The following is a 288,358-nucleotide window of genomic DNA, read 5'->3' on the forward strand; positions in this document are numbered from 1 at the left end:
TCTCTGTATTGTTTTGGACACATATTCTTTATCGACACCCTGTATTTCACTACAGCTTAAATAGTTTACTAACTGTAACAACTGAACCAAGACTCAAGCCACCAGGAAGAAAGGTAGTGGGTTTTGTGAGATAAATTCCTGTCAGCTTTTCAGGGGAGAAGTGTTCTGCTGCTTTGCTGCTGCCAATTTGCCCAGTGTCATTATGGAAATGCACAGTAAAAAGGTTAAAATAATATTGGCCTGAGATTGTCAGCAATCTCTGTGTTCAAAGGATTTATTTGCCAGTCCTGTCCTGGGAATGGGCTGCATTAATTCATTGAGATGGAAAGAGAAGTTGGAAGGATGAGGTAAAGCAAGGAGAGTTCCAGCCCAGCTTAGGCTCAGGCTGGATGTGCATCACCCACATTGTTCATGGTAGAGCAGCTACAGCAAAAAACAGAGGCCAGGTGGAGAAAGAACAGGGGAAGCTGCTCTTCCTTACCCCTTTTCTGTACTGTGGTTTTGAGACAGGCATTGTATCTCCTCTCCCACTCCTGGTCTGACTGTCCTCATGCGTGTACCTTGATCTTGGAGCCTCTTGAGTGGAGAGATTATGAATGTGGAACACCTGACACAGTGGGAGCTTTGCTGTGAGCCTCAACACGAGTGAATCAAGCACAGCCCTCTCCAGCTGGAGCAGGAGGGAGTCAAAGCTGCCTCCTCTCATGGCAGGCCACACTTACAGAGCTGCTCCAGCCCCACAGGAGCACTGACCCTGCCCAGGCACCGCAGACTTCCAGCAGTGCAGGTAACCCAGCAGTTCTGGAGACAAACATGAAGGACTGGCATTACAAATATCACTTCATTGTCCACTCCAGTGTGTGAGAAGGGTGGGGGTTAAAATTGCTGGCACTATCCTCAAAGGAATGCTGGCTATCCCTAGGGGAATTTGCTAATTTTTATCTGTAGATTGTGCAAAATTTCATTTATTCTCAATACAGCATGATTTGTTTTAAATCTGTAAAGCTGGAGCTTTCAGAGCTATTCCTTGCCAAGGGTACCTGGGGGAGGTAATTTAGTTCTCTCAGGTTCACTGGGTGGGGCTCATGCCAAAGTAGTTTAGTTTTCCCAGCTGGAGCCTCTGGGTAACTGAACCTGACAACACCTGGCACAAGGGTTCCACCAGCTATCTCACTCATTGAGGAGAGGCATTTTTATGTCACCTCTCATCACAATGGCTCAGTAATGAGGACACATATCTTCGTTGGGGTTTCTTTTTTGTCTCCTATCTTCCCAAAACACTACCATAATCCTGAGGTAACAACACGGCAGAGGCAAAAGATATGCACTAAAATGAGGTTCTTATCTGCAGTTTTATTATCTCATGCAATATTCTTGCAGAAATTACTTTCTGAAATGTGCTAAGCTGCTCCTTGGCTCTCCAGGGCTCTATTCACAATTTTCTGTAAGTGATTTTTGTTTAATTTGTAGCAATAGAGGGATAGATATCTTTCACCCTGCCTGTTATCAACTTAATTGTAGCTATAGGAAAAGTAAAGGCTAGCTGACTTTTTATTACCGACAGTAAAATAATGGGGCATTGTTTGCTTTTCTGTTTCTGTACAGCAGAGTGGCTAAACTGGTACCTAATCCACGTGACTTTGTCCCAAATAAATGCTTCGTTTTAGTATGAACTAATTTTTGTCTAGAGGAAGACTGTGTCACCTGTAGTCCTTGTTCCCAATCGCTAAGTTGCTGCGGGTAAACCCTTAGCAGGAGGTGAATGAAGGATCTTTGTGGCTATGGAGGCTGCATTTTGCTGGTTTGTTGCTTTTTTAACAGCAATCATAGAGACAGAAAGTGCTCCAGCCCACTCTGCTTCTGGTGCAGAGAGCTCCTGTTCTGCTGTGGAGAAATGCAGGTTTTGCCCTTGTCTGCTCCATCCTCAAGCCTCTGCTTACAGAGAGGAAAAAAAAAAGTTTGTATGCTCCCATATGTGTCTTGATGGAAAGCCCAGCTGATTTCATACATTGATACAGCACTTCAGCAGCTTTTACTTTAATGAAGCCTCACCTGAGGTAATGTGTGTAACTTGGCCATAGCACTTCAAAAGGTAGACAGGCCAGAGAGGAGCAAGAAAAACCAAAAGTGCACAGGAAAAACTGACAGGTTTCGTCTAGAAAGCAAAGTTTTAACCTTAACATGATGCAAACAGGAGATAAGTAAATTGTTTTCCAAAGGCATGTTGGAAATGGCAAGAAATAATGGGCTGAAATTGTAGCACAGAACAGGCATTAGGAAGAACTTTTTCAGTGGTGAGAATAGATAAGCAGTGGCCTCAGCAGAGAGGTTACGAATTCTCTATCTCTGGCTGTTATTTTTCAAAAATGCACTGTACAAGAGTCTCTTGGAAATGCTGTGTGTGCTTTCCCTGCCTGTGAGAAAGGACAATGGCTGTTAATGTTTTGCAGTTACTTCACGTCCCATTTTCTTGTCATTTTTCTCCACTCTAATAAAAAGGGGAAGCAGCCATAGGGAAGTTGGTTCTCTGACTGGCAGGCTGGGCTCCCTCCTTGAGAAATCTCCTGTTCTGACCTGTTGTGAACAGAGGTTCTTTCCACACTTGGGCTTGGAAAAGGAAGATCCTAAAAGAAAACCCTTCTGCCTGATGAGATTCTCCATTTCTTCCTTTAGATATTTAGCAATATGTGCAGGGTCTATCAGTGTCAAAAATGTGAATTTTACTGCTACAGGATGGTTCTGCAGAGGAAAGGGAAGATGCCTCACCTTTGCCATCTGCCTTATGTCTGTGGCATTTTTGGGTAGCATCTTGCAAGGTTTTAATCTCATTTCCTCTGTGGGAAGTTGCTTTTCCTTTCCCCTTGTGTTGCATCTTCAAGGGTAGATTCTCTGTCACATATAAAGAAGCAAAATCTTCCTGGCTTTCGGAAATTCTGTGCAATATTTCAAACTAAAATGCTTTTACACAAAGCTGCTGGCATGTCTCTTTTTCATCAACCCCAAAAAAAGTACACAGTGATACTTCTTGGGTGGATTTTAAAACAAACCCCACTTGTATCTTTGAAAATGTTCCCTTACATCCAATGAAGAGCTAAAAATACCTATGAATAAGTTAACACCTGAAAATGTAGGTTTCTGCACATGGCTTACATAAACCACAAAAGCAAATTTTTAACTATGTTTGAATTTCATGCATAAATCTCCTTGAGAAAAAGTTCCATCCCTGTGACAGTGAGTTTTGAGCTAAAGTAAACATTTTTCCTCTGCAAATGGCATATAAAAACCCCAACTGAAAATTACTAGACCAACATACAGAGCTTTTTTTCATTTTTACTCACAGTTAATCTCTTAATTCTCAAGTAGGCCACTGCCAGAAGCTTTTTTGGCAAACAAATTATTATTTTCTTTGTTTACTTTCATTGTAATTACTTACAATAAAGCAGCCTAACAGGGGTTCACATAAATGCTACTTTTTCCCTCAGGTTTCTTAATTATTCTCTGATGATATCCAGGGTAAAAAATGAGCAAAATCATAGCTTTCTAAAATTTTATTTAAAAAAAAAAAAAAGAACAACCAAACCAAAAAGAACTACAAAAAATACAACCCTCAAACCCTAGAATTTAGTCCACTGTAAACTAATAAGTGATTCTATTAATGCTTATAGAATTATTTTACCAAAATCTAACATAAACCAAAACATGTTTAGATATTCTCTGCTTTTCCTCCATGGTCATTCATCATAGTGTATTAATGTATATCAGCTTTTATACTCTTAAGGCTCTATGCTGTGACTAATCTTATTCATTTTTGGCTCCCTGAAGGAGCTGTTACATTGTCCTCTGCAAAAAAAAGCCTTCTATAAATGTCTCCACAGGGCAGATTGGCACAAAATGCTCTGATGGCTGCTTGGAAAGTTCTGGAGGATGTCCTAGGGCTGAACCATTTAATGGCTTATTTATTTTGTGAACCCTTCTCAAAACATGCTGTGCCAAGGATATGGGCAGAGGCATTTCCAGGGGATACTGGAACAGGCTGAGCCAGGATGTCCTTTGGGGTAGTGAAGCAACTCTTTGGAAATTTCAGTGTCCTGGCCATCAGCAGAAGTGGAATTGGAGGGAAAAGGTGCCAAGAGGAACTCCTGCACTCTTCATTGATCTTACTGGGGCAATGGTAATGAGAGAGAAACTGGCAGATGCTTCTCTGAATTCTCTGATGTACCTTTCTCAGTCCTCTGTGTAAGCCCAGCCCAAGTGGAGATCTTCTGGAAGAGCCACTTGGTTGGAACATCTCCCTCCTCTGGACCTTCTGTGGCTTCCTACAACCAAACACATTTCAGCTCAGTTATGAGACTGCTTTAATTTGTACCAGCCCACGTGTTGGCAGGAAAGGGATGTGAAATTAATGAAAGCTATCAAGCACCAGAAAGCCATAAAACTGTTCCCTATTTTCATAGCTCTCCGGCCCAGAAGAACAGTAGTATCAACACCTGTCAAAAATGTTATGGCAGGTCTGAATTCTTGATGACTTCTCTGAAGGCATGAGCATTGCTTGCAGGAAGTCTGAGAACGATCTTCTCCAGCCTGAATCATAGGAAGAAATGTATGCAGGGCTCAAAATGGTGGAAGGGATTTTAAAAATCCTTACAAACTTCAGTAGTGTGAGAGTTGTTCTTCATCTGAATTATTTCCTTCCATTAACTCCTCAATGTATTTTGATAGGTTTATTAAAAAAATCCAAGACTCATCTAAGAGAATTTGATTTGGTGTCTAAGCCACTCCAAAATCACATCTTAATTTGATGCTGTTGATATAATATCTGACCTTGCTAAAGCAGACAGCAGAGCACATCACTTCTGGCATGCTGAAAATATAATTATTTGCCTGTTAACGTTATTTCTCTGCAAAGAAAAGGCAATGGATCAAGTGGCAAACTTTCAGATACTGTAACAGGTGAACTTGGAAACCATCACAGCTCACATGACGCTCTTGGGAACAAAACATCAAAATCTTCCAAATACAGTCACATTTTCCTGAACACTCCCATCTCCTGGCACTCTTACAGCCATTTCTGGAGTAAATGCTCTGCACACACAGAGCACTGACTGTGGAATGAATCTCTGAATAGTCATTGAAAGCTTTTGTCTGTGTTTACAGCTCTTCAATGAAGCTCCTAGTTTTGTCTTCAGTGGTTTTGGTTTTCAGAAGTGTTTCTACAGAGAATCAAGGGCTGAGTTTCAGATCAAGCTTCAATTTTCAGCTCTCTGTAGGACTTCATTGCAAGCCCTGATGAGACTCATAAATGATTACATACTGCATGTGTTTTTATCTCACATATATGAATCCAAACAAAAATAAGTTAAAAAGTAAGAGGAATGAGATGTTATTGCTGTCTACAGCTGCCTGGTGGGAAGGTAGAAGGAAGTACAGCCAGACTCTTTAAGTTGTCTGTAAGTTCTGGTGAATAAGACAATCAGTCTAATGCTTCTCGCTGAAAATATCTTACCAGATAACTTCTCACTGAACCATGGAAACTTTGCATCCATAAGTTCACCACATAAAGTTATCCCAGTCACAACATAAACAGTTGTGTGAATTCTCTCCAGCTCTATATAGGATGTGAAAACACAGCTTTGCACTGTTTGCTTCCAGAAAGAAGCAGATGTAAAAATCTTGAAAAAGTGAAATATGGCTTTAAAAATATTCCTTGACCTACTCCTCCATCACTAAATTAAATTTCAGTGGCTTGCTAGGAAAATGTGTTCCTTTTATATGCTGCCATAAATTATGCATTTCAATGCTGTATGTATCCTTTTTCTGTATTATAGGGGAAGCAAAAAAAACAAAATTAGTAATCAGGCAGCTCCTTAAAGCTAAGTCTTCCAGACACCTAGGCTGCCTCAGGTCTGAAAGTGGAATCTTATTGTGAATTCCAAGGTTAAATCTTGTTAAAATTGTTCCTTTACAATGGATATGAGCACATATTAAGAGTATCGATGAAACACTGATATATCACAATATTTGTTTCTTGCAGGAACAAAGTATTACAAGACAAGTAATCTCTCTGACTTGTGTGGTTCTTCCTCATAGTTACTTTCTATAATTTTGAATAATCTAGTGGTTTTCAATGTGACTTTTTCATAGTCTTCAGTTACAAGTTTTATACCGCAAAATACCATTATTAGAAGATATTCCAGTCCTTTGAACTTACTCATAACAGTCTCAATGGGTCAAAAATAAGTAATTAGCTGGTTTTGCATAACTCATATTTTTATAACTGGTTCTCAACCTTACTGGTTTTCTCTGCAGGAGCTGTGAAATTGAATACAGCTGAAGCATCAATCATTCCCCCCAGCTCCACACAGCAAGTCCTTCCAGCTCAACAAGCAGGAGCTTCAAACTTTGGGTCACCAGCTTTGTCCTTCATGGGTTTGCTGCAATGTGGAAACATCCAGCCCCAGGTAGGTCTGTCTGAAATCTGCCTGTTCCCAAAGTAAGGATTAATGTCAGTACCTGGAGGGAGGTGTGTGAAGGGGCTCCCTTTAATTCAGGTGCTTCACAGTATCAGAAGGCAGAGGTTCACACAGCACGTGAAATAGCTCATGTCTGCAAGTGCAGTGATGGGGGAGAAGCAGGAGGTGGGTGTTGAGTGGCAGACAAAAGGACTGGGCAGCACATTTGAGTGGGATGGCTCTTGGTAACTGCCCTGCTGTTATGGCTGGAAAGTAGGTTGAGATCTTCTTGCTTATTATGGTTTTCAAATTTTGTTGGACAGTTTCTGATGGACTTGTATAAAACTGCAGTCTTTAATCTTATCTTTATCAGGCTCACAATATTTTTGTGCGTAGCAGAACTGGGTGAAAAGAAATGTACATCAAATATTGCTCAAGTAAAATGCATTTTTGGTACTTACACATCTGTGAATTTGTTAAAACTTTTAATGATGGCACACACAGAAGTGGTGTTTTGGGAATTAAATGTGTGGGCAAAGGGGATGAAGTACTGATAGCTCAGCAGAGTTTTCTGCATGCAGTGATTTGTTCTAGAAGGCCACCTTACCGTGACAGGTTGTATGGCTCAGTACCTTTTGGTAGCAAAACTATTAAACTTTGCTTTTTCCTTGTTGTTCTGTGGTTAAAAAAAATTATAGTTAAACTATTAATTATGGTAGCTATTTAAGTGTGACAAATTAAGTTAACTGTATGGCAAAGTCACTCAGTACCCTCAGCCTTGATTTCAAGATATTGCTCTGAAAACAGAATGTTTAACAACAAGCTCCATCCCCTGCTTAAACTGTGAATAAAAAAATCCTTGCTTCACATAGCACAGGCCCTGCACTTCACCTCTGTCTCATCTCAACTCTTCTCATCTTCCCTGTTCTGCACCTTGATGAGGGTTTTGTAAACCTTTCACACTAATGTCTTACAGCTATTTTAAAGGCACAACCACAAGTTCTAATTTCAAAGGTTAGTGTAGTGAGAAGGTGACAGCCACATGAAAATTACTGTTAATTAGAACAAAAAATATAATTTTCACATGTGGACAACACCAGATTTCCATCTCTTTTCTTTACAGACATTCTGAAAATGTTGACAGGTCTTTTCTGTGTAGAGAGCAAAATTGGTAAAAATGGCAAAATGTAATATTATTAAAGAAACTTTAAAAAATTAGATTTATCTTCATGTTCTTCTGATTAGTTTTTTTAAATAGTCCTTTCATTTCTGCCTCATTTAAAGTTCAATAAAGCTGTTGAAGTAATTTGATTTTCAGCTGAAGACAGACAGAAGGCTCATACTGGGACAACAATATATCATTCAGTAATAGTTACTGTAGTGAAAATGCTGATTATATGGAACTATCTACATACTAAAGTCAGAGGGAAAAGCAATGTTTTTATAAGTATGTAAAGAGCTCATAAATAAATTCTAATAGACAGCTACAATTTAAGTCACATTACAAAGCTGATTTCTTTCTAGAAAGTACCTCATGCAACCATCCTGCTCAAAGCAGGGTCAATTAAGGTCACTCAGGACTATGTCCACCCAGGGATTCAATATCCAGGATGGAGACTCCACAACCCCTCTAGGGAAAAAAGGGTTTTGATATGTTTAAGTGGAATTCCCTGCATTTCAGTTGTGCTCTTGTCCTTGGTGAGGTGAGGGTGACTGGCCAGTAGTACCTCTGATCCTTCTCCTTGTACTTCTTGCTTCCTTCCCATCCTCAGCAATCTCCCCTGATCTCCAGAGTTCCATGTCTTTTCTCCTTTGTATCAGCAGCCAAATTCAGTTTGAGATAATTTCTCCTGATTGATTAAAGCCCTCTGGCACTCTGGGTACTCATTGCCTGTAATCAGGCAGCCTCTTGATCTTCACTTTGAAATCATGGGTTTGCATTTCAGGAAAATTCATTATCTTCTTGAACAAGTTTGTCTTGTTTTAGTCTAAATTTGGATTTCTACATAAAATCTGTTTTCTTTCCTCATCCTTTTGGGGGACGTTTTTCTGAACGCAGAACTGGGGAAATGTTAAGGCCAGTTGCCTTCAGCCAACAACAAGTGTTATAATGATTCATCATCCCTCAGAAGCCTCTAACATAAGCATCTGTCTGTTAATGAATTGTTTAGCTGAATCACAAAGATGTGGAACCTAGTGTGGTTAGTTGATTAATTAATTCCTTTGTTCACTGCTCAGCCCTCACTTAGCTTTTTTCATATCCCAAATCTAAGAAATTCCTGCAAAGAAATGCCCTCTCTGAAAATGGTAGCCTAGATGTTAGTGGGATGCAGTATTTCTTGAACCCTACCTACTATTCACAGAAAAAGAAAATAAATATTTGGAGAAAACATTTCCATACAATAAAAGCACGAAAGGACTGTTTGGAGGAATTGTTGATCAGGAAATGCTTGGGGCAGTGAGGGTGGAGTGGCCTGTTCTTTTCCAGTGTGAAAGCCATTGTGTGACATGGATTACAGCAATACAAAGTAATACCATCATCTCTTTATAGACAGTGTTTAGGACTCTTTCTTCAATCCCCTCTAAGAGCAGAGGTTTGGGGTTTTTGGTAACAAAGGGGTAGGATCCTTTATCTTGGTTTCAACAGAATGCCCAGAAATGGGTGTAAGGGGGCAGGAGACCGTGATGCTGGCCATGAAAACAATCAAACACAAAGTGTGTGATCCTCTCTGAATGACAAGGGCTGTGTGCATGGCAGGGCAGCTGTCTGGCAGAGGAATCCCAATGACTGGAACCACATAGTGACACGTTCTCCGATCCGTTTGGGAGGGGAAGCTGTAAAGCTGCAGTGTGGGTGAAGCTCTGCTGGCCCACACTGCTGGCCCAGCCACTGGTGCTCGTGCTGCTGTCGTTCACAGGAGTGGCACCTGTGAGTTATGTGGCACTTTCTGCTTGTACATTCAACAGAGTTGTCATGTGGCCAGGTTTGGAGATTACCTGTGCACACTTCACCTTTTAGAAAACCTCTCTCTACCACCGCAGCATGACATCCATAACTGCAATCTTATTCAAAATTCTGCATTCATTAAGTTCTGTTGGATAAACTGCTGTTAAACTGAATTTACCTAAATTTGTGAAATAAGTTATTTCAATCAGATATACATTAATTACTTCCTCATCCATATAGTTACATTGAAGAACAGTGGATCAAATTCTCTTCTTAAAGAAGCAGTAGCAAATTAGAATAGCTCCGTTTAAAGCTTAGGAATAAATAAATTTAACATAAATAAATCCCTAGGCCAGAAGTACATCTCTGAAACCTGAGCTCATTCTTTCTTTCCCTTGTTCAAAGTAAAATTAAGCAAATGGTTGAATGCCTTTCTAAATCAGGGGAGAAGATTGAAGTCTGATCCATTTAAGCTACTTCCTTAAGCTGGGGTAGAAGTGGAACACAGCTTCTGTTTCAAACTGATAACTCTATTAGAAAAGGGAACAAAAGCTTTTTCTGCTTTCTTTTTCCTTCTTAATTCACTGTAGACATTTCCACATAATATATTTTAGCATAGGTATATGTACAGAAGGGAATGTTTATATCTGTGTTATCCTGCTCAGTAAGAACTGGCTTTTATTCCTAATAGTGAATAATTCTTGAGGGAACCTAACATCTTCTAGGAAACCTGACTGGCAAAAGTAATAAGTAGTAATAAAACAGAAGGAATCTTTGTAATCTCAAGATTAATGGATAAAATGTTTATGCTGAGGGGTCTCTTCATCAACAAACCGCTGTTTGCACCTATTTGCATTTTAATGGTTACCCTAGTTCTGAAGTTAAAATTACAGACTTTTCCCAGCTGCTCTTTAAATGCTACATTATAATTTTGAGGAAGCATCATACGTAATTATATTTAATAGACACAGAATTGATTGAAACACTTAACAAAAACAAAAAGCCCAGACCTAATTTTGTAAACATGTTATTGTACAGTAACCCCCAATGAGTTTGTTCTTAAATCTCGTAATTAATTTTTAATTAAAAAGCTCAAAGATGCTATTATACTTCTTGTTGTAAATGGCAGCCTTATGTAAGCATAAACGACTTAGCTGCTCAGACAAACATCTCCCATTAAAATCCATGTTAATGAGAACTCCTGAACACAGTATTTCAGAGATTTAAACAGTGGCAGCACTAAAATAGTCTGAATATCACATAGGGGGTTGTTGTTTTTCATTCCTCTTTTCTTTTTTGTTTTGTGCAGAACACAGTAGGTTTACAGTGAGAAGCTCTCCAAATTTCCACTCAGGTGCATCAATCTCCTCCATTGCTATTATCAGACTATTTATAGCATTATCTAATTACTTATAGGGATGGTCCAACTCACCTCTACTTATCTGAGGGCAAATGGGCCCAAATTACCAAGCTTTGGTGCAGATTTGCTGCATTAAATAGGTGAACATTCCCCTTCTAATGAAAGAGTGACCTGCTGAGGAAAAACAACCACGAGCCAAATATCCAACCTACGTAGAAAAGCCATCCAGCTTTCCATGACTTTTGTCCATCTCTGGTTAGAAGCAGCCAGAGGATCTAAGGCAGTAGCTGAACACAGTGTGTTGCTGTGAGGATGGGCTGATGTCACAAATCAAGGATTATTAATAGCAGAAAACCAGCAAGTGCTCCTTTCAGAGAAGCATCTTTAATAGCAGGGGGAAAACACTTGAGACAAAATCTCATTTACCATGTTTTTCTTACATTTTTAGCCAAGAAGGGATGGGAGGTGGAAATGCAGTGATTTCTATGGTTTAATTATCTATCTTCTCCATGGTTATTAACGCTGCAAGGAGAAGCAGCAGAATTTAGAAGGCTGGAAGTTGTAAGCTCAGTTTTGCAAAGCTGCAGTTTTCATTTTCAAAGATGCAAAGTTTTGTGGTTAGGATGAAGGATTAAAAATAGTGATGTTTCCTTTTAAAATAAATTCACAGTAGTTTCCCTCTCACAACTTGATAAAGTTCTTGATATTTTAGAAATGGAATTTGGTACAAAAATCACTCAGGCTATTTAGAACTGCATTTTTTTAACCATGCCAAGAATAAATGACAACACATAGTTTCAAACCAAGGTTTGCCGTGAAGAGAGGTTGGCTATGAGAGTATATACCTCATCAAACCCCAGAGCAAAATTTGTCCTCTCTTTTTGAGAAGTTGCTGCAACAAATGCAAGAAAAGCTGCAGCAACAGTGTGCAGGAGCTTGGATATATTTGATATATTCACAAAATAAAATTCAGTTACATAAGACAATCAAAGTTTTTATCACTTCTTATTTTATCCTGAGCTTCTACAGTTCTGGGGGTTTGTAATTCTTTTCCTTAACAGACCTTAGACAGAACTTTTTCTGTTGTCAGAGAGGTGCAACAGGAGTCTCACAGATGCCATGGTTTGGGCTTTCCAAATGCAGTGAAATCCTTGTTTCCGTTAACACTTCAGTATTATTTAAATGCATTTTCTTCTAGTTCTGCTCTTTTCAGTCCACAGACAGCTCTGAAGAAAACAAAAGGGATCTGAGTGGTGATCTGTTTTAACCATTTCTGGAGATTTTCTATGATTTCTCCCAAAAGACAGACTTCAGTCACTTTTTCAGAAAACCCCAATATTCTGTGGCAAGCCAGCCCCAAATGCTTGTGTACCTCTGTGTTTTAGATGGTCTCACCTCTTCATTGTTGTTTGCAAGAGAGAGGTTGAAGTGTCCAAGGAAAGCTCTTGTACCAAAGCCTTTTGCTAACCTGGGTGAGAAAGTTTGTCCCATCTTCTCATCAGAGAGACCAGAAGGTGCTGCTGAAAATCACAGCACAGGAGTAGCCAAAATACTTGGAATGCTGTGCAGTCACTTGAGTGTCTCTTCTTTGCCAGGGCTTAGAGTCTCCCACAAGAACACCAGCTGTGCAACTTGTCCACCCAGCTGATAGCACTTCAAATCTGCTTAGCTTCAGAAATTACTTGCCTGTGTAATCTAATTTTACCCAATGTTCTGTTTAGAAATAAGTCCATTTACCACTCACAGATTGTTAGTTTCCTGATTTAATAGTGAAATGTTGAAGAAAAAGCAGTGTTTCTCCCTCATAACTCATGCTTTCATCCCACTTGTTCATACTCCAGTAATTGAAATTACAGTTTTATAATTGTGCAGACATTGATGATTTTGCAAATGGAGGATTATTAATAGCATAAAAACAAGAAGGACCTCTTCTCAAAATGTTATTCCAGCAAAAAAGAACTAGAAAAATATGCTTGATTATTTCTTCACTTTTTTGTGCATTCTTCACATTTTAATTAGGCAGAAAAAGAAGATAAGATTTTCTTTCATCAGCATGAATATTAGTGAATAATAGCAGAAAAAAATCTTATGAAACATATTGCAAGTCATAAACTTGGAGTTTTTTAAATTCTATGGACTTTAGGTTCAAAAAAACTTTTGCAAAAAGAAATACAAACTGGAATAAAAACTTCATTGGTGCTTCAATATAAATTGTTGAGGAATGGTTGTACATTTAAATGTATCTGTATTAAGAAGGTTGGGTACCTTATACAGAGAGAAATGAAATCTTTGGCCTCAGTAATTTCATTCTTAGGAACGCAATTTTACTTCCCCATTGTACTCAGGGTGGTTTTATCTTAGTTTTGTATGTGTATATTTAGCAAAATCTTTAAAAAAACCAACCGTGCTATGAGCATCTCATTGCTAAGCAACAATGTATTCTTCCCTCCCACGTACCTTCTTGCTGTTCTCTGAAAAATAAGGATAACAAATGTGTAGAAAGTAGGGTGCTTTCCTCCTTGTGGAATAATGCAGCAAGAGGCTCAGCACTGAGCAGCTCTGGTCACATATTTCTGAGACAAACTATTGCTGCCATCTGCTTACTGACTAAAGTAGTAATGCTCTGCACCCTGCTGCTGCATTCCCAAAAATTCCTATTGAGATGCCTGCTTGGCATAAGTTCTGCCTCACAGAACATTCTGGTAGCTTCTGTAGTGTTGGCCATGAACAGATTGGGATGTTTTGGGATGACCTAATGGCACGGGGTCTGCAGGACAGGCAGTGGACCCCACTGCAGTGGCAGAAGGGAGGCTTGTGGCTGATTCTTAGGGCCTTGATATAATTGTGTGTATTGTTTAGGCCTCTCCTTGGGAAGTGTCACTCTAAGCACTGCCATTTTCATGTTGATAAGACAGTAACGTTGTGGAGGGGGGAGAACAGTGCTTTGTCAGATAACTGCACTTCTGGAAAATGTTTGTCAAACCATCTGTTGTTTCAGTATCATCCTGGACTTAAAGCAGTTTTAAAACTCTATAGTTCAACAGCCTTAAATGGGGGTTTTGTTTGTTTTCTGTGGTGCTGCTCTATTGTCTCAGTGCTTTTATGAGTGCCTTTGAAAGCTACCAGTGTATTCCATGAATTATAATTTCACTTTGTAACACCAGTGTTGTCTGAACACCTCTGAAACTGCTGCAGCAAGGTCACTTTGTAGAACTAAATGCTGGCTAAGTGTTAAATATGATCATGCAGTTGTAGAACAGATTGAACTAGAAATGCTCCCTGGCTTACAGTTCGTGCCTGGACTCCCCTGTACATCAGCTTAGGAAAGCTGTAGCAGTCATAGTGAAGGGTCTCACAGCAAACAAGAAGAAATCCAAACAGCCCCTGCTTGGTGACCATCTCTTTCGGCGTACTTGGGGTGCAGATTGACCTAACACTTTACCAAGAGTCTCCTATGTTAAGTGTAACTACTTGAATTTTCAGTAGAAAAAGGCTTTCTTAATCCCCCCTTTATGACAAAGCTATGTAAAGGCTGTCTAGTCACATTTATCAGAATGAATTCTGCTTACCTGTGTGAGAAAGCTGTGAAATGAGCTCACATGTGAACAAAATGTTGCACACTAAGCCTTGCTGTGCATGTCCTTATTTCTCCTTCAAGGAGGAGAGCCTTTAGGCTGTTAATTAGTGTAGTGGGGGATGGCTATCCCAGACTTCTGTTCCTGATTAAATTAGTTTTTATAACCTTAGTGTGCAGTGCAACAAACCATTTAAAAGACCTCGGTGCTCCCAAAGATGGCAGCAGAACTACTCTGCAGGTGAAGTTACACTATAGAGGATTGCTGTTCCAATACTACCAATATTGCCACTGGAACATGTAATATAGAAGTCAATGGCAAAACAGGGATCTTTTCATGCTCTGGTTTCAGATCAGATTGATAAATTATTGAACACTTGCATATATGTGAAAATATTGCAGACCCCACACTGTCCTCCTGCTCACTGAGGGTGAGGAGCAGGCAGGCAGTGAAGGAATAGAGTCATAGCTCCACCTAAAGTGCTAGGTATCAACTGAGCACAGAGTGGAAGTGGCTTGCAGAACAAAAGATACAAAATTCCCTTTCCCTGGAGCAAGGGAGAAGCAGCCAGTGACAGTATTGATCTCCTGTTCAGAATTTATTCCCCCGTTGTTTCTTCAGTGCAACAACACGATGCACTTTAATCAGAGCAAATAGTTAATATTCTGTTTAACCTACAGCAAAGCAAAAAAAAAAAAAAAAAGCCATGTGCCAATGAAGATACAGTCCATTTACCCAAAAGTCTTCTATCCACACTCTTCTCATCCATTTTTAATGATCATTTTATGTTTTCACCTTATTTCTTCTTCCTGTATTATTATATACACAAGGGGGAAGAATGAACAAAGTTAAATTGTTTCTTGGGTTTTGCTGAGCTGCCTGGTGGGTAGATAAAAATAGCAAGTGCCAGTGGCAAAGTCTCCTGAAAAGTGCTAGCACATTGTGAAAGTGCTAACACATTGTGCTATTGAATCAGCACTGAGAAATCAGATTTTCCTCACAACGCTTTCTTTAAACTTAAGGTGACCTTTAGGAATGCATTTGCATCAATGTAGAGAACCTTATTACTTTGTCGTATTGAAGACTAAGTCATCCTGAAAAGGGTTCAGCTGTGGGTCCTGGAAGTTCCATTCATTTTCTCCTAGGCTTGATAGGACATTTTTGATTCTGGTACCAGAATAAAGAAGCCCAAATCACACAGAGCTGAAAGGTTTTGTCTTTGGGAAGACGTTATCACACAGTAAGTTATAGTTCAGTACTGCAGAAAGTTTCTATTTATGAAAGACTCCATTGCATCATTTCTGAAACCATTTCTATAGACTCGATAATCCCAGCTGTTTTCCTGAAAGTCCACGGAGCCCGAGGTTATCTACAACACAGACACTGATATAACTTTTAAGTAGGGTTTAGGGCAGCAGAGCTGGCTGGGATATGGCTGTGGTCTCGCATATTGATTATGTAGAAAAATTTTGCCTTATGGGGTCAAATTCTTAAGCTCTTACTTGTGGATCAAATAAAGAGAGATTGAGATCCTCTGTGCCACTTATTGATTTTGAAGTAAGCAAGAACTGCTCAGAACTTCTTACAGCCAGGCCTGAATTGATCAAAGTTCATATGGGTTGAAAGTTATGACTTGTTAAGTTACTTAAATTATTTTAATCTTAAATTATTTTGCACATAACCCTAATCCAAAGCTTAGTGAACTCAATAAAAATATTATCTTATGCTACTATAACTTGAACTGAAGATTTATTTTGGCAGGTTAGACACAGAAAGGTCATGACCAGTAGAATTGAACAAATACTTAGAAACTTGGTGCTAAAAATTAGAGTATTGAGTCAAAAAAAAAAAAAAAAATCAAAGAATGAAATATTCACAGCAAGATAGAGGAGGCTTCAGACAGGCAGTGACTTTGAAAACAGTGAGGCTTAAGTAGCTGCTTAAATGTGGAATTTAAGGAAGCCAGAAACAAGCTGGAAAAGTGCATTTTCTAATGCATTGTAACTGGCTTGTCTGTGATCTCTGTAGACTGAGGACAGGAGGAATATGATTTTCGAAAGGCCAAGACAGGTTTTCAGCACAGCAGGGAATGGTTCAATCCCTGTTGTTACCCAAGATCTCCACTGCAATGCACGTGTGCTTACAGTATACAGGAAGAAGCACAATAGCATCAAAGATTAGCATAGAAACAGCTACAGTGAGCTGGAATAAAATTTTTTCCAACTTTTATGAAACTCTCCATAAAATATTGTGTTACTCAGACTTTTTATTAGTATATTTTGGGTTTACACACAGAGCAAAACTGTTCCAGAAAATTCCCTGTGGGAGCTGTATATTCAACAGTGACTGATTTTATCTCAGTCTGATGTATTAGTTTAAATAACCAAATAATAGTTACAGAAGCTTAAAGCAGATGGCACCACCATTTAATCTAATCTGTGGCTAAGAGCCGCTGCATTTTTCATTCTTATTTTGAATGAAATAATACCATTACTGACTTGTAAGAAATATCAATGTCAACAAATCATTGTTCTTCTTTATCAAGGCATTCATTTTACACTGATCAGGGCCTCTTGGTTGACCTTGATTATATTCTCTCCTTTTTCTATTTTTTTTTAGCTTAATTTTAACATTAAAAAATTACTGTAATGCAAATCTGTTAGCATTTTTCAGTATCTATCATTTATTCAGGAAATGGCAGAGATATTTAACAGGTACTTAGCATCTAACACTGCAAAGTAAAAGGTTGCTTATAAATAAGAGTGAAAAGGTTTACTGAAGACGGAGGAGGTATGAATTTTCTGATGATCAGAGCAGCTGATGAATAATTCATTATCCCTCCCTTTTCCAGGAGCCAAACTCATGAGCAGTGGCCACTGTAATTGTGGACAGCAGGTGTCACGTTATTAGGTTATTAATTTGATTATTCAGTGTCATGCCACATTCTATCACAGCAGCTCTTTGTGTGGGCCAGCTAAATGGGGAGTTTGAAGTGTTGGAACGTGGTTCAGCCCAACAGGGACAGAGATCAAACCCCAGCACTTCAGGGGATCAGCTGCTCCATGCTCTGTGCACTGCAGCCACTCCCTGAGATGACACCGGTAACACCGGAGTGGGATGGAGAGAGCTGCCCTCGGCATCTCCATCAGACCCAGGTGCTTCAGCACACCCCTAATTAAAGGCACCGAGCCTTGAGTTCCAGGTGACAAGGCAGGAGATCCAGACAACACCCTCTGGAGAGAGTCTAAAGGAGAATACAGAGGTGTGAGGTGCGAGTCTCGATAATTTCATGGGCCGTTTTCTAATTAGCTCATCCCTGAGAGGTTGACTTGTAAGGCTGATGGGAAACCAGCCAAAGAATAATGGAGTCTGCAGCACCACAAGTGTTGCTTTCCTGACCTTACATGGATTTTATGCTCCTGAAGAAGTGCAGCCTGCCAGTTACAGAGGAATGTCTTTGCCTGCTCTCCTGGATTGATCAGGAGCTGCTGCTCCAGACACAGCAGCTGAGCAGGGATGTTGTGCAAGTAGATGCCGTTGAAAAGGACACATAAAAAAAACAAAGCCCTAGTTCATGATCTAGTAGGGAAGGCAGAGAAGATCTCAGGATGTTGCTTGGCTCTGTTATCACGATCAAAATGAAGCCATCATCAATTAGCACAGATTTAGAATCAGTGACAGGACTCTGTAACAAGCACACCCAAGCAAAACATCACTGAGGAGCTGGCTTTAGCTTATACAAGGGTACAGAAAAAATAGGAATTGGAATGACACTGCCACAGATGTAGTTACCTCTAACTTAGTACAGGCATTCCAGCAACAGACCAGATATGTGTAAATCCAAGAACATGGTGTGCTGCAAGCAGGAATTTCACCCACAACTCATACATTTAATGTAGGGAGGTTTTATTCTTTCTTTTGAACACTAAAGAAATAATGCCTTATTTCTACCTTATGTAGAAATCTTTCAGATTTGAGTGAGAAAATAAAGGCTTGGAAAATTGCAAAAGTTGTGAGAAAAGTTTATTCATGCTAAGTTTATTGTCATGGGGGAAAGGAGACTTTATTAAAGCTTTAAATTTAATAAAGTAATAACTCAAGGAAGAAATAAAAATTTTTATAAAGTTGATCCAAAAGAGCCTAACAATAAGAGGGCTTAATCTGAAGGCTTACAAAATCAGGAGTCAAATACAAACTCTGCAGAGCAGGTTCATGTAGCAAGTAATGAGCCTGCACCTCTGCGTAACAATGTGAGAGAATATAGTCAAGAAACTGAAAGAATTAGATGAGATTCTTGACACCAGGGATTAAGGGTTGTGGCACAAAAATAAGGAAAGGATCTGAATGAGTGAACATGTGATGTATCTTGAGCCGATGACTTTCTGTTCTTAAGATTTTATTTGGTTTTTAGTACTTTCTGTCTTGGAGGCACAGCACAACTGTGGCTTGTGACCAGGCTTAGCCTTCTGCGTCTTTTGCTGTCAGTCTGTCCATTTTCCTGATTGTCTGGGGCTGAGTTCACAACTCTGCATCATGAGATTTCTTATTCTTTCAAAGTTACCATTTGGGGAACTGTCTCTCAGTCTGAGCACACTGGATGACATTTTCATTGCGTCCAGATCCCGTAGGAGAGAGGCATCAGAGTTTCATTTGCAAAGGAAGGTACTGACAGCCAGAGATTTCTAGTTTAAATTTTCCACACTGAAAATGGTTATTGTGCTACATATTGATTGAGCAGCCCAAGTCCCACTGACTGCCCATTTCCCTCCTTGCATTTTTCATTGCACTCTTTGCGTTTACCCTGGGAGAGCTAAAGTGGCTCTGTGGCAAGGCTGAGCTTGCGTCGTTTTCTCTGTGTGTGCCTGGGAAAGTTTACAGAAAATACTTGACCTTGAGATAGAAAGATGTAAAGGGAGTGAGGGAATGGATGAACATGATTTCCTTTGATTTAGATTACAGTAAAAATTTCAAAGCTTCTTGACCCTTCTGATTCCTTCTAGTGGCTCTCCCAGCTGGGAGACACTGGTCTGCAGGAGCCACCTGAGACGTGCTCGCTGCTCAATCCAACCACTTTGCAGATGTGGCAAGCACGTTTAGAGCAGCCTGAGCCAGGCACGGCTCTCCCTGGCCTGAGTGGGGGTGAGAGTTAATTAAAGCTAGTCTTTCAATGGACATTCTTTCAGTGCATTTCTTCTATCTGTGATTGAGGAGAACATAAATCGGCTGATTTTACTGCAGGTCATTAACATTCCAGTCCTGGCTGCATCCCCACTGATCCAGCTCAGCAAAGACCGCTCTCAAGTGATGTCACTGCATATTTCTTTGCACAGTCAAGAGTGGTAAAGACCATGATCATTGCAATTACTGCTCTGGTTAGCCCACTCTGCTGCTTGAGGTAGTAAAATATAGATGCTTCTTTCACCTCATGGCAAATCCTCATTGCCAGGCTGTCAGAAGCAAGAAAGCAATATTTACAGTTGTCTTTAGGGAGCTCTATCCCATCATGCAGTTAATTATGATAAACTGTTTTATTTGTAAGAGCTTAAAACTGCTTTGTACTGTGGCAATGCATGGCTATAAAGGAGCTGCTTAATGAGGATGGTCAGACCAGCAAATGTCTCCTGTAATTTGACAGGAAAAACAGCAAGATGTGCCTGCCCTGAAAAATAAAGGTGTGATTGTAGCATGCCCTGATAATACAGCTGTGTAATGACAAGTGAAGATGAAGGCAGAGTTTTCAGTGTTTCAGCACAGGCTCAGGTTTTCTCAACACTGTAGGCAAAATTGGATTGAGCCCCCAGAGGAGGCAGGGCCCCAGCATTCCTGTCCCATGGGAGAATGAAACGTGGGTTCTCACCTGACAGGAGTAACAGGGAGAGCCCCATGGAAAGCTGCTTTGTTTGCTTGTATGGAAAGGGAAAGATTTCTGGGGAACTGATGAGCTGGTTCCCAGTACAAGTGGTTGCCCCACAGTCCATACAGACTGTGCCCAAAGCCATTTCGGATTGCCTTATTCTGGAAGGGCTCTATCAGGTAAAATAGGCAGCAGCATCCCGGGAATTTTGTTGCCTCCCAACATCCAGCTCTCTCCCTAAGTCTGGGGATGGCCCTGCAGGTGTTAGGCTCCGTGTACACAGTCCAGGCTGAACTCCCATCTCCCTTTCAGCACAGCTCCTCTGTCATTGCTCAGGCTCTGCACAAGCCCTGAACTGGTGTAGAGCCCACAGGCCTTACTGCAGGACCCGACACGAGCATGGACTCATGGCAGGATGACCCAGGTGTTAAGGACTGCTAGAGCACCCTCTGAAATCAGAGTGAGACACTGTGCTGATTTCAGCAGATCCCAAAACATTCCAAGATTCAGCACAAGCAAACAACTGGGTCATTTATGGGTGCTGTAAGGAGGGTCTAGCTGAGGAAGCTGGCAGGGGCCTTTCATTGGAGGAGATTCATTAGCATTTATAAGTAAGAGTTGAAAAGCCCCCACACTGTCTCTGCTGGCCCACATCAGTGTCTTTCACCATGACGCTGCAGAAAGGAGGACTTGACAGACCATCTAAATTAAGGCTGCATGAGCAAAAATATTCTTTATCTTGGGGAAAGAAAGAAATTATATTAATATATAATGCCCTACATTTAACATTCCCTCAGTACCCTCCCACTTCTGAGTTACCGTACTTGGAGATGTGATCATATATTAAACACTGTGAATTCAAGATCTTCTTCTTCCTGGCAGTTTGTCTAGAGCTACTCTATAGAATGTGTTCAGCTTTTATATTCATCTCAAAACCGAAATTTATTGGAATGATATATTGTTTAGCATGTCTGGGAGCATCTGACAGTATTGTAGTTCTGCTCTTCTCTTTTGTGTTTCACACACCTGTCAGAGGAGCACATGCATTTTCCTTTGCAGTCAATTGCAAACTAATTAGAGCATAATTAGAGCAACTATTGCTTCTCATGCATAAAATCGTAACGCCTCGACCGTGAGTCCCAGGCTGTGTATAGTGTAAGGTGTGCAGGTAGGTTGGCCTCTGGTTACCGGTACTTTTCCCGAAGCTTTAATTAGAGCTTTTTGCTGGCTCAGGGTTTCAAAACTGGGAAAGCAGGGTTGGGGACAGAGGAAATTGTTTTTTCTGGTCAGCTGCTACATCAGGACAGAGCCACAAACAGGACTGTGAACTCGGAATTCAGCCTACAGCCCGATTTCCTGGCCCTTCAGTTACAGGCGACACAAAAATTAAGAAAGTTTGTAATGCTGCAGAAGTGCATCTTTTTTTAACTCAAATAGTTGCATTTTCCAAATGTTGTTCATTCACAAAACTGATACAATTTGCTATGAATCCAAAAACATTTATAAAATATAGGCGATGTAGCTGAAGAGTTTTCCTTTAATGGAGAGGTGGTTAGACAGTGAAAAGTTGGGGCTCTTTCCTAAAACTGTCAGTGTTTATGAGGCTGGCTGGCTGAGCTAGATGGGACTTGAGGACATGTTACCAAGCTCTCTGTACAGGATAGAATCTTAAAGAATCCACAGAAAGAACACATTTAGAGGAGATGTCTCTTCAGGTTACAGTGCCAGTCTGGCTCATGATACAGAGGGAGTCAGTGCAAACTCAGGTTAGATCAACGTAGAGCGATTTCAACAAGGTAATCACATGCAGGGCTGTGGTGAAAAAACCCACCATGCTGAGATGGTTCAATTAAAAATTGTTTTATATTTAGTGAAGAGGAAAAAAAATTATAAATCTAAAGCAAAAGAGGAAGAATAAAGAGAAATTAATTTTTTGAGCTGCATGGCGCTTGAATGTGCTTTGAAGGACTCTGTGTGCAGAGCAAGAAATTAATCTTACCTGGCAATGAATATTTACAGTATTGGGAATTCCATGCAGAGCCCAGCTTTGGTTTCCTGTGGAGACTGGAGCATAGTTTGCTGTAACAAAATAGTCAGGTTGTTCTGGAGAGGTATTTTCTTTCAGTTCCAACAAAAAATTGTATCAGTGAGAGCATAAAGGAGTAGTTTGGGATGAGTGGGAAAAGGTCCAGCTCAGCAGCCCAGCCCTGTGAGCAGCCTGCTGCTACAGGGGCTCTGGGGTGAGCAGGTTTCAGTCTTTGCTCAGCAAAGATAGATGGAAGAATTCACTTAACCAGCTGAATGTCTGGGGTTTAGTCACTTGGAATCATCCTTTCATGCAGAAAAGGTGATTTTTAAACACTTGGCTAACGGTGCCTGGGGTAAAATCTCCATTTGTTCAGTACTTGTTCCATGTTAAATATTAACCTTTGGAAAAAGGGTTTAACTGTACAAAAGTTTAAAATACTTCCCTTTTATTAAGCAGTGTTTTAATGCATTTTTCCAGCAGATATATGCAGGACTAAAACTTAGGAGATGAGTTTTGTAGCAAAAAATTAATATTCACTGAATTGTAAGAAATAATGCTTTACTTCAGTACTTGATTAAGGAGCTGAGCAAATTATATGTCTTAACCAAACATAGGCATTTCTCTCTTTTTATATATCCCTTGATGTGGGGACAATGAAAATGCACTTATGAATCTGTCTTTTAAATAAAAACAGAAATTAAATGTACCAGTTAATAGCCAATGTGCAGGTGTTACCTTATAAAAGTATTATTTGTCATTCCTATGCCTTCTTTCTGGGCATGCTTAAATAACCTGATATCATTTCTATGAGCTGGATTTTATTATAGCTGATTTATGGAGGCTTGCACACAACCTGACATGCATAGGAAAATGACAGACAAGGGAAAAGCCAGAAATAATTTTCTTTGCTGCTAAGCACTAAATGATATTATTTTCTTCAAATGAAAAATTCTTTCCTCCTCTGCTCTTTACCTCCAAAATACCCTCTCACACCAAATACCCTCTCACACCTAATTACAAGCAGAATCAGTTTAGTTGTTCATTAACTACTCTGAACCAGCATGTTGGACCTTTCCACCGGAAAAAAAAAATTGTTTCTGTTTCTGAACATCTAAAAATTCTTCTGTTTGAAGCTGAGAGATGCCTCTGTAAGGATTTAAATTAATTTTTAGATTTATTTCCAAGACACCAGGAATGCAATTGCAATTTCACATTGGCACGTAGATACTTAGAGATACCGATGTGAGATAATTACAAGATCATTTAATCAACATTATTATCATATAACCACAATTAAGAGCAAAGATTTTAATGCACAATGAAATTTTCAGCTGGAAGTTTCCAATTTGTGAAATTATGGGCATGAGCAGTTCTGTAAATGTATTGCTTAAAACATGAGATTTCTTGTTTAATTGTACTTATATTTTACATGTCTATCAGATCCTGTCTTGACCAGAATATTTACCAATTTTGATAAATCTGTTCTTCATTTATTTTAGGATTTCTGTTCTTATCCTGTATATGAACAGTTGTGCAGGTCATGAAATCTTTAGATTCTTTTTATGAGTTACAGAAAGTTCTATTACAGTCCCATAAACCAATGTAGGATATGCTTCCCCCTCAACTTGCCACGATGAGTCCTCACAAAAATTAGCATTATTGTAATCCTTTCAGACTACAGAGAATAAGAAATAATGCAAAGAGCTCAGCTGGCTGCATCATATGGGATTCTCAGTCTCCTGGTTTTGATTCATTTTCTCATATTTGTGGAAAATGCTTTAAAACCAACATGAGTTCCATCCTGCTCAGCTTCCACAGGGGAAGGAGCTGGAGCAAAGGGCAAGTCTTTGGAGATGTGTACAGTGCTGAAGCCTTCTCTGGAAATCCCTAAGTCCCTTTACTCTTAGCAGTACAGAAATCCAGTTGGAGATTATGATATTGGAATGCAGATGTCCTTTTTCTTTCCATCTTCTTCCAGAGGGTTGGATCACATGGTGGGAACCTTTATGAAAGAGAACTAAGGATGGCTTTGGACTTAGTGATGCCAAGATGGGGTTTGGTAACATATTGCAGTCACCTGCAAACTGCGTGTGTTTCCCTCAGAACTTGTTCTCTTCCAGCCTTTTGTGTGTGTCATTTGTCAGAGTCTCCTGAAAGGAAAGCTCAGAAGTTTAAATGGTCAGAAACTAAAGCTGGCAGAGACCAAAGTTAAATCCTCCCTCATCCAGTGCACACTCAGGGCTGTAGTGCAGGACATAACTGATTTGCAAGCACAGCCAGAGTGCCAATGAAAGCCCATTTCTGGAACAGCAGTGCTCTAATTGCATACATGACCAGGAAATTAATTTGACAAACTAAATGGTACATGGGATGCACCTTGACTGAAGTCCTGAGCCAGGCTGCCATTGCAGAGATGGGAACTGAAAACATTCTTGGTTTTCTAGAAGCTCTAGATGGATATAGTCACCTTTATGAATAAATATGTTTTCCTTGGAAACTTGCTTTTCTACCTGTGAAATCTATGGGTCGTCAAGGCATTTTTATATGCATATAATTCCTTCTCCTCACAGTGAAAAGACCCTCCCTTTTCTTTAAAATCAAGTCATCTTCACATCTTTCTCTCTTAAAATAATGCATCACTATTCACTCTCAGTCTAATTCTAGACCTGTTTAGTCAGACTGGATGTGTGTGTCTATACATATAAGCATACATATAAATATACATAAAATTCAGTTTTAAATATTAGGAGAATAAACACAAAATTGGACCACACAATCCTTTTTTTTTTTTTTTTTTGGTATGTAGTTACTATTTCCACCTTCATAATCCTCAATGTAAAGTGTAAGTAAGTTTTTCTATCTGTTGTAGCAAACCATAAGCACAAAAGGATTCAGAAAGTAATAACAAAGATAAATAACTTTGCAATAAAATTTCAGCTCCAGTAATTTCCCATTTATATTTTCTCACTGAATCATGTAGTCCCAAGCAATGCACTTTTTTACGTCTGGGCTGCATCATACAAAGTAATTTTATATCTAATACTTCCCAGTGTGTCCAAAATATAACATCACATGCACAATGCATGACAGAGCAGTCGATGAATTATACAGAGCCTTCAAATAATATCACTGGGAATGTGATTTCATAGGCTTTCTAAGGCAATCAATCTTACCATATTATGACGAATGAATTGTCAGTCAGGGTTTTTTTTATTCTACCAGGAATATTTCAGAAGCTGTTACTTAATGCTCCTTATTGTTGAAGGCTGCCTGCTGAAGATGTTTTTCCAGTGTGAAATTACTGATGTGTTCTGAGTGTCTTAAAATTTAGATCTCAGTTAGCACAGCATTTTGCCAGCGTGCACTATCTGAGGCTGTAGGAAATGTTATCAAGTGAAAGGAAGTGGAAACTTCAGGGAGGAGGAGGTAGGATTAGTAGGAGCAACAAAAGAATAGCTTTTGTGTATGAAGAGCTTGTCTTTGTCTTATCTAAGTGTAAGCTCTCTCATCTTCCCTCCGTCTCACACGTACTCCCACACACTTATTTAAAATATGATTTGCAATGACAACTTCGCCATGTCTTCCGAGAGCAAACAGATGAAGATGTACTCTCTTCCTTCCAAGAGAGTGACTGGGATGTTTCTCCATATTTTTCTTGAAACAGCTGCATCAAAGAGAAAAACCACCCTGGCAGAGGAGACAGGATTTAGTCTTAGCCTGGTTTTTCTCTATGTTGCTACAGCATGTCCAAGTTGGCCGAGTAACTGGTGTGAGGTACCTGTGGATTCCTGGCAGTCATGAAGCCTTTTGGGGTTACAACTGCCTCATTTTCTTTCCTAGAAGTTTCCTGTAGGTGTTTTGAGCAGTTAGAGTTGGGCTTCTCTACTGAGTCACTTCCGACAGACAGCTGAACAGATGGCTCTGTGCTCTCCATTATTAATGTTAGCTCAGATCCAGTCACGTGGCACCGAGGAGTCAAACGCAGTGAGACAAACATGTCAGTCTTCAAATTTGGCTCTTACTTCTGGGCATTGATCATTTAAGTCACTTCTCATTCGCTACCAGTTTTTCACCTGGAAAGACGTGAGGGCTTTACTGCCCACTGCAAACCTGACAGGTTCACAGGGAGCCAGGAGTATTCGCTCACCACCAGCTGATTTCAAAACAAGAAGTAAAAGTGACAGAGATGAACCAGCCAGTTGTCTCCCTGCCATCCCCTGGAAGCTGATGTTCCAATATTCTTTTGGACGCTTTTCCTGAATTTAATATTGATTAGTTTAAAGGTGGGGGAGAAAAAAAGGGATAGCACAAACAGTCAGAAAACTCTTTGTCTTGGGACACTCTTTAATAAGAATTTTTTCCCAGTGGGGTAAATATTTAGTTGATTACAGCAAGCTTACAGGTTACTGAGACAGAAGAATCCTGAGTGTGAAATTCTGCTGAGTATTTACCTAGATGCTGTCATCTTACTCTTTCTCTAGAGACAAGTGCAAATGTGTGCCACAGATTTTAAATATGCCATTAATTACTGCACATTGCCTCCCTTGCACATAGCCAGTGAATTCCATAAGTTGCTTTCAGTGTAAAGGATACAGAGAAATTCTGCCAACATTTTTCAGTTCTCAACTTACTTTAACTTCTGGAATCAGCTTGTGACAGCAGATGTTAATTCTCTGCTCGGTAGAAGCCTCAGCACTGGTAAGCAGCAAAGTTACCAAGAACAGCTGTCATAGTTCAGTGCAATCTTAACATTTCTGAGACTTTTATAATCCTGCTCCATTGTACAGAGGGAAATTTAACCTTGGAAATGGAAAACCTGTTGCATCAGCACCAGAGAAACAAAGATAATGTTAATACTGGTGGATGCGTGGTATGCATATGGAATCCAACAAACAGGAATGAATTTTAAAAAATACAGTTTAAAAAAAAAAGGAAAAAGCCATTCATATGTTATTACATAAAAAAACAGGGTGTGCTTCAGATTAGTGGAATACTATAGTATTTCTATGTAACATCTTTCAGATATGCTTTCCCAGCTGTTTTTTACTCTATTTTAAAGACTTCTCCCTCACCTGCTTCCAAATGTTAGTCTCAAGCTCACAGCATTACACTGTTCAATCACCAAGTATCTCCTATTTCCTGCCAGAGGAATGAGCCTTTCCACATGAGGGCTTTGCTTTCAGCTTGCATCTTCTTTGTTGTCACTTTCCCAAACTGGAATTACCCCAGTGGTTTCAGTTCTTGCACCATATAAGTTGCTTCATTGAACTGGCTGCTGCTGACAATATAACATGGAATTTAAGATGGGTTTGGAACTTTCCCAGCCTCCAAAAAATGATGTGTTTCACACTAATGGGTCACATCCATGAATCTGTTCAGAGCTGCAGTTCATAAACGAATTTTGTTGTCCCCACTTGCCACATGTTGGTTCAGCTGCAGAAGGGTTCTGGTAAATTCAAAGCAGATTCTTTCCTAAGAAAAATCAATCAGAATCTCTGCTCCTGAAGTGTCCTCAGGCCACCCACCAGTGAGTGGGGATGCTGAGACCAAACCAGCACTTGCCCCTTTAGGCAGGTTGGTCTGTGTGTGATGGGCAGGATCCTAAAGTCAGACTAAATCCAGTCCAAAGGAAAACCCCAGATTATACGAAATTTCAACAACTCAACCTTAACACCACTGGCTTTACTCTGCTGATCATTTCCTTTCATAAGCACTTTTTTGTTGTCTAGACCCTAGTAAGCAAATAATCTTTAGTGGGGGTAGAGGGGAGGGGATGGGAGTTGCTGCAGGAAACTTGGGTAAACAGCCTGGGCTGCACGGTCTTGCAGCTGAAAAAATGTCACTCCCTCTATCAGCTCAGGGGATCCCTCTTATTCCAGGGCAGAAAATGGAAGTCAGGGGAGATTTCTTCTTTATAGCTGAGATGCAAATGTTCCTCTCTGCAGTGCCTTTTGACATATATGTTGTCATATAAAAAGCTATGTAATGGTATAAAATTGGACTGTATTTTTTCTGTCTTCATATATTTCCTTTATTTCTGATTTATGCAGTTTACTGGCAAGTGTGCATTTTCTCTGGAAAAATGGCACGCAGTAGCTCAGCAGGTTTATGTTTAAGACTCCTTGTTAAATAGCCAATATTTGTGAGTGATGCTCTGCCTCTGAAATAATGTTATTTTCTAATACTTAAGAACAGTACATTCTGCCTTTAAAGTGCACTGTGTGCAAGAGACTTCTGTTTGTGAAGCAAACCAAAAAGAGACCAGATTATTGTGGGTAGAATTAATTTCAGTGACTGGAAAATGGGACATCTCTTTTCCCAAAAAGCAGAAATATTTGTTCATTCCCACACAGTTTCACCATAACACAAATAGCCAGGAAAACACACTGTCTGTCATTTGAATTACTTTTCTGCCTCCTCTTGTTAAATAATCTTGCAGATGTGCATACACTGAATTAATACTTGGCTGCTAGAACACAATTTTAGTGTATGATCTAGTTAGAATTACATGTACTCAAAGCTTTTAATCTTGTGCTATGAATTTATCTCGGGTTTATAGACTGTATTTTTAAGTGCTTAATCTTCTGTGAGGATACATGTATTTCCAGGCTTTTTTAAGAGTGGTTCTGATTTTTGAATTTCTTTGGTCTTTCTTCAAACATTTTGTATTGATCTAACATACATTTAAATAATTTACAGTAATCATAGGAACAAATGCACAGTCATGATGTAAGAATAGTTGCATAAATATCCAACATATTCCAATAGCCTGACTATTTTGTACTCTTATTATTGGAATAATATTTCCTTCATAGAAATAGCTGTTCATAACATTTATTTTAGAATATATTTTAAGAAATTTTAATATGCACTGGTTTTCTTAAAGCATAAAATAACTTTAAATTTAATTATTAATTTAAATAAAATTACTTATTTGACTATCTGATATGGGACTGGACTTACAAGCTCAATGGAAATAATGTAAATTCATTCATTAGAGTAAATATTTAAGTTTTATTTAGGGAAAAGGGGAGAGAAGGGAGAAAAGACAATTGTACACATACAATTAACTATACATATGACAGTGGTTAATCTTTCCAAAATAGAGACTATCCAGGGGTCTGAGATCATTTAGCACTTTAATAAATGTTTTCAAATCTCCATTCCTGGGAAATGATTATAAATAAAACACCAGATACCATCTTTGCACAATAAAGTGGGGGTTTGTATCTCCAAAATAGCGTCCAGGACACACAAAAACCTGGACCTATCAGATTTGCTCTCACACCTCAGTATTATTAGGATTCTCTGATCATCCTGTGTGACCAGGCAGTTGAGAATATACTGAATTCTTGGGGGTGTTTTAAAACAGTTGTGCCCAAGCACTGACTCCATCAGCCACCCGACTTTTTCACAAAGATTGGTCTTTCATTCTTTGCAGCCATAAAAGAGCCCAGCTTACTGAGCCAGCTGACACTCCATCAGCTGCAATCCATTCTGCTGGAGCTGTTTGCTTGTCAGATTTATTTGTAGCAGTATCTCATGGCAGACACCTCGTACAACTGCAGTTTCTTACAGGGACGTTTCAGGAGAGGATGATGAATCTTCACAGCGATTTATATGGATCCAGATGCTGGGGATTTGCACAGCGTGAGGGACAAAGCAGTTCCTCATGGCAACACCTTTTAGGAGCACAACTTGTGTATTTTTTCACTGGAGGATTTGGAGGTTTTCTATTTGTCTATTTGTTTGTAGTTCCTTGTCATAAAGTTAGGGAATGCTGAACTTGTTTTCAGTTAGATTCAAATTATTTCTAGGTTTGAAACATAATTTGTTACTGGAGATTTCATATGGTAAAATTGATAAAAATGTCAATTTCAGCAAAGCATACTTATCACTGGATTTTTAAAGTGATGAGCACTGCTGAAAATCTGGGGCAAAGTATTTCCTACTGACACACTTGCCAACTGCATTGGAGAAAGAGCCCACTTATAAACTATTTCCAGCATTAACATCCAGCATTTCATCCTTCACCTTAGTTAATCAAGAATACTTTGTACACCTTTGTCCACATGGAAAATTTTTATCTTTATCACCACTTTTAGATAAGAAGAAATTGGAGTATGTGAAGTATATTGGATTTTTATTCCCATTCTGCAGTTATTTACCTCAGAAATCCCAGGCTTTGCCTTTCCCAGTCTGCACTGGATGTGCATTCCCTGGGAGCTGGGCACGGCTGCAGGGGCATTGTATCTCTGGGATGTTTGTCTGTACACTGTGGAGATTACTGAACAAATTCATGTCACTTGTGTTCCCTGGATTCCTCGCTCCAAAATTGGAGCTATGAAGCGTAGGATTTGTCAATACTGTGCAAAGCCTTTCTGTCTCACAGTTCTCCAAATTAACTCAAGAACCAGGAGCCTGGTACTTGACGGAGGCTTTGATAAGACAAATTATCCTGCTCCTGACACCATCTGGCTGAGCTGCACTGCTTTTGTAGCTACACCATAATATTCTGCAGGGAAGAGGTTTGTTCACAATCCTAATAAAATCAGGTGAGGCTTCACGGGGTCTTGCACAAGATGGTGGTTTTGCCAGCATAAAGCATGTTATAACAACCCATCATTAGCTCAGCAATGAATCTATTTCAGTTCAAACACCCAGCACCTGTCCTGATCTCTGCCCCCACTCCAGGATTGCTGGGACTGACTGGCACAAGCAGTGTCCAGATCTCCAAGGGTCACTCAGTCCTGACGAGTGCTGCCCGGCCAATTTATCAACATTTCTTTTCCAGATTATGATAATGCAGACACTTTTGTCCTATTTTTTTCCCCCCTAACAAAAACCATTTTAACCTGAGTCCTGAATACAAAAAATAGTGTTGAAAATGTTTCAGAACCATGACATGCAATACCTTCAAATAATAGTCCCTAGACTGACACTTGTAGCATGATTTTAACTCTGCCCAGCAGTTTTACAAACAGGTAGGATGCAAGAAGGAAACCAGACTAGTTAAAACTATTTCTAAGTAAAAGAGGAGTGGGAAATAGGGCATATTATAATAGAATTGCTTCAAGCCCTACAAGGATGGCCAGTACAGACCATTAACATGAACTGGCAGGAACTGTGCATTGTGTTTCATGTAATTAGAAATTTTTTTTCCTGGATGCAGATGAGGCGAGACACTGAGTAATCTATTATGGCATCAGGATTTTCTTACTGGATTTGTACCAATTCTGAACCCAACTTGAAAACATCCCCTATTATTTTTTGGTTTTGCACTACTTCTAACCAAAACACCCCTGGTATCCTCCATGGACTTGAAATGCACTGTGGTAAACTCCTTGGAAACCATACGGATAACACCTGAAGTCCTGGGGCTAATAATTGATAACTTGTGCTACCAAACTAGAATTGTTTATCCTGTATCCAAAGCAGGCACTCAAGGATATTCCTTAGGGATTCTCAGAGAATTATTTCCCAGAATTTTACCTCCCAGGCTACCCTGGGACAGCTCTCATTTAACCACTTTCAAAAACCTCTTCAATATTAAGAAGAGAGAAAAAATTACATGGTCACTAGAGTCCATTTGATTTCACTCTATCTTCATTCTTTATAAGACTGTTAAAAATTTTGTTCTTCAAGCAGCAGCATGTGGGTGGTATAAAAAAATGCAGTTTGAGCACTTGAGTGGATTGTTGAAGTGCCCAGAGGTACGTGCATCCAATGCTGAGGACCCAGGAGCAATTCTGACCTTTCTGCCTGGAATTGGGTATTTCTTCAGTAATGGATTTTCCCCCTACTGTTCTGCTTGGGTTTTTATAATAAAGGGAATTCTTTGGCCATGCTGGCAAACATTAGTTGCTATAGAAATGTGTAACTGTTTACAGGTGCAATATTGAATTGTGCTCCCTTCCTGGGACTAACAAGTGACTTGTGTTTATTTGTTGTGGACAAAACAGCCTTCAGCAGTGAGGGGAGCAGGGGCACACGGGTTAGAGGGGCAGAACGCCTCGAAGCCATTCATCTGCCTTTGTCTTTAAAGAGAATGTCTGTCAGCTGCAGTGGCTTAGACAATTCATTATGAAACTTTGGCTGTAAGCTCTTCTAAAATGCAAGCATTGCACTCGTTGATCTGCAGATATGAAGAGCACAAACCTTTCTAATACTGATGTTGTTCTCTGTGTTCCCTGGTCCACCCGACAGGAGAGCAGGAAGGCACTGTATTGCATGGCACATGGAATTGCTGTTCTACAGATGTGTTCTTCCATGTACTCCTGACAGGTCACACTGCTCAGACAGATCTTGTGAACAAAATATCCCAAATTTTGTTATAATGCTACCTAAAGCATATTCAAAAACATTAGAGTTATGCTTTAAGGCCCAATAATCTGTTTCAGGGGTCCTAATTTGATACCAAAAGCAGTTTTCCAACATGAACACAGGATAAAGGGCACAGAAGGATCACCTGTTACTTGTCTGCCAGAAAACACAAATTGTTTTCCTACACCTGCCTACTCCATGATGCATTTCAGCTTTAATGACAGTAGCTCACTTTCAAATAAAAAAGTACACTTTTATACACTCATTCTTTTAAGTTCTCAGGCAAAAAAAAATTGTTAATTGGCAAAGCCATCACTTTTACAACACTCTATTTAATCTCTTAGGTGTATGTTAAAATGATACAAACCAATCATGTATAATTCTAGCATAGCAATTTTATAACCAAAATTTTAATTCTATAAAACTTTGAATTAATCTTTTTACTCCATGGGAGCTACTTCTTTAAAAGAGTATGAAATGAGGATCTGGTCCTGCAGAGCAGTTAATCAGGTATTTAATTTTTGTATGCTGAGTTGTAACAAAGAGCTGCTCTCAGTCTGTAAATGCCCCATTAAATCATATTTAGGAAAAAAGGTAAGAATATGCGAGCAGGAACAAGTGTGTCCTCCAAGGATCTCAGTACTTGAACAGATTTATATGCTTGACTTGGCTGTACAAGGTCACCTCATCACTGAATTCCTTTTTAAATGTAGGCCTCCAATGGTTCCTTTTATTTAAAGAAAGATGTTGCAATAGCTGTACCCGTTCAGAAGGCTTGGCTGAGGTGAGGCAGTTGTGCTGATCAATTCATGCCCACAATTCATCTTTTCTTCTTGGCAAAGGAACTCAGCTTTATCAAGGTAACTTCCAGACAAGGGACAAGGTCAGACATTGCTGTCCTGACAAGCAAAGGAAATATTTCCCAGGGTCTACTCTCTCTGTTTGCTGTGCCAATTTTATTCATGCAAGCCACAAGGCAGAGGCCTGGGTTTGAGCCTTCCACTTGCTGAGGAAGCAGTTTGGGTTTGGGGACTTTCCCCTCCGCTTTTATTATCGAACTCTGGCACCTCTCCTTGCCTTAGTCAGCAAAGAACCCGTGAAGGAAGTCTGGGAATGAGCAGGGCACTCCTGGGAATACCTTGGTCCCACCTCACTCAGAGCAAGGACTTTGCTTTGTAAGCACCTGAGGAGACGCCTCTTTCCCAAAGGAGAGTTTTCCCACTTTTGGGCAGCTCACAGAACATGAACCCACACTGTCAAGTTTGGGATTTAGGGGTTTAAAGAGTTGAAGTTTTAAGTTTTATTTCTGCATTGCTTTACATCTTCTGTCAGGCACTAACTGACACCACCAAGGTGGGAAGCTTCAGCTCCTGGTGTTCCTGGGTGTCTCATCTTTCGTGTGCTCAGTTGGTATTGCTCCCAGAATGTAACACTTGCATGTCCACTCCCACACATGCACAAAAATAAAATGGAATGTCTAAAGCAGTAGAACAAATGTAACTGGAGCCTTGGTACTTAAATTCATCTCTCTAAGTTTTTTTCCATACAAAAATTAAGATAGTTATTTGAAGAAATTCAGTTTTCGAAGAGCAAAATGCCATAATTTGTTATACAGACAAATAGAACCTTTTGCTTTATTCTTGGTTTAGGTAGACCAACAGAGTTATCTGAGTTTGACAGGAAAAAAGGTGAGGGGATTTTGATCTTTGGGAGCAACTTAACATTGAAAATGCTGTACCATGACAGCTGATGCATAGATTGATTTCCTTTTCCCCAGTTAGAAGCTTTCCACTGCCAATCCCCCAGTAATGCCAGAAATGCAACAGTGCCATCTCTAGGACAAACTCATTCCCCTTCCTTGTGGGATTCTTTCCATCCCAGTTCTGGTTTCATTCGTTTTTCCACACCTTCATTTTCTTTGTTCAATTAGAAAAGCAAAATATTTGCATTACAACACCAAAGTATTTGATCACTTCTGCTAGAATTTTTCAGTTCATTTTCTTCAGTTCATTTAACTAAGGAGAAAAGGAATTGGTAAATTGTAATTTTAAAAATCTTTTTTTTATAAAAAAACAAAATTCAGAGTTATGCGATGCTAATTTTTATTAAATATATGTTTGCAAAAAACTATAATCTGGGACTTGATACATGAAACAAGATTTATTAAAGAAAAAATAACCCATTAACTTTACATTAATTCAGTGAAGGGAAATATCTGCACTAACTTGGTTAGGTTTAAATTTTCAGTTTTCTACAGTTTGCACTTTGTTTCAGAACTTCTGGCACGGATTTAGGAAAGTTTTGATGCTCATTATCTACGTATGTTCTTGGGTATACTCTCAAAATGCTCTGCCATGTGCTTTACTCAGGAATGGTGTGGATTTCTGCTCTAGGCACTGCTCAATTAAAAAGGTTCTTTTGCTTGAGAATGCAAATGCATACACAGACTGAAAAGAGAATTTGTACCTTGGAAATGTTTTCTACAGAGAAGGTAGATGATGATCCAAAAAACCTCTCTTTTAATGTTTTTGGGGAGAAACAAACTTTGAGGGAATTCTCTTGGAGGAAGATCATTTCTTCCCTGACTCTGTGGCTGAAGAAGCTGCTGTTGGCAGCTTTGCAGACAAACAGTGCCCCATGAAATCCTGGAATTCCTCTTTCATTCCCTGCTCTAATCCACATCCAAGAACAATATGTATTCCGTACTGTGCCTCATCTTGTTGTTTTCATTTCCAGAAAGGTCATGAGAAAAAGATTAATGAAAGGAGTGTTGTCTCAGAGACCCTACAGAGAGAGTATAGAGTGAGGCAATAGAGGGACAATCAAAGGGTGAGACCAAAGAACTCTTTCATAGGTTCTTTTAGGCTGCAAAATGTCTTAAGAAACAATGAACTGTAAATGTTTTACGAGGCATCTTCTTTGGTCTTAACATATACAAAATGTGCTTCTGGATCACTATCACATTTTCCTTTCAAATCATGCCAAAGCAACATTTGCTGCCTCTGGCTCTGTACAGAAAATTCTGTTAATTTGTTTGAAGAATAAATATTTTTTAAAAAATTGAGTAAGTTTGTTATATAATACTTGGAAAATTTGAGAGCCAAAAGCCTTCCTATTTAAAAGCAAATACTACCATAGTTTATCTGCCTTCATTTTAAACACTTTCTTTTTAAAAAGAAAAGATCTTGGTCATTTCATCTCATCAGTCCATCATAATCATTTCCCAGTTAAACAAGGACTATGGAATATTTTTGCAGCCTTTCTTTCCTTGTAAATAAGAAAAGAAGGAATTGTTTATGCTTCACCTAACTTTTTCCTGCCCTTTTCCTTTAGAAACCTACAGCATATTGTTTTATCTTCAAAAGTTTCTATTTCTCCTCCCTCCTTTTATCAACACTCTCTTCAGTGAAAAGACTTTTTGTTTTCTCCTATCAGTTGAGCCAAAGACTACTTCAGTCTTCATTTACTCTTTCATGTTGAGCCTTGGGGTCACACTCCCTTCTCTTTTTTTTTTTTTCTTTTTTTTTTTCCCTATACAATCCAAAGGGGATACATTTTGTTCCTGGTCACTACCAATACCAGGCTGTTGGATCAGAGAGCTGATGCCCCTCATTAATTCATCTCTTGTTTAAAAACATCATAAATGAAAGAAAAGGCAGGAAAAGTACAGTCTTTAATCTTGGATCTTCTACCTGATCTTAAGGAGGTAGGGAAAGATAATTCAGTATTATTTTGTTGTAGGGAGTCCTGGTTTTTGGTATGGTGACTTATGACCACAACCCTGTGTGACAGAGTTGAACTACCCAGACAAATCCTGTCTTGTGCCTTTAGCCAGACCTTGATACAGGTCCACTTTTTTATGGTGGATATGGAGAAGTTGGAGGACTTCAGGCATGAGAAAAGGACAATGCTGATTTCCTCTGCCTGAAGGATTACATTAATATCTTCTGCCAGTAACAGATTAAAGTGTTGGGAATACAGATGTGCTGTAATGAGCTCAATAAAACAGAATTATTCTATGCTGCGTTAATATATTAGAATCACTCCTAACTACCATTTTAATGTTACTCGGGCTATGTGCTGACAAGACTTGTCCACAAAATGGATGAGTTAATTGTTCTTCTGTTTTATTTCTGAACTGGAGTTCCTTCCAGACTTCACCACTCTTTCATGACTTTATGTTTTCAGCCTCATGCTGACCGATGTGTGTCTTTGGAAGCCTTGTGGTTGATCTCTGTCTCTAATCTCATATCTGTCCAAGCTGACAGTTCTGCTTCTACTGTGACACTTTGTCCATTTATTTAAAATGTTTCTGCACAACATCTGTCCCCGTTTTTTCCTTCATCTTTTACTCCAAAGCAAGTGCTCGTTTGTCACTTGGTTACGTGCCGTGTTTTCATATGCATCACAGTGATTAGTGGTACATGCAGAAGCAGGAGCAGTCAAGTCGTACCTGAAGGAAACATTTGTCCATGTTATCGATGGTAAAATGTTGTTTGGACAGCTCTCCAAATATATTTGTGCTTAATTGCCTTGAGAATTCTAGTTTTGCTGTCAGTTGGCATCAGAGGAGCTGCTCAGGGTGATGAAGTCACCTGAGATTGCAGGTGGGGAGCTGATGAAAGAAGGGGGTCTGTGCTGCGACGAGGGGTTCAGGCTGTGAGCTCTGCACACTCCTGGAGCCCCACTGAGGTGCCAGCTCTGCCCACATGGGACTCTGTGTGACACCACAGCAGAATGAGCTCCCTGCCTTCCCTGGGTATTCAGGTTTTACAAGGATTTGGGGGACAGGATGGTGAAGGTCCTTCCTGGCACAGTTGCAATGATTAGACGAATGAACAATGATTTTTAAATACTTTGGTCATCCACATAATTTTGAACCCTGAGGAAAAGCAGACAGTGATTGTGACATGCTTGTATAGCATCTGGGGAGTGATCCTTTTAAAATGTGTATTTTCGTTATCTCCCTCTTCTCCAGAGCTTCCAGGAATTAGTTTGAAGGACACGGTACCAATTTAGGCACTTAAATAATGTTGTGTGACAGTTAATTAAAAATTAGCTATAAATGTTAAGTAGAACACAGAGGAAATTTGGTCAACTGTGTTCAAATCTCTTTGAGGCACCTGTATGATATTTACAGTATTGTATTTGCAAATCTATGTAGTGCTTATCACCCTGCTGAGTCCACTCAGTCTCCTCTACACAGGAATTTATAGGGTTTTAGTATATAAAATGCTTCTTCAGTATCAGGATGTTCTGCTGACATAATGCTAATACTTTCAGGTGAAATACTCATATTCTGTTAGTAATTTGAAAGTATAAAAGAGACACATCTAAAGCATTGCAAATAAAGCTATACAGTGCATTCTGCTGACATAGATGGATGCAAAACTCAATTTCTTACTCCTTGTCTTGCATGCAGCACATCCTACATTGAATTCCACTATAATATTTCATGTTGTCAAGTTCTCCTGAGGTCTTGCCGGCCCTTCAAAAAGGAGAGGGGAATATTCTTTACTCACAGTTCTATTTCACATGTAGAATATGCCTTCAAAATCTCCACGCTTTAATTTTACAATTTCAATACATATAAGAGACGTCATCCATGAAGGGTATTACATGTCTTTCAAAAGCGTGAACGACCCAAAACTCAAAATACCCTCAGGTATAAAGGAATTATGAAGGACTTTCTCATGAGTGAAAGAAATGTAATCACTCTTCAGGGGTGAGATATTTTATTAACTCCACAGATATCCATTTTAGTCTCTTTAAAAAACATCAAAAATAATATCTATTTAAATCCCGGAGTGTGTCCTAAGGGAAAAAGGTGAAAAAATACGTTGGAGTCATCAAAATATCTCTTGGTCCCTTTATTTAATTTTCACTTTCCTGAACACCATGATGGAAACAGTGGATTAACTGTGCTTCTCTACTGAACTGCTAAAAGCCTGGGATGGGCCACTGAGTGACACAGAAAGAGGAGCTGTGTTTTTGAAATAGTTATCTGTATCTTGTACCAGTGATGAAAATATAAGAGAGATACTTGGCTACTTTCTGAGGTGGGTTATAAATTAGCTATTAGTTGGTCTAGATAAATTTAGAAGCACTGATAAATTTACAATTGATTTGGTTTTATCTTGGCTTGATTTTAATTTTGTTGGTTACAATAATAAGGGGGGCATTCAACTATCTGTAGACCCAAAAAGATCCATGACCTTACTGCACTAAAGAGTTTAAACGATAATTTTAAATGTCATTCTACAGACAGGGAATGTAAAGAACATTTGATTGATGGGTGGTGGATTGGTGTCAGAGTTAGAAATAGATCCCAGGTCTCATGTAGCTTCATCCAGGACATCACCCACCAGGCTACACTTTTAGACCTTAAAACTGAACTCAATCCTTGCAGATATTAAGAATTTTACATAATGTAGAGCACGTTGCAGCTTTGCCATTAGTAGAAGTAGCTTCTGCTCAGTAGTGAATGGACATAACATAGAAATGTTTTTTAAAAAAGTGAATGTGCAAACAAGTGATTTATGAAGGTCGTGAATTCCATAATCAGAATCTCAGGCAAGATCTTAAGATCCTAAGGAGTTCTGCTATTCCACAGTACATCATAAATCCCAAGGTGTTCTTCAGATTTGGGAATCAGGACTTTAAATGTGCATTCACAAGCTGGGAGTAGTTCACCAGCATTAAACAATTTAATCTACACTGTGAGGTGACATCTCCTTCAGGAGTGTTACCAGTTCTGTGAAAAAAATTCATCCTACTCTGTTTTACCCAGCACTTTGTACATCAGTACAAAATAACACAGAGGGAGTGTAAACCTCTCAGGCACCTGATTTACATCTGATTTGTAGTAAAAACAAAAACACAACAGAGCAATTAAATCTATGTCAGCTTTCAAAGCATCCCTCCTACGTCACACCCAGTGACCACACTGGGCAGTGCTCACACGTGTTCCTCCTGCCTGGCAGCCAACTTGTGTTCAATGATGGGTCACAAAACTCCCAGAAAAGGCATTAAGCATCTCTAAATCATCTCTTCATTCTCAGTCTGGCTAAGACTGTGTAGCAGACACGATTTACAACATTTTGTTCAATCTGTGCAGATTAGGAAGAGGAATCTTCATAATTATATAGGCTTGCTGTTATTTAAATATTTACCAACATTAAACACCAAAGGAGCTGTGCAAATGATCCAGGGGATTCATATTGTTCTAAGCTAATATCCGCTGTACAATATTATGCAAATTGTGTAAACTTTATTCGGTTGCCTCTGCTCTGAGCAGTGTATCCCAAGGCAGCTATTCACTAACTTGAAACAGATAAAGTTTTAATAATAAATAGTGATGATGAATAAGTTAGAAAGTTTGTGCAATGCTAATGTAGTCGTTGGCCCCAGGGTAGTTTATTAGATAAACAAGTAACATTTTATAAGTTGCCTGCACATAAGTGGCTTTTGTTTTCCAGGAAATGTTTATATGATAAATTATTTCAAAACATGAGGTGTTAACAAACAAATTGTATTCACTTTCAATTTGCCACCACTTTCCTGAGACATGACTTAAACACCAAAATTTTACTTTATCAAAATGACTGTAACGTGAGAAATTAAACTACAGGGTGAGGGAAAAATGTAGTATTCCTAAACCAAGGGATAGAGCTGTGGCTCTTTCCTGTAGTGTTCAGGGCATTTCCAGGACTTAGCCTCTCACAGACAGTAAAAATTAGATAAAACACTCCAAGGAATACAGGAGTCCCACTTCTGCTCACATTATACTTCTGGCCACTGGACAGTATGGACCTGTGGTAGATCAGCTGAAAGCATTTATATGATTGGGAGACAAATCCTGCTAAACCAAAAGGGAGTGAAGCATAAACAGGTTTATTTAACCAGCACACTGCAGTGAAAAACCAGCCAAATCTATTATTGACTCTTTCCACTCCATGCAGTGTATCCCTGACCCATATAGGGTTCTCTTTTTCTAAAGTACATTTTGAGCATCTGCATTGTAGTTATGTTCAAAATCCTCCTGATGCTACATCAGCTCTTAACAAACTCAGATCACCATCATTTGGATCTTTGTTGATTTTTTTTTTTTTTAATGTAAATAACAAAACAATTTGATATCCTTTCAGGGAAAGAACAGATGGTGCACTGGTGAGAAGGGTCTCTCATTACATTTCCTTGGATTTTGCAGCACTGGGCTGTAGTCTGCCTGATTATTGCTGCCCTGCTGTGAGTCACTCAGGGACATATTTATGGCATGGGACATGGCTGCAAGGTTTTTGGGAAAAGCCTGTGTTTCTCTCTGTGTTTGCTGTCTTACTTGACAGCATCAGTCACAAATCCCCTTCTTTTCTCCCATCCCATGGCTGGATGGATTCAGAATTGCTGCAGAATTGTCAGGAATTTAAAGCCTACAAAATAAATCAAAAAAACCAAATGGATTTGCATAGGGTTTAATGGTTAGAATTTTGCACTACAGGAGACAAGTTTCCCATTTCTGTCTCTTCCAGTTTCTTACCACTAGTTGAGTCATTGGAGTGCTGGTGGGTTCAAATAATTGGGGGTATTTTTAAGAAATATGTAGCAGAAATCACATTTCAATTTTAAAGAAAATACTTTTAGACTCTTAGATGAAAAGTAGCATAAAAAAGCCTTCTTTTGGCTGTACATCAGCACACCTGTGCTCCAATTCATTTCAGAACGAAGTACAAAGATAGGCAAAAAATAAGGGGAAAACACAGATTAAGGTTTTAACACTCAGAAACTGTTTGAACTTCATAGAGTTTGGGTATAGTCTTTAGAACAGCGAAAAGGACAGAGGAAACTTTAATGAGCTACCTGCTCTCTATTCCCCCAAATTAATTTGATCATTGAGATATTTGTTTTACGAGCTCCCACAGGCAGCCTGCACTCCCACAATGGGAAAACTCTTTTCTCACACCCCTATTCTGCACTGAGGTAAAATTTCTGATGTTCAAATTTTTGTATACAGAGAAAGTGACGTTTGCCTTAAAATTTAGTTGTAAGATTTCTGCGAAAGTAGGAGCAGAAACTGGTTTTTTGTAATTTTAATTTTTTAAAAAACCCGAGCAGTTGAGGAACTTCCTACGAGATCTTCTAGAATATCACTTGAGTGCTTGTCAAGTGTCTTTCTTCTGTTTGAATTTTCCACATTGGTGGTTGTTGCTATGATACATCAGAGCTGCTGGTAGCAACAGGATTCATTTCATGGGCAGGAGATCCCGTGGCAAAGACTTATCAGAGCGGGAAATTAGAAAGATGCTGCTCCTGAAATCCATTAGCATAAGAATGCACTTCAATATAATTTTAAATAATTTACCTTTAGAAGAAAATAGAAACATTTCAAATAAAAGTCTAGCCAAAAACATCCAACTTGTGGTACTTTTAATATAAGTAGTGGAAACCATCTTTCACCATATTTTTGCATTAAAATTTTCTTTTGAAAAGGCTACATATCCAAATTGGTTTAGTTCAGACCTTCTGGAAGCTGAGTATCTGCTCTGATGAAAATGGAAACTAATTATGCACTTCCCCCTACATTCTTGCAACATTAGTCTTTGTTGGTAAAAGACGTATCACTTTCATTCATCCATCTTCCACATCCTCCCAAACACATTAAAATACTCAATTAAAGTCCTTTATTTCTAGAGTGAAAGGTCCATTAGTTTGCAAATTTCTGCAGAACAGCTGAGCATACTTTTGTTTTGACATTTGAGAAAAAGATGTTCTTCGGGAGATAATGAACCAGATCCTCAACAGATATATGTCAAAATAATAGTTTGGGATGAACAGAAGAGTGAGAGAGAGGAGGTGACATAGCTTGGTCATTAAAGTGGGGAAAACAGCATTTTTAGAGAAATTAAAATGGAATTTAAAAGGTTAAACAAACTGAGTAATGAGTTTGTAGCAGAACAAGTAAAAGATTACTCAAGAGAGGGCCATCCACAACAACCTAAATCTCCACCTCAGAACCACCGCATTTTAAAAACGTCCTCACAGACTTTAAAATATGATCCCAAAGTTTGATTTCTGTTTGTGACCTCAATCCTTTTCTTGTTAGGTCCCCAGTAACACTGCGTGTGTTGCATTCATCCAGAACTGCAGTTCTAGGAATCATTATTTGGAAATGTCTAGCAAGGAGTTGACTCATCCCTGAGTCAAACCATAAATGTCATGGTTTGTGAAGGTTATCATTTCCCAAGAAATAACATAATTATGTAAAGTAAACATATGCAGCTTATATAAACACACAGGCCATGCCATGACCTGTGTGCTTATAGACACAAGATGAAGGTAACAAAAAACTGCAGAGTTCTTTTTCACTGTAATAGTTAATTAATTCCACTTTCTTCATGCAAACAAAAAGGTTGTTTGGTTTTTTGGGTTTTTTTTAATGTAAAATATTCTGTTCTCTCTATGGTCTCAATGGTAGGAGGTTATTAGACAAATTCTCTGAGTCCTGGTTTGCACAAAGCTGCTGAACTGCACCAAGAGAAAAGGGAGTTTACAATCTTCAGAGGATTTGCTCAGGGTTTAATCCAGATTTGGGATTAAAATTCACCTTGTTTTCATTAGTGGGGTGCACTCTAGGAATAGCTGCTAAAAGATCAGTTAATGCTGTATTAGCTGTAGTATATAAATTGAATAAATACCATACATAATTGCTCCCTTCTTTCAAACAAATGGAACACTTACACCCCTCAGCACGTGCCTTAAGGCTCTGTTTTAACAGCTTGCCTGTAGTTTGCATTTAGCAAGCACCAGCTAGGACAAGTTTTGTATTTGGAAATATCACAAATACACTGGATAAAAGATTCAAGCTAAGGTAGCACCTCTTGCCAATGGCACTGCAATAAAATCTGTGTTGTGGCACTAACCTACAGCACAAGTGTTTAAAGGCATTTTATCAGGTACAGCTGCTTAACTCACCAGCCAAACCCTTGTGTCCTAGAGCTTATACATGTAGTGTAAAAGAACAAATCAGTGCATGAAACTGGTGTAATTTACTTTACAATCTTTATAAATTTAATTATCACAGCTGCTGTCATAGAGTTGCTGCTGCAGAGGAAAATATTCTGTAATTTTTTGCTGGGATCTCTCTCAAAAATACACTGGACTCTCCAAACATGCCTGTACACTCATGGAGGGAGAAATTCAAAAGGCAATGGTTTGTAAGAGAACCTGCTGAAGTTGTGTTTGGAAATAATTATTTGTTAACCTCACATAGGTTTCGGCATATACTGGATAAAACATTGGTCATATATCTTTTGTGAGTGTTTCGTTACAGCTTCTTATCTTCAAATGATTCTGTTTTATAAAAAGACCTTTTTTTTTCCCCATTGGAAGGTACATGTGCATTATTCCTCCTTCAGTATTCATTCTTCTGCTCCCATGGTTTGCATGAAAACAGTGGTCTGGTACTTGTAAGGTGCTCTTGTGATAGCTTTGGAAAAGCCCAGAAGGGCCTGACAGTTGTATTCCCCACCAATAGATCATCCCTGAGTAGATTAAGATGAAAATTAGTCCATTACAAAATTATAATGTCACGGTGGAAACAACATCCTTTTGTGCACAATAAGCTTAGAGCATCTGTCTGATGTGGAAGCTGCAACCCACGGACAATCACTGCAGAAATCTGTGCTGAATATTAACCAAGCACCACTGCTTCCTCCTGGGCTATGTGTAAATAAATGATCACAGTATTAGGCTTCAAACAATCTGACTTTAGAGAAGAGAAAATAAAGGCTGTGTAATGCTGACACACAAACATTAAAAAAGGCTCTTGGCTCAACTCAGATGCAGCCTTTTTACTATTAAACCAAAATAACTCACAAAAAATCGTTAGTGCAGCACTGGTCCCTGGTGGCTTCAGTAAGGCTCTTAGGGCTCTCTGAATAATTGATTTTTTTTGGTTCAGCTGCGAAACTGAGGGAAAAATAAATTCTGCTTGAATTGAGCCTAAATAAAACTTTTTTTTTTTGTTAACATGGAATAGGGAAAAAAAAAAGTTTCATTTCCACTCATGAATGTTTGTTCAAGACTACTTGGGTCTGGATTTTCAGTGCTTTAATCTCTGCTTTGCCTCTAGAGCTGAGCATGGGGCAGGACATTGAAAAGTGGACAAGAAGGGGATAAGCACCAGGTCAAGAGGATGTTGGAATGATGAGAAATGGGAGTGTAGGCAGGAAAACAGGAGCAGACCGGCTTAGACTGAGCTGCACAGAGGAGCAACTTAATATTTTACTGTTTTCTTCTGTACTTTGTTGTTATTTTTATCTTTTGAAAAGCATTCATTACCTTCAAAAGAGGCTGCTTCATATTTGGATGTTGTAGCAGTTTTTTCTCAATATTAACTGGCTAATGCTTGCTGCTGTATTGATCCTGGACCTGAGCTGATCCCGGGCTCTAACACTCCAGCCACTGAAGTATTGTCATTGCCAAAAATGATGGCTTTTGTGTACTCAGAGCTATAGGCACTTCTTATAACCTGAAAATGTCAATGCAACATTGCTGTGGAAAAGAGGACTGCAATCAAGTTATTGATTAATTTTCTGTATAATTTTGAAGCCAATTCTGAATAGATTTACGCAGTTCATTATTTCAGGTACAAACTATGACAAGAGTATCAAATAGGTCTAGATGTGATTGATTTCTGTAAACTCCTCTATTGAGCACTGCAGGTAGCCCATTTCAATGACAAGCTGTTTTCTAGGGGTGTCTAAATAGCAGAAATGATGGCATTAACAGGATATCTCTATTTACTGCAATGGTTCCATCATATAAAATGTGCTTCCAGACAGTTTCTTTTAATCAGGTGAGCAGAAATTCATGGCCTTCGGTGTAAATTGTGAAAATGGCAATAACCATAATCACCTCTGTCAGAGGATTGCATGTCCACACGGCCATATTCTCATTTTGATGGTACTGGAACAAAGCAGAGACAGAGAGGTCACCAGTGGGAGGTTAAAGCAGCACTGGTTTGGGGCTTTGATTGATCAGAGACACATGGCAGCTCCTACCTGCAAGGCTCTTCTGCCCCCAGTAGAGAGAAAACCTCTTTATCCTTCAAAGTGTTGCTCTTCTGAAAAAGTGACTCTGTAGGGAGAACTCTCCCCTTCTTGTCTGAGGAGTTCTGAAACTAGCTGAAAGGCAAAACATCTCTGTCCTTCCTTTTTAATACCAGGTTTGAGTGAACATTACATGGAAAAATGCACATTTCTGAGCCAGTAAACAGAGAAAGGCGGATTATCAAGCTGGCCTGGTTTGATCCAAGTCATAAAACTGACAGTTGAGAATAACTTGCTGTTCACTGCCTTGCAGTGTTTGCCTAATAATATTCCCACGATTAGGGAGTTATAAATTAATATCAAGCCTATTATGGGATTTTACAGTACAGTCCTTCCTTCCTGTCTCACTCCCTCCCTCTCCCCCTCCTCACCTCCCTCTGTTGACTCTTACAGTCCTGATAACCTCCAGGCACTCCTCGCTCTGGATCCAGAAAGGATCCCCACTATTGTTCCCAAAACTCGTCGGGCACGCCCCGTTGTGCACTTGGATGATTCCTGTCACGAGTTTGTGTTCATTATCTGTGTGTTCCTCTGCAATTGATAACACACACAATTCCTGCTTGCTGGGGAGCACTGCCACACTGTTTGTCACCTCTTAGCAGCACCTCAGGAATATGTCGAGCCCAAATGTTCTCGCCAGCACCAAGAGGCTCTTTCCATGCTGTGACATTCCCTCTCACACCTTTCTGCACAGCACATCCCGTGGGGCTCCCACCACCTCACCTCCAGGGCTTTGCAGGCTCTGCCTCTCTTCTGCTCCTGGGGAGAGAGCTGCACATGGAGCTGGGAAGTTCCATGTGCAGAGCTCAATTTTTGTAGGTTTGATACAGAGAAGCTGACAAAGTCTTACTGATACTGATTTTGGCAGACAGGGAAGAATTCTCAAGCACTAAGAGCAAAACAGACCAATAGATCAGCAATTGCCTCATTACAGATGCATCACTATTGACACTTAATTTCCTTTTAGGATCATCTGCAAGTTGGTGTTTTAAACTGTAGATAAGCCTCTCCCAAGGGCTGTGTTAGGGGGGATCTTCCTGTGGCCAAGCAGTAAGTCACAGCGATCATTTCATGAATATTGCATGTTGTTGCTCTTAATTAACAACGTGCAAGACTTAAAGATTCTCCTCAGCCAAACGCTGCTGTTTCCCAACATCCTGCTCTTCCTCACTTCCCCACTCACTTTCACCGTCTCTTCTGCATAGAGAAACAAGAAAATCAGGAAAACCACAGCACTTAAGTGAGACTGTGACAAATCCTTGTACTTTGTTGGCTTATTCCAGATCTCTTACACAAAGGAAAGGATCTTTTGGAAGTTATCTATAAAACAACCACTTTTTCTTCTCTTACAAGATTCCATTTGAGCAAAACTAGAACTAAACATAGAAAAACAAATAAACTGGAGGGAAACATGTACCTGAGAATGGAAATAGAAGCTGAAGATTTAGACCAGTCTAATTTTGTAAGCTGTCGTTCTTTTTTTCCCAGCCAGCTCAAAGTAAATGTTACACCATTCACGTGGCTGCCAAAGAAAAGCAAATATCAAGAGAGAGTGGAGGGAAGGGAGAGACAAAGGCAAACCCAGCCTGTTTAGATTCAGACCCCTTGGACATGGGTGGTTTTTCTACACTTGCACAACAGCTCGTGTGATAATGTTGGAGCTCCCTAAAAAGTCCTATCCCAGCACAGCACAGATTGTTAAACAGTATTTTCACCAAAATTTTTACCCCACGTGGGAATCTCTTGCAGTTTCCTTGAAACCCAAATTTTACTTATCACTTCCCAGATTGTAACATCCACAGCAGGAACTGAGCATCAGCCAGTCCTAATTTCTAAATTTACTTTTCGTTCAGCTGGTATAAAGTTTTGCATGGTGGCCTTTCCATGTCATAAATATTAAATGTTAATGTGTAAGCTCCATCTGGAAGACTCTTCATTCTCAAATTCTCAGCTCTGTTTCCTCACATAACAACCAATAACAGAGATCATTAAATAAGATTTTTATTTAGGAACACTGAGAATGTAACCTAGAGTAGGAGCAATATGCAAAAAATTAAAAAGTAATGTTTTATTGACCATTTTTTCTTTATTGCTGCTTATCTATGAAGAAATGAGAAGATAAAATCAGTAGAGTAGTAAAACAACTTCCACACTAAGTGTATTGCTGTAAAAAATTTTACTTTTTTTGTGTGCTTAAAGTATAATAAGGAAAATATGAATATAAAACATTTCCTACCATCTTCTCCAGATCTGCTTGCTGTAGTATGGAGCTTTCAATTTCTTATGGTGCTGTTTGACACTGATTATTCCCCTTAGAATGTTCCGTTATGCTCAGTTTTCTTTGCAAGTGTGAAAGAGATGTAAAGTCTGTTGTTGTTCCCTGAAAATTTTATTCAAATTCAGCAGCATCCATTTATAATCACATTTACAGAATGACTTTCATTCTGAGTGATCCAAATGTGCTTTCCAGACTTTTATATAAAGAAATGTGGAATGCAGCCACCTCCACACAATGGCTTGTTGGGTTATTTGGTGACATCCAGCAGTGTCACACATGTGGCTTCAAACAGAAAGTGAGCGTCCAGTGCTGTGTCCTGGGATGTTTGGGAGGTGGATTTGGTGTCTCATCATCTCCAAGAGAATGTCTCTCTAATAAAGGCATTAATAAATCTTTAGTGGTGATGGCACTGAGGGTGGGACTTCACAGCAAGCTCTGAACTCCCACAACTCACTGCCAGAAAAAGTAGAGACCTGATCATATTCTGAATATCAACTCTATTTTTTTTTGTGTGTTTTCATTTTGGGAAGGGGCTTGGGCAATATTAATAGTGATATTGTTTCCTCATTGTTTATCAAATATTATGTCTATAATTCTAGAAGATTTCTTCAAGCTGTCTTTCAAAATATTTTAATATATAAAATATTTTTTATATACAAGCCTATAAAAAGACCTTTTGAAAAAATGGGGCTAAATACAGGCGTGTGTTAGCTGTGGTAACTGCTGTGTTGTGGAATCCATTCCTACCATCAGTTGTCTTTTTAATTCATACATTTCTCACCTATTATTTTGTTGAGCTTTTGATGGGTTACCCTTCCTTCTCAGACCAGAGTAAGAGAGCAGAGGAGGCTGCTGTTCTGCTAAGTTCTTTATTTCATGGTCTCAAAGCTTTTTTGAAGGTAGAGTTCAGGGGGGTTACATGATGAAACCAAGCAGCAACAGCAAACAGCAGGCAGAAAACAGCTGCTTCTTCTAATTCTAGTTTCTTCTATTACCTAATTCTTTCTTACAGAAGTGTGGATTATATTTGTTAATTGCCCAATAAGATTAACATATGATTCTAGTTTTTCTTTTCTTAACCTATCCTGGTCTAATTCTAACAGGTGTAGGCCTTACACCAGTGTTACACAGGTATTACACAGATTTGTGTGTACAGTTTCTATCAGCTCTTATTGTTTATGTGAACACTATCTAAGAAATGTGAACAGTATAGTTCCATCTACATTTTGTGTAAAGAATTCTGTGAAAAGGTAATACTGCTGCAGCAAGAACTGTGTTTAAGGTCTCTGCTGCAGCTTTTCAATGTTTAAGGCACTTAGCCTATATCTCTACTAAAAGTTAAAAATCTATATTTCTATTTCACTTTGGTGTGGCTTCATGTATCTCAGCTTATCCAAAGGTTTTAATTCAACCCCTGTGCTTTGGCTTCCCTCTGGGCCTGAGTCCAGAGAAACTTCCACTCCAACATTTTTAGTTACATTTTTTCTAAATATTTTCTGTTCCTCCCTGGGCCAGCTGTTGGGTTTAAGTTACATCCCATTTCCATTAAACAGGACATGTAACTGTGGCAAACCACAGTGCACCCATCAAGCTGATGTTCACCTGAAGGCCTGTGAATAGATTTTGTCAAGATCCAAAGTAATTACTTTGTAAAGTTCATTTCCCACCCTGCATCTCTTTTCTGCTGAATAAATATTGCAAGAGGATGAAATATGGACGGGTTGTTTATATCCATCACTTTTAAATATTAGTGCTTGGTTTATGCAGCTCTTTGTTGTGTAAAAATCATTTGGATACATTATTCCAAGTTGAATAACAGAGTATTTCAGACTAAGAACTAAAGGAAGCCTCTCTTTGTCATCTTGTATTGAATAAAGCAAAGGGAAGGGACAGTCTATTAATTCTAGGGCTAATATATCTTCCCTCTAAATGGCTACACCTTGTAAACATTTTCGTTAACAAATATTATTAAATTGCATATCTGATTCAAACACCTATTATGCTTTATTAAAGTAAATATTCTAAATTGCCTATAAGGGTACATAATAACACATCATTTCAGTCAAGTAATACCCATTTTAAAATTACATTCCATTCCTATTTAAAGATTACTTGAGAATGTTACTTTCCTCCCAATTGTTGGGTGTGATTTCATTTTTGAAGGCACATGAATGCATCCATGAGCAGTGTCCAGTGACGTTTTCTTTGTGCCATACTGTGGAAAAACAGAGAGGATTGGGGAAGTTTAATTCCAGCAACTTTTTTCCATCTTTTTGAAGTTTAAGTCAAGTGGAAAAGTACCTCAAGAGGAGTCATAAAATGTGGCAGAAAAACTTTCTCACAAAACACTGTGGGTTCTTCGAATTCATTGTGCCATTGTTTTGTTTCCTTTACCTACTCTTATTCTAATAAGTTTGGAGTTGTCTTACTCTTCTCCATGGAGTAGTATTTCTTTGTATTTGGAAAAGAAAGGTGACATATCTGCTTTTTCCTTTTTTTCTTTTTAGTTTTTGCATGCAGAATTCCAGTATGATGATCAATTTCTTTTCACTTTAACTGAGATCTAAATGAACGTGCCACAGCAAAACTGATCCTACAGTGTTTGTAATGAGTTGTCCTTTTTTTTCCTTCCCTCCAAGCTAGACATTGGTGTCTAGGGTAATAATAAAAATGCCACTGGGTGAGGGCCAGAAGGATATTTTATGTATGAAATTGCTTCATGAACAGTTTCAGAGAGGTTTTCAAAAAACCCAAATCATGAAGGATTTTGCACGTGTTCTGTCTCATAACAAAAGGTTCATCCATAACATTTGTTAACCTAGGCTGGTGTGACAAATTCAAAGTGTTTGAAAGTCTCTCAGGACAGTTATTTAAAGTGTGTTTTGCTCTCTTTTTCATTAAAGAACCAGGCTTGTGTTTGAAGATGAATCCTCAGCTGGAAAGTTGCTTTCAGTTTTAAATGGAGAATTGACACTTTTTCTTCAATTAGGTTTTGGCTGTAATCCATCCTTGTCTATCAACCTTTCCAGAACTCCAGTAGCCTCATCTCTTATCCTTTTCTTTTTGAAGACAAGGGTTTTAAATTAAATAAATAATGCATGACATTCAGGAAAAGGTAGAGTAATGTAAATTTTACAGCAAAGAGGGAGAATTTTTTAATTGGAAAGTGAAGAGTGCTGGGGAATGGTCTGTTAGAGCACTCTGTGCTTTCAGACTCTAAATATCCTCAGGGAAATTTGGAGCCTTGCCATGTTAGATATCCATATCCAGAAATACAATTTTGTTTGCACAAGCATTAATTAGCAATTTTGGGAATGCTTTCAACAAGGCCAAGGATTGACTGGAACACTGAATTTATCCCTTCCCATGAAGTGCTCTGTCTGGGGAAAGAAAACACAACATACACACTTTTTACCAAGTTGGACAGGAGCCCAAAAAAATTAGAGTTTTCAGTGGACTTTCAGTTCAAGGTGGGTTGGATCTCATAGGTTGTGGTGGGACCTTCCAAGACAGGAGATATTGGGCAACAACAAACTTCCAAGTTTGTGGGAATTAAGCTCTAATGCCTTAGTCAGCCATTTCCTACAACTAAAGGTGTGGAAAGAACAGTTATTAAATTGCCAGAAGGATTTGAGTCTTTCATCAGCAAATTCTTTGTCCTTCATTGTCTTTCTCTCTCATATGCGTAAGCAATTCTACAGAGATTAGGAGCAGCACAAAGCTAAAAGTGCCAACTCCACTGAGTCCTCTCCTTTATTGTTAAACACTTCTGGAGCTTCTTGGATCAAGAAGTTCTGGCTGAACCTCATACAGAGAGTTCCTCATCTCAGCTGCTTCACTCACTGTATATTCATCTATCACCTGCTGTGTTTTCTGCTGACACATTCATCTGTCCAGCCTCAAGTGAAATGGTTTCTCTTTCCTCATTATAAGAATTCTTATGGCAATAACATTCAGAGGAGTCTTTTCCTGGGAAATAAAATGTAGGCTAAAATGTCACAGAACTTTATTAGACAATCTAAACTTAATTGCACATGAGTTGATGCACTCATAAAGGATGATGCAATGTTTCTATTAACTCCAACATATGGTAACTATTCATGGGAGGACAGCAAAGAGAGATATCACTAAATGTTACTCTAAATGGTCAAATTAGGAAGCTGGATATTTTTTTTTAATAATAACAACTTCAAATGTGTTACTAACCAGTGAGAATTTACCCGACATTAGAAGTATTCAGAGGACATTGCCTATATAAAACTGTGGTAGCAATTTGATTATGCCTATGAAGGCACTTGGTTATTTAGAATATTTACCCATACTCTGTGATGGAAAGTGACAAAGAGCTCTGCTTCCCTGAAGAGTTGCAGGTCTTGAACACATTTCCCTGCTTTCACTGAGGTTCATGTGAGGTTTATTTAAATAACTAATTCTACAGTAAATGATACGTGCTGGTAGAAGATATTTCAGATAGCATAGTTTAATTATTTGTGCCATTACTGTCCCTATCTTTAGAAATTTTAGTGAAAAGCTCTAACAATTAAATGATCTGTATTAATTACAGTAAAAACTTTATTCCATCCTGTTCTCATGCTGACAAGTTCTGTACCCTCCCACTTTGCCCTGATGTACAGTTTAAATGTGCCATGGTGACAGGTTAACTCAGAAGCTGTTCCAAGTTAATCACACGCTGCTAGAGACCATTGCACACAGACAAGTCCTGTGCTGGCAATTCCAACAAAGCACAGACAATTGTATTTTGTGTTTGCCTCAGCTAAGATATCAGCTGAATAAAGAGAACTAAAGCCAGCTCCAAAGGCTGCAATCAGTAGATGGTTAAGTAATTTCAGGGTTTTTCCTTCATTGCCAAAAATCAAGATGGTTTCTGAACACATTTGAAGTCTATAAAGACTTGGCTAAATTACAGTTGTTCTACAGCAAGCGTGATATGCAGGGGAGGACTGGAAGGGATCCAGGGAGCTTGTTTTCACACCAGAGATCCTTTCTAGGAGATGAAATCATAGTGGAAGGGCAGTGTGCCCTGGAGGATCAGACACCCTGGTGTGAGTTCATATCTGACTCTGTGATTAGTTTGACGTTGCATAACATTTACATAGCCACCTCTTTAGGAGTTCTGATTAAAGCTCTCCAATTATATCATTGATGCATTCAGCAGAGATGAATATTCCAGTCTGAACAGATTGTGACCATGACACACTTTCAGTTCTCTCTTTGCTTACCCAAGTAGCCAAAGGACACCTTTTAAAAGGTTTAATAGAGAACGCCAGTAATGTCACTATGGAAACATGATGTTTTAGAAACTCCTACTTTCACAAAGCACCATCTTCCCTCATACAGCCAGGATTTACAAGTCTTGGCTGGAAATTCCCTGTTGTGTCCATGAAAAGTATAGGATTCAGGACTGTCATAACCTTACAGAACAGGAGAAGTTATAGAGCAGGACATCAGTGAAAACGAATACTAAAGAATCTTTTTTTCTAGCTGAATTACCAGACTGCTTAAACCAATATTAATAAGAATTTTTTTTTTTTTAAGTGTGTTACTAATGGTATGGGGGGGAGTTGATACAAAACAACCAGTTCAAAAGGCAAAAGAGAAAAAAAAATTTACAAGTTAATGGATGGTGCAAGAAAAATATCTTGAGAACTTATGCTGAGAAAGAGGATTGCACTCCCTCAGGCAGATGGTCAGCACAGAGGACAAAGAGCCGCTGGCAGTTGCTACCTGAAAGATTTATGCCCTTTGCTCCACAGGTATCATTCTCTTGCTGCCAGGGGCCAAGAATCCAATATCCACTTCCAGAGCATGTTTGTGTAGTCCCATGTTTGTTCTAGTAATACTATTTATCATGTTATTTATCATGTCATCCTTTTCAAGAAACACTGTATTTGGAAAGTTGTTGTAGCTCTTGAGAAGCACTTTCTGGACTATATATATTTTTAATTACTACAAATGAACCCCCTCGGTGTTCTGTGCTTCTGTGGAAAGAGATGAGAATTTTGCAGCCACTTTTTAAAAGTGAGTTTATGAAACAATGCCCTCTGTGTAATGTATGATAAAATATTATGTGACCTGGAGTATAAAGCTTGGAGATTCTACTTCGATTCACATGTGTTAGGGACAGGTGAGGCTGTTCCTTCTGCTTCTGACTTTGTGCAAAGGTCCTAGGAAGGAGCTCAGCTGCATTGGAATGAGCCAGGCCTGGTCTGGTATGCTCTGTGCTCCTGTGAGAGGCTGGGAAGTTGTGCTTAATGAGGCTGTGGTTCATAAACCCACCTTGGGTCAATCAATGCAAGCTGAAAACACTTAGGCTCAGGCAGGTTGTGTTAGCTGGGAGCCAAACCAGGAGCTGTAGCTGTTATCAGTTCAGTTAACTCAGCACTGGAAACAAACTCCAGAATTCCTGTAAAGAAGCCCAGCAACAGCAAACTCATTCAGACAGGGAATTCACTTGAGACTGATCCATATGAATAACAAGCAATTTTCCTTGTGGTGCAGCTGCACCTCTTCCAAGCAGTTGTTGTTTCTTATCTCGTGTGCTCCTGGGGCATGAAGCTGTGCATTGCCACCGCTCAGAGCAGATCAGGTTATGTTGCTGCCCCAAATTCTCAAACAAGTACGTGCAAACAGTTTGCTTGGAATGAGGAGTTCAGCTGTTCAGAAAAAACAGTGACACATATACAACTTGGTGACGAGTGATTAAAATCAGTGAAGCAAAGGAAAGGGAAAAAAATCAAGCTGTTATTAATTTAAATTGAGTTCAAAAAGCAGTTGCTAAATCTCTAGTGATTTTTTTGATACCTGTCCAGGCTACAGGTGGTTGGTAAGTGCTTAATAAAGCACCTGCTCATCAACTCAGTTTCTCATGATTTTAACTAAAAACATAAATTACTGCAATAATTTAAAATCAGCAACTTATGTTGTTAAAATGTTGTCCGGGTGTCAGCTGGGATAGAGTTACTCTTCTTCCCAGTATCTGTGATTTGGATTTGGGATGACAACAGTGTTGATAACACACTGATGGTTGAGCTGTTGCTGAGCAGTGGCCAAGGACTTTTCATCCTCTCATGCTGCCCTGTGAGCGAGGAGGCTGGAGGGGGGCACCAGAAACTGGGAGGGGACAGGGCCAGGACAGCTGATCCCACAGACCAAAGGGATATTTCAGATCATGTGGCAGCGTGAGGAAAATCTGGCCAGGGGGTGCTGCCCTATTAAACTGTGTCCATCTCCACCCATGAATTTTCCTTTTTTTCCTAACTCTCTCCCCATCCCACTGAGGCAGGGAGGGAGCTGTGTGGTGTTCAGCTGTCTGTAGGTTAAACCACAACGAGTGTCCTGCCAGATGTTTCTGTACAGTGATTTTTTCCCAGAGTACGGAATGGGGGAAAACCCAGACGGGATTTTTTCCAGAGTACAGAATGGGTATAACTTGTTTTCAAGTGTTCAGATGAGGCTAATCCAGAGGAAAATAAATGGAGATTGAAAGGGGAAACCCCAGAATTTTCTGTTGCTGAAAAATCCCTTTGTTTTGCTATTTCTGTAATCCTTATAGTAAGCTTTACAAAGCTCCTCTGTGAGGTATCAGACAAGAATTTTACAATCAGAACCTTCTGCTATTTGAGGTTTTCCTGATGTCCAAGCCTTCCTGCCCTGCACTGCTATTTAACCTGTTGCTGTTGTTTGTGAGTCTCAGAAGATCCCTCCTGCCTGCCTTCCCACACTCAGTTACCATCGTGGCCTATTTGACACCATCTATTGCTTTTCTTCTCACCTGAACAGATCAGTTCTTCCATAATTCTTCCTTTCACAACTTCCAGAACTCGAAATTAATTCTTTTCCACTTCTAAAAGAGAATAAACCTTATGCCCAGTAAAAGCAAATCAGGAGAACGGAAAATACTGCAAGAGGTGTTTTCAAAGAAGCCAGAACCTTCCCCCTGCAGTGATGCCTAACTGCACAGAAACTATAACAGGCAAATGTTCGTAGTTTTCAACTGGATTGTTTTATTAATTGGTTCATCATTACAGACCTGGGGTACTGGGAGAAAGCAGAAAGAATAATGGATCTTGATGTTCCTCTGTGAGACAGGTGCTGGGCTGTCTCTGCCTGATATGCAAAACAGTGCCAGCAGGATAAACACCTAGAAAAGTGTCTCATTAATATAAAATGTATAATTAGAGTTGGTCCATTTATTTCGGGGAAAAAACCGTTGCTCCTAACAAAAACATATATTGCAGATTTTTTGTCAGATGTTGAAATTACCAAAAAAAAGCCTAGAAAACCCCCCAATTACTTCCCCTGTTTGCCTACTTTCCACTGTGAAAATGCGTAAATCAACAAATGGAATCAATAATTTTCATAACATCTACAAAAATAATGTAAAATTTCATATTAAATCATGATTGTTTAAAAGATAATTACAGAGGAAAGACATTCCAGAAGTTTTTCTCAGTATGAGTGCCAGACTGCCTCTAAAATAACCCTTATCTTATCCTGCTTTATATCCAAAGGGTAGAATACCCCAGGAATCTCTACTTGCTAAAGAAATAAAAGCCTACTTTTTCCCCAGGAGAAAGAAAAGTGGAACAAATTATGACACAATCATTCAGTGCATTCTCCTTTTCTCCTGGGCAGAACCGTCTACAAGGCTGAAGCAACCTGCACTTCAGCCTTGTTTGTATTTATGCTGCAGGAGTCAGCAAAGCCTTCCTCGGGGCAGGGTCACATCCTCAATTCAAATTTAAATGTCATTCATAAATGGAAAGGGCATTTCACTGAAATGGAAGTAGGAAATGGTAGAGAAGGAGGGAAGTGATAATAAAAACAAGAGGAAAATGGAGGAAACACCAACTCTTACAGCTTTAATACAATGCCAGGATAGGAAATAGGTGTCCACATGACGATTTTAAGTCACCAAGCAAAGATAAATTAAGATGCCAGAGCTAAAAGTGTGAGAGTCCTGATTATTTCTATTATTGTCCTCCTTCTCAGTCATGCCTGAGCCAAACCCACACTCAGTAGAGCAGCAAGAGGCACAACCTGGAGTGGATAAATAGATAGACTTGAAATGAGCACAGGTGCATCTGGTGAGAATTTTCCATAACTGTAAATGTTGTGTGTAGCTGCCTAGTGTGGCCTTTTTGTTTCATCCTGTTGTGTTCCAAAGATATTGTTACGTCATTGAATTGACATTTCTTTGACTTACAGGGAGAACACAACCTGTATGATTGTGCTCTTCCTCATGAATTGGGTATTTTCTAGCTAGAGTTGTGCCTCCTATGCCAGTTGTGCAGGCAAGAACAATGATCAAAGTGATTTGAAGGTTTTGGGGAAGCGAACATTTGAGAGGAGAAGATGAGTTAGAACTTTGAGGTCCTGGTGTTTGTCAGGTAGCTCCACCAACAGACTATCTTGTGCCTCCATTGCCTCTCCTGTAAAATGGAGCCTCTGGCTTGTCTTTTATTAACCTTTAGAGATCTATGCAATTTTTATTTTGTGTTGCTCTTCTGCCCTTCACTTCTGTTATCTTTTGTTGTATTTTAGAGCAGAAACATTAGATCCATGCTACTCAAATAACTACAACTTGCAAAGGGTACTTCATTTGCTATTGATAATAAAAAGGGAAGCAGTGGATATTTTGATTCTGTTCTGTCTTGATAAGGTGGCTGTGATGGGTGAGTTAATAGAAAATAAGTAGAGCAGATGTAGTAATAAATTACTACCTTGACAGATTTGACATATCTCCACCCATGTACTGAAGATGAGTTGAGAGATGTGTGTATGATTAACATTGCTTAAATGGGTGGTGTCTGAATTAGCATTTTGTGCTGTAGGCGCTGGAAGCTTCTACATTTTGTAGCAATACTTAGCAATTAAATTGCACTTTACATCATCAAAGTACTCAGAACATCAGACATTATCTCCCATTAAAAGCAGGGATAGGTTTTCTTTACATGGGAGACAGAGAAAATGCCCAACGTGACCATGAGCATCAAAGTGTCAGTGGCAGAGTTGCCAGAAGGACACTGCAGTTCAATATTTTATCATAAGATGTTTTTGATAATGAATATTGCTACCTAAGAGTTGCCTGGCTGAGAACTTGAATGTACTGAAGGAAGAGATGCTTATTCTGTCAAGTCTGAGGACTAGTTCCTGCAAACAGTTGGGTTTGTACCTGGCTTAACTTTAAGCAGAGGACTACATCCACTTGATTCCCACAAATATGAACATGGATCAGAAGCAGAAAGAAATGTGGGTTTTCTTTTCCCTTGGTGTGTGCACTAAGTGTGACACATACAAGTAGCCCTAACAGTGTGTGTTAGTAATTTCTCATCTCATCTTGGCTTTCTTTGGTATGCTTTGCTGTTATTGAGTTTGTTTGCTTAGGGGTTTTTCTTTGCAAAATGTGTATTTCTTAATCATTTCTTCATGTGGTCTCACCCAGTTTCTTGATCTATGAGAACAGCACTCCAAGTGTACTGCCAGGTTTTGCAGCAGCCATGCCTTGGTGAGGAGAAACCATGTTTTGGTAAATTTAAATAGCAAATCCGAATGCGAACTGATAGACCAAGGAAGAGATAGGGAGAGAAAGCAGCAAGAGTGAGAGTGTAAAAGGGATTTCAGATCCCTTATCCCCCCTTGGATTTTCTTTATCTTTTTAACTGAACAACACTAAGTGAGGTGATGCTGTTGGTTTAAAGTGAGGTTGTGTCTCTGCTGCTGTGCCTGTGCCTGCAGAGGGGATGTGGCAGCACAGTCCAACAGGAGACAGGCCAGCACTGAGTGCTGTGAGGGGTACAGAGTCAGCTGACAGGTACAACAGAGAGTTTCTCCTTTTTTCTATTTCATTTAGGGTAAATACTCTGTTACCATACCAGATTTTTTTTAAAAATAATTGCCATTTTAATCATTCCTGTTTCTGTTCGAATACTTCATAGTGGCAAGCATAATTTAAAAAAATATTGTGTGACATTAACCCTGAACAAATGAATCAGTGGACAAATCTTGAGTGATTCTAAATATTTGCTAAGAATCAGCAACTCTGAGCGTGTACAGTAGCACTGCAGGAGCTCAGCTCTTCATCATGTTTGAGATCAGCCGCCTTTAATCCAGACCTATTTCTGACACAGTTTTAATAGCAGCAGTTACTCTAGTAGATAAATGTGTTGCATTCTTTTTTTCTTTACCATTGTTTCCTATTTTTTCTTCAAAGAAACTTTCTTTTTTAGATTTACAAGAAACTGAAGTCCTTTGATCTCTACAATGTATGTACTATTTATACCAGAGATGGGGAAACTGCTGTTGTCTAATTATTTTTGACATCTTGCAAATATTCACAAAATTCTTCATGGGGATTAAACAGATCCACAGAGTTCAATCTCTTTGTGACAAAGAAATGTTGTTCTCAAAAGGCAAAACAATTGTTTGTTTGTTTTCTCTTAGAAAGATCCTAGACGTTCATCTTCCAACATGGCACATTTTATTTGAGATAGCGCAGGAACACATCCCATTTTTAGAATATCAGTAAGTTTCCATAAATAGAGCCGTACCTTATAAGATCAAAATAAAATAGTGACAAAAATGGAGTGCATTTGAAAAGCATCAATTCTACCTTTTTAAAATGTTTGACTCCAGCTTTGTAGAAACTCTTCTCTGCAGAAGCTCCCATTTTAGGGTGTGATGTCTTTGAGCTTCTGTTAAGTCACTTATTAGAACAAAGTTTGTGAGGTGGTCACTGCTGCACTTCCCTCCACTGTCTTACAGAACATCTAATAATTTACATGTCCTTATTTATTTATTATGCAAAGTAAGTGCCATCTGAGTAACTACACTTCCACTTCCAAAGAACAGCCAGGGTTACCAGCACTCACTAAGGCTGAGACCCATCATTTTGGGTTTTTATAGTGTCAAGCAAATCAAATGAATATGAGTCAAGTGAATGGGGAATTCATCAATTTTCACCAGAAAATTCTGGTCTTCACAGTTTCAGAATCTGGTCCATATGGTCAAAAAAAGGAGAAGCTGAAGTTCATTATTTAAACCTCATTTTTACTTCCTGATGGAATATGTAATATTTGGGATAAACAATAGTTATGAATTCCACAGAAATCCCCTAAGGCTCAGCAGGAGGTTTGGGGGCCATGGGGAAAGAATCAGGTAAGTGGTCCCAGTCAGGGAACACCACCAATGCCAGGCAGTGGATTCTGTCTTGGTTAGGAAAATTCAACCATTTTGGAGACTTCTGAACACTTTCCTTAGTAAAAATGGAAAATTTCTGTGTTCAGCCATGCTCTTTGCTGAATTTTCTGAGAGTTTTTGTCCACTTATGCAAGTGTGCACAGGCAGATCAGAATAAAATAAAAACATAAAGTTTCCCATTATTGCCAAAATTTTCCTATTTCAACGAGCATACAAAATATGGAAAAATTGAGTCGTAAGTGGTTCTGTACTACAGAGTAGATATCTTGCTACTTTTTTAAAATGCATTTTGAACATGGAATTGAGCGAAGCACTATAAAACTGAGATACGTAATGTCTTCAATAATACAGAAATATAGACATTATTTCCTCAGTAAATCTTCTGGGTCTCTTAGAGGAGTTGTATTTCTCAGACATGACATGAGTCAGACGCTACGAGCGCTGCGGCAAATTCCAGGCAATCCATTAAGGGTGTCACACCCCGTTCTCCACTCCATGTCCTTTCCAAGGTGAACACAAGTGTCATCAGCAAGTGGTTTGTGAAGGTGTCTGTGACTGCTGGCAGGTAAATAATTTTTTTAAACCCAAGTTAACAGTCCATGTAATCATGTGCATCAATCTGACTTGTGTAGAGGCAGCTGCTCTGCTCAGTGTGCTCTGGTAAGGAGTTCAAGATGGGCAAGAAAAATGGGAGCATGAGGCTGGCAAGGGTGCACAGTGAGAGGGTCCAGAAGCAGGAAGGAGGGGTTATAAACCCCCAAAGTGTGAGAGGCAGAGGAGCTATGCTGGCTCTGGGCAAAAGGAATGGAAGTTTTCACAGGCCTCACAGGTTTGTAGGTGGCTGTTTAGATAATTCTTCTAAAATTGGTGGAAGAGCTATAATGCTCCTTTCAGAGAGGAAAAAAAATAGTAAAATATCTGAGATGCCAAAGCTGTGTAGCTGCAAATATCTTTCAACCCCTTGATATCTGCATCAGCTGCTTCATCTGATAGGTGTTATGTGCTAATGGTCCTGGGGCAACCAGAGCCTGATCCTGAAGAACAATCTCACTTCTTGTCTGTTTGGAAGGGTTCCTTTAGGCCCTGACAACTTTTGTGAGTGTCAGTCACTAAAGAAGGAATCTTCCTGGATGTTTCAAAAGGTCTGGCCTAAACCACATGGCAAACCCTGATGTTTCTGTTTCAGGGAGATGTTGTGTCACATCTTTCTAACAAAGACCAACTTGGAAAATCCTCCATCCCTACTACAAGAGATTCCTTCAGCATCAGACTGAGTGCTCAGTGCTCAGTGTTATGTTCTGTGATCAGACAGGTCCTAGTGGCAGCCCATGGCTATGGATAGGTTCATTAGGTCTTCCAGTGTGTTTTTACAATGAATAGTATTAAAAAAATACAATTTTATGTCTCCTACTGAACCCTAATGCATTGCTCTAAGAACCACGCATTTAATTAAGGTACTTTTTCTCTCCTCTGTGCTACCTTTGAGTAGCAGAGTCCTCCTGTGCTTAGGCTAGAGAGACCATGAGCTCCTTGTATCCTTTTGGGGGATTTAGACATCTCCCACACCTCCCAGCACTCTGCATGAAGACTTGAAATCCCTCACACTGCTTAGAGTGTCCATCCCTCTGCACCTCAGATGCCTTTTTACTGCTTTGCCTTCACTGCAGAGCTTCCATCTCCTCTTGCAGCCCATCAGAGCTGCAGCTTGTGTGGTTTTTCCAAGTGAGTGATGGTCCAGTGGTGTCACTCTAAGGATGTATTACTCACTCAGGGCATTTGCATCTTGAGCTGGACTGACAAGAAGATGAAAAGGAGGCTTTGTTGCATGGCCAGCTTTTGTTTATAATTTAAAAGAGTTTTTCTGTTCATGCATAGATAGCATCCCTGTTGCAGGGTGTCTCTATTTCATCCAGAAGCTGGAAAAATTTATAGCTCTCAGATCCCACATTTTCTTTAAAATACTGTGTAATAATCAAAATCAGGACACTGATGAAGAATAATTAAAAATCTATTTCTTATTGACAATTTTTAGCTTAAAGCTATTTCAATAGTAGGAAAAAACAAGCATATGGAAAATAGAAGACAAATTAGTTTCACCACTTTGACTGCAAGTCCTCTAGGTCAAATATTTCACATGATGTCGGAAGGTAGTAAAATTTTTCAGAGATGCTTCTGTTTTCTGCTTGGAAGACAGATATCTAAAACCAGTCTAGATTCATGTTTTGAGAAATCCAGTGACTTCAGCATCAAGAGCTTAGAGATCATCGAGGGTGTTTTGAAAGGCATTGGTTTAGTTTTAATAAACTGTGAAGAAACCCCTACAGTCAGTCATTCCTGTTCCTGCAGGAGAACTCCAAGGGTCTGCCAGTGCTCAGGCTCCCATGTGCTGTGAGTACCCAGGGAAACATGATCCATACAAAAAAAAAGAAAAAGGTTGGTGTAAATTAAATAACAAAACTTATCACTTTCTGCAATGTTCTATCAGCAACTTGCACATTTTTGCAGACGCTCCCCAAAAGTCTCCTTGGCACAGACCACACAAACACAGAGAGCAGCAGACAGCACCAGCAGGTGTCTGCATGAAATCCTGCTCCTGGAGAGACTTCCAAAAGCAATTGCACTGCCATACCTTTGATCCTTTCCCCAACCAAAAGCATGTTGTGGGTTTGTTTTGTCTTTTTTTTTTTTTTCTTTCTCTTCCACAGCCACAAATGCATTTTACAGAATTTCTGCCCTGCATGTTTTTCAGCTGCCATGAGGTATTTGCAACCTGACAGGCAAGGCTAAATATCTTCCACTCTTGTCTATACCCCAATTATTTACAGGAATCTTCCATTCTTCAAGTCATATCATATGGCTCTGAATTTTCACACCAGATCTCAAACACCTCATCAACCTCCTGTAGCTGAGTAGCTAAGCTAACTTTAATTTAAGCCTTTAAAAGTCAGGTAGACATTTGGAATTTGGAAATTTTGTCTTGTGACTTTACATGGATGCCAAGCCAGATCATCAGCTGACCAATGTAGATATACAGGTTCTACTAACAAAAATAAACACACATTCCTGCATACTGAAAACCTTCACGTACTTACACAAAAACATATGTCTTGTGGTACACTTTAGGTGTGCCATCTGTCCTGCTGCCTTGTTAGCAAAGATGCAATATCTGCTGAAAAACATTTACTGTCTGAAGAGAATAAAGAAATTATGGTGATATTGTGGAAGAGAAGTTTGTCCACACGGAAGGAAAATCAGGTTGTGAGCACAGGGAATGACCACGTTTCTCCTGTGTCATGCATCTCTCTCTTCCCACAGCCAGGGCAACCTTCCTGCCTGTGCTTCCACAATGAACTCAGAGAGATAACAGGGATTAAGCCCAGCACTGACATTTGTGTTTACAATGAGTTGTTATAGAGGTTCTTAAAGCCTTGCTCTTGATGATGATATTATTTTATTTGTTTCTGTGCCTTTGTATTTGTCATGGCAATGAAGAGACCATTTTTTAACTGAAACAACTGGATTTGAAGAGGGACCTTCTGGGCTGCTTTTAAGCAGCTGCTGCCATTGCCAGGGTGATCTGGATAATGTCTTTCCAAGAGAAAGGCAGAATGCAGTCCATGATGGGATAAAGAAAGAAATAAGTGGTCCATCAGGAGGTTTTCTAGTAAGAACTGAGCCATGGTATGAAAAATGTGACAGCACCCAGGATGGAAAGGGAGGTAACGTTCCAGATGGCAGGGCATGCAAATAAGTTTCTCATGCTTGTAGGCACCACAGTAATTCTCATTTTTTAATCCAAAAAGAATAGTCACATCATTTCCTTCCGTGGCAAAAAGCTGACTTGATAACACGACCTTGTGCTGCTGCTCAGGGTCACACATTCACACAGGCGTGTCCTTTCTCTCTTGTTCAGCCCTCCTGCCTTGCCCTTTCCCCATCAGCAGGAGTCCAGGTCACTTCCCAAGTCCCTTCCCTCTCCTGAGCTGCCCGGTGAGCCGTGGTCTGCTGCTCCTGCTTCCCCCAATTAGTGCCTCTCCTGCAGCATCTCCTGTCAGTCACTGTCATGCCAGTGGTGTTGCTCCCAGCAATGCCAGTTCAGTAAAGATGAGACAAACAGCCTAATGGTTGCCAGCAGCTGGAGTGAGGCTGAGGCAGAGTAACTCTTTCAAGTGTTTTAGGCATTTCTGAAATATTCACATATACAAGAACAAATCACTACACGTGTATGCGAGCGGCAAAGTGACATCTGAGTTTCCCTCTTTGGTACCAGCTGTAGTTCAGTCCTGTTGCCAGTGGCAGGGATGTTCACTAATTGAATGGAAAGCTTTGGGACTTCCCTGTGCATCCTCTCCTACTTGGAAAGCAGAGTCAGCCAAGCACATTCCCACTGCATGGCCCTTCCCAGCTCCTCAGGCTCAGCACTACAGCCCAGGAGGAGCCAGCAGTGCCAGTCCAGCCCACAGAGACTGCAGGCCCCCATCTCTGCCATGGTGTCATTGCAAAAGAGGAGAAACGGCTGGGCTGCATTGAAGAGGCAGGAATTAATCATTCTTGGTAGGGAGGGAAAACAAAAGTGTCTCTGAAGAACTCCACCTGCAGACACTGCTAAGTGCCTCACACAGGTTCTCCTTCCAAGCTGCCTCTGCCACAAAGGAGACATTCCCTCCCTGTTCCTGCTGCTGCAGCTCCACAGCACTTTTAACTTGTCAATTTACAGCTGCAGCACCAACTTTTGATTTCATTTTCTCAGAAGTGCTGGATGAGAAAAAAGCGTCTCCTACCTTACCAAGACTGACTTTGACTCTCTAACCTGATATTAAGGGCTGACACATTCATTTCTTCCTACATTGTTTAGAATTTTCTGATCATAGACTCCCTAACTAGAACATAAATTCTGGAGATGGGGTGGTGGTGTTGTACATCACACACTGTTTAACACTGACATGAAATCCTTCATCTTCAGGAATGCAAATTCCCTGCAGATATATGATCCCATTTATGTGTGTGCATACCAAAACCACACAAAATAGTTGAGTCATTGCTTCAAAAATCCATTCCAAAAGTTAAAAAAACTTAATCCCCATTGCCAGTTTTCTGATTCCTAACATTTATTTAAAACTCTGGTATAGTACTATGTTTTAAATGTATGTGTGAAGCTGTGTTCCAGTGTATAATGTTATAGTTATACTACTATGAAGTCCACCACCCATGAAAAAAACTCTTTGCATTAAAAGACATCTAAAAGTGCTCTTCACTCTGGGATTCCACATTTCTTTTAAGCCATTTGTAGTGGTCTTGCAGATCACAGGTGGTGACAGTGTGGGTACCTTTATCTAGTCCATTCTCCTCTTTTGATTATCAGGGATATTTTTGCCATTCTTGCCACGTGTTTTAAATCATTCAATGATGATTCCACTGTATCCTTAGGCAATCTGTTCCCTTACCAACATTAGAAAACTGACTCTTTTTATTTTCCCTTCATAAAGGTGAAATACTGCATTTCTTGTCCTGTCTCTATGCAGAGGGAGAACAATTAGATGGAAACATATTTGAAATATCTTGCAGTCCTCTCCCTCAGTGTTGTCTTTCCTTCAGCAGAGCAGCCCAGGTGTTTTGTTTACATCTGCTGCCATTTTAGTCTGTCTTCTCTGACTTCATCTTCTCAACAGCTTTCCCAAAGCATGAATTTCAGATCCAGGGATCATTTACTTCAGCTGAAACAAACAAATAATTACTGCCTGTATTTTACCAAGATTGTATTTATTTTATATTTTTTCTGCAATAACATGGCCTTAGTGACTGCTACAGAGTTTATGGTGGCAGATATACAGAGAGAGTCCATTATAGCTCCCACAAAACTTCTGCATTATGATGCATGTTACATACTTTTCTGACTATAGTATTTAGCAATTATTCAAATGGATTTCATCTTGTATTTGTCTTGTATCTGGTTGGCCAATCATTCATGGAAAACCTCAGCCTCATGATGGAAAGGGGTAGGATATATAACATTTCACATGATCAGGTTTGCTAAGGAGAGGAAATGGGTTCTCTAATGCTGCACCTGACATGAAAGGCTTTGGATTCTCATTCCAGACCTCTTAGTAGTTTCCTACTAGAATAATACCTGAAATGAAGAAAACAATGAATGTTAAATGCTAATAGAAGTTGTTGCAAATTATTTGGGGGAATGTGGCTCCTAGACCTGTTTAGATTTATAGCAATGTCAATATGTGAGGGATTTTTAAGCATCATTATATACTGTATTCCTGTTGACGCTTCTCCACTTATTGCTGTGGTAATACATTTGGCACAAGGGACATATATAATGCTAACATTTCTATGATATACATACCCAATAAAAGCTTTTTCAATTTCATTATTTTGACAGGCAGATTCCATTAATACATCCACAAAAATAATGCTCCTTTTCTTCAGGATCTAAGAGAAGAGGATTATTAAAAATTACAGACAATACCCCTATACACTTAATCTCTCCAAATTCACTTTACAATTGCTGTCAACATCAATAATGTCAGACAGTATAATCATGTTTGTATAAAAATCAGAACCTTTATGTTTTCCAAATGGGATTTGTTTCTCCATCTAACAATGCAGCTGTTTTGGTTTGGGGCACTTTTTTTGTGGTTTGTTTTTATGTCAGAGAATGATGTTCCCAAAAGCCTGTGGAGAATACAAGTGCTGTGAGACAGCCAGGTTGCAGCTCCTTCATCTCATCCCATTCTCCATCCTGTACCCTTGGTCCACCTTTCAATTTCAAAATCCATGTCATAAATAATGAGAGGAGTGGGGAAAGGAGACAGCTCCAACAATCCATGTCCCTTCTTCAGCTGTCACAGGTTGTACATGAGTAGCCAGAAGCACGAGGGCTTCCCCACAGGCCAGTGGGCAAATTGCTGCAGAGTTTCCTGAGAACTCATTTGTTTGTACACTTTTTTACTTCTCGGTATAAAATGGAAGTTAAAATCATTTCTGTGACCAAATAATATTGCAATTAATTTTTCCCTGGTTTAGTGTGGATTTTAAGGGATGTTTGTTGCCCTGTTATTAGGCTTGGTGTTTCCAGTGCATGAGAAATATTCTCATCACTGATAAGAAAAGGATGCTCTGGTAGAATTCTGAAACACAGCTACAGCTCTGAAAATTCAGCTCCTACTAATTTCAATACATGGAGCAATTGAATCCTTTTGAAATCCACATTTTCATTAAGACATTCTGGAAAAAAAAATCACAGCATCTTCATGTGCATTGCTCTTAACTCAAACTATGCCTAGTGATTTATTCTTTATTTCTGTTGATATTACCTTTTCAATATCAGTATGCACTCTCATTGGTGACCAACCTTTTATGTAACATTTAGAAAATCAGTTTCTCTCATGCCTTTGAACAAAACAACTGTGTGCACCCCCTTTCATGCAAGACTTATCAGCTAATCTATCAAACAAAATACAATTTATTTTTTCCATTAGGTTCCTGGAAAGTCAAGCTAAGCGAGAGCAACTGGATTTTGTTGCTGGACTCTGATATGTTTTTCCAACAATCTAGGAGTTGTCAAGCAACGATTGCTAAGATACAGGGGCATTTGTATCTTAAATCTGAAGTGGTTGAAGCTGGGAAGTGTCTTACACGCTGCTGAATGTTGTCTGTACAACAGCTTTCCAACAGCGTGTTGTTAATAGCGATTGCTTATCAGCAACCACTTTAGATGGAACAAAGGGCTTTTATCTTTTTATATTCTGGTGGTGTCTAAATTTATTGCAAGTGTCTCTGTCGGGGGAGACAGAGAAGGACCCCAGTGCTGGGCAATAACACGTCGGTAACACGCGTGTTTCGTGGCTTTCACAGCAGTGGTGTCCCCTGCTCCCAGCACAGCTGGGGCTCCAGTCACAGACTCTCAATCCTCTTTTTTAACTCCCAGTTTGTAAACCCTGAAACAGACACATCAGAGATGTGTGTGAGGATATAGATCAAAAGGGTGACTGCACACGTTGACAGGACACTAATTAAATTGATCCACAGTTAGTGATTACATACTCTGCGCGGTTAATTCTGCAAGTGGTGGGATTGGCTGCCTTCTGCTTCCTGGCTGAAGAGGCACCGGCACCGTCTGTCTCCTCCAGACACCGAGTGCCACCTGCTGTGCACCCACAGCCCAGGAGCTGCCAGGAATTCCTCCCTTAGCTGGATGCACCTCAGCAGACACCATCCTCTGCAGCAATGCAGAGCCAGCGTCTTGCTTCTGACCTAAAATACACAACCCCCCTCTCAGAATAGATAGAAAATGGACTGAAATTTCTATGTAAGTGTATGGAAATTTGGTTAAGTAGTGGTTCTTCCCTCAGCTGTCCTACATGGTCATGAAGGTGTTTTAATGAATAGAGGTTCAGGGAATCTAAAGGGTATTTTGCTAAAGGTTCCAGAGATACGCTCTGGTCAAACGTTGATTGGGATCAGAAGCTAAAAGTAGTGAAGCAGTTGAATGTGTTGATATTTAGCAAAATAAAACCTGTTTACATTTCTGATAATCATCTCAGTAAACCAAAGCAAGGAAAAGAGATTATAAAGGCACCTCAAAAATTTTTTACCAAGAGAAACTTTGTGATCAACTGTCATAAAATGTGCTTTGTAGGGTTCAACAAACCCTTAAGTGACAAATACTAGAAGAACCCTGTCAGAAGTAGCTGGATTTTAATAATGTATTTAATATTCTATAATACACCAGACAGAGCTATCATTTTGCATCCTTAGAAACTGCACTGTTCTCTCAGCGAGACAGAGAACAATACAGAAGTAACAGTGAGAGGGATTCTTGACAAACTGCTACCAAAAAGGTTATGCAAATGCACAGTGTGCTGCATGCAGCTCCTTTTCTCACAGCAGAAAGGCATCTCGGTGCCAAAAGGAGCCAGGCATGACCTCTCTGATGGGTGGGACAGGACAAAGGGATTCCAGTCAAAAGGCAGAAATGCCGGAGTTCTACTAAAAGCAAAACAAATTCAAGAAAGGAATTCTGGTCGGTCCATTGTGCTTTGAATTTCACTCCAGCAGGAGATTAGAAGCTGAAAATGTGGTTCAAATGACTGCACAGAAAACTTTGCAACTGTTCTACAACTGTTCTGTAAGCAAAAAGATACAGATGTGCCCACCTTGCTTAGAGCCAGTGAACACAGAATTAATTAGGAATATGACTTTTCTTACTTCAGAGACCTTCAATTCAGATAGTTGGCAACAAAAAATTAAACAAGTGAAATTAAGAAGTAAAAACAGTTCAAGGTCAAAAGATTTTACAAGTGATGAGCTGACACTGGAGTTGTGTACATTGATCAGCATCTCATGAACAAAGGATTTAGGCTGGATCTATACTTTATTGCAAACCTTTCTTTCAAACTATTAGATTTTTGTGTTTATAGATCAGATTTGTAATTTTAGGGAAGGATTTAGGAGCCTAAAGGATGTAAGCACTCAGCTGTTTATGAAGTTCAATGGCATTTGAGTGTCTGAGTCCCTCAGGCTCTAGTCTGAATTCGTAACTTATTGACAATAGTTTTTCAGCTCAGGAAGCACAAAATGGTTGCCCTTTACAATAACAGAATATTTGTTTCGTAGCCATAACAATAACCTAGTCTGACTTCCAGGGACTATTTTGTGGTCAAAATCAGGATAACTGACAAAATTTACCCCCACGGAAAATTCAGCTCTGTGGATGTGGGAATGGTGACTTTACTATAAATTTACAATCACAGGTCCCTGCCTGAAGGATAGTATCACCTGCTCCAGCTTCTCACACCCAAAAAATCTTTTTACTCTTGTGTGCTCCGTGACCAGATCTCCTCAGCAGACCTTCAGCCCAGGCCAGAAATGCTTTCTCAGCATCTCTAACCTGGGTCTGATCCAAGGATTTATTCCCAGCTCCCTCTCCCCAGGAGCTGGTCGGATTCCAGAAACCACTGCAGTCCATCATCTCAGTGCTGCTGTCCAGCTGTGAGAGCCTAAATTACCCCTTAGGACATAAACCCAAGGGCTGGGCGTGATGGGGATGGATCTGCAGTGCAGGGCAAAGACTCCGTTTGATTTGTGGGTATTATAGGTAGATGTTGCAGGAGTAAATTCTAGTAAATATCTGCATGTGCACAAAAAGGTCTGTCCCTTTGCAGGGGAGCTCACTTGGTGTGAGGTCTGGAGAACAAACAGGGCTGAGGGACACACCCTGCTGCCCTGAGAGAAGGGCTGGCCATGGGGAGGGAACTGATACCTGGTTTATGATGTTAGATAAGGGATATTAAAGTTCATAGCTGTCATTGCATAACATTCCCTGACTGCTCAAATATCTGTTATAAAGTGCTAAGGGACAGCAGGGAAATGGGAAGGCCTTGCAATGGGGCCAGAATGAGGATGGATGTAGCTCTGATGAGAGCATTTAATAATGTCTCTGAGCTGCTCTTGCAACACAATGCCTACAAACAGTGATTACTGCTTGTGTGAGGAGGGAAATTCTAAGGCAAAGTTAATTTACATCTTAAAATAGTTTCCTCTTAAAAAACACACCATGGCAACAAAATTTCAGTATTGTGATGATTAATGTCACCACACTGCACTGACTCTACTGCCTCATAATTAAATAGAAGGTATTCTGTTGTATAGCACTTGAGTATGATAATGGTTTATATATTAACTCATTCACCTTGCAATTTCTTAACCTGTTTTTCATTTTTAGAGGCACATAATGATGGAATGTATACAGTAGCACAGACTGAAAACAGTCCCTGAGTTGTCCTGGGGGAAGGAGAGACTCTTCTGTCACTGGCTTTGCATAAGCCTTTCTTGAGCATTAAAAAAAAAAAAAAAAATCCCAATAACGATGTTCCTCTGCTGTTTTAAAACCACCTACATTGAGAGATCTTGGGATCTTGAATCAGTGGATGTATGTGTTTGGGTTTTTCACCTGTTTCTGTGAATGTCTCACTCTGATGTTTGCCAAGTATCTTGCACAAACTATTTGAGTGCCTAAAGTTACCCATCCAAGTTCAACAAGATACTGAAATAAATCTCGATTTTTCAACTCCCACACTCTCCATTGAAGTCAAGCACAGGATTGTTTCACCCTCATCATGGTCTTGTTAGCAAATATCCAGCAACCTCATAGCAGGGTGTCACTTTTCCTCCTCATTTCTCATATAACTGGATTCTCTACATGAAAGCACAGACTATAAATAATATTGGCTCTTTAGCTTTAAAAATGCATATCCTGATGAATATTTATTCAGCACATAAAAAATACCATCCATGCCTGGCTTTCATTTGGCTGATAAACCTGAATATTGCGAAAAACCTAAAGACAATATTTATTCAGCACATCAGCACAGCATCAGCTGAGGAAACTTCATATTTCTGTTTAGGATACGTGCACACTTTCTATTACTGCCCTGTCAAAACACTTCAGAATCCCTGGAAGTATTTCTTTGAGGCAGGAAGGACAGTTCCCATTTCACAGCTGGAGAGATGTAATAGACAGATTCATGACATTTAATTTCCACTAATTCCAGTGGAGGTAGATGCTGAATAGTTTATTAAAATCCAGCTGCATGTCACTTGCCCAGGGTCACAGAGGAGTCTCACAAAGTATGATTTGCAGTGAACCTGCTGGAACACAAACCTTCCTGATTTTCCCCTCATGCTGAGGGCACTTTCTTTTAAATACCATAACCAGGTGTATACAGCAGCATTAGCTCAGATTTTTAGCTCAGTCTGGAGCCAAACCTTCCTCAATATCCATCATACCACAGTGGTATTTGTTCTCTCACTCTGCTTTGGAGCCACCTTCATCTTTAAGCAAGAAAACTGAAATAATTTCTTCATTATTGGCCTTGGCAGTGCTTCCCAGCTCCTGTGATGGATGTATGCTCCAGTTACCTTTTCCTGTTCTCTTGGGACAAGATGCAAACACAAACTGTCTCCTGCACCTGAGGTCCTGATTTTCTTGGGAGGAGCCACTGCTGTGTCTGGAGAGAGATTCTGCAGTTTTACTCTTCCATGCATGAAGCAGTGATGTCTGTGTTTGCATCACAGCCTGCCCAGGACAGGGCTCTGCTAACAAGCAATGTTGAGCCTCTTCAGCTTTAGTGCTGAGTCACTCCAGAATTCTTTTTCCTTGTTTATTCCAATTTGGATTTGAAGAGATACTCCTTTCTACTGTGATTTCTAAGCCTCTCTGAGTAAGGAGTTGCCCAGATTCTGCAGTCCAGACTTTCTCATCCTCCAAGATCATTGAGAAAGTTGAGCTTGTTTTTTCCCAGTTCCATGTGTCTGCTTTTGAATATAAACTTTTGAATATAAAACATCCTCTCTTCAACAAGACATGGTTCCTACTGTGTCCTCCTGGCATCTGTGAAGAGAATGTCCTTGTCACAGTCAGGGATGCTCTGACCAAGAGATGTGTGGGGCTCCATCCTCTCCATTTATTCAAACACCCTGGCTTTGCCAGAATCACCCCTGATTTGCCCTAAAATAACAAAAAGAAGAATCAACCATTGGAGTGGGAAATTCTTTCCACTGTAGATGGAAATAGGAATTCACTTGTCACTACTGCTTTCAAATGAATTTCTAAATGGAAAAAACCCTTTTACACTGTCAGTACTGAAACATGGGGATGACAGGTTCTGTTGGTTTTCCACCAGTTACAGCCTGTGTCAGCAGCTTTGCAGGATCCAGGATACACTCCAGTTTCTACACTAAAAGCCATTTCTTTATGTTGCCTTTCTGCTAGGAGCAACTGTGAGTGCCAGGGCCTTGTAATATGTTTGTTATTGTTTTTTCCATATAAAATTCTGTAACGTGTTCTTTGGAAGTTTGGTTGGTGCAGCTTCCACAATCATCTGTATTGTTTTCCTTATCTCTCCCAAATGCAATTCAGTTAAGTAGTTTGATGCTGTTTATATTAATCTAAGAAGCATTCTTGGCAAGGTGACAAGCTGAACTGGACTGAGATTTTGTGGGTTTATGATAGTCCTGGCTATAGCTGTTGGTTTTTAAACAAAATGTTTGAAAACAAAAAACATGGATGCTTTAAAACATGAGATTCCTACCTCTGGCCATGTAGAAGCTATTCTGGACAGGAAGCAAATATTACAGGATAAAAAAACCCAAAACACCCTTTCACAGATATCCTGCAAAATATGTTTAAAAAATTCAACAGCACAAACAGTAGTTCTGTGTCTATCTGTTACTGCTTTTCTTGCAGAGGCATCTTGAAGCCCTAATTAAGGACTAAAATCTCTTCTTTTGGGCTCTGTCAAGGATCTAAAAGATGCCACCTGCCCACAGAATACATGGATAAGATTCACTGATGTTTGATGGAGATCAGGAAGGATGATGAACTGATGATCTACAATTCTGAAAGAAATAGGCAAGTTTAATATTTTTTTCTTCTCTTTTATATTAATATGCTCATCTCCCCTAATCCTAGACATGGTACTTTTATCACTTCCATGTAATTAACTCCGAACTCAGAACTGTGGTGCTTGCCTTGCCAGCTGTTTACAAATCCCCCCACATGACTGAGCTGCTGCATCACTGAGCTGATTTGCAATAACTCTTCTAACTCAGCTCTTGCCCTTTCATGGTGGGAGGTTTCAACTGTGACATTCTGGGGCACATTGCAAATGCCTAGGGAAAAAAAAAGTGAGTTCAGAGTCTATCAAGATCCCTTTCAGCATCTGCATATTCAGGATTTGACCCCAGATCCAATGAAGGGTTTCTTGTCTGATTGCATTTCTCTGTGGTTTCACTTCTGGACAATAACCTCAGTGTGACAGGCAGCAGGTTTCAAGTTAGGAAATTTCACACTAACCCCAAGTACATTTATATCATTGAGAACTGCAGTTTGACAGTATCAAATGTCTCCCTGAGCCATGATTTAGGCATTTGGAAACACTGAGAGAACATTTTTGAACAGAGAGAGGGAAACTGATCTTAAATTTTTGTTTCTTTTTTGAAGTATCCATTACCACAGTGTGCTGAGCATCTGTTCTGTTTGTGGGATTGATAGGTTTGAACAGGGACAAAATATATCAGAATATGTAAAAGGCTCAGATGGGAAGTTACATATTGAAGGCCAGTTGCAAACATTAATTCCTTCTCTGTGCTGGAAGTGTTCATTTGTAGGTTTAAATGGATTATACCATATCCTCTATACTTTCGGAAATTCTTTGAATAAAACCCTTTGCAAAAGCAAACAGGATGGAATGAGGTAGACAGAGGACAATGCAGATACAAGCAGAGACATTTCTTATCAGTCATTGCTGCTGTCTCGTCTTCATAAAAAAAGAGTGGACAAATAGAAAGATTTCTATATAATGGACATAGCTTAAGGAAAAAAAGTCAGAATATCTTCTTAGGATTTTCATTTTGGCCTCCTCACATCCCTTTGCCTCAGTGCTGCTGTATAGCTATGGACTGCTACCTTCCTTGTGTGATGCTGATGGGGAAAGGGCTTTGTCTTGAGAAAGAAACCTCCTCTCCACTGACCACATCAAAATATACATTTTGTAAGCAGATTGGTTTTCAACTAGGGTATTAATAATCCTTCCTTGGTTTTACTCCTTGGTACTGAGAGGTCGATAACTGGCCTACTTATGCCATCTCCTGGGTGACTACAGAACTGTCTCTACACAGGGAAAGCCTCTATCAAGCAGCATTAATAATTATCAGTGCCTTGAAATAATATGCTAATTGAATCCCTGAAGTAATTTTCTTTCTTATTTTATAGAATTTAGAACAATTCAAAAACTACTGAATTATTAATAACATATCATATTCAACTATTATGAATAATCAGTCGATTGTACCAAAAAAGATCTTTGTAATTGCAGTCCCAACAATACTGATATATTTAGTGAAGTTTCGTTTGACCAAAAAAATCAGGATAGAATTTAGTAATTACAGTGGACATTGTGAGTTATGTTATTCCAGGCATCAAGGAGGGACCCTGGTCAGGCCCAGGTCAATGGGCTGTGAGTCTCTAACAAGAGCAGATGTTTCCATTGTGAAGCCTTCTCAGCACTTTTGAAAAGTATGAAATAATGGGAGTGCAAAGAGCAGAGGCAGCACAAGGAAGGGATGTTCAGCACCTGCTCGACTGTGCTTTGCATGTGCCTTCCCTCAGTTTTCCCCAGTCACCAGTTTTCTGTCCAAGTGCTATTACAAGCTGAAATGAAAAGCCACTGCAATGGCATAAATCTCTCATTTTTCTCAGTCGTCAGCATCAGCACCTGTTAAAGAATGAAAATCCTATTTCCAATTTCTTTGAGGGGTGATCATGGCCTTTGAACTCAGTTGGGAAACTTTGCCAGTATCACATGTGCTACGATGTCTGTTCCCTTCTTGATCTCAGAAAACCTTGAGAAAACCTCCACCTTGGTCTGTGGGGTTTTTTTAAACACTAATCCAGCACTCTTCCACTAAGTGTTTAATTATTAGGATTCTGAAATACAACAACACCTAAGGCATTAATAGAAGGAACTAATTATAACCCTCTCAGCATGTGATTTCCCCTTCACTTGTAAAATCTCTTGTCATTTATCTGTCCTTTAAATGACTTCTTGTAATACCTTAATCAGGACAAATGGATCCTTCAGAGGAAAGAAAATGACCCCAAACTGGCACAGAAAGATTTGATTAAAACTTATATGCCTTCTGTGGCAGCCCAAAGATCCCAGGGGATCCCATTGCTCAGCAGAGTAGAGGAAATAGCAGACAGGGAAAAGCTTTCTGTCTGAGACAAAAAGACTTTATCACTGACATGCTGACATTCCCCCTCTGTAGGACCAGCCTGTGATCAGTGTCTCTTGTTTCCTTTAAAACTCAGTGTCAGAACTTTGGTTCCAGCGTGATTCATTTCCCCTTTACTGATTGTGTGTCATTTGCTTTTAAGTAAGGTCTTTATAAACGAGGCAAAACAAAGACAGAGATGAAGATTGTGCAGAGATAAACATTTGTGCTGCTGGGACTCCCACTGGCTTGGGCACAGCAGGGGCCAGAAGTAATGGGGGTTCACAGGAGTCCTGATTAGACCTCTCACTGTGAACAGGTAATTGAAACACTGCAGCCCATCACAGCAGTGGGAAAACAGCAAGCCATGGAGGTACTTAGTTTAAAGCAGACCCTGAACAAGCCAGAGGCTTCACACACTCCCTCTGCCAGCGGGAATGAGCCGTGCCTGGGCTGAGGCCATGGATAACGCACAGCTGGGTGTGCACAGAGAGCATTTGGGCTCCGGGGCTGTTCCTGGCTGCTCCTGTGGGCACTGCAGAGTTCTCTGCCTGGCTTGGGGTCAGGAGGCACAAGCAGAGGGCCCTTGGGAAGGAGTGTGGCACCTGCCCATACTTAAGGTCAGCCAAGGTTTGCTGTGAGGCACTGGCAGGGATGGTGTGTGTCCAGCAGGGACAGAGCATCAACATCCCTGTGAACCTTTGAAAGCTCCCTCAGTGCAGGATTCTGATGGTTCTCCCTCACACCCCGTGGAGACAGCAGCAGCTGTGAGGCCCAAACCTGCTTGGGGTATCATTATCATGTTCAGCATGATGTGTGGCACAAATAAACCTGCTGCCTCCAACTCTTCCCTCTTGGTTTGTCTCCTGGTGTTGCCTCACCTGTTTAAGAGCCATTCACTGAGCAGCTTCCTGCAATAGTGTCTTTAAAGTGTGATTGATGGAAATGTGTGATGCAGGGGAGAAATGCGCTGATTTATGCCTCATTTTCACTTCTTAGTAATCGATGTTCCTCATGAAAGCCTCTAAATAAACTTTTTTGATTGTAGTAATTTGTTAGTGAATCTGTTCCTCATCAGCTTGGGCCTCCCTTCTGCCAAGCTCTTCTAAAAACCAGTCTCTCAAGCAGAAGTTTCTAGTTTTAAAACAATGGGAGATTAATAATCTAATTTAGGTTCCCTTCACTCCCCTTTGAGGAAGAATGTGAACTCAAACCTAATGCACAGATGGAGAAAGAATCAATTGTCCTATGGAGTTTACACAGATACCTACAACCCCGACCTAGTGCTGGAGTTTTGCTGTGTCTCAGATCCCCCCAGTCGATGTATGACAATTTCCTGTCCCTGTGTTGATAGCAGGATTTGTAACAGCTTTCAGCAGTTTGAGCAGTTTTTTGGGTGTTTGTACCATGTTTTGTCATTCCTACATAAAAGTTTTCAGTGATCATTAACAGGAGTTCAAGTGACAAATCACCAAATTACTGACTGCAAATTTTTAATGAGAAAAAAGAGGAATATTTTTGGCCAGGTAGTTGCATAAATGACAGGGCTAGGTGGGAATTATGAATATAATAATACTTCAATTATTACAGTGATAAAAGGGGATTCTGAAAATCTAGATCCATTCTTCAAGTCTCTTTTTGATTACAGGAGCTGACTTAGAATTTCTGTGCATCTGTCTCTTACCTGTGAAATGAAGGTTTTAACTATTTGCTGTTTCCATCACTGTTTGCTCCAAGACTGTAGATATTTGAGATTTTGTACTAGTCTGATACGATCACAGCAGAGCACATTTCCCTCAGGTCTGCTCAAAAGGAACGGGGTTAAAGCTGCTGTGAAACATTGTTGGTGGAAGGCAAGATAGACATGCAGCACAATTGATAAGTACCACTCCTTAGTTTGGCACAGCTCTGTGTGACTGTGGTCAACCAAGCAGCTCTTTCAGCCTAAATTTCTTCTCTTTTAAGTGTGAACGCTGCATCTTTATCTCACAATGGTGCTGGGAAGCTGTATTAGCTTAGTGTGTGCAAGTCTTCAAATCCTTGAAGACACTGAAATACTGAATGTTAGCACCTGTGTGGGCACAGGGTGTATAGTTGTGAGAACCTTCAGGGAACATTCTCATTTCCCAAGAAATAGGTTTTCAATAAAACAGTTCTTTTTCTCCCATGTAAGAGAGAGAGAACTTTACCAACATTAGCACCCAGGGGTCTGATCACATCTCACGTTTGGGTGACTGCAGGCATGCTGTGCTCCAAAGTCACCAGGAGTTTACTCAAGCAATAAACACACAGAACCATGTCCGTGATTATTTTCAGTCTTGTGTAATTTTCAGAAGAAATAGCAAAACACAGCATAACTCTAATCTTACCAATATGGTTATCATCTGCAATAAAAATGTCACCTCAGTTACTAGCAGTGCTGCTAAGTCACTGGCCTGCCTTGAAGACTTCCATCTGGAGTTATAAATTAAGGACAGTTTATTACAGGAGTGATTTATTGTGTAAACAGATCTTGCTGCTGGCATTTAGGAACACGTAGCTGCCTGCCACTCAGCCAAATTCTTTTATCACACTTGACTGAAGTTCCCAGCCTTGAATTATTAGTTAATAATATCAGAGCGAAAGCATAATTTATTGTTTAAGTAAACTTTGAAACACAAAAACAGCGTCTTAGCTCCTAGACTTAGTGCTTGCCTTAGGCAAAACATTTTTCTTTCAGCACAGGATTTTAATAGAGCAGGAGCAAAATTTGTAACTAATTTTAACACCTCCTGCATGTATAACTTACCTGATGGCAGAACACAATCTCCTGAGCTGTTCTTCCCTCAAGACCAACAGCCTTCATGCCATAACTGAGCATAGGTCAATCACACACAGGCAGACATGTCCAAACCTCCAAATGTAAAAGTAATGTATCTGTGCTTTCCTAATAGGGAAATTTGATACTGTCCCTTCTTTATCATTTCATCTGTTTCATCAACCCACGAATTTCCCCCTCAGAGGCACTTGTGGCTAATTTAGAGCAGGCAGTTACTTCACTGAAAGGAATAACCTTGTCTGACAACAATTTCTCAGCATTTAGGGTATTTACAGCAGTGCTGTGATACCAACAGCCAGCAGATGCCAGCACAGCACACAAGCACCAAAAGTGCCTCTTTCATGCTAAAGAAGGATGGTGCATGCCTGTCCCAAGTGTGTGGACCCAGAGGAGAAGTGAACTTTCTCTTCGATGTTTCAGTGTTATATATAAAGGATATAAAATATGGCACTGTACTAAAGTTAATGTTGGATTTAAAGAGACCACTTACTGGAGAAAGGACCATACACTGGTCTAGCAGGTAACTGCACTGTCTCTTCAAAGCTGACTTATTTCCATATGGAACTCTGCCTGGAATTTCAGGCCTAGTACATCTGGGGTTTTTTTTCCTTTGCATACTGAATTGAGGATTCTTAATATCAGATCTTTTATTTGTGTCAGTGTGCACAAATATGCCACAATCCCTCCATCACCTTTGCACAGTAGAGTGGACCTTCCAGACATGCCAGGTTCTTGGCTGCCCACATGCAAACAGGTCAGGCAGGAAGAATGAAAGGCCAGGTACTCATGGTGCAAACACTGCAATGCTTCCAAGTACAGATGGTCCTTTTGTTCTGAAAATGTCAGTGCTCCTGCCAGAAGCCTTTGCAACATCATAGTCACAGCTTTCTGACATTATTGAATGATGGAGATCACTTCTGACAGATTTCTTCCAGAGCAGAAAACATTGGTCCCAGAGTGTTCAAAAAATCAGCAGGCAAGTCCTCACTGCCAACGGAGATGGAGCAGAGGGAGTTACTGGGTTCTAGTTCCCCTTCCTCGGTGAATCTGCAAGGTTCACAGAGGTCCCTGTAATCTTCCAGCGTGCTTTGGTAATACACTTTCTAGAGAAGGCAAGAAACAATGCAAGTCAGCACAAAAGCTCCTTCTGCCCGTTTGAAAATTAAAGGAAATTTTTGCATGCAAATTAGGCAGAAATTTACAGGGAAGAATATGAGTCTTTGTCTGACAAGGAAAAGTTCTACAGAAACTTCCAGCTGCATAAGCTCCAGAGCCTGAACTTTCCCCAGGGTACAAATGAGGGAGGAAAGGGAATTTGTTCTGTCCTGAACCAGAGAGCTGGCAAGTGACCCTGGCTGGTAGGGCCTGCAGTCTGGCCAAGGAGGCCAAAGGACAGGACTGTAAACATGCAGAGATCAGATAGGGCATGGCCAGAGGAATTAGAATTTCCCTGACAGCACAGAAGTGCAAGAGCAGGTGACAAGACTTTAACCCTGCTTAGGCACAGAAAGCATTTTAGCCCCACTTCTCTCACCTGAAGGGCAATTCAGTCTAGGAAAAAAGGTATTTTCAACAAAGTCTTGAATGTTTTCCCATAAAATATATCCCTTGCTTTCAATTGCAGTGCTTCTGAGATGAGGAGTTACACTCATTTCGTACCTGAGCCAGTGTTTTGTCCACTGTCTCTATGAAGCAATCCAGGTGTCTTGCTTGGGATGACCCATAACCAGTGAAATGGCCATTCTGGAAGACAGGCACAGCATCTCAGGTTTGACCAGCATAAAGTCACCTTCTGACATTTCTTTCACTCACAAATAGCTCCAACTATCTTTCTCTCTGATACATCCATTTCTTTTGTTCTGCCTTCTCCAGTTACTCCAACAAGTGACAGTTATTTTCTAATTGAATGATATTGCATTATTCTTCCCACTGCTATTAATACCAGACCTAATTCTTGGGATACCACTTCCCTTGGTACAGAAAAGTACATTTTCATCAAGAACCAGGCAGTTACCTCAGCAATCACTTCTTTTCCAGCTTCCACAGACACAGGTGTTAGAGTAGCACCATGTGTAATATCCAGCCCAGCCTGCACACAGGGAGAGGGATGGTGTTAATAAGGAACTGAACCAAGTGTGAAGGATCACACCTCTGCAGGCTATTCCATTTTCCACTTTCATTTGCTTCCTTGTTGCACACACCAGGATGTGTGTGTAGTAGAGTGACAAGAGGTGCTATGCTTCCTCACCTGTTGGATTCACCAGCAGGATGAGGCACCTGGGAAGGTCCTGCTGATACTGAAGAAGGGTAGGAGTGGTAACAGTCTGTCACCAGAGTGGCATTATCCAGCCCATGCAGAGCACAGCTCCCCAGACAGGCTTAGTGGCAAAAAAAGCTTTATTTTGCTCAATACCAAAACCAGAGGAAACATAACTAAAGAGATGATTAGTAGCACGTTCAGCTACACAACACTGGTGGGGTAGTGTCGATATATTCTGTTACACTCACCTCAGAAAAAGAGCTTCTGCTCTCTTCATTGTAGTTGATTAAAGTCTGTTCACCTTCCTGGGGTGCAGCAATGGCTTTGCTTTTAGTCCCTGACCTGTAACACTGGCAAAGCACAATGCTGGACACTGTAGAGGAGAAAGGGAAAAGAGAAATTGGCACTGGGAATAGATGTGTTTGGCTCAACACAGTGGTGGGAGAGGTTCCCAGCCCAATTCCAAAGGAGCTCCCTTGGGAAACCCCAGCAGTGCAGCTGTACAGATGGAATTTTTGGTTGGAGTGGTGAGACTGAGCAGGCAGACAGAACAGATCATGCACAGGTAACCAGAGGAACAGTGCTCAGATAAGGTATTGATTTTTCTTCAGATAAGGAATCAGCAGTTCTTCTCTCCAACATTAACCAACATGAGCTGGTACAGAGGAACCAGCTCTAGAACAAGGGTAACCCCATGGGAGAATTTCATTACTTTCAGATTGCCAGGACACAGTAAATGTCAAAAAAAGTCTAGTATTTGGTTGTATTCAATGCAAATAAAAATATTTGCTATGTTCTACTAGAGTTTAGCTTAATGACAATTTACATTTGCCAGTCATCATCTAGATGCAAAACAATCATGATTTTAATAGATTTGAGCTCATCAGCTGCAATTGCAGTGAGACCCAGTGGGCAGATGCCAGAGAACCTGCATGTCCAACTTAGGAGTTTGCTTACCCAGTAGTAATAACAAAGCCATCAGTATTATCGCAATGGCACCGCTTCCAAGTCCCACTGCTGTTTGTAGAACTGGTGAATATTTACATGTGTGTCCATCTGGGCAAAAGCAGAGCTGGATGTTTTGGTTCTGCCTTGTCGAAAATCCTTGCCTGTCCTGGATAATGATGGGCACCAAGTAGCTGCCTTGTGGGAGGCTTCTTGACATCAGAAGTTCAACTGACTGCCCTAAAAACACAAGTGAATCATTTCAAGACTCACAGAAAGAAGTCTAATATTCTACAGTCCCTTGTGTTGATAAAGGAAGCTCATTTGCACCCCAGTTTCAAATACTTTTTCCAGCCTTAATGCACCATAGCAAATAGGATTAAATTACATCCTACTTCATCACCTCTCTGAGCCTTCTGGACAGAGATCTGTCCTAGCCTGGCTGCACACTGGCACAGCTCCTTGATAACCTCTGGAATTCCTTAGGGACTTAATCAAATGAAGAAGTGGTTCCTCAGCTGCATTATCCCCCCTTCTGCAGCCTGAGCACATTGCTGCTGGTCCTGCCCTCAGCAGAGGTGAGGAGCAATGTCACTTTTTACAAACTGCCATAACTTCATATTTTGAAGGCTGTTCTTTCCCATCATTTCAGTCTCACTGAGACTCATCAGTAACAAACCATAAAGGTAAGAGACAGTGAAATAACCAGAGGGCCCACAACTGACAATAAACTCAGGAAGAACACAAAAGGAAGAACTCGCCAAAGTTCCTTCCTAATGTCCAGTTACGCTTCACATCTTCAGAGTCCTCAGCCAGCTCAAATGTAAATGGCCCCGAATGTGAAAGGGCCAGAGCAGGCTTGGCTTCTATAACGAGAGGTGTCCCTTCTTGTTCGTCACACATGTCTAAAGAAGGAGCCACCAACGATGGCATATGATCATTAATGTCAGACAAGTAAAGCAGGATGGTTCCAGTGCCAGTCTGTGGTGGAATGCCTGGGTAGGAGCAAAAGAAACAGAAAAACACAACAGGGTATTGGCAAGTGCCAGTCCATTGGCAGGATCTGGCTGGTTTATCCTACCAGTCACACATAGCACAGGGTATGAACATTAGGGTGTTTTATTATCCATTAACCACTTAGATCCTTAGTCTTGCTATCTTTTTATGTTCAACATGCACCTCATCTCACAGTCCAAATACTGCTGGAATATTCTCTGACTGGCTGCTTACCATGATCAGTAGCATGAACAATAATGGTGTACAGGCTGTTGTTCAAAAAAGGGGATTCTTGATCAAATTCTTTTGCCACAGTAAGAACACCAGAGTTCTCATCCACACTCAGCCAACCATCTGGGTCATGGGCTAGTTCATATCTGAAAAAGAAAGGGAAAAATTACAAATTATTATTTTAAATGGATTTTGGGGCACCAAACTACACTTGCAAACCTCTTTACATTCCTAATCTATTACATAATAGCTATATAACATATAAATATATATTCTTATTCTGAGAGTTGGAACATCTCCACTTACTTTATCTTATTTGGCACATCATCTGGATATGTGGCAGGGTACTTTCTAAATACCCTCCCAGGCTTCATTGAATCTTCCTTTTGGACAATAAGGATAGGAGGATGAAACCTTGGAGCACGTTGTGACTGTAAGACCTTGATGTTCACAGCTGTGTTTGTGGTTTCCAGATTAGAGATCATCACAATGCCGTTTTTACACCAAAAGAAAGGTTCTTCATTTGCTACAGAAATGACAAGTCTCATCTCAGAGTCACCTTCATAGCTGAGAGGCTGAAAACCCAAGACAAAAACAGTTAAATTAGCAGTTATGACCTTTGTTTTGGCAGTCACCTCTGTTACCTGGAGCACAGGTGAGATGAGTTTACCCAACTCAGCTGACTCTGATTTTCACAATAAGACAGGCCACGTGACACATTGTCATGCCCAGCTTATCTATTGCTGTTATCTCCTCACCTTGATAACACTCACCCAACTCAGCTGACTCTGATTGTCACAATAAGACAGACCACGTGACACATTGTCATGCCCAGCTTACCTATTGCTGTTATCTCCTCACCTTGATAACACTCAGAATGCCTTCATTTGTGGCTGGATCTGTCTCAATGGTGAACTGCTCCTTCTCATTGCCCTTTACTATTCTGTATTTTGCTCTCCATGCTGGAGTGTTGGGAGAGTCTTTATCTTCCACTTGGAGCCGTAACACAGACAGATGTTCATCTCCTGCTGAAATCTGCAACTGGTACTGGGAAGTAAAAGGAAGGAAATAAGGATGATTATCTATCTATCTATCTATCTATCTATCTATCTATCTATCTTACGTAATCTCATCAAAATGGCTTAAGTTTTTGATGGTGCAATGTAGTCCCCAGTTTGCCTAACTAGCATTCCATAGGCAGACTGAGAAATGGCAATTAAATCACCTAAGGAGTGATGAGGTAGCAATAATATGTAATTTGTTTGCCTTTCTTTCTTAATTGGTCACTGGTTGAGAGCTGAAAATTCAGGCTCTTGCCTTCTAATATACAAACAGCATTGTCCTTGCATCACAACTTTTAAAAATGCAATAAAAGATGATATTCAGAGAGAGGGAACAAATCGCAGCTGTGAGAAGGGTCAGAATTTCACTAGATAGGAGCTGATGACAAAGCACAGGCTTCTTGTGTAAACCTGTTTTTGCAGGTGATCTAACATTATTCCCTCAGGTCTTCCAAACACCAGGTGGGAGACACTGGTGAAGGTGTTGGCTTTTGTGACCTTGTACACACTGCTGTAACCCTACTGTATCTCTTCCTGCCCTTCACAACCTCAAACATTTACACAGACCAGTACCTGGCATGACTCAGCACTCTGGATACACGTGCTGGGTTTGGCTGGGATAGTTTATTTAGGATTGTAAAATAGAGAGCAGATTATAATCATAGAATGGTTTGGGTTGGAGGGGACCCTAAAGGCCACCTAGTTCCAACCCCTGCTGTGGGCAGGGACACCTCTCAGGAGACCAGGTGGTTCAAAGCTCTGCCCAACCTAGTCTTGAACACTTCCAGGGGTGGAGCAGCCACCACTGCTCTGGGCAGTCAGCACCTCAGCTTACCAGATGTCAGAATAAGCTGATCTGACAACTTCCTTATGTTTCCAGTGAGGCAAAAGCCTTCTCGTGCCATACACAGAAAGTTAGCAACATTTAGCGCTTTAAGAGATTTTCATCTGACAGATAAATCTCATTTGCACATGTTTTGTCCTGGTTCTGCCATTTTGGGGGTTTCTATTTCCACTGCTGAGTGCATTTAGCAGCTGGAAGGACTGAGCTGTATTTAGAAAGTCTCAGTGAAGTAATAATGTTTTCCCTTACATTATCCCTAGTAAATACAGGGAGGTGGTTGTTTGCATCTTCAACAGCAATAGTCACTGTTGCAGTAGATGACAGCTGGGGACTTCCATGGTCACTGGCTTTAATCAGAAGCTTGAAAGAGTTGGCAGTCTGAAAAGTAGAAACAAGGAAGTTCCTGAAACTTAGTTCAGAAGCAGTTCCCACATTTTGCCAGCCACAGCTGGATGTGAGACTGTCCTTCCCCTTGTAGCTGGTAACTGTGCAGTGAACACGTACCATATATTAAATTATGAGAAGATGCTAAATATACATCACCTTATAATCCAGGCAGCCTGACAGAAATATGGATCCTGTGGTAGGATCAATGTTAAATGTGAGCCCATCTGGAGAGGGCATTTGCATTCTTATAGAATAGGACACCTGTGAGTTCGCAGTGCCGGCTTCGTCTTTGTCCAAGGCTGTGACTTGGATAACTGGCTCATCTAGAATGAAGAACTGAGATATTAATGGGAGTGTTTAGTCTCAGTGTGGAGTTTCTCAGGCCTGTCTGCAGGCTCTTAAACACACAACTCCTAAGAAAACCTGCAGCTTCTCCTGTGGTCGTGGTTATCCCTGTACAGACTCTGGTCACTACTTCATTTGGGTGGCAAACCTGCCTGAAGAGCTGTTAGAGAACAAAATTACCGTGCTTCTGAATTTACTTCATCAAAAACACTTACTATTTTTTCATGTCAGCTCCTGAGGAGTTGACACCACGTGAGTACGCACCCAGACTAAGTCTTTGTATTTCTGAGCAGTGTCTGACCACCTCCTGTGATGCTGGGTGCTTGTGTAGCTTCCAAATCCACAGCTGAGATCAGCCTGCTACAGTCGTGGCTTGCAGTTAAGACAAAGTATCTTGGAATTTTTTCCAGAATGTCTCCAATGATATTCTAGTGTAAATCGAGGTTAATCATCAAAGGGGTTGAAATGTAGGAAACAGGAAATTGTCCCTAAACTCATGAGTGTTTAAGTAAAAAGTAGAGAGAGGAATAGATTTAGTAGGAAAGGGATAATAACTATGAAGGAATTAGGATAAGAACTGTCAGTAATAATTGTTGTTGGGGTGGCACTTACCTTCACTGTGGTTCTCTCTTATTGTAGTGCCATATTCTTCCTTGGAAAACTCTGGTGCATTGTCATTAACATCTTTGACCTTTATCTTGAAAAATATAGGGCGGTCCAACAACTCACCAGATTCTCTGCTCTCAATATCAAAACGAATCTAAATGAGTAGCAACACAGACATCAGAATGAACTGAACAGCACAATTTAGATATCAGAATAGAACAGAAAACCTTCAGTTTTGAAGCTGCTTCCATCAAATTTGCTTAGCATTGGCTTTCAATCACATGGTTAAATCATTATTTCACCTTTCAAAGGTAGTAGATTTATAATGGTCATCCTGGGCCTCAAACAACATTTTTAAAAGTAAAACAATATTTTTACTGGAGCTGGATTATTTGAAATGGCTGCCTGAAAGGCAAGATGTTGTACATAATACCACATGAAGAGCTATAATTTGGGTACAGTTAATCCACAGAGATACAAATAGACATCATTACAGAATAAACATAAGGAGACCACGACTGAATTTTTTTTTTTTCAGGATGAAAACAAACCCCCACTCCCACATTTCATTCATAAACTTGTTACCACGTTTCTTTCATTGCATTTCCTTCTTGTGAACACTTATCTGCTTTTTAAGGAGAAACATATGCTTCCTCTTATGTAAAGTTCCAGTAATAGAGCTTTGCAGCTCCTCCAGGATCACCCACTTTTTTGCAACACATGACTATCTGCTTGCATTCTCCTGATTGGGAGGTTGTGTTTACAACTCAGTGTTCTGGCCACCGGAGCTGTAACATATTTTGAATTTCAGGACAGCTTTTTAAGTTTTCAGGTTATGATCAGGGGTCATACCAGAAAGGTCGAAAAGGAGTATGCAGATATTTGTGGAAGTTCAAAGAAGCCACAGAGATTTATAACGAATAGTGATGTGGAATTTGGTCTCTGCTGAGCCAATTGATTTAGCATTTATTCATGTGTGCAAGATAAGAAAAGCAGGTCATGAAAATACACATTTAACATTATTATAGGTGTGTCTCATTCCTGTGAAGCATTTAGCCATGAGAGAACAATTAACCTTTGCAGACAGTTGGAAGTGTCCTGTGCAAGTGTGTTACCTGAAAAGCTGGGGTCCTCTCCCTGTCGATGGTGCGATGGACGTACACGTGTCCATTGGCATCATCTTCTATGGAAAACAATCCAACCTCTGGAGGCTCATCTACCCCAGGTCCACTGATTAAATACTTCAGTGATGTATTATATGATCTGTTATTGAACAGCTTTTGAAGAGAGAAGTAGGACAGTGCAACGTAAGCAGGGAAGATGGAAGACAAGTAAAAATAATTTAGATCAATTCTCTTCCTGCCCCCCCTTCCCTTTGCAGATGGGGCCTTTCCTGATCTTAGCCAGCCCCACAGCTCCCTGTCTGCAGCACCACTGCACAGTGTGCAGGGGGAGCCTCTTACCACTCCCTCTCCATAATCTTTCCCCTGAGTGTCCTTGCAACTTCCCACAGGAAGGACTGGTAAATCCCTCCCACCTCACAGTTCTCCCTATCTCCATGGAAATTAGAGAAGTTTGGACAAGTAAGTTTTATAAAGTTGCTGTTTAACGCACACTTCTTGCCCTCTGCTCCCTGTGGTATTTTATTGTACAATTTGAGGTGATGAATGCCTCACTGAGCTTCAAGCAGAACTTTCCCTACAAGGTGGCTTGTACCTGTCCAGCATATTTGGGGAATGGTCCTTTGTCCTCCTCTTGAATATCAATGGTAGTGATAATCCAGGTCCTTTTTGTTCGCTTCAGAGGTCGCAGACAGTCTGACTGATAAGAATCCATCCCCTGTTGGATAAAGAAGTGGGTTTAGTGTCACAGTTTGCACACTAGCTGTTGTTATCTGTTATTACATAATATTGACTACAAACCTGAATACTCCTTGTTCTGATGGCTTGTCTTAAACTGGAATCTTCAATTTCAGGAGAAAAACTGTCAGCAGCAGGAACCTTGTGAAAAAAGGAAAGTGATTGTGACAAGTGTGGGTCACTAGAAAACCTTGATGTCTTGTCTGTGAGGAATTTGCTTTCACGGAAACATATTGATCCAGTTTTGACAGTATTGTATTGAACTGTATCTAACTTTTAACTCCACAAATATTATCATAAATATCATCCATCTCATTCCAAATGAATGCCATGACAGTTTAAGGGCAATTCCTCTGGTCACACGATGCCAGTCCCCATAAAAATGCTGTGTCCAAACAGATACCAGTCCATGGTATCCTCTCTGTGGCTTTTCCGGAATCAAGTATCTCCAGGTTTTTTAAATATTCACTCCTGTCTCTCTGTGCTCCTTTAGAAATTGTCTGGTGTTGACAGGACATAAACTGACTTTTGCAAAAAAGAGTTAAGTCTGGGAGGTATTTCAGAGTCTCGGGGGCTCTGTGGTGTGACTTGAAGTGTTCCAAGCACAGCTGATTTACCAGAAGTAAATCTCTAACTCAGATGAGTAGAATGAATCACTGAGAACGGTGGCTACACCCAAATTGGCACATTTGCCTGTTTATAAATGCAAGCTTCCTTCCCTGCCTCAAACACTGCTTTTTACTGGAAATCTTTCATCTCCAAGGACTATGACAGTGCTCAAATTAAATCATTGCCATTAGCTCACAGGTCACTTGGACACCTTTCTCCTCCTTCCCAACACTGTCCTTGAAAATCTTGGGGTTTGTTACTCATCCTATCAAATGTTTGCAAAAGTGGAACAGATCTCTGCCTGCCCAGACTCAGGCAAAGGCCTTTACCCCGTGACTTTATTCTGAAGAAAGAAAACACTTGTAAAATTGTCATTTTATAAACCTGCTGAGCAATGATTTGGGTTCACCAGTAATGCCTTGGAGCTGTAAAGCTGTTTATACCCAGGAAAAAGCTCTGTGATGTATAAACAGCAAACAAGCCTTCAACTCGGCACTTGCAAGTTGTCTTTGTTGGATTTTCTCCAGGTTCAGCTTTGCTGGACCCCCTGAACAGGCTGTTTTCCCCTTTTCTATGTGTAGTCATTTTTAATGATTTTAGAAGCTTTCATGGGTATTTTCTGGCTTCCCCACCCCTCCTCTGTGCCTGCACGGCCGTGGCTCAGGGTAGAGCTGTCTCCATTCCAGCCATGGGCACTGCTAGAAAGGAACAACCCGGTACAGGACCATGAATCCCACAGAAACACTCATGGAAATGCCACTGAATTCCTGGGGGGATGATGATTCACATGGCAGGGTCACCACCAGGCACCAGCATGCTCAGCCAGATGTGAGCACTCCGATACCCCCAGCAGGACGAGCAGAGGGTCCCCACCCCTAGAAAGCCCTTCCCAGAGACCTGAGCCCAGGAGCTGGAACAAACAGACTCACAGAGGAGTTAAGGTGGGAACGGAGCACTGGAGATCACCTGGTCCAGCCTCCCTACTCTAGCAGGTCCCCTCAAGAACACTACTCAGGATTATGTCCACATGGATTCTGAGTGTTTCCAGGGAAGGAGACTGCATCACCTCTCCACTCAGCCTGTTCCAGGGCCCAGCCACCTGCACAGTGAAGTTTTCCTCATGTTCAGGTGGAATGTTCTGTTGCCATCTCCTGCCCACTGCCTCTCATCCTATTGCTCAGCACCCCAAGGAGATCCTGGCTCCGTCTTCCTGCCATACCTCCTGTGCAGCCGGACCCCCTGCCCACATCCCAGCCCACACCCACCTGCAGGAGCAGCAGGATGATGAGCAGCTCCAAGAGGTGCAGCAGGACCATGGGGGATCTGGGAAGACCCTGCCATGGGAGGTGAGAGCATCCAGGTGTAGCAGACGTGGGTCTGTGGAACGCTGTGTGATGGCTCCCTGCAGCCCAGGGCTTTTCCACCAGCATTTCCACCTGCGTCCAGCCCTGTGAGCAGCCCCAGGGAGAGCAGATATTTCCACCCCGTCAGACAAAGCGAAAAAACTGAACTGTTGTTTCTGTCAAACTGAACTGACTCCAAGCAAAGCTCAGTCCTCCTGTGGTGTCGGGTTGCTTCAGTCAGACTGCACCTGCCACCTCCACACACAATAAATGGGCTATGGCTGCAATTTTATTGCTGTTTTACAACTAACAGTAAACACGTGTCTTGATTCAACAGTTCCTTGGAAATGCCATTCCCTAATAACTTCACTGTTGTTTGCTAATAATAAACACACAACTTTACTTTCAACAGGAGCTGGGTTTATCTGGGTGTATGCCCAGGAGAGCTGCTTCTCTATGATTTCAGACTTTGAAACAAGAGCGAGTTCTGCAAAGCTTATTTGAAAGCTGATATAACAACCTCAGAGTGTCCTCTTCCACCCAAAAGCCATCACACAAGTGTGCTAGTTTGAAAACAAACCAGTGAGAGATCGCAAGCCAGAATTATAATTTAATAGGAAAATTAAAATAAATGCAATAGTACAAGAACACTGACAGAGTCAGGATAAAACCTGACACTCTGTCAGTCAGGGTGGTGGTAGCAGTCCAGATGAAGTGGTCCCATTGAAGCAGTGATCCTGCAGAAAAGGGTCTGGTCTTCACCTGAAGGTCCAGTGATATAGCTCTTGTCCTCTGGGAGTCCCATAGATAAGGGCTGCTCATGCAGTTCCAAACCCCAGAGTCTATCCCGGTGGGAATGCTTGGCTCCTCCCCCTGGGCGGAGCATCTCACAATGCAATGATGTCATTCTATGAGTCACGTGGTGGGTCCTTGATTGCCCATTAAACAGAGACAGCACCTGGAGGGAGCTTATCAGGGATGAGTCATGCCAGGAGATAACAATCACTGCCCCACCCAGTTTAACGGCTTGTGAAGACAATAACAGAATACTGCTATTGGTTACATCTTACATTGTAACCTAGGACAGCAAGGATGAACAAAACCATGCTTTACATAAAAAAGCAGGAAATTAAAAATTAAGAAACAGAGTGGCAGAGACCGGGGGGAAGGTTCTGGCTTCTTTGAAAACACCTCTTGCAGTATTTTCCATTCTCCTGATTTGCTTTTACTGGGCATAAGGTTTATTCTCTTTTAGAAGTGGAAAAGAATTAATTTCGAGTTCTGGAAGTTGTGAAAGGAAGAATTATGGAAGAACTGATCTGTTCAGGTGAGAAGAAAAGCAATAGATGGTGTCAAATAGGCCACGATGGTAACTGAGTGTGGGAAGGCAGGCAGGAGGGATCTTCTGAGACTCACAAACAACAGCAACAGGTTAAACAGCAGTGCAGGGCAGGAAGGCTTGGACATCAGGAAAACCTCAAATAGCAGAAGGTCCTGATTGCAAAATTCTTGTCTGATACTTCACAGAGGAGCTTTGTCAAGCTTACTATAAAGATTACAGAAATAGCCAAACAAAGGGATTTTTCAGCAACAGAAAATTCTGGGGTTTCCCCTTTCAATCTCCATTTATTTTCCTCTGGATTAGCCTCAGTTGAACACTTGAAAACAAGTTATACCCATTCCGTACTCCGGGAAAAATCCAGTCCGGGTTTTCCCTGAATCCATTCCATATTCCAGGAGAAATCCAGTCCGGGTTTTCCCAAGAGTCCATTCCGTACTCCGGGAAAAATCCAGTCCGGGTTTTCCTCCGAATCCATTCCGTACTCCAGGAAAAATCCAGTCCGGGTTTTCCCAAGAGTCCATTCCGTACGCCGGGAAAAATCCAGTCCGGGTTTTCCCAAGAGTCCATTCCGTACTCCGGGGAAAATCCAGTCCGGGTTTTCCTCAGAATCCATTCCGTACGCCGGGAAAAATCCAGTCCGGGTTTTCCCAAGAGTCCATTCCGTACTCCGGGAAAAATCCAGTCCGGGTTTTCCTCAGAATCCATTCCGTACGCCGGGAAAAATCCAGTCCGGGTTTTCCCAAGAGTCCATTCCGTACTCCGGGAAAAATCCAGTCCGGGTTTTCCTCAGAATCCATTCCGTACGCCGGGAAAAGTCCAGTCCGGGTTTTCCCAGGAGTTCATTCCGTACTCCGGGAAAAATCCAGTCCGGGTTTTCCCGCAGCCTGGTTCCCGGATGGAATTGACCCGGTTTTTTCATGGCGTCCCGTGTCCCGCGGGAGCCGGGGTGTGCTGAGCTGCACCCTCCGAGAGAAAACACAACTCAGCCACAGAGCAGCATCTCACTTTTAATGTAGCAAATAGACAGTACCTTTGAATTACAAGATCACTTTCCCATGGAATTACTAGCAAAAATATCCACTAAAAGTTCAAATAAATAAGAACACATGAATACCAACATCAAAAGCTGGGCTGCAAATCCTCAGTTATTCAAATTCAGTCCTTCCAGCGTGGTCTGTTTATTTTTCAAATGAAAAACCACTAATGCAATGGGAGCAACAAAGGCTCAATACCTTTAAAATAAGGCAAAAACCAGTACATTCTAGGCAATTTCATACTGTAGAAATGTAAAGTATAATATCAGCTCCACAAAAAGGTAGCACATACTGGCTGAAAAAACTGTCAAAATTTTCTCAGAGTTCTAACGAGATCCTGTAAATAGCAAATACAAGGTAACAGTTACCTCAAAGAACAATGAATGAAACACAGAAAGGACATGACCAGTGATGGGATTAGGGCAGATTCCAGCAGTCTGGAGTCAAACAGGACCTTTTAGCCCAATGAAACCAGCACAAGCCTCCTCACAGCATTATCCTGCTGTATCCAACTGAAAACACGGTGGGAGAGGGGCAGGGCAGGTAAAACTTTAACTGCCCTCAGTATGAGATTCAAGCAATGAAGAAAAAGGAACGTGGCAAGAGAAAAACAGTATTGCTTTAAATTTCTTCATGTGATGCACTAAAAATACATTAGCATTACTAAGGAAAGTAGTTTATACATTTTGGAGTAAAATTCCGGTTTTTCACATCTTCTAACAGGGTCATTTCACTGACAACAACTGAGTTGTTCAAAGTTTATATGCATGCAACTCAAGTAAAATTTGCCTGTTTATTTAAAATGCAACCTGAGCATATTTGTTCTGCAGGTAATACTGCAGAACACAAAACCTTTACATTCTCTAGCAAAAAAAGTAAGTCACTCTGTTTAAATATTTCCCATCACAGTAATCTGTCCTTCAAGAAGCATCACCAGTGGTAGGCTTAGGTCCACATGATCATATTGCTAAACCTTGCAAAAAAAAAAGGATAATAGCCACACAGTGTGCTGTGGACGTATCTTAATTAATTTTAAATTGAATATATTTGATGCAATAAATTTTCTGCTCTGTTTAGAAGTGCTTCTAAAGACAATATCCAGCAATGCAAAATGAAAGAAACATAAACCATACTCCTCTTCATAAAAGGAGCTCTTTCCATCTGTAGGCCCAGGATATGGTGAAGTTATGATGGATACATGATAAAACCCAACCCTTGCAGGTCTGCTCAGGCCAAGAGCTGTTTGTTGAGGCAAACAGAATTTCTGGTTTTGTGTGTGAATAGAGACAACCATGTCAGAAGTAGGAAAATCCTGAAAGAAATTAGACTGGTGTGATTATCACTGGAGACAAACTTAAATGGCCAGATCCCACACAGACACGGAGCCCAAAGGTGAACAAGTTTTCAGACTTCTTTAAAGCTGCATCACCACTTCCACCTGCTTCACTTTTTAGTCTCCAACAACAGACTGATGTCCATAAGATGACAAACACTGCATTAAAACCTTCCTACCCCTGTGACAAAACCTTTTTCCCAGTGCCAATCACCTTTGCTCTGGTCACAGCTGGTTGAAACAGGGTTTATTTATCCTTTAAGAAGTGCTCATGCAAAATGTGCCTGTATCTACATGCCCTCCTTCAAGCCAGGAAAGCTTCAGTTTAGATAATTTAGCATCCAGCAATATTCAATGCTACAACAACATGCTGAATTATTTACTGTATCTAACAGAATTTGGTTTAAAAAATTGCTGTTCTATTATTGCCTGGATCCTGCTCACCTCAGGTTTGAGCTTTTGACAGGGAACTAGAATAGTGCATTAAATGCCTCATTATTGGCAAAGCAGCTCTCCTATTTTTCACTACTGTTCATGTGATTAAGGAAAACTTGACTAAGGCAGGCTTGCAGAATTTGGCCAGAGCTTGAAACACTACCACTGGGTGCAGGAACCTTTCATCTAAAAAAGCTGAAATACATGAGGCTGGACCAAAACAAAAGGGTGAAACAGCAACACTGGGATGTGCTGGTCCTCTGCAGCTGCTGGTGTTCAGTCCCATCCTGAGTGCCACCACACCTCAGACACAGCCAGCTTCTCTGGTCTTTGAGCACATAAGATTAAGTTTCACTTGAATTGCATAGAGCTGAATGTACATGCAACTACAATTCATATTAAGTGTAACTTTACAAATACTGATTCTGGAAATGTAATACTGTCTCTTACATTCGTTTCCTTTACCAATTCAAAATTTCATGTTTGGTCTGCAGTAGACTAGGAAAAAAAACCTAAAAATATTTCTTGGACTATTCCTGAGCGATGTTTTTATGTACTGTAAAATACTCTACTTTATTACTACATTTCTTAATATTCTCACTTTTTAAACTACATATAAATCCATGCTTTGAAATTTTACAAAGCTAAAGATCTGGTAGGCACAATGAAAGATAGAAACAGCTAAGCATCTTAAAACCAAGATGAGCTCACCAAGAGAAGTGCAATTTAGCTATATACATAATGTACTCTTCAGTATTTGCTACTTTTTCATTTTTTTATCACAACATGAAGGATCCACTTGCAGAATCTGGTCCATCAGACCTCAGCTCACTTCTCATGAAGATTGTGACTGGTGGTTGAGGAGGAAAATATGCTGACCAGGATTTTAAAATGAAAGTAAAAAACATTCTTTAGAATTTCATGTTAACAAGATCCTGTCCCCAGCTGCTGTGATTGATTTGAAATCATAACAGATGAGCTAACACTTGAATATTCTCTGAACTGTCCTTTGTATTCTCTTGGATCTCACAGACACGAGAGAAGACAGAAGGCCCAAAGACAGGACCCAATCCTGGTTGTACAATTTCTTTGTGTAGGACATTTCCCCATCTCACCTCCCTAAACATTAAGAAGCCAAGCTAGACTGGACCACAGGATAGATAAGAGTCATCTTAGGTGACTGAAAATATGTATCCTCTGTATCAAAATACATCTTTACTTGAACTTATAACCTTTAAATCCTTCCCCTAAGAGTCTGCCTTTTATGTTTTGAGAGGCTACCACTTCTGCAATTCAGGCCATACAGTCTCTGCTAAAAGCCTTAGCTGCATTACTCAAATATATCCATGTGCAGTTTGAAATTTGGTCGTTTCCCCTAAATGACAAAAAGCATCAAGGCCTACAAAAATGAACTTCCAGGAAAACTGTCTGTAAACACAGTGAAGATTCCAGGGTATAAAAATACACATTCCATTTTCTTAATCTGTCATTATTGAAGCTGTCTGGTCCCTAATACTTTGTCTTAAAAAGAATTCTTCCTGCATTAAAATATTTCAAAACATTATCTCCATTCTTCTTCTTCTTCTTCTCAAAAAAATATCTGTTTCATAAAAAATATCCAATTCATCATCTTCTGTGAAGAATTAGAGTTGACTTTGCATAGATAACAGGCTCCATTATTTTATAAAAACAGCTGAGCCATTTCCATCAGAAAACACCACAATCAAACCTGTCTTACAAAAAGCACATGTGGGCAAGGAAAAAGAGTGTGAACCCTATTCCCTCACACACAGCAGGGTAAGCACAAGGAACACCTCAGACTTCAAATGGTGCAGCCAGGACGTTCTATACTTCTCTAAACTTCACACTGTGCTATTGTTATCTTCATTGAGCAATTACAAATATTTTTGAGGAAAGACCAATGGAAGACACTTCCCTTCAGGGAAAACATTTCCTGCTGGCTTAAGATCAAATGTATAGAAATGAACAGTGCTGACTCAGAACCACATGTCAGGAACACATTTTTCTGAGGATCTTCCTATGAAGAAAAAAAAATTCTTCTGCACTGGCCAGATGCTTTCTAGTAGTCAAGAAGCATCAAAATTCACTAATGAATTTTCCCTCACTGAAATTTGCGTGGCGTTTGCTTTGTGCCGTTTGTTTTTATTTTCCTGTCCGCTGTTGGTTTTTTAGGAGGAACATAATTGCTGGCATTGCCATTTTTCTTTGGATTTGTACACGTGTATGTTTTTAAGCCTTTGATGGGAGCAGCTGCACCATGGAATGCTGGGGCTTGCTTGGGGGGTCTGATGTTACCGACACTTTGGATTTTAGAGCTGCTCTCAGCGGACTGCAGACTGAGAAGCTGCTGCTTTGCAGCTGGTTTCTTTTTCAGTTCACTCCTTATATCACCAGTTTGCCTCTGAGAAGATGCTGCACATCCCATTCTCTCAGGAAGTTTCAGGTGACCTGGATGGGAACGTACCTGGCGACTCTCCTCAGAGTATGGCTCTGCCCTGTGCCCCAAACAGCTCCTGGGCAGCCTGGTAGCACTTTCCTGGGGCATTGCCTGCCTGCTGGGCACAGGGCTGAGCAAGGCTTTGCCTTTTCCAGGGCTCTTGAGGGCACGAGTGGAGCCAGGGGCAGTCTGGGGCCGGGCTTTGGCAGCTTTGCCCTTCTCACTCTGCACCGTCTGCATCTGCAGCCACTCCAGCTGCACCAGGCGCTCGATGTATTTCTCCAGCGATCCCGTGGGCTTGGGGCGGAAATCCGTCTTCCCTTCCACATGGACAAAGATGGCCAGCTGCTTCAGGTCCCACGAGTTGAAAGGGGGTGGGAGGAAGTCGGGGTAGTAATATTCAGATTCTTTAAATCCCATTTCAGGGACGTGTTCCAAACAAACTGGGTCGATTTCTTCAGCTCTGAGGATGAGTTCTGGTGGTGTGCAGGGAGAGGGGGGAATGGGAATCCTTTCTGAGTCAGAGAGGTCACTGGCACTATCATCTTCAGCATCTTCTTTAATAATTTGTACTGATTCAAAATCAAGAAACATTTCACCTACAGATGCTTCTTGCCATTTCGAAGAGCCTGGACTGGCTTCAGCATATTCTCCATGACTCTTTCCCAAGTCTTCTTTTTTACTGCAATAAAAATGCTGCACTGGGACATCCTTAGCCCTACAGAAGCTTCCTTGTGTGCTGCCCTTTGTGCCAGGGGGGATCCTGTGCAGGAAGGAATCATTTTGCCTTCCTTCTGGTAGACTCCTCTTTGGTCCTTGCGCACTGTGCAGAGAGGTGCAAACACTTGGGATCCTAAAGGAAAAGGAAGATCATGTCCTGTTAGAATGGTCAGTGCCTTTGAACAGCAGCTTACAAAGGTCTTGCCACCCCTTCAAGGACAGGGATCTACAGGAGGGAAGCTGAAACTGGCACAGAAACCTAGTAATAGGCGAAATTAATAATTACTGGTAGAGATAACAGTGCCTACTACTGATCTTGGGGTTTTTTTTTTAATTCTGATTTTGCCTGAGAACTCACAAAAGCAGGATAGCAAGTTTCCATTTTGATAACTTAGATTTGTTGTTCTCATAAATGCTGAACTTTGGGCCAGTGAAGTCAAATGCAAACCACAGCAGCCACAATTTCATCACAAGCATTTTGTACACCAATTTGAAATGACTACAAATAAAACAGATTATCTTAACATAAAAGTACCTTTTTGAGTGATTATTGCCATCCAGCTGGTTCCTTCCCTTCTTAAAAACACTTGGTTGGTGACCATCTTGAGTGTCATGGGAAATCTGAAGGGTTATGAAAGTTTGTGATGTTAGTGAGAAGCTGGCTTAGAGTAGGTACCCTTTTTATGTTAGCAAAAGGGACTATTTACCTTTTCAATGGCACTTGATACATTTTTGCCTAATCTTCCAGGAGGAGATTTCACATAAGAAATTGGTTTATTTAGTCCTTTGGTGCTTGGATGGCTTTTTCCATTACTGTAACCACAAAGGATTAAATAGAATATCAGATATAAATAGCAGCATATATGGGTGTCAGAATGGAAATAGAATAGAAGTTTAGAGTGCAACTGAGTTTAAAAAAGGGTTGATTGCAGTTATTCTTAAAGTTCATCAGAACTATGCCATGGCCACTTTTTACTTTTCATACTACTAAGGGACTGCTGTATTTTTAATATTATTAATGCAAAAGTGACTAATTCTATCAGATGGTATAATAATAGAATGTAGCCCTTATATAGAATGCTCTGTCAGAGGATCCCAAAGTTCCTTTGAAGATAATAAATATTACAGACTAGATATTTAACTACTGATTTCCACAGTACCTGATAGATGCTCCCATTGCAATTTACCAAAATTAATTATAAAGTACAGTATGAAGGTCACTGCAAGCCAAATCTTGTTTGTCTTTCTCATTTGCATATTCTCAACAAAATTAAGGATTATTCCTTTGAAGATAAGGAGTGGAAGTGAACAGAGAGCAAAAGGTCTATTTTGATATTAATACGAACTATTTCCCAATGAAGGCATAAAAAAATCACTATTTCATGTTATAATGGGGTTGTGAAAATATTGTTATGAGAAAAAGCTCATATGCGAGCAGAAGGAATGGCATTACTGATCTGGGCACCTTAGAACTAAAACATACTTCCATAATTAAACCAGATACATTTCTGCGTAAACACACAGAATCAATAAATAAATCAGCATATTCTGTATGAATAAGAAGAGTGTTTGTTCTACAAACAGGAAATAATACTGATTTCCAAATGGAAAGCTTTAAAATATCATTTAAGAACAGGAATAATCAAACTATGCTCTCTTGTCTAATCTAGCTTTACTGCAGTTCTGTTAATTTGCCAGGCTGTACATCTCGTTCTCAGTTTTTATGTCAGTATAGCCAGATTTTGTTTTTAAAAATATAATTTCACAAATTCAAGAGCTTATAAAAGAATGAAACTAAGTCCTGTGCCTCCAGCATTGCTGCAGTCACCTCTGTGACCTTGTGACCTGCATGATCATCCTGCACAATCATTTCTGTCCCTGGGATCAGGGGAGAGGATGGCAGTGGGAACAGGACAGCCAGGCACTTATTAACTAAGCCACATTACGCTGACATTTCTGTAACCAGAAAAAGAGAAATTAAGTTCCTTACTTTACCATTCCTTTGTGGTTTTCATTGGCGTGGCTGTGGCTTTCCTTCTGCTGTGTCTCTCTGTGCAGTAATAAGGGATATTCCTGAATGCCTGGTCCCATTATTCCTCTTTCCACAGGGTATCTGCACCTTTACTGTTACATAATCTTCAAACGGCTCCAGTCTTTTGGCTTTGCAAGACACAGTGTATCCAATGCAGACATCCCCACGTCCTGGAGATGCAGCCAACAAACAAAATCCTCCCGATGTGATTCTATTTTTAAAGCGGTAAGATAAACATAATCAGCTACCAAACTGTACTGGAAAACAGTCCCCTCCCCCAGCACTCGCTTAGTGGGAAGCAGCATCGTTCAATTTACTATTCCCAGTCTATGGAAATACCTGAGGGTACGGCTGTGCTCCCAGAGCTCCCGTGCAGTGTCATGTGCTCATCCCCATCCCCATCCCCACCGCTCAGCCTGCGCAGTTCCAAGGGCTGCCTGGATCCGGGCGTCACAGCCCAACGGGGTGGGTGTTCCTGCTCCCAATTTATGGAGAGCAGATGATCAACCCCCTGTGCGCCGTGCGAGCTGAGTTGTCCTTTTTCTGTCACAAAATGCGCTCTTCCGATATTCTTATAGGCAAATTTTGTATCCAGTACTTTTTTTTCTTTTTCCAAAACAAATGTCTCATCAGCTCCTACTAAAAATACCCAGAGCAGCATCCATAGCTTTCTCTTACTTCTCAGGAGCTGCATTCCCGTACCAGGGAACTGCAAGGTTCCAGGGGTGCACAATAGTCTGCAAATGTGACAGGTGACAAAAAGGTCTCCTGACCCACCTTTACTTCTATTGCAGTGCTGTTTATGTATTTATAGTCACATTAATGTTCGTAGCTATTTACACTTGATCCCGTCCTATCCCTCAAACGCTTTCCCGCATCCTGCCCCAGCCGCGCTCAGCGGAGCCGGGCCCCGGAGCGCCGCAGTCCGGCACCCGCACGGGGCAGAGCAGCGGCCGCGAGGGGCCAGCGCCGGGCGGGCAGTGCCCGGGATGGTGGCAGGCTGTGTCCTCAGCTATGGCAGGCAGTGCCCGCGGTGGACGGCAGCAGTGCCAGCAGGCGCAGGCTGTGCCCGCAGCGCTGGCAGCTGTGCCCGCAGCGCCCGCCGAGCCGGGCCCGCTCCGCTCCCTCCCGGGAGGCACCGGCGACTCCCGCCGCCGCTGTCACCGCGCTCCGCAAGGGCCGCTCCTTCACTCAGAGGCCGCCCCCGCATTCCCCGCCGATCCTCGCCCCCAGCCCGGTACCTGCACTTCCTCCGCCTCCGTCGCCAGCGCCAGCGGGGGCGGTGGCAGCAGCGCCGCCCGAGCGCAGAGCCTGGGGGCCGGGCCGAGGCGGGGCGGGGGCAGTGGCCCCGCGCCTGCGCCGCGGGTGCGGAGCGGAGCGGCCGCGGTGTCGGCCCGGGGGTCGGGGCTGCCCCCGCGGCCGGCGGGTCGGGCTGCAGCGGGGGCCGTGCCGCCCATGGGCGCTGTGGCGGCCCCGAACGCGGATCCGTCCCCCGCCAGCCGCGACACCGAGCCTGGCGCCGCGGCCGCGCCCGACAGCCCTCGCCCGCCCTCCAGCCTGTGCAGCAGCCCCGGCTCCCTCCCGCCCGACAGCCTCCAGGCCTTCCCCGGCCTCGACTCGCCCAGCATCCAGTGTGACAGCCTCGAGTGTCCCCCCTGCTCGTGCTGCTGCTGCTGCTGCCGCCGGAGCGCAGGCTCGGCCGCAGCCAGCGAGGACAGCCTGCAGGCCCCTCTCGCCCGGGGCTCCGGCACACGGTGCTTCGGCGCGCACCTCGCCTCCAGCGACCTCTCCGACAGCCTGGAGTCCTTCATCCAGCACGACAGCCTCCAGTCGCTCTCCAGCCTGTGTGTGAGCTCCTCCAGTATCAGCGGTGATAGCCTTGAATCTCTTTCCGGCTTGAGCCTCGGGGCCACCAGCCAGCACAGCGATCTCGAGTTCATCGGCCACTGAATCTGCCTTCAGCTTCCAACACTACGCCTTACTGCTGGCTCTCTGCCAGCTGCCGTGAGAGCTGCCGGGCTTCTGCCCTTCGTTCGAATGTGACTTTGTTCCAGGTGATCCTTGCTGCATCCAGTGCAATAACCTCAGACCTTACTGTGGTGCCATTCCCAAATTCAGTGCTTCAGAGGGGCAGTGCTCATTATTACCTGCAGTACCAACGCTGATTTTTTGTCACCAGTTAAGAATGGAAGTGCGTGGTCCTTGGAGGAATCCCAGCTACCTCTCAGATCTCTATGAGAACATGTTAAGGACTGAAGGAGCAGTGGGACGAGGGCAGCAGCAGTCCCGAGCAGTCCATACAAGTAGAAGCAAGACTTTCTGGAGCAGTCCCCCAGCCAAGGAGAGCTTCCAGCCAAACCATCCTCCGAGCAGCACCCCCTCCAGCTGTGACCCAGCCCTGCGGCCCATCATCCGCCGCCGAGCGAGATCCCTGCCTACATCACCCGAGAGGAAGAAGAGAGCAGCAGTGCAGTGTCAGGAGCCCGGCTGCCAGAGCCGCATGAACCGGGTCAGGTTTGCTGATGCTTTAGGCTTGGAGCTCACTGAAGTGAAAGTCTTCCAGACTGGGGAGGATCCAACCATCCCCTTGCATGTCCTTTCCAGGCTCTCCATAAACTCAGACCTCTGGTACAGCAGCTTGAACTTGGAGTTTACTATGCAATGCTTGGTCCCTGACTTCCAGCAGCCTGCAGACTGTCCGGATTTCTCATCCCGACTCCAGGAGCAGCAGGTGTGTCTGGAACGGGTGACCAGCTCAGATCTGGGGCTCAGTGGCACCATCCAGGTTCTCAATGTTGCTTTTGAGAAGCAGGTGTCTGTGCGCTACACCTTCAACGAGTGGGAAAGCCTCCATGAGGTGTGTGCTCATTGGAACCAGAGCATCCCAGAGAAAAACGGGCAGGATCAGGTTGATGTGTTCACTTTCTTTCTTCCTGTGCCTCCTTTCCTTCTTCAGCTGAGCACTCTCGTCCAGTTTGCAGCAAGGTACCAAGTCAACGGCCAGGAGTACTGGGATAACAACAGAGGCAAGAACTACACCCTCACCTGCCGGACTCACCCCCTGAAGCTGCCAAGGGAATGTGAGGAGAGCTGGATCCACTTCATCTGAACAAAGGGAGTGGTGCTGAGCAGCGTGTCAGTGGTCTCGGTGGCACTCCGTCCCTTGGAGTGGCTCTCTGCTCCTATGGCAACAGTCTTCTTTTTGAAACCTGCCAAACCTGGCCAAGTGTCCTAGGGCTGAGAAGCAGCCAGTGACCTGTTTGAAACCTCTGGGAAAGTTAAAAATCTGTAGTGAGATACAATCATAGGAAGGCCATGTGGTTTTTTTTGAGTGTATGAGTCATTGCAGAATGGTTCCAGGGAATGCTCTGAGGCTACCAGAGAGCAAAATAACACGTTTCTTGTTGCTAGTGGTACTCTTGGTTGCATAGAATGTTTCTAACTGATCTCTCTTAACTTTTTCTACTGTTTGTTTTCTAAGTGGACAGTGTGGCTTTACAGGTTTTGTTTCTAATTTTGTTTATATTACCTCACCAAGTCAGGGCACTATTCCATTTATGCATAATTTGGATGGCAGACACTGTAGGGAGGACTTGTGTATATATATATATATGTTATTAAGGCTGTAACCACGTTAAATATTTCCATTAATATTTGAGTTGGAAATTAAATGCTACTATGAGCAAAACATACATGAAAATGTACCATCAGCCCCTCAGTTTCCCTTGGGGGAAAAAAATAAAAGGTGCCTTTTCTTATCTCCTCCTTGCAGCAGGAGTGATTGTTACCAAAGTGTGTGTAAGGCAGATCTGCCTGGGGAAATTCTCTTTTCAAGTGATGCCCAAGTAGGTTTTTCTCAAGGTGGTGGTACAGGAATTGTCTTCTCTTGGTGCACCTGTTTTTACTAAGGGAAACGTGAGCAATTTTGGACTCGTGTTGCAGTTGAAGATCTCAAAGCGCTTGTATGAATGCTCACGATTTTATCACTGTTGCTGGTAAAATTATAAATGAAGAAATGGATATGATATAAATATATATAAGGAAAAAAATAGTACAGGGAGCAGGGTACAGAGGCTTGGAATAGCATTCCAGAACCCTGAATCCTGGCAGTTCCCCAGTGTTCCAGTGCTACTGCAGAATTAACTTTGACTTCTTTATTTAACTACTTGCCGTTATAAAACAGTTGAACTCTTAAGACTGCAGCCTTTGCAACACAAGCTGGAACTTCAAAGCACTTAATTTGGTAAACTGCTACTTACATAGACCCATAAACAGAATCCCTTCTGCTGCAGGGAGAGCACAGGAACACTGTTAGACCATCTTCCCATGCTTCTTGCTCTATTATTTTCATTCTGTGGTTTTAGTGTGGTTTAAGATATGCAACAGGCTTAACTCTATTAAATAAAAGCTTGTCCGTAATTGTTGCCATACATATTCATTACTGCATGGAAAGTTTAGCTTTATATGTGTAGCATAGACTTTCAGAGCTGGCTGGAAATATTAGAAGAGCTGTGTTTTAGGACTATGCTATGAAAATCAGGCCACTTATTTGGACATCTTATTTTGGATTGGTGTTTATTTATCGAAATCACAAGTTGTTTGTAAAATCACAGTTGTAAGCAACCCATGGCCAATTATATATTAGTCTTAAAAGTCCACTGAGTAATTCTGGAAGTGCAGAAACACCAAGAAAATTAATTTTTCTGGCAACTGAATGCTGCTTCTTTGTTGTAATACCCATTTAGCAAAGCTGGGCTTTCAAGTGAGGAAGCTGCCTCATTCCATTGGTCTTTGGCTTTAGAGAAACCAGAGTCAGGAATGAGGATTCTGTGAGCTGCTGAGCACCTTTTGCAGAGTACTCAGCAAGCTCAATCCGATCTGAACATGCATTATCCCAAGTTTCCTTTAGCTCTCTCTGCTGCTCTGCACTGCTGGAGGAGGACTGACAGTTCCATTCCTGCCAGTGCAGTTCTCTGGCTCTGCTGGCTCAGTGGAGCAGTGGAACTGAGAGCCATCTCCAGGTTAAGCTGCTAAACGTTCACACCAGTACTGGCACCTGTCACAGCAGAGCTGATATTTGCACTTAGGTTTTCTTGGCACTTCTGGTTGATGAAAATGGGATTAAGCTGTTTAGTGCTAATATGCACCTGTCGTGAAGGTAAACTTACACCACATTTGTATCTTCTCAGGACAACTTGACTGCTTGCACTGTTCAAATTGAGCACTTCCCTTATAATGAGGATTTTGTAAAAGTGAATTCTTCATAAGGGTTATCACCATGCAATGCACTTTTAAAAACATGTATTTATTATTGTCATACAGTAAATGAATGTCTAGTAGTCCACAGTTTCAAGGTTCTTTCAAGCATGTTTTTTAAAGAAACATTAAATCCATGTAAATTAAAAGGGGTTGTGTTTCCTGATTTAAATGCCTTGTCCAGAATAAAGTACATTACACAGTATATCAATAAAGCACATATGCTGGACAAAAAGTCTAGCAGTTGTAAAATTGCAAAGTGCTTAACTAATTCTAAAAAGCAATAATAAAACTATGGCTATTGTAATACAGAAGATTAAAATAAAAGCTTTTCACAATTTTCTGTTGCTTTTGTCAATGGTACTTCTATTAAGAAAGCTCATGAAAAAGCTTGAGTTGTCAGAGAGCAGCATACTCAGGAAAGTAAGGTGGGTTTGAGTTGGTAAACAATGAACAGCACTTGATACAGTGACTGGTGTATGGATCTGCAAAGATAATCAGGCTGCCACTTTCTACATGGAATCTGCTGTCCTTTCACCTCAGAGTTCTGTGCATGCAGCACCTGCAGGATTGAGAGCCAGTTTTGGAAAAAGGCTTGCTGCAACTTGATTCTAATACAGCTTCATGGAAGAGAAGAGAGAGGGGTTTTCCTCGAATTGCACTTTCCAAATCTGTGCTAGACTGTACTTTACACATTCATTTCTGGGCCTCACAATTGTGTTATTATTTGTTCTATTTTTTCCTTTCAGTTCTCCTTGCTGCAGCCTTTCTTCTCAAACCACATTCTCTTCCCTGACAGGTTCCACGAGTATTTACCTGTGCTGTGTTAAGAGTGTCCATATGCAGTGCCTGATTTATCCTCCGTGTGAAATGCAGCTCCTCTGGGGTCAGGCAATTACTTAGACACTTCAAGATTGGAATTATCAGTTGCCAGGTTTCTCCTAAAGCAAAATGGGGCCATTTAACTAGCACACAGAATTAATAAAGGTATATATTACCAATTACTTTTTAATCAGTGCTAGTAACTTCAGCACTGCATTGTCAGAGTTGCTTGAGGAAAAGATGGTTATTACAAATCAGTTTAAATACATGGGCCTGTCAATATTAAGTTGTTCAAAAATGTAAGATTATTTAAGAAAAGGATTTTTTTTCCTGCAAACATCCAACTATCAGGTTTATCTTACAGGTTGTTAATGTTATTTTTAATATAGGTGGTATTTTTACATTTAGTTTCAAATTCATAGCTTATTTGTATTTATTTTACAAATAAAAAAATTGCAACTTGTAATGATAGTCGTATGCCTCTACAGTCAGAAACTACAGCACTTAATGTAGTGTATCATCCATGCTCAGTTGTACTTTACAGCTGGGAAAGACTTAGAACTGCAAGTCTGAGTGATTATTCATTTGGCAGCAGGAGTGTAATGTTAGTACTGACTTCTTTCCCAGCTTCTTTCTCCCTGTGATCTCAGATCTCCAAGTATTTCAGCTGACACTTGATATTCAAACTGTTGGTATCAACACTTCTAACCCTTCTCAGTTTCACAGAGATAAATATTTATACTGCTGTAGTGAATAAGGGTCCCTGTAAATAGAGCTACCCTACCCTGAAGAGTTTGGGTTTCATATTCTCTAGCGTTTTCATGTGTGCCTGAAATGACTGTGGCCAAATAATTTTACTGTTGGTTCTGGTCTGTTTAACACATAACTCCATTAAACTTCTGCTCTCTGACTTGCCTTCTGCTAAACCAAACAAAATAGACTAGTATTAGAGAATGAGAAATGAGCTGAAGTAATCTCAGTGTAGATTGCAGGAAGGAAGGTGTGTGATCCACTTCTGGACTGTCTCACTTGTCTTTTGCTATAGAATGAGTAAGGCTGGACAGGCTCAGCCTGTGTGTTTGCTCATGTGACTGGTAAGGGAAAACACCAACTTCAAACTGGCTTTGATTATTTCTGCTTCATAGGATGAAAGTACAATTCAGGGTTCAGTTTTCATAGAAAACTTCTGATTCTCCAAGTTCCTTATGCAGTTTTGTCCTTAGTAGGTTTCTCAGTAAAGCTGTTTTACAAATCTGCTTTAGCACTGCTCACTCCCAGCTCCTGATACTCCACTTCTCACACCACTTGTCATATTCTTGCATTACAGTGACATCTCGTGGTATTTTAAATACTTTCTGTACAGCACAGCTTTTTTTTTTTTTTTTTTTTTTTTTTTTTTTTTTTTTTAATAGTATTGAGTTTTTATATTTCTCATTTCAGGGATTCAGCAGCGTTATTTTATTTACAATTGCTGCAGGTTTACCTGCTGTGAAAGGTGATTTCTCTCCTAGATGGTCCACTATTGCTGCTTATTCTAGGTATAAACAGAGACTCTATTGGAGTATGTAAGATTCATTATAAATTTGATCATCTGTATTTGTGGTACGGCAATAGATACACCAGCACAGGTAAAGCCCCTCTTTGGCACTGTCGGATTCCATTAAAGCACATTATCCAGTGCACTGCTGGATTCCACTTAAGCACATTAATCCAGTTCCCTCTGCATCATAAAAACCACAGATGTCAGTCAAAGCCGTTCACCCACAGCAGGTCTGTAACCGAGCGTCTTTGCACCTACTCGGGCCGTGAAAGGGTTTCTGAATTAAGCATAGGAATGGATTACACTGCTTTAGCAAGCTCACGCCCAGTAATTTCTGTGCGTGCGCGGAAGTTGGTGCTAAACACCGGCTGTACACAAAAGCAATTCGCGGCGCGCAAGCCGCGCCCGCCGCGCTCCCGCCGGCCGCGCTGAGGGCCCGCAGCGCCCGCCCCGCCCCGCCCCGCGCCATTGGCCCGCGCGCCGAGCTGCCGGGCGCTGATTGGCTGGCGCCGGTGAGCGCGCGGGCGGGGACGGGCGGGGCCCGGGCCGGGCCGCGCTGAGGGCCCGCGGCTGAGGGCGGGTGCTGAGCGTGGGGGGTGCTCGCTGCCGGGGGGCCCGCGGGACGGTCCGGCCGGGCGTGGAGCTCTCCTGTGTCCAAAAGGGGGTTCTGTTTCCTCCTCAGGGCTGTGTGACCGTGCCGGAGACAGGAGAGCTGTGAGGTGCCAGCACAGGCCTCAGCGGAGGCCGTTGCGTTCTTGTGTTGGAAAAAGTAATTTAAAGTCACCCTATATTTGTTACTTCTGTATTACTTAGTACAGGAATAGCTAGGCTGTGTTCCCAGTTGCTATTCTACAGAAGTCGTTCCTTATCTTAGTCACTGTTTGCTTGGTCTATATCATGTCTGGGATGGGGAGACCAAAGCTGCATGTCGTTGACTGTAGATGGTTTGGTTGGTGTAAAATAATTCATACAAGGCATGAACAGGTTCATTGTTTTTCTTAAATGTTCAGCAATGCAAATACTTTGCCTGCCCTTGAGTATTACACTGTTTTCAGAAGCCTCTGACACCCAGATCTTGCTTTTAGCTGGTGACAGTCACTTTGCCGTCACTGTATATATCATCAAGAAGTCTTTTTCCCATATCATTTGTGATATTTGTGTTAAATGATTCAATTTACCATTTTATGGCGAGGCCTTTATGGAGTTTTGCTGTTGACTCACCTGTCCCAAATAACCTGGTGATGACCGTCTGTGCTCTTTCCTTGCTGGGAAATCCTGAGGGTCTTCCCAGGCCCGTCTGTGCCTCCAGCCATGAAACTGATCGTTCCTTCCTCTCTTTTGCTTTAAGTAATTGTTTATCAATGCAAGAACGTTTCCTTATATCCCCATTAAATAGCTTTTATATAGCATTTATACTATTGACAAACTTTGGAGTTTGTAATGTATTTTGACTGACTGCCAATGTGTTTGTAAAACCTCTTTAAAGTGATGATTGTTCCCTTTTATGCAGCTGAGTTGGTGAATTGCAAAAATGCCAGCCAGGAATGAGATGCAGGTATGTGCTGATGGAGCAGAATGAGGATTGATTGTTTTAATTGGCATGCAATTGCAAGTAAAGTGTTCAGTGTGGCAGTGCAGTGTGGTAGGAAGAAATTTTCCTTTGACATAGCTTAGTGCGAAGTAGCTGGGTGGAAAGCAAGAGGAACTGGAAATTGTTAGTGATGAAAATAAATCATATACATTTGGCAGAGATTAATCAACTGAGGTGATGCTTAAAACGAAAATGTTGAAATCCAGTTATAATTGATTTAGAAAGAATAAAGGGGCAAAATGCCTAAGGTAACTTAGAAGTGTAAACATTAAATATACTAAGTAAGGGGCGTTGATACAACAATCACTTCTGTAGGAATTCAGTTGTAAAATGAGGAAACAAAAGCTAGTTAAGGCAAATAATTAAATTCTCAGTGTGTGAGTATTTGCAGGATTAATGTATTAAATAAGGTGCTCTGTACTTAAGGTTTTACATTTAATTATTTTGTGATTCAGAATATTTGCTTCAAATGCAGCAGGTGATTGTGTAAAACTTGCATCGAATCTCTGTTAATTAGATGTGTTATATCGGTGTTAAGCACACAGTAATACAGTTGCTTTGGTTTATTGCTGACAGTTTGAAAAGTTAATTGATGAAGCTACAAGAAAAAAGGATTTCCAATCCTTAGAACAATTTCTGGCCACAGATGAATGTGAAAATGTCTCTCACAAATGCAGCAAACAGTTTGCCAACAAACTGGACAAGCTTCTCTGTTGGGTAATGTAATCATTGCATCAAAGTCATCTATACCATCTTTGGAAGAGGCTGAAAAAGATTTTTTCATTTGGTTTGGTTGATACCACCACTTGATTTAAGAACCCAAAATAAAATTTAAGCATGAAATCTCTCCTTCAAGCTGCAGTTAAGGTGGCTTTTGAGAACAAAAAAGTCATCTGGTTAATTAAATATGGGTTCTTGTGGGACTTCACACTAAAGTTTATGTTGTAATTTCAATTTCAGGCACTTGACAGACAAGAAGTCAGAAGCATTTCTACTTTACTAAATGCTATTCAGAAATGTGCGAAAAAAATCAGCATAGCAGGAGAAGATGGGCTCCCAGCAATGATAAAACACGGTCTTGTTGGAAGGATAAGTATAACCATAAAGCATCTGTGAACTTCTGAATAAATAGATGAACATCAATGGAGTGCATAAGCTGAGCTTAAGTGCTTCAGGGCTGAGCAGCTCAGTGTTTGATTTGGTTCTTGATTGGGTCAGAATTAAGAATTTCCCATAACTTTGCAACAAATATTGTTCATATAGAAATGTTTTTTGTCAAGGGGACCCCTTATAAAGGGATGCTGCTCTATCCCCGTGAGAGTTTTGCAAATCATGCAATATATAATTAATTTAGATATGCTTCCAGCAATTAAAACAAGATGATATATTTTCATACGAGTTTGCTATATTGCTATCGACTCAGGAATTAGAATTTCCTGGTGCTGTTTAATTTTTTCTGGTTAATTCCCACAGCAGCAATTTTGTACCTGCTCTTTCAACAGATTTTAGTGCTGTTCTGATTATTTGGTGTTATTTTAACCTGCATGTTAGAAACATGAATCATTTGTAACTCAGCAAATACTGAGCAGACACCACTTCCTAACTGCTTTCACCAGAGATATCACTGGAGAAAATTAATGGCAATGTCAGATGAGAGTTACTCAATTGCCTTCTCTGCTGCTTTAATAATAAACAACAAAACCAGGGTGATGATAACCTTATCCTTGTATTCACACCTAGAAACAACATTCTTTCGTTCACCCATTATCAATTTTCAGCTGTTCTGTCTGTGGTGGCAGATGTCAAAGTAGATCTCCAGTTTTTGTGTTAAAAAGTCCCTAAAATCCCCTAACTTTGTTTAGCCTGAGTGAAAAATTTCAGTCTGAGGCCAACATCTGCTCAGCAGAGTAGTGATGCTGTTTGAATCATTGTGGAGTTTGTATAGATTTACTTAAGTATAATACAAACCATTGTCCTTTCCCAGGCTATTAAAATAGATTTACCTTTGTTTTCCCTTTACATGGTCCATTGGTTTGAAAAGTTAAAAGGAATTTTGGTCCTCAGAGGAAATGAAAAGAATGAAATGCTTACAAGTCTGGCTGAAGATTTCTTCATTGTGTTGCTGGTAAAAATACATTGATAATAAAATTTATTTTATTAAAGTAATCAGTAACAATTATCAAAGTAACAATTATCAATTGTTACCAATTTAGAAATAAAATGACTTTAAAATGTGTTTCTATTTAATAGCTTCCTAAGGTTAACATTGCAATGACTTCTGAAATAGATTAGAAATCATTTGGGATAAACAGTTTGCTATATTCACACTAATTTCTTTTCATGGCTGACATCATGAAATAAATTAAAAAAAACCAATAACAGTAAATGCTCAATGAACAAAAAGTTTTCATCTTGATCAAATTTTGATTACATCCATTATTGGTATTGTAGTCCAGTTAGATCTGTGAGTTTTCTTCTCTTCATAAAAATTTTTGTCATTGGTGAAATAATTTCAGTAAATTTAACTGAAATATAATTTTGGGAAAACACACATTTTAGTAGAGATCATCTCTTAGATTCTTTGTTAAGGACAAAATAACTTCAAATTCTTAAATGCTTTTTGATTACTTCCTTCAGATATATGTTGCCTGATCTTTTAATGCTGTAATATTTTCTTTATCAAAATGATGTGTTTTGGGTTTTTTATTGCAGGCTGTGTGTGATAGCAGACCTGAAGGTGAGCTTAAAAAGCAGAAGTGATGTTTAAAATGTCTCTCAGAACGTGGAAAGGACCACATTTCTCATTCCTGTGATGTCAGCTTTAGTTTGAGGTTTCTCTATGGACAGGTTTCCTTGTGACTTGCTGTTGTCAGTAATAAAAAAGCACAATAAGTCTCAGAGATGGCAAATGAACTGCATTATTTTTTTAAAAAGGTGGTTCTAAGGTCCTGTCACAGCTCAGCACAGCACAGTGACCCTTCCTTATTGACCTTATCCTCAGGAATGTCCCCCTGCCCTTACCTTTCAGTGTGGCACTAGAGAAAGTCCCTACAGGCTGTTTGCTGTCATGACCAAAAGGAAAGATTCATTTCCTTGGCGCTGGGGAGAAAAATTCCACCTCCTGAATTGTATCTCAGACAACTAAGTTATAGGATTGACCAATCACGTTTAAAAATTAAAAATCTCCTGCCCAAGGGAGTTACACAGTGATGCACAGGAATAGAAACATAGTTACTATAAATTGAAGTAACTATTCTGTTTTATATATCACTAATCCTATATAAAAAGACAGACATGCTGTATTTTATTTCTGAATGAAAAGGAATCCTTTCCCAAATGTTTGTGACGGGGCACCCTAACAATACACTCTTGGCAACTCTTTGATTTATTTCTTTCCTGCTTTTTAGGTAAAATGCAAATATTAGAAAACTTTGTTCTGAGAACATGTTCCCTCATCACTGATGCAAGAATTAATATTTATGTTCAGCAGGAGGTAAACATCCTTCTTTCTAAGCAGCAGTTTTCTGGTTAGTGTGTTAACAGACTCTGTGGAGAGAGTTAGTGAACTGTGCAGATGCTACAAAAAAGAGAATATTGTAGTGCTCTAGGATCAGAAGGATTGTTTAATGTTTCTCTGGGAATGTTTGGATTTATTTATGTGTTGGGGCTGTTTCAGATTAGTGACCTACGATTTTTTTTTTTTTTTTTTTTTTTTTTTTGAGAGTAAGTTACAAAATAGTGATAATAAAGTTCTGGTAAGAAAGCTGTATAAAAGCAGAGGAAACAATGTGCTCTACTCTTTAGTCACTTGCAGGAAATTTGTGTTCCTTCTAGTACACCCCAAATTTCCCCTGTTTATTTTAGTAACCTCAGGTTGTCAGGGGTTTTTTCCCCTCTAAAGAAAGGGAAAGTTATAAAAAAGGCTTCTGTAAAGGCTACATCCCCAAAGGAATGGCTTTTTAATGCTAATTCAAGGTACACTTTAGCTCCTGCAGACAGAACTCTGGCTTTGAAAGATTTTGTTTCTGTATTTAACCTATTTTTTAGCAACTATTGTTCACATTAAAACTAAGTAATTCATTGAAATTGAGGTTGCTTTAGTAAGATAAATACCATTTAGAACTCATGTAGAACTCGTCTCTTCTTGTTTTGCAGTTACTTAAGCCTGTTGCTTTCTTCAGTGGTATGAAATATATTACAAGGGCCAAAAATAAGAATAACTCAAACTTTAACAAACTTAGTTATATTTAATCTTGCTCCCTTTTTTCCACTCTTCGTAGGTAATAAAAAAACTGAATTTATTGCTTGACAAGATCCCTCGAGATGCCAGGAAAAAGATACTTTCTACAAAGGAGATGTTACTTGTCATGTAAATGATCTTTAGTATAATTTTTATATCATTCCATCATTTGCAGAGCTGGGAGGCAGTTTTTACTAAGCTGTTGTGCAGATTGATCCCTGTTTAACTCAACTTCTGCACTTGCTGTTGAATTCTCTGTGGACAGGTATTCTCATGGGTTATTCTCCATTAGAAGCCTGAATTTTCCTCTTTCCCAGTCTGGATCAGGTATCTCTTCATCCCAGTTGTCATAAAATAATTAAACTCCTATTTGTAAGAATGTGCTTAAAGCACAGTGAATCAGTCACTGGAAGGTTGGGTTGTTCACACTGGAAATTATTTTAGAGCAATTCAAGAAAGCAAATAAAATGAAAATTGTATCTGTCAGGTGATTCAGGTCCCGCAGCAGTGCTCCCAGAGGCATTTACCCCTTGGAAGTCTTACAGTCCCATGGGATCAGGGGTTTGTCTCACACATTGAAAGTTTATAATAAACCTTTACTCTGGGCCTTGTGTTGCTGTCACTTTTTGATGAAATGTTCCTTTGTTTGGCAGGAGTGAAATGGGGAGGACAATTTTGGATGCTGGAGGTGAGCATGGGACTTAATTTAGTATTGGGCTTCTTAAATATTAGATGCAGACCCATTAAGAAACTAGAGAAGGCATTTTGAAGCTGCAGAATGTTGTGATTCGAGTTATCTGAAAAATTTAAATATTGCAGGAAAACAAGCTGCAAGCTGAAATGTTTTTGTGTGTTCAGCATAGGGGAAACACATTAAAGTTTTCAATTCTTCTCTAGAATAAAAGTTTGAAAATAGGAAAAGTGACAAGGAAGTCAGTCTTTGAGGCTGTGAGCTGTGACCACGGGTAGTAGTACTGTAATTTCCCTCAGGGATCACTTTGGTATCCAGCAATTTCCCAGCTCAGAGAGCTCAAAGTTGAAAACTTTCTCTTGTTTAAACACCTGGTGTGGCTCTGACAGTCTGTGCAAGTTTGGTTGGTGTTCATTTTGAAAAATAAGTTGTTTAGTCATTGTTATTCCCATAGTTCTTTTTCTAATTATCCTTTATGGGTTACATATTTGTATCTGATAGAATCTAGACTATGTTCAGCACTGCTTACACCAGTTTTCTCATATTATTTTTCACCTCAGTAGTTATTTAAACCTCCTCTTGTGTTGTGCTGCAGACTATGACACACAAGTGGCCATCACAGAAGCTCTGTGCAGAATGGTGGCAGAGAAGCAAAGGGGAGAACTGGCCTCCCAGTGGTTTCCCATGGAGTTTGTGGCCACTGCATTTAAAGGAATTAAAGATTCGGAGTTTGAGACAGTAAGTCACACAAAGAATATTTCTAGGGAGGGAAACTTCCATTTTACAATTGTTTAAGAAAGTTCTATGTTTTAATAGGATTGCAGAAAATTTCTTAACCAGGTGAATGGCATGCTTGGAGACAAAAGAAGGTAAAAGTGATTTTTTTAATGCTAAGGGTTTTTTGGGGGATTTGTTTTGAGGTTTTTTTTACATTGCGATTAAATTTCATGTTACGTCCTTGAGGGAGAAATTTACTTTGGGATCTCTAAGTCTCTAAAGTGTATGAAAACAAAATCCATTTGCTGTGTTCAGATCTGCAAAATTTATTTACAGCATTGTAGAATACTTGAAAAAATATCCTTTTCTTACAGGGTTTTTTCATATCCATGTCTAACAGCAGCTCTTGATAAATATGAGGTAAGGTACTCTGCCTTCTAGTTAAGAAAAAATAGAGCTAAAATAAGAAGATTACGTTTTTTCAAAAGTATACAAGTAGGCATGGACTGAAAGTTTGTCACGGGTTCAGACCAACATGGAGCTTCTTAGCTGGTAGAAATCGGTGCTCTCTACTCTTACTGTTTTATCCTGTTCTTTTTGTTTTAGCTCCAGATACCACTGGATGAAAACCTGGAAGCGTTTTGGATTGATTTCAATGTTGGCAGCAGAAGTATTTCTTTCTACGTGGCAGCAGAGGATGCAGTAAGCTGAGATTTGTCTCCTGCTGGGTTGTTCTGAGGCAGCAGATACACATTCCTTGGAGTGTGTCAGATTTTATTTCCCCATGTTCAACATGTTGAACTTATTGTGTGCATTCCAGTGTTGATGAAGCTAAAAAAAAAATCCAGATTTCCTGATATTTAGATCAAATAATTTCACAGTAATGACTTTCTAATGCTGTTTTTTTTAAATGGCTTAACATGTACACAGTGAGCAATAATGAAGCACAAATTCCTGTCACTCTGTATAACAGATGTTTAAAAGGTTGGAAATTTGTCCTCACTGAATGACTTTGATCTCTGGATTTCATTTAATTGTAATGTAATGCTTTTCTTTCTTTCAAAATGTGTTTTTCATGTAAGGAGCTTCAGTGGGAAACAGTCCTTATACGAGAAGATGATGTAAACATGTACAGCCTGGAAGGTATTTGAACTCAAAAATGGGACTTTTTGTTATTTTCTTACTTGGGTTTGCAAGCTAATGTCAAACTGATTAATCTAAAAGTACTGACTTAATCTAGCAAAGCAGAATTCTCCCTTAAAGTATTGTAGGAACTGTTTTTATCAGGGACAAAATTGCACTGCTGTCGCATCTGCACTTTGGGCACGCAGGTGTGATTTTATGAAAATAATTTCATAATCTTGTCTTAGAGTTATTTCAATACAAAGTAAGCCATAAGACAGTGACAGGTAACAATATTTCTTTTGATCTAATTAGAACAGTAAATACCTAATTTGTTTGCAGCTATAGTAAGTAATCTTCAAAGAAAATTCTGTGGAATAATATACAGAATAAGTATTTCTAGAAGATTAAATCTCAAATTGTTTCACTAATAAAATTATTGTAGATTAGAGTGAATTAAATAAGATACTAATCTTAGTACCTGAACTGAGGAATTTGTCATGTGCGTACAAACATTATATGAAATGAGATGCTGTTAAATTGAAATGAAGTTGCTTTTCAAATTTTGTTTTTTTCCAGAAAAAGATTCAAGGAAATTATTAACAATAGATCTAAAAAGCCCAATGAACGTGGGCACTCTTGAAGGAGGGAAATTTCTTTTATATTTTGATTCTATCTTGGAAATCAAAGATGTGACCAGAAAGATTTACGGATTTCATAAATATAAGGTAAGATTTAAACACCTTTTTGAATAGTTTTTAATTGATTCAAAATCAATGTCTCATTGCCATATAAATGTTCCAGCTGTGATTATTGGTATCTCTCCATACCAAGAGTTTCTAATTTACTGGTACAGAACAGCAGACTATGTTAAGCTTTGGGAAAGGTGCTTAGTAAGGACAAGAGGAAGTGGTCTCAAGTTACACCAGGGGAGGTTTCGGTTGGATTTTAGGAAAATCTTTCCACTGAAAAGGTTGTCAAGCCCTGGCACAGGCTGCCAGAGCAGTGGTGGAGTCCCCATCACTGGGGTTATTTAGAACTCAGTGGATGTGGCACCTGGGGACACGGGTTAGTGGTGGGCTTGACAGTCCTGGACTCAATCACCTGAAATTGGTGATTGGTGAAAAAACACCATATCTTAATGTCAAATATTGCATATTTAATTTTCCAGAAACACGACCTGGTTGCTTACAAATACTTTCAGAAATTATTCATGAGCTATCTTGTTTTGCAATGCAATTACCACTCATGAATTTACTCATTTAGTAAAACACTTTTAGCAAGCCCTACCTTACTCCTTACTGCTTGTAACAAGCTCTTTGTCCTGAAGTCTGACTGACTGAGGAACTCATGAGGGACAGAACTGCTGTGAATTTGTAGAATCTCTTTTTCTCTGTAATCTGATTTCAGACACTTAGGATCTCTCACTTAAATATTTTGTGTCTTGTTTAAAAAAAGAGCAAAATATCTATTTTGACATATCCCTTTGCAGGATTTCAGCAAGAAGAAGTCTTCATCAATAGCCAAAACAACTGTTCACATCGTCTTTGATGAAAGTGGATCCCAGGTATTTTGCCTCAGTGTGCTGAGATGGTTTCTTGGGTTTGTATAATTAGTCTGATTATTCATAATTGATAATCGTTCACAGTGAAAACAAGGACTTTAAAATATCAATAGGTATAGATAAGTCTAAAGCCAGGCAAGTGGTGTCTAGTATGTATGTATTGTTTTTCTGGGGAAATACTAATACCCAAATCATAGAACAAAACAGACATATGCACAGGGGAAGTTCTTTTATGTTCACTGTTACTTGAAAACCCATTCTTGTACCAAAATTAGTAATTAAGTTGGAAGCTTTTTAAACTAAAAGTCTGTAACCTCTGAATTTTATCAGAATCTCTAGTGGGTGATGTGTTACTTAGGGTGAAGAAGTTGCTCTGTGTATTAGTATAAATATAAAAATAAGACATTATAAAATCCTGATTATGTATACAAATTAAAAGAAATTAAAATAATTCTATAGGTTCTGGTACCAGAAAGTCAATTGTCACCAGGTTTGAAAGAAAAATCTGGAGAGGAGGAGGAGGAGAAACTCAGTAAGTACAAAACTCAGCAACCTCCTGGAAGTTTGAGGACTCAGAGTAAAAATAACAGTCAAGAAAAACCCAGAGGTGATTCCTCCAAGGTAAGTAGGATTGTCAAATCAAAAAGGAGTAGAAAGAAAATGCCTGTCAGTTTAAATATTTGTAATATTTAATATTCTAACCCCTTCTCATTTGACAGTTAGACTATAGTTACTACAGGGTTTGATTGTTTTTCTTATGACTTGACACTAAACTATAACAATCCTTTTGCTAAAAAATTTGTTAGTATTTTGAAACTACAGTAATGTGACAGAAGTAAAAAGGAATTGTTAATGCTCTTTAGACCACAGTGTTCTGAGAATTCTCTTTAAAGAGAAGTTTTTGAAGACATGCTCAGATGCCCCAGTATGGAAGAGTCAAGTATGGCCTCAGAGACTGCTGGGGAAGGGGGTAAAAACTGAAATAGTCACCGTGTCTTCATCGTGCAGCAGTGGGTATCTTGCAGGAGTTTCTAAACCTATTTCTTCTTAGTTTGTAGCTTTGCAGAATCTCCAGGGAATCCCTTGCTGAGCAAGGGACAGGATTTGCCCATACTTCATTGAATTAATTTAGAAAGCAAAAGCCATAAATCTCAGTTTAAAAATAACTGAAGTATAACTGCATAAAAATCGCATTACCTTGATGTCTGCTGCAGCAGCAATTGTCACTCTAATAATGGAAAGTGTCAAGAGACTCCTGGCAATAGATTTTCTGAATTCTTGTTCTGTCATCCTTAAATCAGTGTATTACGGTCAAATTTTTTCTGTTCCTCAAGATAACTCCATCTCATAAAAGGAAAGTGTCTGAAGCATCTGTGCTTATTCCTGGAACTACAAGAGCTTCCACAAGGAGTCCACTGGGTTTTGTTAGCACATGTAAGTTTGCAAGTGCTTTCAGGGCAAAAGTGCACTTTGAAAATGGTCTTTGAAACTCATGTATGAACTGTGATCCTTGGCAGAGCTGGAAATGAAAAGGAGAGGTTATAAAATCTCCTGAGCAGATGCTTTAAACTCAAAATGCTTAAGGGCTGCTTGCTCCATAGACATGGTGTGGGACAGGGGCTGCACTGCATTCCCAACAGCTGAGGGTCACCTGGCCTTTTTCCTGCAGCTGTCACACAGCTGCTGGTGCTGGAGCAAGCTGAGAACTCAGTAAAAATATATTACAGTGAAGTCTTTAAATAGCGACCAACTATTTTCTGCCAGAGCCAGCCTGTAACAAGCTTTGCTTTTGCCTCCAGACATCCACAGTCTGTGAGCTCTTAATGTAACATAGTTGGAATCAATGGAATTGTGAAAGGTCCATAAGGGGCTGGTATGAAAAATAACCAGCTTTTGTTGGAGTTCATGGAATAGCTGTGGAATAGCTCTTCTTGTTGTAATTGTAATGGGAGAGCTGGTGCAATTCTAACACATCTCTGTTTTGTTTCAGCCACTCCTTTTAAAGGGAAATTTAAATTGCCTTTGGAAATGACCAGCTCTACTAAAAGGTCTGATGATGATGCAGGAAATGAGAGCAGAACAAAGAATTTCTATCAGGAACCTCCTGGAGTATGCATGTCCTCTGTAGCTAAGTCTTTTTCTTAGAAGAACACTAATTTCTAATTTGTTCCTAATTCATATTTCAGAGAGCTAGAGTTTTACAGTCAGCAAGTCACTTTTAGAAAATAGTATGTTTTACTTTATTGCATGATGTTTTCTTGCCCTTTGAATTTCAGGTTTAACATGTTTTGAAGTCAGACTGAACTCTAACAAAATTAGGTGCAATTTGCATTTGCTCATCAGTACTGCCCCCAGAATTAACTTCCTATTTCTGGAACCTCAGTTCTTCCTTTGTGTATAATAGGAGAAAGGTGCATGCAATAATCTCTAATTGATTATGCACTAGTGAAATAGCCATAAAACACAGAATACATTCAGCTGTGGTTATGAAATGTTCATGTCTTCAGCTTGTAGCATTTAAAGTGTTAGTGCATTTTTGATCAGGCATTCACTACTATAAAAAAAAACTAAATAGGTGTCACTGACCTGCAGTTTAAGTATATTTTTGAGTGTTTTCTTCCAATTCAACAATGACTGCAAAATAATATTTTTATATTGTTTCTGGTTGTGAATGTCTGCCTTGCTCAGATTCAAGTCAGGCCCCAGACTACGGGACTCTGAAGCATTTTTTGATCCAGCCATGCTTTGAAAAAGGCTTTCATGTACAGAATGTTTTGTTTAGAGCATTTCTTTGGCTTTTATGGGCTGTAACTGGCAGTGTTACTTACTGTGCTTTTTAGAGTGGGCAGAGATGCACAGTAGACAATGAATTCTGTGAAACAGAACAGATCAGGAAGTCAGATACCATGAATGAGGCAAAAATACATGAAAAGGTACTGGAACAGCACTTCCATGAAATAAGAATGTCATGTTTTGTTAGGGAAAGCACAAGTTTATGAAGTTGTACTGCTTATGGTCCTGCACTAATATTTCCTTTTGGGTGTCATTCCACTGTAGCAAATGTGTTCTGAAGAAGTTTTAAAAATTTTACAAGAGGCCACAGAAAAGCAAACTTTAGGCAAGTAATTTTACAAGCATTGATAGTCCTTACTTGTAAAATTATTTTAATTTTTTCCATTTTTTTGGTCATAATAATTGACCCCAAATTAATGTCTCATTTAGATGAAGTGCTAGATATTGTTCCTGATTCTCAGCCTGCTGGAAGAAGCAACAAACCTTTGTAAGTACTGGAAAAGAATTCCAAGTCACTCTTGTCACTCACTTTGAAGGGAGAATTTTCAGGCATTACCAGACCTAATATTTTGTTGCAATTTAAAATGCTTTGATATCTCTAAGATAGATCATCATTTTCCTGTTTTATGATGCATGTTTATTGTAACTGAGACTCAAGTTCTGACAGTAAGATGGTGTTGTCTTTGTTAGGCTGCCTGGTCTTTTGGCAACTTCTTTTGATAAAACTGAAACATGGAAGAAAAGAACATTCCCTGTTCCTGAGAAGAATGTAACAACTGGGGATGAGCAAAAGCCAAATCCATGTGCATCCCATCCAGGTGATGGTAACACTTGGTCAACTGTTACTCTGAAAAATAGATCAGAGAAATTAACTTGGAATGATGCTTTTTTTCCCCCCTTTATTACTGTTGGTTGGTTGGGAGAACTGTGAAACAAAAAGCATTTATTCAGCTCTTTGAAGTACCTCTCCAGATAAAGAAATTAAAAAAACAGAACCAAGACAATTAAGTTGATACCATCCTTAGTGGCAGTCAGAGTGTTGATCATTTGGAACAGAAACTATTAAATACAGAGGGGAAAAATATTGAAACTACTACTGAACCACGGTTTAAAACATTTCTTTCAGCCAGAGTGTCTGACACATCTTTGCATACTCATCTTGCACAAGAGGACCCTGATGTTCTCCTCAGAAAAGAGACTTCAAATCCAAAACAGTCAAAGACAGTGAGAGTTTCTTACCTTTCCACTTGCAATTAAGAGAATTGTCAAATTTTCAGTGTTTCAGATTTGGTGGGTTTACTGTCATGCAAGGGAAAATGGTTTTCAAATGACTAATCCATGTAGGAGACATTTAATGAAGTTTAGGGGGTTGTTAGGAACCTGAAGTTCTGTGTGCAGCTTAGTTCTTCTGTTGGATGTTGATGTTGAGTTTTAAACTGTTTTTATAGAAACCAAAGTCCAAAGAAATGGCAGATGCAGCCAAATCACTGATCAGTAAAATCAGTGACCGATACAAAGACAAGAGTGATGAGAAAAGCAAAGCAAGAGATTCCCTGGGCTTTAACAGGTATGATGTGAACGACTTCCTGTTGTGATGAGTCTTTGTGTGCCTCTGGCTGTCTGTGATGTACCAATGAATGCTGATAAATGAAAGGGGCTGGGCTCTTTTAATCCATCTTTTAATTGATGTTGTATTTAAATGCATGAATAAATTTGCTGAGTTTGATAAAGTTTGTGTTTATATAGGCACTATTCTAATGCATATATTCTAATGAGCATTTGACAAAATGTATCTTTATTTTTAGGACATGTTTAAATAAATCCTGGCTCTCCAAGGTAACAGTGCTTTTGTTGGAATTGTTTTTAATATGTATATATATGGTGGTAGTCAGTAGGTGTAAAGGGAAAGTTAACAAATACCATTGAATATTAAGTATTTGTAGATGTTAATTATGCTTTGACTGCATATATGTTTTGCCATATTGAACTGTTGCTAATCAACCTGATTATCTTCATGATGAAGATTTTGCTTTTTGAGATGACGGTGTCTATGCATGCACAGTCCAAATTTGATAGAGGAGCTAACTTTTCATTTATGGATAGGAAGAAGTTCAGGAGAGGACCCTAAAAACCACTTCTTTTCTTAATATAACTGCTGGTCATGTTCTGTAAGTAGTTACAACATTTTCAATCACAATTTCTGATTACCCACACCTGACTGTGAAATGTTCATTACTTCACTCACAAAATTGATCTCTGTGTCTGTTTCACAGGGATGATGTCTACAACTTTAACATCAGTGGGTTTGATGAGCCTACAATAAAGCTTGGAGTAAGAAATAACTGCAACTTTGTATGTTATGAATAAGATAGAAAGGAAACCAGTCAAATGTTGTCTACTGAAAGTATAAATAAGATCTGAGAATTCAAATTATATCAGTGAACTAAGTGGGGGAAAAGGTTTGCCATGTAAATACCTCCAGCATTCTAAGATATTTAATATACTCTGTCTTAAGATTTTGGCCATTTCAAGCTATGATGATGTTTTTCCTGAATTAAGAATTAAACAGTGTGTTAGGAGTATCATTATCTTAAATTATCCTGATAACATTACTGCCATCCTTCTAATCCCCATTTTAAGGACATCTTTTTCCAGATGTTTGAGCAAAAAGAAAATCTAATGATGATAAAAGATGGTTTTGCTTCTTATGGCTCAGAGGAGCCTGGTGAATTGGGGAAGGTGGGAAGCAGGTGGTTGGGAACTCTTGTGTTGCTTTGAGATACTGAAAGCTTCAGTCAGCTGCAGCTGGTTTTAACTGTGAGTGCTGATAAATAATTCTGAGATAGAAATTAATGACCATTAGTTGCTCAGTGTAATAACTGAGGAATAAAACCCTTAGCAGGTACTCTCTGGTAGCCCATTTAATTTTGTTCAGGTTCTACAATAAATGAAAACCTCCATTTGTTTCCTCTCTATTTGCATTTTTAGCTCCAAGAATTGCGTGTGACTGAACTGAGTGTTCATACAGAGACAAACAAAAAAGGGTAGGATGTTCTGTTTTGATAGCTGATTATCCAAGTACAGCCTGCACTTTCCAGCAGGCAGTTACAAATTTCCAGGGAATGTTGCATGACAAGAATATCTTGGCTGTGTTGGTTTTTTTAAGCAATGAACACCGCTGTGTTGTCCTAGGCTGTTCCATGATTGTCCTTTGGGAAGGTGTTATAAAGGAATGTGTTCCATGAAGGAAACAGTTCTCCTCATGGAATACTCCAGGGAGAGAAACTCCTGAATAGAGGGGGATGGTTTTTGGTTAATGACCCTCCTGGAAAGGGCTGTGTTGTTACTGTGTGCTCTTACTGATAACTGGGAAACAAGCACAACCTTTAGGGTTTGAGGTGAACAGGTAATTCCAAAATAATGTGGAAACAAAAGTAGGTACCTCTGTTTGAATCTTTAGTCCACATATCATAGGAATAGTAGAAAGTTTTAGAACAACTATTTTTAAAAGTATGGTGTAAAGGTTTTATTTCTCTAATTAAGGAACACAACCACCAGTAAATCCAGCGTGGAAGTGAAAGGAGGAAAAAAGGTAAGGGTCAGATTTTTATGGATCAGGATAACTTGTCTTCCTGCCTTTAAATATCAATTATGTAAGCAGACTACGTGTAAAAACAAATCAATAACTTAAGAACTTTTTTGGGTTTTGTAGACTAGGAACAATCGAGACAAGAAGCATCTCTTTAGTGACTCAGACACAGAAAACGGAGGGGATGACAGCAAGACAGAGATCAGTTGGCTGCAGGAATCCAAGAGAAAACCTAAAGCCCAGATAATTGATTACAGTAGAAATAAAAAATCAGGGAAACCGATAAGCACAGACAAAAGTAAGAAACCTTTTTCATATTTCTGAAGAATACTGCAGTAAGTTTGTCCTTAGATATTAAGTGCACAGCATGGCATGTGCTGTGTTGCAGGTACCATATATTTTTGTTGTCTTGTTTCCAAGCATAAAGAATTTTCAAATTAGTTCTAATCATTTATAAAGATCAATTTACAGAAATTCTGTACTTTAATGTGAAAAACTGTTGGAGGATGGGACAGGTAGCAGTTGTTGTCAATTAAAAAAATGTCTTTTTAAAAGAATGGGCTGAAATCAGTTACTGAATCAATCAATTTGTGGGCATGAAAGCGATTCTGTTATTTTACAGCTAAAAGTAATGCCAAACATTTGAATATTTCCTGATTTTTTCAACCTTCTTGAATTGTAACAGCAGATAAATTCTCGGAACCTCCTTGCCACGTGGATAAACCTAAAAGCAAAAATACAAATAAGAAAAAGGTAAATGTAAATTTTCAACTAGATTTTTAATACAGATTCAAAATCTCTTAGTTCCCCCAGAAACTGTTTTAAAATAATTTTTCATAAATATGGGATATTTATCCCAGATCATTTGTTAAATACAGTTTATTCTTTGCAAGTACTATATTCTTGTAGTATTTAGCTGGTTTTTTAGGCATAAGTGAGTTAGAGCGATTTTTGTACATCGATGCTGTTTTTAGTAGAATGATGGTTGGACTTGCTGAGCTTTGGTAAAGTTAAACCTTTTTAGCTGTTCTGAGATAATGCATTTCAGGTAATTAAACCAAGTTACCTGCTATTTTATCTTATATTTGTATTAATCATTCTTGTAAATTGAAGATGGTTTTATTCTTCCAAAGACAAACAAATGTAAACCCCAGAATTCAAAAACGGATGAAATGATAGTAAAATCCACCAGAAAAAAACTCCCTCGAAGAGCAGCAGCAACAAAAAATTACAAAGAGCCTTCCAGTTCTGAGTCTGAGAGTGAAGAAAAGATTCCAACGTGCACCTCTAAGGATGAGAAATCCAAAATACAGGTGTGTGGTTGCACTTGATTATTAGAAATCCATTCCTGCCGTGTCTTTCAAAGTAAACTCTGCTCTGCTTTGTACTTGTTACTTCTGAATTTTAAGGGCCCAACATGAGTATATTGAAGTTAATTTTATTATTTTTAATATTGCTCTTTTTTTAATGATGGGTATTGAGCTGCTGAGAAAATCAGTCCTAAGTGATCTTCTTAGTTTCTATTTCTGAGTATTACTCTGCTGCAAAGGACTACTGTGAGCTGTATTTTTCAAATGTGACAATATTTTGAAAGTATCTTTAAATGGGAGGGTTTAGTGAGCCAAATCTTGTTGAGTTGATGTGATGCTTGGAATGCTGTGTCAGTACATCTGCCGAATATCCAAATAGGATTTTTAGTAAATGAACACTGGTTGCTGGAACATTTTCATTGTTTTAGTATAACATGTCAATATATATGGAAAGGTTTATAACCTTCATTCATTAAGTCCTGAAGCATCAGTAATTGCCTCCAATAATTAAGTATTTCATAAGAATAGAAATTTATGTGTTGAGTTAAATTCAGTGGTTATTGATGTTGGAAAACCTGATCTGCTTATGGATTTAAGTACTTCTGATGATGGTCCTTCAGCTTGATCAATGGTACATATAGATAATATATCTATATCTCTCTTTATCAGCTTTTATGTACACTGTGGTTACAAAGATGTTTATATATAACGTTTTGTACTTTAATAGAAACATATGAATGGGGCAAACAGGGATTACAGGCAGCCAAAGGTACTGCAGATTGTACCTGTGGAGCCAAAGAGAGTGGATAGCTATGTGCAGAAAGCACTGGTCAAATCCAGGAATTCTGCAGAACAGAAGGAAGTGGAAATACCTTCAGCTGAGAGCCCTGCCTCGCTTGAGACAATGAGATGTAGGTATTTTGTCTTCTAATTTCTAGCAGTACTGAATCAAGAAGTGGAGGTTAATTGAGGGTAGATTTTACATTTATTACATGGTCCTAAAACAAGAGATATCCCATAATTCCAGGTGCTCCACATAATTTAAGGAATTGTATTAGTATGTCACTAACATTTCTATGGGTTGGTGCAGTTATTTGACATCAGTGTAATACAGAAACACATTGTGTCAGTGTTAGAACAAATCTGGTATGGCTGAAACTCAGAGGAAGAAAGGGGAACTGTGGCAAGGCCTGTGCCAAATTCCACCCATCTGAGACTTGGAAATTCCTAAGGCTGGAGCAGGGAGCAGTGTGGGGCTTTGGCTTCCCTTGTGTAACTCCCGTTGCTGGCGCTGACAGTGCAGGAATTGTTTCCTAGGTGCTGACAGAGTGTCAGGAGATGTTACTCCAGAGCACAGTTCCAGTGAAAGGTCACTTGGTCTTCAGGAGTCAAGACTAGAAGACAGGGAAGTCCTAAACTCTGAGAAAGAAATCTCTCCCAGTGATTTCTGTCCACAAAATAAGAGTATGCAAAGTCTGGGTGTAAGTCAGTCCCCTGAGACAGCAGTTACAAAGGGGACATTGGGAAGGAAAAGCTTCTCACCGGTTTTAACTGAAGCATCTTTGGTAAGAGCATTAACATTTCTCTAGAGCTGTTTTAACTGAAATTGTTCCATTCAGCTGCCAACTGTTCTGTGCTTCTTCTCTCAATAATGTTTGGGGGTTTTTGTTCATGTACAGCTCAGCTTAACCACATATAAAACTGTCAGTGGCAAAAATTCCAAGGGAGCTGCATCAGAAACCTGTAACAATAATGAAGATTCGGGTTTCCAACGTTGCTTTTCGGACACGTTTTCTGTTAAAGGAAAGCTTCAGGATATCACTAAACCTATCCCCCAAAATAAGGAAGAGGTATGTTCCTAAATGCTTTGCTCTTCAGAAGAGACCTGCAGCTCTTTGTCTGTTTTATCACTTTACAGGTGGTGATGTTTAAGGGACATCTCCTTTCAATTACGATTTTTTTCTTAATGTGTAGCTCAGCTTAACAACGTATAAAACTGACAGTGGAAAACATGCAAAGAGAGCTGTGCTGGAAACAGGGAATGACAATGAAGATTCCAGTCTCCAGTCTTGCTTTTCAGACACACTTTCTGCTAAAGACAAACTCCAGGATCCCACCAAGCCTCTCATTAAAAGTAAAGAGGTGAGTTAGTATATTTCTTGCTCTCAGAAGAGAGCTCCAGCTTGGCATCTGTTTTATCTGCTTTCCAGGTGCTGAGGTTTAAGGGAAATGCATCTCCATATTAAACACAGATCTTCTTGGGACCTGCTAATATAGTTATTTTTTAAATATTGGAGATAAATTAGATAATTATTTATCATATGGATACAATGAAGGAATTATATCCCAACAAGATCAGTTACAATTCGTATTTTAAAAAAACAACAGGGAGTAAATATTTTCTTAGTGACCTCCCATAAAAAATAAATTATTATCTCAACATAAATGTTAGTTTCTGATGGAGACTTCTAAAAGCAATTTAATTTTGAAGCTAGTAAATAAACCAGTGACTTTTCTTTTAGGATTGTGTACCACCATCTCCATTGTCTGCTTCTAGCAGGAGTAGAGTACGGTCTTGGATTAAAGAACCTTATGTCCCCATGGATGAGTCAGGTACAGACATTTAATTTAACACAAAAGACTTCCTATGTGTCTCCATAAAGGTTAAGAAAAATGTTTTATTTAGCATAATAATATGGCCAAAGTTTTTTAATCTTGTTATATAGTTTCAGTATTATTCCATTTTTTACTCTTTTTCTCATTTTCTCTGCTGTTTTAATTATCCTTAAAAAAAACCCTGAAAATTAGACTCCAAAATACCGATGTAGTGAAGAGTTAGTTTTCCAAAGAAAGAGGCATTCCCACTGATACTGGGGAAAAAATGGGGATAATGGTTTTATGAGGAAAAATCCCAGATTTGCTCATGAGTCAGAGTTCAGCTGAATGTCCCCTCTATAAATGTAATGGTTATTAATTCTTATATAATTCTCATGTTTTAAAGCCAAGACACATCTTCCTAGAGTTTGCATCCAATGGGTCAATAAAATCTTCTTTATCCTTCCATCTGATTGTTCTAAATAATGCTAAAATGCAGCACTGTTTCCATGTTTATGAAGGACCGAGTGCACAGACATACCTCAAAAGAACTTACCACAGTGACACAGAAAGCAACTCTGATGAGGCAGAAACAAGCAAAGAGGAAAAGAAAGGAAGGAGAAGAATAAGTTTAAAGCCAAAAAAATTATTTAAAACAGATGATGCTGCTACTTACAGAGGTTGGTCATGGACTGACAGTGCAAAATTTTAAAATAATGTGACAAATTCAAGTTTTTACAAGAAAATATAATATCCAAAAAAAAGGCATTTTACACATTAAAGCAAAGAAATAAAATATTCTATATGTTTGGAGACTGGATCCATATAAAAAGTCAGAAAATTGATATGAAAATAGAAACTGGTTTCAGCCATCTAATGGGTGACATTAATTTATATATAACAAAAGCTGTCCTAGGCCCTGTGCTAACTTCACATAGGGGACTTTAAAACACTGCATTTGACATTATGTTTTGGTTCTCTTCAGTGTCTGAAAGTGTCTCCACTCAATCTGTAAATGACCTGTCTGGTTTGGATGGGGAATTCTGGGAGCATGGTTGCTCAGCCATCAGCATTTGTCAGCAGCTCCAGAAAGAATTTACCAAGAAAATTGAGGCAAGACCCTTCATGTACAGTATCACTTGGGGGGTACATGAGCACACAGGTGACAGCTTGGCTTGCACCACACAATTACATTTTTTAAAAGGGGGTTTGCTGTGATATTAAGCAGTTACAGTACTGAACATACTACAAGGTTTTTTTCCTAAAGTGGAAATAATCTGAATTTCATGTTAAAACATCCCCACAGAACCGCTCCCGGAAAATGGATAATTTTAATAAGCAAACACTGAGAGCTGCCCATCAGCATTTGGCAACAATGAGTTACCAACTCCATGAATGCAGGTCAGTAATGGAAGATTGCTGTTAAAACATCCTTAAAATGCAGTGAATACCTTCTACAAGTAACTGGGTTTGTTTTGGTAGGATCAGGCAGCTGGACAAATTTCATTTTACTCTCACTGAAGAACTTGAGAAATTTGAAAAGGATTCTCAATCCCTGAAAATCATGGAAAAAGAATTCTTGGTTTGTATTTTAGTTGTTTGATCATGAATAAAAGGGAATTCTTGTGGATTCTGTAGATTATTCACTTCATCTTTAACTTAAGATCATTAATTTTGATTTTCAAAGCCCTTTTTGCTTCTAGTTGGGTCAAATTTCAAATAATGCATTTGAGGAGTTAGGATGCTCTTACAATTCTCAGGCCACTCTATGTTTTCCTACATGTATCCACTATATGAATTCCTGTATGTTTTTCCTCCTACAATAAACTCCTACAAGTACTTTATTGGGCTGGTTTCTTCCAGCTTCTGTTGTGTAACTCGTGCCCCTTCTGTGTTTAGTCTGTTCTTGTGGTCATTTTGTTCATATTAGATATTAATTACTTTTAGTTTGGAAAATCAGTTTCTAATGATTAGCATCTATTAATATTTTTCTTTCCAGGCCTTTTGGAAAAAGCATTCCCACACTTTTAGTGCGTACATGAAAAATGAGCAGCAGAGGTCAGTAGGGTTCACCAATCCTGGGGTGAGATTTGTGTTCTGTTCGGTTGAGGGAGAAGTCAGCACAACTGCTCTTCTCTCTCTTCCATAAAGGGAGACAGTTGATGAGATGAGAAAATGAGATTAAAATGTTCATGTAATTATTCTCCAGCTAAATTTCTCCACGTACCTGAGGGACTGTTCCAGCAGTAACAATGATGGGGATATTTATCTGTGCTTTAAATGCAAATAGACTGCCAACAATGGGCAGCTGTATTTGTGCTCTGTGTAGGACGTTCATATGTAGCAAAGCTGTTTGAACTGCCTGTATTTCTTTAGAATTCAGATTCTTAAAGCTTCATTTGAAAAGAGTATCTACCATTCTGTTGACTATGAAGAAAATATTTTTACTTCAGAGGTATGGTGAACTTCTGCTTTGCTCATTTTAATAATTCCTCAATTGTATCCATAGATGTAAGTACAGACTTTTTTTCTGAAGATTTTGTCCTCAGCATTATATTAATGATACATAAGTATTTTTGTAGTTTTTAATATTTATTTAATGTTCTTAATTTAAAAATATTCAGTGTTTATGCCTAGATTTCACCCATTCCAAGGTGTGTGCAGTTACCAGGACTAATTCTGGGTTCCATGGCTTTGTTTATTGGTGTTACTCGTGCAAGAAAGAACAAATTTAAAACACACATCCCTTTCCACAGGCAGGTGGCTGCATGTGCATCTGTATTTCTTGGTTATGACACATTTAGGGATGCAATTGTTTGCTTGAAAATGTGTTGGCAGTTGTGAGCAGAGGAGATGCATTCAGTGTCTTTTTGTAGATGCATCTGATGAAAGAAGACATAAAAGGACTCCAAGACAAATTTCTAAAAGAAATGGTAAATAAGGTTATCTTGTCCTCATTTTTATTTAGTTTTTGCTGTTTGAACACTAAATTACTAAAATTTTAATTTCTGGTTTTTAATTTATGTGAATGGACTCAGTTCTGAGTCTTAATGTTGAAAAGAATCACATTTGATATGTTAAAAGCAGCATGTACAGTGCACCAGGTACATTAAATAAAATCTGCCTTTTTTCAAAAGCATGTGATAAATGTAGTGTGATTGATGTGATAAGCAGTGATAAAAGTGATAAAGGTAATTTTTTTGGACAGCAAGAAGAGGAGCTGTGTAATGTTCGCAGAGGATTGCAGACCTTGTTTCAATCAAAGGCAGAATTCTGAAGTGATTTTTCAGATTCCTTCCTGAAATTCGAGGTGAATATAAACACTTTTGTAATGGAAAATTTGACAGCTTTTTCTTTTTTTTCCTTTTTTTTTGGTTGCACTTAAGGAAACTACTGTAATGAAAGTTTATTTTCCTTAATAATACAAAAATCTGTGTGGATAAGACTTTTCCACTCACCTGTGAGATTTGGAATTATTTTACTGAGTCTCCTAAAATGTAATTTGTTATTTTCTTTTTAGCACATGCTACTTTTAAATAAGTCTGTAGCAATTTTTATAGGTTACTTAACTGACTTTCAGAGAAATCACTTTGAATTGCACTTTGAATCTACGTTTTGGGTGTGATCCAGAATACAGTCAGGAATTATTTAGGGACCAAACCACCTGGTTTGGTCTCAGTGCTGTTTGTCTTTGTTGGATTTCAGTAGGATTTTCTAAGAGAGAACACTCTCAACACTTGTGTTTGAGCTGTTTGAACGCTGTGTTTGCAACTGTGTTGCAAATAGTTGTATTAAACAAGTCAAGAAAAACAGATAATGTCTGTTGGGTTTTTTACACAATGTCATTGCTATTTTCCTTTAAATCAGTAAGAAGTCAGATAAAGCTGCTGTTCAAATATTTTGGGTAAGAATTTGAAAACCACAAGGCTGTGTTGTCTCTGGAAATGATTATACTGCAATTTCCAGTAAATAATTCAGTCCACTCATCCCATTTACGTAAGTGTAGGGATGTTTTCTGAGCCTCTGGTTTTTGTGTGGTTTGAGGGTTTTTTGAGCCTGTGCTCACTGTAATCTCCACTAGATGGACTCCGTGAGATGTTAAACTTTTCTTTGCACCGGTCTGATTGAATTTTATCTGAATGAAACAGGACTTTTCTTATAACTTACAAGGTTTTTAAAGTGCACTGCAAGGCCCAAGTTCCTTTCTTACAGTGAGGCCATGTTGGAAAGATAATACAACAGCCTTGTTTTTAGTTAGTGATAGGAACTGTGCACTGCAGGCCTGTTTCTCTTTCCTGTTGGGAAGAAGCTGCCCAAGAACAGCCTTCCTGAGCTCTCTGAGGTGTGATCCCAAATTGCAGCAGGAACCGAGCACAATCCATGGCCCAGGGAGTGTCCAGACACCTCCACAGCCTCCCCCAGCAGCAGGCAGGCAGTGCTCAGTGCCAGGGGTCAGTGGCTCTGGAATTGTCACGAGTTGTGTCTCTCCCAGGAGCAGAGCAGAGGCCGGGCTGGCTGAGGAAGGAGTGGAGAGCACAGGAAGGACGGAGCCACCCGGAGCTACCCCGGGGTTCAGGTGCAGCAGTGACACAGCTCAGGGCCATGGTTTGACGTTTAAAAGCTGCTCTGAGTTACCCTTACAATATTTTTCATTTTATTATGTTTTCCAACATAATTTTAATGTGTTTTATGTAATACTTATTACCAGTGGAAGCATGTGTCACTGCTGAACAGGAGTGTTGTGTGCATGGGTAATTAGCCAAGTTTAGCTTGTAGTTAACAGTAGCTCATCTGCTCTGCTCAAATTGAAAATGCTTCTTCTGCTGAAGAAACTTTGCTCTCCTTTCTGTTTATACTTTTTGTATATTGCAGCTGGACTATCATTATATTGTTGTTAAGAATTAATGCTGTATTATTAATAATAAAATGATAAATATATTTATGTTAAAAGGCTAGTTATGATGTTACATATTTCTGTGAAAAGCCAGCAAGTTAAAAAATTTCAATAAAGAGGAAAAAACACATCTTTGGATCAAGTGATGGGGTCATTCTAAGTCTTCAGCTGATACTCAAGTAAGACAAACATTAAAATGTTGACACTGCTTCTCCCAGGGGTCCTTAGTTCCTTCTCCCATTGCACTGGCACAGACTTTGTGTTGCACTGTGTGTCCTTACCTTCCATTCCTGCCTGACAGTTTCCCCAGGAGCAGCTCTGGTTCCTGGGATTCCATCCCCACCTGGGACAGAACAGACACTCTGTGTGGGGACTGTTCCCACCTCACAGCAATTCAGTAGTAGTCTATACAGACACTTTGACAGACTGCATTTTATTATTTTCACACTTCAGGGAGATCATCCCAATGAAGCTACAAGACCGAAAATGCCTTTTTCAAGTTTTTAACATTGAATGACTCCCTAGAATAGCAGCACTTCAGAGTCTTGCAGAGAAATGTTTGTCTTGTGAGTGAATTCACCATTTTGTTCTGACTCATCAGGTGTGGTTAACAGCTATCAATGTATTATTCTTCTCACAAGTATTTTTTTTTTTAGTAGTACTGAATAAATCCTCAGGTGCTTCTCCATGTCAGGCATTATTAAAATGTCTGGCTTTACATTTTTCTCAACCAGTTCTATTTGCTTTGTAATTAGCATTTAGTAACTTTTTTTCTTCTTACTGTCAAGAAAGCATTAAAACCATTTGTTTGCTAAACATCAAAGTACATTGTTACATTTCTGCCTCTGGTTATCCAATTTAGTACTTTTGAATAACAGTGAACCAAACTGTCATTCTTTAGAGGGTCAGAGCCTCGGTGCACAGTGACAACCAGGTTATGCTATTCCACAAGATGGAAAACCTTAGTTGAGATCATCCTTTTGCAGACTCTGTGTGGATGAAGAAGTCAAATGGTTTGGTGCATAATAATTATAATCTCTTCAACTATCCCTGGGAAAAAAAGAGCTTTAGGAAACATGTTCATTTCCTGCAATAAGTAGTCATTTAATTAAAGAACAAAAGTAACAGGAATCAAAAATGCTTGCAGCTGTGATTCTGTTAGACAGTATATAAAAAAGAATGAAATTATAATACATTAAATTAGTTTTTAGAACATGAACTTAGGTGTTTTACAAACTAACTGTGGTAAGTTCAAAATTTCTTGTCAACATAATACTGGATGACAGAGTGTCATGTCCGTTTATGTCAGAGGCCTTGGAATGGTAAAGCCTGTACATGCACAACATCTCCTTTTCCAAGGCAGCCTGCAAACCAGTTCCAGACAGGTGGGAAAGGAGAGGAGGAGGCTCTTCCAAGTAGCTTCCCTTCAGTCTTTTTCAGCAGCTTGTCCCACTCCACAGGCCAGCACTCCTCTGCCTCCAGAGCTCGGGGCTGGCGTCCTGTCCCCAAGTGCTGCAGAGGCTTCAGCTGCAGAGTCCTTCTGTCACATCAACATCCAGGGAGCCTGTGCTGAACCTCAGGGAAAGACTCCAGTATTCCCTGATGCATGTTCAGCAGCAATATCAAAAGTAAGACAGATTCTTCTCAGAAGAAAATTTCTATGGCCTGTGAAATCTAGGAGAAAAGGGAGACATTTTTCAAACCACTTTGCAGTAGAATTCAATTATTTTGGGGAGTTTATGTTAGATTAATAAAATTTTAAAAGCCCACAGAAGTATTCATTCCATTTAAAGGTACAGTAACGGTACTGAAGAATATTAGCAACCCTTAATTTTCCCCAGCACATTCCCACCCCTGTGCCATGACTGCAGTGCAGCTGCAGTCCTCAGGGCCCAGTGTACCTCGTTTACATTTATTTGGAAATGCAGTTGCAAGTACAGGTCTGTAGTTGATTGGGGTTTTTCCGTGTAGTAAATGAAGCCACAGTTTGTCATTGGTAGCAATAGTCTTTACTGTGCAGTGCTCTTGGTTTTTTTTGAGTTAACAATGTCAAAATGCTTCATAAAGTATGAGGAGATACAATCGATAGTCTTGTGAGTCTGGAATAGATTTTCTCTGTAGGCTTGGTTTTTTAGCTGAGATCTGTAATTAAAGCCCCAATCACTTGTAATGCCCTAGCACTAATTGTAAATTGTAAGCCTGTTTACTCCTCATATCCTGAACAAATTTCAAAATCTCTCATTATCATCTACTCAAACTCCCCAGGTAGCTTCAGTTAGGGAATGTATAACTCACTTTCAGACTGAAACTGCAGCCATCCCCTCTTCCCTTCCCATGTTTCATTCCATCAATGCAGTGATGCTGCTTTGCCTTAATAAGGCCTTTTTGCAAGTGTCAGTGCCTGTGGAATCAGCCTTTCATTTTTTCTCCACTTTAAGAAAGGAATTGAACGTTTTTATGTGTGTTTAAACACAGGCCCTGTCACCAGTGCTGGCACATGGAGCAAGCACTGCCCTGACCAGGTTCACAGCGGCCTGATCACCTGGAGAGTGACAACAATCTAAACCTGTTCTCTCTCCTGACCTCCTCCGTGGAGTTAAGTGTCATTAAGTTACCTGGGGCTTGCTCCTTCCAATAGCAACTGGGCTGACAGGGAATACTGAAATCCCCAGGTTGAATCCTTTAGAACAAATCCAATTAGAACAAAGGCATTACCCCTGGGCACTGGGCGTGGCCTGTTATGGTCCGTGCAGTTTTGTATTTCTTAGCAGGGAAGTTCCAGTGTTTGTGATAAGGCTGCAGACTCAAGTACATTTAATTCAGAGCTCTTTATACAGCATATTAAGCTGTTCTACTTTAAAAAATCATATTATCTTTTGTGTTATATGCTTTATTTTTTTGTCCTATCTTTGTGGTGCAAGGAATGCTGACTGAGGGATGCCCTGGATAATATCTCCAAACTTCTTGGTATGTGCTAATAAAAGCCCCCCAAAAAATCAGAAAATTGGGTTCTCTTCAGGAAGAGAAATGCTTCAATTTTCTTTTAATATTAAACTCCCTTTGCATATTCTCCCACATCCAACACGTAAGAGTAAAATCCACAGGTGCAGGACTCAAGCAGAGTTTTTAGCAGGCAGTAGAAATAAATAGCTGGGAAACTGACCTTGTCAAATGTTTGCTCGATGCATGGACCTCCATTTCATTACTTTTGTATTCATTCAGCTCTTTCCGAATTGCTGCCTAGGAATTGAAAAGAGACAAACATGAACAAATAATTTTGTGTTTGTGAGCACTGCAAAATGCCAGACCTGCAGAGCAGAACAGTTTTCTGGGGTAGAAGAAGCAGGTATTGGGTATAGCAGAGCACTCCGTGCTGGTAGGAATGCTGAATATTAGGGCTATATGGATTGGTGACACAATACTTCTCATTAGTTATTGATTGCTGACAGGGTCACTGCTGTCTAGAAGCAATTCTGACAGAATAACACGTCAGGCCTGGTTGTCTCACATTTAATAAGATTCCAGTTAAAATTTATTAAAGATAAGAGAAGTTGCCAAGAAATTGATCCACTTTTCAGTCACAAATGTGAAGGTCCAGCTCTGCCCCTGACTTCCTGATGTGTGCCACCAGTGTGTGCAGTTGAACTGTCACTTTCTCTTGGCTTATAAACCTGCCTTGTTAATTGAAACATGAACACTGGAACAGTAAAACCAGGAAAAGTCTGATTTTAATAAAAGTATGTACAAGGAAAATATAAAATCATTATTCCATTGATTACTATGGAATAGCTTATTCACCATTTTAGAGAGCTGGGGAGAACAACTACTGCAGTAGAAATGCTCTGTTCCTTTTCTATGAGTCCTCTAAAGCCATTTGTCACTTTCTGAGGAGACACTGGGATGGAAACCAAAGTGTTTGATCTCCACATGCCAGCACAAAGCCACGTTAACAGTCCTGTGTTTGCCATTTTGCCAGTAACTGTCTCAGCATCCTGCTCCTTCTGCTTCCTGCAGCCCTGAAATTTCCCAACTGGCTGGAATCACGGTGACCTATTCTTACTACTCAAGCATCTAAGTGTGACACTTAAATGGGGATGTAAATCAGCTAAATGGCAGGTATGAGATGGGACAAAATGAGTGTTTCTGCTCAGGAGAATGTGGGTCCAGTGACTCCTTGAGCATTCACAGGAAAAACAGGAGATGAAACTTCCAGTCTGACAATAAAGGTTAATACTCTGTTGGCTGGAAATGGTTTTGAGTTGGAGCCCAAAAGATTGTATCCTCCTTTTTGGGTGGGGGGTAAAAGCCTTTACAGTACTAAATAGGCGTTTCTATACATAGCATTTTTTATTACATTGATGATGATTTCAGCATAAGAAATAATGGTAAAATTTACAGATATTAAATGCTCCAGAGGTTAAATGTCTGTTCAGAATGTGATGTATCATTACAGACAAAGCAAGGAGAAAGCAGAACTCTGTGGTTCTGTCAGTACCTTGTCTGCTGCTGACAGTCGTGTCCATGGTTTGTCCGCTCTCCTGTCGTAGTCCTGTGCTTTTGCCACTTCCACATAATCACTGAATCGAATCAGGATCTTTCTGTCTCTCAGTTCATCAACTGTAGGTCTCTGGTTAAGCTGTATTCAGAAGTTTTGTGAAATAAAACCAGGGTTAATAACAAACGTATCAGTAAAAAATGCAGCATTTGCTGCTTTTCTTCTTGGTTCAGTGTGCATTTACACATATGGAAAACCACCCAACCCTTGGAAACTCCAGGGAAATATTCAATCATTTGGAGGACTGCTAGGAGAGTAATAATGGTTTAAATGGAGCTATGGGCTACAGCACAGTGCCTTTTTAATGGACAAAAGAAAGCATTTCAACCCAGATCCTCATAAAATACATTTTCAAAATGAAAAGTAATCATGATGGATTTTTTTATGATCTCTGGATGATTCTGGATGCTGTAGGATGTTCCACTACAGGCAGAGACAGATTGTCTGTGTGAGATTCTCAGCACTAGACCCATTTTAAGAATTTTAGTCTGGCTTTAACAAGTTATCAGCAGATTTGGTCTGTAATTCCATTAGGGTTTTCTAGGAACAGAACAACAAGATCTCGTTCTAATTCTGAGAATATTTTAAATGCAAAAAGAAATGTACTATGGGAGCAGACCTGGTGCTCAGCAGGGAGCCAGCTCTGCTACAAAGAATGAAAAAGTCCTTTCCTAGCAATAGAGCTGACTGATAGGCAGTGTGCAAACAAATGCCCATTTTCTGCCTAAGTTTACATATATATATTCTACTAGATCTCATCTGGCTGAGCTAAGGTGGGTATGTCTATAATTCATATTACCAGACACTACTATCAGACACTGCTGAGGAGGATGCATATTAAGGGAGGTTCCGTGTAATGACAACCTCTATGGCTGGTTGACATTATAGTAATTTTAGTAAATTTCTAAAAGCTAATAGCAGGTATTGCAAGGTTTTACCTTTCTTGTCAGTCTCTGCTTGATTTCCCTTCTCTCTTCCTGTTCCGTTTGATCATTTCGTTCTGCGGAGAATATAAAAAAAAATATGACTTTCCTCATGAGGAAGTTTGGTGTTTTCCTGACTTCCAGGCAATAATGAGCACAGAAAAAGGAGCTGCTTGTAGTTGTGTGTTTTGGTAATTCAGAGCATCTCTGGTGTGTGTTGGAGCACGGAATCACCTCTCTGTGAGGACACTGTGCTGGTGCCAATGTCAGCTCTGCCTGCGCTCTCTAAAACTCCACGGAGATTTAATGAAACAACAGCAGCCACACCAACACTCCACTCAGAGAAACTTTAGAAGGAAAATCAAAACACTCCACAGTTGATTAATCATCCGTTTTTACTCTCCCTATTGCTGGAGCCATTCATGCTGTCAGATGCTGAGGAGCCTCATCGCAGCAGCTCCAGGGAGAGCCCGTTCTGCCCTCTGTCCCGTTTTCTCGGGCTGCATCACTCGCTGGCTCTGACCTGCACCTTGGCTTTCCCTGACAGGAGACCCCCTTCTCCTCCCGGGGCTTCCTTTGCAGAGTTCTGCTCTGAGCTCAGCCCCTTGTCTTTGTGTGTTGTGTCTATTAACATTCAAGCCGTGACGACTCCTACACACTGGCTCTAAAAATAGACCCGAGTGCTGTAACACTGTGTGAAATAGATCCCCTGCCTTAGGAAACGAGTTAATGGCGTTTCTATTTCCAGTACTATCTGTTACTAAATTTGGGCGTGAGCCCATGACCTGAACAAAGCTGCAGAGCCAGAGAAAAAGGTTTAACCATTCTGGGATTCTCTGGGTACTACCGTGAGGTTTATTACACCACTTGCATTAGATATTTCCAGTGTTAAAGGACACACGTGATTTCTACTATGCCTCAAAAACCCACTAGCACTGCAGATGGATTTCCAAGATGATATTTTTAACAATGAAGCATTTTTCTCCCTTATTTTTGCTCCCATTATGCAGTCTCATTTCAGATGACACCGAAATGCAATCATATCTATTTAAAATAACAAAGTAGTAGCTCCACCAGGCTATGGTAGAAATGTAAATCAAATTATTTAAAATGTGCTGCATTACAGTTCAGTGGCAAGGCACAAAATGTAAAGAGAACAGGTCAGCTAAAATTAGTGCTGTGTCAGGGATGAGCAGCTATTTCAGTCTGCAATGTGGAAAACGAGAACAGGCTTTCAAAAGTAGAGAGTATTCTTAGATGTAGATACCTGCAAGAACTTACCCATTCAGATTTAATTCACTCCTTTTGGAGTAGATAATCCTATTTTGTATTTTTTTTAATTAAAATTGATAATTTTCTGTAGCATAGTGCCTTTATAAGGTATGATGTGGTATGCAGTGAGAGAACTGCCCAGAGAAGCTGTGGCTGCCCCATCCCTGGAAGCCTTCAAGGCAGGTTGGATGGGGCTTGGAGCAACCTGGGATAGTGGAAAGTGCCCCTGCCCATGGCAGAGGGGAGAACAAGATGATTTTTAAGGTCCATTCCAACCCAAAACATTCTGGGATTCTATGGTTCTAATTCCCAAAGAAAAGCCAAAAATACACATTTCTGATCAGAAAATACTTTTTCAAATATAGTAAATGTGTAGTGACTTATTTCTATTCACTTGGGTTCAGTGCTTATTTCCACCTCAAAGAAATGAAAGAAATGGTTCTTTTACAAAAAAAACCAACCCTGAGAACTGCTATGAAATACTGGTGAGGGATTCTAGAACTCAGGCATTATATTACTCAGACAACCCAGAGAGGCTTTTCCCATCCCCATCATTCTGCCCACACAAGATCCATTCATTCCTGAGGGCTGGTTTTGTAAATCTCAGCAGAGATGCTCCCAGTTCTGAGGGGGGCTGTGCAGTGCTGGAACTAATTCTGTGCTCTGCCAGTTCCTCAGGGAGCTCTCAGCTCTGCATGACACTAAGGCAGTTCCTTGGGTTCAGAATGAAGCAGGGATTGTACAGTGGGGTTCAAGAGATGCCTTCTTGGCTGGGAGTTCAGCTTTCTGTCGAGTACAGCAAGGCCACATCTGACACCTGGGCTGTGATTTGAGTTCATTTGCTTTTCATGTTTGGTGGGAAGCCAGCAGTGTTTCTACGGTTAAAGGACTTGGAAGATCAAGAAAATTTTAAGAAAGTCTGGCTTTAAGTTTGCTTTTTAAGTATTACTTTTATCTCAGAAACAACTCCCTAAAGGAGATAAGAAATCACTTTTTGAAATCTTGCTGAGATTTGCTTTAAAGTAACAGTAGTTGTACTTTGCAATATGCTTCTCTTTTTACCAGAGTTGTACAAATGTGAATTCTGAGTCCATAAAAGAACTTCTGTCAGCAGTACCATTTATGAACATCAAAGATGTTGGGAAATGCACAACTTAAAACTGCACAAACCCTTACAACACCTGGAGGAGATTGTGGAGATTTCACTGAAGGGCTTTTATACTGCTACAGCTTTACAGGATACTCAGCTTTTTATATCATGGCAGAGGTAAATAAAATGGAAGCGGTTCTGATCCCAGCTGAACCTGTATAAAGCCTGAGCAACTCAACAGAAGTCAATAAATTTGCTCCATGCTGGGAGCTCTTTAAATGAGATACAAATCTAGACCAGTATGTTTAGCTGGTATTCAGGAACTATCTTTAATTCTGGTTTATCTTCTTTCTGCTTTATCTCTCTCTAAGCTCATTATATGAATGTATTCAAACTTTTTTAGTATTAAAACCAGTCAGTTTAACCCAGATTAAGGATGTAACCAGCACACTTCAAAAAAGTAAACATAAAGGAACAGATTTTGTCAGTGGAGATCAGCTTTTCCTTAGCCAGGAAAAAATCCCAAAGACACAGATTTTCAGAGGTCTTGGTTACTGACTCTTGAAAATCTGGTCCCACGTATTTCAGGATCTTGGGTTACTGTTTCTTCCTGCCTCTCATGGTAGATGACAGGTGAAGTTTGGCCAAGTGCACCCACTCATGTTGCAAGGAGGGTTTCCTTTTCCTCCTCAAGCTGTGCACATGCTAAATACAGCTCATTTTACGGTGGGTGATCTGTGCATTGGAACAGCATGGAAAATACTGCTAAATATATGTTGCCTGTGGAATCCTTTTGTATTGAAACTCAGATGAAATCCCAAATAACTTCAATGGCAAGAGCATAAGGCTGTTCCCTAGGAACCACTAAGAAAGTTCTGATACATTAAATTTTAGGTAATGCAATGTAGATAACTTTTTTCCTAGTGAATTACAATCACATGATTAAATATAAATTAAACAGTGTAGGCAGCACTGCTTGTGTGACAGATTTCTGTGGCTTTATGTTTTATGCTTGCTAAATGTGGAAACTACAGCTCACATCATTCCAGGTTTTGTCTTTCCACACTAAATAGACTAAATAGCAGATGGATCCCCCCTTTTGAGATCCATAGTGGAGACAATTTGAAAGCTCTCTCTCACCTTTCCCTAATTCAGCAGTTATAAGGAAAGGGATAATGTTCATTACTTGCTTGATCCCTTAGAAACATTTAGGAAAAGAGTTGCAAGTTTTGCCTTGTGAATTTGAGAGGTGCTGAGAACACTCCCCTGTGGCAGTGCCTGTAACAGGCCCGGGACTGTCCCTCTAATAATTCTGATATCTCAGACTGGTCTTTGACTTGGCTTTGGGAAGATCTCCAGTGACAAGAGCAAATGGACCTTAGGAGAATCACACCTCTGCCAGGATGCTTCCCCCTTCCACTGTATTCCCAGTGCTGTTCAGTGTTTGTCTTGAAAATCCATGTCTTGAAAAATGTTGCTCCAATTCTCATGGCACTGTGACACTCGGTTGGATTCCCCTCTTGAACACCAGTAACAGTGTATTCAGAATGAAAATTACTTGAAAGCCTGAACCTGAACAATTATCTTCTGTCCTAAAATTGCAAGTCTTTGTGAAAAATTAAAACTTTCAGGTACAGAAGATAATTCCAGTGAATTAATTTGTCTAATTAAAAATAATACATTCTGGAAATGCAATCACTGATTTCAACAAACACATATTAAATACTTTAGGAAAAAAGAAATACTCACGTTTCAGTATATTCCTTCTTTCTAGCTCCTCAACAGCAGGTCTTTGGCTGAGTCGCCTGCGGAAAAACACCAAAATCACATTTTGTACCATGCCTGTTCTTTGGAAAGTCTGCAGTATTCTGACTTCTGGTTGGTGTTTGCCTCAGGAGGGGACTACAAAATCTCTCTCCAGGACTCGTGAAGAAGAACAAAGAAAAGAATCCTGGCAGAGAATTCTTTCTTATTTTTCCCAAATGTCAGTGATGCAGGTAAAAGTTCTCCTCTAGTTTGCTCTGCCGTCAGTGAAATGCTTCCTCAGAATGTGCATCCTTTTCATCTCACTTTCCAGACAGTCAGTTGGAACCAGCACTCTCCAGAGGTAAAATTCACTCTCGAGGTGGTTATCAAAGGAGTTTCACAGCAATCTTCTGTCTCTATCACTGCCTTTACCTTTTAATCACACGTAGCAGCACATTTCCCTTTCTCTACTAACACCATCCTGACAAAATGCAGACTGGCCAGAAATAAAGCTTCCCTGTGCTTTGCCGACTCCTCATCTACCAGCCCGATCCCCCAGCTCTGCTCCTGCCTGCTGAATGCAATTCGTGTGCTGCTCACAGCCTCGCGCTGTCTGAACAGAGCGTCTTGGTTCCACCTCCCCTTTTCAGTAGTGCTGCCTCAGGACTGAGTCTTCAAATCATATGATCGGTGCCACAGCGATTTTATTCCGCATACTAAATGAGACTCCCCCACGAGGCACTGTGATATCTGCAGAGGATCTCAGGTAATTGGAGCCCTCCCCTAGGCAGGCACACACACACACACACAGAGGCTGCGTTTGCTGGCTTTCATGTAATAATCCAGCCAGCAGATCGGAAAGAGTTTCCGATGCTTCCTGGCCTGCGTTCTGGCAACGCTAAGAATTCTCGTCGTCTGCTCTCAGCAGATGTTTCCAAGCCGGAGATGAAGTTACAGAGACAAAGAAACACTCAGAGCAGGGACCACACTGCAAACTGCTGCAGTATTCCTCTACTGGGTATAGGGAATAAATGAATAGTCATGCTGTAACAGGATCTACATTTTATCACATATACAGCAGATGGAAAAATGAAGTAATTGTTAACACACTGCAAAAGAACCAGTAAAAGCACCTGATTCCAATTTCTCCTTGTTTTGTAAGCCTTACCCAATACACCTTCAAAATCAACTCTGTGGTCATATGCTATCAGACCAACAACTCCTTACCCTTTTTAAATTAAACTCTCTGGAAAAACTCTTATCTTTGACAACAGGAAGGCACCACAACTACTGCACTGAATTCACACCGACAGAAAACTTGGATTAGATGAGCTCTTGTGTAGAAACACCTACAGCCTAACTCTCACTCTTTCTGCCTAACATTTTGTATCACCTAAGGCTTTTCTCCTGACCTCTGGGTTCTCTTTGGGTAATAAGCTGGATACTCCAGCAGCGGAAGTTGCAATAATCCCAACTGAAACAGGAATGATGCTGAAACTAAAGGCTTTACACATGTATTTCTGATTCCTGTTGCCCTTGGACTCCTCCCTCCTCGCTCATTTCCCTGTATGTCTCAGAAATTACACAACTCTGGCTAGGTTTTGTTTGAAACAGATTAAAGTGTGTTTTATAATATAAATCAGGGAAGAATGACTTACTCCAAGAGCTCATCTGCAAATGAAAGGTCCACCCGACCTGATGCTCATATGTCTCTCTCTCAGCCATTTGTAATTACAGCCCTGCCATTTGAGATTGATAGATTCTCCCAAATCTGTACATTAGATTTCAGAGGCCCCTTTTAAACTGGGGGATTAAAAGCCTAACAGAATGAGTAAAGCACTATGCAAATGCAAATGTATACGAATTTTCTGTGATTCTGTGTGAATGCCCTGTATTTATATATCATATGTATGATGGTTGATTATTTAAACCCTGTTTCCCTTTTGGTTTTGATAAATTCATGGTAAGTGCCCTTTTTCTGCACACACCCTCAGCTTTACCCCCAGCAGAAGGAAAAGGTGCAGACACACAGAGGGCTACGTGCACATGAGAGCATTGCAGGGTTTTTTCCTGAGTTTTTCAGAGACACAGACCACACTTCCAAACTTCGTGTCAGAGTCACAAAACTAGACATGGGCTTTGGTTAAAAATAAAATTCTAACAAGGTTTCAGGAAGGTGGGGATAGAGTGAAAACACCAAGTACAGCCAGAGTCACGATCAAATGAGAAGTAGTAAAAACCTCTGAAATTGTTGCTGTCAAGGTCCAGGGACATTTTGGGTCCATTTGTTATTTCTGTTGTTCAGGAGAAGCCTCTCTGTGACCAAAAACAACTTTCGCTTCCTTTCTGAGCTGCTGTGGGGTGGCTGGGCTTGGGGAGCTGCTGAAGGTGAAGGGCTCCAGACACCCTGACAGTGACAGGGGCACAGGGGCTGCAGCACGGCCTGGGGCCACACGGCTCTGCTGAGCTGGGCCGGGGTCACTTGGGGCTCCAGAGACCCCTTCTGCAGGACTTTGCTGCTCGTAAAGTGAATCCACTGCCTTGTCTGATCGCCCCTCGCAGCAAGACACGCGTGGCTGCAGCAGGTGCTCCCTGTGGGACAGAGCCCACCCTGCCTGAGCTGCTCTGGGGGAGGGTGAGGGCACCTCACCCCCACACCGGGGCCTGCAGCCCCGGCCGCACCTTCAGTCGCCGCCTGCAGCCGGACCCAGAGCGAGATGAGGACGGGCATCTTTCTGAGGGCTCAGCAAGTGCAGGGAAAGCCACAGGTTACCCCTGTCAAAGGGCACATCCCTCCTGAAGGAGCTTTAATGTAAGAATCCTTTCAGATGAGTTTGTGCCTCTGCTTGGCTGAGCCGTTCTCTGGCTGCTGCAGGCTCTGAGCAACAAGTGCTCTGTTTTGGATATTTATTTCATGTTTTCCCTGAACCTGATACATGTGAAATCCTGCCTCAGAAACACACCCTGCGTGCTGAGCTCAGTGAGTTTCCTCGGAAGGGACTGTCCATCCCTACAGAGAGCCAGTGCTGTGGCCTCGGGAATGCTGCCTCACCTCAGGGACAGCTGGCCTGGGGAAATGGCCCCCAGCTCCCCTCATGCCATGGCTGGGCAGCACAGCCCTGAACAGGGGATGGAGAGACTCAGCAGCCAGAGAGGGGATGCTCAAATCTCGTGTTCAAAGGAAACAAACTCCAGCTGAATAACAATTATCAGCAGACTGCAGCGCAGGGGAGCCAATGTGTGATTCTGGAGAATAAAAACAGGCACTTGCCATGAAGGAGCCTTTATGAAGGCTAAAACCTGACCCCTCAGTGACTATGGATGGTCTCCACAGGCTTTGCACAGAGAGAATTTTGTATGAGGCAGGTGCAGATGATTGTGAATCAGAGTCCTGGCTCATTTCCTGTGGATCCAGTGAAGGCCCTGCACCTCCGTGAGGGTGGTTTTATGGCTTACCCTGGGCTAGTGTGGCTGCTGTGCTGTTCAGCAGCTCTGGAGGTGCCATTTGAAGGTCTGAGGTAGACAGGAGGCTCCAGCACTGCTGCAACACAGTGTGGTCATGGCTGGGTGAGTCCTGTGCTTTCCATTTCTGTTCTTTTTTCACTTAGGGACTCAAAGTCCCATGTGGACTCACCTCAGCAAGGTGGCTGTGAGCTCCACAGGGAGCACTCACGTAGCCCACCACTTCTGTTGTGTGACAGCAATGATTTCCTTTCAGCCAATTTTGATATCTATTTCTTGCTTCTGGGAAATACAGCCAATTAATGCTCTTGTGTTCTTGGGTGTTATGAAAACCTAGGTTTGGGTATTTTTGGACTGCCTGGTGAGGCAGGAGTGCTCCCTCTGAGCACCTCTGTCAGGTCAGTTCTTTTTGGGAAGGTCTTGAACCTTTCTTGAAAATGCTTAAGTAACTTGCAGGCAGGTCCTACCTCTGTCCAGATTCCCCCAGGGTGTCACTGGAATTGCCATGGTCTCATGTGAAGAGTACTCAGTCTGGGAATTTGCTTCCCTGTTAAACCAAGGGATGCCAAGAGCAGCAGTAGTGGAGCTGAACTGGCAGCACCTCAGAGGTGACTGCAGCTGCCTCAGGGAAACCAAGCACAACTGGAGGCACCAATGGCACTTCCCTGTAAGTGATGTCTGGATACAGTTCAGAGATGCTGTAAGTTTGGCTAGATACCAACATCTTCTCATAATACTAAAGTAGTCACCGTAAGTGTGTGGGGGTAAAAGGGGACAGACACACAACACTTCATGTGCAGCTGTTTCTCACGTTCAGAGAAATTGCAAAGGTTTTATGTTACTGTTGTTCTGTGCAAAGTGGGCATAAACTTTCAAGCAGCAGGTGTTCTTCAATTGTTTGAAGCTTGGGGAGTGTTCTGGGTGTATTTTCAGTGTTTTCTCCAGTAATTTGGGCTCAGAAAGAGAAATCAGAGAGATAATAATATGTATATTATTACATATAGAAGCCAAAGACTTTGCTTGCTCCTGTGCTCTCCCAGTGTTACTCCTGTGGGTGAGAGAAGCAGGTCATTGCAGGTTCGTGCAGTCACCTGTGGCTCTCCCCAGAATACCCTGCAGGTACAGCCAGGTGTTCTTGCTCTCAAAGCACCTCAGGTGCTCAGTTTGCACATGGCCTCGAGGTATTTGTTTTCCCCATGCAATGTGCACATGGGAATCCTCTGACGTCTGTGAGCGCTCCCTTGGCTCTCAGAGGGGCAGAGGATCTGTGGTGCCTGGTTTTTTCCCTTGGTGAACGTGTGTGGTGTATAATTGCAGCAAAACAGGCTGCCCTGTGCCATCAGAGCCCTGCCACGATCATGCTGGACACCAACACAAGTACAGATGTGGATTCGGAGTGTGGGGAAAGCCACAAATGGCTTGCCCCCTCCGGAGCAAGGTCACATGTTTGTGAGCTCAGGGGCTTGCACATGTGCCTCTGACTGCTGATCAGGAGATCAATATTTGCTTCACACTGCCCGATTGTCTCCTTCACACTGAAGGGAACGAATGTCTTGGGGCTGCTGTTACACAAGGATTGATCATACTGGACAGTCACAGGTGACTGAGGGCTCAGCAGTCGGAGGATCTGCATGTCAGCAGGACCCAGGGGCTGCTGTCAGATGGGCAATGCATCGATGTGTCCTGTGAGCAGGAGGTGCTGCCAAGTTCTCTGCCCTCTCAATTACTCTCAGCAGCGTCTCTTTGTTCCTTGTGGGAGCTGCATCCCAGCAAAGCCACAGTAAGCTCAGGGCTTGGCAGGTGTGGGCACAAAAAGCTGATGAGAAACCAATCTGGAGCAAGCACAGCCCTCTGTGTGCATATGGGGCTGTGCCGGCTTCCCACACTTCAGACAGTCCTTCCTTTCTGGGCAGTCCCTCCTTCTTTTCTCTCCTCTTATTAGTCTGTATTAGTCTCACCTGCCTGGCAGATTCAAGCAGAATCCAGTGAAAACCAGCTCAGGTTTGTGTGGCTCCTTATCTGTCCCCAGAATATGTTCCTGTTCCCCAAATATATTTTTTCATAGAATCTGTTGCACAGTATCTGTATGTATGATTGCCACAAAACTAAATTTCTTTCAGATTTGTAGCTGAAGCCAAAAGTTATACTTTGGAATCCTTTTGCTGGCCTTAGTAAGATCCATGTGATTCTGATGATCTCCTCCAAAGGGAGGAGTGAAATGGGTAGACTTGGACACGTGCATGTGCCTGTGGACCCTGGACTGACAAGTGAGCAATCAATCCAGCCATCAGTAAATGAGCTGTAGCCAGCAGCAATTGCATTGATTGTCCCTCGTGTCAGGTGGTTTTGCAGATGAGTCGGGAAGGGAGGTGGTGGGAAAGATCCCCCTTATAGCCCAGGCAAAGGGAGGAGGAATGGGAGTGCCCTGGTTTTGCTTCTCATAAAGCTGCTTGTGTCTGCTACCCATCAGGAGGTAGAGGCTCTGCCTCTTAAATTGGCATCTCTGTTGCCAGAACATCATGTTCAATTCAACAAGAAGTTTATTTTCATCCTTCCTATAAGTAGCTGTGAAGAGAATATGTGCCAGGGCTTTGAGTCACCCACGCACTGCACTGTGCCTGCCTGCAATGTACAATTATGGGTAGTAGTAAATCTGTGGTGGGAGGGACTTCTCTTTTACTGTCTGCACAAAATTAGAAGGCAGACACTGAGACACAAACATGTTTTTTACCCCAAGGTAATTCTGGATCATGTAAAAAGTGGGAACTGATGTGCCAGCATTTCCCATAACAGGAAAATCACAGAATCAGGATAGTTTGAGTTGGAAAGAGCCTTTAAAGGCATCTTGTCCAATGTCCCTGCAATGAGCAGGGACATCTTCAAGTAGATCAGGTTGTTCAGAGCCTCATCCAACCTGACACTGAATGTTTCCAGGAATGGGACATCCCCCACCTCTCTGAGTAACCTGTTGCAGTGTTTTACCACCCTCACTGTAAAAATCTTCCCGCTCTTATCTTATCTACTCTAACCTGACCTACCTTCAGTTTAAAACCATTCCCCTTGACCTATCACTAACTGCCCATGTATCTGCCTCTTTGTTTTATAACCCTCTTTAAGTCCTGGAAGGCCACAGTATTATCTCCTTAGAAGCTTCCTGTCCCCAGCCTGAACAACCTCAACTCTCTCAGCCTCTCTTCATAGCAGAGGTTCTCCAGCCCTTGGAGCATCCAAGAGTATCATCCTAAGAGCAGCTGCTGACCTCTGAGGGTAGGGAGCTCAGAGTGGTGTGAAAAGGGTGAGCTGGTTCGGTAAATGCTGAGAGTTGCATTTTTTAAAATCGCCTGATATTTGTGTCTCTGTGCCGTCATAAACTATTTTTTGCATCCAAATAAGAAAGCTGCAGATAAACACAGAGGCTATAACTGTTGCCTTAATTACATGTGTTATTTATTTGTTTGGCCTTTAGTTCTGTCTGGATTTTCAAAGCTGCCAATCAGCATGAGTTCAGTTAATTATGTTGCCACTCATCTACCAGGCAATTACAGTTGTCCATCATTATCATTTCTGTGATAGGAGCCCTGCAAAGAGTTCAGATTTCAGCTGAAATAGAAACCACACACTTGCCCAGCATGACCCTTCTATCATAACCCACTGTCCCTGAAGGACCTACCCTGTGACAGGTTTGTTATTGCACAGGGCTGTAAGCACTGTGTGGGCTGAAACAACACAGAGCCAGGATCTAATTGTGTGAGAGGATTCAGGTGGAGAAAGCTTGAGGGTAATCACTGTTTTCACCACCTGTGAAAGCCCTGCTGTGTTTGACCTTTGGGTGCCTGGTTTTCTCAAGGTGTGAGGAAGAAAGGCCAGGCACAGCTGGGAGCAGATCAGGACCCAGTTCAAGACCTGCTGCAAAGCTCACTGCAGATGCTGAGCATCCTTCCACCACCTTCAGGAGGCTTTTGCTTTCATACCTCTCTCCACACTCAGATAAGGACTCTTGGAGGATGGTGTTGCCCATTGTGGGACCAACATAACAGAACAGCTTTCATTTTCAACTGAGTTATTAGTCAATATGCAAGAGCTAACATGCTGACATAGGGTTTAAATGTACTAACTGCTTATTTCAGAACAGCAGCTTTCTCCTTTCCCTTCCACCTGCTTCCCCACTCTGTGGTTTAACAGAGCTGCTGGCTATTAGACCTGTTCTGTTTGTAATAGAATTACAATATTTAGTCATTAGGGTGACAAAAGTACAACTGGTTGTTCAGCCAAAGACATGTTCCCTGTCTGTAGTTTGATGCAGTGTCAGCGTGAGCAGCACTGTTCTCATGAACAGCAGCTTGTTCTCACTTCTGCTTTGCCTTGCAGCTGGGCAAAGAGCTGGTTTGGGGAATACTTTCAAACTAAAAATAGCTCAGCGAGGCAAAGTGCTGAAAGAACGCTCTCTTCAAATGAGAGTGAGTTGTGCAGCTCCCAGCGCACCTCCTCTGCTAAGGTTGAGGAGAGCTTCAGGCTGGGTATAAAATGGGTGTTGGAAGGTCTTCCAGCAGAAACCATGTGCTGGGTATGACCTGGTCACACTGTGTAGGTCACTGAAAATGGTTGTAAAGCAACCACTTTCAATTCAACCATTACAATTTCATTGTAAAGCAATAGGTTTTCTTTTTTTTTTTTTTCCTTTTTTTTTCCTCTGAAGTAGGAGTAAAACTCTGGAGCCCTGTGTTCCCACAGAATGAAAAAGCTAAAAGCAATGCTACATATCTCAGATTTGGGCAAATCGAGAACATTGTGGGTTTGATGCTTCAGGACAGGCAAACAAAAGCAATCATATAAATCCCAGGGTTTTAGTTCTATCCCATTATGTGTTTATTACCATGACATCATTTTAAATAAAGACATCTGCTGCTGCTGAAATGATACTAAAATCAACTCTGATAGCAACTGCATGAGCAGCAGGAGGGAGTCTGCAATAACCAGCAGACAGTGGTGGGTACTGCCACTGACCTGAGACTTTCCTGTTCTAGTGACAGCTGCATAGTCCTGGGTGCTTACTGGGTACAAAAAAAAGATAAGCACTAGATACAAAAAAAAAGATAAGAAAAGAAAAAAGCTAATTTTGAACCTCACTGTATGAACCATCCCTAATACAATGTTTGTGCTTGTTCTCCTCCAGGGAGGCTGAGGCTGGCTTGTCAGCCACCTTTGTGCCCTGTCTGAAATGAAGTGTCTGTAGGCTCGTGACTCCATTTCCTGGGCAGCCAGGAGAGCAATTTCAGCTGTGGCAGTCAGAGAGAGCAGGGACAGGATGACAGAGACATGTCAGTTTGGACTGCAGCACTAGTTTTGTTTCAGAGCACATCAAATAAGAGATATATGGATGGAAATGTCCCAGAATGCCCTGGACTCAGCTGGGATGCTCAGGGCTGCATTAAGACCTTGCAGTACCATGCACTTAATCTATAAACAGTTGCCCCTACAACAGATGCCACTGCAATGTGCAACTGTGGGATTTGGGTCACTGGAAGAAACCACAGCTGGATTTGCAGAGAGCAAAGTACTGGTGTGCGTGGGCTGTCAGCTGTGTGTCAGTTCTCCTCCTCCCCCTCATCTGCTGCAAAACAATTTGAGAATGGCCCTTCTTGCCATGGGTGTGAGCTGCTGGAATTCCCCATGCAGTGTGAGTTCTGGAGAACATCCTTCCCTGTCACCTGGAGTTGTATACCTTTGGCAATCTGCAAAGTTTGTGGGGTGACAAATAAACCTCTGCAAGGTGTCTTTGCCGTCTGCAAGAACAGAGAGGATTTACCCCAGAGCAGGGGGTATCGAGCTGTGAACCTCCTAACCCAGTAGCTCCAAGCAGGAGTGGACATGCTGTGGCACTTAGCAAACTCCTTGTAATGTCAGGCTTAATGCCAAGGAGCAGCTTTCTTAATTACAGAAGTAAATCAAGGAAAATGCAGCACTCTCCAAGTACTTTGTGTAATCCCTGGAGGAAAAACCTAAATGACAGCAATTTCTGAAGTTGCAAATGCTGCTGGGATGGCCAGCCCCTGCTGGGACCGTGTGTGTGGCTGCACACCTGCTCCCAGCCTGCAGGAATCTCTCTGGGAACGCTCCCCCTGGCAAGGCAAGTACTTTCTAGTTCTCGCCTGCCACTCACCCACACAGCATCTCCAAAAGGATGGGATATCCCTGCCTTCAGACAGCATTTCACCATCTGCTGTACTATTTTCTGTTTCTCTTGTGCACACTATTGTTGGCCCAGCATTTTCCAGGACAGAGTTAGACCAACAGCTTGGCCTCCCACTGTCACTAACCTTGGCTAGCCAGAGCCACACAGCCTTTGCCCACACCAGGCTCCGAATCCTGCGTTTTACTGCACTCCCATCTATTTTTTCCAAGTTTCTCTTGAGGTTCATCTGTTGATTTTTGAATACAGAATGTTCCTGCTCTCAGTGCAGAGTGAAATGAGAAATTCTGTTGACAGCTCAAAGATGTGGCCCAAATAGTCTGTAGGGGTTCGAGTCCCCTGGTCTCAATAAGCATCAATTTTGTAGTTCTTTCAGCAGCAGCTCTCACAATGCTCTGCAAAGCTGTTCTATATGGTTATCTCTGTTGTACAGAACAGGAGAATGTGGCAAACTCTCTTGTCTGAAAAACCAGATTTGCAGCCCCTCTGGGAATTTATTCACTTCCGTCTGCAAATGGTATTTCAGTAATTCTGTTTTTCTTTGTTTTTAAATTGGACTGGGTGAGGAGTATGACTTGTCACTCGATGCCACAAAGTGTGATACTGAGCACTGCAGACAGGCTAACTTACAGGAAAATACAGGCAGGATTTGTATTTTAAAACATCATCCTCACATTCTGTCTGCTTTCTGGAACCCTCCTTAACTTTGTTTAGGATCCTATGTTTAGTTTTGGTCACGTAAATCCAAACAGAATTTGCTGGCAAATACAACAGAATATTCTGAGCTTCTGAAATCCAGGTTCCTCAATTGAATAAAATGTAAGAATTCAATTATGTAACATTAACTTTGGATGTTACAGCTGTGATTTGTTGTGGTACAACACGCACTGTCTCTCACTGACAAAGCTCAAGGCTGCCACACAAAACCTTTGTGAGTGTTCTTGGGAAAGGATCCCATTGTGCCAGCTCTGTGATTGTCCTTGAAGTTGTCTCCTGCCTGAGGAGGGACTGCGGGGATGGGGAAGGCCGGGCAGAGCTGTGGAAGCTGGCAGTGACTCCTCAGAGCTCAAACAGGCCTTGGCTCTGTGCACATGCCCTCCCTCAGACGCTGATTTTCCTGGGGTCTGCAGCTGATGCACAGCAAGTCACAGCACTGGAGTGCTGGTCCTCTGCTCCACCAAAACTCCCTGCTAACCCTGAGCCTCCTGCTCCCATCCCCCTTGCAGACCTAAGCTTGGCATTTCCACACACATCATTCCCTGTCACCTTTTTCCTTTATGGTGTAAACAGGCTGATAAAGGGATTTCTGTAAGCTTAACTGCACGACGCCCATAAATATAACTTCCCTTACCACATTAGTCCTGGTTTGTTTAACCTCTTCTTGAGAAGGAGGATTTTTCCCCAGCTGGGTGGTATTTGGAAGTGCTGCAGCCACTCCCAGTGATGATTATAACAAGGCTGCAGTGTAGCCTGGCCAGAATATGGCTTTTGCAGACACCCTCAAATTAGCCCCATCTCTGTGCAACAGGCCAGCTGCTTTCTGCAGAGACTGCTGGCAGGGCCTGGCTTTAATTTTTTTTAACATAATTTCTGAGAAACTAATGAAGTATTAATTCATTCAGAATTTAATTTGCTTAATGAATATGATCATCTCAAGAAAATGACACTGGTGCTTCATCTGTGAGCCACATAGTCCTGGTTTTGAGAGGTATTTCTTCCACAGTGAGGCACTCGGGTTTTATTCTGTTCTTTGTCTCTGGCCCAAGTAGTATTCTGTATAGCTTTAAGAAAACAAAATAACTGACACATCTTTGCAGAACAATGGACTAACTAGATTGAAGTATATGTTTCTAAAGTGATTTAAGACTCAGATTTTGCTAACTAGCTGGTTCTTGTTTCCCAGTTGCCTCGATATCCTCTGTATAAGGGGACTTCCACAGGAGGAGGTCCTCAACCTCCAAAGGTGTGGTCCATTTCTTCTTAATTTCATTGGATAAAAACATGAGCATGGATTGATAAACCTGGGAGTCCTTATTTTTGTTTGTTTGTTTGTTTTCTGGTGTGTTACATGTGAGAGATCAAGGAAAAGATGGAAAATAAAAGTGTTTTTTTCAGGGGGAAAAAAAGCACTCTCCAGAGTCTGGCGAGGTCAAGGAAGTGTGCTAGCCACTTGGATGAGTTCATTATCCTGAAAAACAGATACTGAAGGAAACTTGCAGTGCTCTGGTTGACTCAAGTAGCTCCCAAGACCTGATTATACAGCTGCAGCTTGTCAGAAGGGCACTGGCAATGCAATCAAAGAGACTTAGCTAGAGCCATGTTTTAATAATTGATACAATTGCACATCATCTTTTGAGCAGTGGTTGAGGAAAATCAGTGACCTTCTGTTCTGACCTGTTTTCTCTCCTTCCCCCACTTCCTATTTTCTAAGTATTTATTTCTTTCATTTTTCTCCCCCCTCACCTTCTCTGAAGTTATTTCAAAAAGATATTGTGCTAGACTGACCCAGTTTGTTCTATTTTGAAAGCAGCAAGCCCAAGCCTCCAGTTCCTGGAGGAACTGAGATCCTGAATGAACCAGGCTACAGAAGTTGTGCTCAGAGCTGCGGGAGGAGGGAGCTGTAGTAACTCTCAGAATGTGGTGAACCAGGAACTGCAGGGTATGAATTACAGTTTCCTTGGATCACATGTTCTGAGACACAGTTTTCTTGGAAGAGAGCCCAAAAATATGATCAAGTTCTTCATGGGAAGGTGCAGGTGATTCATCTGAGAACCCTCCCGATAAACCAGGGATAACACAGTGCTCTGCCCCCAGGGACAGCGTGTGCAGCTGTGGCTCTGCACAGGAAGGAGGTTCTCTCTTCTCCAAACTAAGCCACATTCCAGATTTTGTGGGAGAAGTGCCCATTTAGGTATTCTGCAGGCAATTCACTGCAACAGTCATGGGGACATTTATATCCAGTCTGCATATAAATTTGCTTAGGTTTAAAAGGCAAGTGGGGGGAGAACCAACACAGCACCAAAACTTCCTCCCTCTCTTTTGTTCTGAAATGCTTTCAAGTGGCACATCTGAGATGGATGTGTTAAAAAACATGCAGCCAAACCCCATTCTGGCTGAGACTGTGCTTACACAGTTCATAGCCTTTCAGATACACACTGTCCATCCCATCTGGCTTCTGTTCCAGCTAAGTGAAGTAAGTGCTTGGCTTTAAGTGCAGAAAACACTTTTCCTGAATATCATTAACAGATCTAACCCAAAAAAACCTAATCCTAAATCATCTCAGTGACACAGTGACCATGCCTATACAGAGTGAGGGCTGGCACTGTGCATGCCTGAATCCCTCCCTGCCCAACCCTTGGGTTATCAGGAGCTCACAACTATTACAGCCCCTTGTTCTGGTCAGGTTTTCATATCTCAACAGCACAAATCACTGTGACAACCAGAGCAGCTTACTTTGGTCTCTATCGATTAAGATCTGCAAATTAAATTAAAGTAATTTCTTTGTGTAATTACTTGTGCTGCACGCCCACACCAGCTCAAGGACCTGAATCAGAATCCAGTGTAAGCTGAAGCATTACAGAATGTTACTGGCATTTCATGCATTTCCACTTTGGTTTATGACTGCTTGTCTCACCACAGGGGTAGAGCCCAGATCTTCAGGCATGTGGAGGTGCCCAATTTCTGGGAAGGGATCTGAGCTGAGCATGTGCTTCTGTTTGTGGGCGGGTTGACAGGGCAAAACAAGCGCACTGTTTTCTTCCCAAAAAGGCTTTTTTCTTATTCAATTACACTTTCTTTAGCAGTTTTCCTGTAAGTTTACTTATGTAATTATGCTCCTCTGTGATACTTTACAGCTTTCTGCACTCTGATTTTTTTATTTCTAGTTTCACTTGTGCCACTTACGCCAGATCTATTTGAGGAATTGACTCTGTGTCCCAGAAAAGGCCCTGTATATTCCTATCTGTGTTTCCACCTGCTGCTCTGCTCTTCCCTTGGCTGCTGTGCTCTGACCTGCTGCCCTTGCCTTCACTGTGCTGTGACAAACAGGTTTGATTAGGAATTCCCAGCACTGGAGTCAGGGAAGTAAAACAGAGCAGTGCAAGGAGATAGATTGTCTTCTGGGAAGACACTTTAATCAGCTCTGCCCTGGGAATTTGGAACTTTATTTTGTCCCCTGGCAGAATTTACTGCCTCTGCAGTGACACTGCCTCATGTTTGTTTGCACAAATACCCCCATTTTCAGCAGGAGGTGAATGTTGAATCCTCAGCAGTACAATCCTGCACTGAGAGCAGCTCTGGGTTGTGTGCATGTGTTCAAACCAGAAAATAACACAGGCTTAAGGCAACCCTGTTTCAACCCTTTATAAATGAATTAGTGTGTTCAAAAATTCTTGCCAGACAAGCTGTGGGCTGGTCTGAGACAGCAAATTGCTCATTCTGGTTCAGCTGCAGATCACAGCTCTTGCCCAGAGCTGACAGGGTGCTCCATAATTAATTGTGCAAGCGCTGCTGAAGCAAGGAAGCACCTCTGGTTCAAGGGCTGCTGTCCAGAGTATGATCACACACTCGGGGAGGTTGGGTTTACCTCCTGACCAGGGATTGGTGTTAGTGAGGTTCATTCTATTCTTAGAGTTTAATACCTGAAAGGAACAAACCTTTTTCAGTCCTTTAGACAAGGGGACAGCATAGTCCAGGTACAGCATGTACAGATGTACTTGAATCCTCTCTAATGCTTTATTTGAACTGCACTGCAGCTCCCTTGGACTTGAAAAGCCCTGTAAACAGGAGGCTGAACTTACTCATTGCTTGGAGACCTTAATGACACTTGAGTCTTCTCCCTTTTCTCCTGATTTTTACCATTGAAGGCTGTCTCAGGAGCTCTAGCAGCTCCTTGACCAGGCCAGTGCTGTCTGTCACTGTTCACAGCAGGGTTCCAGCTGTGTGGCACTGCCTGACACCAAGGAAGAGCATAGGGAATATTAATGCCGTGGGACCTGGACATCTTAATCCTTGAGACAGCCCCAAAAAAATCTCAGCTTCACTTGCACCTCCTCCATTCTTCCTACTGCTCCCCCCCCATCCCTCACAGTATCTTGCTTTTCCATAGCCTGAAAAGCAGAGGCCATAACTGAAAAGGGGCAAAACATTCAAAAAATCCCAAATCCTCACCGAGGACATGGGTGCTGTGCAAGCTCTTATTAAAATCCTGCAGCCATGTGCAGGTCTGACAGCAGCCCCCAGCCGTCCCCCTGCCAGCATCACGTCTGCTGTCTGGAGCAGAGCGAGGAGACGGGAGACTCCCTGGGCTCCCACACACCCACAGAATTCAATTGTGGCTCTATATTTAGCTTCTGCCTCATGTGAGGGGCTGAGCCTTGCACACACGCCCACGCTGCGCTCGCTGGGGTTATTTTTAGCATCAGCAAGATGCTTACCTCAATGATTCCTGCCCAATAATGAAATGCATTAAATAGTATGCAGCTAATTAGTGCTGACAGCTGATCTGTTCTTTGTACCTGCTCCCTGCCTTTCTGCCTCTGGAAGGAATCTGTGTCAAGCCTTCCCAGCCTTCTGAAATTAGGACAGTTCCCTGGTTTTTTAGTCCAGTGACCGGGAGTTGGAGCACAGTTGGAGATTCATCAAAAAAAAACCTGGCTAATCTTCAGATGAGCTTAGGCTGGGCTCAGTTCAGCATGTCCTAAACTTCTGCATTAGGGCTACCAGTAGTTCGTACGCATACCCACACAACACTTTTTTTTGGTCAATCTAAACACAATGTTCCCCAAAGTTCTGTGCATTCAGCCCAGCTCCCTGCTGAATGTCTCAGTCTGGAGGGCTGATGCCTTTTCAGTGAGCAAAGCTGCACTGAGACATTTCTGTGGGGAAGTGGCACTGGACTTGCTGTCCTTGGGGAAACATGGTACAGCTTTTGTGTCATCAGAAGGTAAAATTGTCCTTGTGAGTGCTCCGTGTTGAGCTATGGTGCTGTTTTGCTTTTAGGCTGCCAGTCTGAAGTGCTGTTTGCCTGGTATTGTTCTGTCTCCAGCAGCAGTGTGAACTTCATGCTCTGTTACCTGAGGGACAAACCAGGGTCTCATCTAGGTGAGCTTTTAGCTACATCCGCAGTTCCTGGGTGAGTCAACTCGAAAATGCCTCTCCAGGAACCTCAGGGCAGCACCGCAACTACAGATTCCAGTTGTGGTAATGACTGAATAAAGATGCCTCCTTTTCCCTTTATGTTGCCAGGAGACCTTGCCCCAGCATCATCCACTTAGCCAAGCTAAGGTTTTCAGTGTGGTCAAGATCAGCTTTAGGTGCTCAAGTTTGGGTTCCTCTCTGTGTACAAAAACCCTTTGTTCTTCCTGTCTGACTCCTCTGCCCACGTTTTTGTATCTTAATTCCTGCCTCTATCATCTTTTAAGTGCCACTTCATCCATCGTGTCTACTTGTACAAATACCCAAGGAGCCACGAAGTGAATATTACAAGTATAATCTTTTCTGGGAATTCGTGTTTTCATTGAGACATTAAGTCATACTGGAGTGTCTTTAACTGGTTGTGTGAGGCATTCTCGAGAAGCACAAGCCACCCAGGCACTTCAAACATCAATTTTCTAAACAGCCAGATATCAAATTTAATGATACAACCTTTTCCCGAGTCACCCTTCAGTCTAGCAAGTCTTTCACTCCCCCAGGTTTCAGCTGAAACCCCTTCTAGAGCAAAGTGTGTCTGTGAGACAGGAAGCAGATATTGCAAACAGTCATACTTGCAAATGTCTTTTCTGCCTCGTGACACAAAGAGCTCTCAATTCACTGAATTCCATTGAGGGCTTATTATCTGTGCTCTGAACACATGATAATGGAGCCAAGACCTGTTGGGAGCCCTGTTGCCTAATGCACAGTAGAGTACTCCAAGTGTACACCATGCTCTGGGGCATGGGGATGCATGGATTAGTAAGAGAAGCACTACAGCACAGGGAAAACTGGAATATTGCCATTTTGGATGGAGGAGGAGGGAAAAGTGCATGTTTCCACGGCAACAAGTGGCAGATTAAATTGGCTGGGAGCACGAAATACAGGAATTACACTTTTCAAAAGCAGCGATGCGCATAAATGAATCCTGGAATCTCTCCTCACGCTGCTGTCAGTCGATAATGAATCCGGAGTCAGTGGATTTGCACTGCTGTAAAAGTAGAATTTGGCTCAAAATACAGAATTTCCCACTCTCCCTTTTGAGATGGAATGAGTGGAAAAGTGAAGGAAAAAAGGGGTTTTAGCTTTGACTTCATAAACACTCATCAGAGTAATAGCAGAGTTGCTTTTCTCAGCAGGTTCACAGCTACTGCTGAAATGTTTTACAACCAGAACCACTCCAATAATACAGGATTGAGAGGATGCTATTCTTTTGTCTCCCCATTTTTAAAGCTATATAAACAGAAATATTTGGTGTATTTTACACATTATATATGTCAGTACATCTTTCCTTCCAGAGCACAGAGTGAGGCTGTGTTAGCTGTGGGGCTGAGGCAATTTTCTAGACAGCTACAGACCATCAAACCCTGCAACTGTGCTGAAAAATATTGACCCTGTTAACAACTGCCTGGTTATGAGCCATTCTTATGCAGTCAACCATTGAATAACTACTTGCTAATATGCCCATAGATTATTCTTTGTGCTAAACACAGATCTATAGCCTGATGGTACACATGGATTCATGATTTGCTGTTATCTAAGTGTTACTATTAGAGCAGCAGCAGCAGCAACGTGCTGCTCTTTTCTGCACAGGGAGTGGCAAAGCCCTGCAGAGAACAGACATTTCTGCTGGATCCCACTTCCCAGGCAGCACTTCCCACCCCAGCACTACATTCCTTAGCTATAAACCTCCAAGCTGTCACACAGAGACTGTGCTGCACAAGTACCAGTGAAATGAATGAGTGTAAACACCTCAAAATCTCATCCAAGAATTTCACTCGTCCCAGTTTGGTTTCATTTCTGCACCACAGCCAGCCTGTGCTCTGAGTGTGGGCTCTGGGGTGGCCTGGGTTTTGTGAGGTGAGTCGTAGTCAGAAACTCCAAAGGGATATCTCTAGGGCTTGGGCTCTTTGGCCTTTGCCAGAATTCCTTTTAACTTTGTTGGTTGGCTGTTTGGTTTTTTTTGGACACCCACTTGCTTTTCCTGGTGTTGTAAATATTTTCTTGCATTCATCTACCACCTGAGCTTGTTTGCATGGTCATGTTCTATTCTGGTGGATGAGTTAAGAGCTGAGCTCTGCCAGCACATATGCACTGGAAGTTGTGTGGGAGACTGCTCCCAATCTGTTTTGCCTTTCCTGGCTATTCCAGCAATCTCTGCGCCGTCTGTTCCCTGAAATGCGCTCAATCTTCCATGTTCCAGGAAGAAGGAACCAAATTAAGGCCTGACTTCCAGAATTTGGAACAAAGATGGCTTTTAGCCATTCTCTAGACTTCACCAGTGACACTGATGGGCTGCAGCCCAGATTGTTGCATGAGATCACAGCAGACAGGGGAGGCTCCCTTAGCTGCATTCACCTACAGACAGTAAATTTCCTGCCTTCTGGTCAGGACCAGCCCCTTTCACCTGTCCAGAAGTGTCCTCTGCAAGTCCTTGTACTGCCATTTGACTCTAGGAATGCATCCCTTACAGTAATTCTTTAGGCTCATTATTAAGCAAGATAAATGGTAAATGGAAAGAAAGGGATAAATCCCGTAGTTCCAGCACCTGAAGCTGCAATTCCATCAGACCTTTCACACTAAAAGAAGTCAGGCACGGCTGAGAAGAGATGTGACCTTCCAGGCATTTCAGCAACATGAGATGGGGCTGGATATGACACAATCTTCTCATTCAGTAAATACTTTGTGATGGTTGAACTTGATTTTAGGGATGCAGTAGGGTGGCATTTTAGAGCAATCAAATTCAGCTTTTGATGTATGAAGAGATCTAAGGAATGATTAAATGGCTAAAATAATGGAGTTAACAATATTGGGTGCAATGTGACATGTTTCCCTGGAATTAATGCACAAGGCTTGCAAAGTCAGGATGATCAAGGCCCATCTTCCCTTCCAAAGGTGATGGGTACTAATGGGACACACCTATAATCCACTCTGTAACTCTTGGAAGTTAATGTAGATTGTAGTGAGATCTTTTCTACTTGTCTGGATATACGTGCTTTGTGTGGCAGGGTCTGCCACCTGCACTGAGCTGTGCAGCCCCTGGCACAAAGCACTGCTCCCCTTCAGGTGCAAAGTGCTGCTGTGCACCCACTGAGACTGGAGGGACCATAACTCCATCTCTGCTGTTGCAGGGGCACCATGAAGGGCACTCAAAACCTCCTCTGTGTTCCTCAGCAGCTCATTCCTTAGCTGAGGGCAGGGGTGGTGGTGGTGGCAGAGATGTTCTCCTCCATAAACTCCAGTCCATTAGGACTTGTGCTCTGATCCACACACTTGTTCTCATTCCCTGTCCCCAGAGGTAAAGTTTAATCAAAAGCATGTACATGAATGAGTTAGTCTAAATATCAATAAATGTTTCTTTCAGGAGAGGCTTGAGATATTTAATATTTAATAAGCCTTGAAAATGAGCTTCTATTCATGTTTCTCAATTTGATTCCAAGCATTTTGGCGGTGAGCAGCACTCGCTGTCCCCGTGTGGGCAGCACAGCACAGATTATTTAACAATCCACTTTGTCTCCTCTAAAATATTCATGTCTGCAGATATCCAAATACAGCTCTTAAAAAAGGCACACACAAAAACCAAATGGTGCAGTGTGAGCCTCGCGGTTACCTTCAGTCTTTGCTTTAGGCTACACACCACAGTGATGCTGTTTCTCTCACAGCTCTCCTCTGTTGCCCTGGTTACTGATCAAAACCAGAGCATCCCTGCTGTGCCTGCAGCTGGACTTACACAGGCACCTTCCCCAGGTGAGGGCAATGCTGCTTCTGCCTTAAAGCACCAGTGCAGCCACCAAGACAGCAGCTTTCCCTTGCTAAATGTGCAGCTCTAACAATTGCTTTTATCCTCACATTCAGCTAGAGCTGACAAAGCCAAATCAGGTTGATATATAATTATATTACTATTTTTGTTAAAGCACTGGGTTATCTGGAGGACCTCCAAATCTTGATTGCAACAGCAGAGCTGCAGGTAGATTTGGCAGGATTTTGTCTCCAAATTGACTTCTGTCTTGCTTTCCCTTGAAATCAAGGCAATCCTGACTGAGGAGGGAGTTAAGACTTTTTTTCCTGTGGCTGATTGACAGCTGAAAATGTGCTGTATTGGCTTGTGGATGGTTCCCTGCAGGAAATGGACCTGGGGGGCTGACTGTCTCATCTGACAGGACTCAGAGGATGCTCCATTGTAAAGGGAGGCTTCTCCCTGTTCTCATTCACAGCACTTACTTTGAGAGTTTCATTTCAATTTGCTGCCGGATTTCCTGTCTTTCCTCATCTGTTCTCCTTGGGAAAATATTCCTGTCTTCCAGCTCCTGCTTACTTGGTCTGTTCCGTAGTTTTACTGCCAGCAGTTCTTTCTTGCATTTTCTTGGCAAAGTACCTGGGACATGCATTGAAAGGAAAGTTATTAGAAAGGCAGCTCCTGGGGATGAAACAGGAACTTCTGGAGAGCAGGGGTGGCACAGAGTGGCAGTGATCAGTGTGGGGCCGTGCAAGGAGCAGCTGTACACGCTAATGTCAGAGAGCAGCACTACAGCTGAGCAGGGCTCAGACACAAAACCACCACAAATGCAGAGGGAACATATTCCTCAGGGCATGCAGGAGCTGCAGTTAAATCTTTGTTTCATCTTGGGGGCACGGTGTGTAATAGGGAGGTTAATTTGTTTTGGTTCCTTTTTGCTTTAAATGGTTTGGTTTCTTTTTAATTTAATGTTTCACCTTTTCTACGGAAGGTCACCTCATTTTTAAAGAAAATGACATTTAATTGGTATTTTTGTTTGGCATTTGAGATAGGATTAAAGTCTATTTTTTAAAGGATGCTCTGGAGGTTGACAAGACTCTAAATCCTAAATAGGTTCTCATCCCCAAATACTGGGGTTTTATTTGCTTGGGATCTGTGGACCTCCATTATTATTATCACCACTGATTTCAAATTTCTTTATGCAGAGGGAAGGAGTCTGTACAACCTCCTTCCCACATCTACCTGTTGGGAAGAGTGGGATAGAGTAGTTTTGGTCTCCCTGTGTGAGCAGTGAAAAATCTCTTGATAGTTGCACTGGTCTAAAGTTAAACTTTTTAGAAACTATAATCAGCTCAAAACCCCTTTCTGGAGCCTAAAAGCTGTGCCCTTATTTAGCACCCTCCTTGAAATGCTCTCACAGTCTGTTGCAAGCGTTAATTAAATTAAACCACACAGCCCTGTCTGAAGTAGCAGATATACATTTAACAGATGGGCAGGGAAGTTAAATGATTTGGCTGCTGCCACATGGAGCCTTCTGCTAACTGAGTATCTGACTCCATCAGGAGCATTTGGCTCACAAAGCCACAGACTTGGGACTCTGACAAGGTTTCTCCAGGCTCCACCACGCTGGGCGTGGGTGCACAGGAACCAACAGAATTCCTGCTGGAAACAACCTGAAGGACTTTCAGGGCTAGAAAACTCCTGGGTATCCCTGCAGACGTTCCCAGTTCCACCTGAGTATGTTAAAGTATGTTAAAGGGAATTTGGCCATGTCAGGAGGTTTCTGTGGAGAGCCTGCACATGAACAAGGAGCTCTGTGTGTCCAGGCCACGGGATCTGTAGCACTGGCCAGTGCAGTGTGTCCCAGGGCAGGGCAGGACACCTTGGGGGCATGGAAAGTGATATAATCTATAGGATTGTTGCCATTGACTTTAAAGGAAGTGTGGTCAAAATCCTAATTAATGGTGTTAGCTCCATCTGTCAATCAAAGGTGGATTATTCATGATGAAACATAATTTACCAGAACAGGTTCAAATGCAAGTATACATGCAAAATTTAAATATTAAAAGAGAATAAGTGCATGTGAATAAAACAAAACTAGAGAACAAAGAGAAAATGAAGCCCCAGGCTAGTTTTCCCCACATCCATTTTCAGCACCCTGAGACAAATTCCTTCCTGATCACTACCTCAGTAGAAACGGAACCTGCAAACATCCTTATTTAAGTATTCTCTTCCTAAGGGTTATTTTTCCTGGTCAGTCAGGCATGTTCCGTGCCAGTCTGTCCCATGACCATCCATGTCAGGCAGAATCTTGGCTGGATTGTTTCATGCTTTATCACACCTCAGCTAGTCAACAAGAAATGCTTGTGAAATTCACACCCTTTTCATGTTAGGGCTGAAGGTTCCTGCAAAAACTTCCTGTTTTAATTCAGTCGAATCATGACATTTAATTTCCTGTATGTTCACTGTTCTATCAATCAAAAAGCAAATCCTAACACTGCCTGATGCTGGACAGACCTTGATTGCACCAGTTATCAGTTGTGGGCTACATTCTAGTAATGCTGATTTTTAAGCTCGTCTTGCCTTGAGTTTTCGGAGGTTTCAAAGAATAATTTATTGAGTAGGATGCTAATGGAAAACCAAGGTATAATTCCTCACTTTTTCCAGAGTTATCTGTGACCTGTCTGTACCTCCCTGTAGCCACAGGGCTGTGTGCCCTGTCGTGGTGGCAGCGGCTGATGTACTAAGGAGTACAGGGATTAATGGATAGTTTCACTCCTGACTTGGAAACCAGCCCAGATTTTTTTCAAACCAGAAGGAATCTGGAGATGTTTAGGGAATTGTTCTGGTGATGTTCCTGTCACTACTGCACCTCTGGAGTGGTTCAGTGGTTCACTTGACTGAACACTGGCACCAGCAGTGCTTCCCAGGGTCCACACCAGGAATGCCTTGGGAATGTCCCAGCTTGTCTAACTGGACATCAGTCACAGAGCTCAGTATCCTCTGTGCTGAGCAGCAGGGTTGTTGCAGCCACGATAAAGCCAAAATATGTTTAAAACAGAGCTGGTTTTCTCAGTTGGCCTCAGCCATCCCCAATACACCACCACTGTCCTTCAAATGCAGACATTTTCCAAAACTCAAGCACTTATTGTGGAAAGCCCAGGGCTGCTTCTAGATATCACTGAAACTTTTACAATAACCAATGTCCTCCTATCATCATAATCATGAATAATTATTTGTTAAATATAGAGAGGTTCACCTTCAATAGTAAAATATTCAGATTTGGTTTTGCTCGTAGGGGATAATATAGTTTTTGCCTGGCCGCCTCTTAGAATTTTTATCAAAGGAGACCACTTTTACACATGTAGGCAGAAAAAAAAATAGAACTTAAAAGGTGGTTTTTATGTTTTAAGCTATCCTTAAATGAGCAGCAATTAGGCAAGGGACTCTTTTCTTTTGCCTTACTTCAGGAGTCTGTTCTGTTACTTGGTGTCTTAAGACACAACAGCAGAACTCGTGTCTTGTCTGCTGGCTCATGCTTTCAAAGACACCTTTTAAAATTCATCTTTCATCTGCTACAACAATTATTTTTTGATTAATTGTTCTCTGCCTGCCTTCTTTTAATGCATTCATGAAGAGAGTGAAGGATTCATTTCAGATTGAATCTGTCTTGCTAACATGGAAAACATTAAAACCTTGAATGAAAAATAAATTTTCTAATGAGAGCTGATTATTTTGCCAAAGCTCACTTAAATAATTGCACAGGTTTATAAAATGCATTCCCCATATGTCTCAAGAAGGGGTAAAATGGACCAAATGGAGAGAAACTTTATTCTTTAAGATATTTTCTCTACGTTTGTCCTTCCTAGATTGATTGGTCTCTATCACTTTTCCGTGTACCATCACTGCATGGAATAATAGTCCTGAAATTCCAAAACACCACCAGCATTGGCACTGGGTGTACAGAAAGCTCTGGCTACTGACAGTGAGATGTCTGAGAGTGCTGCTGTTCATACAGAGCAGTCCAAGGGCTGCACCAGTAACTGAGAGGGTAAAGCACAGTGATGCATCTCAGTGTGCAGTACCTGCCAGGACAATCACAATCACTGTGACTAAAATTTAACTTCAGCTTTTCACCAGGATTCCTTCAAACAGTTGATGTGACAGTAGAGGAATTTACCCTTCTCAATATTTTCTGTTGCCTGCTGCCTTTAGGGCATTCCCTTCAGCTGTGAGAGTGTATCTTTGTAATACAGTGACTTTCCTTACCAGAAATAACAGAGTCGTTCAAAACTTCCTCATCCTGATAAAAAACAGACTCTTCCTTGAGCTCTGAGTTCATGATCATGTTTTCTTTGTTCTCATCTGACTCTTTAACCGAGTTCCTCTTGTTTTCTGAGTCGCTGCCATAACTCAGCGAGTTCTCCTTCTCCTTGTTGCGCTCCATACTCGATGTTCTCGAGGGACGGACATCCACTCTTTTTTTCGGAGAGCCTTTGCTTTCTCTTCCGTGGAAGCTGTGGGTGGAAGATGCACAGCCCAGTTTTTACAAAGACTGTTTCATTGCTGCAGTAGAAACTTATATGAGAATGAGAAAAATGTCCTGTAGCTCGTAAAGGACAGGGCAGGGAGTTCAGCATGGACCAACACAGGATGGCATTTTCAAGTTGAGAATGGCTAATGTGGATCTACTTCCTGTCTCTGCCATTAAAATAAGATATGGAGGGGTGGTGACAAATGTTTTTCTTTGATATATATGGTCACAAGATAAACTGTAGTGATTAAAAAACCCCACAACAACACGGCCTTCTAATGTAAAACATGACTATTCGTATGATATTGTATGATCATGACAAAGGTTTAACAGGGCCTGGAAATGATAGCATGTGAATCTGTGCCCTGGGACAGTAGTTGTTAGGGAACTGAGAAATGATACCAACTTCACTCCAAAGCTCTGGGACGGCAAAGGTTATGTCTGTCCTCCTCTGATATACAGGAGGGTTCATAATGAAACCCAGATAAAGCACCCAATGTGCTTCCCAAAAGTATTTGTATTAAAAATGGATCTTGTGTGTGCTCCTGTGCCAGCCAAGAGACACAGAAATTGCAGCATTTCTCATGCGTAGAGGGCTGGTACTTGGAGCAGGATGTGCCTTTGCTATTCTAACTTGATCAAGGATTATCCCCTTACTCTATCTGTTTGAAAACCTACTCCATGCCCCAGTAGCCTCTCTATAAAGGAAGAACATCCTCTGAAGTAGCTGCCAAATTAAGCACTTTAACCAGGGATGGATGTTCCAAGCAGTGACATCACGAGGAAGGCAACCCCAAGCTGTAGGAGCAATTAAAACTCTAACAACAGGATAGGAACATTTCCCAAGAAAAAGGATGTGGTGGGATGAGTGTCCTCATGCAGCCCTGGAGCCAGGAGGCTGTAGGTACCTGTCCTGCCGGTGTTTGGTGGCCAGAGCCCTGTGGAGTTCTTCAATGACTCTGCTGGGAGGTAAAGGCAGATGAACAGCAGCCAGGTGAGGGGAACCGGTGGGCGTTGTTACCTGGCCTCTGCCATGGGGCTCTGAGCTTTTCTGGCCAGAGGGGTGGAAGAGGGCAGCTTGTCCTGAGATTTGGGAGGAACCAACAATGACATAGTTCTTCAGGATGGTGGAAGGAGGAGATTTCATGGCTGGGTCATCCATTTCACTTCCCACTGTCAAAACACAAGAGGGGAAGAGGCTGTGCAGTGCTTTTTTTTTTGCTTTTTTTTTTTTTTTTTTTTTTTTTTTTTTTTTTTTTTTTTTTTTTTTTGTACAGAGCCGGCACTGAAATTCATTTGTTATATTGAACAGAGGATAAATGGTGATGTTTTGCTCTTGCTGTGAGGTAACTGGCTGAGTAACTGAGTTCAAAATGCTCTTGCTGCACCGCTCCACACCTTTAATCTAGCAAAATAGATGCCTCTTCCACTTCCCCTCTTTCTCCCAGGATCAGATCCTCCTTTTTCCCAGCCCACCAAAGCATTTTTTTCTTGCCCACACTGTTGCTCCTAACCACCAAAGTCTTGGGCTGTGGTGCCTTTCCAATCCAGCATTTTCTCTGCTGGACTCTGGCAGACTGTATTAAAATTTATGCCCTGTGGTTCTGAGTCTGGACAAAATGTACCAGTGTCTATTCCCTGCTGCTCTGTGACTGCTGCACAGCTCAGACCTCTGTCTTTCATATGCCCGTTGAGAAAATGCCAAAATCATTATAATATGAGGATAATGTTTGCATAACAAAACTCACCAAATGACATCCAAATGAAAGATGGGGTATTGAGCACTAACAAGAAAAAAGAAGGGTGGGGCAATCTAACCTCTTTTTACCCCCAGATTCAGGTATTTTCTATGCAATGTAAACATTTTGTCTGAAGTTAGAGTTGAGTTATACATTTAGACTGATACATAACATTTCCTAGCATTTGAGTCTGCAAACACAGTGGACATTTCCCTGGTTGTAAATTTGGTAGCTTCACACCCTTAGGATAACTGAACATCTGGCCTGGAAAAGATGCTGCTTAGTTTTCCCGTTCTGCAGTCCTTTTCCCTCTCCCCCTAGATCCCTGTCCCAAGCCTCTGGCATACGGAGTTGTTTACACCAGCTCGGGCTGGGTGTAGAAAGGCAATGCGAGTGCCTCATCCCAGAGTATTCCTTGTCCCTTGTTGCCACCTAGTGCTGCACACAGGAATTTAAACTGGCACAGCTTGCGCAGCTTCGGTACAAATGTGTTTTCTCAGGTAATTTTTCCCTTTTTTCTGCTTACTTTTGAGATAAATCCTTCAATTCATAGCAGAGAAAAACTTCTGCTCAAGCCAGGATTATCCTGAAATAGGTCCTGTAACAAGGACTTGGTTCCACTTAGCAGGCTAACTTGCTAGACAACTGGAGAGGGTAGAAACCACTATGTTCAGATATTAAATATCTCCTCTCAGAGCCAGCATCCTGCCTAAGGGTTACCAAAAACATGCTTTTTCTTAAGCTTGCTTAAGAAGAGCTCCCGAAGTGATAACCAAAGTCTAACACTGAAAAATCTGAGTGTGGCAACACTAAGCCTGGTCTCTTTTCTTGTTTGTGGGGTGAGAAGAGCATCCTTCAGTGGGGAGAGCTGCATCCTCAATAAAATCTCTCTTGTTCTAAGGAAGGTCTAACATTACTTTTTTCTTTTCTGGGGCTGTTTGTGCACATTTGTGTCCCTCCAGCCCAGAACCCTTAGCAATGGCTTTGTCCATCTCTATGCACACAGGAGACAGGGCTCAAACTAGCCCAAAACTTACCCTGTTTAAAATCTGCAAAGTCTGAAAGCACAGGGGCATTTCTCCAAGTGTCAAAGTGCCTGAAGTGCAACGCCTGAGACACCTTCCCACCCCGGAGCTCCTCCTGCACTGATCAGGGTGACTGCTCCAGCCAGAACACAGCTGAGCTCCGCTGAGCAAACATGGGGTTTGGTACTCAAGGGAGTTTTGATTTTGTGCTACGGTGGAGATGGACAGAGGACATTTATTATCATTGCTGCCTATTGAATCACAACCTGAGGGGATGGACAAAAACACTTCCTGAGCCATTTTATCCTCTGCACAGGGAGAAGGGGTCCGTGTTTCCTCAGAGCAAGAACCATGGGTTCAGCTCAGCCCTAAAGCAGGAAAAGAGAAGACTGTTTTGTCTTTACACCAGCTTGTTCCTGGAACAGGTCAAGGGCCAATTTCATCCTCATTGCAGCTTTGAACAATATTGAGAATTTCCTGAGATCACACCTGATTTGTCCTAATGACAGATGCTCAGTGAATAATCTTGCAAAGTGATGTCTTGGCACCGTGCCCTGTTCCTCCTCTCTGATTAATTGGTGCTTGACTTACTCCTCACTCCTCTGCTGACAGCATCCCTGGCATTGTATAGGGGGAAAAAAACTGAACACAAAAGAGCTTTTCAGCCTCTTCATCTTCCTTTTCTTTCATAATCGCCCTCTCTCCCTACACTTTTGTATTTCCTCTCGCTCACTGACGGTATTTGTTTAATTTTAACTTAGCACTGCCTCCACATCCCCACAAAAATAAACATGTATAATCACTGCTGGAAAAGGGTCTAGAGTTACTGGAGTCATTGAGAAAATTAAAAGTTGTTCTTTGTGGAAAATGTAAATGAGAATTAAATACCAAAACCCAAAATATCTCAGATGCTACAGGAAATACTTGAGTTAAGCAGCAAAATATCTGAACACTAAATGCTCTGAAGTGCCTGGTGGAGGTGTAATCTCCATACCCTGCGTGGGTCAGGTTTCCAAATACGTCTGATGCCAAGCATGGCCTTCTCCTCAGCTGAGCAAAGGCACAGGGGGCCTGGGGCTGCCTGTTCCTGTTGCAGGGTGGAAGGGGAGCCTCACCCACAGCACAGGATGGCGAAGCAACCTGAACAGCAGCACCCAAGGAGCACTAAAATACCATTTGGAATCCAGCTCCCACTTGAGTTATTACAGCTTTTAAGCACAGACAAAGTATGAATTGTTTCCATGGGAAACATATACTTGTAATTTTCTTCAAAGAGACTGAAACCTCAGTATTTTCTATAAGGCCCAGTGGTCAGGTCACAGTGCCTCTCTGATGTTTTGTTTCCTGTTGACTTTGAAAACCCTACTCATTGTGCCAGATGATGAGTGTGGATGCAAATCAGGGCTCACATAATGGCTGTCATTTAAAAGTCTAAATATCCAACAGGTCTGACATTTAGATGTCAGGACTTGATTCTAATTTGCAATAAGGCCCTTTTAACTGCTTTTACCATATGTAGGGACCCTGAAATTGGAACCAACTAAAATCATTCTCATTTTAGCACCCTTTCTGCAGTGCCAGAATGCTGAGAAATGTAACAACATTGGCAATACATTAGGAAATCAGGCCCAGGGGAATTGCTTTTGGAAACATTCAATGAAGTCTGGCACAGAGGATTGCCAGGTGTATCACTCTTGTGTGTTCTGTTAACGAGACCAGATTTCATAGCTCTAGTTTAGACCTGCCCTAGAGAGCAAACGCTTCTGACAGAAACCTCTGCAGAACCTTTGACTTGAACCAGATTTTGGTTGCTGTCCTGCTCTCCAATGGGAGTCCAGGTAATGAAAACATTTAAATCTTCCTTATGTTTTATGGCATATCGATATGAGCATGGGATTCAGCAGATGTCTGCAGTTGGTTTGATTTGTTCTATGTGTGTTTAGTGCTATAGACTCACACCAAATAATCCCCTGAGAGATTCAGATAAATATGTGAAGTACAAAGATCAGTGCATTGTTATCAGGCAACCAGACATGGTTATGGCTCATTCAGTTTAACTGGCCTGATTCTCAGCAGTTTGGGGCTTAAAAACAGACATGAGAAAAGGATTTGATAGGAGGTGAACAACACATAAAGGATGGGAAAATCTTTACTGAGCAGTGATGACTGACCTGTTATGTTCTTGGTGATTTTGGAGATTGCCTTAGGTGGTGGAGCTGGGAGCAATGGAGGGCTGGGAAGCTGTGCTGGGTTTCTTTCTGTCTGCTTCTGGGGGGAATCTGTGGATTCAGGTACAGGTAAGGCTTGTGGACTGTCTTCAGATGCTGGCAGGCTGGCATCCTCCAGTTCTTCCGTGGGTGCTGAAGGTTTCTTGGCTAGTGGGAAGGTGTGTGAAATTAATGGAACACAAAGTTAATAATGATAGGCCATGAATGCCAGGAACATTCAGAGAAACTGAACACATGGCACACAGCTAGAAGCACTTCTTTTCCACAATGAAAGTAATTGTGAGAAACAGCCAACCAGCCAGGGCAGGTGAAGAATAAGATGTACGAGGATATTGAAGAAATGTTAGTTTTGATGTTCCTGAGACAACTGCTGAGCTTCCTTTACTTCCCTAAAGCCTTTTCCCCCTGACTTTTTTTTTTTCTTTTAATAATGAGGATAGCAAGGCAAAGCTACTTCTGAGAACTGCAATGGATTTTCTCAGAGCACACAGCTGTGGTGCCACAGTCACTGGGTGAGTCTTCTGTCTAGGAACACACAGCCAAAGGGAAAAGAGTATCAAACCCATATTATTACCTAGAAACTGACTTTCCAATAGTTGATGTGTTTATTTTCCCCATATGATTTTAATCTTATTTAATACATTATTTCAACTTGCTTCCCAAGTCTCCTTTTACTGTACCTGACTCCACAGCTGTTGAGCCTGTCCTGAGGTTAAAGCTGATAACCAGAAAGAACTTGCCACAAAAAAGATCTGCTATCGGATCTGAGCAGTTAGAGTGGAACAGGGGACCAGTGAAGTGCTCAAGAAAAAATTCAGTCTCCAAAGCCCTAATTTGAGATTGTGAAGCACTGCTCTTTTCAGGATTGTCTCTGCAAGGATGGTAAAAACACTTAGCTGTGAAAGCTAGTGCAGGCTGAATCACTGAGCAGTTCATCAAATTGACCAGGCTGTGACGAGGGCACAGGGGAATAGATCCAGAAAGACATGAAGCTGAAGCAGGACATAGGTGGAATTTCAGTGATGAAGTCCAAAATTAGCATCCTTGAATTCTGCTCAGATACAGCTGCTCTGGCAATGCCCAGACTCGCACAGAGCTTCACTGCTGGGCTCTCACTCTGTTACATGTCCTGATCTCTGCCTTGGCAGGTGTGGGGAACCACTGAGAGACTTGAGACTGACTCTGATCCAGGTGCCCAGCCATGGCCAGGCTCCCTCCAAACTGCATTTCCAGCCACTCTGGGCTCAGCAGTAGTCATGAGGGTCATTTTTTCTACCCCAGCAGGCAAAGCGCTCATCCAAATGGGGAGATCAGTGTTGAAATCTCTCCTAAGCACAGAATTACAGAATAGTTTGTGTTGGAATGGACCTTTAAAGGTATCTAGTCCAACCTGAAATGAGAAAGGACATCTTCAATGAAATCCAAGTGCTCAGAGTCACCCCCAACCTGACCTTGGATGTTTCCAGGGATGAGGCATCTACCACCTCTCTGAGCAATGTGTTCCACCCTCATTGTAAAAAAAATTCTTCCTTGTATCTAGCCTTCCTTCTTTTAGTTTACAAACATTGCCCCTTGTCCTACAGGACCAGGTCCTATCAAAAAGTTTCTCCCCATCTTTTTATTAAACTCCCTCTAAGTACAGAAGGGCTGCGACAAGATCTCCCTGAAGCCTTCTCTCTTCCATCTGGATGACCCCAACTCTCTCAGACTGCCCTCTCAGGAGACGTGTTCCACCCCTCTGATCCTTTTGATGGGTCTCTGGCCTTCCAACAGGTCTATGTCTTCCTGTGCTGAGGATCCAAAGCTGGGGTCATGCAGAGCATGAGAGAGGTCCAAACTCCTGGGCAAATCCCACTCCTTTTGGCACTCTGGATTGTCTAACCAGAGGACCTTTCCCTCCACACCGTTCTAGGGCGTCTCCTGAAATCTCGCTGCAGTGGCACCCACAGCTGCTGCATCCCCAATCTTTTCTTGGCTCAGTTTTGTGTGTCTCGTTGGGAATTCAAACTCTCTGTATTAATGATCATTCAGCAGCCTCGTGCTCAGAGTGCGTGGGGAGGCACCAAAGCACTCAGGCAGTTGGAAACAATAGCACTAGCAAGATAATGGCATTTAATTTGTTGACAAACAGATTAATGAGTGTGCCTAGAAGAGGAGGAATGAGTATTTATCACTCAAAAGAGACAGGAAAGTAGAATAAATATGCATCATTAACAGGAGTTCTTGTGAAATTTGTCATGACAGGAAAGCTGCCCTATGTGATAGTTATGTGCATTATAGAAGGAAATAATTTTTTTTAATGTACTTCTAGGGAAATGCCTTGTTCCAGGGTAACATCCCTTGGGTGTTTGTGCCCACTGCACAGGAGACAAAATGGGTAATAGAGGAAGGGAAAAATAAAGTCACTAATGGGTTACATTATAGAAAGATCAAGAGCCCCAGTAGATGTGAGGAGCTTGAGAGGAAAATTAGTCAGATTTGAGTGCATTTCCCTGAGTGGAGCAATGCTTTCTCTGGCAGTAACTCCAGAATCAGTGGGTGTGCCTGTGACAGGAAGGGCTGCTTGGCACAGGTGCAGAGGAGCAGCCACAGTGGGACCTCTGCTACAGAGAAGGTGGATCCCAAACACTCTCAGCCCCAGTCAGACTTTTTGGTCCTGAACTCCACCCTGGTCTGCGAGTGGTGTCAGGCAGACCTGAGTCTGGAGCACACAAACCCATTAACAGATTTCATACCGCAGAGTGAATATTATCCTGCTGAACATATTCCAAGTGCTCAGCACTAGGCTCCTGCTGGAGTAGCGAATTATTCATGGAGTGCCACTTGTCAAAATGCCATCTCAATCTCATTACCAGGTAGAAATCCTCCCCTTGGGACTGGCCCCAAGGCTGCTGGCAAAGTTAGGTGGGAAAAACCGCCCTCTTTGTGCCCTGGCTGTTCTTTTTCTGTGTATTAACATGAACATGAAGTCTACAAATTGTGTTTTCTCCTCTTCCCCTCCTTGGCCTTTATCCCACATCCTTAGGATGACATAGAACACACTAGGTACAAAGCAAATACATTCACTTTGTTTCTAGCTGGTCACTTACTCATATAGATTTCTGAAAAAGACACCCACTGCACTAGGCCTGTATTGAGCCCAAGGGCAAATGTTATAAAAAACTCGACATTATAATAAACTTAGCAACACTGACAATAAACTCTGACAATTTTGAAGAGCTTTCCCACCCATTTAATTCCTTCAGGTGCACTCACTAGAGACAGGAATGTTAGGATGTACAAACAGGGATAAATCAGTACATTAAGACTAGATCAGCAGTAATTCTTTTGGAAGCCAGAGGTCACCAATGGAAGAGGTAGAAAGATTTCCTACAAATTGGAGTCTCTCAGACTAGGTAGACAGGAGAATGTAATCCCACAGGGATTTTTGTGGAACCTTGGAAAATGATGCCTCAAAAAATGGAGGAGAAGAAATACAGAAGACAGGAAAGATTGTTTCAGGGAAACAATACAAGGAACTAGGATTTGGGAAAAAGACCTAAAAAATTGGGATGATTTTGAAAGCTTCAATGCACAATTTTGAATACACTGTAAGGTAAATTTTAAATCACAGTATGAGTTTATGCAGAGCCATAAGGTTAAGTACATGACACCCTATTGGTGCTATCTTTCCATGGTAGTACATCCCCATGGCAAGAATTAGAAGTTCAGGAAGAAATTTCATGAGTGATACAGAATTAAACACCCTAGAAAAGAGAAAGAAGGAAAGAAACCTGTAATCTGGTCAAGATTTTATCTGGTTGTTGTAAGAACAGCGAGATGAATGGGTTTTGCCTCAGCTAATGAGGGAACAATTTCCATTCTGAGCTGCTGAAGCAGGCAGGGGTGGAAGCAGGCAGGGGTGGGCTTGGGGAAAGCAGCCAGGGGCTGGGATCCCCGAGAAAGCAGGGCCTGAAAGGGTGGGACAGAGAACAAAAGGCAGCCAGGGCAGATGGAGAAGGTGCAAAGATTGACCAGAGGCCAGGAAGATCCATAATCACTACATGGCACTCCTCACAAACCAGGATAAAGCCTTATCTCTGCAGCTTTGCACTTCTTGGTTGTCAGGAAGTGAATGGAACCCTCCAGCTGCTGGGTTGTGCCTGGCTGCTCTAATCCCTAGGAACTGCTGCCATGGATGAGCTCACCGGAGCAGAGCTGCATGAAAGGAGCTTGGTTTAGCTGATCTGTGCTTCTGGTATTGAACTTCACTGGTGTTTGCAGCATGCTGGGGACAGGGTGATGATATGGACAGTGTGGGCTGTGTATTGACATTGCTCTCCTGAGCCAGGACAAACAAATTCAGACTTGGCACAGAAGTTTAAGAAATCTTTTTAAGAGAAGCTTATTTCATCTTCACAGCAGCCACTGCTGATACCAAAGGGGCACCATGCCAAGACTGGATCATCTCATAATTCAACTAATCCCATCATGCCAAGCTTTGTATAGTTCCTCAGTTTGGTAGAAGTCTCACAAATCACTGCTTTTAAGTACCAATTGCTAAGCCAGTATGGAGCTGAGCTGAAGAAGGTGCTTTGACCCTTTAATGCACTGACAAATTCAACTCCTCAGCAGTTGTTATTTTTATAACACTTCATAGTTTTTTTGAAAACATTTTCTATCCAATACCTGCATCTTCGTTCGGCTCATCCAAGTGCAGCTCCTCACCAAAGGAGGTCACATTTGTTGTGGCTGCTGTTGTGGTCTCCTGCTGCCCCTCCTCTGAGGTGAGTGCCTGGCACACGGGTGCTGGAGCCTCGCCCTGCGTCGCCCTCGTGGCATCATCACCTGTGCAGGCTTTGCCTTCAGAATCTAAAACAACAAATCATTTAATCTTAACTAAACCATGAGCAATGAAGGCTGAGATCCCCCTGCTATCCTCTTGAGAAGAGGGAGTCTCAAACCTCCCAGTGCTCAGAGGACTGAGACCTCTTAGAACAGCACCCAATCTCTCTGTTAACCACCTGTAATGCAAATCCTGTGATTTGTGATCCAGCCCATCTGGATACTAAAACCCACTCAGTTTTCTCAACGAGGCACCTACTTCTGTGGGCATTCAGCAGCCTGAGCAAATGGCCACTGTGCTCTGGAAGTAGCTGCCATGTGGGAGACAAGCAATGGGCAGTCAGAGGTCTCTGGGAGAAGGCAATTCCTCCCTTGCACAAGCAGAGCAGCACATGCCCAGGTTGGTCTGACGTGTCTGGGTTGTGTCAGGCTCTGTGCACGACTCGCTGTCATCCAGCGATGCTGGAGCCTTGCTGAAGGAAAGAAAGGCTGCTCACATTCCCTACCGAGCTGCAGGTTTTTAGCACAGTTTTAGTTACTCAGCTTTGAAAAGTGTGTCCTGTGTGATTGAGCTGATCAGAAATTCAAATCCCTCTTCATGCAGACCTAGAAACTGCTCCCTTTGCTTACTCTGAAAGATTTTTGTGCCAGTGATCCCTGCAGCTGTACGCATCTTGATGACTGAAGCTTTTCTAGTAGTCTCCTATTCAGGCAAGAGTCCTCAGAATACAAACCACCCTTTTACTCCTGCAGAATTTACAAGATCTACATCACTGTTGCAAACCACAGAAAGCAATCACTTCCCTCCCTGGGCAGCTCTCCATGCTGATGGACACTCCTGCTGTTCACCTCCCAGCTTGTATTTCTCAGCCCTAGACACTCCTTTCTGGAAGCTCCTGACAGGGCTGTGTTTTCTTGCAATGATATCGCTACAAGTTCCTTGAACATTGAATTAAAATAGCAGCATTCACAGTTACCTCTTTTTGATGCTATTTGGACAATCTGCAGGGTAATTTCCTATGCTTTTGGGTGAGGATATCAGATTTTGGCCCAGAGATGCTGCGGAAGGGATGCAGTATTTTTGCACACTGAGCTCACTCAGTCTGCCTCATAATCACGTTTGGTGAAAAGTTACTGTTCTTAAAATAGCCCTTGCAGTAGCACAGTTGCTATGATACAGGGAAGGGGAGTGGGGAAAAAGTTCATTGCCTACATTTCAGCTCATTGTGAAGGCAGCCTGTACACAATCATCGGTGTGTGAACCACTGCCCGCGTTGCTTGACAGGCAGCCCTTAGCCCAGTGCTGGAAGTACAGATAAACCTCATCAGCCTCATGCTCACAATGGGGAGAAACATCGAGGGGGGATCTCCCTAAATGTGTTCAAGGTAACACTGCTCTGCACGTTCCTCACATCCTTGGGAAGGGCAAGCAGCTGTCAGCTGTGCCACAATGAAACTGCAGCCAGAGACAGGGCTCCTTCAGTGCCCGGCCCATGGAGTGCAGTGAGTGATGAAGAGATGACAGGCAGAAGACATTCCTGTTGGAGGATTTCCGAGGCTCACAACAGCAATGTTCTTGGGCAGGAATGATCAGCGTGTGCTTTCACCAAAGTGGATGTGCTGCTTTGGGTGGCAGTGGGTCCCAACACCATATTTTAGAGATGGTCTGGAGACACAACGAAGCACAGACCTTAGATCCATGGGTAAGGAAAACACCAGTCCTCAGTATTCCAAGGTAATCAGGAGCAGGGCTGTGATTTTGCTGGGAATTAACCCCACTGTATGCCAGATCCTGCAGCCTGTAACCTCTCAGAGAATTAAGCTGCTTCCCTGGAGTGAAGCTGCATTTCGGGAGTTTTCCAGGGGCAGGCTGGCATCTGACTGTGTGAGCAGAGCTGGAGAGGAGAGAAGGGCACAGACGTGGCCCAGGCCACGCAGTGAATGGGCAGCCAGGCTGGGGGTTGTGTGAGGAGAAAGGGTGACATAACCTGCCAGGGTGACTCATCACCCACCAAAGGACAGTGCAATTCCACCCTGGGCTGCTCCCAGAGCGCTGCAGATCCTGTGCCAGCTCTGTGGAGAGCTCAGAGCCACACGGGCCACTGCCAGGGCCACTTCCAAACGCTGCTGACAGACTTTATGCTATGGGTCTGAGTGGCACCTACTGCAAATGCACGAGGCTTCTCAGGCTGCAGCATCATGCCAGTTGGGCTATTTATGAAAGCGAGCAGGAATCAGCTCCTGGGAGTGGAGTAGAGCCTGATGGAATAGAGGGATCTGAGGATTTACCGTAGTCTTTTAGCACAGTATTGCTGCTTTGACAATTGCAACTTACTACGTAAACGAGGACTTAGCCTTGAAACTGCTGCCACTTCAGCTCAGTCCAAGTAGGGCACTAATCATTTACTGAGAATTATTTGGGTCAGTTTTTTATTCCAGTTAATAAGCTGCTTCTACTAATATAATGAAATAACCCTGGAGATTCACAACAACCCATAAAGAAAAATAACTTGCAGACAGCTGCAATGTCCTTCAGCTGACTGTGATCCATTCTTCCCCTTCTGGGCACAGGGAGGCACTGGATATTTGTGTGATGTTTATAGGAGCTCTAGGCAACTTTCCTGCAGACAGGTAAGCAGTCTGTTTGCAGCTGTCTGGTTAAAAGCACAGCTTGTCCTCACACCTTACTGGAATATATTTATTTAAACTATTTTGATTTTGTTAAAATGCTCTTGCTGCTTGGCATCGTCTTCTCCTCCCAAGCTGTTCTTTATGCATGCAAGAGGTTTATTGATTCTTCATTATTACCTCTTAAAGTGCTCTACAGAAGTTTTATTTTACTGTTCTTTTGCAGAGCTGTATATATGTATGTTTTCAAATTCATGGATTATAGGGAACTTTCCCACTCCTAGGGGAGATGGTGTATATCCAGTAGCGCTAATATGTTAATAGGGCAACTAATTATCTAGAATTATGAGAGACACAAAGACTTCAATGGACAGGAACTAAAAATGAGCTTTCTAAGAACTTCCATTTTAGAATAAGCTGATGGTTTGATAGATTATTTAACATGATGCATAAAATACATCCAACAAAATAATATTAAAATTGCTTTACTGCCATGGAAAAAAAAATCCTATTTAAAATGCTCTTTTTCTGATTCTTCAGTTGCTTGGTTTCACTTCAGCATAGCATCACTGAGTATTGTCCCAGGGGTTATTTATAGGCATGGCATTTGTTTTATACAAAAGAAACTCAATTACTACTTTCAAAGAACATAACTTCTATCTGTGAGATTAATCAAACTCAAAAGGCCAGTCCTCTTTCATGACAGTACTTTCTGCTATAATGTCTTCAAAGTAAAGATGGATTTGTGGGGTTTATCTCTGTTTAGGTGGAAATGGCAATTGGGATGTTGTCCCTAACATTGGGAGTTCAGTTAATCTCACAGAACAGTCACCCAGATCTGTGTCTCCCTTGAGCATCTGTCAGGGCTTTGGAGCACAAAAACCACGTCCTTTGTGAGCGTTTCTGACACTTCATCACCTCTCCTTCCATTATTTCTGGTTTGTACTCAGAAAAGCTTTAAAATGGCTCCACAAAATGCTTCACTTTTCCATGGGAATGAAAAGTAGGTGGACTGGTAACATGTTACATCACAAACTTGGTTTACTGGAAAAACAGCTGAACACATCAGATTAGGATCATTTGATGGGATTTGGATCCATAAGTTGTTCATGTTAGCTGAGACTGCACTGTACGTTGAAGTTTATATTTATCCAGCTTGAGCTGGATTTCTTGGCAGGAGGATTTAGCTGGGTTTAGAGGAATTGCATAAAACATATGTAGCAGTTCAGGCTGCACCACATGTAAACCAAGGGAAGATGGAGCTGCATTCGAGATGGTAAAGCATCAGACACTAAACTCCATGGAGTGATTGCAGCAGGGAGGAGCTTGAAGGAAGACAAGCCTTAATTCAAACACTGAGATTTTCTCCCTGTTTGGATTGAAGGTTTTCCTTTTTATTCATCTGCTTGTTAGGTTTCTGCTTTTGCAAATATGTGTTTCCTACTGTCCTGAAAGAGCTTCTGATTAAAAAAATGAAGCATTTTTACTTACCTTGTTCCATCATCTCCAGAAGACCTTTCTTAATGAGTTCATCCCGCCCTTGCCGTGCTGTCATCTTCTTCTCCAGCACTGCACAAAAAAGTGGCACAACACAGCACTAGTTACCAACAGAGCAGTCATTCAGTTATTTAATGGGGTGAGAAGGATGCAACATGGAAATTCCCTCTAGTCTCAGGCCCCTGTGTGCTTGGAAAGGACTGCAAGGATTCTGTTTTGGGGGCATGGATTCGTCAGCCTGTTTGTGCCTCTTCCTTTGTTAAAATCACCACATGTAAAGCTGAGGTTTATGACGGTGCTGTCAGATCACACTGAGTGCAGAGTCACAGGGATATTGGAGCCTTCCTGCTGTTTAATGTGGCACCCTGGAGCTGCCTGGGACAGTGCCCTTCACTGGGACACTCCCACAGGGTACAGGAGCAAGTGGAGGGAACTGCAACATCCCATCTTAAGAAAATGCAAGTCAGTTTGTCTCCTTACTGATCTCCTGGGCCATCCCTGGAGACCATGGAGAGCATGCTGTGCAGTGTGCTGGGCTCCTTCCCTGCAGAGACAGCTGCTTGAGGGAAGGCATTTCACATGCTGCAGCTCCCTCCTGTCACTTTTCATAATGTTACTGTGACCTATATAAACTTCACCCCAAATAAAAGGGGTGGCAATACTTCGGGCCATAAACACAGCCTATGTGGAGAAGGGAGAGCCCATGGAGAGCAGTCTGGGGGCAAGGCTTGTGCTTCACTCTCATATTTTGACCTTTTCTTCTAAGTGTACTATATTGTGTTATATAGGAAGTCAGCCTATATGGGCCCCCTAGCCATAAACATTATTAATCTGTTGGATCTCTGAATTGGGCTCTGTCAGGTCACCTTTAACACATCCCATGTAAGCTTTGCTGTGCAGCATCCCTCTCTTGCTCTCAGCCTACCTGCAGATGTCTGCTTTAGCTTCTCGTTTTTCTTTTTCCGCCACTTCCATGGTTTGAAGATCCTGCCCAGTGTTGCCAGTTTGCTGTTCCTCCTCACTGGTGGAGTTCGAATCCCTGAGACCAAGTAATCAGAACGCACTGCAGGGGACTGCTCCATCTCATCTGAGGGGAAGAGAGGAAAAAACTGTAGGACAAAACCCTTCCACATTGACCTGCAAAGAGCAGGCAAAGGTGCTCACCAAGGAAATGGTGTCACTGTCCCCCCAAGGGCTGCGGGGAGCCGTCACAGCCTCCTGAAACATGAGGAGCTGAGAGCTCCCCACGGCTTTAACAAGAGCAGTGGAAGTTTAACACATTTGTAAATTCAGCTCACATGGCCTCCAGTTAATCACATAAATGTAATGTTCATTTAGAAAAAGGCAGACCTTTATGAAAAGCTGAGAGGAAGTGTGAGAGAGCTCAGATCCCTTCGGAATCCCCAGCTTCCAGTTCTGTTCCTGGGTCACAGGATATGGCTGCCTTTTAAATGAACTCTTCACATGAGCTAACACAGAACATGCTGACTTTTGGGAGCTAATGCAAATCTTATATAAAAGGAGAGTTTGTTTGATATTTGCTACTTAAGTAAAATCTTAGAACTATTGTGAAAATGTATTCCTTGATGAAGCTAAGAGGAAAATTCTTTCCCTTTCGTCCAGCCAAGCCACAGGAATTCAGAGTTAATACTTCAGCTGGAAAATCAATTGAGGTATTTTTAATAATTTTCCTTGAAAATGCACCCTAAGTTTTGCTAATAGACAAGTGTTGCATAAAACAACACCCACTGAGTATTCACAGCTGTGTGCCAGCCAGTGCCATGGAGGACAGTGGGACAGACCCTTAAATGAGGTTATTGATGTCTTTACTGAGATTTGTATTAGAGCACCAATACAGTAATTGTTGAAAGAGAAGCTGCCATCAGATCTGTTACAGAAATAAAAGCTGAGCAACAATTTGTAATTTTTTTTCCCAACAACCAGTTATGATTTAAATCAGCAATGCAAAGCTATGAACATACATACATTTCCAAGTATTTTTTCTCTGGAACAACAACATTTATCATAAATTGCTTTATAACTGCAAGATCATATCCAGCATCTTCTAGGCTTTGTTTTTAAGTTAACAGGGTGAAAATGCCTAAATCACAGCGTGGAGGTGGGGATCTCCAAGTAAACAGGAAACAATTTTTGGAAGATTATTAAACACAGCAGGGGAATGAACACATTCCTCCTCTTCCATTTAATTTTGAAAATACTGGTAATTGAGATGAATCATTCAGTGGAGACAAAGTAAAAACTTGGCTATGTGAACTATCAGAGCAGAGAAAAGCTGTAACAATTCCCCACACACATCATGCATGCCCAGTGAAATTCTCTTCCTTTGCCCTGAATTTAGAGCACCTTTTTTCTCATTCCACTGAGTTTATCTGGGGGTTTAATTTACAAGAGATTTAAAGTAATAATATTTTTTTGCCTTTGAAAGCATGGTGCCTACCCAAGGTGATATTTATAATTTACAGTTTGGAGGTCAGTATTAAGTTGAGAGCAGAAAATAGCAATGAGCCTTGCTCAGAAGGGAGGCAGTAGCCTCCAAACCACAGCTGGAGTGCCAAGATATTCTGCTCCTTTCCTAGCAGTGTATTCAAAAATGAGCAGTACCACAGAAATAAGCTTTGAAGAATTAGAGCTGCTCTTGATTACAGCAGTAGCAATGAGAATGGAAAAAGGCAGAGTAGATCTCCTATTAATTTGCTATTATGATCACTTTAAAGCTGTAATAGAAGCCTCAGGACATAGCATTTGGTCATTTCTTGTGACACCTCTTGAGTTGAAATAGAAATGTTCACAAAATTGGCTCATCAGAAGAGCTGTAGATGAGCCTGTGAATCAGAGCCCTGGGAGCTGCAGTGGAGTGGGACGAGCTCAGCTCAGCCATCCCTGGTCCTTGCTAGTGAGACTGCTCCTCCCAAGCATGGAAGTGAAGATTAAACAAGAAGCTGATTTAAAGGAGTACCTTGGCAAGCTACTGACTCTGCTGTGTTTCCTTCAGGATGTAGGTGTCAGCAAAGTGGGTTAGACATGCCCCATGTGTTTTGTTTAACACTGCCAGCATGAGGTCATTTTAAGTTTTTGCCAGATAGGGGATATACAAAATACCAGGAAATCATTCAAACCCAAACCTGTGTGCCTCCAGCAATGCTTATGGTCCCAGATATTCCCCTAAGAAAGAGAATGGGGATATATCATAAGGACAGTGAGGTTTCCCTGAGTGCCCTGTTGGAATGAGTGCTTCTGTGGTTTCCATCAGCCTTGCCAACTGGGTTTCTTCCCTCTTTGTGCCCTCTTGGTTGTGGAAATGCAAGGATTTTGTGCCTTGGTCTTTGATTGAAGATGAAGCACAGGTAGAAATCCAATGTCAAAGAAGGAATCGCAGCTAAAACAAATGTTCCAGTGGAGGTTTTTGTGGGCTTTTTAACTTTATTGATGTTTCTCATATGGTACAAGCAGTCCTTAAGCAAATGGATTTATCACCTGGTACATTCTCACCATATGCAGTTTCTATACTGTGCATTGGGAGAGATGGACACAAAAATAGATAGAGACACAGCAAGACAGATGTCCTGAAGTCATAAATAACAAGGAAATAGTCTCATTGGCAATAAGAATCACAAGAGAGGCCTTGGAGCACCTCATTTCCAGTCAGTTAATTTTCTTCTGGTTGTGGGTTGGCTGCTTGGGAGATCAGAAGTTGACAGCACAAAAAGCAGTTCCCACGTACAGCAATGAATACTGGAGGAGAAGGCACTCCTAAATATCAGCCAGTTCCTGCAGCCAGCAAGCTGCCAAGGCTTGCCAACCCTCCAACCACTCTGTGAAACATTCAGCACATTTTTTTAATCTGCAGTCAATATTTTAATTATGCTAACTGTTCTGTGGAATAATGTGGTTATTTCTCCCAGAGCCTGACAGCCTGGGGCCAGGCCATGCAATTACACAGGGGATGTCTGCAAAATATAAACAGCCAAGAGCCAAATCATGACTCTCCAAATCAGCAGGGAGAAGCAAGCAGCAGCTTAACTCACTGTGTAATGTGGAAGGATGAGGGACAGTTCTTAACAGGGTCTAGGACACCAGTTTAACCCTCAGCACAGCAAGGCCAGCCTGTGCTTGGCCCTCACTGCCCCACAAGCAGAAAATCCTCAGCCCTGTGGGGCCACAGGATTTTGCTCAGGCTGAAGCTTATTGGTTGTTTATGGAAAACCACTTTAAATTCCTTGCTGTACTCCTTTGAGGGCAAAGTCTTCCATGCTGGAGCTCCAGCCCCAAAACAAACCCCTCATGTATCACACTCTGGTCACCTGCTCCATGTGTGCCAAAGGGGTGGAAATGAATGTGGCTGTGCCCCTGCTGATGATGTTGGGCAAGCTCTTACAATGCTAGCTGGGGTAGTTTCTAGAGCTCCTGACAGTGGTCCACTGTGAGTGGGTTAATGTCTGAGACATCCCCAGTCAGAGGAGGGGAGATGTTCCAAAGTGATGGGCACTGCTCTGCAGTGCAGCTCTGGGCTGCAGAATCAACCAGGCAACAAAGAAGAAGCAAACAAACCATAATATTCATTACATTTGGCTCCAGGGTCTGACCCCTCAGAAAGTCTGAGCATCTGCAACTTCTGTTTACATCAGTAGCAGTTGTGGTGAAAAACACCCCCTTGCTTTCTTCTTTAAAACATTGTGGTGCCATAAATAGAGCACTCTTCCTGCAAGTCCCCTCTCTGTGGGAATTGTGCAATGATTGTGAAGGTTTTCTGCACACAGAAGCTCTCCCATTTGCACTTGTCAAACCCTGCCTCCATCCCAGCCAGCCTCCAACAGAAGTGGGGCAGGTTTGCTGGGAGTTGTGTGCTGGATGTGTGATGGAGAGTGCCCTGAGCTGCCCACAGCCCTCATCTGTACAGCAGCTGGCTTTGGTGCTGAGGTGATCATGTCTGGGTGATAACAGCATTGTTAAATTGAGCACTGGGCTCAGCAAGCTGGGTTTATCTTCTCGGGTTTTTCATGATGAGCCAGAGTCTGTAGCTGGATGCCTGGGCTGCTGATTACAGCAACTGCAGGGTGCATTCCACAGGCTGAGGAAGGGCAGCTGGGAACATCAGGGATGTAGGGCTGACTTACACTGACCTTGCCATGCAGACAAGCTGCAGGAGACATGGCTCATGGCAGTCCTCCTGTGAATGCAGCAAGAAGTTTGTGGGAAGATGAAGGATGCTGAATTTTAATGTCTGGGAATTTTGAAGAATTTTGGTAACTTAAATTCATGGCAATGAAAGTTGTGCCTTGCTAAATCCTGTGTGTACATTGGTAGGAGAAGGACCACTGAAAAATCTGCAACCTGCAGGCAGTTTAAAAATAACACAGCAGACAAGAGCTGCAGGCAAATTTGTAAGGCAGGCGTGCTCTGTTTGCTGATGAATTGGTTTGTAATGCAGCTCTGCATGTTTTCCCCTTTACTGTCATTGCATCTGTCTTTGCAACTCATATATCGAGCTAAAAAAAGGAAATAAAGGTTCCCTTTGGTCCACTGCAGAGGGAGAGAGACAGTGAATGGAATCAAAATGACCTTTTGGGATAGAGGTGCCTTTACCACCAGTAACTTTCAGTGCTGCCTGGAATTCAGGACTGCCTCTAAAGAGGATGTGAGGGAGGATGACACGGAGGGAGCTCAGCTTTTAAGGGGTTCCTGTGTCCTCCTGGCCAGCCCCAAACTGAGCCAGCGCCTGGGAGGTTGACCAAGGCACAGCACTTCCCTCGAGGTGCTCCTTGCTGAGGGTCCTTGTCATCCCGTGAGAGGAGCCTGCAGGGCAGGGAAGGCAGAAAGGTGATCTTGGTTTCAGAGTAAGGGTTATCCTGAGCATTGTGAAACAGCATTAGCAGCAGGAACAATGCCATTTTTCTCAGTTTAGCGTCCTAAAAAAGAAAGAACTGGCCACAGTGACTGAACATGCAGGACAGGCGTAAGCTTCTTGTGTCTGGGAGCCTTTGAATACTTCTGTTATGTTCCAGAGAAGCAGAATTCCAACTGAAGAGCTTTTTTGTTGCACCAGTTAGATGTTTCCTGTGATGGAGCTCTTCCTTGTTCTAAAAATGTTTTCTGTCACCTGCATTTCTGCAGACACGCTCTCTTTCTTGACTCTCTTTGAAAGAGAACTGCAGCAGAATGTTCCAGTTTGAAGTTTCCATTTCCATACATACAGTATTTTGATTTTTGCAATTTTGAATGACTGTTAGAAATTAGAAATGAAGATTATAAAGGAGAAAAAAGTCTTTTAAGAACCTGAAATTTATTTAATTTTTGAAGGACTTCGCATTTGAAGCTGTGAATGTTTCAGTATTGTTTTGGGTTGGTTTGGAAAAAACTTACACAGAATCCTCTGTAAAAAAGAAAACTTAGTTCCTAACAGTTTAGTTATTTAGAAAGGCAGAGTACCTGTAGTAATTATTGAATGTAATCATGAGCTGATTTTGGGTGCACAGCTGCTTATGTGACATAGATTGTTGCTCTGACCCATCATATTTGTTACACCAGCAAAACTGAAATAAAGTAGGGAAAATTACAGGTTTGAGGTGCAAACTCAGGCATTTACTTATACAAATTTTTAGGTTTTGCATGGTCAACAGTGTAAGGAAAAAAATGGCTTGAATTCTTCTTTTTGCAACCCTTTATGTTCATGGTTTCCCGCCGTGGATTTCATCTCTCTGAGAGTTTAACCTCACAAAGAGCAGATGGAGAGTGGGCCAGGTTTATCCACATGGCATCTACGTCATTCCCTGAGTTACCTTGGGGGAAAAATCTGGCACAGTAAATTTGTGCAGGCTGCAGACTCATGGAGATCCATGAAGGCAGGGTGAAAATGCGAAGATAAATAGCAGGGAAATACAGAAACAGCTCTGGGTTCAGCTTCCCCTCAGTAAAGGCTGTGCTTGGGCTCAATCACTTTTCCTTTTGCTGGGTGATATAAATCCTGATTAAGTTTTTATACTTCCCTGCATGAAAATGCAAGTTTACTGTGTTGTCTCCAGAGGCTGAGCTTCCATTTCTACTTCAGACTCAAAGGTTTCCCATTTGTCCTTGTTCCATAATTTCCACTGCTCTTTAATATATTAAATTATGATTTAACATTTTTCTCTAATTGAAGGAAATTAAAAAAAAAAAACCAAAACATAACTTGGGGGGGGGGGGGGGGGCTGTGCTTGCCAGGGAAGTTTATTTCCATTTTGTCATGCTGAGCCTACCTTCAAAGTATTTGGATTTTAAAACCAGGTTTCCCTGACATGAATGGGGAAACAGATTATGCTTATCAAAGGAAAGAGAGCAGGGAAGTAGCAACTCCAGCTAAATCTCTTAGATAAAAATATGCTTTGTATGCCTGAGATTTGTGATTTCTTCCAGAAAATGTTCCTTTGGAAAGCTGACATATCACCTACCAGCATTACCACCAAGTGAGCCAAGGTGCAAAGAAATTAATCAGGAACCTCTCATGCTTTTGGATCATTGTGTCAAGTTCCAACACCACTTGCTGTGATTTACAATGCACGGTGTGACATTAGCAGTTCATTAACAAAAATAGGTTTGTCAGGGTTTGCATATAGGAACCCACAACACGCTTTACCTGGGTAAGAAAGGGCTCAGTAGCAATAAGAAAATGAGCCTGATGAAGGATTACTGTGTGATCACTGTTAATTCAGTTACCTGAGCCTGTACAGTGTCTGCTTTGGACAGGGGAAAGCTGCTGTTTGCAAGCCTGTGCCCCACTGAGAGCTGGCTCAGGCAGCAGAGCAGCATCTCCCCAGATCCACAAAAAAACCATTCAAATAAGATAAAAATTCATTCAAATGGGCACTGCCTCTGCAGAGGGCCAGGAGCAAGTCTGTTCCTCCTGCAGCTGCAAGGGGTTTGTGCCACACACGTTACCAATCCCCAGGGCTGGGCAGTTTCCCCCAGGCTCCTGGAAAGATGCTGTGCTGCAGGACACAGGGAGCCAGGCCCAGCAAGCACAGGAATGTTTTGGATCAGGCTTGCCATGCACTCAGAGCAGTAAAGCTGCTGTCTGCACTGCAGGACCAGCCTTTCATCACCTGCAGTTGTTTAATTAGCTGTAGCCTTGCTGCAAACCTGTTGAAAGGATGTTTTTTATAGCATTCTCAGGGAGTCTGCAGACTGAAACACACCCTGGGCTGTCTCCAAGAGGCACCTTCAAATCCCTTCCACTGCAGTTATTGCTGACAGCAGCTGCATTTGGAGGGACATGGAACACCCAGGGAAGCCATCAGTGTAAGGGCATCATGTTTGCCAGCAGGGACCCATGCACGACTTTTTCTGGGATCCATGGCCCAGGACTGACCTGTTCAGAGTTTCTCCAGTTTATGGGAGTCTGTGTTTGTCAGACATACAATCATCTCTCACTTTATATTGATCCCAAACTTGTCTATTTGAGAATTAATCAAATCCTTATGTCCTATGCACTTTCATGCCCTTGTAATTCCATGCAGAATTTCCTTCTTTGCTCGAACACATCACAGCTCTCTGTTGGTGCTCTGTTACTGGTCAGTGCCACTGCTGCAGATGGAAAACACTCTTTGTGCTCTGTGAAATGCAAGAGCATCTCCTTTTGTTTAGTTTTGTTTTCTCCTTTATCACTCCTGCTGCTTCACACTCTCGCTTTCCTCACACCCACTGGCAACAAATACACACCAGCCACCAGTCTCTGGTGCTCACTCCAGGCCTGCTCTACAGCACAGGACAGAGATTTGGGAGAAGGAATACTTACACAACAAAAATCTGACATAAATCAGAACAGCTACAGGGAAAGGTAGATAGAAGACAGGCACAGTGAGCGAATTCAACTTTTGTCTAAGGTTATGCATCCAACGTGGCTCCTTGTAAAACTGTTTTAAAGCTACCAGTGATTTATACACTTGGTAGGTATGTAAATTGTAATGAAACCCTTCTTCGGAGGTCATTTTATCTGAATGAATGGTTCAATACTTTCTAGGGATGGTTTGCTCTGCTGGATGTAACAGTTTGTAAATATGACACATGTAGGAAGTCCTTTAAGGGGAACACTGTTTTTAAAAATTAATTTATTCCACTGTCTACTGGTACTTCTCAACAGGCTAAATTGTACTCAATTGTACTAAATACTCAGCAGTCCTCCAAAGCAGGGTACCACAAACCCTCAGCCTTTGAAAAGACACATCTGTGCTTAAACACAGAGCAGAGTCAGATGCTACCAAGCCCCCAAGGGTGAGGGCACTTCTCACCTGTTAAATTCTGCATTAAACACCATCCTTAGCATGGAACTTTCTCAAGGCCCAGATAAGAGTTTTAAAGAACTGATCTAACCAAACTGCAGCATGCCTTCTAAAATTCAATTCTTCACTGGTTGAGGGCCAAGAGAAATAATTGCTTATCAAATTTACTGTAGTGATTATCACTGTTTGCCTGAACCAAGACCACAATCTAGTCCTAATGGGAATGGCAGGATCTTCAGAGCAAGAATAAACATGGAAATTAAATATACAAAGCTGTCTCCTCTGCAGCTCTTGGAATGACTCCATTCCAGGTTGTTTCCTCCTTCTATTATAGGAACTAGGAAAAACAAACTACTGAGTTGTAATCCTTGGCCTGTGTAAGAAATGGGAAAACAGAGAGACAATGTCCCACATGGCAACAACAAAATGAGAATTTGGCAGGAGAACAGCAATGTCTGTCCTTTAACTCTCTGTGTCACCGAGCACCCAAGCAGGCAGAACTATGGAAGTAACTGCAATTCCTCTTGCTAATGCGATTTATTGGCTGTGTCTGCATTAGCAAGAAATGCAGTGTTAGAAGTGGGTCTGTGAGCAGCTGGTACTGAGGACTCAACACCTTCTGGCTGCATTTGTTAAGCAGCAGAGGTGTGATCTTGTGACTCCAACTCGACAGTGAACGAGCTCTTTCCTTACAAAGTGCAAAGGAAACACGATTCTTCTTGATAATAAAAATACCAACCAAGCTAAACAACCATCCTTCCACAAATAAACTAAGGATGCCTGTGTTTTCTTCCCAGAGGAAGGATAATTATTTGTCTTATTAAACTGCAAGATTCAAAAGCCCCTAATCACACATGCAAATTCGTATGACTTGTTGGCACCAAAAGTCACCAACTTTGATCAAGATGTTGGCTCTTAAATTTCTGGTGAAGTAAAAGTTTCCTTGTATTGCATTTTACCCCATATTAAAGCTTATCTGATATATCCTCATACTGCATTTGTCCACTATAAATACCTCTGTCCAGAGTGGCAGGTACCTTCCTGGGGCCTTCCAGCAACACATTTTAGCATCAATGAAATTGCTTTGCATAAATTAACAATGGCAATTTCAAAATTCCTAGAATGATGCTGAGGCTGTGACAGAGAAAGCAAATTTCATGCACAGATGGATGAGTTTCTTTCAGCTTGTCTTCTAAGGTTCATAGTGCACTGAATCTAGTGGAGAATGGACTCTGCATTTAACCAGAGTCGTACTGGTTTTATTAACTGGAGTGAGTCTCCTTGCAGTTCAGTGCAACAACTGAGCTTTGTATTCATTTTTTAGTTCATAAAACATTCTTTCCACACAAACTAGACAATTGTTGCTAAAAACAATGTAATGTAATAATGTAATGGTGTAAAAAAAAAAAGAAAACGTGGAGTATCTATAATTTTGAGAAGTGTCCAGGGAGCACATGAGTACACTTCTGTTCTGCTGGTCAGGGCTTATGCAAAAGAACAAAATGTAACAACCATTTCCCAAACTAAAGTAAGACAGGAGGCTCTCTCCTTGTACAGACCAATTTTGTTAATTTTACTGGCCCCAAGTTTTAAATTCACATTTTTTTAAACCAACAATCCCAGACAGTTCCTTTGTCTCCAGCTCTTGATTTTCATTCAGGACATGTTTTTGAGACAGAAACCTCTAATGAGTGTTTTTATAACATTTGCCTTTCATCAGCAAGAATATTTTACTTTCTTTTCTTGTTTTCTTCTCTTATTTTCTTAATTTATTACTTTTTACACAAAAGGGATAACCAGATCTGTGACAAAACTATCATTTTATAACTACCACAGAATATGAACTGAATTTCTGTTTCAATGCATGAGGTTTTTATTAAACAAGTAAATAACAGTCTTGTTCATTTCAACCATATCCTGGGCCTGTTTTTATGTCTCACAAAGCCCAAGCAGCTTGGAAGGAAAACCAGCATGGAATATTTTTACCCTGTCTGACCTAAATTTATGTATGTTTTAGTTCTTCCAAGAGAAAGAGAAGCGGAATAACTACTCCCTCTTCTCAGTTTCTTTTCAGCACTTATATTTTAACTGTGTTCTCAGCTGCCTGCATGAGTCATGGAGATCTGGAAACAAGAACCCCCCCCAATATTGTAATAACTGCTTCCTCAGGAGGGAGCCTCTGTGTGTTTTGGGGGATACCACTAAAAAACCACAAAAATCTTCTTGTGCTAAAAACCTCCATGGGAAATAATAGAGGAAGTGACAATACCTTAGCTGCAAAAAGAGATTATTTATGAGTGTAATAGTAACAAGGATACCCGAGGATTGCCATATCACTGTCTTGAAATTCGTGTAATTGTTCTTCAGCATTTGCAGAGATTTCAGACTGCTGTTGACTTTGTGGATTGTTTTGTGTAATGACAGTATTGAATTTCACTGGTCTAGGCATAATTTGGACTTGGTCCTGTGATGTTCCGAGAAACTCTGAAATCCACACGCTTTTATAGGAACTGGAGGGTGTTCAGTGCTTGCCACACTGATCCACACTATTCCAAGGCACTAAGTTCATCCAATGCCTGTCCCTTACTATACACTGTAAGTTACATCCAAACTAAATCTCTTTGAAGCTGCCTAGGAAATATTTAGAATGGGGGAAGCTCATGGAAAAAAAAATCCTACATTCCGAAATGCCATAATTTACTGAGAACAAGCCAGCCCCCTCTTCCTTTGGTTCATGTCTGCACTGAGCAGGGCACAGCAAACCAGGGCAAGGATCTTGTGCAGTGAGAGGAAAAACAAAGAAAGGTCAACTTAATCATAAACCAAATTCACTGGTGGGTCAAATGGATTCAAAGAACAAACACACAACAGTAAAAAGATGTTGTGAAACATTAACAGAGGCTCTTGGTATCAAACGTGCCCATCAGCTCTACGGCATTTATAGGCCTGTATCATTATGCCTCAGAGTGCCCTGGCTCAGTCCTGTAGGCTGGAGCTTATCTGCCTCTAACACAGAGCTTCAGTCCTAAATTCCTGCACATGAGGTCAGACAAGGAGTTGGTCACACTGAAATCACATCTCCCTGTCTGAGACTCTTCCCTTTCTCACTGGGCTGCCCTTCCCCTTCTCTAGTCGCATTCTGCTTTCACACCCCTGGTTTTGCTGTCCTTTCACCTCTCTACAGGTCTGACTTGCTCGCCCTGCAGCCTCCCCTCCCTGCTCAGCACAGTTTGCAGAGCCTCTGCACAGGAACAGCCTGACTTTAATCAAGACTATGCAGGAAAAGCCCTTCTTCTCCAAGAAAGCTTTTAGACATTACAAGTATTCAGGGTTCGTTTACAACATTGGGTAATGAAGCAGAGCTAAAAATACCATATGTTCCTCTGACATTGCCCATTCATTGCTACAAATGACTGGAATTTCTGTGACTGCAGCACAAAACTTGTTTTACATTTTTGCTTTTAAGTGGAGCTGTGTATAAAGCTCTTTGTCACTTGGAATATCCCAGTGTTTTACATAAGAGGATAACAAAGTTTATTTGGAAAAGGCGGCGAAGCCTGCAGCTTGTTTTCCTCTCATTTTCTTACATGAATGAGGAGAGATCTTAGAATGTGAGATCACAGGAGTGGAACTGGCTGAATTTTCTCAGTTGTGAGAAAATACAGTGAGGAATTTATTGAGACTGCCCCCAGAACATCACCTCTGATTGGCAATTCAGTGCACTGGATAAGCAGAAGTCTTTTCAATCGGCTTCCAGCCTCCTCTGCAATCTGTGTAAATCTATTTCAACAACAGAATGAGATTATCAAAGCATGAGAGAGAACTGACACATAGGGCCAGATTGTTTGAAGATGTTTATTTTAAGTCATTTCACATAATCTTATGCACTATATTTGTTTTTTGAACTCAGAGAAACAGAATTATTTTTTCCCTAGTAATTAGAACTCTGAAGGCGGACACTCTTGCCTGCACAATAAAAGAATTTATAATATTTTAGAAAGTATTAAAAAAAACCCCTATAAAAACTCTCAACTAATTTCTTCCTTTCAAATGCTGAAATGATCTAATGCTATTAATAGAAGATTCTTTCTCTGTGGAAAATGTATTCTTCTATTTAAAGCTACTGGGGAAAAGCTTGAAAGAAGAAAAATTATGATTCTGACATCTGGCTATCAGTATAACCTTCGGATGATGAGTTCAGATAGTGGCTTTAAAATGCACACATTTATTTGGAAAGAAGGCAGGATGATAGACAAGGCATCATTTCTCCACACAGTTGTATCCCATGGCTACACCCCTGCTGGAATCCCACCCAGCTTGTCCCTTAGTGCTGGGGGAAGCAAATTGGAGGATCCCAGATTGACAGCCCTGAAAACTACAAGTTTTCCTTCATGCCCAAAACCAGGCAGAGCTAATAAAGCAGCAGAACCTCCCCAGGTGCTGCTCAGCCAAGCCTGAGCCTGACCCAGATACCCCAAGATTGCCTGAGCAGGTGTTGCTCTGTCCCCATGATCTCCCTGCAGAGGTACGAAATTGATACCAGAGCTGGGATGACATTTCCTGTGGGCAAAGGATGAGAATTCCTGTCACAGTAAGTCAGCAAACAGAGCACCTCCCCAGGACTTTAAAGGGACATTTTATAATGAATACCTCATATGCTGCTTCCAGGCACCTGATCCATTAGGCTTTACTTCCCTGACATGAGCCAGCACTTGGTCATTTTCTTTACATGCTGATCCTGCACCCAGGTGCCATTCTAGGGATTCACTCCAGAGTTACATGCCTTGTCCATTCCTGGTGGGATCATGCACAGATCATATTCACAAAAACACGGGGGTATGTTGCCCAAAACATGTGATTCACAATAAACAGAGCACAACCTGAATAGAAGGCTTAAAGCTGAAAATCAAATACCTCTTTTGGATTTTGTTCTTGGTTTAATAAGGAAATGCAGGCAAAATATTTGAAAAGTGAACACTGTGCTAGAAATCTCTGAGTAACCCAAACCCAAGCCTATCTCTGCAGCATTTGCATGGCTGTGAGTCTAAAATGAAGAGCTAAGCAGCATTCCCTATTAGCAGGGTGCTGGATGGGAAGAATTATGTATTTCTGTGATGTATGCATGGCACAGAATTAAATACAGCAGTTCAGAGCCCCTAACACAACTTTTCTTCCACAAGAAGATGTATCTTCTTCCCTTAGAAGATACAGACATGCCAAGCAGTCTTGGTTTACAAACTCTTGGGCTGGTATCCAATAAATTGAGTTTTAGGGTATTCAATAACAGGTCAAAATGACCACGGTCCCAATGGTACAAAGTGCAGATCCAGTAGAAATTCATTCTGACTTCTCAAATTGTTTAAAACACATTTATTAGTCCACACTGTTCCCGCAAGCTTTTTGCTGGATCAGGCATCATTTCTCTGCACCACTTGCACTTTGTGCTGTATCAAGAATTGTCTGTCATCCCCCAGTTGGCATCAATCTGGCATAAAAGCACAGAGCTGGCATAAAGTGGATCACAGCTCTGGCTGATTTGACAGAAATATGGTAATTTGCCCATGCCTGATCTGCAGGAAACCTGTCCTGCTGTTAGAAGCCTGTGTGCACATGCCTGGTGTCAACATCAGCCTCTGGTAGGACAGCAGAGCCTGGCGGTGCCAGAAGGTGATGGGAAACTAATGGAACATCTCTGCCTGTGCCCCAGCCCTGAGCTCAGGGTGGCAAAAATGAGACATCACATGGTGGCTCCAGCCCTGTGCACATCCTTCTGCTCAGTGACCTCAACTCTCAACAGCAGCTCCTGCCACAAGAACAGCAAGGAGAGGATTTTTGCAGGGCGTGAGCCTGTGCTGTGCAGCTGCAGCCAGCAAGGGGAATGCAGAACAGCTCTGTTTTCAGAGCAAAACAGACACCCTTCCCTCATGTTTGCTCTTCTTGGGTTTAGGCTTAGGGCTTTTGGCTTATGCACCACAAATTCAGCAGTTATTCTGTAGTCTGTATCTATATATTATATCTATACTGTATATAAGTATGCACGCAGTATTACATGTTATATTGTGTAACTACATGTTGAAAATCTAAAAAACACCATCAAGGAGTCTGCTGATAATATGAATTTGATTATAAAATAGCTGCTTCTTGTGGAGGTCAGAGTGAGAGAGGGTTTGGGAGCTTGATTTTGGGGTGACACAGTCAGCACCAGAGATCTTGTAAACCCAGCCCAGCTCCCCAGCAGAACCCAGTGCTCAGCCTGCCTCACTCAGCCAGGCTGTTCCTAACCCCTCCTCAATAATGCATCTCATTCATCCGAGGAGCATGTGTGATGACTTTCAAATAAAACAAGGCATGAGTTAGAAGTTGGATTTTGGCATCTATTACAGTGCTGTCTTACATGTTCATATTTATAATGCTCCAGTGCCTAAATGCACAGTGAAAGGGTTGTAAACAAGAGTTAACTGCAGTTCCCATTAAAGGCTTCCTTAGGTCTCCTCATCTCCCCTGCTATTTGTTTCCTCTGATTCTTCAGTTTCCCTTTTTTTTTTTTTTTTGGTTGTTTTTGGTTTTTTTTGTTTCCCCACCCCTGGCCCCCAGAGCTGGCAGAAGGGCAAGGGGAAAAGGGCAGTGCTACTTTGTATTTAGACAACATCAAAAGTGAAAAGCTTTGACATCTCCCAAGCCAAAACTGGCAAAGCCAGCTGAAAAAAATCAAATGTTCCTGTTCCAAACTGCAAACTTTTCTTGTTTGTTGAACACGTTCCAGGGTGGCTTCAGGATATGCTGAGCCAGCCTAAAGGCAGGTTTAACTTATGATTTGACCATTTAATAAGGAAAACAACTGTCTTCTTCCATGATGCTCTTTGGCACTCAGCAAATAAATTTTACCATGGCGACTGTAAAGCCACTTGAGGCGCACAGATTCTTCACTAGAGTGGTCCTCGACATCTTCTTCTACAAACTAACCTGGGCACTCAACAGTCATTAAGAACAAAAAACCCACAGGAAGCATCTGAGTATCATGTATTAGTGTCACGTTTTCCAGTTGTTACTTCAACATAACAGCTGAGTCTTACATAATCCTGTTTTGTAATTGTATACCCAAGTGCTTTACAGAGCAGGAAAGCTAAAATGTGTAGTGGAACCTGAGTCAGGTTGTTCCAGTGCTGGAAAGAGAAACTTCACCTCTGAATATTGTTCCAGAACTCTGCTTCTTTAGCTAAATCCTGGAGCCCAGCAAATTCTGACTGGTCACAGGCAGAGGAAGTTCCCCAGAGCTGCCCTGTGATGTGATACCTTATCTTGCTCTGAACATGGCAGAATTCAGAGTTTGTGAGGTCTGAAGGTGCACAAATGGATAATGTAACTTTATTTTTTTACCAAACCTGAATGCTGTGCAGAATGACTGCACTGACCTCCACAGAAAAATATTTTCAGTGCTTGTAGCATGCAGCTGTACACGAAGTATGTGCATACTTAGACCTAATTTGAGACATAGCTGCCACAGCTGGAGGTATGAATCATATAATGGCTGTGGGTTTGGGCTCTTCTGATGTGTAACCACTCAGCTCCAAAGCAAAGCCAGGGACTGCCAATCCCTGCCTTTCTGCAGGCTCAGTTAATCACCCCCTCCTTGACACGGTGCCCTCGCGTTCCGTGCAAACAGAATGACGACTTCACAATTTCCACAATGAGACCTCACTGCACAAGCAGAATTTCTTGCCATGATTCTTCTCAAAATAGATTCATCTTTGTAGAAAATAAGAGCAGAGGCTAATGAGGGTTGAGGCACAGATGGGATGGCACCAGCAGCTACTTCCTACAAACACAGCAAAGTAATAGTTTCTAGCATGACATTTAATAAAACCACGCCCCACCAGGATGCACAGCTGCAGGGGACTTCAGTTTGAAGTCAAATCCGATGCTGACTGGCTTTCTTCAGTGAAACACAACACCTGGTCTCCTTATCTCACCTTATCAATTTAATCACACTTTTAATGAGCAGAAATATAAAAAGTAAACAGTTCCCTTCTCTTCTTACAACACTGATTTTCTTTCTATGCTGTTTATTTTGAATAACCAGAGTTCCTTTTTAGATCCTTGTTCAATATTTCATTCGAAGAATTTCACAAGCATCTTTGAAATGCTATTTTGAATCTTCAGCAATATTCAATGCAAATTTCCTGGGATTTTCTCCCCTCTCAAACTGGGCTCTGTCTTTCAGAGTAGGGGAAGAGCTGTTTCATGGCTTGCTTATGAATCCAGCTCCATTCCCAACTGAGAGAGAAGTGAGAACTCTGCAGACCAGGTTAGAGATGAACTGTGGGTAATTTCTGTATTAGTCCCCTATCTGTAGCTGGTCCATAAAAATCCAAATGTTATTCAGGGGTGTGTCACTTTCTGTTATGAATTCTGAATAAATAATCATGAACTACTCCAAAAAAAAGTAGCCCAGTGGGATAAGAATCAAACAGTGTTTCAGCAGTTATGGAATGACAGATATGTTTGTGTCTTGATACATGGGGAGCAGTAACTGGCATTGGTAACGGTGTTTGGGAAGTTGCTGCAATTTTATGCTCAGAAAAAAATAATCTGATGTGTCATTTGGCATAAATTGCCTCCTCTGGATGCGCAGATCACTGCAGTTGCTGTCCCATTTTAATTGGGTTTCACTGTGCTAATTTCTCTGGATTATTGCATTTATCCCCTTCCAGATGATTGTTATATCCTGTATTGAAAAGGAATTATTACCTATCTTTCATCTTCTAGAGACAAGTAAGAAAAACTGGGAAAAGTTTTCATTCTCTCAAAAGGGAGGTGAGGGGATCCTGCTGTTTTTCTCTACTTTGGGCAATATTTTTAGCTGGCTTCCAGTGGCAGTGCAGGTGTAACAGGCCTGGGAAAGTCTCCATGGGGCACTGTGCTTGTGCCATAAAATAGGCCCAGTTTTATTTTTCTGGCACTGAAAACAAGGGAGAAAACTTTTGACCTGCAGACATAGGGAGAGGAACAGTCTTTTGGCTTTATAACCATTGCCAGGTGTGTGAATTACAACATCCCCTTGAAAATTGCATATATCCCCTATATCCCCCCTCTTTTTTTATTTTTATTTTTTTTAACAGTGGGAGAGGGGCAAGGGAATGGGACGGATCTCCTTGCACTGGTTTTTGAACCAGTAGAATGCATGTGGATCAAATTCTCAAGGCTTATTTCCCAAAAGTGAAAATCAGAAATTTGCATTCTGAAAGTTTCTGATATTGGATATATTTGTCCATCTTCCCAAGTGCTGCCTAGGTAGTGGTGCCTGGTGACCATGCCTGGATAATCCTGCAAGAGACTGAATTCTAATTTTGGCAAAAAATATAGTGCTGCAAAAATAACTTTAGGGTCTGATAGCTGAGTTTTCTGTGAGTGACAGAGCTTATTTTTCTTGCAGAATATTAATAGATTTTGCAGATAGACAATAGAAATTAATTAAATTTTCTGGCCCACATGGTTATTCAGCAGAGCTTGGTGAAGTGAGTCATAAGGGCTCAATAGCCCATGGTTTAATTTAATTTAAGTTACATGACTTCTAAGAAAATCTTGAGATTTTTGGGGAGGGAGATGAACTTTCTGTAGAAAGATTTAAAGAACAAGGAAGGACCAGGGAATAAATCTGAAGGAATTTGGTGCACAAAGCTGGAGAAAGTTGGCACAAGCTGCCTCAATGGAAGACAGAATGGAGAGACCCATCCTTCGTGTGTAATAATCCTGACCTTTGCTTTAGTTTTAAAGTTATACTTGGTAGCCAAATTATACCAAATAGATTACCCAGGAGCAGAAGGTCGAGAGAGGGCTGGCTGCATTAAACATTACAAGAACTGTCAGATTTGTCACTGTGGCATTTTCCTCTTCAACCACTGCACAAGGGGTGAAGTCAGGCATTTGCTGTACAATTAACAAATCATGGGATATTCACACAAATCAGTGCTTTCATCAGCTTCTACCATTTCATCACATTACTTCTGAAATTGATTTTATATTGTAGGCCTATATATCCCCTGAAATACATTTCTCTGCATATGTGGAGCATGAAAAATCAATCCATTAACAGGTATTCTTTAACTAGGTCTCGAGAGTGCTGTGAGCCTGAATTATGCTGCATTTTCCAGTATCTTTTTCATTTTGAATGTTCTAGATAAAAAACTCTTTCCTTTAAAAATCGTTGCTCTCTTCTCTGTAATGCTGACAGGAGGGGAAGAGGATATTGAAAAGTTCCTCATCAGCATAAATAAATTAAAGTCCCCACTTCAGACAAGCCAAGAGGAATGAAGCTCCATTAAATGTTTTAAGAGGAAGCTGGAGGCAGAGATGACCAAAATGAAGCTCCCCAGTCTAAATATATTAGCAACCCTCTCCACACTTGGATTTTTAAGTGCCACATAATCTATTAAAACTGAAACATCTTTGAAGGTAGCGCAGTTAGAGCAGGGATTGTGGTACCACATATTTAAATTATGGAATATCACATTTGCAGTTTTTAAACCTGTATTTTCAGGTAAAAATTCAGCTTTCTGTTAATAGGGCCAGTGTCGTATTTCTGTCTCTCCCCAGGCTCCTCCTCTCTTTGTCATCCCTTTCTCTGCTGCCTGATGATGCCTCATTTTGCAGGATTTCAAAGATTTGCAAAAATTTCACAGCAGTAATCCTGTCATGCAGCCAGGGATGTATGTACACTATTTATAAACTGATACAGTTCCACTTGCTGCACAATAGCAAATTCATGATTAATCAGATATTATATTAGAGAGCTTCACACACTGACAGCGTTGTCAGCTCAGGATTCAGCCCCAAGTTTTATGGTATTTATACTTCAGTGTGGTTTTTTTCAGGCAGATACCCATAAATTGGACACTATTTACATTTTTTGTTGTCACTTTTCATAAAGACTGTCTTGTGCATGGGCCAAGATATCCCAAGCCTGGAAGATCTGTTGGTTTTTTCTTTGTACAGTCCTACCACTGACTTGCCTGCTGGCCTTGAGCAACCTTTTCCCTCCCTCTGGGCTTCATTTATCCTCTTTGAGTAAAAGGGACACAAGAAATTTAATTTACTTTGAAAGGTATGATTACCACTTGCAATGTCCACTGGAGTCTTGGGATAACAGATGGATGTGTGTTTAACAGACAGGACATTCTTGGCAGTTGCTTTGGCAGGAGGATCCTTCCCTGTGACAGGAGCACCATTTCAGTGCTAGGGAGGGGGAAATGAGAAATGTGCCCAGAGTTTCTACAGTGATCCTGCTCCATTCATCCTGGCAAACTTTAATTTTTGAAAACCAACCTTTTCCCTATGGTATCTCCTTAATTTTTCCACTGCCATTCATTGTATTTTATGACAGTTTTATCTTGAGTTACGGGCATATTTTTCACCTGGGTTTCAAACACAGTATGTTTTTATCAACTTAAAGGCATCTTACAGGCATCTTGCTTTTCAGACTGTTTATTTTAGGGTTTACTTTTTTTCCTGATCACCTCATTTTTACATGGTCCCTTTTCTAGTAATTAAGCACCTGGATGCACTGGGCCTCTGACCCCCCCCCAAAACAGAACTGGATTTTGGCTCTTACTCCTTCAACACTTTTGAACTGAGCCCCGAGCATCACTCCAGATGAAATTCTGAATTCATTTCTTGTGGGTCCTAAAACTGCTGTTTGACAAAGCAGTTGTTTACTGTGCCCAGAATTATTTATCCCTCTTCTCCTGAAAAGAGAGTGTTCCAGGCTATATGAGGGGAATCTTCTACTTATTCCTACTCTAAAATTTACAGCTTTTCCTTAGAATCTATTTTTTCATTGAAAATTCCAAAGTCCCATTTAAGTCTCTTTTATCCACTTGACGTATTTTTTTTTCACCGAGATGGTTTTGCAAATGTTAACAACCTCTGTAAACAAGACCAAACCACACAGGGGAAACTCCTCCTTAACCTGGCCCCTGAAGAGCCATTTGGAACAAATGGCTTTGCATAATACAGCTTTTTCTAATTAGTATCTCTGGCAATAAGCCACTTGGGTATATTTGATATGCTTTTATCTTAAGATTAAATGTACATTTGCTCCTAGGTAGCTCTGACATCTCATTCTCATTTTAGATCTCTGTCATAACATGATTACTGTGTGATCACTCCTTACAGCAAACCAGCCCCTATTTGTAAATGGTTCAGGTTCATCTGCAGTGATGGGCTCTACAGTCCTGCCAAGTGAGAATTTTGGGGGCTTGTTTTGCAACTTTGCTCTTAGAATTCAAAAAATATTGTTGTAAAAGCTGCAGGGCAGGTTTAAGGTATTTTTGGAGCCATATAACAATTCCAAGAAATAAGACGGAAAAACAACCAAGAAAATAATTGATAAATAAGAATGTTTTTTCTGAAGAGATTGCAATTAAATATTCTAAAGGAGGTTAGTCCAGATTTACAGACAGACTTTGGCACAGATTTTAAAGAATTTTCCAAAGTTTTGAAGAACTGAATAAAGAACTGATCCTTTCCTTAGTCCAGTTTCCTAACCACTGAACTTTTTCCTACCACAGAGAACTAAGCACTTTCAAACATAATTTTTCAAGGGCAGATTCACTATCAGTGCTATAAATTGTTCCAGCTCTTATGAAATCAGTTGATCTGTTACTGATTATATCAACTGAGGAGCTGTCACAGGACTCTCCAGTACAAAATAAGTTAAACAATATAATTCAAATGAAAGTGCTTTCATAAATGTTAGGAATATTAACAAAATTTCTTGTGCCATGAAAAAAATCCATAACTTTAAAAATTTTTATGTTTAAATAGAATATTTTTTTTCAATACTTGGAAACAATGAGAAAGTTCTCAGGTCACGGTAGGAAATGTGTAAATCAGATCAGTCATTCATCTAATTTATTTTAAGAAGTTTCACTGTTAGGTTCCCTACAGCTGCTTAGTGAGAGTCTTTATTGTAAAGTGCCAAAAAGGATGGAAAATATCCTACCATGCAAAGTTACTTCTCCTAGACATCACTTTGTGAGATTAGAAACAGAAAAATCAAACTGCAATGCAAAGGTAAAGTGACAGCTACAAATCAAACAGGAATCTAATTCCATTCACCACATGGGCCTTTGGGATTTTCATACTTTGTGTGCTTGATCAGGTTTCATTTGATGGCCATTCATTAAGGAAAACATTCTTATTTCCCCAGGTAAATAAATAGATTTCTTTCTCCAAACAGCTTTGTACTCCACTCTCACTTTACCACACAAGCTTGTTAAGTGGTCAGGTCAAAACCACAGAGCAGGAAAATACTAATGCAGAACTGGAAATCCTTTACTTGTTCTCATTTGAGGTTTGTTCATCTCCAACACTACCAGGAGAGCGAGGAAAAGTGCTCCAGTCACACACGTCTGAAGTTGTACTGGGCACTTTTTACTAAGACCATGCTGAAATAAATACCATAATGCCACCCCATGAGGTCTACAATAAACAACTCATTTTCAACCCACTAAAAACGACACAAATCACATTCTGTTAGCTCAGGGTTGCTTTGTAATTGCAAAATAGTGCCAGATTTCCAGTGGAGGACAAGATTTGAGATTCATAAATCAATCAAGTATCATTTATCAACTCATAATATCAATCACCATACAGCATTCACAGCATCCTCTTCTGTCTAACATTTAATGCTTACAGCATGGCCATTATAGATTATTATGGTGTGAAGGCCACCACTACTAGAAATTACACATTATAGATTCAATCTATTGACTAACACTAAAAATCCAATGGCAAAAAACCCCCCATATTGTTCATTTCAATGGAGATTAAAATATTTTCTCTAGGCTCATTTTAAAGAGAGACACTGAAAATCTCCTTAACCCTTCAATGTGTATAATATAACTTCTTTTTTAAAGGGTTGTGTTAACCTGGGTTATTTCAGTGCTACACTTCACAACACTGCCTCAGAAACCATTGAGGGGGCAAAACTGAGGACAAGGAGCTGAGTGCAGGATGATGGAATACAAGTGGGAAAGGAAACAAGTAGCTGAAGGCAGAACAACTTCTTAATTGGCTTTGCTGTCAAAGCATGTCCTAAAACTCTGTCCCAGGCTTAGAATTAAGAGAAGAAAAATTGTGCCTCAGAATGGTGAAGTGTAGGATTAGAAATGTGAAAGAGAGAAAGATCTGGTGTCAGAATTTTAAGAGAGACAAAGCTCAGCTGGAGAGATCTAAGGGGAATGAGAAAGTTGAATCCAAAGCACACTGTCCTCCAGAGCCTCAAAAGGAATCCAAGATTTCAGACATTGTTTCTCTACTGGGAAATACCTGATGGGTGCTGGTAAAGGTTCCACCTTCATTCCCACCCGCTGGTTCAGTTTGTCACCCTGCAGCTCTCTGCAGGACCTCTGCTGCCTGAAGAACTGCAGACAGAACACTGATGCTGAACTCTGTGGCAGAAGGTCTGGGGCTGGTTTAATTGATATTCTGAAGTCTTTACTGGAGCTCTCACATGCCTGCTGTTAGCTACATAATCTTATGCAATATTCTATTGTCATTCCCTGAGAAACTGCATGGTGGCTTGGCTTGCAAAAGCTGTGCATGGGTCATGAAACTGTGGAAAAAGGAAGATGGAGAAGGCCTTGGAGAACTGGGTTCTGTCTCCTAACCCTGCCAGACTGCCGGGGGGGGAAAGTAAATCATTTAAACACAGTAGAGCTGATGTGTAAATCTTCAGGTAGTTGAGAATCCACAAGAGAATTTAGTAAGACATTATTCTCTAAGCATGTGAAGTGCTGCCTTATCTAATGGGTCTGGAAAATCACAGTGTACACGTCTCAAGGCAGTCAAAACTAGCATTTTTAAATCCCTGATGCTCTGCACACCCCTCAAGCCTGTAAGGTGGACAATCCAGCCCCACACTACTCAGAGCTTTTGTGCAGCAGGTTCTGTAGTGACAGGCACTACATAAAAGTTTCTGAATATATTAATAACTTCTGCCCTCACAGATTACTGGAGAAAAATGTGTGTGATGTGCACTTTAAGGCTGCATCACAATGCATATGCACCAAGGAACAAAGTGAAGATTGCAGAGGCAACCATAATTCTGGCACTTCCTAAGTTTTTAGTGCCTGCCTTTAAAATCTCAATAATGTGCTTTTAACATAGCGGCTTTCTGGTATATAACATGTGATTATCTGAAATTACATATATATTTTCACAGTATCTGGAGAACATTTTGTTTTGTGCTTTAGAAGGATCCTGAAATCAATCGTTATTTAAATAAAACATCTTTGGCTTTCTTTTCACTTTGCTTTTGTGTGGAAGCCACAGAACAGCTTTTCACATAGCAGATGAATAATGTGTAGGAAGAGTGAGAGAGGAAGGGAACTGATGGCTTCTTTTTAAGTATGTGAATTTAATTTCACCAGGCACTTTATTTTAATCATAATGCAGATCCAAATTTGTAGGGGAAAGAAAAAGAATCTCCTGAATGCTCCTGTATGTTGGTTCATATACATTACTGAAAAAGTCCACATTCTGTAAAATAATCCATTTCTTTTCTGCTTTTTTCAACTGTAGCTTGAAAATGAATATACATTGATATCTAAAGTACTAGGTAGCATAAAAACATTCTGCATCTTCAAACTACAGCAAAATGCAGTCAAAGGCTTGCAGGACAATGCTTAGATTACCTGACCAGATTTAGAGGTTTCATAGACAGAAATTTTCTTGCACTGTTGGATTTTTTTAGCAAAACTTTTTCTCATCAGTTCCAAGAGGAAAGAAACGAACTATCCAGCACAAGCCTAAACTCAAAAGTATCATGGCACTTGCAGGGAGAAAAATTCCTTGTTTCCTGCCCCCATTCCCTCCAGCTTCTCTGCAGACATAAATCCCTCTCCCTACTGGAAAAGTGTATCTATTGATCCTGAAATAAGCACGTGTAACAGTTATGCAGTTGATCTGCCAGCACCATCCCTGGTTCCCAGTTTGGGAAGAACACGTTCCTGGTTATGAAATGGATGATTTCAGAGCCCAAAGTATGAAAGAACAATCCTACTCGCTTAGGGAAAAGAGAGCCAATGGAATTTTTTCCTCTGTTCCTAATGATCACAGAGATAACACATTCTTGCATATTTTATCACAAGCAAAACATCCTAGGAGTCCTAATTCCTTCGGGTTAAAAGCTCGCAGCATTCCCCCAATATAGAATCTCAGAAATATTTTTAAAATATCTGAAGCTTTAACGTCCACTCACCTCAGCTAAAACTCCCAGTAAATAGATCAGTTTAAGGAAATAAGGCATCTGTAGCAGGAAGGAAGTATTTATCCATCTTTCTGTTCATTTCTTTTATCCCTTGCTACTCACCCCCGAGTGCTGCTGTTGCTCGGAGCACACAGAAGGCAGCAGCTCATTCCGAGGAAGAAAAAGGTTATTTCTTTTCACCCTCTGTTACTGCTCTCCCTTGAAACTCCTTCACTTTCTCTTTTCGAGTTGCACAGGAACACAAGGATGGACCCTTTGGGCTCTCTTCAGTTCTGTGTATATTATGTAAAACAGATGAGTGCATTTCCTATTTTAACCACGGAAATCATGTCTGCACTGACGGGCGCCGGGATCATTAACAGCGCACTGTGTGCAACGGGGAAAGCCCACGGAATGCTCAGAATCGGGCTCAGCTCTCTGAATGCAGAACCAGATGAAAATCTGAAAATCAACTTCTCTTTGTTGCAAAAGTTTCTCTTTTTCTCTCCGGCAGAAGAAGCTGGAAATCACTGTTTAACCAGTACCTTTCACTGGAAATGCTGGAGCAGAGCTCTAGACTCGGTGTAACACCAGAAACAAACACACTGGAGATGTTTTGGCTATTAAAATGCCTCTAACCCCAGTGTAACTTTCAGTAAGCTACCACATCAAACCTGTGATTCCTTTCTCCCAAGACAATTTTGTCTCGTAGCACTGTCAGCAAACTGCTCCAGCCCTGCTTGAAAAGATTCCAGCCCAAATTACAGTAGTGAAAGCCTGTTCTGGCCTCTTCCCTTACTTTTTTTTTCTATAATATTTACATTTCATATTATCCCCCACCAAGTCTTAGCCATAGCTCCCAGAATGCAAGAAAACAGTCTTTCCTTCCTGCAATCCTAAATGCCTTCATTAGGGAGACTTAATGTTGAAGTGTTTTGGAAGGCAGATGCTCTGGATTTAAAAGAAACAGGAGAGGACTCAGTGAACAGCTGCATTGCTCTCAGCTTCCAGAGAGCCATATTTCAGAATAGTTTTCTACATTATTTTGTCAGTGGGAACATATTATTACCATCTAAATTTAAAAACACTGGCTTTCCTGCACGAAGGCAAAAGCAGACTTAAAACCACAATGACTGTTCTGTGCAAGTATTCTGTGCCAATGATGCAGAAAATGAGATCCAAGTGAAAAACAAAGTGGTTTAGAAGGTCTTTGCTTGCAAGGTGTCTGTACAGAACTGGCCAAAAAGCACCGGTACAAGAATTCTTGTACACATTAATCACTATTCACAGTTCTTTGTTGAAATTTCATTCCATGGATGCTTCAGCTCTTCACCGACTGCTCAAAAATACTAATGAGCACTATTGTATTGTATCTGTTGTACACTGAAGTGCTGGAAATTAAACCCATGTTCCAAAGTTACAATTTTTCAGTTCTGAAGGACAATCTTTTCCAAGTAAACTGAGCACTGTCTGTTTCTGTAGATACTAGATCATGTAATTCCTGAAACAGTGTTCTGGCAAAAATTCCACCTTGGAGCCCTGAGCATACCTCCTCCTAGGGAACTGCCAAAACCCATGAAGAAAATCTAAACACATTTTCAATAAAATCTTATCAATTTAAAGTAAATTGCAGTCCTTTTTTTGCCCCAGGAAATAGATATTAACAGTTTTTCTCTTATTGAATCTTCTTATGCATCATCTACAACCACCCACGTTTATTTTCCAGAATAGTTTAGTCAGTGACTAAAGGATCCACCGCAGCTCAGGTAAATTGCTTCTTCTGAAAAAAAGTGCACTAATCATGTGGATAATATAAAACTGATTTGGCTTAATTCAATGAACATATGTAAAACAAAGGCTTTCAGTGGACAGCCCATTGTTTGTTCCCTAAGGGATACTTTAGGGAACAAGTTTAATGAAGTACTGCTTCAACAACTTATTATCACAGGGAGTCTTCTAATTAATGTCAGTGGCATAACCTAGGTCAAAAATTTTGCATAGGGAAATGTGGAAGATAAAGTCAAACAAAGCAAAGGACAAACATCCTTGTATCTAAAAGCCTGATTTCTTGGTTGTATTGATCAGTTAATTAAAAAAAAAAATACAATGTCTATCTCTCACCATTCTGTGCACACATATCAGCCCTTCTACTTACTGAAGTTCTGGAAAAAGCTATGACAACCAAAGGCCTAATTTCAAGTGTAAATAAAAATATTAAGCAAAATCTCTATTAAAAATTAAAGATTCTTAGAGCAAAGTTCCCAAACATGTGCTTAAACTTAGGCACTTAGTCTTTACAAGGTTAATAGGATTCATCTGTCAGGGAGATGTCTTATTCCAAACAGGTTTCTTTGAGTTTTAAACCCACATTTGCTAAGCTTCTAAATACTTGAAATTTAGGCACGCAAGTTTGAAAATCTGGCAAAAGCTCCTTAAATGCAAGTGAAAAATAAACAAATCTTTCCTGGTGCTGAAGTTTCTATGAATCATCGCTCTTCAGGCCCAGAGAAGTGGCTGTTACCCAATGCAGGAGCTGTGTCATGGCTGCTCAGGCAGCGCTGGAGGCTCCTGAGGCTGCAGCAACCAAGGCAGGAGGAAACTTTGGATACAGGACTAACAAGGGACTAAACATATTGAGGAAGCTGCTGCTTTGTACTCTTGCTGGTGGGCAAAATTCCCCAAAAGCTTAGAACAGCTTAACTTCAGATTTTTCAATGCCATAAATGAAACTTTTCCTCCTTACCAGACTCAGATTTAATCTTCCCTTTTTGCATGAGACTCAGAACTCTCATTTTTACACTTCCATATATGAAGCACCTCTGGCCACTTACACTGCAGGAATGAATAATCTCTACAGTGAATACAGCCCTTTCTACAGTACCTCTTTTAGAATCTGAGCTCCATTCATACACTTTGTATTCTCCATGGAATGGAGTTCTCCATTTCTTGGTGGAAACCATGTTTTAGTGAAGCTTTCCTTAGCAAACATGCTTCAAGTATGTGAACTTTGTAAAGTATCCTAAAGGTCTCCTGCTAAATTCTGTGTATGTGGCAATAGTTTTGGGTATAATAGTTTACATTTCAGCTGCCAGTGTATTTCTGTGTTAGAAGACATTCATTTATTTACGAGATTCATAGATCTTTGGATTATAGCTAAAATATAAGACTTTGCTGGTAATAAATTGTGACTCCTTTCACTGAAGCTGGGCAACATTCCATCTTCTAATGCTTTGTTGCACAACTTCTTAAAAAGTCTTTCAGTAAAAAGAGATTAAATTGTCAAAGTTACCAGGTAATGGCTTGGGCAGTGACAGAGCACAAACTTGGCACACAAAGCATATGTGGATATTGAAAATCTCGTTTCTTCATTGAGGAAGAGGTCAGTGGGTGCAAAGTGGGTAGGTCACCTCTTGAAAATCCAAGGTGTTTTGCTTTTGATTCCTCTTCTCAAAGAAAAAAATGATAATGAGAAAATCTGTCTGTGTATCAGAATGCTGAGTGCTAATTTTAGAACTCTTCAAATAGAATCAGAAGACTCTTTGAGACACTCACAGTGAAGAAAAATTGATATTTGAGGAATCCTTCTTAACAGGTTTTAAATTAGGTGAAATTAGGACTACAACATTCAGTATTTCTTGAATACTCATAAATTGTGTTTGGACTCAGTTTTGAGACTTTTCTGTCAGTTTTCATGAATACTTATAGGCAGAGGCATACTCATAAAAATTGGAAACAGCTACCCTTTAAAGCAAAAACTTTAAGATTAGATTTAGAAATACTGTAGAATGAGGCATTTGTTCTCTTATTGTCATGATCCCAAAGAAACCTCTCTTATTTTAAAGTCTTTTTCATTTGAATACACTTAACATGCTTGGAGTACTTTGTTACTACTGCAGTAATTAACAGTTGTAACCTTTGCTGATTTGGAATTAATGTTGTATTTAGTAGAAAAAGAGAGACCAGAGATTCCAAAATATTCCTGGAAGTATCTTTAAAATGTCCTAAGAATTATACTTCAAAGCTAGAAAATTCATACACTACTATCCCTGTGTGTCTTGATCCGTCTTAATTACAATATTTGGGGGTTTAAAATGTGACAGTAAGTTGCTTTAATTTTCTCAATAAGGCCTTTTTTCAATTTTTATTTTTATCATCTGTCACAGAAATCTGTTGTATGTGTAAGCAATTTAATGGTTCACTGAAAGGTTGTTATGCAACTGAGTTGTATAAAACCCTGTCCAAGCCCAGAAATTACTGTAAGGGGGAAACAGTGAAATGGTGAAGGGCTGAGAATTTAAATATGTTTTCTGTTGGTATTTCTATCTTTTGTTAGTGAGTTTGTAGAGCTCCTGTGAGGGCAAGAGGGAAGAGGTTACCTAATGTTGGGATGCCAGGGATAAAAAGCTGCTTCCCTGGGCAAGAGTCTGGAGCCATAAGGTAGCCAATGGGGAGTCTGTAGTGCCAGATCTGCTCTGCATAGGTCTGAAGTGATTATTCCAACACAGAGTTTTCCAAACAGAAGCCACTCAGTGCAATGCTGAGCTATTATTAAAATCATTAAGCCTGGATTTATCAGTGTAGGTGATGAATGATTAAATGCATCATTCCAACTGCACCAGGGTCAGGATTCGAGGGCTTTCTATCAATACACGTTTATAACCTGTAAATGAATACAGTGGATGGGCAATATTATCACTAGGTGAAGATGTCACTGATACAGTTTGTGAGCCCCTGTGACAGCATGTACGGCTATTTCCAGAGTGAGGGTCAGGGTGCAGATAATGCAAAGGGCAGATCCTGCGAGTATTGCTCAGGTCACTGAATCAGTGATTCCTGCTGACCACTGCTGTGATTATCCACACAGCAAAGCACTGCTCCGTGAGTGAGGGATGCAGAATTTGGCCCTAAACTGATTATACATAAGTACCACTCCAAAAGCAGTGAAAGACCCAACACTGGGGGTTTTATTTCACTGACACTGATTTCACAGGAGTAAGAGCTCTTCTTAAGCTATTTGACAGAACAAAGAAATATAATCATGCTGTACCCTTGTTTCTGCAGTAACAAAATACAGCTTCACAACTCAGTTTATTTTCCAACCACAGCATCCTCTGAGAAACTAGAAACTCTTCCTTGCAAAGAACCTTTGTGTTGGACTGGATGATCTTCTGTGATCCCTGCCAGCCTGAATCACTCTGTGATCCTGTGATCTGTTTATGTAACCCCTACAAATAAAATACACGTCCACATCCATCAATTATTTACCAATATTTCTACAGATGTCCCAAATATATGTTCTTGACCTTCAGGCAGAAACACTGAAGCACAATAGAAAATTCCACTTGGCCAAAGCTGGAGAAGTTTAGAAGCCTATAAATTATCCACTCTTCTAGACTGCAGGATCAACTTTGGTAAAGCAAGAAACAGTAAATCAGGTTCATTTTGTACAAAAAATTCATAAGTGAATCAGTTGTTGATAACCAACACCACTCCTTGGGATGAATTTCTCTATTTGCAATTGAAATTCCTAGTTTGAGCTCCAAATAAATTTTTAAGGGAAGCTTTAAAAACACTACCTAACATCACACACAACATGTATTTCTCTTCTCACTTGTTAAAAAAGATCTTTGTAGCTTCTAACATTTGTCACCACAGAGCATATCATTTGAAACAGGGATGACCACTTTTTCACCAGCCAACATAAAATAAAGTGAAAAGAGTGGTGTCAAAAAGCAGTAGCACTCAACTGTAATTCCTGTAGGATTTTCTCTTATCGCTTCCCACATTCTATGAGCATTCTTCACAATCTCTCCTGCCTTTTCACTTGAAGTTGTGATCGTCTTTCCAGAGAATAATCAGTGAGAAGGCAATTTCTGCACTGTGTAAAAGTACATATTTTGTCTCTAGTCAGTTCTGAAAATACGGGTTTCTGTCCTTCCTATATGGGATAAATCAGGAAACAACTGAATATGAGGACAGTGTTGGTGGCACAGGCCATAGCCTTAAAACTCTATTTCCATTCCTCTGAAGATTAAAACTGGATAAAATTCTCATTAAATTCAAAAATTTTCATTTCATTAATAAAACTTCCATATACATAGATCCAAGCTAACATGTCAAGAATTGTTGATTTTCCTGTTTAGTAATGCTTTCATGGACTGCTGTTTTGGGCCTCTCTTCAGCACTCTCCATAAAAAACTGCTGTAAGAATTTGAAACTGGCTCTACATTAATCAGCTAATAAGAGTAAGATATCCAAACATGTTATTTATCCTCATAAACTTGCAGCTCTCTCTCACACTGGGACTTCCAGGGATGTGGTAATGTGGAGCAGGGAAGACCACGCCGGTGTTCAGCACCAAGGTCAGCTCAGGACTATGCACAGCCCACAGAAAAGGACCTTGATTCACTAAAAAGTCAAGACTCCCATCAAAACCACAGAGAAATCTCAACACTTGTTGAACAGCAATAGAGAAGATTTTTTTTTTTAAATCTAAATCTTGTCTTTTATTCATTAACTTCATTCTTTATAGGCCATTCTATGTGAAATATAATGCAAATAGATGTGAGATACGTTTGTAACACTATTTACACTCGGTAATGCACAATGCAGCTGCAGTGGAAGAAAAGCCAGGTGAATTGAGCACTGCACTTGCATGTACTTTTATTTGAACCCCTTATGTACAATATATGGGCTAAATCGTGTCTTTAGGCACAGGCTTGAACAAAGACCATAAATTGCATGATCTCCAAAGACATAATATTGTAGCACAGCTCCCTCTTGGCTTCATGGTAGGCCAGCTACAACTGAGCCTTTTCCAAAGCGTTCGACAGCACGTGAGCAACGTCCTGGACATGCTCACCAACCAGGGCAGGGTAGTGCCAGCTGAAAAACCTACTGCTCTCTCCACTTCTTGTCTGCTCCTCAGCTACATCCCCCAAAAAGAGAAATGTGAGCCCTGTGAATGCAGACTGAGACAGACACACATTTTCAGTCCCTTCAGTGGATGGATGGATGGATGGATGGATGGATGGATGGATGGATGGATCTAGAGATTGGTTCTGTGTAGGTTCAGCTGACTTTTATTCCTTTTGAGAGTGGACTTGAAACATGGATGCACTGGGTAGACTGAGATTAATCTATTCCTGACTTAAACTGATCTAGATGCGTGTGAGATGCTCATTCAGAAGGCGTCTTAATATATTTTATACATGTGAAAAGGCAAATTAGGTCCTACTGTATTTATTATGTATCAAGCTAATGAGAGCTTTAATATCTAGAGAAGGGATTGTCGCAGGTTCTGAACAAGTTCTTTCGTAATTTACTACTGACAACAAAGCTGGCCTGGGAGTCTAAAATTTCCACAACTTCCAAGTGTTGTGGGTGTAGACACTTTTGGTACACAGTTCAAAAAACCCAAACTGCAGTAAGGTTAGAAAATCTTCCCCGTGAAGTAACCTGGAATGCGCAGCAGCACTAGAGAGAACGTGGCAGCAGTGCACGTGGGAAATCCCAGAACAAAGAGAAAAGTCAATCACTGCATGTTTACTTAAGTGGCCAGACTGATACATTACTGCACACAAAGACATTTCAGCCCAAAAGTTGTCCTTTACATGAATCCTATGGGCTTTTTTTACATGGAAATGCTTACAAAATCTAATCCAATTTACCTAAGTGCGTGTGCTTGGAAGTAGCTTAATTAAACCACAGTAAATTTGCATGAATACTCTCTCCTAGAATTAAAGTAATCTTAATTCAATTTAGGTTCATTTACTTTGGAACAGAATAAAGCTAAATTAAATTGAGCTCACTTTAATTCTCAACATGAGTGTCCACACAGATTTTAATAGTTAATTAATGCACTGTACTTTCATAAGTAAACCTGCACTGATTTTCATAGGCTGTGTTTATGTAAACAAGCTCTAAACACGCTCATATTTCATTTCAAGACTGTTCTATTTTCTGTTACAGTCCATATGGGCTAATTTAACAGTCACTAGGAGGAGCCAAGTATTAGCAGATTGTTCTTAACCAAGACTGTATTTTCCATCACTGGATATAAAAGACAATTTTTTATATATTCTCTGAATTACAGTCCTTAATGCAGCCCTTTAGGCCTTAAAATTCACTGATGATGAGCAAAAGAAGCTAGATGTGATTTCTTAGAAAAAAGTCTTTAAATTCCATGTCTAAAAATGATATACTTAAAGATGTTCCTTTGCAAAATAGATTATAGCATAGGAATTGGATTTTCTAGATAACAGATGCACTAAAACCACAATTTGAAACAATTTTTGGACTCTGTCCCAGCACAAATCAATCATATGGATTCTGAAAATGCTAAGACAGATCTTGAAATGGTAATTAATTTGACATCACAATTTTGATGTCAAAGAAGAAACTCTGATTTATAGCTGTTAAGGCTCTAACTCAGCACTTATAAACAATGTTTCTAAGTTTCACTGTTTCCAAAGTTGCCGGGTCCCCTCATTAGTTTCAGTTTTTAAAATGTTCTCCCGTTCATGGGGTGAGAAACTCTATCTTTGGCTGCAACTCCTTTCAAATCACAGCTTGCTGGGCAAGGCTCATGTTAGCTGTGATTGCAGTTGGCAGGGCACTAGATTAGCTGTTGACATCAAGCCAACATTTAATTTTGTTTTCTTGAGTCATCTGTTGCCAGTTCCCATGACAACTGCTCTTCTAGCCTTCAGATTTACTAGAGAAAACCATTAAAATGGCCAGGAGTACAGAAAGAGATCCTTTGATGTAGATGGAAGTTCAACTGTTTCCTTCAATGGAAACGGAAAGATCTTTTCAGTTATTACTTTAGCACCACGTAACTTCTGTTCAGGAAAACACAGATGTTCTTGTATTAGAGAAAGAGAGTGAACAGCAGTTTTTAACAAGAAACCTGTTTTAGCATCGTTCTACTACAGAATGAAGGTCTTTGTGTCTAAAAAATCATCTCATGCAGAGGACGGGAAAAAATATTTTTCTATTTTTGCTTAGTAGTAACAAAAGATGAAATTTAAGATATGGATTCTTTTGATCTTCACTGGAGTCCCTGTACATTTCCATTTTTTGTTTCACAAATGTGTCACTTAGGTAAAGGATGTATCTCAGGAAGACATCATTGCTGTGCTGAGTCAGCCCAGAGGTTGAACCAGACCAGAGGAAAAGGCCAATCCCAATCCTGTGGGAGCACCTGGGATCAAAAAATACCTTTGTCTAAAAATATTTGTCAGTGTATATAAAATATGTACAACCCATAAACCTCCTGGTTATGAAAGCATAAGAAAAAATTAAATACCATACTGGATTACAAGCAGTCCTTGTAGTAGAATGTTAACACTCAGTGGTTATTTCTACATCTCCTGTTGTTTTTCACAGGTCCTTCCAAAGTCTGAATTCCACATTCCTCTTATTTGCTGTGTTCAAAGCACTCCAAAGCACTAAGCACCCCCAAATCCCTTTGAAAGAAAAGCAAGCACAAATAGAATGCAAAAAGGTGCACAACTGGTTCAAATACAGACAAAATCCCAGGTAGCTCTGTATCTCTTCATTAGGCAAACATTTGCCTCTGGTATATGGAAAAACAAGCAGCTACACAACTCTGTCATTGCATGGGTATTTCCCACTGCCCAGGAGCTTGTTCCAGCAAGCATTACTTGCAGGAGGATGTCCAATTCCCCCAGAGCTGCACAGAAAGGGCAGCACATGGCAGTGCTTGCAAGCTCAGGTGAGGATCCAATACTCATGACTGTGGTCTAAGAATTAATGGCTCTCTGCTCAGGCAATACCCCTAGAGATCTCTATGCACCCCATTTAGCCTATGCTCCATTATACATATCTGGATGACTTTTCCAGGCTGGTTCTTCAACAGCAATTCAAGATTGCTTTCCCACATGTGAGGATACCTAAGCCTACTCTTGATTAAAATGGAGAGAACAAGGTGATTACTCTGACAAAAACCTACCTTGCTTCTCTTCTTCTCCTCTGCCCAGTAGAAGCAGTTAAAACATTTTAAAGATAACGGGGTTGTATGTGGGAGAAAGTGAAAGATAAGCAGAGAGAACACACCAGTTCCCCAGCTTGAGTCAACTCTCCCGATCCCACTGGAGAATCATCTTCCACCAGCTGGAAATCCAGCTCGTCAGCAGGTTGAGTATGTTTGGTACCAGTCACACTGCATGGACTGAGCGTCTTCCCCCCAGAGCTGTCCCCCAGTTTGGGTACAAAGCCACCCTTGGCGCTCGACTGTCGGACTGGTGTGAATTAGTGACAAAAGGAAGCGCCGTGGCCGGGATGTGCGGCTGCCATCTCCCAGTGCTACACTGGAGATTAAACAGCCACATCCACTAAAGCTGGCAGTGTTTATGGAATGGTTTGGGCTGTGAATTCAGGCTCTGTGTGATTGTTTCAGAAAGCACTTGGCTCGTGAATTCCATTGATGCAGACGCCCGCATGCATTCAAAATGCTGTGTTTCATGTTTTGCTTTTATCTTTAAATATATTTGAGTAGGTTTTTCTCTCTTCTAAAACAGCTCACATAATAGGTAGAACTAAAAATGATCTAATAGCTTCAGTGCCTTAGAGCTACTGCCATGCATGAAATTCAAACTGTGACTATAAAAAGAAGCAAGGACTTTCTCTCCAATTCACATTTTTAACTATTTCTGTATTTTTTTGAGAAGGACAGAACTTGTTCATGTTTCAAGTCAGGATCAGTTAAATAAAACGCAATCTGAAAGTTATTACAGGTCATCTGGAGAACTGGAGGCAAAAGTCTGAGGGTTTTTGACTGGTTGAGAAGACAATAAGCTTAGCAAGATTAGTAGTTACTAATTAAGTGGTAGCATGACCCAAATTTGTTTTCACAGCCCTTACTGATTTAGTCAGATGCAATGACATCCATTACAGCTGAGCAAATAGCTCCTGATGAGTAATGTATCTGCACCTCCATACTTTCTATCTGCATATTGCTTTGACTGTGTCACAGTTTTCCTGTCACCATCACCAGCTCGTACCTGCTAGATTATTTCTGCAGTGTTTGAAATGTGTATGGTGTGTGTTCAGCTGCCAAACACAAGTGGCACTGCTCAGTCCTAGTCCAATACCTTATGTCAGCTCACTCTGTGACTGAGTGCAACTCTTAATTAAGTTTATTTGCATGTGTGCAAAACATATGCTTGGCTATTCAAACCTGGCTTTGCACAGATGCTGCCTAATTTTGTTAAATGGGAGAGACCACTATAATTTTTAGGAGAAATTAGCCAAATTAGAATAGATTGAACCATTTGACTGTGTTCCCAGACTAACATAACTATTTGGTACCTTGCTTGTCAGAATTTAAATATTATCTGTTTCCAAATGCTCTGAAATAAGAATTGGTGGTTTTATTGAGCATGGGTGGCTGTTCCTGGGTTTCACTTCGAGCTTCAGCCCAGCACAGGCTGACTCGGTGAGTTCTGAGCCATATGCACACTGAGACTCTCCTGCAGGGGGTATATTGAGACACTCCTGGAGACTGATTTTAGGTTGAATCATAACCCTTATGACTTTGGACGAGCCCACTGAGGAGGCTCACTGTGGGGAACTGGTCTGTCCGCTGGAGCGTGCCTTAATTGTGTCATCAGAGCCTTGGGTCATACTGTGAAGAGGTAGACGATGTCATATCCTCTAAACATGTTCTACCCACTCAGGCATTTAATCAGAGACTGACATATTTATTATGGATAAAAGGAACAGGAGGATACCATGAATTTCTTTAGAGCTACTTAATTGACAGTGCACTGGGTAATGAATGACCAATTAATAAAATGAAAACAGAATATAATGGATTTGTACTTTGTTTGTACACAACACGCATCATTAGGACTCTTCAGCCATCATTAGCTCTGTCTCCTCTGCACTGAGTCATTCTGCTCCCTGGAAGAAGTCTAGGCTGCATTACAGAACTGCCAAACCATTCCACTGATAGAGCTACAGCTTCCTGGGCTGTCCTCCTGTGCAAGCTGGTTCCCTGAATTTAGGGGATTCTTTCCCATTTCTTTTTTCCCATTTCATGATGAAATGGGTTTTGCAGATAGATCAAAGCTAATCTCATCAGAATTTTTAAAAAGCAAAGATGTACAAAAAAAAACCCTTACCCTACCAAACAAAGAGTCACAGCAGTGCTTTGCTCTTGGAGGAGTCTACTTGGCTCACCTGGAAAGGAACTGGATGTGGAGAAACCAGGAATAAGTAAAAGTGGATAAGCTTAATGACTTCTTGTAGCACAACTTATTCAGTCTTAAATTAAAAAGGAACATTGAAGTAATGAAAAAAAAGCCAAAGGAAGAAGAGCAGTCTGGCAAATTCTGGCCTCTGTGTTACCAACTCCAGTGAAGTTCTTCCAGTGGTAGATTCTGAAGAAAATCCCCAGAGGGATTTTCTCAATGTCCAGTTAAAATTTTTGTATTTCTAGTAAATAAGACAGTCCTTGATCTACCAGAGAACTACACAAACATGTAAGACTCAGCCTTTGATTAAAAAAAGAAGCACTGTTCATGCAATCTTATTAAGCAGTCAGTCAATTATAACACACATATCAGTGGTAGCTGTGTGCTTGAATTCTTCGAATTCTTCATTTAATATCCTGAATAAAATAGGCATGGCAACCACATATAAAAGAGTCCTTTTACATACAATGAAAAAAGTTGTACAAAATATACAAATGATCTGCATGCACAAAAATCCCACGAGTACATATGCAAAACACTTCATTATGCCTGTTAGTTATTGTAAGTGCCATTAACGTGTGCAATTACTTGCTCTGCATCACAATTCCAGGTGAATGGTTAAATCAGCTACAAAATTATGAATAGCTGAAAAATCCTGTTTCAAACCCCAAGCCATTTCATTAAATCTCTTCTTGTGTAGTAAACAAAGTGCATATCATGAACTAACAAATGGCAAGCTGTATTATTTCCTGAAGTGACTGCAGTATTCCCAGGAGAACTGAGGTTGTTGTTTACGGAACAAGAATTCCCCATGCAACAGCAATGAAATTGCTCTTCCCATCAGGACTCAGCCACATCATCAGGATGGGTTATTTGTGCCCTGTCAAACCTTGGCTGTTCTCCTAGGGCTGTCAAACACTTTTTTTATGCTGTCTGTGATCTGAGTATTTGAACACTTTCTGCGTAAACCCATTAGCAATAACCTAGGTACAGACATATGTAATTGCCTGGCTTTTCCCTTTTTTGGGCGACCAAACTTTGGGCAGGGCTGGGTTTTCTGGAGTCTTATTCAAAGAGATGAGGACTAGAATATTACAACTGTAAATGTAATTTTTGGTGGGAAAAATTGGAAAATGAGGATGGTTATGTAGTACTTCTTAAGGACTATCAGAGTAGATTGGTCCAAGCACTCCTACAAGACTGTTCCACACTTAAATCCTCTTGGATTTAAAAGCTTTGTCCTCATCTCTTATGATGACCAAATGACTTAAATTTAGGCTCTACATTTTCTGGGAGAAAGAGCTCTTATAGTGGTATTTCATCAGCTGAAATTCAGTCCTAAATATAGCTGAAATTTCAGCAACCTCTTCTATATGGATATTAGGAACAGAATTGGTGCTCGAGGTTGGCCTCTCCTAAGCTCACTCCAAGCTACTGTGAGGATGTGACTGCAGGCCTGATGGATTTATAGTGGCATGAGCCATGAATAAAGAAAATGTCATAATTCCAGATACCCTTGGGTTGTGCTTTTCACACAATATGTTGATAGGAAAACACACAAAATACAAAGGTAAACAGGTGATAGCTGCCATCCCCTCCTTACCTCTCCTTTTCCCACTTTCTTCTACCAATGAAGGCTACAATTGTTTGTTTTTTTCAGCAACAATGGTGAAAAATTAAAAATTAAAACCTGATAGCTGCTCTTTCTTATCCTCGAGATTCTCCTAGAGCCTTACCATAGCTGATGTGTAGAAAAATCTGGGCACATATTTTTAAAATTCAAATTTGAGCAACAACATCAACAACAGCAAATCCCCAAACCCCACCCCCTTGCCCCCTGCCAGGACCTGGACCACACATAGACTGTAATTACCAGAGTTATTGCTGAGCACAGAACACCCAGAATGCAATTATGCTATTAGGGCAGGGTAATCAGAATAACTTGCTTATTAAGAGCAAACCATATACTTGTCCTACGCTTTTATTTTCACTTCTATAAAACAGCCTCCTTAGGAGATACTACAATTAAACAGTGATTATGCACGTCAAATCAATTTTCAATGGATATGGATTATATGATAGCACAGGACCTGAAAGGGAATCACAGTTTAGTGTCCAGGCATTTAAACTGTGCAAATAGTTTTACAGTGATGCACTGGTTTAGATGTGCAACTGTGAGTTCCCATTATCCTCAGTCCAACAAACTGATGATATCAAACACAGATGTGAAATGCTCAGTAAAAATGCATTAGAACTGTTACATTTCAGACAAAACTCTGAAAAAATGTATACTTACTATTCAAACACCAGTGTTATTGGAATCTGAGGTTGGAGCCACTTGGAATTTGCTGATTTGCACGCAATACTTGGGATCCCAAAGCTGCCTACAGTGTATGAAAATGATAGTTTGTACATCTTTGGGATACAATTGCTGTAAATAACCCATCTGTCACCACAAACATCCTAAATAACCAGGCTGTCACCTCAAGCAGACTCAGGTGGCAGTGGAATAGATAAAGCCTTCTTCACATCTCAGAAGGCAGAGTGTATTTTGGGCAGAAAAAGGATGAAATAAAACAGCTACTTAAAACCACTCCAGACATACTATTTTTAACAGAAGCTTTGAAGTCATACCTTCTGAAAGCCACCCAAATGACAAGATGAGAGCACTGGGTCAGTCAGGCTTGCTGCAATGGTAAAATGCCTGCAAAGGAGTCTCTCTGCTTTTTCTGGAGATTACAAAACATCTGAGTTAGCAATGGTTTTGTTTTGTGCACAGGTGGATGCTCTATGAGAAATGAGGGAACAAAAAATTGAGCTTTAGGAGGTGTAATTAAAAATTTCACAGCAGCAGTCATGAATCTAACGTTTGGAACATGTCTTGGATGTTTAATGCAGTGGAAGGACTTCATTTTTGTGATTCCTCTGAAGATGGGATTGCTGATTTCTGGTATCAAGGGACTGTAAGATCTGACTTGAGGCTGTAAGGCAGGAAATCAGCACTGCCATGACAAATTTTGCCGATTTTAGTATGTATTACTTCTTATTCTCAGGAGGATCTTGCAGCACCAGTTCTTTGACCACTTCTTCACAAATCCATTTATCTGCAAGACCTGAGCATGCCTGAACTTTGGCTCTCTAGCCCTTGCCCTTGCTCTGAGCTTATCAGAGTCCCTCGCTGCTATCAGCTGAGGGACTCACAGTGCTCTGACTCTGCAAGAGACAGGAGCCCTTGGAGCAGTCACCCACCATTTTCATGACTCAAAGCCAACACCTGTAAGGCTCCTTGGAAAAGCATTTGAGAGCTGTTATAACAGAAAAGCAGGATTGATGTGGTGAAACAGCTTCCAAAAAGCTGCCGACCACAGCAAAGTGAAGCAAAAAGGCAGCCGCTCACTCCAGCTATACAGACCTTGCCTGTGGCCCTGCTTTCAACAACTCAAGATGCAATTACACATCTATTCACCACCACTGCAGGTGCAAGCTGAGCAACAGCATGAGTATAAATGTGTGTGGGTGTGCAAATGCCTCATTATGGTGATTTGTTAGCACAGTGAGTGATGCTTTGTGTCCAATGAATGTGTAAATTAGGTGCTTAGCTTACTTGAGTAAAAAAACATTTAACTTTGCCTCCCTAGCCCATCCCTCTTGACATTGGAAAAGGAAGTCTCATTCCTTGTCAAAGTAGCAGCTTCCATCTAAAACCTAACCCAACTTTCTTGTGCTGTCCTTGGGTTTCTAACAATGAAGAGAAGTGAATCTTGAGGAATTAGTCGTGTTGAATCGTATCTTAATCACATGCCTGATATGCTCTTATGCAGCATTAGAGTAAGAGGCATCACATCTTGTGTTGTCATTTCTGGGACAGAAAACTGGGGCTGTTGGCTGGGTTTAAATCATTTCTGGCATTAACGAGATTCTGACCAGAGGCTTTATTTCATGTTAAGGATCTGCGCTGCATTATTTCCTATTATATCGCAATACATTGCAAAGGAACAGCTAAGTTACCAAGACTAATCCTTTAAGTCTTTCTTTCTTTACAATGTCAGACAAAGCAAGTCTATGCCATATTTCTGTAATCTCTCTTGTATTATGAGAATATTATGATCTATAACAACAAAATCTCTAAACTGCACGATTCCCGTCGGCTCTAATATGCTTAGTCTTGTTTCTTTCTGTCAGAAAAGATATTTCTAAGTCCCTGTGATTTCGTTTTAACAGATAATATCTGGTTAAAAATCAGATTATTAATGTAAAGCAGGAAAAAGAACTTTTCTTGTGTTTAAAAAATTAGTATTTCTGATAAACCATGATGTAATACCTAAAGTCCTCCTCTTCCTTCAAGAAACTACTTTAAATGAAAGTTAGTTTTGAAGCTACTGCCACTTTTTCCCCACTTGGATATGTACATTTAGATTAATCTGTTGAAAAGTAGATTTTGTTCCCAGACAACTTTACAGCAGCTACCAAGATCTAAAAGAGATTTCTGCAATGCTCTGCTGGCAAATTGCAGGGGAATTTCTTGAGGGAGGGAGGTGAATTGGAATTAAAAACTAATTAATTAAACCCACCAGAAGTAGCTTTCCATTTCTTTTTATAGGATGAGAAAATAAACTTTAAAATATATATGAAGTGTATCCTCCTTCTGAGAGATCTGTCCTTTTGGATAGAGTGAAAACATCATCCCATACTTTCTATTCAGAAAGTGTGAGTTTATTTCTCTGCTGGTATTTTATGATGTTTAAGCCACTAAAATTATATTCCGTAACTTAACTCTTTTATAATTATTTCACTAGAGCAGCCAGGCAAACCATGATCTGAAAATGCATAAGCTCATGGCACTGCCAAATGTTTGGGTTGGGGAGGTTGGGGTTTTTTTACTGTTGGGTTTTTAAAAAAAGCTACTGCAAAATATGTCTAAAATCCTAAAAAAAAACCAGGTGACTCAACAATATTAAATTCCAGGGTGCAAAGCAGAATAGATTTTCTGCAGGTGCATAACACAAATAGCTGATTATATAAAATATCATCTCCCAAATAAGAGAGATGAGTAATGCCCCAGGTCATAGTGCAGCTTTTTTAGAAGAGGTTGGTAGAACTAGAGACCCTTGACATGTTGGAATAAAGCCTAGAAGTTGTGTTGTGAGAGCAAGAGTGAGAAAAATATAAATGGAACAAGTTATTGAAAACAGCCTCTCCTGGGATTTTGCTCCCAGGGCCTTCTTTCACAAACAAGGGCTGTTTAACCGCTTCATCTCCCGTCACCCACAATAACTTTGGAGCTCACTGGCAACTTTCAGCAAAGGGTGGAGGTGATGAAAAACGACACCAGTGACCCTCTAAAGTGCTACCCATAGGAAGAGCCTGAGTGTGAGGTCAGGTTTGGTTCCACACCAGAGCACCCCCAGGAGAGCTGCTGCTGCGAGGCCCTTAAGGGAGGAGTGTTCACTCGGCCTGACACTTCATTAGACAACAGAGGAGCCAATCTGAAGTCCTCAGTCATAAATGAGATTTTTAACAGTTTAAGATTGAACTGAGGACTGAAAATCCTGGACCTGGAGGAAGGCCAGCTTTGTTGGCTTCTCTGTTGTTACAGCAGTTAACACCCATCCTATTTCCACAAGAATTGTCTGGGAAAAAGGCCTCTGGAGCAGGAGCTGCTGAATCTGCTAAGGCAAAAGAAAAGAACTAGCTACTAGAATGAACTCAGACTGGATGGCAGGAAAAGAACTGTAGAGAAAACAGACTGAAAAGTAAAAAGAAGCTGCAACAAGGTCACCCTGTCACATGAGGACAGGAGAATGTATGGAGGCACCAACCCAGTGAGATAAGAGGAATGCCAGTCTTCCAGACCAGTCTATGTTGCCTTCAGTGATACTTCCTTGGACTGAAGAAGAGAGATACAGGATAAATTTCTATTAGTTAGGGCCCCTTCTTTTCATTCATGCATAATATTCTGGATTTTTGAAGGACACGGCTTTGTATTTCTACATGTTAAAATCATCTCTTTTACTTGGCTTCCTTTCAGTTTATTCTTCTGGTTGAATTACAGCAGCAAATGTACACCATAACACTAAGAAGTCTCTTTGCTATCCATCTTGACAGCTGTAGTTTACATTCCCTATGTTTGCCTTAAGAAAATCCACATCTGATTATGTCATCTGTTAAGTTCACGACTGCTGCAAGGGTTCAAGGCACCAGCCTCGGGCAGTGGCTGATATTTGCTCCCATTACAGATCAAACAGAATCAAGGGTTTAGTGAGGATAGGCAGTTTTTGTATCCCGCCATTCCATCCTGAATTGGTATCAGGAGTTTACAGCAAAATAGGACATTCTCAGGAACCTCTGGTATGTTCCCAAATGTAGGAGATTCCCAGGTGGCAGGAGTTCACTTATGTTCCTCACTTGCAGGAAGATGTGTTATTAAGTTCTCCACAGTTAAGTATCTCCTGTGAAACCTGAAGTGATACTCACAGTTTATCTCAGTTCTGATTTTTCATTAATTTTCTTGAGTTAAACTTTATTTATATAGTTAAACATTTAAAACTTACGGTGGGCAAGCAGAGAATTTGTATGAGTCAAAGACTAGGCTCCATTTTCTTTTTACTAGAGCTTTCTCTGCCTAGTTGGTAGTCTAATGTGAGCACATATTCCCTCCTTCTAGGCACTGTAACATAGAGCAAAGTCAAATGAGCAACTGTCATGGAAGGCAACATTTAAGCTGAAGTTAAGCTGAAGTGCTGTATCTGAAAATAGGATGTTTTTCTCCTTGAAACTTCTGCAATCCCAGAAAGCTGCTACGCAGTCTACATAGCTGCTTTAGTTTAAAAAAAAATTACATTTTTTTCTTCTATCCTAAATGCAGAGCTTACAAAATTACAGAAGTCCCATCTGCAAAGCATAAACTTCAGAGAAACCCAATTAAGTCAGTGTTGCATACACTATCATGTTCGCTCTATTTAAACATTCCACACAGATCCATCTCATTCATGATGGAACAATTAAAAAGGAACTTGCAGGAGCCAAGAAACTCTCTTGGAGGCTGATTTCCACTCAGGCTCTGTCTGAGCTCCCCAAGACAGCAGGACTGGTCCAAGATGCTGAGCAAACCTGCCCAAAGCATCAACCCTTGTGGCTGTTATTTGAAGGCAGCACAGGAGACTGACCCTGACTATTTCATGTGGAATTCATGTGTGCTCCTTCAGCCACCCTTCCCTTTGCTCCCAGCCTGTCCCAAGCTTCCAGCCCCTGACAAGAACACTGGCCCAGGCTGGACACACCTCGGTCCTGACTCAGTGCAGCATTTCTTACGTTCTTTTAAGCATAAAAGCCCAAGTCTTGGTGCAGGCTGTTTAGTTGAGAGATGAGATGCAGAGTTCTGAGAGCAACTGAATGAAAAGTGACAGCCATTCCCAGCAGATCAATATGGACAAGGCACAGGGAAGACTGCATGGCCTGAGGGATGGAGCAGCCCTCAGAAAGCAGTGAAGGCTTCACTGGTTTGATGTAATGCAGTGATCTATGTCCACTTGCTGGTTATGCAGCAATTGAACAGTTTGAGGATGTTAAAAAAAACTAAATTAGATTAAGGAAATTAACACACGAACTGTCTCTTCATTATAGGAACAATTCTGAAGTGCTTTATGCATAAGGACAAGCCTTCCTTCAGCTGTAACCACAGGTCCACATTCCTGACCCAGAATATTGCTGTACTACAGAAAGCAGGATAAGATACCCTTTGATTCAGATCATCTTACTGAAGTATTTATGCAGACTCAAGCACGGAGCTATTGACCTGTGTTAAGTTGCTATATGATGTTCTCTCTGGGGCATGTATAAATTGCGTATACATTAGGCCATAAATCTACTTGAATTTCAAACAAAAGTATGGGATTTAATGGGCACAAAGAATCCATTGTATTAGCATCCAAATTGGCTACATTTTGAAGCAAAATCAAGGTATCATATTTAGTTTTACTTACTCTTGGTATTTATAGACCTGACCTGCTTAAAGAAGCGAGGGCAATTAATTCTATGTATTAAATTTTAAAATTACAAAGCCATAAATTTGGTTTAAAAACCCCATGTTATAAATAAATAAATGGTGTAGCCCATTCATTAGAGAAAGACTTGGGCAGTCTTGAAACAGCGTTCCCAAATTAAAGATTTTGGGAAAAATTAACACTGTTACTTAACTACCCACTAAAATATCCAGTTACATTTCCAGATAAACATGACTCCCAGCATTATGTAACTCATTCCATTTCCAAGTGTGGTGCAAACATTAACTGAATGAATAATCTTAAACCATCTTCATTCATAGCTAAGGTGTGAAGATCTTTTATTATTTAACAGACATGAGTTTCTCCTATTTGCACAGAAAAGCAACTACTTGTGTGCACAAGTTATTAGGTGTGCAAATTAGGTCTGAGTTCTTTTACTTAAGATTTGCAATTAAACTTGAGATTTTCTTTTATTTTAAAAGAAAGCCTGAATTAAAGAGTCAAAGGTAAACATAAAAAACCACCAGGTATTTCCAATATGATGACCTCAGTCTCATAAATCCAGCCTAGGTTTTGATGGTATATAATCAGTATTTCCACTTCTTGGATAAAGAGGTTTTAATGGTTTAAGTGTCTTTTCAGCAACACTCAGACTACCTGTCAACTTGGGATTTAGAAGAAAAGACAACTTTAAACCACTTTTTCCCCCATTAAAGCTCTGTATTTCCTTTACAGAACTCCAAAGTTTGGCTAAATACAAATCTCCAAACACTGGGAACACTCAAACCCTGGAAAAGCCTAAAACCTCCCCTCAACATGAATAGCATACTTATTAACTGACCTCATTTAATTTCTGCTAAAGTAGCACTAAAACATAACTTCACCAAGCTCTCTCTTGAATCCCAAAATATAAACTGAGCATCAGTAAGTAAAATTCTCAGGCAACAGCAAAAAGCAGTTTGTGTTAAGTGTGCATCGTGTTGAGGAGTGTAATGATACCCCACCACTGACACAAATTATATGTACAGGACCAACATTGGGCATTTGGAGCAAGAGAATCCATGCCCAGGAAGTCCCACCTGTGCAGCTTCCTGGGTACACTGCACCCATTCTCCTCTCCAGACCTGGAGAGATCATTCTCCCCTCCTGGAAAATGCTGGAGCAGAGCTGCCATGTGTGAGAGGAGTCGTGTGCCAGGGACAAGGGCTGCTGGGGAAAGAGGGAACTCTCTGCTGCAGGACACAGAAAAAATGGGAGTTCTGTGCTTTCAGGGAAGTTTCTCTGCATCACAGGGACTTGGGGTCCAGTTAGATCAGACCAGCAAGGGACTGGGAATTTGATGAGGAAGAAAAAGACCTTCTCAAAAGCACAGTGGACCATTTCTTAAAATATAACTCCCATTGTAGTACTTGGTAATATGGTGATGATTTTTCAGGTGCTATGTATTGAAAACCTCCTGCAACTCTGCATTCACACAAATAGCAAATGTTTTGGGAAGCTTTATAGGGCTTAAATTTGGATTTCAATGGAAAGGAAAATGGGATATTAACTAACAGCCTGCACATTTCTAGTCTCTACTGAGTATTTCTGAGTACAGTCCCCCTTAAGTGTGGAATAGTAACTTTGTGCAGGGAGCCCTTTGGTTGAATAGGAACTTTTGAGTGAGAGAATATCACTAAGTTTCATATACACAAAACATAGGGTTCAGTTACAAACTGGGGCAAAAGTATTGATTAGCTAATTTTGTCCATAAATTAATATAGAAAAGGACGTAGGACACCTGATAGAATTCTGTTTCAGAAGAAATATGATGCAGGGGAAACAAATTGTGTTAACAAAAAAGACTTGATAGAGAAAAATGAAATGGAAACCAAAGTCTTTCTGGTGAAAAAAAAAAAAACAAAAACAAAAACAAAAACAAAAACAAAAACAAAAACAAAAACAAAAAACAAAACAAAAAAAAAATACAAACCTTTTACAGGTGGCCTGGCTCAAGCATTAGGATCAAATTTGAAGATTCGTGCAACAACTAAAGACACCACAGATAAGCCTTTAAGTCCCTGATTTAAGTTGCAGTGATCTAAAGGACTGCAGAAGGATGAAGCAGCAGCCCAGATGACAGGCAGGGCACCCACAGCATCTCTCTCCATCCTCCCTCTGCTACCCATTTCCTGCATCTTAAGCACATGTTTGAAGTTAAGCACACACTTAGAAGATTTTCTGAATTATGGGCCTGGAATGAACAGACTTGTAGCAAAGATGACTCAAGCAGATTCAGAGAACTGGCACCAAGCTCTGTGGATTCCAGTTGTATTCCTGTTTGTCTTTGCCTTCCCTTCATACCAGCACCTGCAGCGCAAACCTACCATACTTGACTCTCAATATGCTTTTGAGTTTCCAAACCTCCCCTGCCAGTAGCTTCCAACATCACTGAGGTTACCAGTGTCCTGGTTAGGGGGAAAGCCCAGCTTTCCAATGGCTCACAGGCTCCTAACACTGCTCAAGACTCAAACTGAGCAATCTTGTTCAAGGAACAAATATGGCAGTAAGAGGAGTCAATTAAAATCTTTAGCAGCTAAATCACCCCTAAAATGTTAAGAGAAGACAATGATAGATATGGAATGGCACAGTCCACCCAGGGGAAGTTACAGCTTCAAAACAGAAGACAAGAAAGGAAAAGCCATATTAGAGAGTATTCCTATACCTGCTGTTTATTGCATCAGAACTTTCCCCAGCCGTTACTTGGACGGCTGATGTCCTTCCTCACGCTGCCTGTGAGGCTCTGCTGGCTTTCAGGTCGGCCTCCAACCCAAAGAGAGATGATGTAAAAGGAACAAAACACTTTAATTCTCATTTCAGCATCTCTTCTTAGCATCCTAGAAGAATACTCACAAGAATGCTGCCTGCTACAGGACTTTTGAATTATGAAAACTAGAAGCAGTGAGGAAAGAGCTTTAAGTCTTGTGCAGTTGTTCTTCCCTGGAGTTAATTCAGAGCACAATGCTGCTGATTACACGTGGTATCAATAGAAATAAAAAGGGAATTACTGTCTGGCATAGACATAACCATGTATCTCTGGAACAGCTACTCTGCAGTAGCTTTAACTTGTCAGGTCTTGAAGCACACCACACCAGAGTAGAGGCTGAGGAGCCCCCCTTCATCAAGCAGGAAGAAATTATGATGACAGAGCTGTTAACAACATCTAACACCACTGCCTGCACCACAACAGCTCCTTGCCTCGATACAGATCCTCACTGGAGGACAAGGAACACATGGTGGACCACTGGCAAGGTCTGCTGGAGAACTCAGTAATGCCCATCCTGAAAAAACACTCCTTAACTGCGTGGTGCCAGGAAGGAAAAGCAGCACACAGAGAGCAAAACGTGATGGCATCAATGTGTACTTACACAAATTCAAATGGATTATCCCAACATTAAGGGGGGGAGGGGGGTGACGTTTTCACAGATTGTCATGGTTGTCTGTATCTCCTCAAGTAATAGAGAGTTTTGACATGGTGTGTTCTTCTTCAGTCTGTGCACCCCTCCCTTTTATGATACAAATCAAATGAGATTGTCAATCTTCCCTGTGCCCTGTGACTGCTGGAAGGATATAATGAGAGCAATATTTTGGCTTCCTGCAACTGTCTCTCAAATACATGGTGATACTGAAATCTGTTCTCTTGAGACGCTCCTTTCTCTCTTGATCCTTATCTGGAAAGGTGGAGGAGGGGAAAGACATATAAGATAAGGAAATTCTTGACATCCCTGGAAGTGTTCAAGTTGGATGGGGCTTGGAGCAACCTTATGTAATCAGGTTAGGAAGGTGTCCATGCCTATGGCAGGAAGTTGGAACCAGATCATCTGTAAGGTCCCTTCTGACCCAAAGCATTCTGTGATTCTATGAATAAGATGAAATTCACTTGCTTAACAACAACCTGGCCTAGAGACAGCCTATAGTTAAGCAAGACATGTCTGTTTCCCAAACTGAGGACATATTCCTGTTTCAAGGCTTGCTCTCTCAGTGTGACAGTGAGCTTAAACAGAATCTAACATGAAGCCCAGTGTTTGCTGTACTACAGTAATTCTCATAAAATACTGCTCAGTGGCCATAAAATAGTTCCCTTAAATCACGGGCTGAAATGCATGATTTTATCTTAAAGGAGAGAATAAATAAGTGATCCAATTAAAGCAAAGAAATACTCATTCCTTCTTATCTTTCTTATACTATTTCCAGTATTCTCTACATTCCCAATAGGACCTCAATGCACCATTTAAATGCTGGAGGAAATCATCTCTTTGTCAGTAGAGCCTGATCTAAAGTCCATATTGTCTTCTTAGACCATGACTGTCATCTTAACTGATCACTGTAAGGAGCTGCTGTTTAATTAAAATTCCATGTGAAGGATCTAAATCAGTGAATTTGTATCTCTGTTTTGGAAAAAATAGCTATTAAATGTCCCTAGTCTTGTTTACTGAACACCTTGTTTATCTTATTTATTATAGGAATATTTGTAAGATTGTAGTGGCTTGTGGTAATTTTGTAAGTTTTTATATGTGATAAAATTCACTGTAGCCTGTAAAGATTACAGCTCTTCTAAATCAAGGTTATAAAATAGCTTTTCATTTCTACAGTGAATGCTTTGTGAGGAAAAGCACACTAGATAAAGGACTTTATCATGAAGCCTTTATTGTTCAAGGCTTGGAGTAATTGCAGCTTCTGCTGGCATTAGTCAGGACTGTGAGTGTGCAGAACTTCCCAAAAATCAGCATCTAAGGCTATTTGAACCAGCCAGTTACTGAGTTATTCCACGCTCTTGCTGGATGAAGACAGAGTCCTCTTTAAAAATGAACAAAACACAACAAAAACCTCACAAACAAACTTCAGCTCTGCTCTCAGATGGGGAAACTCCCTTTGACATTTCACCCAAGCAATAGTTCATCATAAAATTGCAAATGAAGGACTGGGAAGGTGAACCAACCCTCGCCATCTGCAGTGTGATCATCCCTTGGATCTGATGTTTATATTGCTCAGGATCAGCTAAAAAGGGATTATTTGGCCCAGTGAGAGCAGATTCTGAGACAGCCAGTGAGGCTCAAACCCCGCTGTGATGGTCAGGTATACTGGTTAAACTGGTGTTTCAGGAGGGAAAAAAAAATGAAGCATTGCATCACAGGATTTCCTTTGGACATACATGAAAATCTTTATGCTGCCAGCTCTACACTCTCAGCTATGGCACTGAAACTTCCATGCATAAAGCTGGGCTAAACAAAAAAATACTGTAATTGTACAGGTCAAGAAGAGGAATATAAATATGTCTTTAAACAACTCCACATAACCAGAAAAAATTTTAGAGTCCAGGGTGGCTTCATCTATTACCACATTTCCTACGTCAATATCCTTTCCTCAGCAGGCACAGCCAAATGAGTTGGTGCAGAATAATCCCTGACCCCATCACACATTCAAAAAGCTGTTCCAAAACAAGAGTGCATCTCCAGTAGGGATATGGCATCACTCAAATGCCAGGTAAAAGTAGGAATGGTTTTTGTAGTGATCCTACGGTTACGCCCTATTTTGGTATTGGTGTGTTTGTCTGTATAATTTAAACACATTACTTAAATGTTAATAAAAATTAATTTTGTTTTTAGATTAACAAAGAGTCCTACATGTTCACATTTCTCTACTTGGTTTGTCTGCAAGCAGGGTTGGGATGTAAACACAAACTTTGGACATATCATTTCCCACTCCTAAAGACTGTCTTTCAGCTTAGAGTCTATGGATGGTTAGGTTGGTATAATGATAATGATAAAATTATTTTCCAGGACAGTAAAATAACATAAATTGCAATTATGTCATCTAGCATACAGAATTCTTAAAATACTATAAATTGTATTCCAGACTTTTAAGTAGCCAAATGTATGAAATTGCTCATAATGATTACTCACAACACTGAAGGGCAAAATTTTATTTAAATTAAGCCATTTAGGTTCATTTTATTATCATCTGGAAGCATACAGATGTTCAATACTATTCGATGAACAAATTTAAAGCCTGAAAAGCTTACCAAACATGCTAATCCTACCACTGACTATACGTACCTACCTGGACAAAAACCATATGTATTTAACACCTTTTGTTTCTCTCCACATATTGTATGTAGAGCACAATACATAAAAGACACCTTCTCTTGCATTTCAGTAGAGCTTCTGCCATGCAATGGGGCACTGGCTGATCTGATGGAGTCTATATTAGGAGAAAAAATGGTCCTTGGTATTGACAGTTCCTTCTCCTAACAAAAAGCACAATAATGTTTATATCTTTGTCGATTTGTCGGACATGTTCTGCACTTTTTTTGTTGTGTATCTCACAAAGGCCAAAAGAATTAATTAGCAGAAAATAATCTAGAGGAATTAAAACTGAGGTTGCACACGCCTTCCTTTCATTAGTCACTTCTGCTTCCAGAAATCAAATGGCAGGAACATACATTCCTCTTTCAGTCAAGATTGCCCCTTTGGGAGTGAGTCGAGCAGTTCATGTTAGAAGAGTCCTTTGTTCCCTTCACTTAGGGTATCGGAACAGTTGGTAATCAGGGATAAATCATCCACTGTTTGCCTTAATTTAATTTGTATTTCACTCCAGACTAATGTGCTCAGAATTGCTTGATAAGGCAAACAAATAGAAGAACATAAAATAGATACAAATATTAATATCCTCATTGGCTCAGAAGGAAGCAATATAGCAGGTGTATGAATAGAGCCTGGAATATTTTATTTACTCAGTAATCTGAGAAAGGGGAGCAAAGTTCAACCCGAAATTGCATCCAGGGATTGTCTCCTGTAGGCTGATACTGCCTGACCCAAAACCTAAACCTGTTTCTAGGCTTAGAATTCAGTGTAGTGGGCAGTGACGATCAACACGCCATTCATTGTCTTTACGCTGTTTTGATTACTCCTTTCCTCATAAAGAAACCTGACAGCTCTTGTGTGACCATCATCTATTCAGGGAAACTGAGAGTAAACTGGCTCTTACCCTTTGCTTCCAGCTTGTTGTTGTGCCTTTCTGTGCAATCACATCACATCAAAGTGATGTAGCTATTTGTTTCTTTTTTTTTTCCTAAAGGTCTCAACACTGCTTAGATTCTGACAATCTGAAATTACTGAGTCACCACCAACAGACATTTAGAATTACTCCTCAAAGTGAAGTTAAGATGAAAACACCCTTAGCCATTGTTAAAGAAAAAAAAAAAAATCTAATCACAATATTCTATTTATATACTAACGACTGGGCTGTGTCCCCTCAGCACCACCCTCTGTGCCCACACTTCATAAGGAGATTACGCTTCTCCCTATGAAGTGAAAATTACCTTCTTGTGGGCAGAAAGCGTTTAATTATGACTCTGCTTCCCTTGTCTCCATGGCGATTCCATGCAAACAGCCTGCTTTATTAGCCCTCATTTCCCCCTCCCAACAAAAGTCATAAATTAGCTCTGCGGGAGCCCGGGTCGAGCGCTGCCGGCGGCCCCGGGGACCCCCGGCCGGCCAGGACCCGGCGCCAGCCGCGCCCCCCGCGCTCACTCAGCGCACGGGCGCCGCGATGGCGAAGGCGCGGGACGCGCTCCGCTCTGATCCCGTTTGGAGCTAAACCGCTGCACCATTTCGGCACTTACTGCAGGAAATATGTTCCCAATCCCTGCCCGCCCGTGGCGGACCGGCTCCCTGCAAATTGGCGGATGCTCCCGGCTCGCCCCGAGCGCCGCCGGGAGAGCGGAGCCGTTACCTGGGTGCTCCCCGGGGCCCGCGGGGTCGGTGAGGATGCTGGGGTCACTCTGCGACCTGCCTCGCGGGAGAAAGCAGCCGGTCCCTTCTTCCGATGCAGCCATGAGGTGGAGGGCGGGAAGCTCAGAGGAGGGGGGAGGAGGAGGCGCTCATGGAGCCGGCGGCGGCCGGGGGACAATGGGGACGGGGGTGCGGCGGCGGCGGCGGCGGGGCGTCAGCCGGGCAGGACCAGCCGCGGCAGCATCTTCCCCGGCGCCGTCGGCAGGGCTGCGGCGCGGCGCTCCGCCGGCTCCGGGCGCTCAGGGGGCAGCTCCGGGCGCCTCAGGGGGGTGGGCCATGCCGCCTGGCGGGGTGGGGAAGAGCCGGGGCGCGGGCCGCCGGCCCGGCCCCCCGCCGCCGCCGCCCCCTCCCGGGACGCCCCCCCGAGCGCCGCTCCCGGAGTCGCCTCAAGCCGCCGCGCTGCTGAGCGCATCCGTTGGAAAACATTGGGATTCTCCCATGGTGCCCCGCGAGCGCCCGCCTGACGTCACGGCGGGGGGGTGGGGTGGGCGCCGCACCTGCACTGCACAAAGGCGGGGGCTCCGCAGGTGCGCGGGGTCCCGCCCGCCCGGAGGCGTCACGGGCCGCGGGGAGGGGCCGCCCCGCTCCGCCCCGCCCCGCCCCGCCCCGCCCCACTGTGCGGGACCCGCCCGTGTTCCCCGAGCCCTCCCGCTGCTTGTCCCGTGCGTTCGGGCGCTTTGCCCCGCGGGAGGGAGCGGTGCGATCCCCCGGCACCGGGGCGGCCGCGGGCTCGGTGCCGCCGCTCGCTTCTCCCCCCGGGGCTGGCGGAGGAGGGTGTCCCGCGGGGCTTCCCCTGGGCAGGACGAGCGGGGAATCGCTCCGCGCCCGCCGGCACCCCCGCGCAGCCGGCGGGGCTGGGCTGGGGCGGGGGCCTCGTGGCAAAGGAGGTGTCTCACGGGGACCCCGCAGGAACGGGATGCTCCAACTCGGGCTGAATAGCTTGGTTGGGAATTTAAGGGGAATAACTGCTTTTATGGATTTTTATTTTGCTCCTGCCCATCCAGCGCAGGGTACCGGCAGAGGAGATGCTGGTCTGTGCCCGGTTTTCTGGAAGTTTTAGCCTGTAAAACCAGGGATGCTTTTTAATCACTCTCTGAGGAAAGTCCTTTAGAATGCTCGGTCAGTGCTTGCTGGGACTGTGGGTGTTCTCCCCTCGTGTTTTCTTTTCTGTTTTCAATAAATTATTTTAATTTTTTATTTAACTAAGAGTTGTCTCATTTCTCACAAGCAGGGCAGTGTTGAGGAGCCTGCTTTAAACTTTGCTTTTGGCTTTACATGAAACTAATGCTAAGAAATAACTCACCTCTTGGGCTGACTCAAGAGCAGTGGTTATACATGCAGCTGACCAAGTTCCTGTTGTGAGACAGGTACCAGTTGGCAAAATTTTAGGGATGAATACTTGCATCAGAAAATTTTCCATTAATGCAGTTTTTTATTCCCACACACAGGAGTACAGAATGCCTCAGGTTGGATGGAACCACAGCGGGGTCACCTGGTCCGATCTCCCTGCTCAGGCAGGGTCATTCCAGAGCACAGGGCTGTGTCCAGACAGGTCAAGAAAATCTCCAGTGAAGGAAACTACACAGCCTCACCTGCACAGCAAAGAAGTTCTTCCTTATGTTCAGGTGAAACTTTCTAAGCATCAGTTTTTCACCATTGCCTCTTGTTCTATTACTTGTCACCACTGAGAAGAGCCTGGCTCTGTTTTCATGTAAATATGTGGAAAACGTTTTGCTTCTCTTATATAAAGAAAATGGGGTTTGGCCATTGCTGAAAGCAGGGCAAACAATGCAGTTATGTGGGGTTATGTCTTTGTTGTGTTTGGGGGGATTTAACCCAAATCTATCACAGTGAGCCGTGTGCTTGCTGTTTTTCTTCAAGCAAGAATTTCAAAGTTAAACGTGTGCACACATCTGATCTAGGAGTCACTTTTGGGCTATGTGTCCCTGAGATTCAGTTAACTTACTGACCTTCTGGGGAAAGAAAAAAGCCTGTGGGCATGGATTTAATGGTGGAGGTTGATAAGAAAATTCATCCAAGATTCCATTTGAGGAAGGCCTGAGTGTGGCTGTTGGGGTGACGTCTGCCCGTGGCTGGGGTGAGCTGCTGCATCCAGCAGCGAGTGGGAATATTGTCCTGAGAACAGAACCTGAGCAAAGGGTTTAAAGTAAAACATCAAAGAGTTCCTGATCCAATGAGCAGCACTGTCCCTTCTTGCTGTGCATAAGGTAGATCCTAAGGAAAAAGAAGCGTGTGGTGGTTTAATCTGTGTTACCATGCAATGGAATACATTAAGGTGCCAAGTGAGATAATGAGCCAAATCTATTTTTAGTCCTAAAAGGAGAAGAAGTAGCAAGTTTTAAATGGTTTTTCTCTATATAGCTTTTAGGTCATGCTAGAAAATGCTGATGGTTTCTAGTGAATTCTCTGAAAGTCTGTTTGCACTAATCCATATAGCTGCCTTCTGAGATGAAGAATGACACTGATTTCTTGTTTAAAATGTAGGACTGAAAAGTTCCATATCAGATTTAAGCATTCATACAAGACTGAATATATTAAAATATTTTCAACCCAAGAAAGTATCTCCAAGACGTCCCTAGTAGCTATAGAAGCACAGAGGATGAGAGGGATGTATTTTTAACCAGCTCCCATACTGGTTGCCTCTGTAGAGGACACTTTTTAGGGTTCCTTTGGATTTAAAATGTTGTGTGGTAGAGTGCAGTCAAACAGGGCTGGAATCTGCCTTGCTGTTTTGACTTAGTTAAAGAGCAATTTCTCTCATTCCTGACAAACTAAGCATCAAGAGGCTCAGTCTCAGAATAAATCCCAGGTTGGTTTGTGCCAGTTGATGGAGCTGCCCCTGGACCTTGCTCTTTCCAAATGAGCCATCATCATGTTGGGGAGAAGGGGTGCCAAAAGAAAATATAATTGTATGCAATTATTTAAATTTATGTTGCTAAATAATATCTCCTGTTAAAAGTAGGATTGTCTGCACATCTTTTACTTTCAAATTTCATAGATGATGATGATGTATCTATGGCACTTTGTACTTCCTTACCTTAAAGCAGGCTCTGAATTCCTTCTGAGGCAGGGCTTTGGAGAGGGAAAAATAAATGTGAGGCAAAGTCTTGTCTTCATGTTGAAGGACCAGCACCAAAAGGAATGGAGCCTTTAAACAAAAGTAAATAGAAGCTGATGGAGGCAGGCACTAACTAATGTATTCCAAGTATACTGAATTGTAACTCTCTCTGAAATTGAATGAAATTGGAATGAAAATAAGCCTGGTTCTACCTGTGGGTACAAAGCACCTGAAAAATTGTCCTCAAGTTTCCATTTACTACTTCATATGATTCTGTGTCACAAATAAAACTATTTGCAGGATCAGAGTGACTATTAGTAGAAACATGACTCTCCTTTTGTTTGGTTTATTTTCTCACTGCAGCAGTCTTGTGGTAAACAAGTTTCCAGCATTTTCCCGGAAAGTGCAATGATCTGATCTCTTTAGTTATTTCTCAGAGGATTTCTAGCCCTTTATATTTATGATGAAATTTTTCTACCTTAGTAGCAGATATCTCTGCAATTGGCATCTATTCAGTTGCAGGAAAATACTTCTTCAAATGAAATATCCACACAAGGAACATACTTTTTTTTTAAATTTTATTTTGATGCATAGTCCACAGCCAAGCCAACACATGTCCATTTGATCTGACTTTCCTTGATATTTATTTTTTTTAAATGCAACTATATAAATGGTATGGATGATTTGCTTCGTTTGTTTTCTCTCTGACAGACAGCTGAAGGCCTGTTGTATGAGCTGGTTATATAAAGAGAAATCCAAACTTGTATTAGAAAGGAATGATCCTCTGGGGAGAGAGAAAAGAGGTGAGTCATGTCAGTGCTGTTTTTCTCGAATCAGCAGAATATTAAACAGCCTCATTTTCCTTAATCTGAAGCCTACATGTGATCTCTGAGCACCACTGATGTGGGGGTTTTGTGTTGTTATTTAGAAAAATGAATTCAGGGTACATTTGGATTGACAGTATCAGCTTTCATGTTCAAATTGTTTTGATGACCAAGGCACAAATAGCCTGGCTAGGAGTTGTTTTCTTAGATGAAGCAACAGAAAGCATTTGTTCTGCTGCTTGTGAGTCTTAACCTAGTTTTTGAGATTTTTATGCCAGCTTGTTGTAGCTCAGCATGCTCACCGTAACAGAGGTGAGCATTCCCATGCTCAAGAAGCTCTTGCCTCTATTTACTTTGTTGGGGTTTTTTTCCTCTCAGATGCTTTCTTTGTAAAGAGGACACGGAGCCTATTTTGAGCCTTCGTTTGTCAAGACCATAAATGCATGTCACTGAGAAGAGATAAAATATCATCCAGCAGTCACAACTTTGTGAGTACAAAGACTTGAGATGCGTCTTCTCCAAAGTACTACTACAGAAAGCAAATAAAAAATGAATAAGCATCAGGGGCTCATTTATTGGGGGCCTCATGTGCACATTGAGTATCTCTGACAGTCAGGAGCTATTCTAGCAATGGCTCAGCTGATTTTCACATTTGCTTTCCTTCACAGTTCCAGTGCTCACTCCCATTTTACAGGTGAAGGAACAGGAAAGGAAGAGGCCTGGAAAACTGTAAAGGAGGGTCCTCAGCTCAACTCTCTGCCCTGACACACAGCTCTGCTCACATCCTTCTATGCTGTGATGATAAGCAGGGGAACCTCTACTCTTATTTCAAATTATGCAGCCTATAACAGTAACAGCCCCATGTGTGGGGAGTGAACTCGTATGTGCAACATGCCAAGGCCAGCAGAGAGCTCCAGGGATGTGGTCACTGAGCACTGTAATTGTGCATGAGGAGCAAGGAAAAGGCAGCTCTGTGCCATCACTGGAGGATTCCTGAGGTTCTGTTGAAGCCAGCGAGGTTCCAGGTGATGTGCCACATAAATGCTGTTTGTGCCAGTTTGAAGGGATGAATCTCATTATCCTCTCAGGTTTCTTGTTCCCCTTAGGCTGCGGGAAGTCTGAGGAGAAGGGATGTATATGTAAATTCCACTGCAGGTCCAAATCTCCCTCCCCTTCCCACATTTTGGGGAATTAATATTCTTGTATATGGAATATCTTGGTTTTTTACACGCCCTGTGTTCTTAAGAAGGCACGTGGCCAGAAGTTCCTTATTCTCGCTTCCATCCCCAAAGTATTCCATGGTCTCAAATACCCAAACCTACAAAAAACTCCAGATATGCAGGGTCTGAAAGCCTTTTTTGGGGGTAATTGAAACCCTGCAAGCTCTATGAATGAATATAGAAAAACCCAATGAACTGTTTCTTGTTACATTTATAACATCAGTCCTGCAGGTTCTAGAATTCAGGGTAGTAAAAATAGCTCCAAGAAACTGCTGTTGGTTGTAAATATAAAAGAATGCAGAGTAAGATGCCAGACTTTTTAAATAACTATTTGGAGCACTTAAATTCCATTTGGAAACAAATTGCCTCTGAAAAAGAAAAACCTCTGATTTTCTTTGCAAGTCTGTGTTTTAGAAGCAATGCAGCTCATTTTTGCCTCAGAGATAAGTTTGGATAACTTGTAGCCTGATCAGAGATGTCATTTCTTTTTATTATGTATTGCATTCAGACAGTACATTCAGATTCAGATCTCATCTTGTTGCCAAATCTGGAATAATTTTGACATATAAATTTTTCAAATTAATTCAAACAGTGAAGATCATTCAGTTGTCAGCAGAGGTGGAAAGGGAAAAGTGGTGCTCTGTGCTAATTAGATGAGAGCTGATGAGTCTTTGATGTAGGGTTGCAGGACAAAATCCTGATTCCACTCATGTTAGTACGTTTCAACATTTACTTCAATGGTATTTTGTTATTGTCACTCCATTTTTTGTGTAAGACAGGACTTCAGGTGATATTTCACACTCTGACCACAATACACAGCTGTTGGAGAGTTAAAATACTTTTGGGGCCAGTGACACATGAAACAAGTGGCTGTGCTTCCTTCAGGAGGTCACAGTTTGCAGTTCTTTGGGACCCGAAATCCAGTGAAGACCATAATAATCAGGATTTATGAGCATCTCTCAGAAGATACAACCTCAGTTGGGCTTCAAGTCATGGAAGGAAATATAGGAAGTCTAGACCTGATCAGCAGCTGAAGACAAGAGAATGAAAGATCAAATTACTTGGAACTCCCAATAAGCAAGGTCCAAGTTAGCAGAGCAGTTTCTGTTCTGAGACTGAAGTTGTGCATTGCATGACAGCCCAGGAGTCATGGCCAGCACTTCCAGGTCTCATACTCAGGGAGCTGCAGTGAGAACTGATTTAAAGCTTGAGGTTTGAGCTTCCCCTGGGAGAAATGCTGTGGTGACTTTGTGCTACATATTCATTCTTCGAGTGCTCCTGTGTGTTGGGTTTTTATCTGCCTGGACACACTAATCTTTGGGGTGGTTCTGTCTATTCAACTTCCTGCTCACCAACTCCCAAAACAAGACTTGGGAAGGGAAGCTGAACAGCTACCAATAAATTTCTGGAATTTCTAGTTTAATTTTAAGGAAAACGAGGACTTCGTGCCATTCCTACACAGTAAAGTTACTGCTCCCTCAGAGCTGAAGGATTTATGCAGTAGTTTGCATCCTCTTTTAGGCAGAATGTGGATGTGCAGCAAGATCACTGCTGGGGAGGCTGTGCTTTGCTCTCTTGCAGATGCAGTGAGTCATCTGAGAAACCATTCCTCAGCAAAAACCCAGCTAACTTGGTTTACTTTTTAAGTATCGTTTTTTTGGCCAGTTGTGGACGTTGCCATGGCAGCAGGATATCTTAGGTCGTCCCCTCCCCTCTGGGCTGCAGCTCAGTGTGCTGTTTTAATGCCATCTTGCTGTGAGCTTTGGAAGGTCAGGCTGCTCAGCAACTCCATCACAACTCCCTTCATGGACAGAGGCAGTGGTTGTTTTTCTAGGAACAGCCCTAACAGCAAACCTTCAACCTGCAAAGTTATCCCAGGACAGAATTAGATGGATCTTCTGTTCCATGACTTCAAGGCTGGAGATGGACACTGTCATAAACAAAGTCAGAACAACGTAATCATGGAATTTTCTGTGCTGTTCTATTATAAAAAACATTCTGCCAGCCTTGCTTCCAACCAGCCTAGACTGTAATGAGGTGAACACCTTCAGACTCTGCATTTTGGAAATAAATCCTTCAACATCTTTGTCCAACAAGTAAAGTGCAGACCTTGCCTGGCAAATTCTTCCAGTCAAGTCCAAAATCAGGTGGTTGCCACAAAGAGTCCCTTTGTTTCACGTGTCCCTAACATGTGCCTCTCGTTGTTATACAAATGTATCCTCTTAGGGCTAGACACAAAAAAATGCATTGCAAAGGAATTCCCAACATCAATTTAACATAATCTGTGATCCACACAGGTACTTTAAACCTTTCTCTCCTACAAATCATTCTGCAAGACCAAGTCCTTCCAGTTTTGAGGTTCAGTTGCACAACTAGATTTTGTTTTTTATTAACATGTAGTGTAAAAATGTTTTATTCTAACCCAATACAGAGACTTGGAACACAATTTTTTGTTAAATATGCAATTAATTATGTACATGAATGACTGCTTAGAAATCTTGCTTGTTATCTGTAAGCCTGTGTGTTGTATGGAGATGGATGTTCATGCAGCTAAGGATTGTATGACCCCGTGGTATTTATAATTAGGTAATTATACCCTTGCTTAATGAACTAGCAAGCAGGGGTTTTTGCTGATGTTGTTTTTCCCCTCTCCTAGAAAGTGGAAATAAATCCAATTAGATCAGTCAGGGAAGATGCCAGTAAGTTTGCTTCTTCCAAATCGTTCAGAAGTCATGAATTATTTTAACATTTAGTCTTCTTTCTCCCTTGGCTTCGTGGCTGTTACAGAAATTCTGTTTATTAATGCATTACGAACCGAAGCCATCAAAAGCAATCTCTCTCTCCATTTGTGAGGATCTTCTATATGTGCATCTGAACGGCACAGTATGTACTTCTGAAATTTTCATGTGGGCTCTGACTGGATTCCCTGAGTAGAAGATCGGGTGACACTACAGGAATGTCACAGCCTCTGCATTCTACCCAGGGCAAGTGTCATCTACATGATGTTTACAGAGATTTTTCCAGTTCTGGAAAATGCAGTTCCTGGGACCAGGTTTAGCTCCATTTTCTATTACTGTTGGGTTTTAACCTGCATTTTCCTATCCAGGGCAATGAGGAGCTCTGCTTAAGACCATAGGGAGCTCTATTTAATTATCATTGGCAGCCTGCAATCCTTTGTGCTGTCAAGGAAATCCTGGAGCTAATGGATGGTACTGAAAACCCCTGGTAGTGGTTTTACACTCAGCAATTTGTTCTTTATTTAGCTGAGTAAATGTCTGATGGAGCTGAGAGAATCCACTGAGGAAACGTTGCTGGACAGAGGAAATTCTTGATGTAGCTATCCTAGGAATTAATTTATTATCTTAAAGGGTAATTTTGCCAGCTATCCTTTACTTATGCATCTGAAGTAACAAATATCAACGGACAGTTTTATTAGTGGTAAGACAATTTACAAAAGCAGTGTAACCTGGCAGTGGTTATGAAGTGTGTCACTTACTGTGGGCAGAGCATAATTGTCTCTGCACAGATGGCTTTATACCAGCACTGATGGCCTCAGGCTTGGTTTATGAATTGTGTTTTAAGCACAGTGAGAGAGTTTTAATAGCCCAAAATAGGCACCCATTTTGCAACAGGCCTGTCTCAACTGCAAAGTCCAGATAGGGCAGAAGGGAATGGTTTTCCCTTCACCTTTTGTAGGATGAGGAAGAAATCTGGCACAGCTGGAGTTTGTTAAAGAGTCAGAAGGTGCCACTTTTTGATACCAACTTGTGAGACACCTCATACACTTCATCATCATCAAATGTGTTAAATTTATTCCATGTAATTTCAAGCACATCAATATTTGCAGTCCTGTTGTGGAATTGAGTCCTTAGGGAGGAGCAAGCCCTGGGCAGTGCAGACAGCTAATGCAAACACAAGTGCCTGCTCTCTCCCTAGGCAGTCGTGGTTGACTACAGGGGCAACCGAATATTTTGATAATTCTATGTATTTTTAAACTTCCAGTGCAGCCTGCAGAGGTTTTTTGACTAGCAGCCACTAGAGAGCACTACGGGATTGTCTCTTTTCCAAAGCAGGGTGTGGTGAACTACGATGTGAAAGGCTTTTTCCTCATTTCTGGAGAGTCCTATTGTGTTCTGTACAAAATAGAGGATATTAAACCAAGATTTTAGCACCTCTGGCATTTTGCTTTACACAATTATTATTCATGGTGGCTTCTCTCCTCAACATGTAATTCTCACTCAGTAGAGTTTCTCTGTGATCTGTAATGTAGCCAGGAAAAGTTCCCTATAGTAATTAATGTCTGGGCTATTTTTACTGTAAGGCTGAATGATGATGCTTTCCTGCCTGCTGCACAGATAACCTTGGAGAATCTGGTTCTGCTTTAGCTTATCCTTAGAAAAACTTCTGCCTCAAATCATTCTGATTCAGCAAACAATGAATGGAGTGGATCTATGTAAAATACATAAACTCAGAGAAATGGTGATTTAAAGGGAAAATGCTGCATGAATGAATCTGTTAGTATCTTCCTGATACAAGTATTTGATATTTCCTTCTCTGATTGACACTGCATTTTTTTAGATCTCATGGCCTATCTTTCCTATTCCCCCAGAAAAAAAAATTGCATTCTTTTCTTTTGAAGTACCTGTGCCTTGAGATTTTTTTTTCTCTTTTCATGCATCCTTCTGAAATCAGCTGGGCCTTTAATGTTTACACTTTTCCCTTTTAAAGCTCCTGTGTGCTTTTTGGGAGGACTTTCTCATTGAAATCATTGGTGTTTTTCAGCTTAGTTTATGAGCAGAAGGTTGTAGCTTAAAACTTGGCAGTGCCTGTGGAAGAAAACACATTCTCAGAAGATAATGAGCAGCCCAGAAGTGCAAAGTTTTCCTCCCCAGGTCTGCAGCTCTACTTCCAGTGAGTGGTGAGTGCAGCTGTGGCCAGCAAAGGGATTGTCACAGAACAGTGTTTCCTTCCTTCAGAAATTGGTGCTGAGGGGCAGAGCCACTTGTTCTACTGAAGTGAAATTTTTCTGTCAGCATTGTCGAGTCAGAGCAGCTGGAGGGGAATTAACTGGATTCTGGAGAGATGAAATGTTGGGACCAGCTGTGTAAATGGAATATGTGGTGATGTGAAAGACCCCTCTCATGACAATGGTATTCATCACATCATCCTAAATAGACCAGACTAGAAAAAACCTCCCCTGAGCTGCAGATCCCAAAATTAGTTTGCCAGTCTGTTTATGTCAGTGTTAAACTTGAAATCCTAATTAGCAGGATTGGTTTGAAGTACTTGGTGACAAAGCCCACAGTGCTTCTCTGACAGTTGAACCAAAATGCTTTAAATAATAACTCACAGGTGTCCCTCTACATTTCTTGGGTTTGTTTGTTGGTTTTTTGTTGTTGTTGTTCTTCTTCACAAATAATGAGGAAACTTCATAAAAGACACTCCAATTTTATTCACTTTTCCAGTACCAGAATGCTCAGCTGGGAAGTGATTTGGCCATATGGGAAGTGTTACTGGCTTTAAATCAAGTGATGAAATGTAAAAGTTACTCAAACAATTTGTTTAAGCAACTTAGAATAAACAACATTCAGGATATGGTATTTTTTAAAATTCTGACATCTATACACTTTTTAGGAATATTTGGGGATTTCTAGGAGTTTTCCTGGACATCCTGGATCAAGACCCTTCCCAGGAATACCTAGATTCAGACCTCTGTTATGATTTACTGTACTGAGAAATTTTCAAAGAATTTCCTATCACTCTCTGGGAATTAATTGATCAAAATCTTTTCTAGTTTTCCTGGGCTTTGCAGGTATTCCTGAATGTGTGATCTTTCCAGGAATTCCTGGACAGAGACCTTTCCTACAGTTTCTGGACCTACAACCTTTCTTGGCAAATTCTCACTTTTTATAGGGATTTCTGGATCTAGAACCTGTGCTGTTCTAAGAATTTCCCATCCTAGATTTAGGCCCTTCCTAGGAATTTTCCCAGGTTTTCTAGGAAATCTTGGATCTAGAGTCTTTCCAGGAATTGCCTTCAAAAGTCCTTACAGGAACTGCAGTAGTTTCTCACATCCCATATGCCCTGATTTCTTTTGAAGGTCTAGAAATAGTTGTTACCATTTTTTGCTGCCAGAGATAAGCATCAGCCCTATGCAGAGCTGAGGAGATGGAGGCATCCTGCAAAGAAACTCTTTGAATTCCTGTGTTAAAATCAGTTACCACAAAAGTGATTTTTTTTTCTCCCTCAAAACACACTGCTGAACACACTGCCCCCATGAGTGAGGATAAAACAGCTTCGAGTGTCATCTACATTCCCTCCATTCTCTGATTCCCATGTCACTCTTGCAAACTCAAAAATGCCTCACAGGGACCTTGTTAGTTAATACATGAACTCCTCATAGCATCATCCGTGCAAAGGCAAGTCATAACATGTTTACTCTTCTCCTTCTGCCAAATGCTCGGAGCCAAAACTTTAATTGGACTTGAAAAATTTGCTTATATATTTTCATTTAGGGCACTGGAGTTTTAAAATGCCATCTGGTTGTTGTCCTCAATCCTGAGTTAACTTCTGTGGGCTAACTCAGAGTAAATCCAATCTTCCCAGAATGGTCTGCTGCAGAGGTGATTTTATTTTTCTGAGAAGGAGAAACACAGGGACAGTGTGGTGGTGTCTGATCAAGGCACTCTGATGTCTCAGAGCTACCTGAAAATTTCTAATATTGCTAGCTTTCTTCTAGCACAAAAAAAAAAAAAAAAAAAAAAGAGGATTCATAAGCATGTAGATGCTTCCTTGCAGATCTCTTCCTAAGCAAGGTGTGATCTCCAGCTACACGTGTTCTGCACCAGGAGGTGCTGTCCCTTATGAGCCCAGTAAAAAAGGCACTGAGCTGCTCTAAAGTGAAACTTTAAATGGTGTTTATTAGAGCTGACACTATAAGGAAAGAGTAGTACAGATAATCTTAGGTACCAAAACAGATATGAACTGGGACTTGAATTTTTGTGGATTCAGTAACAAAATTAAAAGTTTCTCCATTCCCTTCCTTCCTTTTCAGATCCCTTTGTTTTACATCAGTTTAGGAAAACGAGCCAAAGCACCCATGTGGATACAAAAATGCTGCTAGCAAGGATTTTCTTGCTATCTTCTAAGCCCATGAGAGACTTTTCTCTCTCACAGAAGAGGTAGCAGGGTATGTAAACAACCAAACACCTGCAGCCTTGAAAAGTCTTGTTTATGGTACAGTAGAAAAATATTTTGACAATGGATGTTTTAGGATTTTGGCCAATCACCCCAAGGGGTGGCTGATCCTTTGCCCAATTAGACTGTGAAGAAGAAAGTCTATAAAAGAGTTTGTAAAATAATTAAATAAATCAGTCTTGCTGCACAATTCCTGCCTGCTGGATCTTCTCTCCTCCCTGTGGCTGCGGGACACGGTGATACACCCAAGGGTTGCTGTAATACACCCATTTCTGTACCATCACTGAAATGAAGCAGGTGTGGAACCATTTGTTATTTTGTCACTCTTGGAATAGAACTGTATTTTTGGAAGTGACAGCAGAGAGAACAGTCTACGTGAGCCAGTTGTTAAAGCTTCATCCCGTTGTGAGTTCAGTTAAGACTTGTGCATTTTTCAGTCCTAATGTTGTGTTGAACTTACCTTGCTTTCCACTAAGCACGAATCATTCTCCTTGATTAATTCTGATTATAAAATTACATATTAGAAGCCCTGTAGGATGAGAAATAATTACCGAGGCACTGTAGGTATGAGGGAGTCAGCTGCCTTCATAGAGTATCCTTTAGAAACTCCAAAATGTCTCTTTCATAATCGTTGCACGATATGAGTTGCCAAAAAGCAGCATTTGAGAAGAGCTTGAACTGCAAAACTGGCATGACAAGTTAGAAAAACCACTTTTCTGTGCCTCCTGGTGTAATGTTACACTGAATGGCTGCTGTGTCAAGAGAATTACTACAATCAGAAACATGAAGAATTTAAAATTAAGTACTAAATGACACTGACTTTATAATGCCTGTAAATGGTGTTACTCAAAGTGGCTGGCTTTCATCAAAACTGGAGTTAATTTGGTCAAATTACCAACACGTTTCTTTTCACTGCTTCTTTCAAACCAGCTCTAATTATAACCTTAAAATAGCATCTTTACTGGCAAAAAAAAAAAAAGCCTCAAGACATGGGTCAGCAGTCTATTTTCCTTAGCTCAGATATATTATTTAAATTTTTAATATTTATTTTCCCCCAAGAAAAGCACACGTTTGCTGACGTAGTTTTTTAAATGGGTGCTTCATTTAACTGAGCTTTTTGCATCTTCTTTGGGTAGGTTAATATATAAAAGTTACAGTACATTAAAAAAATAGTTCTCCCCCCCACGTTTGTTCATGTCATTTTCTCATTTACCTTTTTTAATCAGGCAATATCTAACAGCAAGCTGGCAATTAAGATTTTAGAACTCTCATTCTTGCTTTACATGAGCTGTTTGGACACATCCTGAAGCAAACAAGTAAAACTAAAATGCCAAGCAAAACCTCTACCAGAAGGGCTGCAGAAAGATATCTGCCCATATATATTATAAAGGGTAGGAATATTAAAACTGGATAGTCCTCTCCTCTTTTTGATGTGGAATTTTTAACCGAATGCTAATGGTGCGGGGAATTCCATGTTGCAATGACTGGAGCTGATCAGTCCAGCTGTTCCCCTCAGCTCTGTAGTGTCTGGTACAGCATCACCTTCCTTGCAAATATTGAATTCTTCATCTTCAAAGCTGACACAGGTGGTTTCCATAATGCACTTGGGAAAATATACTTTGGGACAGAGTTTTTCACTTAGGATCTACTAATGGTTACATTTACTTTTCCCAGTACCTGGAACAAGGTTTTTGCTGTGAGTTGCACTTCTGTTCACTCTCAGGTATGAGGTGCCCGAACCTCCTGAAAGGAATGAAAACTGTGCTCAGAACTTTGCTTCTCTGGGAAACCTATGCCAGGGCCTCACCACCCTCAGAGGGAGGAATTTCTTCCCAATATCCCGTCTAATCCTGCCCTCTGGCAGTGGGAAGCCATTCCCTGTGTCCTATCCCTCCATCCCTTGTCCCAAGAACATCTCCAGCTCTCCTGGAGCCCCTTTAGGCACTGGAAGGGTCTCTGAGGTCTCCCTGGAGCCTTCTCTTCTCCAGGATGGACACTCCCAGCTCTCCCAGCCTGGCTCCAGAGTGGATGCACGGATCTGTCCTGGCTTTGTCACTGAGCTGGGATAACTCCCTTTGTTCAGGGATACCTAAACAAGTTATTTCAGGGCATAAATATTTCAAACCATTGTGTGAACTTGAAATGCTTCAGCTTCTCAGCAGGGTTGCCAAACAGACCTTCTTACCCCGGGACAGGATAATCCATCTCCCATTCACCTCCTGAGGTAAGACAAGAATTTATCCCCTTTTGAAATAATTACTTGTTAAGATAAGGATGTGCATGTATCTATTTCTTGTGGAATAACTGGAGCTCCTCAGGTTTATCCCCTTGCTTGCCCTGCAGAAACTTCTTTGTGTATTTCAATCCTCTGCATTTCTTTTGTGGGCATGAAGAAGAAATAATGTTTTAATAGTTCTGGTGAGTAGTGTAAGATCTCCAGATAAAAGTGTAATACTTCCTTTTTTACATCTGATACAAACAATTCAACCAAGGATTAGGAATCAGAACAGTGCAGTAGGTTGGTTTATTTATAAGCTTTCAGGTTTATTAACTGTGGCTGTGGGAATAACTTCATTTTTCTGGTCCTGCAGTTGAATGGGAAGATCAGAAATCAAAACTACCCTGTTTCCAGTTTGCTCACATTAAAGGCCCTTATATTTTTTTTCCATAAATTGCTGTGCAAATTAACTCCTGGTAATTTTTTGAAAAAACTAGTTTCAATAGCACTTCAAAAAATATTTTTTCCATCACATAATTTCCTCAAATGAGTGCAGATTCTTCAATAATTCAGCAAACTGAACTTTATTACCTCATTCTATTCTATTTCAGAAGGTGAAGATTAGCTCTTCTGGCTGAAAATAGGTGTTAATTGATGTAGCAGTGTCATGGAACTGCACCTTCAGTTTTTCCATTTGAGAGAAAAGATGCATTATTTAAAATCTGATATTCCTTTTATGAAGCATATTTGTAGACTGAATACCTTCTGCTCATTCGAACCCAGGCACAGACACTCTTTACAGATAAGTACAGATGTCAGCTGTGACCTGAGCATTTGAGGTTCAAATTCTGTATGAAAGCTGAATATTAAAGGCTTTGTATAGAATTTGGTGCTTATTTCTCCAACTGCTAAAATGCCAGGGAGGCTTGCAAAACATCCTGGTGCAGGAATTGGTGCAGCTACATCCATCCAGGAACCTCCATGCCTTTATTGACATTTGCTTTATTCGTGTTCTCAGAGAGCCTTCGTTGGTTTGGTGCTGCCAATACATTTGGGTGAATTTTTAGAGAAAATGTTAATGAAAGATCCCAGAAGTCATTCCTGTTTATATCAAGGGGGAATCCACTGCCCTTCAGTGCCCCTGGCCTGGAGCCTGGCAGGGCTCTACAGCCTTGAGGTCTGAGGGTTAGGAAGAGCAGGAACGTTCCCATGTCTTCTCCATGGAAACGTGTCTTTTGAGCACAAATTCCATGCCTGGAACTTCCAAAATTTGCTGCTACATTAAAATATCCTTCTGCACTGAGTATACATTATGCAGATATGTAAATGAAGATAAAATGTAAAGTAATCTGGTAAGGTTTGGATACCACGGAAATGCTGCATAGTCCCACCAGCACCAAGTTATATTTTCTTCTGGGTGAAGTAATGTGTCTTGGTTTCTAGCTAATCATCTTTAATCATTTCAGTCTACATAGAAAGGGAGGAAAATATGTTTTCAGCAGGATAAAGCTGTTAACCAGCTCAGATTTTGTGTTACTCCTGACCACTGATTGCTTGGCCTAACATGTCTTAGCCTGCTGGGTCTACACAACTTTCTCCCTCTTCCCTGCATTTTCCAGGGAGAAGAAGGTTGTGTTCCTGAGGAGACCAGTGGCAGAGCCTGGATTGTGTTCTGAACTGATCTTAATTGGTTATTTTCTGCAAAAGGGAGAAGCTGCAAAGCAGAAGATCAGTGGAAACTTCTAAGACATTTCTACAAGCACAAATCTTCCTTGATTGCCTGGCTTGGTTTTAAAGACATGTAAATTTTCAGCTTACCCGGGGATCTCACAGAAAACCTAGTTCCTGCAGTTTATTTTTTCTCCCAGATTTTTCATCCACATCCTATGTACAGAGAAGATTTTTTTATATCCTTCAAGAGTATCATGGATAAACAGTGGCTTCGTTGTTTGTGCTCATTCTAGTGTAGCAGCAAGAAAGCAATTTCACCTGTGCAGGCAAAAGTGAATTCTGCGATCCAAAACCTGAGGGCACAACTTATTACCCTAGAAGGTGGGGCTTTCTGGGGCAGCCTGAGTAAATTGGGCTGCTGAAAGAAATGGGGGTGAAAAAAGAGGTTGCTTCTCTTTTTTTCCTCCTCCTGGCCACTGCCCCCAGTATGCTCGGAGCCCTTCCTCCGGGACAAAAGCTGTTCTCCAGGTTCTGCAGGAATCTGGTCCAAGGAAAGTGGGACAGTCCCTTCCAGGGACTTTTTGGTATCTCAGGCAGGAGATATTGCTCCTCTACTGAGAGCCCTTCCTGGCAAGAGGATTGTACACACATTGTAAATGGTGAGGAGCTGGCAAACTTGGGGCAGAGAACCAAGCTGACAGGGATTGGTTTTCTTGAGCCAGCCACAGCAAGGCTGCTCCTAATTCTTGAGGCAGGGAAGGGGAGAACAGTCAGTTTGTCTATTATAATCTTACAGCAGTGATTCCACACTGAGCTGGAAGCTGTTGTCACAGTGTAACATGTTTGGGGTGATCCTTGTGAAAACAGAAGCATGAATGCCATCCTTCCATCTAAATGCTTCACCAAATGCTGAAAGTTCTGAAATCAAACTTAAGGCAGTGACATTACTTGTCACTGTGATTTTAAACGAGGACCCATCCCAGTTCTTTCTAACTCCTATGTGAGCAGGACCAGCTGTGTTTCTTCCCGTGATCAGCTCAGTGATTTGGTTCCAGTGGCACCTGGAGCCTGCAATTAAGCCTTCACACCAAGCCCCTGGGCACATGATACACGTGTAAAACACAGGAGGAGGAAACGAAAAGAGTGTCCTGCAAAGCTAGCTTGAAAATACATTGAAAGGGAGCTCTGAAAGATCTAATGACAAACCTAAAACAAGCACCCACCCGATGAGGAGAGATAGCTCTGCTGGCACCAGGGATGGCTGGTGCCTGCCATTGAGCATTTCCCTGCAGCTCAGCACCGGGGTGAGTTGATGTGAGGCCCAGCTAAGCTCCCCACAAAGCTTGGAAAAGGTTCTGAGGTATAGTTATTTTTTTTTTTAATATGTTTTCACTTCATTGTGGTTGGTGTTTTTGCGCTCGTATTTGATTCTCTGAATGATCAAGTACCTAAATGCTTGCTGTCTTTGTGGGTTGTCTGTTCTATTTAAGTTTATTTTGCTTGTTTGGGTTTGGTTTCCATTTGTACCAAGTGAAAATTAATAATTATATGCTTGTAAATAACTGGGGCAAGATTTAAAACCAAAACCAGAGGGTTTTTGTTTCTGCTTTCATGTGTCTAGCTCCTTTAGGAAACTTGATTTTTTTATTATAAATTCTGAGCACTTTTTTGTAGATTTGAAGCTTTAACTTAGTAAAGTTGACTGCCCAGAAATCAACCTGCCTATGGCAGAATCAGTAGATTCCAGTTACTGTTAAAAGGTGTATCTTTTTCAGAGAAACTGTGATAATTTCTGTTAAAGTTAAAAGAAAAAAATGCGGTGTTTCATTTTTTTTATTGAATCCAGCCTTATTATATTCGTTCCTTTCTACAGTATCAAGTCTTCATTGCTGTGACTGGGACAGCAGCAGAAATTATGCCTAAATTGGATTGTCTTTTGAGGCCAACTAATAATTAAATCTCCTGCAGCTTGTGCTGCTAATAAGCAGTGGAAGTAATTACTAAGTTTGAAAGAAATACCCTAATTTGGAAAATGTTTGAAAATGTCTCCAATATAATGGAGATAGAAGCCAGCAAGGGGTTATTGGTCTAGACAACATAACCATGGCATTTCATTTTGTGCCACAAGCTGTTTAGATTACTGTCTGAGGAGGGCTTCTGTTCATCACTTTTTAATTTGATTTTACTGTACAGCAAAACTGGCATTTAGCTTGTTCTGTTAATTGCTATTGTCAAGGTTATGAACTTGGTTACCACCCTTAGCTTAGATGGGAATTTTTTAGAAGAAATGTTTATCAGAGTTCTTCCTTCCCTTGGTGTCCAGAACTATTTGATATAAGCAGAATTTTTCCTTCTCTGTGTTCCTTCTTTAAATCATATTTTCTGGCTTGTTCCCTGAGATTCCCTTACCTAACTGGTGGCCTAGTTCTTCACAGCTCTCATCTGTCTCTGTATGTTCTTCCTAAAACAATACAATTCTCACTGTGAAAAACTTTCTGTTTGAAGTGGAATGGCAGCATTCCTTTTTAATGTCTGCTCTCTGGGTTCCAACATGGCTTGCCTCTGGCTGGAGTTCTTGCATGTCTCCAAGGATATTACTAATCCACTTTGGAAAAGAATGGAAAATCTGTTTTACAAAGGTTTTAAGTCTTTTAAACTGCTTTTGTTTCAAAATGAGTCCACTCCTTCCAAATTTGAATTCTTTTCTTGAAAGAAAATATTTTTATTTTTCCATCTTATAGGAAAAAGCTACAGAATGAAATCCATATCAAGATTAATGGTGATGTTCTTAATTATTTTTGAATAAAACAAGATTTTTTTTTTTTAATAGTATTGGAATTAGTAGTAGGATTATTTTCTCCCCACTTGGAAAAGAGAGATGAGAGAAGTCAGTAACATTTTGTCTACTACTTTAAATTTAGCAAAATTACAGGATTTACTAAAGAATTAGTCCAGGTGGGTTATTTAATCTCAGTTTGGTTACCCAACCCTTTTTCTCATTTATTACCCAGTTATATACTGGCAATGTTATTCTACTTCATTCCAACTCACTCAAAGCCACTTCATTGCATCTTTTTTTCAAAACACAACATTTTTCATGTGTGCTCCAATGTGACTAAATTTTTTAGCTTTTTTCTACTTGGTTGAGAAACACTCTTCTTTTTTTTCTATTTTTTTTCTGGCTACGAAAGCCCTATAGATTGGATCTGAACCCTCAAGGAAAATATTCCAGATACTTCCTCCCAGGTATACCTGTCACTGGTTCACCTGCTTTATCTTAGAAATAAATGCCTTGGAGGAGAAAAAATGCATCAAAATAATTATTGAATTTTGACACTGCAGTGATCTGTATTGGCTAATGATCCATCCCCAAATGTGTGATGTGAATCTGCTCTTTCTCTTTCAGCCTTGGAACATTAAACTTGTTTTATTTTGAGGCAGTTGCTGCATATTCTTCTTATTTAAATGCATATATGTATGAGTGCACTGACAAATATTTCATTTTCATAGTATTAGTAATAAAATTTTTCAAAAGAATGTTCCCTCTTCTCTTTTAGGTAGAGATGGAGATCTCTTTATTTACAGTAACTTTCATTGATTGGTTTTAATTACTTTTTGAGATTTTTTTTCCATGAATCACTGAGGTTCAGATTTTTGCAGGCTCCCCCAGGAACCTCTGTTTGTGCTTTCCTACTCCTCCCACCAAGCAGGCAAGTCAGGGGAAGAGGGCACATGGCATGCACCAGTTCTTGGATTTTCTTCCCTCTGGTTTCTAGAGGGAAGAAAATAAATCAGGATTCCCATGACTTGTTGTGATGCTGGATGATCCATGATGATCTTTCTCATCCATGATCTACATGGATGAAAAAGAAGTAGAGGCTGAGCTGCTGAAAACAGAGCACTGAAATCCTGGCCCTGCTGGAGCCACTGCCTATAGTTCATCCTGATTTCCAGAATGGCAAAGGTTTCCCTGTGTCTGGAGGGAATGCTCTGCATGTTACATGTTCTGCAATGTTTGCTCTTTGTAGCTGAGTCCTGACATGTTGGCTGTCCCTAATTAAAGTAATCTAGGAAATTTAAGCAGCTGAGCTTAAAAGTTAGCCTTAAAATGTGTGTTGTATTTGTATAACAAACCTCATGTGATACTTATTTAGATATTTGCCAAGAGTGATTCTGTCTGAAATCATTTGAAGTATATATTCTCCTCTTAAGACCACAGACCTTCTTGTCTTTTTTTTAAGTTGCTGGTTTTTGGTTGTTTTTTTTTTTTTTTTTTTTTACAAAATGAAATCAATTGCACATACTCTTCCATAAAGAAAGCCTCTATCTCTTACCATTTCTAATGTATCATCTCACAAGAGGAATGACAAAAGATAGAAATCATTCTGGAGAGAATGGGCAGAGCATGTGGAGTAAAGAAACTATTGCCTATATAGGAGAAAAATTACTTTTCTCTGTGTGAGACAATAGTAGTAGTTCTGTGCTTTTGCCTTGAGTGGCAGAAGGTGACAGTGAGAGAGAAATATTGTTCAAGTAATAATGGAACCTCCTTTTAGTCAAGGAGGTGAGGAGGGCTATGGATAAATGCATGGTTTTTTCAGGAGAAACACACAGAATCTTTTAGATAGTGATAGTGGGGAAATAATCTAAAATATTTGGTTAAAGAAATTATAAAGGCAGTAATAGCATTATTTTTCACTCTTGAATATATTCTACTGCACAGAAAGCAATTAATATTTCATAACAGTCTGAAATTGTATCATGCAGGTGTCATCAAATGCAATAATTAAGCCTTGGCAGAGTGGTTCAAACATGCTGTTACTGGTGTGACCAGTTAGTGCTGGGAGAGAGGTTGATGGAGGAGCCCGTAGGCAACCAGGGTTAAAAGACCAATGTCAGCAGCATCTTAACGAGCTGAGAAAAGGCTTTGTGCCCAACATGCTGCTTCTTGTGCTTTAATAACTGCTCATTCCTGATACTGCTCCCTTTGGCAACCAAGCCTGTATAAAGGTGATAAAAACATGAACTGTGAGTAACATACCTGAGCCACAGTTTGGGAGGCTTTTCCTCTTGTTTTAAGAGGCTGGTGATACAATCATTGCAAGCTACTTCACTGAGCTACAGAGGACCAGGATTGGACCCCTTGTGCAAGAATGTTGGTTTTGTAAGGAACAGTTCCACATGCATTCCTCTTTTGTAGGGAGCATCCAAGAACAGTTACTCAGCTCAAAAGATTAAAAAGCCAGGTTTTGTTCTCTGTTTTTGGCAGAATCTGTCTTATCTTAAAATCAGTAACAATATTTATCTGTAAGAAGTGTGTGTGAATGCTGAGCCACTATTGTGGACTTTGGATTCAGGAGACAGGCAAAGGTGGTATTTGAACACTTGAAGATTCAAATTGATATTGGATATCAGGAACTCACCTTAAGAACTTCTCAGCTATCACCCCTAGATGTGAAGGACTGAACTGTAGTACTCTTTAAAGACTTCATTTTGTTTTTATTGTGCACAGTCTTCCAGAATGACCGTTTAAATCAAGTCTTAATAATTTGGCTAGAGAGTGGGAAAATAAAAGCAAAGAAACACTCTCAAAACAAAGAAAAAAATCTAAAAATTAAGAGGCTGCTGGGTAGAGGATGGTAAACCAAAAAACGATTGCTTCTAAATTGGCAAGGGAATTTATATGTTATGCCAGGTATCTGCTCTTGTGAGATGAGTTTAGATTTGGAGAGTAGAAGGTGAGAGCCTTAGGAAAGACTGGAATATGGAGAGCAGGGCAGCTGGGAATTCTGGAGGGTTCCTGTTCCAGGTGGAAGGTGTTGTCTCTAACATGCAAGTGAAGCCTCACAGGTGAGGGAGGCAGCAAACATCTGGCAGAGCACAGCACTCAAAAGGGGCAAAATTAGAGAACAGGCTCAGGGTGGCCACTGGGAAATTCCTCTGAACCTCTGCAGAGTTTCTGTTCCCGTTTGTGAGAAGGTGCCATCGTCTGTTTTGTGACACTTGGAGAAAAGACTTCCTGCCTGTGAGTAACACTTGGATTTAGATTTGTAATGTGTGAATGTATCAGTGCTGTTTCTTTGGAAAATACCTGGGCCAGTTAAGTTCTCACTGGGAATCTAGTTCAGGGGGAGCCGATGTGAAACTGCAGACATCTTTCTGTGGGAGAGTTGGAGGCAAAGATACTTGTGATACAGCAGGATTGTGATATTCTGAGTAGGTAGCTTGGAAATGTTTAGATCAAAGACTGGGATTTTATTTGAAAAATACTGTCTTGGTGAAGCAAAAATTGTACCAATTCCACCACACTTTCTGACAGGTACATGACTGATCATTAGTGAAACCTCCCTGGTTGGCTCACAGCGTGCTAAAAATCATGGATGTTCAGTATTTGTGTCTTCTTGGCCAGAATAGAGTAACATTTCTGTAATCCTGCTTCTGAAATGGAAATGAAAGAGCAAATAACCCATTCTAAGTGAAGGCTCTGCTGGTGCCCTCCCAGGCATTCCAAGTACTGATAAGTTTTCTAGGCCTGGCACCTTTAGAGTGGGGATGTTGGGGTTTTGTGCTCCCTGATAGCACTTGCCCTGCCTTTAAGAGGACTTTATGGAATGCCCTTATCTTTTCTGGAGCAGCTGAGGCTGTTACCAGAATTAGGACTGGCACGTGCAGTTGCTTGGAGCCAGAGCAATTTTCTGTCTGTTTTTTTTTGAAAAAAAAAAAAGTTATTTAAAATATTTAGATTTTTTTGAAACTGTTTTTCTTATGCTGGATTTGTTTGGGTTGGTTTTCTTTACTTGAATATGGGTGTGTGGGGTGTCCTGTCTCAGAGAGGGACGATGCTGCTGATGCAAATTTCTTTCATAATGGAAGTTACAAGTTTACTCAACATTCCTGGCTATTATGATAGAATTGTGCATCTAAAGTTGATGGGGTTTACTCAAGCCACCAGACAACCAATCCTGCCTTCTAGTGCTTCTTGTTTATTCTGTAATAATGTAAGGCCAAGTGCAAAAATATTGCTAAATAAATCCCAGTAGAACTTGCTTTTTGTTATGGCAGAACCTGGTTCACTCTTTGCTGTGATTACTGCTGCTTCACCAGAACAGTTTGTGCTCTTATGTGTTTTATAATTACGTTGTTTTCCAGCTGCTGCTTTTGACTTGTTTAAAATATCTGCTCAGTCATCTGCAACACTGCTCCTTTTATAAGAAGCAGCAAAACCCTATGAGCTGTTCTTTGGATGGAATTAGTCCTGTTACAAGTGTGGCTGACAGGCTGAGACTTGGTGCTGTGATATTTAAATAAACATCTTTGCCTTGCATCAGTTTCTCATAAATCCTATAATTACATAACTACATGTTTTACTTGGGACAATGATATCTTGGTAAGTGATGTTGGCTTAGTTGATTTTTTGTGGCACAGTCACAGGATCTAAATATGCAAACAAAAGGTTTTTGGGGTTCAAGTCCCATAGAACTGAAATACAGGAGGGTCAAATTTAAATAATGAAATTGAGCAACTCTTTTCATGTTGCTGCATACAACTGAATAAGAGGTTGTTAATTCAATGACTTCTGGAAAAATCACAGTACAACAATATTTTGGCTTGTGAATTGCTCTGCAAATGTAATTATGTAGGTGTGATGTTAGTCTGAATTCTACTTGGGGCTGGATTGCTGCCTTTATATTTGGTTCATGCTTTCTGTCCTGTACAATTATATATAATTCAGTATTTATTAAGATTTTGTGTGCAATGGCATCTTTCCACAGTCCAAGTTTCATTTGTGGTAGTTGTTTTGGATAAAATATAATTATACAGCAAACTAATTGCTGTTCAATACAGAAATACTGTAAGAAAAAAAATGCAAACATCTACTGACCTGTTCAGTCTCCCTCTTAAGACAGAAGAAATGAAAAGCCAAACTGTCCCCATGCCAGTTGCATTACAAGCTGACAAAATATTTTGAAAAGCCTGTTCCTAAGCAAATACACACGCTAGGGAATCAGTTGGATGTTTGATGGATCTGATAATGAACACAAATTAAGACCCAAATTGCTGAAGGCACCTAAACAACCTTGGTGCCAAATGAGCTGCCGCATGTTTGGACACAGGGGATTGAAATTATCTGGGGTCTTTTCCCCCAGCACACCTTTCAACCACTCAGGCTGGCTGGGGCCACTCATCCATTCACTGTAAATCAGAGTCTTCTGAATTTTCTGCTGTTGTAACTCATGGCAAAAGAACTCTTCTTGATTCTACTTTAATATTGCTTTGCCTTCTAGAGATTTTACTCTTGTCCTTAGAAAGTAGTGAAGATGGCAAATATCCTGTGTTCTCATGCCTCCTTTGTGAGGTGATTTTTTTCCATATGCACTGAGAAATGAAATAACTAATCAACTCCAAAAAGGAAGTTTATCTATGTTGAAACTTATTCCAGTGTTCTCATTACCATCAATGGAAGAATTTCCCAAAAACCTTCTTTTCTTCACTGGTAAAATGCAATTCACTTTCCTCTGGGGAGACAAAGATGAATGATACAAGTGAATCAGAGAAGGTAGAGATAAGAAATAGGATTAAAAACAATAATGCAAGGGGGAATATGTTGCTAGCATTGTCTTGGGTTTAATGGTGTGACTCAGCCATAAAATGTGAGTTGGCTATTGCCATTCCTCTAGAACTGAGGAAGAGATCAAAGAAGACCCACTACATCTACACAGGAAAGCCTGGAGGGGCTGCAAAATATTGCCAAGGTGAATCCTCTAGGGAGTAATGAAATTGGGATTGCTTTAGCCATAGTTGAAAGGTTAATGTTCTTGTGATGAATGATATGACAGCATTTAAATTACTCTGCTTACTTCTCAGTGTTGGGTGTTATATTGTCTAAATTGGCCAACCAGCACAATTTGTTTCTTGTTTACTGGTAAATGCAGAACTTTTTAGATCTCTGTTGTGAATGCCTAGGCCTGGCCTTAGTGTCTGTTTAAAAAAGCAAAACAAACAAAACCAAGCAAACAAAAACAACCCACAAATTACAAACCTGCATAATAAAAAGCAAGAAAATACTAATGTCTTGTCTAAATTTGAAAGGGTGAGGTTTAATTTACTGGGCTATGCACAAGGTAATAAATTTTCTTTGTAAAACTTGGAGTTTCTTTGCTAAAGTTGCATTCTAAGATCTGGAAGGCCTCATTAGCCAGTGACCTTCATTTCTTTCTCACATCTCCAGTTCTGGGCTTTAGACTTCCTGCCTGCAGAACTGATTTTCCTTGCCCTGGTGGCACTTGCCCAGTTTGCAGCTCAGATCACCAGAGGGTGAGCAGTGAGTTGCTCCCAAAGCAGCAGCATTGCTACAGCCCAGTGTCTTGCAGAGTTTCACTCCATTTCCATCCCAAGTGCACCGTTGGCATTACCCAGTCTCTGGCCTCTCATTATCAAATGCTTTTCGCTTCAGTGACCAAACCCCTCCTGTTTTCTTTGCTTACCCACAAAATATCCCCATTCTATCCCCAACTCCCTCTCGAATTCCCAAACTAACAGTTGGGCAATAGGCACTCACTGCTCTATTGCATTCCACAGTGCTTTCAGTCTGACTGAGCTGCAGATACTGAAGTGTTTCCCTTCATGCCAAGACAGAACCAGTTTCTGGCACCTATGATCAGTTCTGCAAACCTTTAAAAACAAATATTAAAATTATAATAATAATAATTCCCTAGCACTTTATTCATTTGACTGAAGTTGGCCAGAAAAATCAGAGGTTGTTTGTGGGTGATATGTGTGGACAGCAGGATAATGTAAATTTTTGAAGAGCAACCTCAAGTTTGTTTCATTCTTTTATATTTAAACTTTACAACAGTGTCTGGCAATGAGTTCCCTCTAAGAAAGAATGTTATCAGTGTTGTGGTTGTTCTGAGTTAACAATATGATGTTTCATCCTTTGCCTTCCCCGTGCTCCATCTTCTAGCTCTCACATTCCCTGCTGTGTTCTCTACTATTGAGTGTTTATCCCTTCTCTGCTCACACAATGGGATTTCCCCAATTTGTTTGGCCTGCCTGGAGGCTTTTGCTAAGTCAGAGGTGGCAGTGGCTTTGTGAAGTGCATCTCAATGTTCTTTTCTATGCTGTTCCATTGCTTCCATCTGGGCAGTAAGAAAGCAGTCCCAGGAATAAAATGACACATTTAACAACTCTCTCAAAGCATGGGACACTTGGCCATATTTATATATCCTGCAGAACAATTATCTGGAAAAGTTTATCTGTGAAGCTGAGCTAAAAGATTTTTTTTTAATAGGAATTTTTGTTTTGTTTTAGTCTTTTGGTTATGACAAATGGTACAGAGAGTTTCCAGTGTGCTCCTCCATGGTGCTAAATGACCATGTTACTGTCATGTCCCAGAACGGAAAAGCATTTGTATAAGCAGTGCTTTTAGCAGTGTTTTTTTGGCACAGTAACCATTCAAATCTTACTAATTTCCTGTGTTACATACCAACAATAACCCTTTACGTTCTGGTTACCTAACCACAGCTACTTACCTCATGCAGAGAAAACACTTTAGGAACCAAAGTATAATGAAAATAAACCTGTTAAACTAATGAGCTTTGTGTAGTTCAGTCTCAGCAAGTCATTGACCTGATTAATATAAACATTGTAAATGGACTGATGAGTAACGAGTTTGGCTTTTGGACAAATTAAGAGTTTGTGTAGAACACAGCGACACATTAGCATGTTAATAAAAAAATCCTCTAAATTTGCTCTCAGAAACTGAACTTAGGTCAATTTTAATATGAAGAAATCTAGCACACTGATGGTTTCTGTTCTCATGTAGTGCCTTTCTCTACTTATGCACGGTGCCCTTTTGCCCTGAAAACTCACGTGGAAGAGAAAAGAAAATAAATGCTCTGCAGGTTTTCTACGTGTAATTGCAATCCAATTTTTCCATTGTTAGTGCAAAAGAAAAGTGGGAGAGTGAATCCAGAACACAATCTGCATGCCTGGTGTTTGCAACAGCTCTCTTGTCCTGGTGATAAGAAATGGAATATACTCTTCTCTCTATGCCCAAATTATAAATCGCTGTTTGCATGTGGCCGAAAACATCAGTGTTTGTCCATCCAGGCACAATCTGTTGTGCTGAAGCAATGCTGTCACATCTACACAGAACTGCAAGGAAGAACATCCTCCATCCCTAAAATGACAATAAGTCAATGCTCTGAAAAAATACTATCAGTTATGTAAAGGAAAGGTTAAGAGGTGACCTGTCATTTCTTATTCTGAAAATACACTGTGTTTTGAAAGAATTTTGGTGATTATTTACCTATAAAGAAGTATGCTTGGTCAGTCTAAGTTCACGTACAGTAAAGGGCTCTGTGTTTTAATTGGCTCTCATTAGTTCTCTGAAACGTAAAAGCAGCAATGTTATGATTGCGTTTCAAGGATCTCTTGTATATATTTTTTTAATTTAAATCTAATCTCTCTTTAGAAATCACAGAACCCTAAAAACATTTAGGCTGGAAGGGTTTTGTGGAGGTTATCCAGGCCTTGATATCCCTGCTCAAAGCAGGGTTCTCTTGTAAGTTAAATCAGGTTACTCGGGACTGTGTCCAGTCATGTTTTGAAAATCTCTGAGGATGGAGATTCCAGCCTCCTGAGCAACTTGCTTCATGCTTCATCTGTTTAATTCTGAACTTTTTTTTTCCCATATAACCAATCAAAATTTCCCTTACTGCAACCTTTGTCCTGTTTTTCCCCATGGATCTATAAAAAAGAGTTTAGCTCCAGCTTCTCTGTATCCTGCTTCAGGCAGGGAATGCCAATTGTTCCTCAGCCTTCCTTGTCCCAGGCTGACTAAAGCCACTTCCATGGGCCTTGGTGTGCTCTGGTCCCCTCGCCATGTGATGGCCTCTCCTACCCTGTCTGGGTTCCGGATCTCTGTCTCCTCATGGGTGTTCCAAGCCTGGACCCAATATTCCAGAACCAGAGGAGCCTCACATGTGCCAAGCAGAGGGGAGCAGCGCTTTCCCTGGAGCTGTTTTCTGTGTGTACTGGTGCAGTTGTCCTTTGCCACCGTGCAAGGGCTCCCTGCTGCCTCCAGTTCCACTGGGACCCAAAATTCCTCTGCAGAGCTGCTGCTCGGCCATTCAGTGCCCAGCCCATCCTTAAGTTGTTCCTGCAGTTCTGAAATCCCCTCTCAGTCCCTTCTCAGCACTATTGAATCTCACTGAAATTGTGGGGTGCAGGTCAACTTTTTGAAAAAGGCTGCTGGAAAAAAATATTCCCTGTAATTGGAGCCAAATATTCAGCAAGCACGTGGTGCCACTGGTGGTGGAGCAGCAAAACCAGAGTTTGTCATGAGCACACTGACTTTGTTCCTTCCCTGCTCAGCCTGTGGATAGGGGTTCTGATGGTCTATGCCAAGAAAACATGCAAGCACTGAGATGGTTGTTTTACTTTCAAGTCACTGATTAATCAAAATCATCTTCAGAGTTACGACTTTTCTCAAACACAGGCAAAGAGGCTGTTTCTAATAGATGTGGGGTTTTAGTGCAAAGGACACATAGTTTAGTGTGTGTTTAGTTTTCTTCATTTTATGTGTTGTACTAAGAATATAAAAGCACCAGAAATAATGGTAAAATAAAAACAAACGTTAATATCCTATTAGCTTTAACATCAGAAACAATAATCTTTTTATTAACAGATGGAGTCCAGACTCTGTGCATTAAGCATTTTAAAAGTCATTTGATATTTAAACAGCAAGTGGATCACTTCAAAGAATACACACAAGAATGGAGGCTTCAAGAATAATTATCTTTTAGGTGATAAATAGCTTTTCAGTCTGATGCACAGCTAGTGTATCTTCAATCCATCCTCAATTAATAAAAAAAAGCATGCACCAGTTAGAAGTTATGTCCTATATAGGTCTCAAAGTGTTTTGTCATGTTGTCATATCAGCATCCCCATTTTGGCTGGAATAACAAATCCCCAAGGTTCTCCAGCAGGAGAATAATGATTACAAAATGCATAGTCCTGAGTAGTATTGTAATGTAGTTGATGCTAGCTAGATAAAATTGCTTTGATGCTAGCTAGAAAAAGTTGCTAAGTTTTACTCACCCTTCATCTATTTAGAAATTAACATAAACCAATGCCTCTGAAGCAATGAGGATCTTAATGTAACAACTCTGAAAATGCCATGAAAAAATATTGATTTTAATTGCAATCCAGCAGAATACTTACAGGAGCTGAAAAGTGGCTGAAACTGTTTGTCCATGTGTTTCATTCTTTAAAAAAATAAAAACCAAGCACAAACCCCAACAGAACCCCTCTAATTTTTCCATTTACTCCCAAAATGCAGTTCTCTGTCTGGTGAGAAGTTCAGTCCTCAGCAAAAACCCTTTGCTGGTTTTGGGCTGAGTTTATTTATATTTGTTTTACACATGTTTATCCTTGGGGTGAGCCTGTCAGTGATGAGAATTCCAGACTTTGTGGAACAGAATGCATTTTATAATTGGACAAAGCAAAGCCAGGAAGAGAGAGGGCTGCTCACATGGGGTTTGTTCAAAGCCCTCATGATCTTTGATACATTTGTCATCTTTAGTGTTAAGCCCTCCATTCTGAGGTCATAAAGATGTGAAGAACTGAAATGAGTGCACCGAGTTATTTGGGGGACTTGACCACTGTGGGCTCACTGCCCAAAAGGAGAGTTGAGTTTGTTTATTTGTTGGGCAGTGTGAAATTCCTTCATAAGAATTCTTGAGAATTTAGTAAGAAATTTTTTCATAATTTTGGTAAACTAAATGGTTATTTTGTGCCATTTGTATGGGTAAATCCTTTAGAATCAAAGACAACGGGATATAGTGAATATTCAGTATTTTATATGTAAGTTACTATATACAGGTGCCAGGAATGTTGTATTACACAATTCCTGTGCCACTCAGCACATAAACCATCCAGTCACTGCATTTAGCAAAGTACCAATCTATGTAGAAAAAAGAGGATGATTTTAAATTTTGGCTTAGCTTTTAATGAGTTTAAATACTTGAAATCGTACACATTAATTGGTAACAACTCCATGTGCATCTTACATATTATGCTGGCATTTAAAAACAAATGTTTTTAAACATTCTACACAACTTTCTTCTGTTACAATGGTAAAATGGTAAAGAATTAGGAAGGACCTCACAGTTATGCAGGTCTATTGGGTTGCCTATAAACAGGTATCTAAATATGATTTATAAAGTCCACATATAGAGAATATATTCAGAGAAGGAGAGAAAAAAAGACTAGAAAATGCTTGATTAGATGTACCTTATGGCTTAAAAACTGTGAATAAATGGAAATTCGTTAGCAAACATTCTTGCCTGTAACATCCAGCTTCTCCTCAAGCTTGCAGAAGTCTTCAGTGTGTTAATACACAGTTCTAGGAATGCTGAAAAATAAGGCCTTATGGTGAAAAAGTCAGCAATTATAGTCTGTAACACAGAGGAAAAGCCAGAGCTGTTGTTGCTGGCATTCAGTTTCTCTCAGGCTTAACTGAGAGTACTCAAAGTTCTCCTTGCTCCACAATGTTCCCAAATTAATCTAGACCTTGGTAATCGAGGTAGTGGCTGAGGGAGTGATTCATTATAGGGTGGGGTTCTGCTTTTTTCTCCCCTCTTTTTACAATCTGAAGAAAATTTTATACTGAAATTTACTTCAGAACTGAAAAGATCTCAGTGTTCTGCTGCTTTTTAAAGTTTGGAAATGAAAATGAAGGGTTGAGGGACATCTGAGAATTCAGAAAAAGGGCCTAGAGCTCCAAAATATAAATATAAATATAAATATAAATATAAATATAAATACATTATATTGTTGTTAGATATTATAATTTTCTGTTTTACTTTCATTTTACATCAGCTTAGTTTCAGGAGGCTCAGAAAGCTCCCTTTGCTCTGTCCATTTTCCCCAGCTACAGTAATGAAAATGTGATTTGAAGTAGGTTTTCTTCTCAGGGAAGGAAAGAGCAAGTGGTCTTGCACTGCACAGAGCTGCTGACACTCAGTGGTATGAACTTTGTGTTGGACTACATGATAAATTTGTCATTTTGCATTAGAATTTTACTATGCCAAGATTACAGCCCAGTCAGAAAACTGCGTGTTTCAAATCTGGCTTTGTAATCTTATTTATATTAACTTGTGCTCATGAGTAACCTCTCTGAAGTCAATGGTATGAATCCAGTCATAATGAAATTATTTGTTGTTTATTTTTTCTCATCTGGTAATTATACTTTGCTATCTGATTGTTTTGTGACCCTTGAAGCAAAAGTCTCAAGGACAGAAATAAAATCTTCTTAGCTTCTGCACTGGAGCAAGTTCTGAAGAAATGAAAAGTTCTTATATTCTATTCTTAAAAGCAACAGAAAAATCTGGCAAGGAGTGTTCATATGGTGTTAGGAAGGTGGTTGATATATTTCAGATTTTTAAATATAGATGGGACTGTGTGATAAAGCTCTTTTGGAAGGAAGATAATGATCTAAAATTGTAACCAGTTGCATCTGCAGTAAGCCTGAAGGAATCTTTGTTCAACTGAGTTATCACACACAAAAATACAAGATTTATAGCAAAACCAGGAGGCTAATATTCAAGTTAGGAATAAAGCTTCATAACATTTACATTCTGTAGGTATGAAATATATAATATTTATAATATATTTTACCCTCACTACTCAAAACCAGTAAGTCAACTCTGAAATAATTTAATAAATAGAAACAAAACCAGCATGGCTGAAAAAAATTCTGAGTATTTAAGCGCAGCTTTTCTTTTTCCAAAATTGCGTCTTCATATTCTGTATGAAGTTAACAGAGAATTTAGATAAAGTTTATTTTCTGAAGCACAAGAATTGCTCTGCCCTCTCCCCGCTCTTAATAATATTAATGCAAATTTTACACCATTTTTTTGTTTTGTGCCAGTGATCAGAAAACATCCATTAATTTTTCAGACTCTGAATTTTCATACTTAGTTGTGCAAAGTATTTTTCTCAAGATGTTTCAAAAACTAAGGTCCAAACTTCATTTAAACAATTTCATAACATTAAATAACTATTAGTATACTCACTTGACTCAGTGCTTTGTCCATCCAATCTAATACAAAATGCTTATTTCTGATTGAAGCTTAAATTAGAGGACACAAAAACTCCCAGGAACATTATAACAATTTTTTGTGGTTTTCCCCCCATGGGGTTTGGTCAGTGATGTTTGAACAGTTCTGTGTTAGAGATTTTGTTGGGAATTTAGGGGGGTTTATTGTTTGATTTGGTTTTTAATCTTTGCTGTGAAAGAATTATGAGAGGTTTGGTCAGTTCTTGTCCTGCAGACTAAGTCATGCCTATTGTTTGTGCTATTAATCTGTGGCATTTGGGGTAGTTTATTTTTAAATGTTCCTAAACTACACAGTAGCCCAGAATACTTTATTGCAGGCGATACAGAGAATTTGGAGTGGTTTTCACTTGAGCACATTATATCAAAATTCTAGAATTCTTTAATAAAAAGTAAAAAAATTTTTTTTAAAAACCTGTTTTTAAGTTTTAGAATGCTGCATGCAGGGAAAAAAGTGCATCCAGATGATTACCTTACAATTAAGATGTGACCTGTATCTCTCCCTGGTCCATGATAAGTTTGTTCCACAGATGGATGAGACTAACACCTTTATCACATTGGGATTAATGATTACGAAGCTCTTCTTTAAAATCTCCAAGTGGAAATGCTGATTCGTGGAAAGGAAGCTGTCTTAAAGTCTTCCAATTTTTGTCATTTGTCACAAACCAAAGTAAATATCAAGTCACATAGATATTTATAACCAGTGCAGGTTGGCTCTGTAGCATTTTGCCCACTGAAAATAGAACATTGATGGGGATATTTTTGTCAACCCATTTAAGATCTTTTAGCTAGTGAGCTGAATTAATTGCATCAAAGGCACTGACAGTGAGCCAGAGAACTGAATCATAAAATCATGGATCTTAGTCTAAATCAAAGTTACTGTGTCACGTGGGAAGAGGCTGAGTGAAATAACTGTGCGGACACATTGAAGAGGTTTTAATGGAAATCTGGTAAAAATGTAGATGGAAGAGTAGTTTTGGTAACCAGAACCATTCTGAGCAGCCTTCATGAATTCACTGGGCTGCATAATGTCTGGTTTCTGTGCAGTGATTCTAGGGCAGGAAATGGAGCTCAAACGTTTTGGTTGTCAGAATTTTTTGTCTGCCCTTTGGACATTTTGTAAATCTCCAACTCTCCATATAACGCGTGCACTTCCATCCCCGTTGCTGCACAATGGAAAGGGAACAATCCCTGACCTCCTGGTTTCCACCTGCAGATTTTGCCCAGAAGCAGACTTTGACTCGTCCACCCAGCTCCAGGAGGCTTCTCAGGAATGGCACGCTCTCACGTGGAGCGAAAGCCGGGTTTCCTTCATTCAGCGCAGCCGTGCCATGGAAAGGGCCGCTGTCCCTTTCCCGGCCTCTGGAATGGTCCCCGCGGGCTCCGGGCGCCGTTCGGGTCCCTCGCGGGGGCGGCCCCGCCCCGCGCCGCCAGGTGGCGCTGTGGGGTCGCGTTATCCCACAGCGGATGGAGCGGGTTCGTTTGGGATCCCAGGATGGATTAAGCCCCTTCTGTCCTTATTAAGTAGATTTTTAAATTTTTTTTTTTGCCATTCTGGTACTGGCAGCTTTCCACCTTGCCTTGAGGGGCATCTCTCTTTGACTGACGTGCCCCGTGTGTTCTGATTGCTCAGATCCTGAAGAGCTGCCAAGTTGTTTGAGGTCAGGTCGCCTTAGATGGCAAAGTCGCCTCTGTGAAAGCTAAACTCACACTTTAAAAGCTATGCTGAGTTGAAATGTAAGTCCTGGTCTAAACTCTTGTACAGTCACCCATTGATTTAGCTGAGCTTGGGCAGGTCCTTAATCATGTGGCAGCTGTGGTCACAAAGATGCTCCATGGGCTGGGGAGCCTCCTGTATGAGGAAAGGTTGAGAGAATTGGGGTAAAAATGCTGATGGGAGACGTTATCACCATGGGCCAGTATTTAAAGCGTGGCTACAAAGATGGAGATTTCCCCTTTACAAGGAATCATATGGGAAGACAAGGGGTAATGGGTACAAGTGACTTCTGGGGAGATTTCAGCTAGAAACAAATGGACAAATTTCCACAAGGAGAACAATCAGCCACTGGAATATTTTCAGTTCTCAGTCTCAATTCAATTTCTATTTTCAATCACACTTCTGCCTCAGTGCCCCTTCTTGGTCATCAGGAGGTCATATTCAGGAGACACCAATGGCTTTCCTTGGAGTTCTTCCCATGGCCACAGAGCAGCTGGAGCTGTTCCATGGCTCCGGAGGTACTTGCTGGGTGACAGGCAGAGTTTAACATGTTTGAACTGCCTGAAGGGACGAGCTGACTCTGAAGAACTGCAAAAGTTACAAAACTCAATAAGCAAACAGGCCCTGGCCCCAAGCCTACATTTCGAAGAGGTGTTGTGATCCATAAGCGAGAGCAAGGATCCAGCATGGGAATGCCTGGATTTTACAAAGGAACAGAATTAGGAACACACACATCCTATGAGGCTACCCAGAGGGTGCACAGTTATTGCAGGAACTCCATGTAACATCATAAAAATATGGGAAAATACTAACTGGCTGCTTTCCTGGACACCTTGCAGCCAGGTATTCAGAAAGGTGGGAACTAACTCCTTTAATGAATAATGAATTTCATGTGAGCCAAAAGCACTACACACACGTGGTACCTTTGACCTGGGTTGCAGACATGGGGTGTCTGCCCAGACCAACAAAATGCACAAGAGGAGGGCGTGAAATCACTCACAACTTGCAGTTGCCACAGAGGCTGCTCAGTGCATCCAGACTTTGTGACATGGCCACATCCATTCACTGTAAAAATCCATCAGAGCAAGAAGAATATATTCCAGGAAAGAGTTGGGCCTGAAGAAAGTAAGCAAGAAGGTTTGTTATTAAAATTAAGGGAAGATGATTTAAAAATAAATATCAGAATGCTCTGGAAGCACATTTCCCAGAGCAACAAGCTTTGTAGGGCAACTTGCACAATCCCCTGCCCCCAGCTACTGTTTCAGTGCTGCAAACCCCGTCCTCTCTAGGCAGATTTCTTACAGGTATGGATTGCCAAAGGTAAAACTGCAGGAATATTCACAGCACTGGCATAATTTAGAGCATTTACTGTCAAAGAAAATATTTTATTCAGTTGTCAGAAATCTCATTATCTGAGCAGGATGGAAAAAAACAAAAGGGAAAGAAATTTCAGGCTAATAAATTGGGAATATTTCCTTAGTAATGAAGAATTTTTCTCAGGACTTTTTAAAGAAAGAGGTGAGGAAATATCAGGATGATAAATGACGAGAAAAGATAATGCAATTAAGAGGCTTGGCCAAAAGAAGGCTGAATTAAAAATAGTAAGCTTGCAAAAAATTCCTTTTCCAGACTTGTCCCACCACAAAAAAAAAAAAAAAAAAAAAAAAAACAGAAATTTTCTCTAGAAGCCAGATATGAGACCCAAGAATGAGAAGAAACTGTTAGGACTTGGATGGAATGATAGCTGACCTTTTTTTTTTTAATGTTTATAATTCCTATCCTCACAAAAGGTTGAAGCACAGCTTTAAAAAAAATAACCGCCAACTAATTTCCTCTTCCTCTCTACCTCTAAAATCTACTGAAGGATTTTTTGCGTGGGGCATTCATTTCGTATTCTCAAAAGAATATAATTTTGTGGACTGTCCAGTTTTTGGATCATGGTCCAGATGCTATAGAAAATTCTGATGAATGTTGGATAGACATTATTTTTGGTTAAGTTGAGGGGAGACTGTCCAAGGCTTCTCTGAGAGATTGAAAAACTAGTTGAATTCTCTAGCAGTGTTTCTGAATTTTCATCGTTTTAATCAGATTTCTCTGGAAAGTCCTTTCTCCTTGAATCCATATGCCAACTGTTAGCCTGCATTGTGTCCATCATTCTTAAATACTCACACAGCATAAACCAAACTTGTTTAAATGCAGATAAGTCACTGGATTTCATTACATAACAAATTTTGCCTTGAGGTTGTGAGTAGTCTTTGAAAGTGACTGCAATGTATTCCAAGCTTTTAATATTCTTGTCTAATGTTTCTTTTTGTTATTATACTCTTTTTTGTTTGTCTGAAGTGGAAGAGATTATCTGTACTCTAACCTAAGCCTCCACAATATCCCACTATATAAAGGTTGTGGGACTGAGCCCTGGTTTCTCCACAAGATAAATAAGTCCTGAACAAAAGGCCCCACTATGCTGTCAGCCAGACCCTCCTTCCCTGCACTGTTGCTAAGCTGCAGTGGATAACGTTACCTTCAGTAGTCAGAGAGAAGGCAGCAGCTGCAGATGCAGCCAAAAGTATCAGAATTAAGAAATAAAAATTCTGCAGCTGGCCAAGCAAATTATTTTCTTGTAGCAGTGGGAACAGCAGCTCTCTCAGAGAAACTGCTCCCAAACCTTTGGCAAAATTAGGATTCTGAAAGCAGTTACAGAGCAGTTTCTGAGAGCAGCGTGACTCAGGATCTCTGTAAGGATGGAAGTTCTGTTTAAATGTGGCAGCCTCATAAAAGGATTTTTTGGTTTTGATCTTCTAGTAAATTTACTGATAAACTCCTTGAGTGTTTGTTTAGATCCCATCTGTAAAAACAACTTAATTGGGATGGAGTCTACAGGACAGCATTCTCTTTTATTGTTCTATTATAATTTTCTGACCCTGATTTCCTGCTTTGCCATTTGGTTTGAACTGGACCCGTCATGAGAAAAGCCTTCCCCATAAGGCATAAGTTCTGTGTGGGAGAATTCTTTGTAGATATTTGTTCTGTGAATTGGAATAATAAACTATTATAAGACTACTATAGATTTGGAAGCTACTCTGGCCGGTGGCAGCAAGTTTGAAACTTTTATTTCATTATTGTTCATTTTTCAGTTAATCCCATTGGCTATTTCAGCTCACCTATTAGCTCTCTTTCCTTTGGCAAAAATGCAAAAACTATGTGCACGTTATAGACTTGTGCTACTGACATGACTGGGCTTTACTTGGAGCTCTGAATGAGTGGTTTTATAACACACCATGGTTTTAGACATGGTAGTAAATAAATATATTTAGAAATTATAGGACAGATTAATCTTGGTCTTGAATGAGTGCTTCCTGTTCCTGACAGGAGAGACTCAGAGGGGCTGGATTCAGTACAGCTGTGCCTTGGTAAGGTCCATTCAGGCTGTCACTGGTACCGTTGGCTGTAGTTGCTGATATTCTGTAACATTGTCTTCTGAGGGGTTGTATTTACTTTTGATTATTTTTCTTATTAGGCCAAGGAATTTGCCATTTCCAGCACCAAGAGCATGTTCTTCCAAATCCAAAATTTTAATTTTGTTCACATTTAAGCTTTTTCAAATCCTTTGCAATGTTTTTAAAAAGCTTTTCAGTTTGCAGCTTTTTAAAGATTATGACTAAATGACGTGATTTAAATTGCCTTCGAATGCTGATTTGACTCTCTTGCCCCCAAACCAGCAGTAGTTGTGTTGGGCAATGTATGTCCACACTTCCTGACATGAGCTGTGTTTATTAAGCGAACAGATATTGTAAATATTAAAAGAAAAATATCTAACTGCAGCTGCTTTTGTGACACAGCAGGTTTTTAAGGCTACTTCAGAAGCACTGCTGGGGAAGCAGGCACTGCCTTATTTATGATGTTAATGTTGTAGTAACATTGGCTTCAGGGGAGGGACTTTTCAAAGCTTCCAGCTGCCTAACAGCACAAGGACTTTGTGCTCCCAACTTTTATTAGCTACGTTTGAAAATCCCATCATATGAATCAACCTATCTGTAAGGATAGATACTTGCTTGAGCCATCATTTGGATTAAATGGATGTCTTAGTGCAAAAGAGAAAAAAAATACAGACAGTATCTGGAATTAAATTTAAAACTTTGCTTAAGGTCTGCTAATATAGGTGGATATCCTGAGAGGAAAATATTTTTGGTTCTGAGTGAAGATTGCCTGGCAAACTCAGTAAACAGGGTTATTGAACGATGAATTTTCCTGAAGAGAATTTAGTTTTCAGATTCTGAAGTCCAGTGAAATAGAAAGAACTTTGAATCAACAGAGTAAAATGCTCAGAGTAGTTTCTGAGAGCCTTCCTTTCACTGAATAACTCAAAGAGTCTCAATGAAGTCTATAAAATTAGTCATTTAGTGCCTCTAGGGATGCAGTAATGAAAAACATCCTGACAAAGTAAACTAAATTTTCTTCTCTGTAGTGCCAAGTAATAAGACCAGAGTCAGTGGGCAGAAAGTGATGCCCATGAAGTTCCACCTGAACATGAGGAAGAACTTCTTTCCTGTGCAGGTGTCTGAGCACTGAACAAACTGCCCAGAGAGGGCTTGTATATGACCTTCTGGAGGGAATTTTCTAAAACATTGAGTGTCTGTTCCTGCAAAATTAGTCAGAGCAAGTCAAAATATTTCAGAACCAAGTATTGGAAAAATATATTTCATTTTGCATTCATCCCCACATGAGCACTTTTCTCAGTGCCTGTGTTTGTTAGTGATTCTCAGTAAAATAACCTGAAATCAGACTCTTAAGTATGAAAGCGCAGTCCTTGCCTTTTGCATGTTTTGCAACATCAGGCATTGGAAAAATAACAAAAAAAGAATTTCAGGAGGCTTGTAAAATTGTTATATAAATTGGTACTTTTCCATCATTACACTGCATTACAGCTAATCTTCTGTGAATGTTCTTGCTTATTGCTTTTTTAATGAATGCCCTTCTCAGTTCTGAGTTAGGCTTAGCCTTATGGTTTTAGGAGGGGCAGGTGTTGTTACAAACACAGATGGTTTTGGTTTGTTTCCAAAGTTAAGACTATTAACTAAGTGTTGGCAGCTGCATTTACCATTTTATATATATTTAAATCCATTTTATGGTAAGAGTTGTTTGTCCTAGACATAAGGGTGGGAAGTGCATCTGTACCTTGTAACCTCATCAACCTTTTGGAGTTCAGTGGCACCAAGGCACCCAAGGGCAAAGGGATTCTCCTGTTGAGGGATTCTCCTGCGAATGATGGCTTGAAATTGGTATAATGCCAATAAAAGTCTGGGAAGTCTTATTTATTTGATTTTCCATAAAACTGCTTTTCGTGGCCCTTATGGACAGGGCATGCAGGGCAGGCCCTGCTGGAAAAGCATCTACAAATTGTTGTTATGCTTGAGGGATTTTGAATTGCCAAACTAGTGGTGATTCTACTCTATTCCCTGACAAGCACTGGTCAGCAGTGTGACAATTCCTAAACAAATTGCCTCACTGACCCTGCTCCTAGATTTCTTTGGGGTGCCCCACTTAAGCCTGCAGCCATCCCTTTCTGTGGTGCAGTGTTCCCAGCCCACTCATTCCCATCCGAGCCCTCAGGCACTAAACCTCTGTTCACTACCATCACCTTCCATGGGTCAGGTCAACACCTGCAGCATCAGAGACCACATCTTGGTTTTTAAAACAACATATTATTGAAAATTAAACACTTTAGAGAAAGCAATATTTAAAAGCAGCATCAGCCTGACGTGTCTCCATGTCCACCTTTCTGGTGTCAGGGTTCTTGCTGTGTAAATTTGCAGTCCTGGGCTATGTCAGGTGTTTTGAAAAAATTTAAATCACTCCTTCAGCTCTCCTGATTGGGGGTGAAATACTGAAATACTCGACTACTTTTTTGTTGTTATCACCATGCTTTAAATATCTCAAATTTCTTCATTTCCTGTAGAAGCGTTTCTTTAGCTGTTTGGGAAACAAATAAAAGTACAATACATGTTCCTGTATTATTCTTGGAAACTTCCTGAGGGAAGAGATGTGGCTCTAAGGTCTTCCTACGCCTTGCAATTTAATTTATTTTATGCAGATAACAGGAGGGTACTTCATTATTCAAGATGCTGATACATTTGTATGTTTAGAACTATTTTAAAAGGGAGATATATGTAATAGCACAAAATCAATAGACTCTGCATTGCTAATTTATTGGAAGTTGGGTGAGGTTTATCTCTCTCTAGCACAATTTTTGAATTACTGTCTTCCATTATTTAGGAATCAACAGACAATGTGACCTCTTGATTGGTTCTGAAATTCTCTTGATAAATTACAGTCTCACAAATAATTTCTGTTTACCTTGGAGCTTGTTCTGAACACTGTTTCTTTTGTTAACCATTTTTAAAAGATTTAATTTATTTTTATGTGGTTCTTTGCAACAGACCTGTTACAGAGCTGTTCTTAAGTGTCCTTTATTATGCTTTTGAAAATTTATGAGTGCTGATGTGAGTTAATATATTTAATGATTTCTCCTAATTTAAAAAAAGGCTGCATGGTATAAGAACAAAATACCAGAACTGTAACCAGAGGTTTTGCTTTAAAGAACCTTTTAAGTGCTCATCACTTTATGATCTTCTTTTTTCCTGATAAGTTAAATGATGATGCTTCTGAAATTAACCTCCAACCTCTAAAGCCAACCTCCCAGTGGCTTTAGAGAAGAATAAATTCACAAATATCTCCTTCAGCAGATTGCATTTATCAGTTTTTCCATCTCTCTTCAAGATGAAAGGTGAAACAGTCTGACTTGACACAAAGAAATAAGTCCTATCTTGTCTTTGAATTGTTTGCCAAGGAAGTAATGAGCTCATGGGGTTACCTGGTTTTTCTGAAAACAGCAGCTTTCCATGAAGCTGACAGAAATATTTGAAATTTAGACACATCTTGGTATTGCAGGAAGGGAAAGAATTTTTGTTTGAACAAACTAATTCTAAAACGTGTTCTGCAAACACATCCTTAAGATGCACAGCAAACACTGCCCCTTGTTTCAGGTGTCCCACCAGGACTCTACATCTCCGTGTTGGTCACAGGAGAGTCAACCTGCAGCTGATGTGAGCCAGGAGTGTAAACAAAGACCCTTTTAATCACAGCAGTTCTAATTAGTTCTTCAGTTTGCCATCACATCTTCTACGACAGATAGACTTAGCACTGTATGGCTCATTCCTAAACTATCTTACTCTCTTCTTATGGAAGACTATTGAGATGTCTCAAAAATTCTGGTGTTGTAAATGCTCCTAAATTAGGCTGCTCCGTGATTAACAAATCCATTCTGATTAGCCAAAGTTTGAAATCTTTGTTCCTTTTCCATTTATGAACAGAAAGGCTTCGTGCAGGAGGGAAGCATAACAACATGGATTATCTTCAGATTCCCTAATCCATTTCAGAAATCCCATGAATCAAAAGCTGTTTGTAACTCCTGGGTGTGAGAAGCATTCTAACATATGGTGGCCATGTTCAGTTTTTAGACCCAGAAGCAGCAGAAATGCAGTGAAGCTGTACCAAAAAGAGTATTTCTTAATGCTTCATTGGGATTCTGTTGTCTTCATCCTCCTAGGATTTCTCTTCCTTGCTCTCTTGCTTATGGACATCAAGCTCATCAGAAGAAAACCTTGAAACAATATTTGACATGAGTAACATTTGTTGTAATTTAAGGCTATTCAAGTAGCCAAGAGAGAAAACAATTACTGCCTTTCTTTTTGCACTTTAAACACAGCTGACAACTGTTGCCTTGTGTGTCCTCCCCCACTGTCTGTTCTTTACATTAGACCAGCTTTTCTCTGCCTGCCTGCCGAAGTGTTTGAAACGATTGTGTAGACAATCCTTTTTTAAAAGATATGCACATATCTGTGCAAACACAGCAACGAGGAGCAAGCAGTATTAATTAAATTTAAATTAATTAAAGGTTAGTCTTATTTTTATTTGGTTGAAAGTGAAGACTAGCATGGGAGCATTGCACAATAAATAAAAAAAAAAATCTGCATAAGGACTGGAAAATGTGGAAAAGCATGGGCAGAAAAATCTTCGTATTTTGACTCTGCTCTTGCAAGCACATATGCAAGATGTTTCCCCGTCTTTATTGTTCTTCTTGGCTCTTTCTTTACTAGCTGAGCATTCTTTTTAGATACGGTACAGCAGAAAAGGAGGGATTACTTCACACACCTTTCAAGCAATACTGTTCCCCCAAACCTATCAGTGCTCTTTCTGCTGTTCTGGTGCCAGTGTGGTGTTGTGTGTCCCAGGTTCAGTTTGTGGCCAGGCACAGTCCCAGCCTCTGCACTGTAGTTATGCCAACATGCCTAGTTATTTCCCACCTTATGAGATGGCAGCAACACAAAGAACTGCAGAAATCCATTCTATCCCTTCTACAGGGCTTTTATATCCCTAGGGAAAAATCCACCCCCTTTTGGGGAAGTAGGATTTGTGGTTAAGAGAAGACTGATGGTTCATTTTGACACATTTTGATCAAAGCACTTATAAAGTACTCTTTTTGCTTTGATGCATCTTGTTCTGACTTAAACGTGTTGGTGCAGATAAGCCCTAGGCAGGAAGGATTTGGCCCTAGTGAGGATCTCAGTGAACAGTGGGTAAAGCCAGGAAAGATTCTGTTATTTTTCACTAAGTTTTGAATTAAGTCTCAGTGGAAACTTGCATTCTAAGCATCCCTACACTTGTGAATTTTGCTGCTCCTTCCTTTCTGTCAATGGACCCAAGTGCTCTCTGCATGGAAAAAGCTGTCAGGAGGCCAAGGAAGTGGTTGTAGCCTGTATTCACTTGTGAGATCACGTTTTGGGGCTTGAGAGGGAGGCAAGCCTGAGAAAGATACTGATAAATTCATACAGATTGCCAGGTACTGCTTGGAGCCCTTAGGTGCTGGAGAAACCTGAGTCAGAGCCTGAGAGCGCTGGGTTTGTCCATCCTGGGGCAGAGGCTGCAGGGACTGTCTGGTGGTCTCGAGCCTAGCATGTAGCCAATGGACTGGGGTGGCTCCTGGAGGACAATTAATGACCAGTGACAGGTTACAGCAGAGAAAATTCTTCCAAGTGAGGATGGTCAGTCACTGGATCTAGAGCCTGAGAGAAGCTGTGGAAATTTCGCTTGGAAATTTTCAAAATATAACAGGGCAAGGTCCTGAGCAACCTGATCTCAACTTGAAATTTTCTCTAGCTTTGAAGATAGCTGTGACATTGGACTAGATGATTTTCAGAGATTTCCTCTAAAATATTAATTATTTTATAATTCTAACATGATAAAGCATCTTTAGAAAAGTTTTTTCCTTTTATCCATCTGGTTTGCCGTGTGGTCCCAGAAATGGCTGTTTAAGCACAGATGTAGGGGCAGTAATTGTGACATGGAAAAAAATAGGATGAAAAGAGAAAAAAGCAGCAGACAAAGGAAGCCCCCTGGATAGGTTTGGGTGCTGGACACATGGAAAGTGGGAGCGTGACCCCAGGCACTCCTGGCATTTGTCCTTGACGTTTGCATTGTGCCAAGGGCACCACCACAGCACTAAGAGTGTTTGGATCACTTTCCTCATGGACACTATATGGGAACAGGAGATCAGACTGAGATCATGCTCTGCAGTATGAATTGCTTAAATCTGCCAGGGATTGGGAGCTCTGTATGGGAAGTCAGGAATGGTGTAATAGATCAGTGCCATGTATAAAGATCAGGCTGGATCAATGTCAAAGCTCCGCATCCCAGATTTGGGACAAAACAATTATCAAATCTTAATCCTGGCTTCTGAGATATGTTTCCTTGTCGTGGTTCTATCCGTTACACCAGTCCCTACATCTTAATTAAAGCCTAGCAAAGTGTAATCCTATAGCTCTGTATTTGAAAGACAGACAGAAAGAGAAAACATACTGCAGTAATCACATTGGAGAAGGGAAGGAAGCACATATGGAATGCACATGTAGGTACGTATGTGGGGAGGCATATTGAGAATCCTGCAGAAATAAGGAAATAACTGAAAAACCTGTTGTAAGTACTAAAAGCTAGCAATTCCCAATATGAATCTTAATTATTTTTTGTTTAAAGATAATAAATCAAGGATGTATGTGCAATCTTTAGGTCATTCTTGGATTTTAATAAGCTTGGGTTCAATGCAGGACATATGGGGTCTTCTTGTATGTAATAATAGGACTCAGTAAAAAGCCTACACAGGGACTGAAAATCATAATTTTTGAACTGTTCTGTTCCAGATGTCTTTACTGGTATGCCCATGAGCACAGTCTACTACAAACTAGTGCTGGGATGTTGTCTGCCTGTGCTTTTGTCTGCTATGGGAACAAATGTTTGCATCTGCACAAAGTCTGCTCCACTGCTGCATCTTAGGAAGAAAAGCAGGATTTCTCCTGGCCTTACTTAAAAAAATACTTTTTCCTTAATTTAAACAGTTCATAGTAATTTAAAAGTGTATGATGAACACTTCTTTTTCTCTTCCTTTTCCCCATTTTTCTCATTGCTCTCATCTTCACTGTTAAAGGCCAAAAAGAGAGTGGCTCAGAAAAGAAGATTAAGTGGATGTTTCCTGAGGGTTTTTTTTCTATTTTGAAAAAAACCCAAACCCTCAGAATACTGGCAGTGTGAGGCCTGGGAGCATTACACTTTTGAGCAGAATAGCTGCTTTGCTGCACTAGAACAAAACTGCTGTGGTCTTGCTCTTGCCACTTTGGGGGTTGATGCTGTCCCTAGAATTAGCACTACCAAGGGTGATGCTTCCAGGAATTCAGCCAGGAATTCTGTAATTGGCAGAATAACGTCTGGAAAATACAGCTAAAGGGTTATTTATATCCATGTGCTGTGGAAGGTAGATAATTCCTTATTCCTCCCCCAAAGCAGACGGGAAGAGAATGAGTAGGTGGGAACAGGAATGACAAAGTCGGAGTGTGATGAGTGTGTGTTAAACTTTGCTTGCAGTCTGCCCCCCACACGACTGACACAGCAACTGAAGTCTCTGCTGCTTCCAGAGGGCACAGGGGAATTTTGGGTGGCTGAAGGAGGAGGGATTGTCACAGGATCCAAATAGGAGTTGCTTTTGGCTGTAGTAGTTTCATTTCCGGTAATTCATGCGCTGGGCTCCTGGTTGGGCCCATCCCTCTGCGTGTCTTTCCTGCTTCACTCTCTTGTTTACTGGATAGTAAACACCAAAGATTTTCTCAGAATATGTGTGTGTGTGTGTTGGGAACAGCCTGGATGCTCTTGTAACATGATTGCATATGGGATGATGTGCCCTCTTCCCCTTTCCCATTTCCATATTAGTAACTAAGCCAACACTTTTTTGTTTGGTTTTTTAAATGTAAAACTGGAATACAAATGCTGGCTTCCTTTCACATTCCTAAAAAAAACCCCAAACCTGTGGATAGCAATACTATATAAAACCCAATTTTGTATTCTCCTAGCTTCCTAGGCAGAAAAAGAGGAGAAAACTGAAGGATTTGGGCTTTGGTAATCCATTTTTTTGGGAAATGCATAATTTGCAGTTCTTGCCAGGTTATGGAGTTTGGGGTTTTTTTCTCCTTTATCTTAATTTTATTTGCATTCCTATTTTGCCTTGTAATTCCCAAGTCTGGACTGAACCTGAACATAAATTTTGGTACTCAAATGTGCAAGGGGTGCAAGCAATTTCAACTGCTTCATTTCAGATAATTTCAACTGCTTAATTACCAATAAGGTAAAATTGCCTGAGCAACATGAATAGCAGTTATTAATGGCACTGACCCAAGATAAATTACTGCTCTGCTCATGTTTGCTCCTCCTGCTGAGCTCCCATGTAAACCCATCCCTGTGGAAGTTCTGTGAGTACAGAACCCACCAGTTCCATGCCAAGGGACATTTTCAGGCATAAAATTCTGCTCTGGAAGCTAACAAAGCTCCTCAGGACAGCTACTTCCCCTTGTCCACTCCTTCTGCAGATGAGTAATGACAGGCTCTTGTTTATTCTTCTGAACATGCACTTCTTGAGAGCAGCGTTTTTCCCATGCCTTTACAGCATTTGTGGGTATGGCCTTTCCTAACTGAGGAAAGAGAGGCTGGATAAATACACAAGTATTGCAAGCTGAACTTGAATTCTGAAAGATATTACATAATAAAGCCACCCCCCACCCCACCCCAAAAAAAGAAATAAATAGAAAGATGAATCTGTTCCCCAGAGTGCTGCAATTGCCTCAGGGATGGAACAGTTTTGTGGGGAAAGGGGTTGGTTTCCAGTTGGTGAACCTGGGGAAGGCTTTGCCTATTTCCCAGCCTCTGTTGTTGGTTAAACAGAAGTGATGATACTGATTTCTCTGAAATGCTTTGAGAACTGTGGATAAGTTATGGGATGTAAGAGTGAGATAATCCTGTTCTCCCAGGCTGTACAGTAGAATCTCTGTAGTTCCCAAGGGAGCTAAATAGGTTCACTCCTGGCAGCATTTCAGAAGTAAACAGCCATTTCTGCTTTCCTCTGTGTATCTTTGTCTGCTAGGAAAGATATTAAATACTGGAGGAATGCCATTGTTTCCAATAGATGTTATGACTAGCACTGAGTATTCTGAGGGTGAGGTGTGCTACAAAAACTACTGAGTGAAGCCTTAAGGGCTGGACAGACCATACAACTGTAACTGAAGATAATTGCCCTTAATAGAAAAATGAAATGCAGTCATTACTTTTGTCCTGTTCTACAGAATAAAAGTACTGATGATAAAGGTAATTTTGGTATTTAACATCCCTGCCCAGTTTTCAAATTTGCTCTTAAAACTTCAAGAATTACTGCAAAAGTTGGATTTAAAAAAAAAAAGTCACAAATGTTAAATTAATGTCATTAGACTTACAGTTACTGAGAGGCTTTTATTACTAGACAGCTACAGACATGACCTGCCTATCAGGTATTATAGTTTAAATCTAACTGATTTTTCATTGTCTTCAGTGCTTTTGCAGGGGGGGGGAGGGGGGTTGCATGCAAAAACTGTAGCAGAAGGTGTGAAGTGGTATGTAACAGTGGGTGGAAGTAACTTACACAAGCATTTGGATAGTTGTGCAGATGCTCTTGGACCAACCTCAAAATCAGTTAAGTCCAGATCAAATCATTCATGAATCACAAATCATTCCCATATGAGGACTTCTCCATGAGTACGATAAATAAATCTCCATAATCAAACCCAGGACTTCCACTTGTCTGCAGTGGGAGTGTCAGGGGAAAGGGACAAAAGAGTATAGAAATTAAATTATATTCACATGAATTGTTTTTCAGATGGAACACTTTGGGACAGCAAAGTCTCCCTGCAGTATTTCTGCTGTTGCTGCCACATGAAAAGATTTTTGTTGTCAATGAGGCCTCTCCCACGGGATTTCATTTAACGCTGGCAGGGGACTTTACCTGTCTTCTAAGAGGCAAAATGCCAGTGTAGATGCTTTACCTGTGGGAAGGTGGAGAGTGAAAATGCCAAGACATGGATGCTCAAAGAGTGACAGTGGCGTGGGGTATTTATGGGCAATTAGAAGAGTGAAGTCTGTGGCTGCTTCAAGAGAAGCACAGGAAAAACTCCAAGCTTGGATACTTTCGGCAGTGCATCTCAATCATAAGCTTCTTCCTTTATATCGACTGAGTTGCCATTTTCTATGAAATCATAACAGAAATTAATTTATTTTATTATACTTTTGAAATGGACTTACTATTTTTAGGAGGGAAGGACTGCATAAAAAGCTGTTTAGTTAGGTAATGTGTTACACTTCTTAGTCTGGCACGTTTCTGAAATTCCAGGCATTTTTGGCTTCCTGTAGAAAGCAAACCTGCCTTTTAGGCGAGTGCTGTGAGTGTTTGAACTTTTCAGACGTTCTTCTTCTTATGACCACTTTTGACAGATGTCTGGCTGAGTTAATAATCTTAGATATCCTTGAATGCCTGGTTCAGTACAAGCAGATCATCAGGCAACAAACAGTTCCTTTATAGGTTTGTCCACAATGACCTATCCACCAGTGTTTGTCATGACTCAAGGCAGCCTCCCTGTTACCCCCAAAATCCTCTGAAGATCCAGGATTTTCTAAGGGGGGAAAAGGACAGAATTGTGTAAATATGTGAGGAATTAACAGAAGAACTACGATTTGATTAAACGATACATTTAAAAGAATACAAACACCTGTCAGACTCCTTTAAACCTGTTTTGGAAGAATTAATGGTTTAGTGTTGCTATTACTGTAATACATAAACTTTGAGTGATGTCACATGGGATTTCCTCTCCTTAATTATCTAAAAGGCAATTTTTTAGTGGTGTTAGGGCTTAATTTGAGCAAGGTCTCTCTTTGTACAGAAGAGGCACAATACAGCAATGGACAGCAGAACTGGGTTTGTCTGTGTAGTTTCAAGACGAATGTTTTGTATTTGAGAAACTAGAACAAATACTCAATTCCAATACCATTCATATGATTCTGGTAACAGAAAATGTGAATAAATAATAGGAGTAATGTCTTTCTAATGGATCTACATCTAAACCAGCTGATTATTTAAAAGCACATTTCAAGTGCTAACAATATATCAAGTGATCATATTCCTTATTGAGGTAACTCTTTAATCATGAGGGATTGAGCTGATACACACAAGTTTGACAGAAAAATGAAAAATTGCTACAATTTTTCAAGAAATCAGTGTTGTGATATTTTGTACAGCATGAAATATTCCTGGGGCTTTTAAGTGAAAATCATGGTTGATAAACATCTTAAGACTGTTTCCCAGAAGTGAGATCTGCAGACATTGGAATCTGCAGTAGGAGAGACAGATGAAGCACAAAAACCCGTGTGTAAACTACTCACTGTTTACAAACAGAGGAGCACCTGGAAAATAGGAGTTGACTACTTAGGAACATTCTGGATGACTGATGTTCCAATCCATACTGTTAGACAACCCTTTCATAAAAGTGCTGCTTAAGAAAGAAGTCATACCTTATTCAGGCCCGTTGAGGAAACACACACTGGTCAAGAATGCTGGCAGATGTGCAAAAAAAAAGGAAAAAAAAAAAGAAGGTTTTGAAAGATTGTACTGAAGTTCCACTAGCTGCTGCAGAGGCAACAGATGTTGGAGGCCTCTCACTTCAGACACTGTAGCTGTGCCATGTTCTTTCTTTACCAGAATTTCTTGAAAATTATGAAAGAGGAATTTGGAACTCATGTTTCTTCCAATAGGCAGTGTTTGTTTTGAAAATGGTGTTTTTCACACAGTGAGGCACAGTAGAAGGAGTTTGGCAACTGACATGGCCTTTTAAAATAAAATAACTCATAGTGCTGCACATGTGGCAATAAAGGCTTTGAGAGCTGTTATGAAGGCAGTGCATGTGACTGGTAAAACATGTGTACTCCGTTTTCTCTGTGGTATTTGGGAGAACACATTTGCTACATCAATGAACTAAATACCGCTGCAGTAAAACGCCCTTGTCAGGAATCCTTGGCTTGGGTAACACAGTTCTGGAAGTTCATGGCCTGAGACAGGGCCCAGTGCCCACACTGTCCCCTTCCCTGGTAAGCACAGGGTGGGACAGCCTGGCTGGTGTCACGTCCTGGGCTGCCTCTAAGGAGATGTGCAGGATCCTACACCAAGGGGTACCTCAGAAAATGCACACAAGCAACTGGAACATGCATTTGAATATTAGTGGTAGCAGTAGCAGTATTGAGACATTTCTGAGTACCTGGGGACCGTGTACATTACTTTGGTTTTTTGGGCTCTTGCCAAGAATGTGCATTGCCAGTGAGTTTTGCATGCCCCTGGCTTAGTTTTCTTCAGGTTCTTCCCTAATCCTACAGTTCCTCAGTTTGCATTGGTAATAACATGTCAGTGTTCTTTTCAAAATCTTGAAGGCACGCAGGGGACTGGAACCAACCAGCCAAAGCAATACTTGGTTGTTTCAGGACAACCAATGTGTGCCTGAATGCACAGGCAGCCATAACCAAATCAGGCCTTTGCTATACCTTAGTTCTGCTCTGAATCACCACCAAACAGTTTGCTGTGTGCATGCTCCTCTATGTACCTTATGGTAGTATTTTATGGACTTTTTGTTTCTGGTAAGCAGTAGCTAACCAATTCTTTGAAAATAATCAGAGGTGCAGTGACAGTTCCACCAAAAGACATTGATCCTTCACATGTTCTCGAAGATGACCAGAAGCACTTATAAGTAAAAATGTTACTTAGAGAGAGGCATGGCTTAGGACTGGCTCTGTAGGGATCTTAACATGGACATTGCCTTGGGTCTTGCCCTTGTGTCAGTGTTTGCAATAAGAGCCTGAGTAATTTGCCCGAGATCCCATAATGAGATAGCAGAATCAGAACTATGATTCGGGGGTTACTGAACTCTGATGCAGGATTTCCTCTGCTACAGTTTCCATTTTCTTTTCTGTGCTTCTTCAAATACGGAGTATCCAATCTCTTTGGAACCTTGCTTAAAGGAAGAATGTTAATCAAAGACAACCCTTGGGACCTGGTACAGGTGTTTTGAATGTATTCATTCATGAGCAGATTTGTATAAAAAATTTTTTACATTTAAGAATTCAAATGCTTAGGTTCAATCTGTAGTGTCTTAAAACCACTGAAAACGTGACCTTCAGCTGACCCATGACTATCCAAATTGACCCCAGAAGGAGCTGCAAACTGGCTTCACTGTGAAATTAATGGATTCCTCTTCTGTGATCGATATGGGGAAACAAACTATAGATATAAAAAACATCTCTTTGGGAACTGCAACTTAATGATATCAGAATTGAATAAATGTATGCATAGTTCCAGGAATCTTCTAATGGAGCCTCTGGGCTTTCATTTTTACATCTGCTTTTCTGTGGTTTTGTAGCTCACCTCATGCACTAGCCATTCAGTATATATTTTCTATTGCTACAATAGTTTGCACATTTCTTTTTTAATGACAAAAGGCTTCCACCCTCTTCACATCTGCATTGGAAGTATTTGCATAGCTGAGGGCCTGCACTGGTAGCTGTCCTCTAGAGCAATACAGATTGCCAGGCCTGGAAAACCAAAGAGAAGCAGTGAGACACTAAAATATTTCCAAATTCAGTCAGTTCTTTGTGGTAGGGGTGAGAGGATTATTTGTAAAAACACGACAGCTAAATCAAAATGAACTATAAAAAAAAAATTACGATTATTTAATTTGTTGCAGTAGAGCAAATATTTCCTGGAAAGTTGTGGTAAAAGTACCATTAATAGAACACATAAATACTCAGTAACCTAAGGGAGAGCTAGTTCACACTCTGAGAAACAACTTTAGCAGAAATGATTAGTTAAGAATGTGACTTGTAGTCTAATGGAATATCCATTATAAAAGGTAAAAGGGAAACTCTCACCTTCTCAAAGATTATTTCATTGTTAACATGCTGGCCCTTTAGTGTCTACATTATCTTGTCCATATAGGATTTTTCAAAAGAATATTTATGGGAAAAATGGAGTCTGAATGTCAAAGACTTCTAATCTTTATTGTTAAAGGGCTCAAACTTCAGTCAGTTCCATTTATGTTGCTCAAGACATTTGTAGGAAGCATGAGCCAAGGTATCCACTTACCAATGACCGATGATAGCACATGGTAAAGATATTTAGATCCCTGAAGTAACACAGAGGTGCACAAGAAGTTTTTAGACCTACACATCTACCTAATTTCTGAAAGTGGTGCGTTCAGGAAATGAACGCACTTGGTCTGTTATGAAATGGATAAAGATCCTACTGAAATAAAACGAGGGAACTAATCCAGAAGACTTAGATAAGGGGAGGGGTGTTTGATGTGGACACTGGTACTACTCTAGGCTAAAACCCAGTAAGAGCCCAAGGCTTCAGAGAGGCGTTTCCCATGGCAAAACAGGAGCCAAGACTTGAATCTCATCCCAAACCTCTCTTGAAGCTCAGTTGTGCTACCAACAATCTGCATGGATCCCTCATCTGCAGAGATAGCTTTGAAGTGCACATCAAGGCATATCTGTCCTCTAAAGCACTGCTGAAAACCTTGGAAGTCAACCTACTCTTTAAAATGTACTTTTAAGCAAAGTTTGGAAGATACTACTGCAAGGTAAACAGAGAGTGCAATATGCTTTGTTTAACTTGCTTAGCATTTTAAATCTCTCAATCCTGACATTTCTTTGTAGCATAAAGCTCTCCAGATCAGGTTATATATTATGCATTGTAAAACTCTAGTAGTGAAAACAAACATTGTTTCCAGAGTCATCTGTTTGCAATTTTCCTTAATTACTCTTCCAATAGATTTCAAGCTGTGGATTGAAAGATTTAATGTTCATATGGATAGATTTTGTTCCTTTTCTAATGATAACTTTTAGTTACATTACTCAGCCTTAAGTCAGCCTGTATTTTACTTTTGTCAAGACAAACGATTTTGTCGACTTAAATCAAATTGTCATGATTGTCCTCAGCAATCTGTCACAGCAGAGTTATTTTTGTCTGACAGCTGGCTCCTAAAAACAGCATCTGAGTGCATGTGAATGATGTTGGATGGTGCCAGTGGGGGATCAATGTAGGGATGACATAAAGGACAAGGATCTACAGATGAACTTGGCTCCCAGGTTTTACAAGAATTTTGGATGTAGAGAGAATCAAAATCCACAGAATGGCGTCCCCAGAAGCAGGCACAGCAACAAGGCACAGCCATTTATTGTAAAGCACGGGGAGTGGGATGAGCTGTGCTCTGAGAATGGGAACAGTCACCCAGCTCTGGAGGAGGACACGGCCCCTTCCACTCCCAGCTTTGGTGCCCTCTCAGGCTCTCACCTGCACACTCTGTGGCTTTCACAAGGCACAGCCAAGGAGGGGATGTGCAGTGGTGATGGAGGCATTGTTCCATGGCACGTCCCCTCTCCTGCTGATGAGTTTACCTGAGGGGCTTTGCTGTGAGCCCCAAGCTCCTTGTAATCCCTTCTGGGAACACAGGGAACAAAACTGGACTCTCCTCTCTCTCACAGCCCTTTACATGTGACAACTGCACTCATATCTCTTCCCTCTCTGTTGAGGCTGAAACCATAAATTCTTCCAAGGCTCCTTTCTACATTGTTTTCTTTGCTTTTGATCATTTATTGTTTTATTGCTATTAACAACACAAAACTGAACTTTCAGTACTGGGAATTAGAATGAGTGCTATGGAAATCTGACAGAATTAGAGCAGACTTGTACATATATGGTTTTACATTGAATAGAGTAAGAACTGGAACTAATTTGTTGTTACAAAAGTAAAAGTACAAATGTCCTCAAAATAACATCCCAGAACAAGAGTGATTCTGAGAACACCTAACTACGTAATATTACATGTTGAAAGGTAAAAGAGCATTTAATTCTAACTTTTGCAAATAATCCTTTTATGATTTATCAGATTTTAAGTGTTGTTTCTTAATTAAAAACATATATTAGTTGTATATGAAGTTAATTCTCTGTATCATTTTTAAGGAGTTGTACTTCAAATTAGCTCAACACCTTTTAGTACAAATTAAAAATTAGATAAGCAGAGTCACTGAGGAATATTACTGCTGACATTTTATATAAACATGAAATTAGGTAAAAACTGTCTCATGGTTGTTAACTGTTCCCAGATGGAATAATGATAGTTCAAAGCCAGAATCCAGCACATTTCAGGGAAATGCTGTGGTTTATAATTTTATTTGGAAATATCTACAGTTAACTTTTCTTTCTTCTGAGCTTGATACAACATTATTTCTCATTTTCCTTCTTTTGCTGTATTCACAATGGACTGATTTTTACATTAACTGGTATATTGGCACCAGAGTCCCAAAAGCAAACCACTTGAAAGTGGAATTCATGTAGAAAAAATTGGGATTTTTCTTTCCTAAGGAGAAAATACAGCAGTAACACCTGTAGCCCACCACTCAAGAGGTAAATCTGCCTCCACGTCAAAGAAAGAACCCAGTCTGAATTTTTTTTTTTTTTTTTGGTGAATGTTTAAAATAAAATGAAAGCGTGTGGGACTGGGGAAGGTGTGAATCCATCTTCAAATGCAACCTTTAAATCAAATTCACATGGGGGAACACAGTGGAATTCCAAACACAGACTGAGTAGTTCATGTAAAAGCCGGGTTGTACCCATTCAGGAGGCTCTGGAAGCTTGGTCAGCACTGGGATGTGTTTGGGATTGGAGCTGAAATCAGTGGACATTGTCCACAAAAGCAACTCTCAGGACAAATAACTATTGCCTTGCTTGTCCCAGGATTAGGGGACAGATGAGGGTTACATTTATAGCAAAAGAGACACAAAACTGTAATGTCACTTTTTAGGCATAATTATTATCACTGAATTTGTTATCCTGTTTTCCTACCTAATTCCCAGACTGTCAGGAGAATTATTAAGCTCTTGAAGGCAGCGAGTTGTGCGACCTGGGTGTAGGCATTCAGGGGGGAAAATGTCCAGGTTTTGGTCATAAAGGAACATTAGGAACATTAAGCATTCCTCATAACAAAGCTTGATTCCTTTTTAAAACCCCAAAACTATACAATGTCTTTTAAGAAAGAATATGGGAATATAGTATGTAAAGTGGTTTTATACAATAAATAATCTGCTTTCTATAAATGTACAAAATCAGTTATACAGCAAGTAAGAAACAGATACAAATGCAATAACTGAAAGATATATTTAATTTTATAACTGTAATAATTTATTTATGAAATATATCCACATATATATAAAATATATCATATGTTTTGGCAAAGACCTCCCTTTCTTGTTTTAAAAAAAAACTATTACCACTGGTTTAAGCCCTA

The 288,358-nt window shown here is 40.9% G+C and overlaps 6 protein-coding genes and 2 long non-coding RNA genes across 15 annotated transcripts in view; 4 read left to right on the forward strand and 4 right to left on the reverse strand.

Annotated features, from left to right (window-relative positions):
• The first annotated feature begins 559 nt into the window (after nucleotides 1–559).
• Nucleotides 560–76,973, forward strand: LOC138121191 (uncharacterized). The gene is made up of 4 exons (XR_011156130.1): nucleotides 560–787; nucleotides 6,307–6,458; nucleotides 73,455–73,563; nucleotides 76,094–76,973. It is a non-coding gene; the product is annotated as an uncharacterized lncRNA (long non-coding RNA).
• Nucleotides 76,974–77,603: 630 nt separating this feature from the next.
• CDH26 (cadherin 26) lies at nucleotides 77,604–88,363 on the reverse strand. Its single transcript, XM_069034441.1, has 15 exons — nucleotides 88,342–88,363; nucleotides 88,136–88,258; nucleotides 87,535–87,696; nucleotides 86,426–86,573; nucleotides 85,625–85,791; nucleotides 85,331–85,459; nucleotides 84,038–84,223; nucleotides 83,483–83,751; nucleotides 83,180–83,322; nucleotides 82,711–82,944; nucleotides 81,962–82,189; nucleotides 81,253–81,377; nucleotides 80,759–80,833; nucleotides 80,404–80,487; nucleotides 77,604–79,847 (listed from the first exon to the last, which is right to left on the reverse strand). The coding sequence occupies exons 2-15, from the start codon at nucleotides 88,253–88,255 to the stop codon at nucleotides 79,656–79,658; spliced, it is 2,262 nt and encodes a 753-aa protein (XP_068890542.1). The 5' UTR covers nucleotides 88,256–88,258; nucleotides 88,342–88,363; the 3' UTR covers nucleotides 77,604–79,655.
• A 2,457-nt stretch (nucleotides 88,364–90,820) lies between these two features.
• On the reverse strand, nucleotides 90,821–100,878 carry FAM217B (family with sequence similarity 217 member B). 4 transcript variants are annotated; one of them, XM_069034445.1, is made up of 5 exons: nucleotides 100,826–100,878; nucleotides 99,543–99,754; nucleotides 98,260–98,365; nucleotides 98,088–98,173; nucleotides 90,821–97,685 (listed from the first exon to the last, which is right to left on the reverse strand). In XM_069034445.1, the coding sequence occupies exons 2-5, from the start codon at nucleotides 99,641–99,643 to the stop codon at nucleotides 96,497–96,499; spliced, it is 1,482 nt and encodes a 493-aa protein (XP_068890546.1). In that variant the 5' UTR covers nucleotides 99,644–99,754; nucleotides 100,826–100,878; the 3' UTR covers nucleotides 90,821–96,496. The 4 variants fall into 4 exon arrangements, with proteins under 4 accessions (XP_068890546.1, XP_068890543.1, XP_068890544.1 ...); XM_069034442.1 differs by having other exon boundaries at nucleotides 99,543–99,795; XM_069034443.1 differs by lacking the exon at nucleotides 100,826–100,878 and adding an exon at nucleotides 100,362–100,603 and having other exon boundaries at nucleotides 99,543–99,795.
• A 720-nt stretch (nucleotides 100,879–101,598) lies between these two features.
• Nucleotides 101,599–105,183, forward strand: PPP1R3D (protein phosphatase 1 regulatory subunit 3D). The gene has a single exon (XM_069034447.1). The coding sequence runs from the start codon at nucleotides 101,770–101,772 to the stop codon at nucleotides 102,691–102,693; it is 924 nt and encodes a 307-aa protein (XP_068890548.1). The 5' UTR covers nucleotides 101,599–101,769; the 3' UTR covers nucleotides 102,694–105,183.
• Nucleotides 105,184–107,806: 2,623 nt separating this feature from the next.
• On the forward strand, nucleotides 107,807–132,356 carry SYCP2 (synaptonemal complex protein 2). 5 transcript variants are annotated; one of them, XM_069034436.1, is made up of 47 exons: nucleotides 107,807–107,971; nucleotides 108,713–108,757; nucleotides 109,370–109,510; nucleotides 109,754–109,882; nucleotides 110,814–110,918; nucleotides 111,506–111,530; nucleotides 112,201–112,286; nucleotides 113,074–113,162; nucleotides 113,687–113,721; nucleotides 114,320–114,462; nucleotides 114,541–114,593; nucleotides 114,816–114,861; nucleotides 115,048–115,143; nucleotides 115,524–115,584; nucleotides 116,143–116,291; nucleotides 117,056–117,130; nucleotides 117,587–117,748; nucleotides 118,462–118,561; nucleotides 119,118–119,236; nucleotides 119,968–120,060; nucleotides 120,185–120,245; nucleotides 120,350–120,407; nucleotides 120,611–120,738; nucleotides 121,047–121,144; nucleotides 121,369–121,487; nucleotides 121,726–121,756; nucleotides 122,024–122,088; nucleotides 122,194–122,251; nucleotides 122,909–122,964; nucleotides 123,464–123,512; nucleotides 123,633–123,807; nucleotides 124,195–124,262; nucleotides 124,643–124,822; nucleotides 125,547–125,730; nucleotides 126,137–126,384; nucleotides 126,499–126,669; nucleotides 126,794–126,961; nucleotides 127,342–127,432; nucleotides 127,936–128,094; nucleotides 128,400–128,527; nucleotides 128,721–128,815; nucleotides 128,897–128,996; nucleotides 129,414–129,472; nucleotides 129,791–129,869; nucleotides 130,291–130,347; nucleotides 130,623–130,724; nucleotides 131,907–132,356. In XM_069034436.1, exons 2-46 carry the CDS (start codon nucleotides 108,734–108,736, stop codon nucleotides 130,689–130,691), a joined length of 4,485 nt encoding a protein of 1,494 aa, XP_068890537.1. In that variant the 5' UTR covers nucleotides 107,807–107,971; nucleotides 108,713–108,733; the 3' UTR covers nucleotides 130,692–130,724; nucleotides 131,907–132,356. The 5 variants fall into 5 exon arrangements, with proteins under 5 accessions (XP_068890537.1, XP_068890532.1, XP_068890534.1 ...); XM_069034431.1 differs by lacking the exons at nucleotides 107,807–107,971; nucleotides 108,713–108,757; nucleotides 109,370–109,510; ... (5 more) ...; nucleotides 113,687–113,721; nucleotides 119,968–120,060 and having other exon boundaries at nucleotides 114,318–114,462; nucleotides 122,194–122,272; XM_069034433.1 differs by lacking the exons at nucleotides 107,807–107,971; nucleotides 108,713–108,757; nucleotides 109,370–109,510; ... (5 more) ...; nucleotides 113,687–113,721; nucleotides 119,968–120,060 and having other exon boundaries at nucleotides 114,318–114,462; nucleotides 122,194–122,272; nucleotides 124,198–124,262.
• A 404-nt stretch (nucleotides 132,357–132,760) lies between these two features.
• Nucleotides 132,761–233,626, reverse strand: PHACTR3 (phosphatase and actin regulator 3). The gene is made up of 13 exons (XM_069034225.1): nucleotides 233,465–233,626; nucleotides 180,872–181,033; nucleotides 179,941–180,018; nucleotides 175,666–175,848; nucleotides 170,941–171,144; nucleotides 166,914–167,178; nucleotides 165,741–165,988; nucleotides 161,957–162,110; nucleotides 141,898–141,953; nucleotides 137,802–137,863; nucleotides 136,804–136,944; nucleotides 135,472–135,548; nucleotides 132,761–133,982 (listed from the first exon to the last, which is right to left on the reverse strand). Exons 1-13 carry the CDS (start codon nucleotides 233,565–233,567, stop codon nucleotides 133,967–133,969), a joined length of 1,749 nt encoding a protein of 582 aa, XP_068890326.1. The 5' UTR covers nucleotides 233,568–233,626; the 3' UTR covers nucleotides 132,761–133,966.
• Nucleotides 233,627–234,265: 639 nt separating this feature from the next.
• LOC138121050 (uncharacterized) lies at nucleotides 234,266–241,832 on the forward strand. The gene is made up of 6 exons (XR_011156064.1): nucleotides 234,266–234,642; nucleotides 234,755–234,890; nucleotides 234,972–235,148; nucleotides 237,314–237,405; nucleotides 237,805–237,914; nucleotides 238,095–241,832. It is a non-coding gene; the product is annotated as an uncharacterized lncRNA (long non-coding RNA).
• Nucleotides 241,833–288,229: 46,397 nt separating this feature from the next.
• EDN3 (endothelin 3) overlaps nucleotides 288,230–288,358 on the reverse strand; it is a 14,874-nt gene continuing 14,745 nt past the window's right edge. Inside the window, 1 exon segment of the mRNA XM_069033973.1 lies at nucleotides 288,230–288,358. This exon segment is cut by the window's right edge and continues 1,141 nt beyond it. The gene's annotated coding sequence lies outside the window, so the exon portion shown is untranslated.

Source organism: Aphelocoma coerulescens, chromosome 20, assembly GCF_041296385.1.
Source record: "Aphelocoma coerulescens isolate FSJ_1873_10779 chromosome 20, UR_Acoe_1.0, whole genome shotgun sequence".
Lineage (NCBI taxonomy): Eukaryota > Metazoa > Chordata > Aves > Passeriformes > Corvidae > Aphelocoma > Aphelocoma coerulescens.

Excerpts from the sequence above, each read along its gene's own strand:
- FAM217B (XM_069034445.1), bottom strand. The coding sequence starts at position 99,643 with ATGGGACCAGGCATTCAGGAATATCCCTTATTACTGCACAGAGAGACA. Across the intron at positions 98,366-99,542 it reads AACCACAAAGGAATGGTAAA|TAATGGAAAAAGCCATCCAA; the intron begins GTAAGGAACTTA and ends TTGTGGTTACAG. Across the intron at positions 97,686-98,087 it reads GGCAATAATCACTCAAAAAG|GATCCCAAGTGTTTGCACCT; the intron begins GTACTTTTATGT and ends CTTTTCCTTTAG.
- PHACTR3 (XM_069034225.1), bottom strand. The coding sequence starts at position 233,567 with ATGGCTGCATCGGAAGAAGGGACCGGCTGCTTTCTCCCGCGAGGCAGG. Across the intron at positions 136,945-137,801 it reads AGCAGAGACTGACAAGAAAG|CTTAACCAGAGACCTACAGT; the intron begins GTAAAACCTTGC and ends TTCTGAATACAG. Across the intron at positions 135,549-136,803 it reads GACTGTCAGCAGCAGACAAG|GCAGCAATTCGGAAAGAGCT; the intron begins GTACTGACAGAA and ends TTCAATTCCTAG.
- SYCP2 (XM_069034436.1), top strand. The coding sequence starts at position 108,734 with ATGCCAGCCAGGAATGAGATGCAG. Across the intron at positions 128,528-128,720 it reads AATTTACCAAGAAAATTGAG|AACCGCTCCCGGAAAATGGA; the intron begins GCAAGACCCTTC and ends ACATCCCCACAG. Across the intron at positions 129,473-129,790 it reads ATGAAAAATGAGCAGCAGAG|AATTCAGATTCTTAAAGCTT; the intron begins GTCAGTAGGGTT and ends GTATTTCTTTAG.
- CDH26 (XM_069034441.1), bottom strand. The coding sequence starts at position 88,255 with ATGGATTCTTATCAGTCAGACTGTCTGCGACCTCTGAAGCGAACAAAA. Across the intron at positions 85,460-85,624 it reads CAGGCTGCCTGGATTATAAG|ACTGCCAACTCTTTCAAGCT; the intron begins GTGATGTATATT and ends TCTACTTTTCAG. Across the intron at positions 82,945-83,179 it reads TGTTCATGCTACTGATCATG|GCATTCCACCACAGACTGGC; the intron begins GTAAGCAGCCAG and ends GCTCCTACCCAG.
- PPP1R3D (XM_069034447.1), top strand. The coding sequence starts at position 101,770 with ATGGAAGTGCGTGGTCCTTGGAGGAATCCCAGCTACCTCTCAGATCTC.